The sequence below is a fragment of the Clarias gariepinus genome, chromosome 18 (assembly GCF_024256425.1).
Source record: "Clarias gariepinus isolate MV-2021 ecotype Netherlands chromosome 18, CGAR_prim_01v2, whole genome shotgun sequence".
NCBI classification, from domain to species: domain Eukaryota; kingdom Metazoa; phylum Chordata; class Actinopteri; order Siluriformes; family Clariidae; genus Clarias; species Clarias gariepinus.
This window is the reverse complement of record NC_071117.1, coordinates 28,231,737-28,482,500: the sequence shown is the minus strand read 5'-3', so window position 1 is coordinate 28,482,500 and position 250,764 is coordinate 28,231,737. Positions and strand designations below refer to the sequence as shown.

Here is a 250,764-nt window from a genome sequence, read left to right as displayed (position 1 = left end):
CATGTCTTTATGGACCTCGTTTTGTGCACAGTCATGTTGGGACCGTCTCCAAACTGTTCCCAACAAAGTTGTCTTGGATCGCTGAAGCCCGACTCCTGAAAAACACCCCCATACATTTGGCAGACTCTCTTATCCAGAGCGACTTACTGTACATGTTTATCTCATTATACATCTGAGCAGTTGCTGGTTAAAGGCCCTACTCAAGGGTCAACAGGGTCAACTTGGTGGTTGTGGGACTTAAACCTAGGACCTGTGAAGTTGGGGACCTCTGTGCACTATGTGTCTCAGCATCCTCTGACCCCGCCTTGTGATTTTATGTGGCCTATCACTTCATGGCTGAGACGTTCCCAATCACTTCCACTATTATAATACTACTAACGGTTAACTGTGGAAGGTTTATAAGTGAGGAAATTTCACGACTAGACGTATTGCACAGACGGCATCCTGTCACGGCACCAGACTGGAATTCACTGAGCTCGTAAGATCGACCCGTTCTTCCACAATTGTTGAATATAGACGCGGTCGTCATGCCTAGCGGCTCGCCTAGTGACCAGAGAAACACCTGAACTCAATGATTTGGATTGAGGAGTGAAAACTTTTTTTATTTAAACAAACTTCCCTTGGAGTCAGTGTGGTGATACACGAAAGATTTGTGATACGTAACTGAACCGTTTTTTTTTTCTCTTTGGCTTCTAAGTGTGAAGGTGTGCATGTTTCTTAAGGGACATCTACTGATATAACTTAGCTCAGCCCTCAATTCTGCATCTGACAACCGAACCCAGTCGAGCGATCCGAGAACAGCTCGTGAATGAAAGATGCTGGATTTCAGTCTAATCCCTGATTCTCATCCGGACATGTTGTTTTTGCTTTGTTTTTGAAAGATTACACAGTGAGCGGCTCAACTGGGAGGATCCTAACAGATCATTTGTTAGCTGCCAGTGAAGCCTGATAACGAGGTTAATTTAGCAAGAAAATGAATGGCCAAGGTGGCTATAAGTTAACCCCGTCCTGCAGAGGCCATGGCTCGCTCATATATACACTATATATATATCTTCATTAGACAGAGGTTGGAAAAGTACACAAAACTGTACCAGAGGAAAAGTAAGGATTCTCTAGAAAGAGCCTCTAAGTATCAAAATTACAGGGCTTGTATTAGTAGCCTTTATCATAGTAAAAAACATCTCTCTCTCTCTCTCTCTCTCTCTCTCTCCCGATTATATCCGGACTGTTTTTGTTGCGGTCTACAACCAGCTCGCTTCCGATTCCAAACACCCGCTATGTTATTAGGCGTGTCTCAATGGAGCCACCAGTCCCACAATTACACTTCACATCACCGTCATTAGGTAACGAAACGCCATGCAGAAATGTAGTCCAGTAAAAGTACCAACCCTAGGTTTACCACACTTTTCAGCGAAGTAAAAGTAAACAGTATCCTGTAATAAAACTCCTCAAGTTAAGTACACATACAGTATACAGTACGGTTCAAAATGCATGTACTTCTATTACATAACAAAAGTGCTGTTACAATGTTACAAAGCTCTGGGACTGGAGACTCCTTCCAGGAAAAACTTCCCCATATCCATGATAATGTTTGTTTTTTATTGGTTTTATTTATGTTTCAATCTTACAGCTGCTCTTAGTTTACAGTTTTATTTTGTACAGTCTGTAAACCCTACATGATTTCTATTTCAATTCTACAGTATTTTAATTTGGGATTTTTGTAAAATTTGTTAAATTCTCAATTTTACTTTTTAATTTTTTGTTTAATTGTCCTTTCTATCGCTCCTTCTATCTTGGATATACTAATACTAACGCGCCTCGTTTCTCGGGATACAGTTCCGTTTCCATAGTAACAGCTCATACACGAGGACTGGGATGACTAGCATTGATTAATTTCCGGAAAAGTAGCATTTGCATCTGGAGCTTAGCAAAAAACTAACAAATAATCTCTAAACATCCATTTCATGTTCCAGCGTTCAGTAGATCTAATAATCCTCATTCTGATCCTGATCCAGTCTATAACTCCGTCTCAGGGCTCTTTCAGCATTCTGGGAAAGTTTTAGCAGCTGTCTTCAAGTTAAAAAGAACACCCAGGTTCAGTTGGGACAATCCTGGTCCCCTTCTGTACTCCGAGTCCTGATGATGCTGGTAATGAGCCAGCTGATCCTGATGCACAACCACCACCTGGCTCCTGGACTGAAAATGAACTCAATATCACACGATCTGAAAATAAACAAATAAAAAGATCTCGGGAAAGTTTGCAGGAGCTTCTTATGAGTTCGCGAACCTGAGGCTCAGGAGGAAGAGAGCTCCGCTCCGATGAGATTGGGTGGATGTGCGGATGCGAGGCGATGTCGGCCATGTTGGTGGTTTTCCTCTCTGAGACGATTACAGAGCAAATTACTTCTCGGGTAATTTCGGTACCATCTGGACCTGCGATCTCTCAGGCAGATGCTGCTTCAAGTGTTTTTCGACCTCGGTTGCTTGTCGCCCAGCGTGCGCATTAAACACTTCCCTAATCGTGTGATCCTCAGCAGACTGATTAAAAAAGATGATTATAATGACAGAAATAAAGCAGGTAGCGTACACCGCACAACTTTTAGTTTCGTTCCGCAGACGGCTCCTTAATCATCTGCGTGATTTATATCGCAGCGTTACCAAGGTCTCAAATCTGTTGGGGTTGAAGGTGTTGATTAATTTTCTAGAACAGCAGCTCAGGTCAAAGTTCAGATCACAGGTTTATATTAAAGGTTCTGGTTCTGGTTTCTATAGCAGCGGCTCATTCACAAGGACGTGTACAGCAGACTGATAAAAAAATAAATAAATAGATTTTAAAAACATGCAATATCTGAAGTAACAAGCTGTTTGTTTAACATTTAAGGAAGGAGTCTCCAGTGTCAGAGGTAAAATGAGAATTTTATCTCGTATAAAAAAACTTTTTATTCTATGAACAAATAACAAATGAATCATGCCTAATGTGAAAGCTTCCTTTGACATGAGACTAGTCAGCCAAGGCGCCATCTGTATAGTGCACTTATACTCCAGACACGTAGAAATGATCCTAGAGGATGATTTTAGGACACGCACCACCCCATAAAACAGATGGTCTAATAATCAAGAAACGAGCTCAACAATGTAGACAATAAGTAGTCTACCAAACATTCATAGCTGTCACTGCTGTCTCTTTTTCCCAAACCTAATTCCCAATATTAAGTCTTCTTTTTAAATTTAAATATTGAAGATCCTGCGAAGGAAAAGTGCCGTAATTCTTACGCGACCTGCAGCGACATCCTTCTGGCACGATGTAAAGATGTAAAGAAATAACCAGAGCAGATGATGGAAATTAATGAGGGCCAAACATGCGCTTTGGTGAATCAGATCAAAGATATCGGAGAGGGGTGTGTTGAAGAGGAACATCATCTGTGGATGTGGAGCAAAGAAAAACAAAACACGAAAGAATAGACTGGAGTAGGAAACATGCTGCGATCCAGGGACGAGTTTTAATAAAAAGGCAAAAAGTTTTGCAGGAAAATTATTCAGCATGCTGAGAAATGTTTATCACTGTCCCAAAGTTTGCTTCCTTTGTGTTTTTTATCATTAATGAGAACTCATGAATCAAATATGGTAACAAAACAAAACAAAAGGATAACAAAACCTTATAGAAAATGTACAGTAAGTTGAGCAGGGAATATTTTTTCAAAAAATTTTGCCAAATTTTTTCAATAATTTAGTGGTGTCCAACAGCTACTAACCAAGTATGACACAGGCTAACATGAGGGACGACATAGGTTAAAACAAGGGGACAACACAGGCTAACACGTGTGACGACACAAGCTAACACGGGGGGACAACCAAGGCAACACGGGGGACAACACAGGCTAACAAGGGGGACGACACATGCAAACTTGGGGGACGACACATGCAAACACGGGGGATGAAACATGCTAACATGAGTGACAACAGGGACGACGGGGGACGACCCAGGCTAACACATGTGTGACAGTTGCTAACACGAGGGACGACACATGCTAACACTGCGGACGACACAGGCTAACACAGGGGACGACACAGGCTAACACAGGGGATGACACAGGCTAACACAGGGGATGACACAAGCTAACACGGGGGATGACACAGGCTAACATGGGGGCGACACAGGCTAACAAAGGGATGACACCGTCTAACACGGGGGTGACTCTAGCTAACGTGTTTAAACACAGGATAACACAGGGATGACACAGACTAACACAGGGGGTGACTCAAGCTAACATGTGTTACAACACAGGCTTACACAGGGGATGACACAGGCTAACACAGGGGATGACACAAGCTAACACGTGGGATGACACAGGCTAACACGGGGGATGACACAAGCTAACACGTGGGATGACACAGGCTAACACGGGGGATGACACAGGCTAACATGGGGGCGACACAGGCTAACAAAGGGATGACACAGGCTAACACAGGGGCAACACAGGCCAACAAAGGGATGACACCGGCTAACACTGGGGTGACTCAAGTTAACATATTAAAACACAGGCTAACACAGGGATGACACAGGCTAACATGCGGGTGACACAGGCTAACACAGGGACAACACATGCTAACACAGGTATGACACAGGCTAACACGGGGGATGACACAGGCTAACATGGGGGTGACTCAAGCTAACATGTGGTACGACACAGGTATGACACAGGCTAACACGGGGACAACACAGGCTAGCACAGGGATGACACAAGCTAAGAAATGCTTCCTCCGATGTTTATGAAGCCACCGAGCTCCTCTTTTTATTTTGGGAGGACAGGCCCTATAACACACTCGGGGAAAAGCACTATGCGCCCCTTCCGCATGCCTGAGCTCACAGACACGCATGATTGTCTGGTGACTGATGTAGCAGTGTGAGCGATGTCCGGTCCAAAGTCACTCGGGAGCTGGAAAATTTGTTTGATCAGTAAACAACCGAGATCCATTAAATTCTTATCTAAGCCCTTTATTTATTTATTTCATTCCTAAACTGCTGATTGTTCTCCCAGCAGCTCATGAATCAGAGGCCTGGCTACTCATTATCACTCAGCGGTGTCTTTATACGTCGGAAAAGCTTGAACTTTATTTTTTTATAATTCTTTATTATTTTTTTATTTGTCTGGCGACGGAGATCCATCCCCCGCTGAAAATCTGACCTTTTCATCCATCTGAAATTCAAATCTGGGCGAGCAGGCTCAAAAGTTCTGGTGTAAGTAGGAGAATAATGCATATAAACACTGAAATCCTCGTTCCACCGAAAGGCAAATGTTATCCAGACATCTGGCCAAATACGTTAACGGGGAGTCGAACATGTTTCACGCTGGATAATAACAGCAATAATAATCATCATGATAATCATAATAATGATAACGAGAAAGAGCCGAACGCAGTGATGAAGGGGGCCATGATACATGCATTACAGCCATCATCGCTTTATTCCACCAGGATAAATATTAAATGTGGTATGAGATATGAGATTTGCTGAGCTCTGACCTCACTTCCTGTTTGTTGATCTTTGAGTTTAAATATCAAGAACATGAGAAGGAAATTACAGCGTCACCTACAGGTTCATTTAGGCAAAACCTCTTAGAATCCTGGAGTCGTGGGGGGTTTAATGCTTTACTAGTGTTTCCGTATGATTACATCACAATTGTCCTAATCTATGACCTCACTTCCTGTTTGACGCTTTATGGAAGCACCATTGGGTGGGATGTGAGGTGGGTGGGATGTGAGCTTGTAGAAAAATCTTGTAGGGAAAGAAGCTTTAAAAAAAAGTGTGTGCACAATAAATAAATACATTAATTTAATTTAATTTAAATGAAGGAAAATCAGGCAGAAATTTACAAAAAATTTGAAAAAGTGTATTTTTATGCTGTTATGATTCCAGATTTGCTTCACTCATGTAGTGTTAAGCATTTTAATAATTTAGGGATAAAATATCAGAGTGTGAGTTCTGCTTTATAAAATCCACCACCGGAAGAACAGAAAAAACTTATGAAACCAAAAAACAAAGCAAAACCAATAATGAAACCGAACCTCCCATTACCTCCCATTACCTCCCATTAGCTCCTCAGCACTGGCCAATGACGTAAACCGCGCAGAGCGTCCATGTACAGTGTACAGTATATATACAGTACGGGGGGATTTTAGTGCTTCCTCATCATATAATCTCATTCTGACAACTTAACTGGTACAAACAGCGGGAAATTTTATTATACTCTGGAGTGGTTTAAGTTTTATTTCTCCTTCAGGATTCATTTAAATATTAGGCTTTTCAGCAGTTGGACCGATTAATGACTCAGAGGACGGAAAGACGGATCGTTTTCCTTCTTCCCTCAGAGAACAAAAACCCCCAGGATGTAGTACAGCGTGATAAGACTCGGCGTCTCAACGTTATGTAATGAGTGTTAATGCAATAATCACTTCCTTCTGGGAAATGCCTGAAAATCAAACCCAAAATGAGGCTCAATTAAAAGCTGGTGCACCGTGTGTGACTGGATCGGCTGAAAACCGAGCAAGCAAGGAAGAAAGAAGGGAAGGAAGGAGGGAAGAAGGAAGGAAGGAAGAAAGAAAGGAAGGAAGGAAGGAAGGAAGGAAGGAGAGAAGGAAGGAAGGAAGGAAAGGAAGAAGAGAAAGAAGGAAGGAAGGAAGGAGGGAAAGGAAGGAGGGAAAGAAAGGAAGGAAGGAAGAAAGGAAGGAAAGGAAGGAAGAAAAGAAAGGAAGGAAGGAAGGAAGAAAGAAGGGAAGGAAGGAAGGAAGAAAGAAAGAAAGAAAGAAAGAAGAAAAGGAAGGAAGGAAGAAAGAAGGGAAGGAAGGAAGAAAAGAAAGGAAGGAAGAAAGAAAGAAAGAAGGAAAGGAAGGAAGAAAGAAAGAAAGAAGGGAAGAAAGAAAGAAAGAAGGGAAGAAAGAAAGGAAGGAAGGAAGGAAGGAAGGAAGGAAGGAAGAAGGGAAGAAAGGAAGGAAGGAAATGAAGGAAGGAACAAAGAAAGAAAGGAACAAAGAAAGAAAGGAAGAAAGAAAGAAAGGAAGAAAGGAAGGAAGGAAAGGAAGGAAAGGAAGGAAGGAAGAAAGAAAGAAAGAAAGGAAGAAGGGAAGAAAGAAAGAAGGAAAGGAAGGAAAAAAGAAAGGAAGAAGGGAAGAAAAAAAGGAAGAAAGGAAGGAAGGAAGGAAGAAGGGAAGGAAGGAAGGAAGGAAAGCACCGCCTTCTACTGCAGGTACTGAAGTGAAATAGAGTGTTAAGGGAAAAAAAGTGTTTAAGGCTGGTGGATAAAGTGTGTGTTTCGAGTGACAGGAAGAGTGTTTAAGGTAATAAAGAGAGTTTTATGGTGAACAGCAAAGTCTTTAGGAAGTAATGAGAGTGTTTAAGACAGAAGAGAGACTGTTAAGAGTGTTTAAGATAACTAAAGATGTGTTTGAGTATTAGAAAGTAATTATTAGAGAGTGTTTAGGGTGGGAAAGAGTGTGTGGGGTAAATAAGAGAGTGTTTAAGGTGATCTTTAGATCTTTGATGATAGAGAGAGTGTTTGGGGTGAGAGAGAGAGAGTTTAATGTGATAAATAGAGTTTGGGGGTAAAATACTAAGTCTTTAGGTAATAACCAAAGTGTTGAAGGTAGAAGAGAGTCTTTGGGTAAAAGAGAGAGTGTGTAAAGTAATGAAGAGATGAAGAGAGTGTTACAGGTACAAATAAGAACTTTTGGGGTGAAAGAAAGTTTTAGAGAGAGAGAGAGAGAGAGAGAGAGTGTGTGTGTGTAATTATATGCAATTGTCATTTAATTACCATTCATTAAGAGTAATTTATGATTTACTACCAAACTAATGGTTCCAGCATCTGTTCATGTGCAGTTTTATTAATTAATTAATTTATTTATTATTTGAATGATCTAACAAAAACAACACACTTATTTTGTATTAGGTTTGAAAAACTATTTTTTATTACTATTTTCCATGTAGGTGAAATATGAAATATTTTAAAATTATGTTAAAATTAATAAAATATATATTTTTTTTACTGATTTAAAAAAAGACATTAAAATATAAATATATTATTGAAATAATTTATACAAATTTCAATAATATACCCAATATATAAATTCTTTTATTGTGCACTATGTATTAGTTTTCTAAATATCCATATTTTTTATTGTATATTTATGAAAAATTTTATATTTATGTAATACTATTAAATATAAAATATGATGCTTATATAATAATAATAATCCATATAATAATTATAATAGAAATTAATTTAAAGCAACACTTTGGTATCTCAGACGAGTTTGTAAGCAGCTCTGTGTTTTGTGATACATGCTGTAAAATATATTGTAAAAAATATTGTGAAAATTATGATATTGGTTTTATTCTATTGTTCCCACCGCCACATTTGTTTATTTGTTTTTTCATTTTGTCCAGTGAATGAATCTAAAATTATTTTCAAAATGCTAAAAATGGCAAAAAATGAACAAGTGATGTATTAAGCTGAAAAACTGTTTTAAACACCTGGTTGACATGAAAACTGAATATCACACACACACACACACACACACACACACACACACACACACACACACAGGTATACATCAGCACCCTTATTTATTTAGGGTAAAGTAAACACTCGCAGCACAGGAAACAGAAGAGTGTTTCTGTCGCTCTCACGCACACCTTCCTAAAGAAACGCCGTCTTCAGAGCAGCTGTTCAGTCTCACGCTGGATTATAAGCAACATGACAAGCTGCATTAAACACACACATGCACACACACACACATTGTTCTTAAGTACGAAACGTTAAACGACACGTCTCTGCCGAGTGTGGCTCATCGAGCAGAACGATATAAGCAACGCCTCAGGGGGACAAAACACAGAATCCTCCAATACTGTGTGTGCTGTTCACCTTCGAACTAATTAGCGAAACATTTCAGTGAAGTATTAAACACTTAGCAAGGAATTTGCCGGCTTCTAAATTACGTGTCAATCACATCAGCGTGCGAGCAGTCTTATTTCTCCAGGGGGAAAAAACTGCCTTCAAAGGAAAACCTGTTTTTCTCAAACAGCAACAAAAGCAAAAGCGCGCTTTTAGAAGTGACCCAAGAACTCAATTTACACCTCCAAGAGTCTGATGTAGACGTGAATGCTGCACTTACAGTGCGACAGTGTTCGCTCGTTCTCTAGGATCACATCACAGGTTCATGTTGATGCGCTCGTTCTATTATTTTAGCAATAAAAAACAAAATGTTAAAAGTTTGTTGTATGGATATTGAACAATTATAGAAGGAGTCTCCAGTTCCGGAGGTAACATTAGGTTTAACAGTAACATAAAAAAGACAAAAAAAAGATGATACTTCTGATGAGTGTATTTAATTTTCGCTCTTGTTACGTAAACGTAACAAATGTGTGCAAGATGATTTAGCTATGCGTTAGCGAGCCTACTCTAGGCAACCAATAGTTTTTTAATTTACAGCTAAAAACATTCTCTTCGTCATAAATGTAAATCACTTAAATATCACACAGCTTGTAACTCACACAAACTCTGGCCTCTCCTGAAAACATAAACTCAAAAGATTTTGCATGGAAACACATCATAATATCCATGCACATAAAAGATTTTTTTGTTCAGATGTTCCGTATTATGACGAATGACAGCTTGTAAAAAAGCAGCAGCTAGGGGGCGCTATACTCAACTACATGACATGGGGGAAGTGAGGCTGATTTTATCACCGTCAGCCGTCATGGAAGCGTAAAGAAAGAGTGAAGAAGAGTTTAATGTTCATGAATCTGTAGGCCGCACCGAGCTTAATTCATAACACCCGCAGTAATGTAACACCGCACCTCGAGAACGCACAGTCGATTTGTAAAGCACAGGTTCGGCGCTACATCTGTGTTTCACAGGTTAGTTCTTGATGGAGAGGGTACAGTAGGTCATGCTTGGGTTCACTTGGACCAGGAAAGTGTAAGAAAAACACTCCCTGCCAAACCCTGTTTTTACTGCTTAGACACAGCTACTGTGCAGCAAGACACGCCCCAAAGTGGGCGGGGCATACCCCCCCCCTCCATACACAGAGTATTTAATTTGAGGATTTTATATTTATAATAATAATAATTCTAAAAAGTGGTGAATTATCCAATTATCCCACACAATTACCTAATACAGAGACACAGAGAGTGAGACAGAGAGTGAGACAGAGAGACACAGAGAGTGAGACAGAGAGTGAGACAGAGAGAGAGAGAGAGAGAGAGATCCCACGGTAAAGGATATGGGCTGCATACGAGCGCGAGACACCAGCTCCGCGGTCGCGTTCCCTGCTGCAGACAGAAGAAGACCACCGGCGCGAGAGACGGGTACGGGAGGCGCGCGCCGTCCTCGCGTGCGCCACCGGGCTCTCGCGCGTCTGCGGCTGGCGCGTGCTCGGCTCTCGCGCACTGCTCCGTTTCCCCGTCGGTCATGATGCAGGAGCCGCGCGCCGCACCGGGACCCTGCCGCCGGTCACACACTCAGCACCGACTGTTCACGCGCACCTCGCATTATTTATTTATTTATCTATCTGACTTCTTCCCTTCTGCTTCTATTAATGTATAGACTGATGTTCTGTTTAACATAATAATAATAATAATATAAATATAATAATAATAATAAGTTTGGCTTTAATGGAAAATTGTATTTTTTTCCATGTTTAATATATATTTTTAATTAACTAATTGATTACTTATTTAATTTACAAAAGAGCCTACTGTATCTCTTCAGTTGTCCATTCTTTATATAAAAACTAATAATCAATCTTTGTTAAGGGTAAAATATAAAAACCCCAATTCATGTCAATTTATAACCTTGATATCTAATTCAATTATTATTATTATTATTATTATTACTGCATTTCCAGGAATTCTATCCAAACCTTAGCTCTCTCTCATTCTTTCTCTCTGTCTCTCTCTCTCTCTCTGTCTTTTATGCCAAAAAAAAATGTTCTGGCATTCTCTATGATGTAAATATCAGTAATTACAGCAGTTTAAAGAATTGATTTAATTGTTTCTTGATGTCCTGCTAAAGCAATTAGCCGCATTAGAGGTTTAATGACTTTGGTTGATGTTTAGCAGAAGTTCTGCTCTTACCTGGCGTTCACTGTGAGTCTCACCATCATCATCATCATCATCATCATGTTCTTCATCTTCATCCTCATCATGATGATCATCTCAGCAGCAGCTGCTACATCCACAAAGAATAAACACTTATATGTGTGGAAGAATAAAGCAGAAATATTCCCTCTGTCCGGAAACACCCCGAGGAATCCCTCAGAGCTGCAGGCTGCTTCCTCTCCTCTTCTCTTCTTTCCTTTCTGTATTCTTTATTTTTCCTTTTCTTGGGGAATAAAAGCTCACATCTTGTTCTCGGAGTGCGCGTGCAGGCGCGTGCAGATGGAGTGACGCTGTCACGAGCTCAGAGCGGACCGTTATCCCCAGCCCGGTCCCGGATCTTATAATAATAATAATAATAATAATAATAATATTCACTTCTTAACGTGAGCCGGAAGTGATGAGATCGACATCTGATCCGCGTTTTCTTTTTCTTAATATTCTTATTATTATTTATTTCTCTCTCTCTCTCTCTCTCTCTCTTTTTTTTCCTGCAGTAACGGATCAGCTCCAAATAAGGCGGGAAAAGACGCCGCGCGCGAGCCGGGAAGTTTCTGAGCGGGAGCTTCACCGAGCGCGCGACGGCATTCTGTAATGATGAACAGAGAGAGAAAGAGAGAGACACGCGCAGAGTTCGCTAGTGTGTGTGTATGTGTGCGCGCGCTTCCGCCCAGTTCTACTGTGAGGAAGAGAGACGCATAGGGAGAGAGAGAGAGAGAGAGAGAACCACATGCACAGAGAGAAAGAGAGAGACGTGCATAGAAAGACATACAGAGAAAGACAGAGACACACACGCATTGAAAAAGAGAGACACACATGCAAAAAGAGAGAGAGAGAGAGAGAGAGACACATGCACAGAAAGATAGATACACATATGCACAGTGAGGGACAGAAAGAGTGTGACACGCGCACCCATGCACAGGGAGAAAGAGAAAGAGAGCCATACATGCACAGAAAGAAAAAGACACACACATGCACAAAAAGAGAGACACATATGCACAGAGAGACACACCCGCATGCACAGAGAAAGAGAAAGTGTGAGAGAGATTTTTTAAAAAAGAGACACACATTCACATAGAGAAAGAGAGAGAGATATACACATGCACTGAGAGATACAAAAAGAGAGATACATGCAAAGAGAGAAAGACGAATATAGAAAAAAGAGAGACAGAAAAAGAGAGACACATGCAGAGAGAGAGATATGTATAAATAGACAGAGAGGTAAAGAAATAGACAGGAAGAGAGCAGGAGGCAGAACAAGAGTGGGACATAGGGACAGAGAAAGGGAGAGGGATAGAGAGAAAGACACACACTATGAGAACGACAGAAAAAGAGAGACGTTTTGTTCTTCTGTTTTTCTTAAGCGTCACTTCATTTCCGTTTAGCATTATGTCTTAGGTGTAAAACGTCACAGAAGTGTTTTTATACCGTTATTGCTTTTAAGTTCAGATTTCTTGTCATTGCAGAGAGAACAGGAATGAGAGAGAGAGGGAGAGAGAGAGAGAGAGAGAGAGAACAGAGGGAACAGTTTTTTGTGTTAGCATCATGAGGAGTTCCTGAGTTTAGTCTTCTCTTACTGACTCTGATGTCAGGTTCAATTAGCAAAACAAGCTAACTGATCTTCATACACACACACACACACATAGAGAGAGAGAGAGAGAGAGAGGTCACTATACAGTAATAATCTCAAACGAGATAAATTTGTCCTGAAGAAAAACGAGTTCAGAACAAAATTTCTAAACGAACGTTTGGATTTGTCGTGATTTGTGTCAGAACCTAATTTGCATAGAGACACCATCTCAGTTCAAATGTCGCTGGAGGTTGGAGCTGAAATCGCAGCCCGGTGTCACTCACTCAGTCTCTCACATAAAAAAAACGAACGCTCGCTTAGTTGCTCGCCAGCGTGAACGCCGATTTGTCTTTGTTCCCCGAGGTACCACAGGAGTCCGTAAGGTCCAATTAGGAAGCGCGGACGGGACGCGGCGTTCACTCGGCCATGTCCCTGATACATCCTAATGAGGAAGCGGCTGTTTTACATTTACTCCCAGAGTCTTCAAATGATAGAAAAGAAAAGGAGGAGAGAAAAAAAACAGAAATCCATGTGTTTCACATAGAGAGGAATTTAGCAACGTTATTCGTGAGACATGAACAAATTGTTTTGGAATTATAAAGACGATCAAGCTAGCTTCTAGCTAGCTTATCTCAGGGGCTTGAGGCGGGGTACACCCCGGACCGGGTGACACTCACACACACACACACACACACACACACACACACACACACACACACACACACACACACACACACACACAAGGCTGGTACCCTTTAGGTAGACACTAAGGCCTGGAAATATTTCATTTTGGTAATACATCTGAAAAAAAATATCGATGTTACTTTACAGAAATGACGCTTCTGATCATGAGCTCCAAAAATCTGATTTATGAACATTGCAAGTTTTGCTAAAATTTAATGGAAGAGCTGTAAAACCTGAGGGAAAGATACAAGTAAACATATAAACATTTTAGATAGTTTTATACTTTAATTATAGAATAATTTCTTTAAATTATCTCTGCATAAAAGCTATAACTGGATGAGGGAGGAGTAAAAAGAATACATAGAAAAAGTTTTAAAATTGAAGAAAAATAAATAAATAAATAAATAAATAAATAAAAATTAAGACAAAAATATTTGACTTTTTTTTTTTTTTTTACCTTTGTGAAATTGTGCAGAACCGAATCTGTGATTAGACGTGCGGGAGTGAATCCGAGTCAGAGTGAGAAAGATCATTGTTGGACATTTTCCTGAAACCACACCTGTGAGTTTTCATTGGTGCTCTTCATTGTTGTTTATTACTTTGCAAAACAGAACAAAAAAAAAAAATCCGTTAGCAAAATTATGTTAGATTGGTTATCCTTACCATCTTTTCCAACAAATCCCACCTTCTGCATTATGATTGATGAGATCTGAGCATGAGATGCGACACAGCGCTCCATAATTTATTATTATACAACAGTTAGTTAGGGCAGAGTAATGTGATTGGACAAGAGGCATTCCATGAGTAATGATTATATACACTGGGGTGTTTAATTGTATTTATCAGTCCACATACCAGGTGCTCTAATCACGTACAATACGCAGTCTCAGTCTTTGAGACGAGTTAGCATTAGCAGTTATGCAACAAAAAACAGTGTACTAAATTGTGATGATTGATGTTTGTTCTTTTTGTTTGGTGTTTTTTTTTTTTTTTTCAATTCTGTCGCTGATTATCGATTTTTTTTTTGCCAAAAAAATCTTTTATCCATGACTATCAAAAAGATCAGTGGAAAAAGTAACACATGCAATTTTGTATGAACAAAATATTCAGTATAATCCATAATCTCTGGTCAATATAAACGTGTGTGATTAATGTAGAAATTCGAACGCGTTCCCATATTTTTTTAATGCAAATGAATGATATGGCTAAGTTTGACCCTAATGGCTTCCCATAACTGCACCACTGTTACCTGTCTGGGTCCCATTCAAGACATTTTTGTTAAACATTTGTTAAATGTTAATGTTTAAGATTTTATAAAACTGTTCTTTATTCCAATATCGCACGTTTATAATACAAGTAAATCTAAGTATTTTAAAATTGTGACTAATTGTGATTAATCTCAGACTGTGATTAACTTGGTTAAATTTTATATTAATTAAATTATAAATTAATTAAGTATAAAAATTAGCGATTTATATACTGATAACTTTCGAACACTTTTAGCTCAGGAGCGTTGGAGCTGCTAGCGATATGAGCTAAAAACCTGGAGAGTTGGACAGAGTGCAGGAGCGACAGGATCTAAAGAGAGGTCAGATGTTTATTTCTGCTCCGTATGCCACCCTGCTGATCTCGAGGATTTGGCTCTCGTTTAACCTTTGCCTTTTCATTTATCCGAATCCGTTCTGCATCCGCGAGGCCGTGACCATAAATACAGCTCTGTGCTCGTCCGTATATTGCGCTGTGGTTCTGCCTGTCTCTCAGCACCCTTTAACGTCAACCCTTCCACGAATACACCCTCAGTACATGTGCTGATTAAACACGCACACTTAAACATGATTACGAGGAAGAAAAAAAGGAAACGGCGAATGGCCGCGAGAGCAAAATTGCTTTTGGAAACACTAGCATTAATGCTGTTATTATTTCCGTCTCGTGCTAAAGCTGCTCGTGATAAAGAGCCTCCCTTCGTGTAATTTTTCTGCTGCGAGCTCGTTTTGATGTTGTGGGTTGTAACGTGCCCGCTTATCTTCCAACCGTTATTTCCCGAAAGGGCTCAGAGTATTTAATTAGTGTTTATGTGCCTTCAATGAACTGTAACTCATCAAGCCTCCTCCCTCATCATCAAGCTATTGTGACCTAAAAATTAAAAAAACGAGCTATGCTACAAGCTATATTTACCAGCAGAAGTTCAGCTCAGCACCGTTAAGTTCTTTGTTCTGATTGGTCGGGGTGGTGGGGGGTTGTTTAATTTAGGTAGCTCAGACGCAGGATTAGCGTTAGCATTTCCGTAGTAACAGCTCATTCATAAAAATAATTTTCAAATATGTGATGCTTAACAAAGAAAAATGGAAGGACGAGTGGAGGATGGAGGACTGGGGAGGAGATGTGATTATATATACACTCACCAAAAGGATTATTAGGAACACAATACTAATACGGTGTTTGACCCCCTTTCACCTTCAGAACTGCCTTAATTCTACGTGGCATTGATTCAACAAGGTGCTGAAAGCATTCTTTAGAAATGTTGGCCCATATTGATAGGATAGCATCTCGCAGTTGATGGAGATTTGTGGGATGCACATCCAGGGCACGAAGCTCCCGTTCCACCACATCCCAAAGATGCTCTATTGGGTTGAGATCTGGTGACTGTGGGCTGTTTTAGTACAGTGAACTCATTGTCATGTTCAAAAAACCAATTTGAAATGATTCGAGCTTTGTGACATGGTGCATTATCCTGCTGGAAGTAGCCATCAGAGGATGGGTACATGGTGGTCATAAAGGGATGGACATGGTCAGAAACAATGCTCAGGTAGCCCGTGGCATTTAAACCATGCCCAATTGGCACTAAGGGGCCTAAAGTGTGCCAAGAAAACATCCCCCACACCATTACACCATCACCACCAGCCTGCACAGTGGTAACAAGGCATGATGGATCCATGTTCTCATTCTGTTTACGCCAAATCCTGACTCTACCATTTGAATGTCTCAACAGAAATCGAGACTCATCAGACCAGGCAACATTTTTCCAGTCTTTAACTGTCCAATTTTGGTGAACTCGTGCAAATTGTAGCCTCTTTTTCCTATTTGTAGTGGAGATGAGTGGTACCCGGTGGGGTCTTCTGCTGTTGTAGCCCATCCGCCTCAAGGTTGTGCGTGTTGTGGCTTCACAAATGCTTTGCTGCATAACTCGGTTGTAACGAGTGGTTATTTCAGTCAAAGTTGCTCTTCTATCAGCTTGAATCAGTCGGCCCATACTCAGACCGGCCCGTCTGGCACCAACAACCATGCCACGCTCAAAATAGCTTAAATCACCTTTCTTTCCCATTCTGACATTCAGTTTGGAGTTCAGGAGATTGTCTTGACCAGGACCACACCCCTAAATGCATTGAAGCGACTGCCATGTGATTGGTTGATTAGATAATTGCAATAATGAGAAATTGAACAGGTGTTCCTAATAATCATATATATATATTTACTAATTGTTTATTTTTAATGTTTTTTTTAGCTACATATCCCGCCCAAATTGTATAGTAAACTTCCATCAAGTAGGTGCATAAAGGCTCAACTGAACCTCATAGAACAAAGCAGAATTAATTTATTTAGCCCTCCGCCCCCCTCCCCCCCATAAAATCGCAGCATAAACGTTTAGGATTTAATAAGAAACAATTACTTGTTTGACCACCCAGGATTTTAATGCTGATCCAACACAAACAAAATAATGTAAAATTGTCCTAGTGTGAAATTGTTACATAGAAAAGACCTCACATTAAAGAAATTTTTATACCATCATAGTGCAAAGAGAGGACCTTCCATTGATATTAACTATCAAAACAGTTCAGTTACATATTAAATAAATGTTATTTTATTAATGCCAGACTTAATTCCAGTCCAGAGCGTAACCTTAGAGACTTGAAACTTTCTGTTTCTATTGAAAAAGGGAAAAAGAGCGAAAAATAAAAAGTGTCTCCTTAGGATCAAAGCTTTTGAGGTTTTTCTTACACGTTTTTTTTTGTTTTGTTTTTACAACTTTTTTATATTGGTTCTACCAGGACATATGAATAAAACACACACACGCGCACACACGCACACACACACATACACACACACGTACACACACACGTGTAATTTGTATGTGTGTGTGTGTTTTATTGTGTGTGTTTGTGTATGTGTGTGTATGTGTGTGTGTGTGTGTGTGTGTGTGTGTTCTTGTCCTTACAAGGACACGGAGGTCACTAAGGTTAAGGTTATGTTTAGATTTAACCTAGCTTTTACACTAGCTGCCCTAATTATCATATTAACAGAAGGTCCTCATAAGGACAGAGTGAAAGTCTATGTGTGTGTGTGAGTTTGTGTGTGTGTTTGTGTGTGAGAGAGAGATAGAGAGAGAGAGAGAGAAGATTTAAGCCTCGATATAAGCTGTATTATTACTTGTGCAACCTGGGGTAAGTTGCCATAACAACCTCTTATATGACAAAGTCATGAAGAAAGTGTGAATGTGTTTGTGTATGGTGTGTGTGTGTGTGTGTGTGTGTATATAGGTACACGTGTGTGTTTGCATTGAAGCAGAAGAAAATAATTGAATTTCGAGCGGACAAGGCTGTAAGAGTCCAGCGTAAGAAATTCACATCCAGGCTTTTTGTCGTTTTTCTGAGAAGCAGCTCGACGTTTTTTGTTCTGTGTGAAATATCAGAGCGCTCTTCCAGAAGAACATTACACACAGCACAATGAGAGAAATCTATTGGTGTATTAAAGCTTACCGAAGTGTGTGTTTGTGTACAAGGGGCTGAGAAACACTAGGACACTCCGGGGGCGTAATCGTTAATTATTCTTCTATCATTATTTCAGATATCGACTGTGTTTTGTAATAAATGATAGATCATTTTTGATAAACTGTTTTTATGAATTCATGAGTTAAAGTAAAAGTTAAAACACAGCTTTAGCTACATTCACATTATATATATATATATAGATATAGATATATATAGAGAGACAGTGGAACCTTGTATTATGAGCATAATTTGTTTACGAAGTGGCTCGTATTCCAAAACACTCGTAAACCAAATAAAATTTCCCCATAAGAAATAATGGAAACTCAGATTATTCATTCCACTGCCCCAAAAATAACTTCATAAAAATAATTAATAAAAAAATGTATGTAAAAATTAAACAAATTAACCTGCTCTCGTTAACCTGCATATCGTTAAAAAGAATCGCGACAGAGGAGTGTTTCTGTGTAGAGCAGAGAAAAAGAGTGTGTGTGTGTCTGTGTGTGTAGCACAGTGTCCAATGACGCGTGCGCACATAGACACATACCTGTAGAGCAGGCTGAGACTTGAGCAGAGAGAGAAAATGGATCTTTAACCTCTCTAATGATACTAGCTTTTGTTTTACACGCGTGCTGTACACACACACATACAGACACAAAATAAAATATGTTTTATGTGCACACACGTGGTCACAGTGTTATAGTAAACAGTACACGCGTGCATGGACGTTGATCATACCAGTAAGAGACGTGCACTAAGACCCAGCAGGGGGGACAATTACCCACAATTCCGCAGCACAAGAGAGAGAAAAACTGTTGGCTCAGTTGTGATCCAAGACTTATTTGTTTTCCAAGTCAAAATTTATAAAAAATCTTCGCTCGTCTTTCAGAACGCTTGCAAACCGCGTTACTCGCAAACCGAGGTTTCATTGTATATATTTTCAGTGCACAATTCTAGCTTTCTTTTGTCAAATTTAGCTTATCTTATGTGAAATTAATAAAAAAAGTAAATTTTTCAAGCTTTTGAAAACATAATGTGAGCTCTTGTTCGCAGTGTAGATTGTGCCCAGAGCAACAGTAGCACCGAGTCTGGTCTTTGCAATGCATACGGTAGAGGGATCAGCGTTGTGTTGTATCTATAACATTCAAAAACAAAACGTGTGCACTAACTTACTCACTCACTCATCTTCTATACCGCTTTATCCTGTGTTCATGGTCACGGGGACCTGGATCCTATCCCAGGAGGCTTAGGGCATGAGGCGGGGTACACCCAGGACAAGGTGCCAATCCATCGCAGAACACACACACACATTTACACTACAATTTTAGAATGCCAATTAGCGTAACCTAGATGTCATTGGACTGTTGGAGGAAACCGGAGTACCCAGAGGAAACCCACCGAGCACGGGGAGAACATGCAAACTCCATGCACACAGAGACGGGAATCGAACCCGGACCCTGGAGGTGCAAGGCGACAATGCTAACCACTACACCACCATGCCACCAATGTGTGTACTTTAAAACATAATACAGCCAGCACCCTGAGTCTGTCATCACTTCATTTTATTTTAGAAACCGTTCGACTCCTTTGGGCAAAAAAATCCCTCTGTTTTAAAGTCTTTTACAAATAATATAGATAAATTTATTAAACCAAAACAAACACTTTTTGATGAGCGATGAAACTTAAAGCAGAAATAGTGATATCGCTCCTTAAAAATACACTCTTTAAAAAAATATATGTTATGTAACAAATCAAGCGAAATATTTTTCTTTTATCCTTCAAAAAATACTGTACCAGGAAAGTAGACGTCCTTGAACAGGAAGTCTTTTTTATGGATAATGATTGACATTGACTGCTGATTGACTGCCTAAAGTCCTGCCTGAATGATGTAAGAGAGTAAAAAAAAAAACATATTAAATAAATTATCATTATTGTTGATTTTAAAGAATAATTATTAAATGTTTATTTAAAGTCGTGACTCAGTAGGTAAGTGAAACACGCACATTACATTTTGCTCTAGGTTTATAAAAAACACTTAAAAAAGAAAAAGTGAGGATCGCATACCTTATGCAATTAGCTGGGGCATAATACTTAAAAAAAAACACATTAACAGATTAGGTCGCAGGGCACCGTTGTTCAGAGATGATGACATCATCGCACAGGACTCGCTGTATGTGAGCACATGTACTGTATGTTAGCTACATGCAGCTAAAGGTGGCTAATTTCTTATCACGTTACTGAGATGTTGTGCTAATCCACATGAATACGTTTGTCTGGTGTTAACGCGCGCTCGCGTACTCATGTATATGTTCATTAGCGCAATCAAACGCACATCAATGTGTTTATTAGACACTTAATTCACTAAGCACTCCTTAAGGAGAGGAGAAAGAGGGGTTGCTTGGCAACCTTTGGCCTGGATTTGAGCCAACTGTCCGCATCTCTCTCTCTCTTTCTCATACACACACACACACACACACACATACACACACACACACACACACACACAAATACACACACAAATGTGCGCCATCATAAGAGTCTAAGAGCTTCCAAGGCAATTCAGGTCAGAGCAGTGTTTATAATGACACTGCCTCATTCAGAGAGTCGAAATGGGAAAAACGATAGAGAAAAGAGAGAGAGATTTAGGGAGGGAGAGGGAGAGCGCGTAGGGACGGAGGAGAAGAGGTCTGCAGAATGGAATTAGCTGAAGGAGGAGTTTCTGGCTGAGCCGTTTTAAAGAGCCGAGTCAGCAGACTTTCTCCTCTATTGTTCTAAAGGAGACATTACAAAGGAGAGGTACTGAAAAGGTATATAACCTCTCACACACACACACACACACACACACACACACACACGTCAGATAAATGTTGCCTTCATCAGTGCATTAGTGGTCTGTTTGATTCACCTTTTTCTAAGATCTGTACATTCAAAATTATTAAAAATAATCTTCTTTTATTACATTTTTTTTATTTACATCTTTTATTCTAAATAGTCCACAAGTTGCATCACAACATTTCCTGATGATCACTGAACAAATAAAACCAAGTTTCTCCCGTCAGTATTTTTACTTCGGTTCATTTGTACGATGCTGTGACACTGACTGATGAGTCCACTCCCGACAAAGTATAACCGTGTTACACGTCTTATAGACTGAAATAAAAGAGAATCAATACAGTGCCCTTAATGTCATCCCGGAACTGGCATGAATGGAAGTTAACCCTTTAACAGTCTGCTCAACTTTTTGGTAGAGCACATTTCGAGTCACTATGCAGGATCTTATCAACAGATCTGTTGACCCTAATCTGGGTGAGCAATCTCTACCACACAGATAATCCAACAGATGTAAAATAAATAAATAAATAAATAAATAAATCACTAGATGTTGCTGCCTTTAACTAGTATGCTTTTTTTAATTGCTTTTCAGCACAAGACAATAAATTAATAAAAAAATTAATAAATGTGTACCACAACACAAAATGTTGGCATTTATAAGACTTTTTTCTTTTATTTGTATAATATTTTCCCAAATATATTAATACTTTTACCGTGGAGTGACATCTCAACCATTCGGAAGAGGGCTATATTATGGTCTGTTATAAGAAAGAAAAACAAAGCATTGTTAGTCATTATTGTCGGATGTTAAAGGGATGAGCACATTCGTGTGGTTTTGTTAATTCTATGGATTAGAAATAAACACAATCTTGTTATTCATTTAAAAGTAAAATGTAAAAAAAAAAGGTGGCCTAAAATGTTTTATGCATAAATATGTTTTCTTTAATTAAATATTTAAATTTATTTACACAAAAATTATTTTTAAATGTTGCGACATTAAAATTGTATTTCTATTAATTATTATTCATAAAAAAATAAATAAAATGGCTTTAAAAAAGTGCTGTGCTGGATTAAACCCGAGCTCGCTAGCTAACCGAGTGTGCAAAACAAACCAAGCTATTTCCTGCTAATGTTGCTAATACTGTTAAAAATGTTACTTCTTATTGTACACGACTGTCCTGAGGATAGCACTTTAGCACCGAGACTGGAGACTCCTTACATGAGGCCGAATAAACGCCTCGTCACTGAAAACTCCATGGTATCAACACTTTGTTTTATCTGTACATGTGGATCGTCCGCCATCACCACGGTCCCTGTTTCCGTAGAAACGCTGACGTACTGAACCCAGCTGAACGCTGTGATTTGCCTTACAGCAGGAACTAATTCCAGAGCCGCTGGTATCAAAAATCTGATTTCACAAATCAGCATCACCCGAGTGGAAATGCCGCCGATCATCAGGATTAGTTTTAAAGACGTATTTAGATCTCGGCAGCCGTAAAACCTCACAGGTAGATGTCGGTTTGCGGCGGCGCTACTGTAGCGCGAGGCAGAATTCCAGGAGGCTGATGCATGCCTTTGTGTTTTTCTCTACTCGGCTCTCTAATGCACTTCTCACCAGGCTGCCAGAAACACATCGACCCACTGCAGACAGAATTTAAACAAGTTCTGAAGAAGAAAAAATAAATAATGAAATCACTCCTCTGCCTGTCGGTTATTATTATTATTATTATTATTATTATTATTATGTACTTACTTTAAACTAAAGACAGAAATATTTCTGTTTCATAACAAATTAAATATCATTATTCGAGTCAAACCGGGACTTGTGCTGAAGTTTCTGGTGAATGAAGGCGTAAAAACGATTGACATTTCCAGAAGACTTCAGTCACAGTACGGTGATGAGACTCTTAGCCGCAGTGGAACATCGGAATGGTTTTAATGACGAACTGGGCCGAGGTGGCTCGAAGCTCACTGCAGTCGTTCCCATAAACATTCAGCAAGTGGAACATCTGATCATTAAAAAAAGACGGATAACTTGTTGCGGAAGAGACGCATCTGTCTGTGGGAGCTGTACATCCGCGGAGTTATCACATCAACCGTACAGTCCTGACCTCGCTCCAAGACATTTCCATATGCTTGAGGCATTAAAGGAGTTCCTGGGAGGCCGGGGTAACAGACATAAAGCAAACAGTCCAATGAGGAAACTTTCCATCTTGATGGTGTCCAAGCTCTAGTGAGACACTGGGATAAGTGCATTAGTGTATCAGAGACAGGTCTGTGTTCTGTTATTCTGTACAATACAAGTACAAAGTCCTGCTTTGACTTGAACACCTGCGATACAAATAAATATTGCTATAAAAACATATGGATTGTAAAAATAAACTTCAAATTCATTGTATCGTTCTATTTATTTATGTATTTATATTATGAATGATAGTGAATTGATTGAGATTATATGTGACTGTGTATCATGATGATCTTTTACTACATTTCAAATATATAATAGTTGGTTTATGTAGGATAAAGTAAAAAATGAATGAATTAATAATAAAAAAAATTAATAATAACAACCCCGAGCACCCTCATAGGCTAACAAGTTTAAAAATGTCATTTAAATAAAATCTAATTAAACAAATCCCAGAAAATATAAATGAAAATATTATAATAAATATAAGGGGAAAAGTTTGGGATTTAAGAACGCTCTGCGTGGTGTGAATGAATATTTTTCTCCAAACACAGGAAATGCGCTGCATCAGCTAGCGAGGGATTACAGGATGGAGACGCAGCAGTTCTCCACCGAGGCCTGGCCGAGGAGCCGCAGCGCGCCATCACACTCGATTAGCTGATATTAGATCCAAATAAGGAGAATAAACGACCGAGACTTTATTTTAAACAATAACAGACGATCGCTTCAAATCTGACTGTAACACTGAACATTTACACTTAATGTACAAAGTTTTAATGAAATTATTTAAAAAACAAAAACAAAACATAATGCCTCTTTTAGTCACAGTCAAGGAAAAAATATCATTTCTAATAAAAATAAATAACAGATATAATATTAGAGTGCATTATGGGTGTTATAATGCATTATAATGTAACTGTTGTATTTTTCTGACACCAGAAAGTTTAGATTTTCTTGTCCGCTGGACCCCCCTGATCTCAGACTCGACTCCTACAGAGGAGAAGAAAACTGAGTCTTATGAAACACTCAAAACACAACTTTATTTCTCACAGAAGTCAAGAAGAGTTCAGTAAGAACACGAATAATAAACCCACAGACAGGAGGAGTGTGTTCAGTTCAGTGCTGCTGGTGGTGTAGCGCTGCCATCTAGTGCCTCTCCGGCTTCGGTACTGTGTGTGTGTGTGTGTGTGTGTGTGTGTGTGTGTGTGTGTGTGTGTGTGTCAGAAAGAAAAAAAATCATTCCACGTTTGGTGTCAAATTGCAGCTTTTGCCTCTTCTGGTACACACACACACACACACACACACACACACAGTACAAAAGTTTTACCAATGTTTTACCAAGTTAAAACATACTGTAAATAAGAAAGACACAGACAGACAAAAAGAAAATAATTAAGAGAAGAAAGAAAGTAAATGAAAAAAGATGAAAAGAAAGAAAAGAAAGTCAATAAAAAGACAAAAGTGTCAGACAGACAGACAAATTAGGATTGAGGATATAAAGAAAGGCAAAGAAACAAATACAGCAACGTATTATACAATAATGATTTAACTATTTGTCTACTGATGACGATGATGACGATGATTGTTGTTGTTTATCTCCTCAGTAACACCCTGTGTGTTTGTGTTTGTGTCTAACAGAGCATTAAATGTAACTATAAGGAGATGAAAGCTCAGCGCTGCTCGTCCAGGAGTCCCTGCGCGCGGCTCGTTACATCATCTCATATAGTTCACAGTACATCCCTCGTTAATAAATATGAGGGGGAGGAGCCAGAGGAGTCCCAACAGCCAGGTGACGAGCGGCACGTCGCTGATGTAGAAGGTGTGGTGAGGGGCGGGGCCATGCCGGGGGAGGCGGGAAGCGGTTGCTATGGAAACACTCAGGATGGGTCTGCAAGTGAGAAAAAGACTGCATGAGGCTGAAATGTAAATGAGATTTCACGTTAAATAGAAGCGAAATCAGAACGCTTTGAGTGTCGGTCTGGAAAAACCTGCCAGATGTTCAGGCAGCTGTGACACAAAGATGAAAAGCCTGAAGAATCATGTTTGTGATAAAATGGCATTTTTTTATGCTAATATCTCTCCTTATACGCACAGCATATTGTAAATACAGTAAGCGGCAAAATATACAGAACTGAGATGAGAAGATGAATCAGGTGGGTTAAATACAAAACATCTGTTTTACACTTTGTGATTTTAAACAATTTCTTTTTATCACCAAGTTTGCATCCTTGCGTTTGTGATTTAGCGACAAGGAAACAATCAGTTTTCAAGCCTCTACAAATTCAACAGCCAAATTTGATGTTTTTCCTTTTTCATGTCAAAATGTGAGATATATACACCCACTCACAAAAGTAAGTACACCCCTCTAATTTCAGCAAACATTTCAGGTTATCTTCTCAAAGGACAAAACTATAGATATAAAACTTGGATATATCTTAGAGTCGTCAATGTGCAGCTTGTATAACAGATTTACTGTCCTCAACGTACAAAGAACTCAACGTACAATCAGTATCGTGAACATAGCTGGCAACAAAATTAAGTACACCCTAAGTAAAAACAGCTGTACATCTTTAACCATGAGAAGTCACATGACCTATTAATCATGTTCATATGGCCAAGTATGTCTCCAGTCCTTAAGCAGAAGGTGGCGAAGCGCCATGTGTGTAACATCCAGCAGCTCCGTGATGTCATCATGTGGGAAAGGAAGAGGAACCCAGCAACAACATGTGCAGCTCTGGTGAGGTCCAGGCCCAGGAGGATTAAAGCTGTGATAGATAACAACAGTGCTCACACAGAATACTGACGCTTTGGACACAGTTTTGACCTGTCCACTCACTGCCAGTTATTTTGACAATAAAATCTGCATGTTGAGTTATTGTTAGAGGACAGCTCTGTTAACTACAAATCCCAAATCACTATGTAGGGTGTACAATCCCCCTTATTGCCCCACATGCAAAGTAGTGCCCTTGATCAGGGGTTAGAGAGGGATTTGGGATTCAGTCTTGCGTAAGACGTAGCTAAACGTTAGCCATGTTAGCTTTGTAGCTAAGTAGCTAAGCGTTAGCGTTAGAGATCCCATACCTGAGCAGAGCTGCGAAGTGGCAGAGTTTCCCGTCCTCGTGATTTATGTCCAGGCAGAAGACGTGGAGTAAAAGACCAAAGCAGGTTAAATAGATGCACACAGTCAGGCCGAACTTCCCCGAGAAGCAGAGTATGAAGAATCGCAGCGTCTTCAGGAAATTATAACCTAAGAACAAAACTTTAGCCTTCTATCTGCAAGTAGATGTTTATTAGTTAGTAAGGAACGTGGTATTTAATATGTAAGAATGTAGAAATGTGTTACCATGGTAGCCAGAAATTATATACAGCACAAGTAGAAACTCTTTTATATATACAGTACTGTGCAAAAGTTTTGACCCCATGTCTCTTCATAATAAATTAAATTCAGTTATAACTTTTACTTTCTAGTAATATTAGGTAACTACTGTATAGTGTAGATATGGAGTAAGTACTTGTAGCTAGGTTTTAATTTATTAGTGTGTTGGTTTAATTTGCTGGTATGTATAATGGGAACGTGGCAGATTATAAGTAAGTAGTTTGTTTTTAATGTAAATTAAATGGTTGGTAGAATTACTTGTTATATAGATGTTAAATTCTGGATTGTAAAATAAAACTACTGCCTGTGTTATTATTATTTTTTTTTTTTTAACCTTTTTTGATAAAAATCTTACATTTTTTTCCCAGTAGGAACCTTCGTGATGGAGCTGTCAGACGGCTTTCCCAGTAGTGACACACTGGACAGATATAAACAGATGTTTCACACAAAACGGTCCACATGTTTCCACCTGGAAACAAATCTATCTTAAGAAGAGACTTTCTACATGCATACTTTTTTTACATACAAATTTAACTCACGAATATTCTAATTCACATAACAGTTTACAGTCAGACCCAGAAGTCCTGCTCTGTTAGGAGGAACTATTCATTAATTACAGTATTTATTAACGCATTTTATTTACGATTGAATTGTATAATATTTAAACTTCTACAAGTATTATATTCACACACTAGCTGTATCTTCTAAAATGTGTTTGTGTTTTTTTTTTTTTTTTTTGCTTTAAGTGTTGTTGTTCTTATAGTTTTCACCAAACCGTCTCAAACAACATTTAAGAAATGATTTGAAGTAATAAAAATGGATTGTAAGTTCAATTATTTGCTATGGATTTTGATTCGGGACATCGTGTGTCTGTATTTAACTGTGAGGACCAAAAAGAAACAAATGTCCCCATAATGTTAGGATAATATCCCATGTCCTCACAAACACCTGGTCCTCAGAAAAAATACAATGTTTATTAAATAAACGAGTCCATATATTTCATTCAGGTTACTAAAGGTTAAAGTTAGGGTGAAGTGTGGCTTAGCATTTATCATCTACAGAAATCAGGACATCAACAGGGTCCTCATAAGGTCCTTTTTTCTGTGTGTGTGTGTGTGTGTGTGTGTGTGTGTGTGTGTGCGCGTGCGTGTGTGTGCGTGTGTGTAATAACAGGAGTAATAACAACATGAGAGCAAAATAATATAACAGGAAACACTTCCTGATAATTGTTCATCACAGTTATTAATGTTATTAAAACTCTCTTTTTATCCATAATTCATATTTGTTGCATTTGTCATAAAAAATATAAGGAAATAACTGATAACTATTTACTTATACTAACTAACTAACTAACTAACTAAAATAAATAAATAAATAAATAAATGGGTTTTAATTCACTATTTCATCATTTATAAAGAATGCTAGTGAAGAATATCTACCTGTTTGTCCTTCTGTTTATTTATTTTTCATATTTTATATTTATTCCAATGTTTATAAACCATGAAATACCCATATTTATTTATTTTTTTATTTAAATATTTACTCACTTAAGTTTATTTATTTATTTATTTATTTATTTATTTATTTATGCCATATAGTGTTTATAAATGATGTTAGTGGAAAATTCCAAGATTTAAGTATGTATGAATGTATTTATTTATAAGAGAGCTGCACTGTTTCGGCAAAAACAACAAAACTGACTATAAATGATTTGTAATTCTATTTTATATTATGCCATCTACCCATAAATCAACATCATTAATTTTTAAACGAATATATCTGATTCCTCTTTGTTTACTGTAAACAACATTAATGGACATTACTGATTACTTTTCATCTCTTTACGTCTCTCTCCCTCTGTGTGTGTGTGTGTGTGTGTGTGTGTGTGTGTGCCTGTGTGATCAGTTTGATGACCATGTTGTCCCGTCGCTGCAGTTGCACGGTGCAGGCTAACCCACAGATGGCGCTGGAGAGCTGACTCAGACTCACAGTGCTTAATCTGGTCTGAGTCCTGGGATGGACATCATTACTAGATGGACAGGGTAAAGGGACGAGCGGCTCTATCAGAGTAAAATCAGGGACGGAGTTTGTGATTAAAGAAAAAAGAGAGAGAGGTCACATGACCTGATGTCACTATGGAAGAAGATGGCGTGGTGGTTGATGTTCTGGCTGCTGAATCTCACAATTGGTGCAAATGTTTACATTCATGTTGTTTTATTGCTCAATACATATTTTTCCCCCCATTGTGTCGTGACGTCATTATTATTCAAAACTAGCAAAAAACATTAGAAATGAAGATCTTCTGTTAGCAGGGAGTGCACAAACTTTTGACGGGCGGCGTATATAAAGGTCAGCTCCAAATAAAGAACCGGTTTCATGACATCAAAAATCACATGACATGATGTTATAAGAAAATGTGTGTGTGTGTGTGTGTGTGTGTGTGTGTGTGCGTGTGTGTGCGTGTGTGTGTGCGTGTGTGTGTGTGTGTGTAGTTTGAGAGGTGCAGTCTGTGAACAAAGGGACGAGCAGCGGGACGTTATCGATGTTCTCCAGGTGAGACCGAACGTTCTCGATACCTTTGGGCAGCTTGTCCTGAAAATCCCAAAATAGGAACCAATAAAAGTGTGTGTGTGTGTGTGAGTGTGTGTGTGTGTGTGTGTGAGTGTGAGATACCCTGTTCAAATCTTTAATCAGACATGCGCTTTCATGCTCCATCGACCTTGACTCTGCCTCCTCTCTCACACACTCCCCGATCAGATGAGATTCCTCTGGAAAAGATTAAAGCCAAAAAAATCCCTCAGTGACGAAGAAAAAAAAAAAAAACACACAGTTGAAGTCAGATGATCTTTTCATGTCAAATGACCTTTTAACATTTTCCATAAATAAAAAATCAACATTAAAGCAACGCAAGAAGAAAAAATCCTAATAATAATAATAATAATAATTATTATAATTGATTTGTGTTCTGTGGTTGTTGTCAGAAGTTTACATGAAGGAACATGAAGGTCACTGCAGTACTGAGCTTTCAATTTGGTCTTCCTCTGGGCTTCTGGGGCAGAATGATTGTATAACAGGGCCAAAAAATATATGTACATTCACGTACATCATTAATTCAGTCGTGCTGAAGGTTCTGAAATATCTTTTGCAGAGCCTTCAGGTTCCCGTTAGTAATGATGATGGACTCCACCTGGTTGAGGAAAATCCAAGGAGCTCAGTGCAGTTCTGAGGAAGAGGATGGCAGATTTACACGAGTCAGGAACATCTCTTTAACAACTGCAGATTCCAAGATTGGTTCAAACTATTGTACACACTGCATGGACAAATTATTGTTAGGTGTAGGCATTACTACTGCTACTTTGTAGCAAAATATTCTGATGGTCAGGAACAACCCAGGAACCATCAACGTACAGGACTGCCATCAGCTGGAAGCTGATGGACCACCAGTATCACCCAGTCTCCGATCTGTCCTCTCTTACATCACCATGTACTAGTAGAAAGAAGCTCCTGCTCCAAAATCCACACCTTTAAGCTTGACTAAAGTTTACAGCCGTGCACATGGACAAAGACTTAAAAAGACTTAAACAACAAGAAGTAGCTGTTCTTAAGCATGGTGGTGGTAGCATCACGCTCTGGGGCTGTTCTGCTGTCAGTGGAAATGGTGCACAAAGTGGATGGAATCATAAAGAAAGAGGAAACCCTCAAAATATTTCCTGCAGAACCTCAACTCATCAGCTAGATGAATGAAACCTGGGCATGACTGAGTGTTCTAATAAGACGCCAAACACACAGTAAAGCTGGTTGAAGCCAGTTAACTTTAAGCTGTTGGAGCCTCCACCCTGCTATCGAGAGTGTCTGGAGATGCTTAGAAGTCAGGTTTGTACCAGAAACCCAACACTAAAGAATAAAAATTCTGACAAATACGGTGGTCAGAATATCCAACCAGAACCTATCAGAAGCTCCTTGATGGTGACCAAAAGCATGTGATGAGCAGGTGTAGGAACATCCGGCCAAATATCAGGTGCTGTGTCTAATCACACAAAATGAACCCAAGCATGTGCTCCAGTGTTACAGATTCATGTTGTGTGATCATTTTACTCTGGTGAAGGAGCAGTTCAGAGCAACCGAACATTGCTAGGACGTCCATGTTCGCGTTCATGTGTGTAGACTTCGTATGTGTGTGTATAGTACAGTATATATAATGGGTGTGTAAGCCCATAAGTGTGTAAGTGTGTTGTTGTGTGCCTCAGATTGTACCTTCGTCTATTTCTGCGAGATAAATATTATCTGGATCGAGAGAGAAACACTCTGTGACAGTTCCACCCTGTCTCTAATCCCATCTCTTCAGCAAATACCTGCAGAGAGAGATAAAGAGAGAGAGAGAGAGAGAGAGAGAGAAAAAGAGAGAGAGAGAGAGAGAGAAGGTGCAAAATGTAATAATGTGACAGAAAGCATACTCAACATACTGTACTGTATATCATTTTAAAATGCACATTGTTGTAATGGCAGATACAGTATTTTACATTAACACCATTTGGCAGCCGTCTTCATCCAAAGCAACTTACAGTACCTTCATCTCGTTATACATTTACATTTAGGCATTTGGCAGACGCTCTTATCCAGAGCGACTTACATTTTTATCTCATTATACATCTGAGCAGTTGAGGGTTAAGGGCCTTGCTCAAGGGCCCAACAGTGGCAACTTGGTGGTTGTGGGGTTTGAACCTGAGATCTTCCGAACCGTAGTCCAATGCCTTAACCACTGAGCTACCCCTGGCCCTATAGCTAAACAGGTAAGGGGTTAAGGACCACTAGCAGCTCGTTGGTGCTGGGGTTTAAACCTGATCCGTAGTCCAACATCTTAACCAACTGAGCTGCCCCTTGCCCTCATTAAAATTCCAGTAAAAGTAGTTAAAAAGCCTAACTTTAAGCCTACAGACATGGCTGCTGAGGACTACAACACCCAGTACGTTCGCTGGAGCTCTGATGAAGCACGCCTGATCCTCATCCTGATCCTCATAGGAGCTGCTCGCTGACCTGGGCCTTGTTGTACATGTGACAATCAGTGAGCCTTTCCTGTATTTTGTGATCGTGGTATTTTCTGATGTGTAATTGAGGGGGGGGGGGGGGGGTGTCGAGAGATAACCTTGCTTCGAACCTTCTCCTCATTGGAGAAATAAACAAAGTGGATACATGCGCTGTCCTGACCGGAGATGAGTCAGACCATGTCAGGTCTCACCTGGTACTGAGATAAAACTAGGCCAAGGAAGACTTGCTGCGTCAGGGGAAATAACAACATATCCTCTAGACACACACACACACACAAACACACAAATACATTATCATTTTTTAATCATTAATTGAAATACATGTATGTATTTGCATAATGAAAACCATGAGAGTCCATCTAGCTTTTGGAGATGTTAAATGAACACCAAGCACTGACTGCTCTCCACCACTAGAGGTCACTATCCCCTGAGTACTAGCCTGGATCTTTCCATTTCCTGATTCAAGTTTTACATTATGTACAGTAGGTTACAGAATTAAATCCATTTCATTACATTAGGGCTGTTTCCTGACCGGCGCCACCATTGGTATAGTTCTACACTCACTGCAAGTGAAACCATGGCTGATGCTTCAGGATTGACTTCAAAATGATTGCGATGTCAGGCATATCATTAGAACTGTTACTGGCGTGAGAAAGACATTATGTTTAACAAGTAAATTAATACTGTGTGTACATAGAGCTAGATAGTTTTTACTGTGCAAATTCTTCCAAAATGAATCCTGGACATTTATAAAAAGGCATTCTTGATGAGGAACTGTATGACATGGTGCGTAACTGCTCCTAACACATGATAGGTTTAAGTTCCACCTTCATGGTCTAGGATAGGCGGATGGCTTGAATTTCACAGACAGAGATATTAGTTTTCATTGAAAATCTGATTTAATGATCATACCACCATGTGTTGTAATTAGTGTATCAAAGAGATGAATGGATAAACGTATACCTGTGTCACCATTGCTCAGACCCGGTGGAAGCTCTCCACCACTACACCACTACAGTCCCGTCCATCTCAGCATTGTGAGCTTGAAGCAGTGGCTTGAACGACACAGCGAGACACTGACCTGCCATGCAGGAGCTGGTAAAAATCCACCACCATCTTTCTACACAACACAAGTTCCAGGCCCTTAACGATTGTTCAGATCTGTCTTGTTACATTTTTTCGTTCACAGATCTTGTGTTAACTGTATGTAGAGACACGTTTTGTACAGCACGTCATCCTGACCTGTCTGAGTCTGTCAGTGTCTGGAGATCTTCTCCATCCCAGAATTCAGAGCACGTGCTGAGGACAGCATCTGAAAAGACAGGAAAAAATGTCTGAAATTTAAGATAAGACCACATACCTGAAATAACTTACCAAGCGTGTGAGCATGTGGGGACCAAACGTCCCCACAATGATAGGAATACCTGCCGGTTCTCCCCAAAACGTCCCCACATGTACAGTATGGGAGTACTTGAGAGTTTTGACATCATGTGGACATGTGACCGGTCCCCACATTGTTTGTGTTAGATTACTGAGGGTACAGTTAAGGATTTAGGTTTTGCATAACATTTATTAGGTCATTCCAAGGTCATATAACAGGAAAATGTGTACAGTATGTGAGTGTGTGTGTGAGTGAGAGAGATCACCAGTGTGTGCATGGTGCACCAGCAGCACGATCAGATGTGAGAACAGGAGGCGTCGCACGGAAACAGGGGGAGGGGCAATCATCTCTGGCTCTACGGTGCAAGGGATTGTGGGTAGGGAGTAGGCAGCCATGCTCATCCTCTGTTGGAATGGTTCCCGATCCAAAGGAGAGAACCTTATACACACACACACACACACACACACACACACACACACAATGTGAAAGTAATTTGTTTGATGGGGCTTTGCTGCTTTTCAGGTTAATAGGGAATTAAAAGGAGCTTATGTTCAGAGAGCAGTTCAGAGCCTGAGGCCACAATGCACCATTTGACACAGTGAATATTTATCATTTAAAGACAAATTACTTAAAATGATTGTCATAAAACTGGTGTGTTTTGTCCCTCATAATAGTAGGGATATCTGGTAGCTTTTACCAAACGGCCCCACAAGTACAGGAGAACCTCTTAAATTTGTCATTTTGGGGACGTGTAGCCGGTCCCCACAGCGTTTGTTTCTGGTTAGCGAGGTCATACTTAGCGCTTTTGCTTTTGCATAACATTAATTTTTTTAATTAACATTTTGTTCGATTTATACACGTAACCTTGTACATATTGCACATTTTTCAGCTTATTTTTCTATATTAGTATAATGTAATATATGTGTATATTAGTGATGCGCGGGTCGTCTGGTAACCCGCGGACCCCGGGGGTAACCCGCGGGTCGGGTTGGGGCGGGTAAAGAAATTGTCACTTTATTTGTGGGGCGGGTTGGGGCGGGTCATTAAAAACAAAATGAAATAAAAAATCCATGTATGTTGCTTCCCTATTAATTTCCTATTGCCTATATTAAATATTTGGGAATATCTATTTTCATATTTTATTAAGTACTTTGTCACGAAAGTCACGAAAGCACCAAGCAGCTACCGCTGCCAGTCACAACAAAAACAAACAAATAAAAGTGAAGATGGAAGACGAGGTGCGGGAGAAATTGAGGTCAGGAATTTACATCATTAAAAGAAAAAAGGTCAGGCTGCTAAATCTAATGTTTTCGCATTCTTTTTTTGCACAGCGAACGTAAAAACGCTAAATAAACATTTCCGTGTGATAAATGAAAAAATATGTCAGTAGTTATTTAGCGTAGGCTGTAAACTGTAGGCCTGCCCTGTACAAATCTAAAATAAAAAATAGTTTAGCCTACATTACAAACGCTGCTTTGTAAATGTTTAAAATGTGTATCATTATCTTGTTATTAATATAACCTGATTTATTGTTCATATTCATAATCATATGTTGTTCCCAGTTTACAGGGCGATGTTTCCAAGCACTTTCAGGCTAAAAAAAAGGCTGTTTTTATTTGAATTACAATACCTAGTAGTATGTCTATTTAATAGTCGGGGCGGGGTGGGGCGGGTTGTAAAAATAGATACAATGGTGCTGGGAGGGCTGGGCACACACACACAAAAATATCAAAGAAAATCTAATTTTACTCACAATATTTAATTAAGAGTAAATTAAATTAAAATATAATCGAATTTAAATATTTAAATATATAATGAAAATATGCTTAATATGAAACTAAAACTTCGGCTGTTGAAGGAAAATAATAAACAATGTGTGGTGAAGTTTAAATTTAAATTATATTAGATTTATATAAATTAAATTAAATTCAATTTTATTTATATATCACTTACTTGCACATTTGCATGTGTACTTTATATTGCTTTTTTTTTCTTAATTTATGTTGTCAATTTGTTTTGTGTTAGCTTATAGTCAGCTAATTATGTGCCTTAGCTAGCTAAATTTGTTAATTGATGTTGTTAATTGATGTTGTACTGTATGTACAGGTCCTGGAGGAACGCTCTTTAGTTTCACTGTGTGCTCAACTGTATATGGTTGCAATGACAATAAAAGCTGACTTGACCTGACCTGACCTGACTAAACAGATCTACTGTTTCAACCCTTAAGCTCATGACTTTATTATAATATGTCCCTTTGGATCTTGATTATAGATTTAGCTTTATTTATTTTCCACACAATCGCAGCCAAAATACTACCTACTGTATCACACAGCTCCATCACTACACACACTTACAGTGACAGAGCCCAGACTGTGCAGGAGACTCGCTGTGTGAGTGCTGAGAAAAGCACGGAAAAAAACGTGTCGCACGTCCGCTTCCACGCTTCCTGTTTGTCAAAATCTACAGGAATGTTTTTTTCACTGAATACAAACAAATTTATACCAAAACATTGAGTTACACCTCCGGCACTGACGACTCCTTCCATAAACTTTAGATAAGCATTCATGGTGGTACAGAAAGTGCATAAATAGAGTAAAAGACTGTTACTGTTCTTACTTTACAGCAGCTGACCAATCAGAATCAGGATTTAGGATTTAAGATTTAAAATGATGTTTTTTACGAAATGTTTACATGCCTAACTTTTTAAAGACAATTTACCTTCAGGATATAATTAATTAATTGCATTCACCTACAGAAAGTGAGAGGTGCACTCAAAGAGTAGGCTTTATAATGCATAATAAAGCATAAGTCATAGAATATTGTTATAATGGACTGTGTGTGTGTGTGTGTGTGTGTGTGTGTGTGTGTGTGTGTTCGTTACTGGCAGCTGAAGTAGTGTAACATGCCATGGTCCTACTCCAGGAGCTCCCAGAATGTAGCGCAGTGTGTTAAGCACCAACAACACCACCTAGTTTACAGGGGAGAAACCCTTTAGTATGAGAATCACTTTGGTCAATCATGCATACTTAAATTTGGAGGTTTTAATATACAACGTTCTTGAGTGCACAGTGAATTGTCCTGGTCTAAAATTCTCCAGGGTTCTCGGCTTGACGCACATGCCACTAATCATAAATTGGTTACGCAATAGCTATCAAATGGTGCAACATACTAACAATTACAAAGTAATCGCCAACACAGTCTAGGAACTTACATCAATGTTTATGATTTGCCTATGAAGTATCTACAATCCAATGCTCTGATTTCTCACCTAAAAACTTTGACCCGGATCCCTGTGTTTTAAATTCCTGTGGCTACCAAAGTTATGAACACTTTGGCTGCGCCGTCCTGGAACGCAGGGTTGAGTCGATTCCAGCACATTACTAAGTAGTTTAGCAAACAGAGTCTAATACAAGGTCATTTTCTTAAACCTTCAAGACTGAGAAGCTTCCAGTATTTGTTGTTTCTCAGTAACATGACGAGCTGTTTTTTTAAAATTATTTTATCTTATTAATCTATAAGTGTTTAAGATTCTATAATACAGCTTTTTCTTTAACTTAATAAAACATTGTATTTGGTGATATGCTACTCTAGTATAAAAGGAGTAAATGACTTCAGGATGAACATCACAGAACACCAGCTAGGAAATGTACAGCTTTACAGGATATACAAGTTGTTGTTTTTCCTGCAACAATTTCTAATTAGCTCTGAAGGAGAAATTAAATTGCAGACTGACCAAAGCTAAAGGAGCGGGACCTCTCTCTAATAAGGTCTGCACTGTATAGTGTTCATTGTCTAACACAGAAAAAGGTCTGTGCTAGAAGAAGAAAAAGGAAAGTCTCTGTATAAACCACATTCAATGTCAGTAATGGAAAAACAGAGGCTGAGAGCATGGTATAATTTTATAGATTCTATCAATATTAAAATGACTGATAACATTAGGATGGATAAGAAAAACAAAATACAAAATCAATGAAGATGAGCAAGTTTGATATGTCATTGTTATTCTCTACCAAATGTTAAGACCATTGTTTTCATAGTGCTTATTAAGTGCAGGGCCGTGGGAGGTCTGGAACCTTTCACAGGGGACTTAAGGCACAAGGCAGTGTACATCCCGGAGGAAACGTACCAGACAGAGGCCAGGAATCCAGCCCTCGACCCTGGAGATGAGAGGCCACTGTGTTAACCACTATGCCACAACCCCAACTGAATTTGTTTTGGCAACAGCTTGCTATCAGCTTGTTGAGTTTGTTGAGAGAACTTGGTAGTTGTTCTTTGCTACCCTTTGGTTATGTTTTCTAGAGCACTTTGTTTTCTTGTGGAATTCATATAAACTGTGTGTATATATATATATATATATATATATATATATATATATATATATATAAAAATGGGGAGATTGGGGAAAAAATCCAGAAAGGAACAAGATTCAAAAGGGAACCCCTTTATCTCCCGGGGAATTCAATTGATACAGTTCTACAGTACAGACTTGACCTACATTTATTTTATTTTCCTAAATAAATTTTAATTCAGTACTTGGATGTGAGTGTAAAGGTAATTTTGGGGTGAAAAAAAAAGTTACCTGGTCAAAATAGACCAAAAATTAACATGATACAGACCAGATCAAACAAACACAGCAGACCAACAAACAATTTCATTGATGGCCTCTTTTAAGTGAATGGCTTAAGCATTTGAGGCATTTGTTCCCTGGATGTTAATGTATCCTATGTCCATTGTGATTGGATCTAACCTGCTTTGATCAAAAGTGTGGCATGTGATTAAGCAAGCTGCACAAAGGGTGATAAGTAAAGCTCCTGGCCAATGTAGACTAGACCAATGCATGGAACGTGCAAAAAACATCTTCGCCAGTCATCCTAAAAAGATGAAAACAGGTGTATTTAGAAAGTTAAGACTTAAAGTTAGAAATAAGAAACAATTATAAGGAGGGAGACTTTAACATTAGCTATAAATACAACAAAACAGACAAACAAATAAAATTTTTTTTATTAAAAAACAAATTTGACATGGTGTACCCCAGGCCTTTATGTTGGGTCCAATAATGTTTTGTGTAATTGTCTATAATACGTTGAAAAAACAAGCTTGCTTTCCAGTGACCATTTCGCTTGGGGCACTGATGTTCCTGTAGAACACTGGTAAATTCGGAATAAAGCTAAGACAGAGCTGTGTCAAATGATAATCCCAGAGTACTTTAAAATTCATTAATTCATTAATTACACCACGAATCAGAAGATTAAAGCTTCTTTGCATAATGCTAACTGTTGATCACTAGTCACCATGATTATGTTAGCATCATACTAGATCTTTGGCATTGGGGAATATTTTGCTGTTTGTTTTTCATCTCTTGTTTATGAAACTAAACAATTTTGAATTTTAGGAATATATGAATTATAAAATAATCAATTTACCATTTACTCTCATACTCTATCACGCTTATCCTTACAGAGTCACGAGAGGCTTAAAGCCTATCCCAGGGGTCTTAGGCACAAGCTGGGTGTCATGGCGCACGCCTGTGAAGGGCGTGCTCCCAAATCTATAATCGCTCCTCGCTCACTATGGGCCATCTATAGAAACACTAATTAGAATTTTTGGAATGTCTTTAGACTATAGGAGGAAACTAAAGTACCAGTAAGAAGCACAGGGAGAACATGCAAACTTCCCGCACACACTGACCTGAGGTAAGAATCAAACTCTCAACCCAAAGGTTGCAGGACCACAGTGGTAAAAGGCAAGGCCACCACATCACTGTGGCCTTGCAAAGCATATATACGTAAATCTCATTTGCATAAACACTTTATGGGGAGAAAATTTTGGCATCATTATAGAAACATGCCACAATAATTAGTGAGGTCCTTTTGTACATTCTCATAAATAGCTCAATGATTTATTTCAATTTTAAAATGTAAGGCTGGAAGATGGGGTGTTTCAACTATGAATAGAAGAATATAAAAAAGTATGCAAAGTACAGTTTAATATTTTTAATGAGTTTTTGTTCACACAGAACCGTCTGATGGCTTTTATGTATAAAAGCAGCAGCTGGATTGAAGTCATAATCAATATGTGAAGTGAATCCCTTTGATTGCGTCCTCGATCTGATTTCTCCCCTGATTGAGGCTTCATACGCTAGTGGGGACCAAATGTCCCTGTAAGCATAGAAATAACCACAGGCTGTTAGGGTGAGGTTTACATGTAGCATAAGACTAATTAGTTGTATTTATGCCAAACTATGTGTGTGTGTGTGTGTGTGTGTGTGTGTGTTGATTAAGCTCTTTGTAATGTGGTGACTATGAGCTAACACATAGCATTTAATAACTGCACCCCCCCCCCCCCACACACACACACACACACAATTTGTTTGTAGGTAGATCCTTTGGATTGTTTTATTAATTACTAATTTAACTAATAATTTAACACAGTAAGTAATAATTTGAACACACACACAAACACACAAACAAACAAGATTAAGGCTCTTTCATGGCAGACATCCCATTTCTCTCTCTCTCTCTCTCTCTCTTTGCTCCATGCTCTCTCTCCCACTTTTCAATTTTTCATCACTCGCTCAGGAGGACACTGCTCATCCATCCTCGCTGTCTCTGTCTCTTTAACCTCGTTTAGTTCAGTGTTTTATTATTTTAATTTCCATCCCCTCTACGTCCTCTCTCATTTCTCTCTCTCTCTCACACACACACACACACACACACACCATTCATTGTCCTCCTCTCTGTCTTTCACCATCTGATGGAGGCTGAAGCGCTGTACAGCTTCAAAGCAACAGAATGTGATGAGATCAGTTTTCACAAGGGTGACATCCTGAAGGTGAGTGTGTGTGTGTGTGTGTGTGCATTTCCTTATAATAATTTCTTATAATAGCAAGAATTCTGGATTCTGATTGGTCGGAAGATGTTTCTGATATATTTATTTAGATATTTTAGATAGATATTTAGATATTTAGTTAATGATTTCTCTATCAAATATTTATGGAAGGAGTCTCCAGTGTCAGCGCTTTGTTACAGTCAGAGGCAAAGCTGTAACATTTTTAAAGCATTTTCCAAATAAAAGATTTTATGTGATTTCTCAATACCACGACAAAATAGAAGAACTGATGATGATGATGGGAAGGACGTATATGGCTGCTATAAAGTACACGAGAACCGGAACTAGTGTAAGGAAATGTAACATTAACAAAGGTTTGTATAAATGCACAAATCCTGATAACGTAGGTGTATATCGTGTAAATTTTACGTGTGATATGAAGAGCTAATTAAACATACTTCTAAAATACTAGCATGAGAATATTTAATTAAGGATAAATCTTTTTATTTTTAGTTGAATCATATAAAGACATTTTGTTCGCAAGTCAATAAATGCATTCATTCATCATAAAGACTATTTTTGCTTAAAAAATCATTTCAAAAGTTATATATTTGATCATTGGCGTGAGATATGCTGGAATTTAAATTATCCCTGACTCATTTAAACTACGGGCCAAACTTACACTAAGGTTAAATATGTAGTTTGAACAATAAAACGTTTTGTATGAGCTTATTATTTTGCTGTAATATAGACAGTATATCAGTATATAAAAGCTAAAGGAGGCCATAATCACTTGATTAGTTTGTAGAAGATCTAACTTTCATTTGTTGCAAAAATTTAGTTTTGTACCTAGTTCTCATTTTAGAAGTAGAATTGTCCAGGAAATGACCTTGTACTAAATAAAAGCTTTTTCCAGGTGATGAACATGGATGAAGATCCAAACTGGTACACAGCCGAACTTTCAGGACGGAAAGGCTTCGTACCCAAAAATTATATTAATGTAAGGTCTCATCCGTAAGTATCAAGTATTCAAGATGAATATCAATGAATGTATGAGTGTTTTGTGTGTTTGTGTGGAATAGTGCAAAAAAAAAGCCTCACATTCATGCAATCATCCTTCCTTTTCATCATCTAATAATGGGTCAGATGTTTCGGGAATGGAACCAGCAGTGATTTAAGTGAAGCAGGATGTTATTGTTTATAACAAAAAACAAAAAAAAAAAACAAGTATCGATCACACCGAGGCAGCGTTACACATAGAGTTGAGCAAAGTTTTCCTAAAGAGAGATGAAAGATCAGGGTTGTCAGATTCCAGCATGATTTTTAGCATCTAAAAAAGTACACCAACGACAGAATTCATAGAAACTGGAAAAGAGAGCCTATTTTTTTTTTTTTTTTTTTTCTTAGGGTTTGGGTAAGTCACCACGGAGCACATGCATTTCTCATTTACAAACCCTATCCACTCCTTTTTAGAGATATCTTATCTACATTAAAGACTGCTCTTAGACTTTACACTTGTTTACAGAACAACCCGCTTAACAACCTGCTTTGTTTCCAGCAACCCGGTTATTAACTGCCCTGCCTGCTGCCCCCTTCAGAGCATGGGGCAACGTGATTCCCACCCCAGTGGACCTCTATTAGTGTTTGTTTTGTTGCAGTTCCCATTTTGTTAACTGTAATCACTCTATAGAGCCCCAAGCCCTAGTGGGATACCGCACCACGACTGCACTGGCGTTCTGATCGCTGGTCTTTTGTTTAATGTAGGTGGTTTGTAGGAAGAATTTCTCGCTTGGCAGCAGAAAGCCGACTGAGACCGCTGGAAAGTGGAGCGTTTCTCATCCGGGAAAGTGAGAGTACACCAGGGGAATTCTCTGTGTCAGTCAGGTACACACACACACATATATATACACAGTGTGGAGTGAATATATAAAAAATGCAGGTCAACTTACTGTATTAGAATATTTATATGTGCTTTGGAGAACAAGCTGTTTGTTGGTTATTAATTAATTCTTTATTGCGTTTTGAAAATTCTGGAAAAAGCACTTGCCGTACAGGTTCATGCGCAACTTTGGGACACTCATGGCACAGTCATTTCAGTTTCATCCTAATCATAGTACAGAAAAAGGTCACTAATGATGTTCTGATGCTGGATTTCTAACTCTCCTTATCCTACTTGACTGGAGTGCATCATTGATACTCACTTGCACATAATTTTATTTTTAACCATTTAGCTAATATTGGCATCCCTGTCACCTCATCCCTTAAAACTCTTATGCCATACCTGGTATGTTCAACAAAAAAAGTCTTAGTTTCTCCCTGTCAGCAGCGGTGTTCCCCAAGGTTCTGTTCTACCCCCCCTTCTGTTTCTAAATCGATCATTTCCCCATAGTCACATTTTCAGAAAATTCATTATAAATTTGCATTGCTATTTAGTTGATTCCAACACTTGCATGTCCACAAAGCCTGACTCTGACCTTTTATACTCTTCTGTCTCACCAGCTACCTGCATAAAATCTACTCTTCCTAATAGTCTAATAGTGTCCCTCTTTCTATTTAACTGGTACAGTAGTTCTGCAGTTTCTACATCTTCCCAGGTCAGAACTTGGAGCTTATATTTAATAGCACATTATCTTTTGAACCCCATATTAAGAACATCTCGAAATCATGTTCTTTCCATATTTTTTTTTGTAGCATTGCTCAGCCCTGACAATCTGTTATCCCACAAACCGCCGTCCTTCTCACCCAATCAGTCATAGATTACTGTAGTTTCAAGAGTTCTGCTGCCTGAGTCATAACCCATATTCCCTACAGGCGTCACGTCACCTCCGTACTTTCTCTTTCATGCCTCCACTGGCTCCTCATCAAAAACCGCATCGAGGTTAAAACACTCCTCCTCACTTTTTTGAGATCTCTCCTTCACCTTAACACTCAGAACCTACAGTATACACCCTCTCATACTTTTTGCTCTTCTCCATTTACAGTACATCCCCGCCCATTTGACCACATTCGAATCTCTTAAAGTATTAAAATGTGTTTAGAAGCGCTTATCTATCACACATGGTCTTAGGTTGTGGTCAAATCTTATTCCAATCTGGTAAAAAATCTTTTTATTTGGTAATATGCTGTGTCTATTGTTGTTTTTTATATGGTTATTTTAGCATTATCTACATTTTTTTAAATATTATTAAATTATTGTTGTTCATAAATTTATTTTTGTTGTTGTTTTGTTGTTGTGCTCATACACATAGATTAATATTACGCTTACGCTACTAATAATAACATGCTTAACATGACTGATATTTTAAAACAAAACTTTATTAAAATAAATTTGTATTTCCTTCAATTCAGCCTGTTCTCAATGTTTATTAATTAATTAATTAATTGTGAATTATTATCAAATAAGGTAAAACAAAAGTGTTTTATAATACAAAACTGTTATATTTATGATTATTATATTATTAGTAATAATACTTATACTATACAGTAAATGCAAAGACTTTAACATATACAGTATAAATCATCCTTCAAAAAAATAACAATAATGTACTAAATGTAACTAAATGGTATGTGACTACGTTTATAAAGAGAGCTTATACAGTACATCTTACTTCTCATCACACACACACACACACACACACACACACACACACACACACACGATGCATACACCTGCGACCTCGGGGTCCTTTGTTCTGAAGTGTTTCTCTGATTTCTAAATGATATTAAAGCTCCATATTTAGACTAGAGGACAATCGCAGATTCGCACTTGTCCTGAAACGAGTTGATTAATAACACCAGAGCCGTTAGCTTTATAAAAACATCATTACCTTCATTATCCCACTCTTTCTGTTTGTGTGAGTAACTCTCTGATCGTGTCATCTCCTGTTGGCAATCACACACACACACACACAAACACACACATGCAATTACAGCTCCATCAGTGTGTTAATGTTCATGTCTAGAAACATGATTAGAAACACGCATGTTATTTAACAGGGGAAAAACGATGCACTTTTGATGTGGTGATGTTTTCTCTAAAGAATTGTTTATTTATCAAAACTTAAGGAAGGAGTCTCCGGTATCAGCACTTTGTATCAGGTTTTCCACAACATCTTTTTTTTTTTTTTACTTTGAAACAGAGGCTGGTGAAAGGATTATACTGTTTTGTGAATTTTACACAAGATATAAATGTAATGTATCAATCAGCGACACGTTGTTTGCTAGCAAATAAAACACATCATAAAATTTATCTAATTCATCAGTAAATAATCAACATAGAAATGGCGAGAATAACCTCACACATCTCACAATCAAATCATTACTGATTATAAATATTAAATAAAATTTTTAGAAACATTTTAAAGAACCAATTACTGAAAATTATTTATATAGACAAATAAGGTGTGTGTGTGTGTGTGTGTGTGCAAGTTTTTAAGAGGAAGTCATGAAGCAGAAACTCTAAAACAGAGAAAAGTATTTTGAAGGTGCAGCTATTTTCTTTAGAAATGTTCACGTTTCTCCTCCGTCACTGCAATTAATTTCAACTGTGTCTTTTATATTAATGTCATTCAACTGTAATGTTGTTTTTTTTTGTTTGTTTAGTATTAAGCACAAAGCGTGTGTGTGTGTGTGTGTGTATGGGAACTGTTAGCGGGTCAACAAGGTGCACATTTAATTCCTAAACCTTGCAGTGTTTGGAGGCGGAGCAATGGATTTATCAGTATCAAGAAATAAAACAATATTCTAGTTTCTTAAAAAAAAAAACTAATTCATCAAAATTCTACTATATACGTACACTACCGATCAATCAGAATCCAGAACCTGTCAGCACTGACGCTGCTTCACTGAATGGGCCTCAGATTTAACCAGGTGGTTTTCGGTTACAGAATGAAGCCATTAGACATGGAGTCTGATATTAAACCGCACACACACACACACACACACACACACACACCTGTATAATCCACCCAGTTACCCTGGAGGGAAAAGAAATCTTTCTGGAGAAGGGTGTGTGTGTGTGTGTGTGTGAGTGTGAGTGTCTCAAATATCACAAGATTTTATCTACCACCTCGCAAGAAAACATGCACATGCACAGACATACACTTCATGCATGCACACACACACACACACACACACACACACACACACACACACACGCTTTGTGCTTAATACTAAACAAACCATAAAAAAAAACATTACAGTTGAAATACATTAATATAAAAGACACAGTTGAAATTAACGTATGTAAATAAATTACAAAGCAAAAACTTGTAAGATATAAATAATAATAATAATAATAAAAAAGTTTTAAATGAAATTACCAAACCTGACGTTTATGGTATATTTACATGGTGTAGATTGGAATAAGGGAATGAGATAAATATTTAAACTTACAGGGTTCTAGATGTGCATTTGTTGATGTGAAATATAAAGTAATAGTTGAAAGATAAAGTGTTCTGGTATGTTAACTTACAGTAGCACGATCTATTGTTACAGTAGACTGAAAATAACTTGAAATGACAAGATAGAAAGTCACGGTTCTTTAAAAACTACTCAGCAGTAATTTTCAAATATCACTCACAAATCCACAATCAGGTTACAGTATATGAACTTAGGATCTATATTTGCCTAATAGCTAACAGAAACCAGTGTCCTCACTCAACACACACTTTGTGTTTGTGTAGTTATGGGGACCACGTGCAGCACTTTAAGGTCCTGAAGGACAGACTGCGGCGCTACTTTATATGGGACGAAGTTTTCCTCTCACTCAACCAGCTGGTGGAGTTCTACCGCAACAACAGCATCGCCAAAGAAACGACTGTCTTCTTACGCGAGCCTGAGAGTCTGCTGGCTGTAAGAGCACACACACACACACACACACACACACACACACACATACACACACACACACACACACACACACACACACACACACACATACACACACACACATACACACACACATACACCTACAGTACCAATCCCCCAAACTCACACACACACAAACATCTCAGGTGTATTTGTGCACATATCTTATTGGCCCATTAGTTATTTCTATATGTAGTCATAATAAAATAAACACTTTAGACAAGCGACATATGTTACTTGATTCTGATTCGTTAGAGAATGTTCATTAATTTTCTTTAAAGGAATTAGTTATGTTAATGTACTTAATTTAAAGCAAAATTATAGTAACAGCTCATTCTAAAGGATTTGTACCACATTAACTAAGATGAATTGATTAATTGAAGTTAAGGTTGTTGTTTATGACACATTAATAGAAGAAGTTCCAAGTGTCAGTGCTGTGTAACTCTTAAGAATGTTCTACAGCAATAAAACAAAATGTAGCTATAAACTAAAATCTGTAATTGTATAAAACTTGCCTTTGTGTAAGAGAAAGAAAACACTTCTTTTATATATATATATATATATATATATATATATGATAAATACTTTTTTACTTCCTTTAGAGGCCACGTCATGCTCAGGCTCTCCACAACTTCACTCCTCCTCATGTATCCCAACTGCGTTTCCTGCGCGGTGACTTTATCGCCCTTCTGGACTGCTCAGATGCTCATTGCTGGAAGGGGAGGTGCCGGGGTCGTGTGGGCGTCTTCCCTCCCGAATATGTCCAGCCAGTGTATCAGTAAAGGTTGGAAAGTTCAGCTTTAACATCAAAAATTTACAAGTCCTTATAAATTATACAATGTACTGTACCTTATGTGAATTTTTAATATCTATGCTAAATCTTATTCACTTTTTAGTAAAATGTTACATTACAAAACTTGAATATATTTTTCACAATGTTAATGTTTCATCAAAATATATCAGTCTTTACAGTTCTGGTTAACAAATTGCAAAATTAGCATATTATAGAACCAGGCAAAAAACATTTTAACAAACAGGTTAAGATTACTGTACCTACTGTACACATGATATTCTAACCAAATTATAATGAATTATAAGCTGTTTTTTGGGAGAGGTAAGTAAACTAAGCCAAACTGTATGTTTTCCATTAAGTTTTGTTTTTTATAATGTGTTACAGTAGTGATATAAAGTATATACAGTAACATAACATAGTATGATTTCTTAAGATATTGTAAAAATTATTGTATGCATTATGGCCTATTAAGAATGTTTTAGCTCATTAAACACATATTTTGAAAAAGTCAACAGAATTTACTATTTAAGTATATTCAAACATCTGAAATTTTCTTAATGATTTTTTTTTACTTTTATTAATTCAAACAGTTTAAACTGTAAAATGGAAAGAAAAATATTGGGAACACACAGTTAACCGAAACATGTAAAATTCTAGAATTTTATAGTGCCAAATAATTCAAATAGTTCAACAAAATACATTTGACCAATTTTCCCAAACTTGAAATTGGGCTGAATCTTGAATGGAAAATATTCCAGATATTAAAGATGATGTTTTTCAGAACTGTGAAAAATTTGTTTATTTTCATTTTTTTTTTAAATAAGAGATGAAAATTTCTTGGTTTTCAGCGTTGCCCAAGAACTGTGAGATAACTTGTAACACATCATCATCAACAACAAAAATCTTCTGTATATCATATACTGTATACTGTTAAGTTGTTCAAACAGTTTGCTTTGATGATGAAAAATTAAATTTTCTCTCTCACTTAAAAATAAATTGTAAATTTTACAAATACAAATATATGAGGTTTTGTTAGTTTGTTTTTATTTTTTGTCACTATTTATTGTAAACACACTAGATACACTCTAGATGGTGGTATTGACGCATGTCCCTACTTCAAGACTAAATGCATGTCATTATAACATAAAAACAAATATTTTCTATGTTGAAAATCTTTAAATTTCTTAGAGTTTGGTAGTGGGGTTCTATTTAGTCAGTTAGCAGAACTGTAAACAAATGTTACCTTGTACATCAGAAACTAAGCATAAATGGGAAAAATATCTTTCCTTGCATAATTACTTTTTTTAAGAAATCCCTACATGAATGTCCTTAATGTTTTAAAACTTGTAAAACACAGAGTTTACTGTTCAGACTTTTAGACCCCAGGTTCAGTAAGGTGGAATTCCTGTTAGTTCTTTGTGTAATTCCCACTGAGGCGTGAAGCAATAAGTAAAAAGAAACAACAGTGTCAATCACAAGTGGCTCCACCCGTCATTAACTGACACATATTTGTGTGATGGCACTGGTTGGATGCCGCACACCCTGACACCAACACACCTGACGTAAATGTGCTGTCTAATGGTTTTTAATGGCTTTGTTTTTCTTGCCTTTATTCCATTCCATGGAATTCTTTTTTCCATGGAATTAAACAAAAAACACAACAATATAAAGAAACACAACAAAACACGCTCTTCAATAACGGCACATTAGGAACTGCACACTTTCTCAGAATTTATTCCAAAAAGAAGTTCCATTCATTAATTAAGACTTAGTTACAATTTTCTTGTAGTAAACTTCATTCTATTTCCATGTCTAACAGTGAAACTTAAGGCACTTTAATACTTTTTTTGGCAAGTGATTAATCTATGTGGATAATGTTTAAGTTCATTACGTAAAACATACAAGTAAGAGCTTTGCAGTTTGGAAATGCTCAGAGGATGATACGCCTTGTTTGGGCTTGCCTGCATGACTTCATCTGTTGCTGTAAATCACTCTTCTACCTACTGGAAAAAAACTGACTCATAACACATCATGGGTTTCAAAAGTGTACCATAATTATTATATTTTTTAAGCTCTGAAACATTTTTATGACATTTTGTGTGATTTACGTATTCAAGAAATAACACACAACAGTGTTATAGGAGAATAATCACCAATGGCATAACTGTTATTATCTGGAAAGTATTTATTATTTTTTCTTTGTATGTTTTTTTTTTTTCATCTTACAGATACAGTACAGTATTACAGACTTACTGTAACTAGGTTAGCTATGATTGTATATAGTGTGGATAGTTCAAGTTCTCACTTACACATAATAGCATTATGAACTGTTACTACCTCTAATTAGCTGCAACTAACTTTAATAGCTGTTATTATCCATTATCTAATACTTTCTGTTACTAGGTACTACTAGTGTGTAGTTTTCTATTATATGCTGCTACAAACATTTACTAGCTGTTACCTTCTATTATTCACTGTTACTAACTGTTATAAGCTGCTAGCAATTGTTACTTTTATATGTTACTATGTTACTTGTAGTTGTTACTTGAAGTTTCTGTTATTAATGAAGTTTTAATGTCTGTTGCTAGCTCTAACTATTTTTTCTTTAATGATACTACCATTTATTAGTTCTTACTATTACAGTATGTTTATATTAATTGCTGTTACTGTCTGCTACTAGCTGGTACTCTGTGTTACATACTGTACATTTACCATCTGTTACCATTTATCCCTAGCTGTTACTACAATATATATATTACTCACTCTTATGGTCCTTTTCTAGCTGTTGTTCAAATTTGCTAGCTGCTACTACAGTAGGTAACTATGTATATGTTGTTTGCTTTTGCTGTATGTTACTAGCTTATGAAACTATCTATAATGTTTATCTGCAACTAGTTGTTCAATTCAATTTAATTTAGCTTTAGTGTATAGATCTGTTCAGCTATTATTTGTTGCTAATTACATTCAGTAGCAGTTTCTATCTATTAATTGCATTTCTGTCTGTTACTAACTGTTACTAGCATGTACTTGCTGTTACTAGCTGCTAGCTTTTAATACTACTAGAATAGTATTACTAGCAGCTTTTTATATTTGTAGCCTGTTACTTCTTTTTGCTAGCGTTAACTGTATTATATTACTTCTGTTATTGCTAGTTTTTAGCTGTTACTTATATTTGCCAGCTGTTAGTAGCTTTTACTACCTTTTATTTCTATTACTTGCTGTTACCATCTGTTACTAGATGCTTTTATAATTTACCATATGTTACAAGCTACTAGCAATAAATAGCTGTTATTAGATGTAATTAACATTTACTAGCTGTTGCTATCCATTACTAGCGGTTTGCTAGTTCTTACTAGCTATTAATAACTACTCAATTCCTTCTATTACTTGCTGTTACTGTACCTTTACTTACTAGAGGCTTTGAGCATTTATGGCTATTACAAGCGGTTACTATAAATATATAGCTATTATTAGGTGCCACTATTATTCAATACACTGTATGTAACTGACCATTATTAGCTGCACTTGTCTTTTATTAGCTACAATTATTTACTAGCTGTTATTATGTCACTATGCAACTATATTACTGTCTCTTAATTGCAGTTACTGTATGTTACTACATTTCCTAAATGTCCCTACTTATGACTAGCTGCTGCTCTAGTATGCTAATGCTGTTATTTTCTGTTACTAGCTATTGCAGCTATAATCTAGCTGTTACTAAATGCTCGTAGCATTTCCAAAACATTACAAGCTGCAACTAGCATTTTTATAGGTGCTAATAAGATTTACTACTGTAGCTGTTACTACCTACGTATCCCATGCTGTTGCTGTGTGTTATTATTTGTTATGATCTGTTACTAGCAATCAGAATCAAGAACTCTGCATCGTGTTATAACCTGTAGTCGATTAAATCTATGAGAAGGTAACAGATAAATGGAAGTGATTTAAACACTGAGGTAAAAGGGCTTTGATGTGGTCAATAGTAAATCTGTATTTTCAGTTCTAACGATCATATAACGTATTTCATGGATTAGGCCATCTATAGTATTGTTTCCCCTCATCCTGAGATATCTAATCTCCCTATTCATTAATAATCATGCTGAAAGTCAGGTTGGATAAAGTTCAGTAGGGTTGTAAAGTTCAGCTTCACACCGACAAACGTTTTTTTTTTTTTTTTTCCCATGAGGCGTTCGCTAAAAGAATAAATCACAGATTATGTGATTTATGCACATTGCTAAAACACAGCATTAAACCTTAAGTAATAATAAATAAATACAGTTACGCAATGCAAAATGCTGATAAATTCTGGATTCTGATTGATACGTTAACGTTACTTTAGTAACAGCTAGTTAAAAAAGCTGGTTCTCTATGATGTCTACGACTAATAACACCTAGATTTAAAGGAATAAAATGTCGATGTTGTATTGATGAGACTTTCTATAAGGAGATGTTTACTTATCGTGCATGGAAGGAGTCTCCACTTTCAGCATTTTGAGACCGAATCTTTAGAACAGAGAGTTACGATACGCTCACATTTGTCTTATTATTAGCTTTATTATCACACTGTATTTGTTAATTGTATTTATAACATATTGCTGATGAGTTCTTGGATTTGTTTGGGTAAACTTGTAGTTTCTATGGCAACACCTCATTTTAAGGAACTTATACTGCAGCTGCTTCATATCAACTCATCAAAAATAAAATTTAATGAGACATTTATTTAACATTTATGGAAAAAGTCTACAGTGTTAGAGCTCTGTTATGAATTTCTGATTAAACTGTAAGTTGAAAAAATATATATAATAAAATGACTAAAAACAGAAACTAGTGAAAGTTGAATTTTGCGCTACTGTGTAAGTGAGAACTTTTTTTGCAGAGATTCCACACATTAAATTTTGCTATAAATGGATTTTAAAAAATCTTTAATGTTAGTAAGTTGCTGTAAAAGTTACTCCGTTTCCCACTCAATCCCTCTGTCCCATGGTTAATTATTTTCCCATAACCGCACACCACCTTGTGTTTTATTCCTTACATGTCTGAGCTGTATTAGATTTGGATATCTGATTTGTTTCAGTCAGGGGTTTTATATATCTATATCTATATAGCGGACTCGTACATGTAGGTCACCGTATACAATAGCGTTTGTATGTGGATGAACATGTCACGGTATGTTTCTTGCTCTAACCTGCCTGATCAGCTAATTACCAGCCAATTAACTGAATCCAGTTGAGCGACATGTCATATAAACCCACGGACTTAAAATCATACAAACCAGACCGTTGAACATCCAATCTTAGGATTAGAATATCTGTTTTGTCTTTGCATTTGAAACTTTGCTGATGTGTGCGTGTGTGTGTGTGTGTGTGTGTGTGTGTGTGAGACAGAGAGAGAGAGAGGGTGTTATGCATAGTAAGCATACAGGAATATATTAAGACACATGAGAATAACAGCGTTGATGCAGCAGAAGCGCGACCAAAACGGGTCTTCCCTGATGCTACGAATGGCAGGGGGCGGAGTCCCGGGAGCTCCACGACTTGGCCGAGGACTGCAAAAGCTGGCAGTGCGTACACACTTCCCTCTGCGCACAGACTCACAAGCTAAAAAACAATGAGAAGAGAGAAAAGGAAAGAAAATAAACCCTTGTGTTTCGAAATACCACGTGTAAGTATTGCTTTCTGTTTGAGGGGGAAAGTAGAGGAAAGGGCTTCGATAAAATGGGAGGCAGGGATTCAACAATCATCCCAATCAACCTCTTATTTTTATTTAGCAATTACAGAGTAAAAGGTTCTTTACACCGCGTTCCAAATTATTATGCAAATTGGATGTAAGTGTCATAAACATTAAATGTTTGGTTTTTAAATTAAACTTATGGATGGTGTTGTGTTTCGGGGCTCTTTGGATCACTGAAATGAATCTCAGACACGTGTGGTAATTACTGTAGTTTGGCAGATAAACCCAATCAAAGGAAAAGTACTGAAGAAGGTTGTTCCACATTATTAAGCAGGCCACAGGTTTCAAGCAATACGGGAAAGATAAAGGATCTCTGCTGCCGAAAAGCGTCAAATAGTGCAATGCCTTGGACGAGGTATAAAAACATTAGATATTTTAAGAAAACTTAAGCGTGATCATCATACTGTGAAGACATTTGTGGCTGATTCAGATCACAGACAGGTTCGTGCAGATAAAGGCAGAATGAAGAAGGTTTCTGCCAGAAAAATTCATCGGATTAAGAGAGCAGCTGCTGATATGCCATTACAAAGAGCAAACAGGTATTTGAAGCTGCTGGAGCCTCTGGAGTTCCGCGAACCTCAAGGTGTAGGATCCATCAGAGGCTTGCAGTTGTGCATAAACCTACTATTCAGCCAGCCGTAACCAATGCTCACAAGCAGAAACGATTGCAGTGGGCCCAGGCATACATGACGACTAGTCTTGTTTACTGATGAGTGTCGTGTCCCCCTGGATGGTCCAGATGGATGGAGTAGTGGATGGTTGGTGGATGGCCACCATGTCCCAACAAGGCTGCGACGTCAACAAGGAGGTGGTGGGGTCTTGTTTTGGGCCGGAATCATAGGGAGAGAGCTGGTAGGCACCTTTAGGGTCCCTGAAGGTGTTAAAATGACCGTGGCAATGTATATAGAGTTTTTGACTTTCTTCCATGGTACAAAAAGAAGAACCGTGCCTTTTGTAGCAAAACCTTCATGCATGACAATGCACCATCTCATGCTGCAAAGAATACCTCTGTGTCATTGGCTGCACAAAAGATGAGAAACTCATGATGTGGCCACCATCCTCCCCTGACCTCAAACCCATTGAGAACCTTTGGAACATCTTCAAGCAAAAGATCTATGAAGGTGGGAGGCAGTTCACATCAAAACAGCAGCTCTGGGAGGCTTTACTGACATCCTGCAAAAAAATTCAAGCAGGGGTCCTATGTTAAGATATATATCATGCCCTGTTAGGATGTTTTTGATTGAAGTAGCTTTTGATTTCAGTAAATATGACCTCATAATGCTGCAAATTCAACAAAAGCCTTCAGTTCTTTACAGCCTATAAAATGTTTTAACTCTGTTGTGCATAATAATTTGGAACAGTGTGTTTTTATTTATTTTATTTTTTTTATCAATTTTATCATTAGTAGGGTTTGTTCAATAAAATTTGAGTTATATCCTAATGGTTGATGACTAGAAGGATATCATTTGCGTAATAATTCGGAACACGGTGTAGTTTTATTCGCTCTTTTAGCAAAATTAACCAAAAAAAAAATAGAGTAACAAAAGCTCTGTTTGTTCTTTGAGATGCTTCTGATATATCAGTGTGTGTGTGTGTGTGTGTGTGTGTGTTTGTTACCCTCTGTTCTTCGAGTAAGTGTCGATACTTTCTGTAAAGGTATATCCCTGTCCGCGGTGCGTCCGAGGGTCCACCAGGTGAGGTTATAAATCTACATTGGCAAAATCACACATATAACAATATTAAACTCGATTTTGTTTAGCAAAAAAGTAGCTTCTCCAGAAGGGGGCGCTCTTAATAAAGTAACTTCATTGTTATGTCCAATGTTTATGTTTGGAGCCACATTTTTTTTCGTCATCTACTGTATAGCTGAAAAATAATCAAACCATTTCTTCTTTATTAATGGTTTCCATATTTACATAAAAATATCCTTATCGTTATAATTAGACCGAATGTTTGCATTTGATCAAGAAAAAGTCTTCTGTAATGTGCTCTAGAGAAGATCAGACTCCAGCTCCTTTAAATGACTCATGTAAGATTTGTGTTTTGTGTGTTGCTTCTTGTTTAACCCTGTTGTACTGTACGTAGAGGACTAACTGAGCGAGTCGAATGGCTTTACTCAACACATTCCCTCTAACACTGTACCTGTTCCTCGGAGGGTGGGGGTGTGAGAAGGCTGATGGCGACGGTGACGATGACGGTGATGGCGCAGAGGATGATGGCGAAGTGCAGGTAGTGTACGCGGCGCAGGACGGGTGGCGCGGGGTCAAAGACGCCGCAGCGAGGGGGCGGGAAGGCGAATTCCAGAACCATCCGTGTGAAACCGACAGCCAGACCGACCATCAAACCCCAGAACGCTCCCTGATGAACAGCAAACAGGGTTCATTAATACTGTTAAAAAATAAATACTTTATTAATCAAAGCTAAAAATAGACTTTAATTGAAATGTTTGTCTCTCCCAGTTGGGAAGCTGGGGTCAGAGATTTATATTACTCTCTCTCAGTATCTATAGCGCTCATCCTGTTCAGGGTGGCGGGAGGCCTGCAGGAAATCATGTGGTTAAACTCAAACACAGGAACAACATGCAAATTCCACACACACACACAGAACTGAGGTGAGAATCGAACCCTCGACCCAGGAATAGCGAAGCCACAGTGTGAACCACTCTGCCATCATGCCACCTCTATACTACACGCCCCCCATCCAGACCCCCCCCCCATCTCCTCTAACACGCTGTACAGTGATTTATGCTCACGGCTTAAGATTTTAGAAAAGTGCAAACACCTCAAACTGACTTTTCCTACAGGACGTAAAGCGGGCGTGTCAGTTCAGGTGTGTTCTATACAGCAGAGGATATTACCCGGGGTTACGTCTACTGCTCAGTTCATAAAATGTAAATAACCTTGAAATCTTTCCAGAAGCCAGACTCTGGAGATCTGGGAGAACTTCTCAACATGACTGATTCTGAATAAATTCTCTCCTCTCAGAGATCACAGAGTCTGTAGTAGCTAAATTATTCCCTTCTCTACAGTATGTGAGAAAAAAACGTAAATAATAAGAAGATGGAAATGAGATAATGTGTTGCTGTTTGTATAGAAGTCTGTAGTATATCGTATGTAAGTATTTATAATTCTAGCAAAATTAAATTAAAATGATAAAGTCAATATAAGATTCTGGTCTGGTGTAGCTTTTGCAAATCGACCTTAAAAACATTAAGCTTGTAATGTGATTAATTCTTGCTAATTCGTTCAGCTTGTTGGTTTATACTGATGGAAATAACCAGGGAGACGATTTTATTACGATACTTAGATGCAGATTTGGTCTGTAACGCGAATCTACAGGTATCACGATTTTGTAAATATCCTGATTCTATATTTATTTAGGAGAATAGAGAAACTGCAACATATTTCCACCTTAAATGCAACATATTTCCACTTTAAAAGCAACATATTTCCACCTTAAATGCAACACATTTCCACCTTAAATGCAACATTTCCACCTTAAATGCAACACATTTCCACCTTAAATGCAGCATATTTCCACCTTAAATGCAAAAATATTAACTAAAAAATAAATGTAATAAAAATGACAGACGATACACGAATTGCCACACAAAAGAACCGAGATACTTAACTGAATTTATTTTTTCTCATCTTTACTGATTAATTACTTAAAAAGGACAGAATTTTACACTTATTTATTAATGCTCAAATGATATATTTACTTGAATGAAAAAAGAAAAAAAAGGCCCCTTTTGGCATCGTCCTGCCCGAGGTATTCCGAGGATGATTCATTGTACAGAGTGTTTGTAAAGCTGGAACCGCAATCGGGTTGTGAAATTGTGAAAGTGACAGAGAAGTGAGATCTGCTGGTGTCTTCTGTAGCTCGAGGGCATCCTGCATTCCAGGCTGAAAGATCTGATTATTTTGGAGAGAGAAAACACCCCACCCTGGTGTAAGCCTGTTCTTCCCCTCATTACTGGAATGTTATAATGTTTTTCAGTTGAATAAACAGGTTTTTCCCCCGTGAGCATTCTGCAAGCGCTTGGAAAGCTTCGCTCATTTTTGCCACCGTGAGGGTTTCAGGTGAGAGAGGGGATTCTTTATCATCCCTGAGCCTGCTTTACTCCAGGGTATGATATCACGGCTGATTTCAGAAAAAAAAAAAGATGTAAATTAACACCAAATCAATCTCTAATTTACTAAAACATATTCAGCTGAATGAAATACAGAAGGTCTATGTTTTAAGATGGTGAAGTTCCATTTGAGGAGACATTTATTGAACTTTTAAGGAAGGAGTCTCCAGTGTTAGTGACGGTAGAGGTTACAAAAAAGTTTATGCTTTGCACTTTCTCAATAACATATTATTATTATTATTATTATTATTATTATTTATTTATTTATTTATTTATTTATTTCATATTAAAATCCTTAAACAGAAGCGGCAAAGATCCGTGCCGCAACACAGCACAGGTCAATGACGATTAAAAAAAATTAAAAAAATTTTTTTTTAGAGTATTAAAAAAAAAAATTTAAAGCTTAAATAGGAGTTTTGCTGGTGTGTGTTAACTGGGAGGCTTCAAACTTTGAACTATGTATTTGGGTTTTTTGATACGTCAGGTAGAACAAAAGTTAAAACAATCACAAATTACTATTATTTTTTGGTCAAAGACACACCCAAAACCAACCATACAAACACGTGATCACGTGGATCTGAGCTATTTCTTTGCTTGTAAACTGTTTTTTTTATTTTTTATGATTTGCTCCATCGTGTGCGTTTGTACAGTTGGTTAAAATAAACTAAAATTCAGTTCATCATCTTGCCTACTGTAGGTTGTGCTGATAAGAAGGACATGTCGTTATATACCGCAGAATTCTGAGCCCTGTTTATGTTTCTTAAAAAAACAGTAAAACAAAAACTGGTTAAAATGTTCTGAGGTTTAAAGGCTACATGCAAGAGAGAATTCAAGCTGCTACAACATAAATGAGGACAAATTTTATGGATCTTCTGGAACATCAGGTGTGACTGGACAGATGGAAATTAAAAACATCAGGACGTTCTGATTATAATAATTGTATTATTAAATTAGTTGATTCTTCGTCCATTATCACCCCTTGGAGACGTGCATTTAGTTTATTTTTATTTTCTTGTGCCTACGTGTGCCTCAGGCGTTTGTGCCGGACGTACAGTAAGTAGCGGTGGAATCTCCCCTCTGCATGCTTTACATAAATTCCCAACCACAAACTCGTGGTTCAAATTTAAATACCCGATCCGGACCCAAACACAACAAACTGAACTTTCAATTCTGAGACAGATAAAAGATTTGAGGTGAAATTAAACAAATTCGGGCATCACGGAACGCACGGAGAGCGCCTCTCTAAAGGTCAAATGTCATTCGATCGCACATCTTGTGTTAATTACGGTGATGAGGCTGACACACTGTGTGGTTTCTCATGGTGTCGCATTTCACCGAACCAAGCTTAAGATGACAAGGATGTTATTTGTTCCCACGTAAGGTAAGGAACTTGTGACCCGCTGTTTGCTGATGGTATTAGTGGGCGGGGCTGAGCAGTGACTCAGTGGTTGATGATCTCTTCCTCTTATTTACACACCAGACACGAACACACACTGAGCCTTGTAACATCTGCTTCCCCATTAGCTGGCTGCAAAAGTGCGCTCTGGCTCGAATCCCCGGAGCTTGTGGTTAGTCAGCTGAGAGAGGATGGGAAAAGTGTCACGGTTAAAACAAAGGGCCACAAAGATCAGACAGAGGTGGTCTTAGCCAATGCGAGATATTAGCCAATGCTGCATAGTCAGCGTTTAAAAATAGCGCTGTATGCAATCCTGTGATGACACACTTTCTATGTAAGTTTGCAATGTGGCTGCAGTTTTGGTCAAACAAACTGAAACTTCTCGTTAAACATGTATTAAAATAGTGAACATAGCTAATACAGGAAGCTGGCTTTGCTAATCGACCATGTCACGTAAATCAAACACCAGGTTTTTTTTTTTTTCAGATTTTGAAGTTGTATGTAACTGTTTCTTCTATTAATAGGAAAAAACACCAGACGCCACGCCCACAAACTCTATTAACTGGTGTGATGTAGTGGAGTTACTGTAACCACCCCAAACTGTTTTGTTACTCTTACACAACAGCAAGACGTACCGACGATTATAAATTTTTATGTTATTAATAAACGACTCGTTGTATTTCCTAGCCGTGTGTAGCTCCGGAAACTATTTAGTTTAGTTGTGTTTAGCGTAGTTGTGTTTTATTGACTATCGTTCCCTCGCCAGCTTTAAATTAATGAAACCAAATTCACTCAGTGTGTTAGTAAAAATTATTAAATATTTTTAAATGCATAAATTTTTAACATAAACTGGATAAAAAACCTCTAAAATCTAAGCAAAGCACGGATGTTATAAAGACGCGATAAATAAAATGTTCGTAAATCGTCTTTACTTACCTGATTCTCATCAGATATTCTTACAAATAATTTTAAGTTCTTGACCGGACGTGACTCTAGTAACATGGAGTAAGAACATACTGTAGTTGTATGTTTTGGTCCGTAACACAACACAACGTTGTTCTCGCTGAACCTTTAGACTTTTGACAGCGGATGATATTTACATTCCTCGTGTCATTTCTGGACAGGTTTTTTCTCCATTTATCTCTTTTCTTGCCTTTAAGCATTTTCAGATGGTTTGTGGTGACAATAAATCAGAACTCCTTCACTTGACGCAACACACACTCGAGTCCTGAACACAATAAAAATAGCTCAGTGTCTGAGTGTACTGTACAGTATACCTACCGCCTCGTTGGTTCTTTTCCAGAACACCGCCATGACAAAGATGGCAGTGACGGGAGGAGCCAGGTAGCTGGTCACCGACTGGATGTAGACGTAGAGCTGTCCGCTGTTGGCGCTCTGGAGAATCGGGATCCAAACCACGCTGATGACCACAAGGATCACCGTCACGATCCTGCCACGGTGCGATTAAACATGTTAATATAAATCACCTTCTGAACAATCGGAAACCGGAATCCTACAGTGCTTTTCGAAGCCCACAACCTTCCGACTAGCAGCAGCTCCTTCTCGCTCGCCCCTCTGCGATACTTCTTCCAGATGTCCATGGTGAACAGAGTGCTGCTGCTGTTGAAGATGGAGGTCAGCGAGGACATCAGGGCGGCCATCATCACCGCGATCATCAAACCGCGCAGACCTGAAACACACATGAGTTACCCCAGGGGCTGTGGTTGTAAAGGAGTTAAACCCGAAGAGGTGTGGTGTTATAGGAAACTAATCAGTGATGTGATGGAGCAGAGTTACTCGTACACCACAGGATACAATTTTTGATTTATTGCATGAATGGCACATGGTACAGATCACAATGCACTAATTTATAGGTATGTTAAATCTCGTGTTGCGAACATGAAACAAGTTCCAGGATGGAAAATATCAACATCATAAACATAAAAAAAAAACTGATCTAAATACCGCTGGGCATGAGCTCGATGACCAGTTTGGGAAAAGCGATGTTGGAACAGCCGACCTCCGCGCCACACACCTTCATACATTCCTCAGGATCCACACAGCCCACTGAATCTGGGAACACACACACACACACACACACACACACACACAAACAGGCCTCAGTTTTCAAACACATTTAATCGCAAAATTATTTGTGGTGTTGATGCAGATCCAGAAAAATATCCTGAGTTTTGTTTAAATGCCCATATAAGGAAGTAAAGCTTGACAAAAGTAATGGCACCTTATAAAGAAGAGGAGGGGTCAGTAAGTACGGATAAAACTGCGCTGTTGTGACAAAAGTAATGGCACCCAATAGACCGAGTAGGGCTTCGTATGCACCGATAAAATTAGAGTTGTTTATACTGTTGTGGCAAAAAGTAATGGCACCCTGTAAGTAATGGCACCTGTACTTTTGCCACAGCCGTGTAAACAGCTCAAATTTTATCAGCACGTCCTAACCCCTCCTCTTTCTATAGGGTGCCATTACTTTTGTTGCAGCGGTATAAACAATTACAATTTGCATACTAACAGTGCGTACGTATGCAAATTGTAATTGTTTATACCGCTGCAACAAAAGTAATGGCACCCTATAGAAAAAGGAGGGGTTAGGACGTACTGATAAAATTTGAGCTGTTTACACGGCTGTGGCAAAAGTATTGACACCCTAGAAAGAGGAGGGGTTAGGACATACTTATACTTATGTTAACATTGTCGTGACAAAAATAATGGCACCCTATAAAAAGAGGTTCAGTTAATACGTGCTGATAAAATTCAAGCTGTTTATATGCTTCTGTTTTAAATGCGTTCTTGATATTTCCTTATAGCCAGCCAGACTGTGGAAACGGAAATAATCCAATTTGGACGACTTTTCCAGATCAGTAATAAAAATATGCTGCTTAAACAGCAATTAACAAAAGCTTGTGTAGTGACAGATATAAAATCAAACAAAGGCCAGATGAGGAACTGGGAAATACAGTGTGCAGGCTCACCCTGTGAAGTGTCTCAGTTACCGTACACAATCATGTGGAAATGAAGAGGGTCTTTAGATTTTTGTTTATAAAAAATCTATTAGGAGATGCATTTTTAACATTCCATCAGATTCATCTTCGATTATTCTTAACTTAATATACTTGAATTTGTTTTATTTGCACTGTTTTGTAAATAACATCAACAAGACCTTGGTGTAACCCCTAGCTACAAAAGTGCCTCCTATTGGGCCCACCCAGGCCCAGCTGGGGCGGTGCTTGGCTCATTCATGTCTCTGTGAGGATTACCTTTTATGGACATTTGTGGGTGTGGTTATATGCAAATTGTGTGGCTTGAAAGATTATGTGTTTATCAACAAGGAAATAGTCCATTTTAATAAAGAATTTGGTTTTGATTTCATAATAAAAACATTTATGCACTCTTTCATTAATAGACTGATAAAGACTTTTATAATGAGTTAATAAAATAGTGTTTATTATGAGTAAGATAGTGAGCCTGCACATTTTCACATCATTATCAGCGAGAGTCACTGGTTCCATATTTATTAGACATAGTATCTGTTTCTTATTGACAGAAACTCTTCAGGTACAGTATAAATTAGCAGATGCACTTGACATTTAAATCCTTGCTTTATTCTGTTTATCATCAAGAATAAAGACTGAGAAACCCACTAGGCCAAATCCTAAATCCCGTCCGATGTCTCATCTGTGATCAGTGTGTAGTGAGAGAAGCCGTGGTGTCTGTGCCCTGTGTAGGGAACGTCTGCGGGCAGGAAGGAGTGGTTTGGGATTGAGCCTCGGGGCGAGGCCGTGACTCTGGAGCAAAGATCACTAACTTGCTTGGTCTTGTTGTACAAAAGTTACAAGAAACTAATGGTTTATTTAGCCTTAAGGTCATTTCTGGAATTTTTATTTTCTTAACACACAAAAGCACAAACTGACTCAAAGCAAAATATTAATAAATGCATTACTGATCTACATTTAATCTTTTAAAACGTCTTTACATACTTATTGGACTTCAGTTAGTGATTGGCTTTGAAAACAAGCTTTTTATGTTTTTTTTTAATTTGTTTGAAGAAAACATCACGCCGAAATAAAAAAGAAGTAAAGAAAGAAAGACAAATATTTTGTGCTATCTCTGTCTTTAAGAAAAAAAAGGAAGTAAGAAAGAAATCAATACAGAAAAATAGAAAGAAATGAAGAAAGAAATACAGATATGTTAGTGCTACGTATATATGTCTAGAAGAAAGAAAAAAATTAATCAATAAAAAACAAACAAAAACAGAAAGAAAAATAAAAGAAAGAATGTTACTGCTTTACCTCTCTCTAAGAAAAAAGTAAGGAATAAATAAATAAATCATTAAAGAAAGAAAGACAAACAAATATGTTAGTGCTATATATGTCTCTAAAAAGAAAGGATTGTAAAGTTCAGAGTTCTCTTCCTCGGTTTATTGCTTTCTCTATTATTTAGCTGTTATTTAGAGGAAGTGTGTAATTACACATATATTGCTTATCTGCTTGTTTGTTTGTTTGTTTTCAGATATCGCCACAGGAAAGTGTGTGTGTGTGTGTGTGTGTGTGTGACTGTCACTGTGTGTGTGTGTGTGTGTGTGTGTGAGAGAGAGAGAGACCGAGGGAGAGGAAGTGAAAGTTGCCCCGGTTTCCTTTTTCCTGACCAATAAGAGCGCTGCACCGCCCCGCGCGCGCCCGCGTGCCAACATTCAGCGCCGCGTCATCAAGTCCAGGAACAGCGCGAGACCGAGCCGGTGTGTGTGTGTGTGTGTGTGTGTCAGAGAGGGAGAGAGTGTAACGTGTGTAATAATCCAGTATCCGCCTTGTGTGTGTGTGTGTGTCAGTTGAGGAGTGAAGCGCAGGAGACACAGCGCGCGCGCGCCGAGGAGAAACCGGAGGACTTTCTGCTTTGTGAAACTTTCTGCTGTGTTCTGTGGGGTTGTGGACCCGTCCTGAGCGCGGAGGCGGTGTACCGAGGAACCGAGGCGGTGTTGGAGAGCCGGTCACGTGACTGAGTTGCGCGGGGAGCGCGCGGCGCCTTTGTCCTCCGCTTTTACCTGCCGGTGACTGAAAGCTGATCCGCCAGCTCGCGCATCATCATGGGTCACACCGGAACTGGCGCGCGCACCACGGCTGTCTGTCTGTTATAATAATAATAATAATAATAATAATAATAATAATGAAACTGGGTCTAGACGCGCGCGCACCCGTGTCCGAGTAACTTTAAAAAAAAATTTTTTTTAATTAATTTATACTTATTTTTTTATTACTAGTGTTACTCTATTTATCGGACATGGCTCTGTCCCAAATCCAGTGTCTAGACGACAACCACGTGAACTGGCGCGTGAGCGAGGCCAAACCGGAGTTCCTGTACAGCGAGGACCAGCGGCTCGCGCTCGAGTCGCTCATCTCCGGCGGCCGCGAGGCCTTCGACGCGTACGTGAAGGAGCGCGAGCTGCGGCCCTTCCTGTCCGAGCCCGAGATCGAGCGCCTGAGCCGCACGGTGGTGGACTACCGGCCCGGGAGCACCGAGCACACCGACCCGGTGCCGGCGGACGGCCAGGAGCGCGCGCTCTCGCTGCAGTACTGGCCCGACCGCTCCGACGTGTCCGTCCCGGAGTTGGACCTGGGCTGGCCCGACTGCAACTCGTACCGCGGCGTCACGCGGGTCAACGTGCACACGCAGCCGCCGGTGGACGGACAGACGCACATCAAAGAGGTGGTGAGGAAGACCATCGCGCAGGCGCAGAAGGTAGCTCATCCCTCACCACGCAACAAGTGTCATCCTTTTCTCTTTTAATAGACACATATATATATATATATAATCAGTGTACCATCTTCATATCAGGACTGTTATAACGCTTCCTGGTTGAAGACTTCTGTATAAATAACAGAGAGGTTTTGTCTGTATGTTGGACAGAACTCACTCTCTCAATGATATCTACACTGGAGGACCTGAAACCAGTCTCGCAAAAATGTGTCTGTATGTCCGAATAGCAAAACTGGTCTGGGCAGAATTTAATGAAACTTCGCCAGTCCTCAGGTTTTTGCCTGAAGTTCAACCTTAAATTTCAGCTGGGAAAATATGGACTCCAGAGTTTCATTAAATTCTGTCCAGTGGTCGATTTAAGACGCAGCCACAGATCTACGGATGGCTAGTACGCTGTCAAAACTTCACTCATAACTTCACTTCTAGCCAACACTTATGGCGCAGGTTTAACTTCAGGCAAATACCGAACGACCGGCAAAAGTCTCACCAAGTTCTCTCCAGACGGTTTTGCGTGATGCAGACATAAACACATACAGACAGCAATTCGTCTGAGACTAAAACATCTGAGGTTTCCGGTCCTCCAAAGTATGAAACGTAAAAAAGATATAATTGAAAGAGTGAGTTCTGACCAAATGTACAGAAAAAACCTTTCTTTAATTTATATAGAGAAAAACTGAAGCCCTTCAAAGAGCTCTTTTTAATTTAAATTTAACAATGTATCACAATATTAATCACTCTTTAAACACACACACACTTTGCATATCCATGTGTTTCTCAGTATTTCTGGGGGATTAGTTTCTCAGACGTTAAGTGATGTAGAGAAAAACACTCTCCTTTAAACCTTTACCACACACACACACACTCATCACACTAAACGCCTATAGAGACATATAGTTCTGATCTTGTTGTGGGGGGGGGGCACATTATTAGGTTTAGTAGGTTCACAGTGTGTACACAGTCAATACCAATCCCCTAGTGCTAGGAACTTGGGCTGATTTCACATTAGACGTAACTGATTGCTATTGTGTCCCCCCCTCCCCCCCACTGTTTGTGTACCATCATTATTGAGTTGTGTTATCCACATGAGACTCAAACAAAACACATTGATTTTTATGCGACTACAGAACAACTATTCAAATAGTAATCCCATTAAGATAAAGTACACACAGTTATATTAATTTATTGGAGCCACTGGAGACTTTTATTACAGAACGTTTCACCAACACGGCACAACACGTCAAGATACACAACTCCACACTACAGTGGCGTCTCTGGAGAATAGTGCTGGGGTGTGAGGTGGTGTTTTGGTCTCAGAGCGACATGTTGATGTGTTTTGGGGGGGAGCCAAACAGCAACAGAAGCAGGATTTCAGATCAAACAGTCTTATCATAAGAGTAACACTAATCAGCGGTGTCTGAGATAGAATCGCTTTCACCGAAAAGTGATGCAAATAACACGGAAAATTTACGACACGCTATAAAGTCTTTCTCAGTAACACCGCTGGGATCGTATTTACACCATGTTTTACAGCTTAATCAAATTTGCACTTGAACTTGATAGTAGGTGGAGAAAAAAAATAGAATCGGTTACCTATTGTGATTCTTTTGTGCCTTAATTCCATGTTTTTTTTTAAACAAACAAACAAAAAAATATTCATATACTGTTTGCATTTGAGAAGGTGGTAAAATGTTGCAGTACCTCTACGATCCTACAGGTGGTGCTCTAAACTGTTCACGCATTCCAAAGCAGGCAAAATAATCTCAAATTGAGTGATTTATAAAATTGATTATTTGCCAATACAAATTAGATTGTCCTCGCTATTTATAGCAGTTTTAATCATAAATTTCACCTTGACAGGTGAACAGACAAAGAGAAAATAAAGACGCTAGCTTAGACTCGAGTTGTGTCTTTAACGTGAGATTTCAGTCACATTCGTACAAGGAAGGCTTGACTTTCTGCCATGAAAAGAATTTGTGCTCCAGCACACCAGCCTGCTCCTGCCTGTAACTAGGGAACGCTATCCGTAGTGGCCTTCGAGGTATGTGCTGGTGGCGGAGTGCTTCGCCCTACATGGTAGGCGTGTGGTTTGGGCCTGAGCCTCGAGACGCTGGTGTGGTTGGTCTGGGATTTCCTTTTGAATATTTCTGCCTCCCAGGGGCACCGGAGGATAATAAAGAGGTTTGAATGCGGATGTGCTATTGAGCAAGACGTTGACTCAAATGTTCAGAGGAAGCTCGGCTGTTTGAAGACCCTCCCGGGAATATAAGCCGAGTCCGCGTGAGAACGTGGGATTGGTAGCACTGACCGGACCGCTCCCTGCCTGGCGTTCCTGCGGAAGTGCTGATTCGACGGAATCTGGGACGAAATCCCAGAAAGTAAACCCGACTTAGTCAGAATTAATCAGAGGGTTTTGTGTTCCGCGTTCTATTCAGCCGCTCGAGCTCGTCATCCCCGACACATCTGCACGCGGTCTGACTCGGTACGTGGCGGCATGTTGAAACACGCTGTCAGTGCTTCTTTATTAGCACATGCAAACACGCGGGCCTCAACACACACAGACACACACACACTGTGGCTTCTTAAAAAGAATTCAGATCCTCATTGTCAGTGTGCTGTTCATGCACAGAGAGCCCTTTCATTAAAAGAAGTGCGTGTGTGTGTGTGTGTGTGTGTGCTTGTTTTTTTCATCTTGGTCCCCACTAAGAAGGGAATGTCTCACAGTCCTGAGACTTAAAGGTTTTCTACAAACAATTCTTTAAATAAATAAAAGAGCTAAAATGTTTGTTTAAGGTCAAGTTTAGATTTATATGTAGCGTCACGATCATGTCACTGCAAGGTCCTGATAAAGATAACATGAAAATATTTGTGTGTGTGTTTGTGTGGGTGGGTGTGTGTGTGGCTGACTGAGTGAAAGCAGGTGTGTGTTACAAGCCATGCCATTATCTTTCAGCTCCTAAAGCCTTCCAAACACAGGAATGAAAGACCAGATGATTGCTTTAATGATAACTCTTATTGAAGACTCTGTTTAATAATGATTATTGTATTACGCTAATTTCCGAACAAACACGACTAAGTCTCATTAAATCTGTTCATAAATGTGACAAATTTTTTTTTAGGCAGCTACGTGCCTCAGAATTCAGGGAAGAAACACATAGGGGCGTTCTATACTAGGAAAACAATCAACTGCAATCTCACGACAGTAACAGTCGGCACTTTTACCAAAGCTAACAATCGCTTCTTTGTTAAAGAGCAGCAGAAAAACTCCTTTTAACACGCCAACCTGTGTGTTTTGTGGTTAATAATATGAGACCTCGCTCATCTTACACGCCGGTAATCAGATACACCGCTCGTTATTGCACCAGGTGTGACCCCGCCCCAAGCCCCGGGCTACAGCGAGGTCCCGCTCCCTGCTGCTGAGGACTCCGACCGTGCCCGTGTCACCCAGCCCTACGGGCAAAGTGTCTAGCGCTCGGATCGTCTGTTTAAACGTGGCATGTCCTTACACAGTCAGTTCGTTATACCGTCATTTGGTCGGACAAGTTTCGCTACCATGTGGAACTCGTGTTATCGATACCATGTGTAAAATTCATGTTATCGTATAAGCAATCATTAAGTATTTGCCTAAATTAGGTCCCCGGAAAATAGTACGTTACGTACGCTAAAGTTCCGCACGATGCCGCTAGAGGGTCAAAACTAAAATGGCGGACCCGATTGACACCAAAATGACAACGCAGTCCATTCAGCTCATGAAACTGCAAAACTTGGGATAAGAAATGCTGCATCATCCAGTGACATCATCCTCTTCCATCACGTGAAGAAACCGCTTTACGGTAGGTGTTACAAAGACGATGACGAGATGATTACTGAGGTGTGGAACCTTTCCTCAAGAGCCAAAGAGAAGGCTTGTTCACAGACGGTCTCCACCGGCTCGTCCATCGTCTGGAGAATTGTCTCGTCTTAGGTAGAGGACGTTCTTTTTAATTACATTATTTTTTCTTACCAATAATAACAATTTTATGACCGCGCCTCGTAGCTACTATCGCACCAGATTGAACTACGCAACGGGTCATCAATCGAAACCATGCGCCAGGAGATCAGTCCTCAAGAAGCCGTCTTCACATGAGTGATCCACACAATTATTTTAAACTCTTTATTTTATTAGATTTTAACCAACAGCACCTGGAAGCCCCGCCCCTTCCACTAAGTCTCACCAAGTTGTGTGTTATTCTTTTCTGTCGCAGTAAAAGTAGAAATTTACAATTAATATCAACTTGTATATTCGCCTTAGCTAGAGTATTGGATTATGTTCACTAGTATAATGTTCACCAGAGACTAGACGATACCATATTATCGCGATACCTCGGTGCAATCCAACATTTTCACTAAAATATATAATGCAAACTGTGCTTTTCTGCTCCACAGCAGGCGTGACCGCAGAGCTCACGTGGATTATACACTACATGTGGAATGTGACGCTGTGCTTTGTCATGTTTACTGCACATTACTGTGAAATCACCTAAAGTCACCGTCCAGCTGGTGTTTTTTATGACTGCTGCCGCCGACAAACAGCTCGCGAGTCCTCGGCTGGAAATATCATTACAGCCCTCTTTACTCTGCTCAAACCTGAAATGGTGGAAACGCTCCTTTTTCCTGTCTTTTTATAAGCCTGGGGTTATAAATCACATGTGTAAAGACGCAGCGTGACTGTTAGAGCCGTGTGATTCTATTCTTTTTTTGTTCAAATTTCGATTCAGTTAAAAAAAAAAAAGGAATAAAGGTAAACTTTAATAAAGAAACGTTAAATGCTCTAAAATTAATGAATTACTTGATGAAACAAGTAAACAAAGTAAACAAAAAAATGTAAACTGTTGACAAACCGCCTCCATCTTCCTTGCCTACAGTCTTGTTTATTCATTTTGTTTGTGTGTTTGTTTGTTTTCCAGCTCATCGCTTTGGTAATGGACAGCTTCACAGACGTGGACATTTTCAAGGACCTCCTAGACGCTGGTTTTAAAAGAAAAGTGGCGGTGTACATCGTCATCGAGCAAGCGTCCGTTCAGGACTTCCTGCACATGTGTGACAGAGCGGGCATGCACGGCGGACACCTAAAGGTGAGAGCTACACACCCGTCACACACCCATCACACACACACACACACACTTTCATGTCCACACCCTCACAGCTACACACCGGCCCGCTGGAACACGTAAAAAGGCACTGGCACTGTCTAAATGCGGCTGTGTGTGTGTGTGTGTGTGTGCGTGATGGATTTTTAGGTGTGTGCACAAACATTCAGGACATTCCAGTCATGCTTGTACCGTGAGAGCAACAGCAGTGAAATAAAGGTCTTTAAAATATTTAAAAGAACTTAAGAGCTTAAATGTCATTTATACCAATTACACTTTTCACTTCCAACACTCAGCTCATGATTTACAAGCGAGGCGGAAGCACAGACAAATATCATCTGGGCGTCTTAGTCACTGCAGCTTAATCCATCATTTCCATCTAAAGTTAAAGTGTTGTGCAAAAGTATTCACCCCTTGGACCGATGGTGGTGGGACTGTCTTCAGACTTCCTCTTGGCCTTTCAAGTGTTTTTTTTTTTCTCTCATCGCCTAGTGAGCACTCTAGACACCTGAGTTGCGCACAAAGTGCTAAATTATTCTATTGTTGCAACTTTAAGAAGGACTAATGACCAGTTACCCCAGTTTTCCTTGCTGCATGAACATGATGCCACCACCACCATGTGTCAGAGTAGTCTGAGGGAACTTAACCTAACAAGCAAACGCACTGTACGTTTTTTTTTTTTTTTTCAATACACAAAACATTTGGATTGTGCTGCCTCCATCCATCCTGCCCTCAATCCCAGTCCCAGATCAATTCCGGAACCGGTATCAAGCATGATGCTGCCACCACCATGCTTCACAGTAGTTTTGAATGCAGCGTAAAAAAAGGTGATTAAACCAGTTTTTTTGTTCCCATCTATTGTCTCTCCTGTGCAGTACCTGCGGGTCCGCTGCTGCGGAGGCTCCGAGTTCCACACGCGCTCCGCCAAAAAATTGCAAGGCTCACTGAGTCAGAAGTTCATGTTCGTGGACGGAGATCGCGCCGTGTCCGGATCGTACAGGTAACTGTGTTGACACGTTTATCAGAGCATCATTGTCTCTGTGTAAAAATAATAGATACCAAAGAACTCATGATGAAATGCTGAACAGAAGCGCAATGCCGTTATAATGTCTGGTAGGATTTACTTGGGCTGGGCCTCGTGGTAGATATCAGCTTACAGTAAATAATGTAGTGTCTGTTTACTTCTCGCTTGTCAGTTATGTATGTAGGAATCTATAGAAAAAAGCCCGCAAGCGATCAGCGAGCCACGCCCGATTGACTCCATTTGAACAGTAATATCCTACAGGTGCAGATTTACTGCATGCATTATACTTATAGCTGTTCTGTTAGAACTAGATTTATTCATATACATGCTGTAATTAAGGGATCAACTGTAATCCGGGTTAGTTCTGAAGCTTGAGATTTAACACTCCGGAGCAAATTGTCTTCTGTTTTCAGTCAACAGGGGGACATTTGGGCGAGTGAAGGAATAACCGACTCGTGGGCTACTGTTCCACCGCTAATTGTTTAGTTCCTTTTATTTTAAATCACAGAATTCTTTAAAAATATTTTTAAAAGAATGTTTTTTAACTGTTTATAGTCATGTATAATGCTGTGGAATGTCACTCCGGTTATAGCAGCTGCAAACAGACGTTCCCTCACCAGCCTCACAGCTTCTCACGCTACTGAGAAACAACTGAGGACAAACTCATATGCCTTGAGATTGTGTTGGTTTATTTTTTTCCTTTAAAAGGTAAAAATTTATCCCGAGCTGCTGTTCTAGAAAACGACATCAACACCTTCCGACTAATCCGAGTCACAGGGCTGTAAAAATACCAGCACCTTCGCTCTTATAAAACCTAATAACCGTGTCATGTTGCTTTTTTGTTTCTTCCAAAAGCACTAAAGTGAACTTCCTCGTATTTGCACCATGCAGATACTGTAGGATTAGTTTGCTCTCGACATGAGTTCAGGTGAGGTTGGGCAGAGTATTGTTAGCCGAGTATCAAGCGTTGCTCGGATCCGTCATGTCAGTAAAGTTTATGGACTGTACAATCCCACGCCTGTGAAGATTACGGTGCCTTTTATCTTCCCTAGATTGATCTCTTAATTAACCCAAGGCAATCCACTGAGAAGTGCCATATGTCAAAAGTCGTTTTTTTTCCCCTTGGAAATTAATGCACTTAGGGCTTTACTTGTGAGGACAAAATCTCCGCTAGTAGTGTTTATAATTATTGTAAACAGAAACAGAGTTTGTAACGCAGCAGATCTGCTTATCCTGGCTTACGGTGCGACTAATAAATGCAGCAATCAATCAGAAGTCAAGAAGCAGAAACACGTTTTTGGCTATGGATGATACATTTTTTTGTTATTGTTGTTGTGCTTGTCAGGACAATTGTTTTTCCTAGAAAAAAAATTAACGAATCTATTTAAGCTGAAATAAATAGCAAGAATTGCATAACTGGTCATATCTGTGAAACGACAGTGAAGAACAACATAAATGTCATTTCATATCCATTTTATGATGTAATAAGAGCTACATTTCTGGCCAAAGTTCTTTGTACAGTTTTTTTTTTAACTTGCCTTCAGATGTTTTTGTAACTCCCCTTTTCTGTTTGCCATCACCTTCAATTAAGACGTCTGACAAATGTCTTTCAGTTTCACATGGACGGCGTCTCGCTTAGACCGCAACCTCATCATGGTCCTTACTGGGCAGGCCGTGGAGACCTTTGACAAGCAGTTCCGTGAGCTTTACTTCACCTCCCGTAGCGTCAACCTCTCCAAAATCAGTCTGGCTGTCCTCCCTGAGCCCGAGCCACTCCCTGTCCCTGCGCCCGCCTCTCTCCCATCAGCAGCTGTTGCCCGGAAACTCATCAATCCCAAATACGCCTTGGTGGAGACAGCGAGCCGAGCCTCCTCAGATAAAGCCCCGAGTCCCAAGGATAGCACGCAGACTCCCATGCCTCAGCCGGTTAAACGCCATCGTGAGGCCATGGAGTTGCCACCCAAACACCCGGGGCTCATAGGGTTACCAAAGGCGGAGCTCATCCCCTACCTGCCCATATGGCCGGAACCGGACCCACCCAGTGACGTCATCGGCTTTATCAACATTCGGGACACAAGCAAGCCGCTGCAGCCGCACATGTCGACACGCTCACAACTCTTTGAAACATCACAGGCCATCCGTTTCAAGGACCCTTTCATCGCTCCACTAGAACACCCGCTGCCAGAAAAGGCATGTCTCCGTCTGAAAGCTTCCCTTCCCCCCAAAACAAACCTACCAGACATACGCGTAGAACCGGCGGATAAACCTGACGGAAAAGTTCCATCAGAGACCAAGGTGCCAACTGCACCCGTGGACACCGTAAACCTGGGCAACTCTGTTTCACCTCCTAAACCAGCACAGCCTCTTCAGGACAAAGCTCAGCCGCAGGAACGTCCTCCAGGGCCTCCTGTGCCGAAACCACGCACCCTAAAACTGGTCGTGAGTGCAGGTGATAGACCTGAAAACATGCAAGTCAGTCTGGTCAAGAGAACTGAAATGAAACCTCCTGAGACTTCCAGCTCGGAGGAGTACGCGGAAGCACCCGAGCAGCCTAATGCCATGTCCGCCACTCAGGACTCTGACAGGGACAGTAACAGGACTCCTGAACCGGCCCATTCACCTCAAGACGAGGGCTCGACGGCATCGGACGAGTACTACGAGTGTAACGACCCGGATCACAGCAGGCTCACTAACGGAGGACCGCTCGCCCCGGGACGGCACGGAGAGGACGGCTCTGTGAACATAATGGCACGATTCTCACAATCCATGCTGGACCTGAGGCCGGACAAACGCGCCGATCTGGACCCCACAGACAGGAACCTGCTGAATGTACAAAGCAGATACACAGGAAAGGTAGGAGAAAGTGTGTGTGTGTGTGTGTTTTTTTTACGTAAAAGCAGAAAGTGATTTTTATCACGAGGTTTGTTATCTTTTTAACCAACCTCTATAAACTTGGGTGTGTCCCAAATATACGTGCTTAGCAGAGGTGTGTTTATAGGCCATGTGCCTGTATGCTAGGAAATGTACCAGGGTGTGTCAGAGTGTGTTCCGGCAGGCCCAAACAGGCTGGGAGAACTTTAATCAGTACAAAACAGACACATTTTAAAAATCAGCTCAGAATTAAAAAATTAAACGATTAGGAAAAATTTATCTAACGTGAAGATGAAACCATGCGATGAATTATTGTATAGTCATGAAAATAGTTTAAATGCTTTCATGAAACATCTTTCATGCCTTTGAGTTACGACATCTGTGTCTAAGTTGGAGATATCATGCTGTATCACATCTTTCTAGGACACTCGATGTGTATCATGGCGTACTGTACTGTAGGCGTAGGGTCTGTAAAAAGAATCTTATAAAAACAATAAAGAATATTGTTTAATGTCTGTTATCAAAATATTCACGATTCAGCACATCAGCCGAGCTTCTTCAGATATTTAAACACTGAGAGAGGTCAGAGGAGTAAGGCCAGGCAGGTTTAAGGTAAGGGTAAAGCTTTTTTAACAACCGCGCTGAACGGAAACGCATGTCCAAATATCAGTGTGCCATTTGTCCAACATGTGTCCAATCACATGCTCTAAACAACACATTTCCCCCAAAATTACATACATTTATCCATACATCCAAAATTATATTATTTAAACCTCTTATAAAACAAAATCAGCCCTCTTTTAAAATTAAATACACTCATGTCAAGTCATGAGCCTCGTGCTATCTATGGGATATTCTAAGCTTCCTCCACCTCAGTGCCTGTAAGGTTTTAAGAGACAAGAGTGTGTCCAAATTGTTGAGTTTTAAGATGAATTAAATGAAGTAGAATTATTGCTTGTTGTGTCCAGCACACCTCGACACACTTACCGGTTAATACATTCGCATGTTTCAGTTAAACAAAAAGTGTAATGAGGGAGTTGTTTTATGAGGATAAGAACCCTTACAGAGAAAAGAAGACCCTCGACACCACGCTCAGGGCTCTCAGCAAACATCAGACGAGACCTGGGTTTGATACGAGTCCACAGGGGGACGTGATTAATCCAGTTTGGGCTTTAAAGAAAGGCATCAGGGTTTTTAAATCTGAAGGATCAGGTCCGAGAAGCCAGTGAAAGAGAGCTTTGACTCTGTTATTAAGACTATGAAATATTAAAAACAATGCCTATTTTTGTTGGACGCTTTCCATAACGGCTTCTCAGAGGACCGGTTCAGGCACGTCAGAGCAAAATAATTGGTTTTAAATCACTCTGATTTACAACAAGGCGTATATCAACAAAGAGATAAAATTTTATCAACTTCTTAGAATTAAGATTTTAATGATTTTTAATACTGCTTCATGGATGGACTGTTTTATTATGATTTAATTTTCTTTTTGAAAGGAAACTAAGGTTATGCCAGACCTTAAATCATCAAATAAAAAAAAAAAAAACAGTAGAAGGAAAAAAAAAAAAACTATATAGTGTATATAATGTATATTTTATATATAGTGTATATAGTGTGTGATACCTGGGTAGAGCGCTCTGCTGATCATGCCAGGAAGGATGATGAAGATCATGGGTAGCATTTTCAGGTAGCTGGCGAAGATCGATGCCCCTTTAGCATGGCTCAGGTTCTTTGCTGAAAGCGATCTCTGAACGATGACCTAAAGAGTTGAAATGTTCAGCTTATAGTTCAGCTAATAGTGTTAAAATGCTAATTAAAAGATTTTCGCTAAGCCTTTTTCTGCAAACAGCAAGCTAACTTGGCTGCTTGGCTAATGCTACCTGACTGATAAAAAAAAAAAAATTGAGAAAATTAGGGTATGGTGTGCCCACTATATCTTACGAGAAATTAATATTAGTGTTTAAAAAAAAACAGCAAAAAAATCAGTGGCTTTAATAACTTTTTTTTATTCAAGCTTTCAGTGAATGCATTCTGAGCTAGCCAAGTTAGATAATTAGCTAATAAATAAAAACTCCTGAACATGCGTATTAAACTTGACAACAACTGACAAGTTAATAGTTTCATTTAAAGCTGCATGTTAGTCAGTAAAAGCTCAATGTCTCTATACTGTACTGTATATGATGGTTTATATTGAGTTTTAGTAAATTCCCTTAAAAATAAAGGCAGGTCACTGAAGGTAAACAATGTGGAATGTGAACGACAGCAATTTGCTTAATCTTATACCAATAAAAAAGTGAGTGGGGTCCCAAGCCCGGATAAAATGGGAGAGTTGCGTCATGAAGGGCATCCGGCGTAAAACCTGTGCCAAGTTGTAGTGCGGACTGGGTATTCCGCTGTGACGACCCCTCGCAGCCGAAAGCAGCAGAAAGACCAACAACAACATCGTACATATCCACAGACACACTGCGTTTTTGTGCTATAATTGATTCTTCTTTCCACCTGCTTGGATTTTCTTGTTAGCAACATTAATACCTGAAATAACATTTTATTAGGCTGTATTTCTTAAGAAAGAACCGTGTTCTATAATTAAAACCTGTAATAATTGACTTCACTTCCTCCCCTCTCCCCTCGCAGGTGTATCAGCCGTTCGAAATCTCCTCCATGCGAGAAACTTACAGCAGAGCCAAAGTGGTGATCGCCAAACCAGGAGTGTACCACCGCCCTCCGAAAAGTAACACGCGTGTAATCGGAGGGCACCGATACTGGCAGGGCAAACTTGGCATGACCCAGACTGGGCACGATCCTGGCCGTCTCAGTCGCTCCCCCTGCAGGAAGATGCCGCCCGCAGGACTTAAAACCAGCCAGTCTCCAACTCAGCGTGTCTCTCATACACACTCGCCTTCACCCAGAAGAAACGAGACGCCGATGCCTTTAGGAATTAATATTTCGAAACTCTCCAGCCTCAGAAACCTTCGGGGTAGGGTACCACCAGTTACGGGTGACAAAAAGGTTGTGCACAGACACAAGGAATGTTAACCAGGAAAGACTTGGGACTTGGAACTTAACAAACCCAAATTTTTTACTTCAGACTTATGATTTTTATCCGAATGCAAATTAGTCGCGAAGCCCGGAGGTACTTTTGGACCGGTCATGTGGTGCAGGGTAGCGGATTTCCCCGGTATCTCCTCCAATCTATTTTTGCGGTATCTCTGGATCTTGCTGTGGAAATGGTGGATTAAAGGAAACTGGAGGAACTCCTAAATAGTAGCCTTTCTTATCATGTGGTGCAAGCATGAACGATTTGGCTAGTAGCTTTTTTTTTTTTTTTTTTACAAATGTTCTCAAAAATGTGTCCAAGAGACGTGTGGACTCAGTCTGGATGTGGATTTACAGCCTAGCTGTGGGACATTACAGAGACTAATTTAACACCGTACTGGACAATTTGTGTCTAACACACCGTGTTATTGGGACTTGCTGTGAACTGAAATTGGTGATGGATTTGGGCTTGTGGTGGGTGAACAAGCTAAGGCATACTGTATGTTACAAACCAGGTTTTGCTTGCAAATGAAACAAACAAAAAAAAAACAGTGTTGGAATCGTGCTCTGTCGTTTGCGCACAAACGATCTCCACGTAACCAGACTCGACCAGATTTACTCTTTCAGAGGGGATCATCATTTTACAATAAAAAATGTGTTAATGAAACAGGTGAAACGGTACATCTCAAAGCATAGAGACCTTTACCAGCCGAGGTAATGTATTTAAAGTCGCACAGTGATGTAGAAGAATAAAACAACGCCTTTTTTTGTACATATTCATTTCCTGGTCCTTCTTACTTCTGGTTTGCTCATCCTCACACACAATTTCAGCCATGTTGCTTAAGGTCATTAAAGCTGTTTTTTTTTCCTAAGACAGAGACGTGCTTATTTGTTTTGGTTTGCCTAAAGCGATTTGGAGCAAGGTCAACCATTTTCCCTTGTTTTTGTTTTTTCTTTAAGCAGACATCTGTCTCTTGGAACCTTTTTATTCGGAGAACTGTATTTTGTCATCAGATTCTTGTTGTACGGTTAATCGAGAAAAAGATCTCGGTTCGTACGCATGTACACGCGATCTCATTTCTGAATGGCGGCGATACACTCGCATGTATTTCACTTTAAAACACTCGCCGCATTGGCATGTTCGCTCGTTTAGCTGCCAACAATCCCAGACGCTTTATCAGTCACACACGTTGGTCACACTCACGGAGTGTAACAAAACAATAGTAACTCAGCGATCAGGACAGAGATTAGCGAATGATTCAGTCAGACAGCTCAATCGCTTCGCTCATCTCACTTCCTTAGTCACTGCGCTGTTACTCATGTGACGTGTGACAAGGAGGCTGATCTAAACAGACTAGTCCGTCTGTATTTGGGAGAGATGGAGCGGTGCGCCGTTATTTTCATGCGAAAGCATCAGAATGATTTTACTTTCACTTCTGCAATCAAACTTTCACTTGCTCAATTTCACAACACTGTGCTCTCTTTAAACTCCAGCCCATCAGAAGCTGGAAGAGGGATGATAATTAGCCATTTAGAAGCCGGATGGGGGTATATTCTGATGACCTGTTCTTGATTTGTCGTGTCCTCTCACTGCTAAGTGGTGTTTCCAAATTGCCCGTAGTGTATAAAGGTTGCCCAGAGATCCTACCACGGTTGTAAAAATAGGAATAAATACAGCGGTCACCACTGGCCTCCACGCTCTAGATGGATGGATGGAAACTAAAGCATGCAATAATGATGTGCTATAGTCAGCTGAGTGTCCAGGAAGCACAGTTTAACATTCCAGAACATGTTCCAGAATGTGCAAGTAATTCACTTTGTTGTTGGTCTTTCGGATGCTCCCGGCAAGGGGTCACCACAGCGGAGTATAAGATCTGCACACAAGTTTAACACAGGTGTTTTAGACTGGATGCTTTTTCTGACACGACCCTCCCATTTTATCCAGGCTTGGGACCGGCACTGCATCCAGGGTTTGGGGTTTGGGCATTGGCTGGGAATTGAACTTGGGCCTTCTGCATGGCAGGCGAAAAACCTACCACTGAGCCACTAATGCCCAAGTCGTTCTCTTTAAGGGTTATAAAGGGAATGCGACTTTTTTCCAAATTCTAGCCAGAACTTTAGTGCAGTCCTGTTTAGTTATTGTTGTTAAAAGGAATCGTAGCTACAGTATCATTAATCAGCAAACTATCAATCTTACTCAATAGTTCAGTTGTTTAGTGTTAAGCCAGGATTCTCGAGATCCTGGTGTGTTTTTTGATAGCTGAAGACAAACTTGCTCTACATATGCTTCAATTTGTGTGTGTATGTGACATTATTTCAGTAACGTCTCTCTGTAACAGTACCTGTGCAAGTTGCTAGCTAATATTAGTTAGCAAACTCGACACCTTAGTCGGTGGTGATGCTGTTACGTAAGCTGAGATCCCAGTGAGCAATTTGAGCTTAGTTCTGTAGTAAAAGGTCAGCCCGTCATCATTATCTCTGTATGTGTGCATGTTCGAGAGTGTGTACGTACCTGATCAGTACACCAGTACCAGGTACCCAGGATGGTTAATCCGAGCGTCATTCCAGGCCAGGGCAGGTCGCCGTGCACTGGATCTCGGAAGAGGTGCATGGCGTCAGCCCGTGGCAGGTGGCACGTCGTGTTCGGGATTATCTTCGATGGCACAGCCTGGAGGTACACACTTTCCAATTTTCCATAACCACCAATTCTGTTGAAAGCTAGCTCGAACAAAAGAACCGTACAAAAATAAATAAAGTTACACAGCAGTTTCATGGTTACTGGGATATCCTGGTATTTTAATTTCAACTGCTGGTGCATAAGTATTCACCCCTGCTCAAATTCTTTCTTTTCTTTTGTAGTGTTGCAATCTGGAACTGAAATTGGCCATACATCTAAACAAAATGATTTCTCAATAGAAAACTGTAAAAGTGGCCAATGTATATGTTCTCACTCCCGTTGTTGTGAACTTCCAAAATTAGTTCTTGTGCAACCGGTTTTCAATAAAAGTCACATAATTATACTTGGTTGAACTTTGTGAAAATACAGTACAACCTGATCTCGATATAAAGAACCCAGTGTTTCTTGGAGAACCTACCTAAACAAAGTCCTCGAAAAAGTATTGCAAACTTCACAAAGAATGTAAAACATACAGAACAGCAGAGTCATTACCATGAGAAGGCCGCCCACCAAGTAGAACAGCTAGAAAGAAGCCAAAGAAAATTCTGTTTGTAGGAACCCATACTGGAGACTCAGCAAACATGCAGAATGGTTCTTTAGTCATGAAAGACTACATTTTGGTCTTGACACAAAGTCATTTATTCAGTGGAAACTCAGCAGCTACTTTCAAAACATCATCCCCACTGTGAAGCATGGTGGTGGCAGCATTATGTTTGTGCGGAAACTTGAAAAACTTGAGCGGGGACTTGAAAACCCAGGGAACGCCTGGAAGAAAACATTTTCCAGTCTAAATAAAATTTGAGCAGGTAGTTGGGGTTTAACAACTCAAAGCATACTGATAAATATACAAATATAAGCCTGAAAGCCTGAGCCTTGGTTTTCTTTATCCAGTCCACCAGCTCTCGAGCAATTTTCCCAAGGTCAAAACTAAGCGACTTGCACCTTCAGGGTTCGGGGTTTGAAACTCAATTCCAATTTGTGTGCAAACAGTTTGCATGAAGCTGAATATTGTGGGTTTCCTCAGCATATTCTGGTTTCCTCCCACAGTTAAAAGACATGTTGATTATTCAGTACATTTCCATGCACAGGTAAGCGAATCTATGGTTATAGCTCGACCAGGCCATTGAACTGTTCTTGTTCCACTGTACAATCAACTCGGGAATTGATTTAATGTCTGATGTATACCTGATTTATACTGTATATGCCTCTTTCAGCTCGTTAGTGTTGTTACATTACACAGCAAACAAATGACAAATAAGTTAACCAGCGGCTAAAATCGTGTCAAATGGGGAACACATGGTCAAGTTTACAGTGCTGTTGACACCCATTACACCATTTAGGGTGGGTGTACTTAGCCATGTGCCCCAAACTTTGGGCATCAAATGGGCATCTGATGATCGGCTCATGAACATGGAAGAGGGTGGAGAGTGCGTTACGCTGACGGGTGGTTGGTTTTCTTTTTATTCTTTTTTTTTTTCGGTTGACTGTCTTCACGTGTCTCGGAGAAAGTGTGTGTTAGGAACAAATGCCAAATAAGGAGGGTGTTAGTTATTGCTAACAAGTGCGTTGTCCCGGGAGCGCTGGCTGGCTGGCTGGCTGGCTGGCTGGCTGGCGGGTGGGCGGGCGTTATCCAGACCCAAAAGTAATCCCAAATGATTCTATTACAGGTCATTTTTATTCGAGGTACTGCAACATGTTTGCGCTAAGCTCTAAAGCAGACAGAATGTCTCAAGTTGGATCTGTCACACCTGACTCAACTCCTCGAATAGCACTAAGCATCTTAATCACTAGCATTAGGCATGTTTTCTTGGATGTGTAATAAATCTCTGGAAGCAGACAGGAACAGGCAGAATTTAATTTTTTTTTTCTTAAAGTGTAAGATTAATTGTCCTTAAGCGTTATGAGACATATTTGTATTGCAAATAACAACAAAAAAGCTTTCATAAACTGCAGACCGCTTAAGTGCTCCAGATAATACAGTCTGGGAAGTGAGGAGTTGACTGCACAAGAAGAATGGGATTTGATGGACGGTTACTTGGCACGGGGTGAGAGGGGGTGTACGGCATGATAAGCCAGTGTCATCCGCTCTCCTCTCTAATTATTTTTTTTCCTCTGAAACAATCCCGCTTTTTTCATGTGGCCTGTCAGATCAGATGGCAAGCTCTGACGGGATGAATGAGTGTTTAAACACCTGATTGTATAAATGTTTGTACACACACACGATCAGTGTTCGTCAAAAAGTAATACAAGAAGAAGAGAATAAAACATGAAACCATTCATCAATGATAAAAAGGTCTGATTGCCAAAAATGATTAGTTTCCTGGAACAGCACATCTTGGAGCACTTTTACTTATTTCATACCACAAGGTGTTTGCCAAAAATGAACAATGATATATCATGAAAAAAAAATTATAAGCAGAGTTATAGTGAGTTTTTTTTTTTCCTCTGTAACAAGACATTTAATCTTTACGGAAGGATTCACGTGACAGAAGAGTTTATGCTTTATCTTTTTATGCGTCTTCCCAACCTCAAGAGAGAAAAAATCTCTTCTGGACATTCCACAAGATTAAATGTAATAAACAGATCATTTAAAACTTCATTTGTAATTATTGTCTAATCGCTGTGGTGTAAGAGGAGTAAAACACTTGAGAATGTGCTGTTGGGTAAAACGTCACCTGTAAAGGGTGTACAAACTTTTGCACCTCTCTTTAAAATATGTATACAAATTCTTCCTGACAACCGAGGCAATGCGTGTGTCCTACGCAATCGCAAACAACTGAAGCAGGGAAACGACTCCAGATATTAAAATGATTAAATTCCAGACAGGTGAGCGGGTGGTTTCAGAGAATCTCACGATCAAATGTAACGAGAGGGTGAAGACCATGAACGCACTGACTTACTAGGAAAACATGACATGAAGGCAGCACCGTGACGAGGGTGACATGATGGTGCAGGAAAGTTGAGACCTTGGACGATCTGCACTGTTTCACCCAGCACAAGAATGCACTTACGCAAAAACCAAAAGTTGACTGGCGTCCAAATGCCAGCAATAAATCACAAACTCACAAACCACACCACACATCGTTCAGCATTCAGAGCACATGTTAAATAATATATATATTTACAGTTTTAACAATGATACGTTTGTCTTTGTTAAAGACAAATACGAAACAATTTAATTTACGAAGGTGTTTATTGGATTCATTCAGACTTCTCTGGATATTAGAAGAGTTTTATATTAAATATACAACTGTATAGTGCAACTTGTTTGCAGAGCTACTGAAAGTAGCGAATGCGCCCTAAAAAAAGTCAGTAGAAGTCAATGGATGATGATGTCAGGTCAGCGATTAGTGAATGGTCATGGAAACCACGGCCATCTGTGATTGGCAGACAGAAGCAAGGCCAATCAATGATTGGTGATCAGGAACAACGGGCATCTGTGATTTGTCATTAAGAACTTGGGCGATTGGTGATTGATGGTCAAGAAAACAGGAATCAGTAATTAGTTTTCAATAACAATGGTGACTGGTGATTGGTCGTCAAAAATGATGGTGATCCATGATTGTCAAGAACAAGGGCAATCAGTCCGTTTTTTTTTTTAGGAATAATGGTGATTGGTGATTGACAAGAACAAAAGTGATCAGTGACTGATGTCAATATCAAGGGTGATTGGTGATCGGTGAAGTCCTTTACTACTCCTTTACAACAAGAACAAGCGTAGTCTATTGGAAACAGTGGTAGTTGGTGATGAGTCAATAGGGACAATGGTAATTGCTGACTGGTTATGGGATCTGTAATTGGGTTCAACTGGTGAGTGGTCATTAGGAACTCTGGTCTGGTGATTGTCCAGTCTACTGGTGACTAATGATTAGTCATTAAAAACAATAATGATCAGTAATTGGTCATTATGAAGTGTAGTAATCAGCTCTTAGGTGCCCTAGTGATCGGTGGTTGGTCATCAGGAGCAATAGTAATGTGTGGTTATCTGGGAAAATGGTGGTTCTACTGGTCACTCATTTTTTCTAGCGAAACGTCAGCAACAACACTTCATGAGTCCCAAATGTCTGGAACAATCAAATTATCAACCATCTCACAGAAAAAAAAAAAATCTTTGTAGTTTTCGGTAAATGCTGACAGGCAAAGACATGCTTGGAATTTAAACCACATAAAAGGAAGTGTTGCCACTAAACCCCAGGGGCACTGCAAGTCGCTAAGATCAGAGTCAGGATTTCCTGTGACCTTGACTGACTTATATCTTTTTTTTTTTCAGGAAAAAAGGAGGCAAAAAAAATTAGACGTTTACTGTGTTTGTTGCGCTGTTCGTCGTCGGGTAGAAAAGACGAGGCACATGTTTCCCGAAGCGTTTGGCTGAAGACAAATGAGAATAACAGTTTTGCTTAATGGTGCAAGTGAAAGCTTAATAGAGCTGGTCTTAAGTGCTTCCCTTTACCGGGCGTGGTGTGGAGAACAGAAAGCAAAACAAGTCTTCGTCTCTTTTCAAAACCCAACAAAGGAATAAAAAAAAGTTATCTAACTGCAACAAAGCATATCTAGCTGGTCGAGCGCAGGGATTGTTTTCCCTGTTGCTTTTTTAAGAACCTTTCTAGTAGACGCAATACCAAGCAACTTATCAAGACTGAGTGGAAAAACATTCTTAAACCACTTGGCTTCAGGAAACGATAAGACTGGGAATAGTTCCGAGCTGAACACTTTCGGCTTTTTTTAAACGCTTATGTTCTTAAAAATGTGTATTTAAGGGAAGTTATTTTTCACATATGGTGAGTTCACCCGCGGAGGAATGTTCAGCTCACACACACACACACACACACACACACACACACACAGATGTACTGCAGACACAGACATGTGATCACACCATCACATGATTTTTTTTCTTCTGCTTTTTAAAGCCTTGAGACTACTGAAGGTGTGACGAGAACAAAATAAAACAGTAAACAACGACAAGGTACCGGTACATCCTGAACCGATTTATTCCTGTTCTACAGTACAATTAAAGAATGACACGTCATGCATTCATCTGTTTATAGTTACATTAACATTATGGAATGTCAGTGAGATGAAAGTTTTAGATATAGTTTGTTATAGCGTCTATAAAAAGCCGTCCCTTCATCAACCTATTGAACTACTGTAAAAGTATAATAATATAATAATAATCCCATAATCCCACAGCACTATGCTGTAAATATATTAATAAGGGGTCAAGTTAAAGCGAGACGTTCGTGCAGAATAACAACACAACACACTTATCCAAGTGTTTTATTAGTGCTTGGACACCATCAAGGTAGAAAGTTTTCTCAGTACGGCAGCCTGTCTGATTCAGGTCTAACACATCAGCCTCCCAGGAACTCCTTAAATGATCCAAACAAGTTGGGACTTGGACTGCAGTGGGCTCCGAGCTACCTCTGCCGGAATCATCGTTCAGGGACGTACAGCCTTCTTTAAAATGTTTGCATCGTTCAGGGCCGTATTCACAAAGCTTTGTAGAATTCTCTCAGAGAGTTCCTATCTTAGCCAAAAAAGTCCTAGCTGGGAGTCCTAGACTAAAAGTGATTTAGAAAACGTTTTAGAGCCACTCTGAGTAAGGAAAGTACAAAAGCCTTTATCTTACTGAGGGGGTGTGGTCGACTCCGTTGCTAGCGATGATGCAACAATTCAAGGACTGTGATTGGTTGGAAAGAAAAAATAACCTCTGACCTCTGTAAGGGTCCTGCAATGCGCTCTTTGTGAAAATAGAATATATGATAATAGAACAGAGAGTGAAATAATAATGTTTGTATATAAGGAAATTGTATAATCCTGACTACAGATGCAACTTTATGCAAAGTTTCTGTTATAGGCTAAATATCTTAAAGTTGATTAAAACAGCCAAATTTTAAAAATGTGTCTACTGTTGAAGCAACCAATCTCACACAGTACTGAAGTTCTTACATTAACTTATCATACTTTTTTTTTTTTTTACTTGTGATGTTTTTCTTGTGTCCTAAACACTTCTTCCTCCAGTAGTGGGTGAAATCTTTCTTGGGCCATCTGACCGTGGCTTAGTATCAACATAACCTTTTACTTTTCGCCTCTTTGCCAGAGTTTGAACAGTACTGACTGACATTTTCAAGGTAGTATTAAAGGAAACGGCACTCTAAAACACTATGCTAATATGTTTAAATAAAAAATATATGCAATGTCTTAAAAATAGTTTCCATTGTATGCCATGAGAAGCTAGCAATCTCAAATAAACCTTACCGTCGTACACTCTTACAGTTATGGCTAACACAGTTATAAAAACATTTAAAAGAATAAAAAAACATCTTAAATAATAATCAGGTTAGAAAAAAACTTTTGCAGGATTGTTTAACATTATATTAAACAGAAGAATGCTGAAGAAACAAAGAATGTCCAACTAGTTAGCTAGCTAGCTCATGTGTACAAAGACAAAGCTAAATTATAGCCACATATATCATAGCAATATAGCAAAGATTCTCATTACGTCATCCTTTACCTTTAATCAGCTTTTTAAATGTTTATACAGAACTTTCACACAATAAAACATTAAATAATAAGATTTTAATAGCTAATTGTAGCTCAGTCAGCTAGCTAATAGCTTGGACGTAGCTCATTCAGCTAGCTAATGTCTGTGATATAGCTCAGTCAGATAGCTAATGGTTTAGACGTAGCTTAGTCAACTAGCTAATGTCTCACATGTAGCTCAGTCTGCTAGCTTATGGTTTAGACGTAGCTCAGTCAGATAGCTAATGATTTAGACATTGCTCAGTCAGCTAGCCAATGGTTTAAATGTAGCTCAATTAGCTGGCTAATGTCTCAGATGTAGCTCAGTCAGATAGCTAATGGTTTAGACATTGCTCAGTCAGCTAGCCAATGGTTTAAATGTAGCTCAATCAGCTGGCTAATGTCTCAGATGTAGCTCAGTCAGCTAGCTAATGGTCTAGACGTAGCTCAGTCACCTAGCTAATAGCTTAGTCGTAGCTCAGTTAGCTAGCCTTGTCCTAAAAGCTGCTCAGTCTGCTAGATAATGGTTTGGACGTAGCTCAGTCAGCTAGCTAATGGTTTAAATGTAGCTCAGTCAGCTGGCTAATGTCTCCGACGTAGCTCAGTCAGCTAGCTAATGGTTTAAATGTAGCTCAGTCAACTGGCTAATGTCTCAGACATAGCTCAGTTTGCTAGCTAGTGGTTTAGATGTAGCTTAGTCAGCTAGCTAATGTCTCAGATGTAGCTTAGTCAGCTAGCTAATGGTCTAGACATAGCTCAGTCACCTAGCTAACGGCTTAAATGTAGTTCAGTCAGCTGGCTATTGGCTTAGTCAGGGTTCAGTCAGCTAGCTAATAGCTTAGCTAGCTAATGGTTTAAATGTAGCTCAGTCAGCTGGCTAATGTCTCAGACGTAGCTCAGTCAGCTAGATAATGTCCTAAAAGCTGCTCAGTCTGCTAGATAATGGTTTAGATGTAGCTCAGTCAGCTAGCTAATAGCTTAAATGTAGCTCAGTCAGATAGCTAATGCTTTAGACATTGCTCAGTCAGATAGCTAATGGTTTAAATGTAGCTCAGTCAGCTGGCTAATGTTTCAGACATAGCTCAGTCTGCTAGCTAGGGGTTTCGACGTAGCTCAGTCAGCTAGCAAATGTCTCAGACGTAGCTCAGTCAGCTTGCTAATGGTTTAAATGTAGCTCAATCAGCTGGTTAATGTCTCAGACATAGCTCAGTCTGCTAGCTAGTGGTTTCAACGTAGCTCAGTCAGCTAGCAAATGTCTCAGACGTAGCTCAGTCAGCTAGCTAATGGCTTAGACGTAGCTTAGTCAGCTAGCTAATGGATTAAAAGTAGCTCAGTCAGCTTACTAACGGCTTAGTCGTAGCTCAGTCAGCTAGCTAATGTTTTAAAAGCTGCTCAGTCTGCTAGATAATGGTGTAGACCTAGCTTAGTCAGCTAGCTAATGGCTTAAACATAGATCACTCAGTTTGCTAATGGCTCAGTCGTAGCTTGCTAATATGACTGGTGGCTACCCCTGGTGTTAGTAATATAAAATAACTGACCTGTTATGGTGAGAACGACTGCGCCAATGATCATGATGAAGGTCTGGAGTGTATCGGTGTAGATCACAGCAGCCAAACCACCTTATAAAAGAAATTGGGAAGAAACTGTCAAATAGAAATGCACTGTGTATTTTTATTTTTCAGATTTTTATTTCGTATTACATACAGTGCACCAGGAAAGTATTCACAGTGCACGTTTTCCACATTTTATATGTCACAGCCTTATTCCAAAATGGATTAAATTAATTTTTTCCTCAGAATTCCAATCTGGCCTATATGGTAGAGCAGCTAGATGGAAGCCACTCCTTAGTAAAAGGCACATGGCAGCCTGTCTGGAGTTTGTTTAAAGGCACCTGAAGGACTCTCAGACCACGAGAAACAAAATTCTCAGGTCTGATGAGACTCTCTGGCCGCTCTACCATATACAGTAGGCCTGATTGGTGGATTGCTGCAGAGATGGTTGTCCTTTTGGAAGGTTCTCCTCTCTCCACCAAGCACCTCTGGAGCTCTGCCCGAGTGACCATCGGGTTCTTGGTCACCTCCCTGACTAAGGCTCTTCTCCCCTGATCCCTCAGTTTAGATGGCTGGCCAGCTCTAGGAAGAGTCCTGGTGGTTTCTAACTTCTTCCAATTACGGATGATGGAGGCCACTGTGCTCATTGGGACCTTCAAAGCAGCAGAACTTTTTCTGTAACCTTCTCCAGTTCTGTGCCTGGAGACAATCCTGTCTCGGAGGTCTACAGACAATTCCTTTGACTTCATGCTGGGTTTGTGCTCTGACATAAACTTTTGACTGTGAGACCTTATACAGACAGGTGTGTGTCTCTCCAAATCACGTCCAATCAACTGAATTTACCACAAGTGGACTCCAATTACGCTGCAGAAACATCTCAAGAATAATCAGGGGAAACAGGATGATCAGGGGGAACAGGATGCACCTGAGCTCAATTTTGAAAACGTTTTGAATACTTATGTACACCTGCTTTCTCAATTTTTTATTTTTTTTTAATAAATTTGCAAAAATCTCAAGTAATCCTTTTTCATGTTGTCATTATGGGGTGTTGTGTGTGAATAAATTTTAGAATAAGGCTGTAACATAACAAAATGTGGAAAAAGTGATGCACTGTAAAAGATCTGTGATTATAACTCCTTTCTGATGTGTGTATGTGTGTGTGTGTGTGTGCTGGTTGTAAAATTGTCAAATACGATTGGGAGTTTCCAGACGTTACATATATATGAATGTGAAATGGATTAAAGCTAAATCCGACAGCAGTTAAAAGAAAAAAACTGTCACAGCCTTTAACTTGCCCTGCATTCCAGTACTATTGTTAACACATAACCTTGTTGACTCTGTACTCGGAAGCACGTATTAACTGTGCATTAATCAGCCAGCCGCTCAGATCACAAGCGGAGGAGTGTGTATGAGGGGGAGAGAGAGCGGGAGAGAGTGTGTTATCCATTTCCCCCTGAGTCATACTACTGTCTATCAGCAGGTGATTTATCTAGCTAATAAGACAGATTACTAAATAATCTACTGCCGTTAGCCACCTAGTGGAGAACAGGAGAATATTCATACATGATACTTAAGTTTTAATGTTCATTCAGTTGGAGTAGTCATATTGTATGACGTGTGTATCAAAAGTACTGTACCTACAGCAAAACCTTGTGTTCATGTGTGAGAAGAAAGTACGAATAATAATATTTCAGTATAAATAAAAAGTGAAGTTTCACTTGTAGCCCTAAACTGAAATTATGTGTGTGTGTGCATTTGTATTCAGCCCCCCAGAGGCAATACTTTGTTACAGCCACCTTTTACCGCAATTACAGATGCAAGTCTTTTGGGGTATGACTTTACCAGCTTTACCCATTCTGCTTAAGATCAAGCTTCTTCTATGTAAGATTGCCCTGTATGTGGCTCCATCCATCTTCCCATCAATGCTGACCAGCTTCCCTGTCCCTGCTGAAAAAAAGCTTCCCCACAACATGATGCTGCCACCCCCATGTTTCATGCTTGGGATGGTTTGTTCAGGGTGACCAGAGCACAGATGTACATTTTTTTTTTTTTAAATGTATCATTTTCTTTTCACTTCCCTATTACTGTGTGTGCCATTTCGTGTTGGTCTATAACATAAAATCCCAATGAAATACATTTACGTTTGTTAGTGTAACGTGACAAAATGTGGAAAGGTTTTGCAAGGCACTGTGGCTCCATCTGTAAAAATAAACCCTAAATACTTTCTATCTTTGTTAGACACACTTGTTATTGTTTCTATAACTTTCTCATTGTTTTGGTGTCTAATTATTTTCTTATTTACTGCCACTCCTGATTCGTCATTTGCCTGGCATGCTAACATAACCTAGCACACGCTAATGCCACTAGCTGTGTCTTTCTTTTCAGACTGAATAGCCCAGTGCTAACAATATCTGTACGCTTTACAATCTGGTGGTAAAATGTAGTAGGTAAGAAAAACAACTGTAATAAGTGTAGTAAGGGGAGAACGCAATCAGGGAAATAATGTTAATGTTAATTACTTGTTTTAGAAGAATTTTGATAATACATAAATGTGAATAAAAAGAATTAAATGTCATCAAGTAAAAAGATGAGGGTAGTACAGTAGAGGTACGCATGTAGCTAATGAGCTAATTAACTTTTCCTAATTATTAATATATTATTATAATTAACTTCATTTACGTAAAAAATTTATAAGTAATTAAAAGTAAATACTTACTGTACATTATTACAGTAAATTAATTAAGTAATGGGCAAAATCTCAATTTATAAGTAATTATGTAAAATAATGAATCATTTACATTTACATTTACATTTAGGCATTTGGCAGACGCTCTTATCCAGAGTGACCTACAAAAAGTGCTTTAATGTTTACAACATTGGATACATACTTACACTGGGTTAACTAGGTTAATAACTAAGTGCCATTAGTCCAACACAACTGAGAAGAGTTTTTTTTTTTTTTTTTTTTTTTTGGGGGGGGGGGCGGGGGGGTTAGTCCAAGTACTGGAGAAACAGAATCAGTGCGTAGGTAAACAATTATTTAATTAAGTAAAAATAAGCAGATTAGAATTGAGGTAAAGTCTTTAGGTGTGTACATAGAGTAAGTAAAGTTGATTTTCAGATGGCAGATACAGGAAACATGCGCCCTTAACATGCAAATATGCAAACAAATCCAAAACAGTAGACAAGGGAAAAGGAAACAGGAAACAGGAAATGTCCAGGCAGTGAGGAAACAGCAGTAATTAGACAGCTCAAAGGCAAAACAGTGAGAACTAAAACAACAGCCATGAAATACTAGTGATAAGGCTGGGGACAGACTGGTGGGACTGGGGACAGACTGGTGGGACTGGGGACAGACTGGTGGGACTGGGGACGGACTGGTGGGACTGGGGACAGTCTGGTGAGACCGGGGACAGTCTGGTGGGACTGGGGACAGTCTGGTGGGACTGGGGACAGTCTGGTGGGACTGATGGGTATGTGTTAGTTACACGAGTGAAATTTTATAAGAGGGTATGTAAGAGGAAAGTGAATTACTTAAAAAAGTTTTATTTCTTTAAGTAAGTAAGTAAATAAATAATTAATCCAGTGAGTAACTTTATAGGCAAGTAAGAAATAAGAAAGTAACTGATACTATTAAGAATCTAAATAAGTAAGATTAACTTAAATAAGTAAGTAATTACAGTATGCAAGTCAGTAAGTAATGAAATACATGAAGCATAAATAAAAAGTAGGTAAATGAGTAAGTAAATTACGGTTTATTGGTTAGTAAGTAAATAATAAGTACGTAGATAAATAAGAAGGTAAATAAGTAAGTATATAGGGGAACTGTCTATAGGTAAATAAGTAAATAAGTACATAAGTAAATAAATAAGTTAGTAATACGTACATATATAAGTAATAAGTAAGTAATTAAGTAAGTATACATGTTGGTAAATAAGTAATCAAGTAAGTAACTGTTTATAAGTAAGTAAGTAATAAGTAAGTACATAAATAAGGAAGCAAGTAAATAATGAGTATATAAGTAGATAAATAAATAACTAAGTAACTGTTTATAGGTAAGTGAGGAAATTAGTACATATAAGTAATTCAGTAGGTAAATAAGACCTAAATAAGTAAGTAAATAATATTAATTTGGTAATTAAGTAAGTAATCAGTTTAATAACGATCTATAGATATGTAAGCAGATAGGTAGGTAAATAAATAAATAAATGAATAAATAAATAAAGCATTAAAAAAAAGTAAATAACTGTCTGTAGGTTCCGTAAGTGAGTAACTGAGTGAAACCACGTCAGAAGTAAATGAGGTAAGATATTAATTAAATAAATAATTAATATTTCCCAGATTAGTCATGTCCGATTCCCTTCTGTCTCATTAGCGCACTCCCTCATTAGCGACCGCTAGCAACCAGGGATCGCGCAGGCTAACACACGCCTCCTCTGACGCACATGATGAGCTTTACTTATGTTTAACTAAGAATTAAACGAACAAATATATCATGTGAGTAAGAAGTAAAGAAGTAAATTATAATAAACGCTGGGAGTAAAAGCAGACGTAAATAATACAAAAGTAAATAAATAAATACGGTGGAAGTAAATAACAGTAAGAACAACGCGCTTACAGAGAATCTACGTAAGAATTAAACAGCAAAATTTCTATATGTGAGATACAGTAAGAAAAAAAGTAATTAAATAAAAATTTAAAAAAGGAAGTTGTAACTTAGTGTGGGTAAAGTTTTGGCACCCCTCACCTGCGATAGTGTAGAATGCTGTGACCACAAGCATGAGGACGGTGGAGAGGTAAAGATTCCAACCCAAACACACCTGAATAAACAGAGCCCCAGAATACAGGTCTGTCTGCACACACACACACACACACACACACACACACACACACATACATATAGAATATGTACTTATGATACTCATTGTCTGTACAAGTGCAGTTTGGATGTCAGATATGTCAAGTGTGTGTGTGTGTGTGTGTGTGTGTGGACACTCACTGAGATTTTGGTAAACACGGATAACATCAGACTGAGAGCTGACAGGTACATGCGAATTCTCTCTCCGCCAAACCGGCGACCCAGATACTCAGGCATCGTAACAATCTGAGAGTGTGTGTGAGAGTGTGTGTGTGTGTATAAGAGAGAGAGATATTAAATAAATTCAATGTTTAAACTTAAGCATATCTACATCCATTTATATAACAAATAAAAACATTGGTGTGTGTGTGTGTGTGTGTGTGAGCTTTAGACATACCCCAGAGGACACATAGACTGGGACAAAGATCCAGGCCAGGGCCAGCAGTACATAGGTTGCCTAGAAAGAAGAGCCTGTGAGTGTTTAAGTAAACAAACAGATCTTTGTCGCCCCCTTGTGTCTATAATGATAATGACACTTTATTATTTTTTTTCCAGAGAAAATAATCAGCAATCAAGCAAAGTCACTGTTGCCATCCAGAAGTTGATTGTTTTCCAATAACAGAATGTCCAAAAGTGTTTAAATTCTCTTACACCACATTTTTAAATAAAATATTTAATTGATGATAAACAGACAGAGAGATCTGAGACTCACGTTCCATTCGAACCCTGCCACAGCAATGCCTCCTGCTGCCCCGGTGCCCGCCAAACCAATAAAAAGCCCTGATCCCTCACTACTGGCAAACAGAGATGCTCCAATCTGCACACATACACACACACACACACACACACACACACACACACACACACACACACACACACATATATATCTCTATCTATCACTCCTGATTCATCAAATAAAAATTTTCACTCACTCATCTTCTAAACCACTTTATCCTGTATACATGGTGACCTGGGGACCTGGAGACTATCCCAGGAGTCTTAGGGCACGAGACGGGGTACACCCTGGATAGGGTGCCAATTTATCACAGTGCACACACACATACACACCCTACGGGCAATTTGGGAACGCCAATTAGCCTAACCTACATGTCTTTGGACTGTGGGAGGAAACCGAAGTACCCGGAGGAAACCCACCACGCACAGGGAGAACATGCGAGACAGGAATCGAGCCTGGCCGGGAATCGAACCCAGACCCCGGCGGTGCAAGGTGACAGTGTTAACCACTACACCACTCCAACTAAAATTTCAAGCATGGAAATTATTTTATTTTTCAATCAGATTATTTATGTTTTTGGATGATTCAGAATTTATGTACTGAGTGCATCATATAAACAACACAATATGTTCAAAGCAGCCTTACAGGAATAATAATAAAAAATCTGATACATTTTAAATAAAATAAAAACATTATTTCTAATTAATATGGAATTTATTGTTTTTTCTGTTACAGCAGGAGAAACTAGATGTAGATTTTGCTTATTTGCTAATAAATAGATTTGATAATAAATATCGCTAACTTGCACTAGTGATATTTATTCATTTATTTATTTATTTAGTTGCTGTTTTGAAGGATTTCGAGAAATTAGCAACAAATTGTTTTTATTTTACCAAAGACAAGATTTAAGGTTGTTGCAAATATGTTTATAATAATAAACAATAAACACAATCGACCCTAAAGGTAATTAATTTTTTAACGTATATTATTGTTTTTTTGTTTTTTTTTAGGAAAATGTTTCAAAGTTTAAGAATGAAAGTTTTAGATTAAATTCCACAATTACACTTTAGGCTCCAGTACAGAAATTTTAGCTTTAGGAAGTTTTAATTTCGTACCTGATGAGTAAATAACAAAAAATTACCAATAATTACAAGGCTTATTCATTTTTTAAAAATGACATCTGATTTTCTCTTGTTTATTTAAATGAAGTTAGCTATAAGGTTATGTAACATGTTACTGTAGAGAGAATACAGTTTAAATATTAGTGAGAAAGAAGAAGCTTTATGGAGGTTTTGGAATAAAAAGATTTTGCTATGAATTTATTAATTGTTTATTTTTCTAGCTAGAACTTTATTTGTGTAGCTTTTAAAGTAAATTGTCATTTTTTTTTCCTATAAATAATTGGTGTTTAATTTTTTAACAGTAAAGTTACTTTACTTTATTAAACTTACAAGTTTTAGTGACACTAAAAGGCATCTTTTGGGAAAAGTTTGGATTTTTATTTGTTTTAAATGATGTTTTCTTTTTATGGATTTCTTTACTTACCGGCCACCAGGCCATGTCTCTGCCAGCCAGGAAATAGCCATTAAGTGTGTTTCTGCTTACTCTGCAAGATGACTAACACACACACGGACACACACACACACACACACACAGACAATTCACAAGTTTTTCAGTATTACTCATCAGCACTGAATTGAATCCAAATGAGTTGAATCAACAGTCTTACAGTCACACCTAATTTAGATTCCACTATCAGTTTGGAATTGGCAGTAGAGTGGACACACACACACACACACACACACACACACACACACAAACCAATCGGACTTTCTTACCCATATCCCGACAGCGACGTTGAGCAGAAAGTACGCTCCGATCACGATGATATCAGAAAAACTAAAGGATTGCGAGAGAGCGAAGAACTTGGTGGTGGTGTTTGACGCCATGACCCGTCCACACACTCGACGACACACACTTGAAATGGAGGGAGAGAGCAAAAAACGGACAGAGAGAGGGAGGGATACGGCTGAATTGATGATTAAACGCATCAGTCTAATGAGGCGACTGTGTGCTCACATAAGAGACCGAGAGAGAGAGAGAGAGAGAGAGAGGTGCTTTTGTTGGATTTGAGAATTTAGGTTTGGATTTGGACACACACACACGCACACACACACACACACACGCACACACCCACACACACTTCAGGTGTGTTCCCCCAACATCTAATGTGGCCGGCGGAGTCGAAGTAACACCTCCAGACACTGTTAACAAGGTGAATGATTGACTCGGGGTCGCGGGTGCTTACCCATTACACACACACAAACACACACACCATTAGCATTAATCTTACACGGGACACACACACCATCCATCCCATCTGAGCAACAGAACACTCGCAGTTACATTATGTACGATTTCACAATAAAAGGTGATTCTGAAATATATTTTATGATCCTCGCCCGGGTGCAGGTGACATCACACACACTCGACTTCCTGATTGGCTGAAGCTATGCTGTAGACATTGTATCATTACGCTTGATTAAATTGTAGATTTTGATTAAAAAGTAAAACCTTAATAACACCACCAGAGAAAATGCTGTCTGTAGGATCTCAGTCCTGACTCGAGCAAACCAGAGCTTTAAACGGTAAAACTCCAGACGTCTCCAGGATTCATTACAACTCTCTCTCTCTCTCTCTCTCTCTCTCTCTCTCTCTCTCTCAGAAGCTCATTTCAGGACATCTTAGATATATATTTAGTCACCTGTCTTCCATACAGCAGGTGTGTTTGCAGTCAACAGTGAGGAACACAAACTAATAAGGAGCTAATATTAACCAGGGTTAACCACGGTTGCCAGGTTCCTCGGGTTCCTCTGGTTCCTCAGGTTCTTCCTTCTAATGCTGACTTTTGGTATGTTCTCACAGAGTGATTAGTAATATCATATAATCATATAATGCTTAAAACTCCCTGTGTGTGTGTGTGTGTGTGTTATTTTAATTTTCTTCTATCTGCTTGTTTGAGGCTACCATCAGCCCTGTGTCATGCTAACAGTAAAGCATCCTGAGACCAGTCATGTCTGGTGTTGCCTCTAAGCCAAGGGGGCTCACAGTTTTGCACAGCCATGAATATAGAATGGTATAAAAACATCCTCTGACAGCAACTCCTCCCAGCCATCCAATAACAGGTTGGTGATGAACACTGCCTTTCCCAGCATGTTGGAGCTCCTCACTATAAGGAAAAGTCATAACTAAGTGGCTCGGGGAACAAAACATGGACATTTTGGGTCCTCGTCCAGGAAACGCCCAGACCTTAATCCCATTGAGAACTTGTGGTCAATCCTTAAGATGCAGGTGGACAAACACAAACTTACAAACTCCAGGCATTGATTATGTAAAAATGGGCTGCGCCATCAGTCTGGGTGTGGTCCAGAAGGTGATTGACAGCATGCAAAAAGAAGAAATCAACACTGCAAATACTGACTCTTTACATAAACTTAATGTAATTATTGTATCATTAAAAGTCTTCAACACTTATGAAATCCTGGTAATTCTACTTCAGTATACCAGAGTAACATCTGGCACAAAGATCCAAACTGAAGCAGCAGATTTTGTGAGCAGATCCAGTTCTGTACGGACCCTGAAGCTTTTCTGATGAATGAGAATAAATCATATACCAGTAATTATATATTATATAATAATAATATATCCCTAAGTCGCCTGGGATAGACTCCAGCCCCTCATGACTCAGGATAACACTGTATAGACATTGAGTAAGTGAGTGATGTCCCTGGGTTAATCCCTAATTGTGCCATTTTGAAATACTAACTATATATTTTGGGCATCGGGTGTGGTGGCTTAGGCAGCTAATACTCTAGATTGTTGATTTGGGGATCTGAGATCTGTGTTCAAGCCCCTCAGTCTGTGGGTTGTCTGTATGAACAGGATGGTACGCTGTGGCGACCCCTTGATGAGGGCAGCCAAAAGAAAGTTTTAATGGCATAATTAGGACAGTAGTGGCTCAAAATTAAGAGATGGGCTAAGGCTGTAGGTTACTGGGTTTCTGATCTGAAGGGCCGGGGTTTGAGCCCCAGCACTACTAAGCTGCCACTGTTGAATTTTTGAACGAGGCCCTTAACCCTGTCTGCTCCAGGTGTGCTGACCCTGTTCTCTGACCCAAGCTTCCTAATTGGTATAGGAGAAATTTTTAATTTTTCGTTTGGGTTAATAAAGTTCTCAAAAAAAAAAAAAAAGTAAACTATGAAAACTAAACCTTCAAAGATGAATAAAAATGTATTAATATCCTTTTTATGGGGAGTTTAAAAAGAGAAAGCATAATGTAAAGCAGGTGAGGGCGTATAAATTATCTAAACTGAGAGCCCAGTATGACAGAGCAACCAGAGTTTTTTCATATTTATTCACAGTCCAGCAAATGAACATTCACGAAATATTGATTAAAGATTGCTGTTTGTATTTCATACAAATACAAGGAAATATACACAGCCATTAGATCAGACTGTTCACATGGGTAATGTACATTTACATTAAGCATTTGGCAGATACTCTTATCCAGAGCGACTTACAAGAAGTGCTTTAGAGTTTACATCACTGGATACATACTTACACTGGGTTAACTAGGTTAATAACTAAGTGCCATTAGTCCAACACAACTCGGTCGAGTTAGTAATGTCGTTACTGAAAACTGACAATAAATATCATTCAAATTCTATGGAAAATTTTAATTGCTTATTTTTTATAGACTTACAATAACGGCATGTATAGAGATCTGAATCCCAACACAAAATATAATTCAGACCTCGGCTCGATGAAACATTTATTGACCAGACATTCTTCAATTTAACTTCAGGACCCCTGCACTACAGTGTATCTCACCTTTACCAGGGTGTGACTCTTCAGTTCACCAGCAGGGGTCGCGCTAATGTAAATACCTCCAGAGAGAGAGAGAGAGAGGGATGCAGGAGAGTGATGTAGGTTAAAGAGCTGAGCTCAAATTAGACACCTGCTCCACTTCTCCGTGACACCGTTACATCCCTAAAGTCGGGAGCTTTTACAATCTTTTTTTTTTTTTATTATTATTATATGTTTTATTTATAAAAGAAAAATACAATCAATAATAATAATAAGAATAAAAAAACAGAGGCAGGGGCGTGCGTGTCACGTGACTCCCGACTCATTAGCATCAATTTGCAGAAGAAACATGCGCGCGTCAGTGATTATTGCACCGATGGCGCGCGCGGGCACGAGTGCGCGCGCACGCGCCTATTAATATTAATATTAATCTCTCCCGGATCATGCGGTGGGGGTGGGGTGGGGGTGGGGGGGTCCGGTCACACCCCCCTGCTGCAGCACCATAAATTTAAGCAATCGCATACACACACACACACACACGCGCGCACACAAATACGCGCGCGCGCACACGCGCACACACACGCACGCGCACATGCACGCACGGATTACAACCTCTCCGGAGTGCGTCCGTCCGCGCGCGCATCACATCAGAGCACATCACATCACATCTGCACATCTGGCCGGATGTTTACGTAACGCCGCCGCCGCCCCGGACTGGGAGGGGGTCAGGAAGAGACGACGTTTTATTATTATTATTATTTATTATTTATTATTATTGTTTATTCTATTTCCTTCGCACTGATGTCCCTTTAACCTGGAGGCGACCGCGACGTCCGGCTCACACACACACACACACACACACACACGCCTACAGGATTTATACGCATGCGTTTTCAATTCCACATGTAGCACATCCTTTATGCATTTTTATTGTTTTCATTATCGTTAGAGGTGTGTGTGTGTGTGTGTGTGTGTGTGTGTTTTGCCCCTGTGATGGAGCGCGCGGCGGGAGGAGAGGCACTAACGGCGCCTTGGTGCTGACCGAGGATGCTCTGGATGTAGAGGACGCGCTCCGGTGTGTGTGTGTGTGTGTGTGTGTGTGTAAATAAAATATGGGGAAAGATCAGGAACTCTTGCAGGCGGTGAAGACTGAGGACCTGCTCACGGCGCAGCGGCTACTGCAGAGACCCAAACAGGGCAAATCCAGTGAGTGATACACACACACACACACACACACACACACGCCCATCGGTACAGGCCATGGTGCACGCATGTGCGTTTACAGCAGTGTTTAATTAAATAGTCACGTGCAGCCTGGCAGTCACAGAGCATCAAAAAAAAAAAAAAAAAAATTCAGTTGGAAATAGAATTTGCTCTATTGAAGTGTTGCTTGAGGTGTTGCGAAACCTGTCAATCAAAACATCAAAGAGTTAAATAAGTGTTGAATTGCCCTGAGCTGAAGAACATTCTTACCTGCTGTGTTGGATTTCTTACAGTATTGATTTTGGTGTTGAATTAACTTTTAATATAAGACAATTCAACACTGTAAATGTAATTCAACAATGTATACACTATGCATGTGTATAGTGTTGAATTAGCTTAACAATGTTGCGTTTGGATGTACAGTGTTTGAGTTCCAGTGTTGAAGCAGCATGAACAGTGTTGGATTTAGATGTGTATCATGGAATTAGCACCTTAGAGTGTTGGGATCGTGTTGAGTCAGATCTTACAGTGCTGATTAAAACTAGCCACTGTTTCATTTAGATGCACTGTACAGTGTTGAGCTACCTCATTACTGTGTTGTCTTTCCTACAAATGTCTTATGGTGTTTAATTTGCTCAATTGTACTTTAAATGTATGAGCTCTTCCAGTGTTAATATACTCCATAAATAGTGTTTAATTTAGACTTACCTAATTAAAATAGGCTGTAAAATTATTGTTGAATTAGCTCCTTATAGTGTTGTATTTTTTATGGTGTTGAACTAACGTTGTACAGTTTTGATTTGTAAAACATCACAGAGTTAACTAAGTGTTGCATTCTCACCTGCTCTGTTGGATTTTGCTCCTTAGTGTTGAATTTCTTACAGTATCGATTTACCCTTAACGGTGTTGAATTAACTTTTATATGGGCTGATTCAACACTGTATGAAATTCAACACTGTAAGAAATTCAACACTGCAAATGTAATTCAACAATGTCAGCGTATACAGTATTTGTATGTACCATGTTAAATTTGGATGTAAAGTGTTCGAGTTAGCTCCTACAGTGTCTTAATTAACAGTCAATGAAAGAATAGTTAATGAAGAAACTTTTTTAACAGTATTGGATTTAGATATGTATTGTTGAATTACCAGATGGCATGATGGTGTAGTGGTTAGCACTGTTGCCCTGCACCTCCAGCATCGGGGTTCAATTCCCGTCTCTGAGTTTGCATGTTCTCCCTGTGTTTTGTGGGTTTCCTCTGGGTACTCTGGTTTTCTTCCACAGTCCAAAGACATGCACATTAGGCTTAGTGGTATTCCCAAATTGCCCATAGTGTGGATGGTGGTGGTGCGATGGATTGGCACCCTGTACAGGGTATACCCCGCCTTGTGGCCATAGGCTTCAGGCCCCCTGCACCCCTAAATACAAGACAAAGTGGTATAAACGAGTGAGAGTGTTGAATTAGCACCTTAGAGTGTTGCACTTTTAGGGTGTTAAATACAGTGTACCGAATACAGTGTTGATTTGTAGCTTGTGGTGTTGTGATACCTGTCAATCAAAACATCAAAGAAATTAAGTCAGTGTTTAATTGCCACTGTAAGGAATTTAACAATGTATACATTGTACAGTGTCAAATTGGCGTGAAACATGCTGTGTTAAGATATACAGTGTTTGAGTTACCTCTTATGGTGTTGAGTTTACATGTGTACTATTGAATTAACACATTAGAGTGTTGGAATCATGTTGCAAATGCTTCTCGAATGAGCAATTGTACTTTAAAATGAGTTAAGCTCTTACAGTGTTTAATCACTATTTACAGTATTAGATTTAGATGTGTATTGTTGATATATATCTTAGAGTGTTGCACTTTTAGGGTTTGGATTACAGTGTACAGAATACAGTGTTGATTTGTAGCCAAAACATAAACGAGTCGAATTGCCTTGAGCAGAAGAAAAGTCTTGACTGCTTTGTTAGATTTAGCCTATTAGTGTTTTTACAGTATTGATTTACCCATAACAGAGGTAAATTAATTGTATATGAGCTAATTTAACTCTGTAAGGAATTCAACACTGTAAATGTAACTCAACAATGTACAGTGAAACCTTAGATCACGAGCATTATTTGTTCGAGAATTGGGCTCGTATTCCAGAACACTCGTAAACCAAATTTAAATTTTCCATAAGAAATAATGGAAACTCAAATTATTCATTTTACAGCCCCCCCCCCAAAAAAAAATACATAAAAATAATTAGTAAAAAATATAAATAAAAGTAAAAATAAAACGAATTAATCTGTACTTTACCTTAAAAGTAAAAATAAATCCCGACACATTAACAGGGTTTTATAAAAAAAAATTAGCAAGGAACATCGCTAGTCACACTCGCGTGAGCGCATACTAATGGAATGACTGCTGTAAAGTAAAAAAAAACAACAACCACAAAATAAACAAATGAACCGGTACTTTACCTTTAAAAAGAATCGCGACAGAGCAGAGTTTCTGTGTAAGGCAGAGAATGTGTGTTTGTATGTGTGTGGGAAGCCAAGAGGAATCTCTGCACTCTCTGCCTCTCTGCGTGACAGAGCGAAGTTTCTTTTTTCGAAGGTAAAGTGAAACACGACAGGCTGATACAGAGAGGGAGAGAGAAAATGGATCTTTAACCTCTAATGAGACTTGCTTTTGTTTTATACACGCACACACACACGCGCACTGTACAAATACGCTTACAAACACAAAATAAAATATGTTTCACACATACACACGTGGTCACAGTGTTATAGTAAACAGTACACGCGTGCACAGATGTTGATTATACCAGTAAGGGACAAGCACTGAGACCCAGCAGGGGAGACGATTACCCACAATTCCGCAGAGCAAGAAAGAGAAAAACAGTTGGGCAACAAAACAAGAAGCACATGCGTTATACATGATATTCTGTGCTCGTAAACCAAGACAATGCTCAGTTTTCAAGTCAAAATTTATTAAAAAATCTTTGCTCTTCTTGCGGAACACTCGTAATCTGAGGTTCCACTGTATAAGGTATTTACATGTACAGTGTTGAATTAAACAATGTTTCATTTGACTTAGATGTGTAGTGTTGAATTAGCACCTTAGAGTGTTGAAATTCTTCCCGAGTTGAGTCAGCTCTTACAGTGGTAATGGGTGTTAATTTAGAGGGTGTTGAAAACAGTGTAAAGAATACAGAATACAGTATTGTATTTGTAGCTTGAGGTGTTGCAACACCTGTCAATCAAAACATCAAAGAATTTAAGTAAGTGTTGAATTGCCATGAGCAGAAGAAAATACTTACCTACTGTGCTGGATTTAGCTTCTGATTGTTGAATTTTTTACCGTATTGATTTATTGTTATTAACTTTTATATCCACTGCAAGGAATTCAACACTGTAACTGTAATCCAACAATGTATACAATAATTTACAAGCACAATGTTGTTTTTGGATGTACAGAAGCACTAATAACAGTGCTGAATTCAGATGTGTATCATTAAATTAGCACCTTAGAGTATTGGAATTAAGGCCGCACGGTGGCTTAGTGGTTACCTTGCACCTCCAAGATCTGGGATCGAATCCCGGCCAGGTTTGATTCCCGTGTCTGTGTGCATGGAGTTTGCATGTTCTTGCCGTGCTTGGTGGATTTTCTCTCAAAGACATGCAGAGTAAGAGCTAATTGCTGTTCCCAAAATTGCCCGGAGTGTGTGTGTGTGTGTGTGTGTGTGCTTGTTTGTGTTCTGCGATGGATTGGCACCCTGTCTAGGCTGTACTCTGCCTCTAAATCTCCTGGAATAGGTTGCAGGCCTCCGGTGATCATATATACAGAGATAAGCGATATGAGTGTTGGGATTGTGTCGAGTTAGCTTTACAGTGTTTAATTTAGATGTTAATGTTTATATAGATGAAGTCTTTATGAATGTTTATATTTTTTTACAGTGTTGAATTAGCTGTAAAGGTAATTAAACAGTGTGTATCATATGCAAATGTACAGTATTATAAAGTGTTGAATAATTTTAAACGGTGTTGAATTTAGATGTGCAGTGTTGATTGGGCAGTAAATTAGTATTAATGGTGTTGAATTACCTTTAGCGGTGTTGGATTCAGAATCACAGTGTTTAATTTGCTTCTGTGAGTGTAAAGCCTGGACTAAGTTGTGTGTGGATTGACAGGAGCAGCCGAAAGTGTTGAAACTTACAAATTTACAGTGTTGAATTCAAATGTGCAGTGTTGAATTAGCTCTCACTTTGGTAAATTTCCTGCAGTGCTGAATTGCACTTTCAGTGTTTAATGAGCTCCTCTGAGTATTACATTCTTATAGTCCTGAATTTTATCCTACAGTACTGAATTAAATGTTCACAATGGTCAGTTGTCTGGGTTCACCTCCAGGGTCCAGGTTCTGCATTAGTTCTTTTCAGTCATACAGTACTGGCTCAGTTCTTTCAGTGTTTATTTCATTTTTTAATCACTTTAGTCACTTTTCCACTTATTTTTTCATTTTTATACCTGCACCCGGGAATGAACATCAAATTCAAACATCTTAACTCCTCTAAGGTTAAATGAACAGCTACAGTGATGAATTAACATTCACAGGTTGATCACTGCTGCTTTCAAATTTGATTTTAAACATTAGCTTTTAAAAAAGTTAAGGGTTTAACACTTGGATTTCTTTCTCGTCTTGCTTGTGTGATTGAGAAATAGAATGAATTCAACACCTTACGAATAAGTTTAATAGCAGTAGAAATGGTACAGTAGGGGGGTCTCACAGACTAAACACCATCAACGCAGTCACTTACACTCGATAAGAAGTGACCGTGTGGACGGTGTTTAGTCTGTGACACTCTAGTCGGTGATGATACTGTGTGTTGGTCCAGATGATAAGCTAGAGATGGATGGGGCAGCAGGAAGTGGATTATGGGTAAGAAGGCACCAGATGTCCATGTAATGAAGTGTTTGAACTGTATGAGGGAGGAAAGAGAGAGAGAGAGAGAGAGAGCGGTGGTGGTGGTGGGGGTTCTTCATTTGACGTCACTACAAAATTTTTATTTTCTTTATGTAGTTATATTTATTAATACACACTGTTCACACAGATTACATAAATGAGCCCAGAAGCAAGAACATGCACACACACACACACACACACACACACACACACACACACACACACACACACAAGTCTATAATTGAAATACAATTACCACCTCCAGTGCCGGGTAGCATCCCAGGTGGTAAAGGAAATTGCTTCCTGCCATGGAAGGAGGAGTCTCTGGAAATGGAAGCAGGACATTCTCTGTGTGACTGTATGTGCGTGTGTGTGTGTGTGTGAGTATGTGACAGTGACAGCCCTGCTTAAAAAGCTCATCGCTGACACATGACAAATCGGTGTCACCTTGAGCATCTTAAAAGATCAGACATGATTAGTAAACAAAAGAGGACGACTGGAATGAACTGAAAATCACTTAAGCAGCACAAGTCAGGGAAGGGATGTGTGTAATTTTCGGTAAGACTTTGTGTGACTATTGATTAACGCTCATGGAATGAGTCTCCAGGGTCAGTGCTCTGTAACATACCAAGCTGTTTTAATGCTGTTGCTGTTGAGAGCAAACCAGAGAGGCTGAGGAGAGAACTATTTATAACTGTTAAACGTAAGTAAAAACAGGAAGCTGTTTCTGAAGGTCCACAACATTAAATGAAACTATGGAAAAATGCAACGAGTCACTGGCAAACTGTCACGTCATGTCACGTTGTCATAAAGAAATTGAGACGTTATCATTAAGAAATTGCAGTGGTGTAAAAGGAATAAACATTTACTGCACACCGAAATTCTCATTATATTCGCATACTTACATTATATATTCGCATATCTCATTGTAACTAGGGTCAGAGCACAGCGTCAGCCATGGTACAGCGCCCCCTGGGGCAGATAGGGTTAACATTGGCAGCGTGGTGGAGCTGGGGCTTAAACCACCAACATCCCCATGAGTAACTCAGTGCCTTAGCCATCTAAGCCACCACAGGGACTTGAACCCTATCCGTGCATTCTGAGAACTAAAAGCGATGAGAACGCTAGCGATCATATCGACAAAGAAGGAATAGACCACTTAGTGATAAACTTCTATATGAAAATAACCTACGACAAGGTGCTGTGATGAAGTTATAAGTTATGAGTTAAGGTTAGCACGCTTCATTTTTCATTGCTTTGTTGTTACTGTTGTGGATCTCAAGTGAACAGTTTTTGCTCTCTGTTTACACATCAATTCAGAAATATTGATTCCCTTTCTTATATAATGTCTGTGATGCCTTTTAACCGACTTCGAATGGTATTTTGAATTAGTTTGTTCATTATCGGTTTCATGTTTGTGTCGCTCTTGCTTCCATGAGAGCTTAACATCCATCCCTGTGGACCTTCCCTAGTCTAACGTCTCATATTATTGAACTAATTTAAATGCCACTTTGGACGCTTGCACGCCTGAGGTCATTTCGGTTTTTTTACGGCTTTTAACTCTGATTTCACGCTTTCTTCAATTACTTCATTCAAGCCAAATGAGCGAAAGCAGGTTACATTTCCGGTTGTAATTGAATCACAACCATAATTAGTACAACTAATTATTACAACTGCTCATTCCTAATTAACGTTATTACTCCATTTTCTTTTCTGATCGTTACAGAGGATTCACTGTCGTCCATCTAGGAAACTGTTTATCTGCGTAGATAAGAGCAGAACCTATAGAATGGAATATAATTGAATAAATGATTGGAGAACTATCACATGAGTGTAGGAATTAATGCACCGTTGAATCTGGGTTCATTTTTAGCAATTGTTAAGACTTTCAATCAAAACTGGTAAATGGATGCTCGACTGGACCTGCTGGACTGGAAGCTCTGCCCCTTCCCTTGATCACTCATTAGTAATCTCTTGCCTATGCAGGGGTAGAATGTGTTGAGTGGGGTAAATCAGTTCTTGAAGTTGGTGTGTTTGAAGAAAGAAATATGGGCAAGAGTAAGAATTTGCATAATTGTAACAAGGACCACATTATGATGGCGAGATAACTGGTCAGAGCATTTCCATCCTGTGGGATGTTCCCGGTCATGTAGTGGTCAGGACCTATCAAAAGTGCTCCAATAAAGACAACCAGTCACAAGATCACAGGCTGTCAAAGTTCATTGATGCATGTGGAAAGCGCAGAGTGACTATAGCTCAAACTGCTAAAAATGTTTATGCTGGCTCTGTTAGAAAGGAGTCAGAAAACACAGCGCAGGGCAGTTTGTTGTGTATGGGACTGTGTAGCGGCAGATGGGTCAGGGTGCCCATGCCAAGGTTTCCACACCAAAAGCTTCTACAATGGGGACAGGAGCTTTAGAACTGGTCGCCAGAGCAATGAAAGAAGTTAGCCTGGTCTGATGAATGATGTTTTCTTTTACTTTATGTGGATGGCCCTGTGAGTGTGTGTCTGTCCTGGGGAATAGGTGGCACCAGAATGTACTATGGGAAAAAGGCAAGCTTGCCGAGGTAGTGTGATGCACTGGGCAACGTTCTGCTGGGAAACCTTGGGTTCTACCATTTATGTGGATGTTATTTTGAATGTACAACCTACCCAAACCTTGCTGCTGACCAAGGTACATGGAAATGTATGTTCCCTGATGGCAGTAGTCTCTTTCAGCAGGATAATGCTCCATGCGCTGTCACACTGCAAAAAAATGGTTTGAAAAACACAACAAAACCTTGGTGTTGACTCAGCCTCCAAATTCTTCAGATCCCGATCCAATTGAGCCTCTGTGGGATGTGCTGGTTCATGGAGGTAAAGGATCTACTACTGACGGCTTGATGCCAGATACCACACACGCCTTCAGAGGTCTTCTGGAGTCCAGGCCTCAACGGGTCACAGCGGGTTTGGTGGAACAAGGAAAACTAGGCAATTTTACCTACAGTAGATGGTTTTAACAGCATGATTGATCGGTGTATAGCGGTTGAGCTGGAATGAAGAATTCGAGTTGTGACAGCAGAAATGTCTGGTCTCTGTTTCTGTCTAGCTGGTTTGCTTGTAACTAAAGCTGAACATTTTAATCTTCTGCAACTTTGAATATTGTAGCATTTCCCTTGTGACATGCCTCTTTTATTCCATTTTGAGAGCTCTGAGGAGAAAAAGAACAGGTTTTTTTCCCAGGACAGGCTTTTACTGTTCTTAATGCGAATTCCGCCTCATCAGCATGTATCCGTTTGTCCGAGTGCATCCTCTCAGGGCCTGTGCACAGTGTGTATTTGTGTGTGTATGTGTGTGTGTGTTTGTGCTTAGTGTACAGAGTGAGCTGGACATTCCAGAGCAAGGCGAAAAAAATATATGTCAGAACACATCAACTCGACAAACCATGAAACATCAATGCACCCGAGAGAGATAGAGAAACACCACCTGGTTTACTGAGGGTATATTAGCCTGAAACAAAATAGATATTTTTAAAACTAATTAATAATAATAATAATAATAATAAAGAATTAAGGTTTTATATCAGCTACAACTAACAATTATTAATATGTTTATAAATACAAGCCTACAATTATTTTGTAGTTTTTATTTTATAAGAGAAGAAAATATAATTTTATGGTTAAAAAAAATTAATTCAAATATTCTTTACAGTCAATTTCAAATTATATAAACAAAGACTTGACTTCGGACATTCGGATTAAACAAAGCATGTCAGTGGTATGGAAGTATTTTAAAGTTTTAGATGAGGGCACCAAAGTCGCGATATGCAACATTTCCGCATTGCCCAAGCAGCAACGGTGTTGGAACAAGTGCAGACGCACAACAACTAGAGACTTATCTAACTGAACTACACATTGCCAGAAGTGACAATCCCCTTGACTACTGGCGCTTAAACAAAGACCATTTTCCATTGCTTGCACGGGTTGTACACAGGTATTTATCTACCCCAAGCACCAGCACAGACAGTGGGAGACTAAACAGTGCATTAATATTACAGTAATTGTATGTGTATATAAAGTAAGCGTGTTTTTAAGAGTAGTTTTTAACAGAAACCATTTTTGGTTTTCAGCCAAGTGCACCTAAATTTTTTCGGTTTTAATTTCGGCCCAGAATTTCCATTCCAGAGCATCAGTAATAGTTAGCTAGCTAAACATGCTAAACCTGTTTATTACAGTTAGCTAGCTAAACATGCTAAACCTGTTCATTACAGTTAGCTAGCTAAACATGCTAAACCTGTTCATTACAGTTAGCTAGCTAAACATGCTAAACCTGTTCATTACAGTTAGCTAGCTAAACATGCTAAACCTGTTCATTACAGTTAGCTAGCTAAAACATGCTAAACCTGTTCATTACAGTTAGCTAGCTAAACATGCTAAACCTGTTCATTACAGTTAGCTAGCTAAACATGCTAAACCTGTTCATTACAGTTAGCTAGCTAAACATGCTAAACCTGTTCATTACAGTTAGCTAGCTAAAACATGCTAAACCTGTTCATTACAGTTAGCTAGCTAAACATGCTAAACCTGTTCATTACAGTTAGCTAGCTAAACATGCTAAACCTGTTCATTACAGTTAGCTAGCTAAAACATGCTAAACCTGTTCATTACAGTTAGCTAGCTAAACATGCTAAACCTGTTCATTACAGTTAGCTAGCTAAACATGCTAAACCTGTTCATTACAGTTAGCTAGCTAAACATGCTAAACCTGTTCATTACAGTTAGCTAGCTAAACATGCTAAACCTGTTCATTACAGTTAGCTAGCTAAACATGCTAAACCTGTTCATTACAGTTAGCTAGCTAAAACATGCTAAACCTGTTCATTACAGTTAGCTAGCTAAAACATGCTAAACCTGTTCATTACAGTTAGCTAGCTAAAACATGCTAAACCTGTTCATTACAGTTAGCTAGCTAAAACATGCTAAACCTGTTCATTACAGTTAGCTAGCTAAACATGCTAAACCTGTTCATTACAGTTAGCTAGCTAAACATGCTAAACCTGTTCATTACAGTTAGCTAGCTAAAACATGCTAAACCTGTTCATTACAGTTAGCTAGCTAAAACATGCTAAACCTGTTCATTACAGTTAGCTAGCTAAACATGCTAAACCTGTTCATTACAGTTAGCTAGCTAAAACATGCTAAACCTGTTCATTACAGTTAGCTAGCTAAAACATGCTAAACCTGTTCATTACAGTTAGCTAGCTAAAACATGCTAAACCTGTTCATTACAGTTAGCTAGCTAAAACATGCTAAACCTGTTCATTACAGTTAGCTAGCTAAACATGCTAAACCTGTTCATTACAGTTAGCTAGCTAAACATGCTAAACCTGTTCATTACAGTTAGCTAGCTAAACATGCTAAACCTGTTCATTACAGTTAGCTAGCTAAACATGCTAAACCTGTTCATTACAGGTTTGGCCAGGAGTAGCTCAGTGGTTAAGGCATTGGACTACGGTTTAGAAGATCCCAGGTTCAAACCCCACAACCACCAAGCTGCCACTGTTGGGCCCTTGAGCAAGGCCCTTAACCCTCAACTGCTCAGATGTGTAATAAGATAAAAAAATGTAAGTCGCTCTGGATAAGAGCGTCTGCCAAAATGCCTAAATGTAAAATGTAAATGTAAATTACAGTTAGCTAGCTAAAACATGCTAAACCTGTTCATTACAGTTAGCTAGCTAAAACATGCTAAACCTGTTCATTACAGTTAGCTAGCTAAACATGCTAAACCTGTTCATTACAGTTAGCTAGCTAAACATGCTAAACCTGTTCATTACAGTTAGCTAGCTAAAACATGCTAAACCTGTTCATTACAGTTAGCTAGCTAAACATGCTAAACCTGTTCATTACAGTTAGCTAGCTAAACATGCTAAACCTGTTCATTACAGTTAGCTAGCTAAACATGCTAAACCTGTTCATTACAGTTAGCTAGCTAAAACATGCTAAACCTGTTCATTACAGTTAGCTAGCTAAACATGCTAAACCTGTTCATTACAGTTAGCTAGCTAAAACATGCTAAACCTGTTCATTACAGTTAGCTAGCTAAACATGCTAAACCTGTTCATTACAGTTAGCTAGCTAAACATGCTAAACCTATTCATTACAGTTAGCTAGCTAAAACATGCTAAACCTGTTCATTACAGTTAGCTAGCTAAAACATGCTAAGTATGTTAATTACAATTAGCTAAGTAAACATTCTAAAGTTGTTTGTTATAGTTAGCTAGCAAAACTTGCTAAATGTGTTTGTTACAGTTCACTAGCTAAACATGCTAAATGTGTTCCTTATAGACAGCTCCTTACTGAGGACGTGACCCATGATGTTTAGCGTTATCTAGCTAGTTTCATATCGTGGTTTTGTTAAAACAATATAAAAAAAGCTAAACAGTTTAATATTTAAACTGTTATATTTTCCTTGAGAATATTCCCTCTAGTTAAAGGTTAAATATCTCCCGCGTGTTGTCGCTGCATCGTTAATTAAGGCAGCCACGTGTGTTTACAACATTATTAACAGGTGTTAACCAGGTCTCGACTGGGGGGGCCCATACACGTGTGTGCTGAAGTGTGTGATATTGACGTGAGTGATGTAACTGTGTGAGAGATACGAGCCGAGGATCTGGCTCAGTGCATCGACATTGTCACACACGCGACATGAAATCGACACGTGCGTCACATATGAGGTCATACAAGTGGAAAAAGTGATTGTTGTGCTACATTCTCTCTCTCTCCTCTCTCTCTCCCTCTCCTCTCTCTCACACACACACACACACACACACACACACACACGACTCTCTCTTGCTTTTCCCCGAGGCTATTGCTATTCTAACTAGACCCTCATTAAATGGAAAGAGAGAGAGCCATAGATAAATAGAGACAGAGAGAGACAAAGAGCGTGTGTGTGTGTGTGTGTGCGCGCGCATGCGTGCGTGTAAATAAATACGTAATGACTGTAAAATTAAGATGTTAAAATTATTATAATTAAAATATAAGCTGTAAACAGAAGTAGGATAACAATTTAAAAAATCATTAAAAAGTAAAATGTTGAATTATGTCACATCCGTAATGGTTTGTTTATTTACTTGTTTGTTTGAAACCTGTCGCAGCTGAAACAAACAAAAATCTGAAAATCATGCAATTTTAATCTGCCCTCTAAAAGGATGACTTTCTGTATGGATTTTATTTTGTATATACATATATTTCATTTTCCTTACTCATCAAATGTTACATACTCATCTGTTTAATAACAAAAGAAAGAATGATAGCAAGCAATATAGAAATAAAACAGATAAATAAATGGAATTAAAATGACAAAAAAGTCAAGAAAGAAAAAAGAGATGTAGAAATAGATAGACAGAAAATAAACACAATAACAAATACGAAATAAAGAGAAATGAAAGAGATAAGACAATAAAAAAGGAAACAACAAAGCATAAAAATATAAAAAAGAAAAAAAAATGGTGAAAGGAAGAATAAAACAAATTAAATAAGACTAAAGGAAAATAAAAAGAACAAAACCTAAAACTTATCATCTGATATTTAAAAAATGTACAAGACTGTAAAAATTAAAAAGAAAAAAAGGAAATAAGTAAATAAGAAAATAAAAAAGAAATAAAAAGAAAGGAAGAATCTTATAAAAGTAAAAAAAAAAAAATATTAAATAAAAAAGCAAAAAATATAAAGAACAAAAAAGGAATGATGGAAATATATGAAAAATAGAAAAATAATTTATAAAAATAATCTATAAATAAATGTGTTAAAATATGGAAAATGATTGAAAGGTAGTAAAGATAGAAGCCAGAGACAGAAAACATTCATACAGAAATAACTAAAAATAAAATAAAAGAACTGTAGTGGAGCAGGAGAGGAGTGAGGAAGGTGTAGAGATGAAAAGAGAACAAGACGTCCACGTCCAGAGCGTGTCCACCTCACACACCTCAGGTTATTACACTTATAAAGGAAAGAGCTGACGAGAGAGAGATGTGTGTGTGTGTGTGTGTGTGTGTGTGTGTATGTGTGTGTGTGTGTGTAAAGGGGAGATTACAGCGCTTGTCCCAGATTGTTCCACAGAAGAGAGATTAAATGTCTCTTTAGATAAAAACAGAAGCAGGACACGCTGAGTGCTGAGTTCTGGATTCTGATTGGTCGGGAGGAACAGCAGCGCAGGTGTGTATTATCGCACCTTAGCGTTTCCATAGTAACGGACCATTCTCTGCGACTTAAGAGAGAGTTTATTTCCAATTTAAGGAAGGAGTCTCCAGTGTCAGCACTTTGTTACGGTCCCTGTCACTGTTGCTATGGAAACGGCAACACTGTTACAGGAAGTCGATTATCCTCGGTTCGGAATCTTGAACGGAGCTCATCATCTTCATCATCATCATTGTGATGAAGGTCAAGGTTTCCATGGAAACTACCTCCTGAGATTGTGTAGTGATAGAGATTTGAATAATTTATCACGTCCGACTGTTTTCCAAACACCTCACGCTGAGTGTGCATGTGTTCTCGTGTGTGTGTGTGTGTGTGTGTGTGTATAAACATTTCTTTCTATATCATACAATTGGCTCCGCCCCCTTTGTGTCACCATAGAGATGCAGTGCTCTGTGTTAAACGTTTATTGTTCATCAGGTGTTTAAAGCTACCGTGTGTGTGTGTGTGTGTGTGTGTGTGTGTGTGTGTGTGTGTGAAGCATAAATCATTTTGCAGCTCACTCTATGTATAGAAGTACAATTGATGCAAAATATCTTTTAATGAGAATATTTTGCTTGTTTTTTAGGCCGATTAAAAAAAACACCTTATAATTAGCTAACGAATGTTAATGAGTTTGAAATGAATTAATCTAAAATCACAGAGCGAGTGTGAGAAAGATTCACTCGTTTATACACACAGACATGTATAAATGTAATGAAAGCATTATAAGCATGCACACACACACACACACACACACATGTACACACACATGCCCTCCCTCTCGTTTCCAGTCTCACACTCCCTCTGAGAAAGCTGCCATCTGGACCACTGTCATTTTACACACACACACACACACACACACACACACACACACACACACACACACACCCTGCAAATCTGGCATGCTGTGCTCACATCTGGAGTCTAGAACGATTGGTAACGGAATCTGATTCTTAGATACAAAATACATTTCTGTTATGGATCATCAGGTTTTTTTTACTCCAGCAGAACCGTTACATGTGTATGTGTGTGTGTGTGTGTGTGTGTGTATGGCTAATAGCTAGCAGCGGTACATGTTCCACACATCTGTAATTACTAGTGAGCTCGACCTGCGGCTTTAGGATCCCCCACGGTGACGTTTCATCAACACTTTTCCAAGCTCCATCGTTTTTATTTCCAATACGCAGAACACAATGGAACAGCTAATGAGTAATAAAGAGGGAAATTCTGTTGAAGTTATAAGAGCTTTATCGCGTCCTGTTTAGTTTTTTCGTTCCCAGGACTAAAATTGTAGCGTGATAATAAATAGACACTTAGACAAAGAACATCTGTGTGTTTTTAAGATTCTGATTGCGTTTTTTTTTTAATTGATTTATGTGTATAAATGATGTTTATGTATAACATAGCCTTGCCACATTCTAGTTATTGTTAAAATAAAGTTTGTAGTAGCAATGTACAGTAATATCGCACTTCTAGTCAGATTGTTAATACGTCAGTTCCTCGTGTTCAGAGTCGCGTTACGTTCCACATTTAGATTAAGACAATTTTGTTTTAAATTTTTTTTACAAATGTTTCTGCTAGTAGTTAGTGTTCAAATAGCACTTGATCCAGCACAATTTTTTATGTTTTTATTCGTTAACTAATTGTTTATGGTAACTCTATGGATACTGTACTTGCAAAATCATAATTGTTTGTACTTTATGACCTTTTTATTTACATATTTAATTTGTTGGATTAAAAGAATAATAAAACATTTTTGCGTATATTTGGCACATACTTTTATAAAGAAAATGTGCATGAGAATAAGCCAACCGCGCTACGACTCTACGACAATAATAATATTGTAATATAATAGAAATCTTATTTTTTTTTAGTAACAAAGCCTTTCGTTTCTCTTTCTGTCATGTAGAGCTTCTGGGTTCTGCCAAACGGATCAACGTCAATTTCCAGGACACAGATGGGTAAGCATTGTTTTTGTTTTTATTTGTTGTTGTTGTTTATAAGTTGGGTGTTTACAAGTTTGTTTACACACAAACAGGTAAAAAAAACAATATAACATACTCATTTATTGCTTTGCGTTGGAACAAGTCTCTCGAGCAGCGCTTCAATGCTCCTGTCCATCTCTTCATCAAACCATTCACCAGAAAGTCCTTAGAACTTGCACAGAGGGGGCGGAGTCACCCAGGAAGAGAAACCACGCCCATCTGTCTCTAAATGAATGTTTTGTTACAGTATAAAAAAAAAAGAATGAGATCAAAATACGGCAGCTGTGATGCTATTCCTTTAATTTTATGACTTATTATTAATTATGATGCTACAATGTTGAATTTAATCACGACAGCCTTCAAAAGATTATTAATATTAACCCTCAAACTTTCTTAAAGTTTTTCAAAAGCGAAATTCCTCTGCATGTTTTTTTATTGTTATTTATTGTTACCATAAGCTGAACGTCTAAAATCTGCATGAAATCGCTTTTTATCTAAGAAAAAATAAAACATGCAAATAGAGATATTTGAATCCTCTTATACGAATGTTAAATGTTATTTCTACACGCTGACGGCAAGGGTTAAATAAATAGTCTTTGGCAGCATCGCACTTGAGTTTTTCTGTTGCAAAGACATTTAAATAAACCAAAGATAATAATTTGTGATCTGAACAGACCTGCGTGTCCAAGCTTGTAGCCGAACTCATCAGCAGCAGCCTGTATTAAATAAAAAGTGTGAGATAATGAAGTGGGCAACACATGTTCATGTTGAATGCTGATGTGAAAATTACATTTCCTCCTTGAGAATTGGACGTGCTCAGGAAATGCTTAGTGCACTCTCGCTTTCATTATAATACTAAATCTGAACAATTTTGTCAGGAATGAAGAGGTACGATGCAAGAGCAGACCTTCCTTCATTTACCCAAACCAGAAAAACAGAGCTGGAACTATGCCGCAAAATAACCTACAGCATTAGCAGGCACGTATAGATAAGCAAGAAACTAAACAGAGAACCAGCATTTCCAAATAAATCTCAGTGTAACAACTGACCACAATCAACCTAAAAAAAAGACAAAACCTGAAAAAACACAAGAGCTTAAAAAAAGTCAAAATGATCAATAGTCAGGAAACAGGATGTGAACAAAAGTGACAAATAGAATTCTAGAAAGCAGTCTTAAAGTCCCAAACTGAAATGGTTGACAGTACCTAGAGTGATACCTGGACATTACAAGATGAGCAGCCTGTCCACCATCCAGTGTGGAGGCTGTGATAATGTGGAGTTCAGCAGAGGCTTGGTGGCTGGAGCATGGTGTAAGAGCCAGACTGGAACTAGGCGTGGGAGCCAGATGAATATTGGTGGGGGGCTGTGAACTTGACACTGGGTTGGAACTTTATTTGTAGGTGGTGGGTTGCCACTTGATTTGATGCTTGGAATCGGTCTAAACACCTACTGGGACTTAATTAGGGCTAGGGCTTGGAACAGGAGAGGCCACCTTTGGCAAGAGTTTGAGTGGAGCTTGGGGTGGAAAGGCTCTAGTGTGGGTTTGACTGGGTCAGGGAGTCTTTAAAGCCACCTAGTGGGATGAGCATTTTTTTTATATTTACAGCATTTGGGAGATTCATTTATCCAAAGCAACTTATACTTCATCTCACTATACATCTGAGCAGTCGGGAGGTTCAAGCCTTGCTCAGGGCCCTAACAGTAGCAAATTTGGTGGTGCTGGGGTTTAAATCTGTGGCCTTCCAATCAGTAGTCCTATGCCTTAACCACTAATCTACCCCTGCCTGTAAGCATGTCATACTTAAACTCACTGAGAACATTTACTAAACCAGGGGTGAGGGAAAAGCCTTTATGACCTTTTTGAAACAAGGGGGCCATGGAACTGGAGCCATGGGGTAGAGCAAGCATGCCAGGAGGTAGAGCAAACCAGGAGGTAGAGCAAGCATGTCTTCAGTGTTAGAGACATTGCAGGGCTTGGTTGGAAACATGCAAAGTATTGTTCAGACAAAGCAGGGCATGACTTCTAAGAGGCATGAGAGGCCACCTCACTGATCACTGCAGAGTGCTGGACTTTGGAGATCGGCATGTTGTGCTAAGCAGGGAGCAAGGCTTAAAACAAAGCTCTAAAGACCCTGGAATTCTGTTGTGCCTGCTGACCCACCATCTGACACCATGGGAATAGACCTCTTTTAGTTTTTAGAAGAATGTCGGAACTGTTGAGTTTTAAGATAAATTAAAAGAAGAAGAATTTATATTAGTTGTGTCTGCCACACTTTCTGGCTAAGACAACCACACACATCCAAGATTTCTTGTTTATTATTAGCAAAGAGAGCATATGTAGTCCATTATATTTATTTTGTTCTAGGCCAGGTGCCCTGTGTCGCGTACATCGGGTACATCAAAAGAACCAGACATTAACATGTAAGTTATAGAGAGACCTGGAGACAGACAGCTGATAGGAAATGCGTTTTCACATAGCGGTTAAACAAAAGGGTTCCAGCAGACATGAGCTGTTTGGATGTGTACTCGTCTATAGGAAGTGTTACCACATTGAGGGGGTTGTTTTATGGGCATGGAGGCATGAGAATCTTCTCATCATATTATAAAATCTCACATCCTCTCACTCCTCAAAAGGTTCCTAGGGAGGCACATAGCTTTTAACTGGCAGCCCATCCTTTAAGAGTCTGACAAACTGATATTTTTCCCAGTCCTGCTGATTCACCAGGTCCTCCAGGTAAAACAGGCCCTGCAGTGGGACGATTTCTTAGGGGACGCAAGTGGCAGTAAACCTCGGCATTAACTTCCCAGTGGGGCACTCTTTCTCTCTGTTCAGCATTTGGGAGACGCCCTTATTCAGAGCAACTTACATTTTTCATCTAATCTTTTTACATCTGAGCAATCGGGGGTTAAGGGCTTTGCTCAAGGGCCCAACAGTGGCAACTTGGTGATGCCGAGGTTCGGACCTGGGACTTCCGGTCAGTAGTCCAATGCCTTAAACACCAAGCCTACCCCTGACTCCGCCCCTGCTCCTGCTGCATCTTTAAGGTGGTCTGGTGTTCCCAGGAGGGTAGAGGCAGGATGCAAATGGAAACGTTGTTTTGAATTGTGTAAATAATGTTTGTAGATTGGTTGAGTTGGTGTTTTTTCTTAGTAAAATGACAAGTTGGAAATATAGAGACGCTGATGAGGAAACAACTGTTTATAGCTACAGTAACAATCACTTTTCTTACATAATAAACGGCTTATTGGATAACGAATGGATGAACGATGCACTGTGTGTGTGTGTGTGTGTGTGTGTTTACAAAGGGAAGTGGGTCAGAGTCTGGTTCTGAGAGGGGACAAACAAACAAACAAACAAACAAACAAAGCTCCATGTGTGTGAATAAAAAATGCGAAACTTCATTGATTAAAGACTGGATGCATTTATGTGTGTGTGTGTGTGTGTGTGTGTGTGTGTGTGTGGGATGCAGGTTCTCAGCCCTTCATCATGCTGCTTTGAATGGTAACATGGAGCTAATAGCGCTGCTGCTGGAGTCACAAGCCGTCGTTGACATCAAAGATCACAAAGGTGGAATTAATATACACACACACACACACATACACACTCACGCACACACACACACACACATAGAAGCTGTCTATTTGTTGTTCACTCGCACTCCTGCTCTATATCGTCAGGGATGCGACCGCTGCACTACGCCGCCTGGCAGGGAAAATGCGAGCCAATGAAAATGCTCCTGAAGGCGGGATCATCAGTCAACAGCCAATCAGACGAGGGACAGATTCCACTGCACCTCTCATCACAACACGGCCATTATGATGGAGTGAGTGCTCAGGGACGTACCGTGCCTCAATCATTTAAGCGTGACAAATATGCAAAAAAAATTCATTCGGGAAAATTATTTCTTTTTTCACTGTACTGTATGCTATTATATCCTGTATATAACAGTGCTATTGAAAAAAATACATTTTTATGTACAAAATCAGAAAATTACGTTTTTTGCGTAACTCGAATGTGAACAGAAGAAAAATTTCTCTTGTAAATATGAATATAAACTTCATCTGAGAGTTATTTGCAGTAACAGGACGTGCTGTATGAGATGCTGTTTAATAAGCTGCTCAATAACGTGTGTGTTGTTGTGTGTGTGTGTGTGTGTGTGTGTGTGTGTGTGTGTGTTAAACAAACCCAGTATGCCCGTGTGCAGTATGCCAATGTTTTGTTGATATATTAGACACCTATTAGACTCATTTGTTGTTCATCATCTTAGGATTTATATACAGTATATGAGGGACGTTCAAGTCAAAACTGGACTAATAATAAAATTCCTGAAAAAGGTATAAAAGTGATTGACATTTACAGAAGAAGAAGTTACTGTCTAGGAACAGTACACACAATGATGCACCAACACCATGTGCACGTTACAGGACCTCGACCATGACCTCGCTTCATGTTTGAGTTGTTTAGGGAGTTCCTGGGAGGCCGGTGTTTCAGAAAGAAAGCGGTGAAAACGTTCTACCTTGATGGTCTCCAAGCTCTAGTGAAACTCTGGGATAAGTTCATTAGTGTAACGGGATTAGATTGAGAATTCATGTAGTTTTTACTCTTAGGACTGTTTTTTTATTCGGTACAAACAGTCCAGCTTTGACTTGAACACCTTGTATTTAATATATTTTTTCGTCCAAATTTGGTTCTTGCTTTAATATTTTTTTTCACGTTAAATTCGATAAAATCGAAAAGACAAAAGGAAAATAAAATTCCCACCTGTTTTGTGAAACATCTGCATAACCCGACTCTTAATACATGCACATATTGACTGCGAACATACAGTATATGTTTATAATGTCATGTAAGTGATTGTGTTTTTCTTGTAGAGTGAGATGCTCTTGCAGCACCAGTCCAACCCCTGCATCAGAGATCACGCTGGAAAAACCCCTCTGGACCTGGCCTGCGAATTTGGACGCGTCTCGGTCAGTTTCTCTTAATGAGCGCTGACTTTCAGGGTCATCCCAGCTGAGCTAAAAGATTTCTCTGTGTGTGCGTGTGTGTGTTATAGGTGGTTCAGCTCCTCCTAAGCAGCAATATGTGCGCCGCTATGTTGGAGCCAAAACCGTCAGATCCCAACGGCATCAGCCCTCTTCACCTGGCCGCCAAAAACGGACACATCGACATCATCAAGTGAGAGCCGATGTGATATCCCTGCAGCTGCGACAGCAGATGTACCTGGCTAGCGTCGTCACTGGCTAACGGACTTGATCGCGTTATCAGGAGATAATGACACCGCGAGGGGCGGTTTAAAATTGTGGTAGACAGATGTTAGGGGTTTAGTGAGGACAGAAGGTTAAAGGTCAGGTTTTTCCCGTCTTTATAAATGAAAGGGATTTGATGGGCGTTAGCATGTCGGGTTAAACAATGCGGTTTGTTGGAAAGGTTTCGTCTCAGTTGTATTTATTTAAACCCAACACTGTAGAATTGGGCAGAATGATGAACAGAGATTTCTTCAGGAGTCAAGTCAAGTCAAACCGGCTTTCATTGCCATCTCAACCATCTACCTTCTCGACTGTCCTCACTATTAAACATATTAAGTACTGTTAACTTTAATAATTACAATTAGTTCAAATTAATAGACCTTAATAAATATTATTTAGGTATTTATGAGATTGTAGAAATGACACTTTTCAATGAACAAATTTGATATTTCACGTATCTGTAAGTACTTAAGTAACAGTAACTGTCACCTTGAAGTTTCACCAACTTAAAATCTTTCAGACTAGTGATTTTGTGTCTGATGTCATCAGGGCAATAGGGCACTGGGAGCTCAGTGGTAGGTGTTTCGTTTGCCACGCGAAAGGCCCGGGTTCGATTCCCAACAAGTGGATGCAGTGCTGGTCCCAGGCCCAGTTAAAATGGGAGGGTTGTATCAGGAGGGGCATCTGGCGTAAAACCTGTGCCAAGCTTGTGTGCGGATCGGATTGTCTGCTGTGGTGACCCATTGCTGGGAGCAGCCAAAAGACCAACAACAATTTATTTGATTAGGAACAATTAAAAAAAAATTATAATTGCTATTATATAGTATGAGTTAGGCTACTCAATAATGCAAGTAAGATTAATATGAATGAGTACAACAAACTCAAAAACTCATAGTTACGTTTTACTTGTTTATTGGGAACATCATTACCTAAAAAATTTTACAGTGTGTGACAGGGTTTACAGTGTGGTTCAATTCCCTTACCAAAATCCTGGTGCAGCTTCTCAGGATGCTCTCGATGGTCCCTCTATAGAAGGTGGTCAGAATCGGTGGTGGAAGCTGGGCCTTCCTCAGCCTTCTCAGGAAGTAAAGACGCTGTTGGGCTTTCTTGTGCAGAGAGCTGGTGTTAAGAGACCAGGTGAGGTTCTCCTTCACCAAGGACACCAATGATTTTGGTGCTGTTGATGACCTCTACAGGGGAACCATTGATGTTCAGCAGAGAGTGGTCGCTCCATGTCCTCCTAAAGTCAACAACAATCTCTTTCGTCTTATCGATGTTCACAGACAGGTTGTTGTCTTTGCACCAGTCCTAACTTCCTCTCTGTACACTGACTTGTTGTTTTTGCTGATGAGACCCACCATAGTCGTGTCATCAGCGAACTTGATGATATGAATGGAGATGTGTGTCACCACACAGTTTTAAGCCAGCAGTGTCAGAGCACACAGCCCTGCTGGGTCCCAGTGCTAAGTCTGGTGGTGCTAGAGGTTTTGTCCCCGATCCGCAGGTCCGGTCTTCCGGTTAGAAAGTCCAGGATCCATTTACAGAGGGAGGTGTTCAGGCCCAACAGTCTTAGCTTCTCGTTCAGGTGTTATGGGATGATTGTATTGAATGCTGAGCTAAAGTCCATGAAAAGCATTCGATTGTACTGTAGGTGTCCTTGCTGTCTAGGTGTGTGAGAGCCCTTCATGATGATGATGAGGGGTGTGAATGCAACAGGAATAAGTGTAATAAGAAAACACTACAATGAGATAAGGCAAAAAATTGAAATGTAACATTTGTTGTTCTTGGATTGTTTGTATGGTTCAATTCGATTGGTTGACACTTAGAAGTTTGCATAACACAGTTTGATTGGTCGACACCAATTTTACCATTTTGGAGCTTTGGAGCTTTTTTTCCCTCATTGCTGTGGAATGCAACACCACCTTGTCTACTAGTTTGATATTGAGCTAGTAAAAAAAAATGATGTTTAATATTTCAAAAATTGAATGAGACAAAGTTGCATGCATAAAGGAATTATGTTTTTATTTTCTTTCCCCTAGTACACCTAGGCAGGCTTGTGTTTAACAGAGTTGTCAGATTGCTGTGATAAACTGTAAGAGGAATAAAACACATCAGTGCACTCTGATATCGGAAAAATAATCAACTTAGCTTTAACATTGTGGTTAATTTATCTTTATTGTAACAATACCATATGTTATTTATACCTTATAAGAGCTTCATTGATCTGTCTACTGGTTTAAAGTTCGGTTTAAACAATCTCGACTTTAAAACATCAAGCGTCAAGCTTAAAACATCAAGTTCTGCATTCGCATGTATAATGGACGTAGGTATTAAACACACCTCGTTGGTAGAAAATCCAAAAGTTTGTATCGAATGTATATTGAATTAAGGAAAGAGATCTTGAACAAGAGTCAGGGTAAAGCAGAGTCACTAGACTATATAAAGAGCCCGCAGTTACAAATGAAGGCGCTCTATAAATAGGATGTTGGCTAATTAGTGGTTCGTACAAGATAGCGCTCTAAATAAATCATAAGCACGCTCAGCTAAGCCCCTCTAAAAGGCCGGAGGAACGATAAACGAAGACCTAGAAACCCTGAATGAAAATGGAAGACAGTGAATTGTTTGGTGAGACTTCATGAGGTCATGGAGACATCAATCAGGCGACTGTAATACGCCTGTAACAGGTGCGGTACATGTGAATTTTACACAATGAAGCTCATCCATGTTTTGGGAACTTGTGTGTTTGTTGTGTTACGCCACATCAGGTTGTCATAGGGAAGGGAACCATAATGAACATTAGCGCTCTGCTTGAGTTGCCAGATAATAGCAAAACATCCCTTTGTACAAAACAGCAGAAGAAGCTTTAAAACTAGTCTGATGCAGCTTAATTTATGGATATTGTGTGGTTGTTGTGGCTCCTGAGGGGTCTGGAGCTTAAACATGTTTTTATACTCTGTATGCCCCTCCCCTTATATACGCATTACACTGTATACCACATGATGCTATCAGTCGTATTAGCGCCGGCTAGTGTGCTAGTCAGTATAATCTCATGGAAATGTATTTTAGATTTTTTTGACTTCCTCTTGAAATGTTCTTTAATTTTGTTCCAATAGCTGCAGGCACGAATGCACTCACACTCTCACGGTGTTTGCAGTAGATATGGGAATAAACCCTGTGCTGCGTATGTGTGTGTGTGTGTGTGTTTGTTCCAGATTGCTAATCCAGGCTGGCATAGACATAAACCGGCAGACGAAATCTGGCACGGCTCTGCACGAGGCTGCACTGTGCGGGAAAACCGATGCCGTTCGCCTTCTTCTAGATGTGAGTGTTTTTATTTTATGTCAAACATTTTGTACGTTTATTATGTGAATAATAAAAACACTTAAATATTAAATGAAGCTTGGATTTATTTTCCCTTCAAAACTTTTCCAAGCGGATCTGAAAGGTGTACTCAGTCAGGTGACTAAAATCGATTATCATAATTGTATAATTAATCATGTGACTAGGACTCGTTATAATATTTAAGTAACATGGCCAAGACAGAGCTGAAACATCCATCAAACATTTTTTATTCAGAGTCGAGTTCACACAGGACAGCTGTTTGAGTTCTTCGCACTTTGAGTATGTTTGCATTAATTAATATTTGGAAATATTTCTAGGTTTGGTGCAAAAGCTTAAAGTTTTCCAAAATTGAACTGATGCCAAAATCTTGAATAGTCAAATATCTACTAGTGCTGCAAAATTAATCATGTAAAAAAAAAAATCTAAATCACAGTATGCACATGTTAATCATAAAAGGATATACTTTATTAAAGGTAATAAATACATAATCTGCAATTCATTTAAAGTTTGTTAAATTTTTTTGGGTATCCTTTTATTTAAATTATTTGCGTTATTATTTGTTGTTAAACTAGATACATGATTGGATACAACATGATACATTTAAGAGTTAAATATCGCAGCGGTTGAAAAATGACTTGAGTGTAAAATGGCACATGAACAGCTGTTGGCACATACATTTGTTGTTTATTATTTGTTTTAATTATTTGTTTATTTTAAATATAAGAAAAAATAAAATAATAAAAGTATTTGTATTTTATTTCCAGAGTGGTATTAGTGCCAGTGTGAGGAACACGTACTGCCAGACGGCCCTGGACATCGTAAACCAGTTCACCACGACACAAGCCAGCCGAGAGATCAAACAGATGCTGAGAGGTACGGAGAGAACAAGAGAGAGAGAGAGAGACAGTGGGTTTCACTCCACCTCCACTATAGCGCTCATATACTGTAAGCAGTAACACAGCGCAGTATAGATTTTGTTGCAGGATGACATTATTAACGACATCGCCTCAAACGAAACGGACCCGCAAGGCTTTCACTCCTGAGGCTGCTGTCCAGTAATCCTGAAATAGACAGCTGAGTCTAAATGACATACGGTCGTCCAGTGTCCAGTCCAACTGCAGTTTTAGACGTTTAATTGTGTAGGTCGTTCCTTCATTAGTGTGTGTTGCAGTACAACATTTGACCACTAGGTCAAATAATAACTGTATGGCGCTAACTGGGACCGTGACCACGCTGCCCCATGATTGTGCGACATCTAAAAACGTAAACAAAAACTGCCAAGTCGAATTATGACATTTTTTTAATAATTGATGATTTAGAAAAGATTATTTGCATAATTTAAAATTCCATAATTAATGGAAAGAAATTAATGATAATTAATAAGTTGATAATAATGATTAATATGAGTATGTCTGTATGGTGCGAATCTTTATCACTGACCATATGAACCTGTTTATACACTGGTTTCTTCTAAATAGTTGAACTTATCTATCGTTGAATAATTATCTTGAATATTTTCAGATGTTTTGTTGGATGATTAAGAATTTAAATTTACATTTTTTTGAAAAACACTTCATAAGTATTTAAAGTTTTGTATATTTTATGAGTATACAGTGAATAAATAAAAATACAATAAATAAAAACTATTAACTAACATGTATCTATAAATACATACTGTATATTAGCTTCACATGCTTTTATAAGTAAATAATCAAGTTATATGTTCTGTAAGATCATGCCCTAAAGTGTTTCCATTTCCATATTCTCACTTACATTATTGCAGCTATGCGATAATAAATCTTGCACATGGCCGTCCATCATTTATGTGCGTGTGTGTGTGTGTGTGTGTGTGTACATGCAGATGCGTCGGCAGCCATGCAGGTGAGGGCGCTCAAAGACTACTGCAATAACTACGACCTGACGAGCCTCAACATCAAAGCTGGTGACATCATCACGGTAATTACCCAGAGTGCAACACTTGAAGGAGAGGCATTTTTAGGAGAAAAGAAAATAATCCCAACTAATTAACTGCAAATTGGTCTGAAAATTGCCTGCTGTTACACAAGAAGAGTTTCTAAATGTGGCTATTTTTTTTTTTACTTAACACGGTGTACAGCGCCATCTGCTGGGTCAACTCCATCATGTCCACACACTCAGTTTGATAAAACAAAACATCAAAGATAAAAATAATATGATGATATTTGCATAGAATAGCACTTTTGCACATTTATTCTGTATCCTTTTTTTTATATGCATATCATGACCTGACTGCTAATTCTGCGCACAACACTCGTGCACTCATCTATAATGCTTACAGCTCACTTGATCATTCACAAGTTTTTCCCATAAACACTCCTGGTGACTCCCGAAGCACATTTGTTTTATTCCCAGGTCCTGGAGCAGCACTCTGACGGCCGCTGGAAAGGCTGTATCCACGACAACCGGACAGGAAATGACCGTGTCGGCTACTTCCCCTCCAACATGGTGGAGGTCATCAAGAGGGCAGGTGCGCCACAGTGTAATCACATGACCCTTTGTGGTCATGTGACCTACACTGTTGTCGTAGATTGAACTAAGTCATCCATGTGCTACACACAACTTCTTAGTGCTTTGTGTGTGTGCGTGTACCTGAAAGGAAGAGATGTGTCCCACACTTGGATTAAGAAGACATTAAACAAAATAAAAATGATGATTAAAAAAACAAAAACATTAAAATAAACCCTCAGTGGCAAATCTGGGTGTGGGAAAATACAGTTGAACTTGTGTGTGTGTGTGTGTTTGTGTGTGTGTGTGTGTGTGTGTGTGTGCACTCACCACCTCTGAGCGTGCGACACTTCCACACTGTGACTTTAATCAGAATGGTCAGCCTGGACGGGAGGAGAAAGGGAGAGATGGAAAGATGATGAACATTATTAGACATTGATGAGAATCCATTTCTATCCAGTCGTGTTTTCATTTCCATCCTCCTTTTTCCTCTAACTCACGTTTTGGTATCATTCCATCTAAGAAACACATGTAAAAGGATACATTTACTTAGTTTGCATTTACGATTCCGTTTGCCGCTTGTCTGAATCAGAGTAAGATTCGTACTTTTGGTTTGTTTGCAGTTTGTTTTGGTGTCACAAAGCAAAAGAACCTGAAAAGCAAAAGGAAACCTTAACTGAGATTGGCAACATGTACTGAGTTAAGATCCAGCCGTTGGTGGCTCAGTGGTTTTCTTGCCTGCCATGTAGACGGCTCGGGTTGGACTTGCAGCAGGCATACCACGCCCAACCGCTGGGCTTGCAGGACAATTTTAGTGCCTGACCAATCGGAAAATCATCACAAAGAACATCCAGGGTAAAACCTGTGGCAAAAATATATATGTATCTGTGGTGACTGGGCAAAGGAGCAACAACAACATTCACTCGTTAAAATATGTTAACAAAAAGGTAAATAAACCTTTATAAAGTAGGCGTAGAGATAACAATTCACCCTAGGAGAACACAGTGTTAGTGCTGAAGAATCAGTTAACAAGTTTAATTAATACCTTGTTAAAAATCTGTCCCACAAATTTCACCTGATTCTGTTTTCTCTATATTTTATTTGTTGATGTAAACCTTTAGACCACTCTGCAGATTAACAGCATTACAGTTCTGCCTATAGGCTCAGTTTTTGCTTTGTGGGTCAGTTTAGTATCTCTAAAATATAATGCTGAAACACAAGGCACATAAGGCCTATTTGGGTCAACTCGTGTGGCTGAGATTCTGAGTCAAACCACTGGGAGTGACTGGTGCTAGAGTTAACCTGAAACGAGATTGAGACCATCTGGAAAATCTTGGAGTGGTGTGATTACAAGTAACAGCCTCCCCGATCTGAAACCAAGTGAGGAAAGGATATAAGACTTTTGTGTGTGTCATGAATTGTCAATATGTGAACATGTTAATACACCACTAAACCAGTGGCCATGAAGTCATACTTCTGGACACTTGTGTACGGAAGAGGCAGAGCCATCAGGCGATTACCACTTGGTGGTGAGGTGGATTTAACCTACAGGACATGAGCTTTCCAAGTTGCTGGAGAGATTTAGGCTAAAGTTCAGTAAATAAAAATGTTTCTCACTCCAATAAAATGACTTTTCCAGTCTACCAAGAAGTTGAGGACACCAATGATGAAGGAAGCCATTAAGTTGAAGAAAGACATTTTCCAAATAATGCTTACAGGATTTAAGAGCCAGATAGGCTGCTGCAATTGCGATGCAGAAGTAAAATCTTGGGCATGGAAGGTGTTTGGAGATTTGGATTTTGGAGACTCCATTTGATGCCTCAAGAAGTGGAGATGATTCCGTGTACAAGCTTTTTTAAGCAACAACACCTGCTTGGTGTTGAATAATGGAAATAGTATTTTAAAGAAGTCCTTAGCCCTCTGCTGTCCTCTAAAGTACCGCTGTCGCTAGTATTTTAGATTATATCTTTGTGATTAAGGATAATATGGTGATTGGAGGCAACCATCATTAGGTAGTAGCAAGGATGGATAGACTGAAGTTATTTGAGCAAAATAGGTATTGTCTTGTTAGCGTGGCTTTTGGATGGGCTTGGAGCTCCATGGTACTTTTCCAGAAACAAGTGGGATGAATGCTTCAGAAGGTAGTGGACACCTTGCCCCTTGTGGATGAGTTCAAGTGTCTTGGAATTTTTTCACATATCATAGAAATAAAAAGTATGAGATCGGGTCATAGAACCTTCTGGTGCCTCACTTCTGGCTGGAGTTCTCGTAGCATGGAGGCCTTTATGGTCTGCTTGTGTGGTGACAGAGGACGATTCCACTTGATGACCATGAAGCTGACTGGGCTTATGAGGGCAATTATTCTGTGATGACATGTGACTGCTGTCATTTAGTAGTGAAACTGTTTTTGTACCCAAGTCAGTAAAAGTCCATCAGTAAGAGTGGACTTTATGTTGACTTACGCACCTGTCCAGGTATTGCAGGGACTGATTTGTAGTGATACTACCTGGCACTGTTTCCTTGCCACCATTTCCCACAGTTTGCTCATCAACTTGCACCTCCAGGGTCCAGGGTTTGATCTCTACCTCAGGCCTGTGTGTGTTCTCCCCATGCTTGGTGGGTTTCCTCCTGGTACTTCGTTTCCTCCCACAGTTTAAAGACATGCGAAGTACGCTCATTGACATATTCTTCTTCTGTGCTCTGCAATCGACTAAGACCTTGTTCAGGGTGTATCCCACCTTGTGCCCCAAGTCCCCTAGGATAGGCTTCAGGCTTCATGTGACCCTGTACAGGATAAATGGTATAATGAATGAATTTAACTGAGTTTGGTGTGCCTTTCTTGATGTATCCATCTAGCTGCATTTAGTCATTAACTTCAGTCCAGATGGTGGAAATGAGGTTCCTCTTCGGGATCTCTGGGCTCCTCTCCATGACAGAATAAACAGTTTGACAATCCAGGAATGCCACAGAGCAAAGAAGCTTATCCTCAAAATTCAAAGAGTAAAAAGGGTGCTGCCTCCAGATCAGCTCCTGGTAGAGCTGTATCAGGCATGTCCCTAGAGATGTATCTTGACATAAACCCAGCACTCACTGGAGAGTTATTTCTTAAGATTGGCTTGGGAATGTCTGGGGATTCACAAAACCCAGGAGGAGATGACATTCATAGCTGGTTATAAAATTATCTGAACTCACTGCCTGCTACCAGTAGGACCATCGTCAAAACAGGTGAAAGGAAAAAGAAGAAATTTATTATATGCAATTTTAAAACCAAAAGTATTAATTTTGCTCTGTTTGGGCTTGGAAAATGAAAAAAAAATAAATAAAGGTATGAATAGAATTTAGATAGAAACCCATGCATTTCCCCACCACTCACTGTGCATACATGACTCTATGAGGCATGCAATGCTACATATTTTTAAAAATAATTGTCATAAGTGTGTCTTTTGCATTTGAATGACTGTCATCTTATTGTAACAGTACTCACACGTTTTGATTTCCTTCTTGCATGCTATTCAAAAAGTTCTTTTCATTTGATAAGTGAGGATCTTTAGTGCATAGAGTTAGCTGTTTTTTTTCTTGAACATGTTTTATTTTGTGTTTCCTTCCCCTGTCGTGTTGTGTTGTTCCGTGTTTTGGTGTTATTTGTGTTATTATTTCCGTCGTGCCCAGGACCTGCTACTCAGCAGTATCTTAAGATACACATCCGTCCGCCGGCAATTGGCTCAGTTGCCTTGGTGAACGGTGACTCCCACATTCTCTCTCTTCCCCTGACCTCCCTGCCCCCTCCTTCCTCCCTGATCTCTTCCCATCAGCCCCTGTTTACCTCATTCGGGTATAACACACCCACCTGCAGCACATTTGCGTTCGAACTGCCCTCCTCGCGCTCAGAGGGGCCGAAAAGAGAGAAAGGTACAAACACACACATGAGTGCACACACACACACACACACACACATATACAGTATGGGCTTATAATATTAAATTATGTGTTAAATTGATTAAAAGTCTTTGAATCCAAAGAGAAATAAATTTTGCATATACCGATCATCCATAACATTCAAACCACTGACGGGTGAGGTGAGCAACATTGATTAGTTCTAACAATTTCAATGTCATGTTGGGATATATTAAGCAGTATATGAACAGTCAGTTTGCATAGTTGATGTGTTTGAAAGAAAAAAATGAGCAAGCATAATAATCCAACTCAAACAAATCAAACAAAGGCCAAATTGGTCTGGCTAAACAGCTTTGGAAATCCAAAACATTTCCAAAATTCCAAAATTCCTTATGCAGTGGTTAGTACCTACTAACTTGAAGGACAACTGAAAATCAGTGACAAACTCATGGCCTCATAAGGAACACTGAACCGTGTGAGGAGCAAAGGCTAGTCCATCTGTCCTGATACCGAACAAGAACTGAATGGCTAAGCAACATGGATGGCTGGGTGTGAGTCACTTATCTGGAGAAGAAATGGCACCAGGATGCAATAATGGAAGAAGGCAAACTGGCAGAGGTAGTGTGATGCTCTGGGCGATGAGCAAAGTTGGAAAAGGTTGGAGTCCCTCCATTCATGTGGATGTTACACTGACACGTACCACCTACCTAACATTGTTGCTGACCGAGTTACACCCCTTCATGGAGAAGGTGTTCCATGTTGACAGCTCTTTTAGCAGGATAATGTTCCTGAACTTACTACACAAATTGCTTAGAAACAGTTTGATGAACTTGACAAAGTGTTTAAGGTGTTAAGTGGGCCTCCAAATTCTCCTGACCTCAATCTGATGTTCTGGACAAACAAGTGTGATCCACAGAGGCTCCTAGTCACAACTTGTAGGACTTTAAGGGTCTGCTATTGAAAGCTTGGATACCACACATTTACATTTACATTTAGGCATTTGGCAGACGCTCTTTTCCAGAGCGACTTACAAAAAGTGCTTTAATGTTTACATAATTGGATACATACTTACACTGGGTTAACTAGGGTAATAACTAAGTGCCATTAGTCCAACACAACTAAGAAGAGTTTTTATTTTTTTTTGGGGGGGGGAGTTAGTCCAAGTACTGGAGAAACAGATGAGTCTTGAGTTGTCGTTTAAAGATAGTCAAAGTCTCTGATGTACGGACATCTAGAGGAAGTTCATTCCACCACCTAGGTGCCGGAACAAAAAAGAGCCTGGATGAATGCCGCCCTCGATCCCTGAGAGATGGTGGGATGAGGCGAGCAGTGCTGGAGGATCGGAGGGAACGTGGTGCAGTGCGTGGTGTAATTAGCGCAGAGAGGTAAGTGGGTGCTGGGCCATTTTTAGCTTTGTAGGCAAGCATCAGTGTTTTGAATTTGATGCGGGCAGCTACAGGAAGCCAGCGCAGGGAGCGGAGGAGTGGGGTGGTGTGGGAGAACTTGGGGAGGTTAAAAACAAGACGTGCTGCTGCGTTCTGGATCAGTTGCAGAGGACGAATCGTGGACAGAGGCAGGCCTGCCAGGAGTGAGTTGCAGTAGTCCAGTCTTGAAATAACAAGGGACTGAACAAGCACCTGAGTAGCCTGTGAAGAAAGAAATGGGCGAATTCTTCTGATATTGTAAAGAAGAAATCGACAAGAGCGAGTAAGGTTAGCGATGTGTGGGGAAAATGACAAATGATTGTCCACGGTTACCCCAAGATTGCGGGCGGTGGCTGAAGGAGTGATTTGGTTGTTGTCCATGGATATCACAAGGTCTTGACCTGGAGATGAGTCACAAGGGATAAACAACAGTTCGGTTTTACTGAGATTGAGCTTCAGTTGATAAGCAGCCATCCAAAATGAGATGTCTGCCAGACATGCTGAGATCCGGGTGGAAACCTGAGTGTCAGAGGGAGGAAAGGAGAGAACAAGTTGGGTGTTGTCTGCATAACAGTGGTATGAGAATCCATGCGATGATATGACCGTACCAAGAGACCGGGTATAGAGGGAGAACAGAAGAGGACCAAGTACTGAGCCCTGCGGGACACCAGTAGAGAGTCTACGTGGGGCAGATGTAGATCCCCTCCATGTTACCTCATATGACCTATCTTTTAGGTAAGAAGCAAACCGTTGCCACGCTTTTGCACAAATTCCAAGGCTTGTAAGAATAGATAATATAATCTTGTGGTTCACCGTGTCAAATGCAGCTGACAGGTCCAGGAGGATGAGGACAGATGACAGTTTAGCAGATCTAGCAGCATGGAGCTTCTCAGTGACTGACAGAAGGGCAGTCTCTGTGGAATGTGCCACTTTGAATCCAAATTGGTGTGGGTCATTAAGGTTGTTCTGTGAGAGATAAAGAGACATTTGATTATAAACGGCTCTTTCAAGTATTTTGGAAATAAAAGAGAGCAGTGATACCGGGCGATAGTTGTTAACTTCTGATGGGTCCAGGCAGGGTTTCTTGAGGATGGGAATAACCCTCGCCTTCTTAAAAGCGGCAGGAACATGACCAGATGATATGGATTGGTTGATGATGGCTGTGGTGAAGGGAAGGAGGTCCCGTGAGATGGCCTGGAGCATTGTGGAAGGGATTGGGTCTAATGAAAAGGTGGTGGGGTTAGATGACGAGATGATCTGTTGAATCTCATCAGACGACAGGTTGGAAAATTCTGCTAAAGGAGGTAGGGAAAGGTCCTGAGGTTCTGCCGTAGGAGCTTGGTTGAGAGCGAAGGACTGGCGGATTGCTGCAATCTTCCCATCGTAGAATGTGGCAAAATCGTCAGCAGTCAGAGAGGAAGGGCCAGGAGGAGTCGGTGGGTTGAGTAGTGAGGAGAAGATGTTGTGGAGTTTGCCAGGATCATGTGCAGAGGCTTCCAACTTTTGTCTGAAGAAGGTAGTTTTGGCAGAAGTCACATCACATGAGAATTTGGAAAGAAGAGTCTGGTAAGAGTGAAGGTTTTTGCGGGTAAAAGAGACATTTTGGTGGTTAGGTTTACATAGAATGGGAAGGGTTATGGTGAAGGATCAGGTAATGATCAGATTTATGAAGAGGAATAGTAGTGATATCTGTGACCTTTCAAAGATGGCGCCGGTGAGGTCGGCTGCCGTCACGACTGCTCCGACCACCTTTTCTTTGTTTTTGTTCTTTAAGTTAGTTTACAGCGTTTTAAAACCGGCAAAATTACCACCATGGGGTACATTAGTTATGATAGAGACACTCTTGTTTCTATTGGTATACAATGTACTCACAATTCGACGTTTTTAACTCCGGATCCGAGCTGGCCGAGTGAGATCCTGAGGGACAACAAAGGACGCGACGCGAAGCGGCGGCCCCGAGGGAAACGAGCCGGCGTCAGGAACAGGCTGAGAGCCCGTGCACACCGCACACCTCTGCCTAGCATCCTGCTCGCCAACGTCCAGTCACTGGAAAACAAGCTCGATGACCTCAGGGCCAGGATAAAGTTCCAGAGAGACATTCGGGACTGCAATCTCCTCTGCTTCACCGAGACATGGCTGAACCCAGCGGTGCCGGACCACGCCATCCAGCCGGCCGAGTTCTTCTCGGTTCACCGCATGGACAGGACGCGGGACTCGGGGAAGTCAAGGGGAGGCGGCGTGTGTTTAATGGTGAACAGCAGCTGGTGCAACAGCGCGAGCGTTGTTCCTCTCACACGCTCCTGCACACCCAACCTGGAACTACTGTCCATCATGTGTCGTCCTTTTTACCTTCCTCGGGAGTTCACATCGGTCATAATCAGCGCCGTTTATATTCCACCACAAGCGGACACGGACACTGCCTTATGCGAGCTGCATGAGGCACTCACACAGCAACAAACACAACACCGGGACGCTGCGCTTATTGTGGCGGGGGACTTTAATAGTGCCAACCTCAAACGCGCAGCGCCAAACTTTTATCAGCATATCACCTGCCCCACCAGGGGCGAAAGGACACTGGACCACTGCTATACAACGGTCAAGGACGGCTACAAGGCACAATCTTGTCCACCGTTTGGTAAATCCGACCACGCCGCCATCTTCCTCATGCCAAAATACAAACAAAGGCTGAAACAGGAAGTTCCGGTTCAGAGGGAGGTCGCGCGCTGGACGGACCAATCGGTGGCCGCGTTACAGGACGCACTCGATGACGCAGACTGGGACATGTTCAGAAACAGCTCCGATGGTGACGTCAGCGTGTTTACGGAAGCGGTTGTGGGATTCATCGGGAAACTAGCGGACGATACCGTAGAAAAAAAGACTATTAAAACGTTTCCCAACCAGAAGCCGTGGGTGGATAAAACCATCCGCGATGCTCTGAGATCTCGCACCGCTGCCTACAACACGGGACTCGCGTCGGGGGACATGGAACCGTACAAGGCTGCGTCATACAGCGTCCGGAAGGCGGTGAAAGAGGCGAAGCAGCGCTACGGGAGGAAACTAGAGTCACAACTCCAACAGAGTGACTCTAGGAGCCTGTGGCAGGGATTGAGAACAATAACGGATTATAAAGCACCAACATCCGGTATGATAAACGCAGACGTGTCTCTGGCAGATGAGCTGAACACTTTCTATGCTCGCTTCGAGGCTGCAGCTAAGGACGCTAGCGATGCTAATGCTAGCGGCGCTAACGGCTGCAGACAGGAAGTCACTGCCAGCACCGGAAGCGCGTTCATCATCACCGAGCACGACGTGAGGAGAGCCTTCAAGAGAGTGAACACCAGGAAAGCAGCAGGACCAGACGGCATCTCAGGCCGTCTCCTCAGAGCCTGCGCAGACCAGCTAGCACCTGTGTTCACTGAGATATTCAACATCTCTTTATCTCAGTCGGTGATCCCCACATGCTTCAAAGAGTCCATCATTGTTCCTGTCCCAAAGAAACCTCATCCTGCTTCACTCAATGACTATCGCCCTGTAGCCCTCACTTCAGTAGTGATGAAGTGCTTTGAACGCCTGGTCAGAGACTTCATCATCTCTTCACTACCAGACACACTCGACCCACTACAGTTCGCTTATCGTCCAAACCGTTCCACGGACGATGCAATCTCTCATCTCCTCCATACATCTCTCACTCACCTGGACACTCGGAGGGGGAATTATGTGAAAATGCTCTTCATCGACTACAGTTCTGCATTTAATACCATAATTCCCTCCACACTTACCACCAAGCTGGAGCACCTGGGACTCAGCTCATCTATGTGTCAGTGGATCTCCAACTTCCTAACTGGCAGACCACAGGCAGTAAGGATGGGCGGACATGTCTCAGCCCCTCTCACTCTCAGCACTGGAGCCCCCCAGGGTTGTGTTCTGAGCCCCCTGCTGTACTCTCTGTACACCCACGACTGCGTGGCCACTACCAGCTCCACCACCATCATCAAGTTCGCTGACGACACTGTTGTGGTGGGCCTGATCACGAACAATGATGAGACGGCCTACCTGGAGGAGGTTGGAAATCTGGAGAACTGGTGCCAGAGGAACAATCTCCTCCTGAACGTCAGTAAGACAAAGGAGCTGATAGTGGACTTTAGTACAAAGCAGGTGAGGAACTACCAGACCCCCGTCATCAACAGGAGCCCAGTGGAGAGAGTGGACAGCTTCAGATACCTCGGTGTTCACATCACGCAGGACCTGGCATGGTCCTGTCACATCAACACCGTGGTAAAAAAGGCCCGGCAGCGTCTCTACCACCTCAGACGCTTGAGAGACTTTAGACTGCCCTCCAAGGTGCTCAGGAATTTCTACTCCTGCACCATCGAGAGCATCCTGACGGGAAATATCACGACCTGGTTCGGGAACAGCACCATGCAGGACAGACGAGCTCTACAGAGGGTGGTGCGATCAGCTGAGCGCATCATCCGCATCGAGCTCCCTGACCTGCACTCGATCTACAACAAGCGGTGCTTGACCAAGGCCAGGAAGATCGTGAAGGACCTCAGCCACCCCAATAACGGACTGTTTACTCTGTTGCGGTCTGGGAAGCGATTCCGCTCCTTGAAGGCCAACACAGAGAGACTGAGGAGGAGCTTCTTCCCGCAGGCGATAAGGTCTCTCAACCACAACCACACCACTATGCAGAACTACACAATATTTTCATAATTGGTCAAATCCATCAATCTTCTTACATCCATGAACACTATGGACAATTACACGCTCACCTTCCTTCATATATACACTACATGTCGTACGTTACATCCTGGACCATTGCACAAAGTCACTTTAATAACTTTGCACACCTACCTTCACAACTACACTACATTTTACAGTTTTACGTTTACATCCTGGACCAGTGCACAAAGTCACTTTATTAACCTCTGCACTAAGACACTTTGTTCCATGCATATTTGCACACACCGTAAAGTATATTTCAATTTGCACAGTATATTTCTATTTTGTACATCCTATTTCTATTTTTATTTTTAGTTCTATTTTTTCATAGCACATTTCTATTTTTATTTTTAGTTCTATTTTTCCTAGTTTAATTTAATTTTGTAATTTAATTTCTATCGTATTTCTTTTATTCATATTTATTTCTTAATTGTAAAATTTAACTCTCTTTTAGGGTCAATGGCAGTCGTATAATACATTTCACTACATTTCGTACTGTGTATGTTTGTGTATGTGACAAATAAAATTTGAATTTGAATTTGGTGAAGGGCGGCAGAAAACAAGGTCGAGAGAATTTCCTGCCTTGTGTGTAGGAGGGCAGCTGTTTAGAGTTAAAGAAAACGAGTTAAGAAGAGGGAGAAGGAAAGAGGATTGGAGTTTATCAGATGGAAGGTTGAAATCTCCTAGAACAGTGAGAGGAGTGTTAGCAGAAGGAAAAAGACTAAGAAGTATGTCCATTTCATCTAGAAAGTTTCCTAGAGAGCCAGGAGGACGGTAAATAACTAAGATGTGGAGGTTAATTGGAGAGGTTATCTTAACTGCATGAAATTCAAATGATGAAAAACTGAGATGAGACAGGGTGATAGGCGAGAAGGACCATCTCTTGGACAACAGGAGACCCGTACCACCACCTCTGCCAGTTTCTCGTGGAGTGTGAGAGAATGCATAGGCAGAGGATAGGGCAGCCGGTGTAGCTGAGTTCTGAGGAGATATCCAGGTCTCAGTTAGTGCCAGAAAGTCAAAAGAGTAATGAGTAGCTAGGGCAGAGATAAAGTCTGCTTTCTTTACAGCAGATTGGCAGTTCCAGAGCCCACCTACCACCAGTGCAGGACAATGAGACAGTACTGGAGGGTAGATGAGGTTTCTGGGAGATCTGCCTCTGCTGTGTGAGTAAAAGCATCTTGGTCTGTGAGAACTGACAGAGATAGTTTCAGAGGTTTGATGAAGTGCTGTTTAGGTGGCACAAGGGGAATTTTATATTTAATATTAGGCGGATGGTTTTAATGTTATGGCTGACTGTTGTGTATGAATGCTAAAGTACAGGTCGTATAGGGATTATTTGCCTACATGTGACCAAATGTGCTTACATTGTTTATCCCCTTCCAATTAAATTTGAGATAATTTGCAAAATAAGCAAAACATACTTTTTGTGTATTAGCCCTAAACAAAATTATTTCTAATCAGACATGTGTGATTTTTTTTATATTTGTTAACAATATGACTGCAACAGGCTTATCACTTCTTGTGGGCTGGAGCTTAAGATAGTATTTTAGAATATTTTGGAATTGTGATTGTCCAAGACATAGTTTCAGAGAGTGTAGTCTTTTATAAACAATGAAGTTATTTTAAAATTCCATTATGTAATTGCTAATTTTCCTAATTAACAGCAAAACTCGGTTTCGGACTGGGAGACGTTATAACTTTTGAGCCAGAAATAAATTGTAAATGTGTATTGCAAGTCATGCTTTTTTTTCTAAGTTTTTTTTTAATTTATTTTAATTAACCTAACTGCTTTCAGTCTTTCAAAGTGTCTAAAATCACATAGTGGAAAGATACAGCCTCAGTAAACAGAATTAAAATGAGAGAAGCTATATAGATCACCTCTGAGAGTTAATATCACTTGCTGGATTAAATGCCTTCTCTAACCTGATTTATAGTCACGTCTGTAAGGCCGAGTCGGCTGCCAAGAACCGTTCATATTTCATGAATCAGCAAACAGTAGCTTAAAGACGACCACAACAATCCTGACTGAGCCAAAACGAACAAAAATTTCAATATAAAGCAGCTCAGGTTTACCGGAAGACAGTTTTTTGTTTGCATGATCCCAATTCATTTGATTATAATACAGAAAAAAATGTAAATACAGAACATTATTTAAAAAAAAAAAGATAGGTTTATATATATATATATATGTTTAGTCATGTATTTTTTAATTATGTGGAAAAAATAAGCACATTATTTTATACTTTTTTTGTAAATTCCCTATAAGATCTGTATTCTGAACTTTGGTTCGTTAAATATGTTGTCCTGCTTTTTCTTTATATAAATGTTTTGCCAGTGGAATACTGGCATGTGTACAAATGTTTGTGTTTCAGGTTCCCGAGGTTCTGTGTCCAGTCCCCATGGCTCCCCGACGTTAAGTGGCCAGCAGAGCAGTTCCAGCGAGGAGATCTGGGTCTTGAGGAAACCTTTAGCAGGTATGGAGCTGTTTGACTGGAGTGGAAGCGGTGGGATTTTTGACTAGTTTAGATGTTTTAAAAAGTAGAATTTAACCTAAACACAAAGAGCACCCTAGTTATTTGTTGGTTTGTTTTACAGTATGTACATTTGTTGTTCTTCACTTGTACACTAGGTGGTGGCAGCACAGGGAGTCTGACCAGCGGGCGCTCATCAGTCAGTGGTTCAGTGGACAACGCAAACGTTCATCTTGCAAGCTCGCCCGTGCCTGTCCCAACTACACCAACACATTCCCCAGGAATCAACACGCATGGAGTAAATGTGCCTGGGCTACATGCACAGGCAGAGGGAGTTAAGGTTCGACAAACACACTAACTCTAAATGCTAAATGCTTAAAAATATTGTTTCTCCCATTACAAGGTTGTTTTTGTGTGTGTTTGTTTGTAGTTGCTGGCCACCGTGTTGTCTCAGTCGGCCAAAGCGAAAGAACATCTTCTGGAGCAGGAACCTAGTGCAGGTATCCTCTGGTCAAGTCAAGTCAAGTCGGCTTTCGTTTTATTTACAGTATATATTTTCAAGATCCAAAAAGTGTGTATTTAGAAATAATGTAATTAGTGACATCTCAGAAACAGCCACAGATTCTTTTCAGAAGTTACATAAGCTTAACTTGAGCTTATTTTTCTTGCAAACAAACTATGCAATGTCATTTAAGACGAATAATAACCACTAAACATAATACACTGCCCAGTCAAAAAAAGAAAGTCACACACTGTAATATTTTTTTGGAGTGCCTTTTGCTTTGATTACTACCATGGCATTGTTTCGATAAGCTTACCTTCATTGCTCAGAATGGAAATTTATTTCCATTCAGAGTTGCATTAATTTCTCTCAAAGATTGCTGCTTACGTTTTTATAATAGCAATTTGCATATACTCCAGAATGTTATGAAGAGTGTTCAGATAAATTGCCTAGTCCTTCTTTGCCATGAAAATTAACTTAATCCCCCCAAAAAACCTTTCTACTGCATTTCATTGCTGTCATTAAAGGACCTGCTGAGATCATTTCAGTAATCATCTTGTTAACTCAGGTGAGAATGTTGACGAGCCCAAGGCTGGAGATCATTATTTCAGGCTGATTGGGTTAGAATGGCAGACTTGACATGTTAAAAGGAAAGTGATGCTTGAAATCGTTGTTGTCCCATTGTTAACCATGGTGATCTGCAAAGAAACGTGTGCAGCCATCATTGCATTGCATAAAAATGCCTTCACAGGCAAGGATATTGTGGCTACTAAGATTGCACCTAAATCAACAATTTATAGGATCATCAAGAACTTCAAGGAAAGAGGTTCAATTCTTGTTAAGAAGGCTTCTGGGCAGCAAAGAAGCCACTTCTCTCCAAAAAAAAAACATGAGGGACAGATTGATCTTCTGCAGAAAGTATGTTGAATGGACTGCTGAGGACTGGGGCAAAGTCATATTCTCAGATGAAGCCTCTTTCCGATTTTTTGGGGCATCTGGGAAAAGGCTTGTTCCGAGAAGAAACGCTACCATCAGTCCTGTGTCATGCCAACAGTAAAGCATCCTGAGACCATTTATGTGTGGGGTTGCTTCTCATCCAAGGGATTGGGCTCACTCACAATTTTGCCCCAAAACACAGCCATGAATAAAGAATGGTACCAAAACACCCTCCAACAGCAACTTCTTCCAACAATCCGACAATTCCAACAGTTTGGTAAAGAACAATGCATTTTCCAGCCCAATGGAGCACCGTGCCATAAGGCAAAAGTGATAACTAAGCGGCTCGGGGACCAAAATGTTGAAATTTTGGGTCCATGGCCTGGAAACTCCCCAGATCCTAATCCTATTGAGAACTTGTGGTCAATTCTTAAGAGGCGGGCTTAGACTATTAATTACAACTATTTATGCAGCAAAATATATATTTAAAATATGCTTCAAATAGATTATTTCCATTTCTTAAAATTGCCCTATTTGTATAACAGTGAAGGGGAAAAAAAACCACTATTTTTAAGTCCCTTGGTTGGATGCAGTGCCGGTCCCAAGCCCGGATAAAATGGGAGGGTTGCGTCAGAAAGGGCATCCGACGTAAAACCTGTGCCAAGTTGTAGTGCGGACTGGATATTCCGCTGTGGCGACCCCTTGCCGGGAGCAGCCGAAAGACCAACAACAAATTTTTTATATGCAACATTTGGTAAAAATTCCTTGGGTTGTTGTAATAACATTTTGTTGTGTGCCGAAGCTTCCTCGCAACTTACCCAGAGTGCAACTGGTGGCCCACGTCCAGAAAAGAAAAAAACATTTGTTGATCCTTTACTACAGAGAAAAGACAGTGTCGCAACAGAAAGCAAGGCAAGTGTCTGTGGGTTTATTTTCAAAGCGTTGGTTTATATGGAAACAATAAAAAGATATAATAATAAATGTGGTAAATACAAGTTGTGTATCAAGAACATCTAAATTGTTGATGTTGCAGAGTTCAGAGGCTGTAGCTGAATGGCTTAATAGCGCTCAGCTGCAGTTTTACACCACAAACTTCCTGACAGCAGGATATGACCTTCAGACCATCAGCAGAATGACATCAGAGGTACTTATACACACTTGCATGCTATATATCAGGGCTATACAATAGCAAGCACATAGAAGTATCCTAGCGCCTTTTTAGCATCTACCTAAGATTTCATAGCAACCACACAGCAACACTGTATCAACCATATGGAATATCGCAGAAAAAAACTATCAAGTTCCTGATACTCATCTGGTATACTATGGCAACAACCTAGAAAACACATGGGATATCATAGTAACTCTGCAGCAAACCATTAAAATATCACAAAATGAGGTACCTGACAATCCCAAGGCTACAGCTTAGCAACCCCATAACAAACACTTAGCAACAGCCTCCAGCCACCTAGCAGCAAATTAGCAACAACCTATTATTCTTATAGCAACCACCTACAGTAGTAACACCCCAGCAACCACCTGGAACATTATAACAACCACATAGGACGAGTTTAGGGATGACTTAGCAACAACCAAACAAGGACCTGAAATATCACATCAACAATCTAGCAATTACTACCCACACAAAATAGATGTCATGGTCATCTTGCAATTCATTAAGAATGAGATACCACCTTAGAAACAGCTGGAACATCAGAGCAAACAGCCTTTTGGCAACCACCGAGCAACATCAAAGCAACTGCCTAATGTAGCATTAACTGTTACAAATGTTTGCACTGTTAATCTTTAAATGTTTATCTGTATGTAACTATCTGTCGTATTGTACATCCACAATAAATAATGATGGGGGAAGCCATAGGACTACAACACAACAGTTAAATGGCAACACTATAACTGGATCTTGTCATTTTTGAACTCCAGGATCTCACAGCAATCGGGGTGACAAAACCTGGACACAGAAAAAAGATGTTGTCCGAGATTGCCAAGCTGAGCATTCCTGACTGGATACCTAAAGAGAAAACTGTAAGCCAATTCGCAAAATGTACTTGAATTTAATACATTGCATTTTTTCCTATCATTCGGGAGACAGGTAATCCTTATGGCCTTCTTGTTCTTCTGTTCCTGTAGACTAGCCTAGCTGAGTGGTTGTCCCTGATTGGACTTAGTCAGTACTATCAGACTTTGGTCCAAAATGGATATGACAACATGGACTTTGTCAGTGACATTACCTTGGAGGACTTGCAGGAGATCGGCATCACCAAGCTGGGTACTCAAGAGTCAAGTTCTAAAATAATTTTAGCTTAAAGTTGTTCCTTTTTGTTTTTTTAATTAAACCTCTACCTGTAGTAAACTGTCAATCACTGTGTTAACTGTCTATATGGTAAAAAAAAAAAAAAAAATTTGTGATAAGACATTTATTTCTGGAAGGAGTCTCCTGTGCTCAGTGCCTTTCTGAATCAGGAAGTTCAGCCTAGTGAGTTTGACAGGGGAAACTTTTAGTTTCTTGGTAACATAACTTCAAGAAAGAGTGTTTTCTGCACCATAGTTAAGAGTGTAACTTTATCAACAAAGTATTTTCCATTCATCTCTTTGCATTGCAGGGCATCAGAAGAAGTTAATGTTAGCTGTTAACCGCCTGGGAGAACCTCCAAAAGAAGAAACATTCAGTAAGGAAAGGCAGACAGAAGAAAGCACAACCGTGAAAGACCAAGCCGTTCCAGAATCCACCCCTGCTCCAAGGATGCGCAAAGGAACAGAAGGACGTAGCTCTCCACGGCATACCACCCAGGGACGGGGAATACAGAGAGCAAATGCTCCACCTCCCCTAAAAAAGCTTGTGTCATCCAGCAGTCCATCCCACACACCACCACATACACCCACAAAAGTCAAAAGCTCCTCGTCTTGCTCGAATTCTCAAGTTCACCAAGTCCCATTGCTTTGTCTTCCCCAAGAAAACGCAGCTGATGAAGATGAAGATGGCACACCTCCTTTACCCAGACGGAAAGACCCGCCCTTCCCTGACATATCAATGAAGTACGCCACAGTGGGTGGATCCAACCGTACTACGTCATCCTTGGATGTTGGAGGAGTAAACCGTAGCCAGTCTTTTGCCACGACACGACCTCGAAGGAAGACACGACCCCCAACTCCGCCAAAGCGCTCTTGCTCCTCCATCTCCACAGGGAATTTGCAAAATGAGGGCGAGGTTAACCAAGGCGAACCTTGCGATTCGTTTCTAAGTGTTACATATAGAGAACGACGCCGAAGTGACTGTGGCCCTGCGTCCGAATCAGGGGTTTTAGGAGGAAGTGTTCGAGACATTGCTGCCATGTTAGAAATGTCCACTTTAGGAGGCAGAGCCAAAGATGCTAGCCGAAATTACTTGCAGGTAAGATTATCATTATAAAATTAACAACAACATATACATTAGATGTAACTGAATACAAATATATTGTTTAGAATTAACAGATAAACAGCTAAGAACAAGATGCAGTTTTTATCTATACTGGTACATTCTCGTGTTTTTGTTAACATATGGTTTATATTGATAATAAGAACATGGTAAAGTTAATAAAATGAATTGAAATTAGTATAATAATTTACTGGCAGCACGGTGGCTTAGTGTTTAGCACTTTGACATTGCTTTTCAGGGTCCAGGTTCAAATCCTGCCTTTGAATGTGTGCCTTTGAAGGGTGTGTGTGCAGGTTCTCCCCTTGCTTGGTGCTTGCTTTCCTCCGGGTACTAAGGTTTCCTTCCGCAGTCCAAAGACATGCAGATTAGGCTAATTGCCATTTAGTTAGCATAGTTTGTGAATTTGCGTGTAAATGTTGATTTATGGTCTAACCACTTATTAATGGGAATTATAATAAAATAGTCACCATTAGCCTCCTTGGTCCCTTATTGAACTACAGAGATTCCTTGATGGATGGGTCAATATCAATTCATTGTTGTACAAGGTGACACAGAATAACGGGAATTTTTTAAATGCGTATTGGTAGCCATTAGCAGGTGGTAGTGACATTTATCAAGTAAACACTCCGCCATTTTAGTAATCATGGATCAGTGAAATGGGCAATAAAATTTATTTCTTTTATCACTTCTAGTTTTATTGGATTGTAAAAAAGTTCCAGTTTTTTTGTGTCACCCTGTATTTCCATACTCAAGATTCTAAAATGCATATTTTGCATATTTGCCCCGTCCACCAGGCAAGCCCGGACATCCTCAGACGAAACCGGGATGCCCTGAGTTTAGATGATGAGATCCAGAGCCGCCGTCGCACCATCAGTGGCCCCATAGCTGACCACGAGAATTCCACTGACCAGCAAGAAAGCACACAACATGGTGAAATTAACAAATCTTCACAAATTCCTCATGAACCAGTAGAAAGACCCCCTGTGAGGCGAACTCCAGAGCCCCGCCCCCGCTCCATGCTCACTCAAGAAGAGTGGTCACGTGTTGATGCCACAGCGACCTTGAGGAGGTCCCGTACACCTAACAATTCAGGTGGTGAGAGGTTTCAGCTCACCGAGACCAGCACTGTGAGACGACGGCCAAAAGTAACAGCACCCACTCATAGGGATGATGGAGCTGGACCAGATCCTGTTATTCGTGTAAGACCTGTTTCAGAGGTAGAAAGTTTATATAGGGAAAGCGATATGAGTGATGATTTCAGACGAGCTCTAAAGCCTCCAGTTTCCCCCAAACCAGCTCTAGGGCTCAGGAAGGCTGAGCCCCCCACTCCAACCAGGAGAGTCCCACTTCCAGGACCAGAGAACACACACAGCACAGGTATTGCTAAATTCACATTGAAAAACAAACAAACAAACAAAAAAAAACCCTAAAACAGATACCCAGTTTGTTTATTTTTAGATTTTTAACATAATTTTCTCTATTTTTTTAGTGGATGGTAAAAAAGTTCCTCCACCTGTGTCTTCAAAGCCAAGCCCACCTCCTACACTTCCTAAACCAATCAAAATGAAGACCCTACCAGCTCACACACTTAGCCCACCCAGTGACCTAAACACACACCCACACTCTCCTACTGTTCTCACAGAGCAAGTTGAGCACCCTGTACTTAGTCCATCTACCCTGATTCCAAAACTAGCAGAATCTCAAACTTTGTCTCCACGACCTTTGACGTCTCCTGTTCAGAGCCCCCAAACGCCACAAACTCCTTCTACCCCCGGGTGCGGATCTGCCCCAGTCAAGCCCCCAAGATCTTTCATGGCAGGGTTGTCAGTGGACATTCCTAGTCCTTTTGAGGTAGAGCCACGAGAGGTGGAAAAACATGAGGCTGGTGAGCAGAAGAGACAGAGAAGGGAGTTAGCAGTCATCAGTGGGAAAGAGATGGGGACATCCAATGAAGTCACAAGGGTCACTGAGGAGTCAGGGCAGGTGCTGATGAGGCACAAGAAGGTGGGTGTGGCCAGACAGATGCCGATTGAGGGAGAGATCGAAGGCGTAACACAAGATGCTGGTGTAATTGGAGAAGAAATTCAAAAGGGGGCGCCAAATGCCAGCGGATCGGATGAAGTCAGAATTCATGGAGAAGAAATTAACCAGCTAAGGCTGGATGAGACCAGCGCCTCCTTAGCTGCAGCACTGGAGTTTGTAGAGGAAAGGATCATGACTAAAGACAAGTACTTTTTGTTCTTCATTAAATATTACAATTAATACATATAAGAATCTTGTTAAACTCAGAACTCTTACATTCTTGTTTTTCTCTTTTGTCTTTCAGTTCTGCGATTGAAAATAAAAGCACAGTGAACATTCTTGATGACATTGGAAGCATGTTTGATGACCTTGCTGACCAGTTGGATGCCATGCTGGATTAAAAACAAATAAGCACAAAAAAAATAGACATAAAAGCACAGCAGATTGTTCATGTGACGACAGATCTGTTTAAAGCCATGCTTTAATAATCACAGGAATTTAAGGGGGAATTATGCTAAACAATATGATTAAAACATTTACTGATGTTATGAAGAATAAAAGTTATGAAGCTTTTAGGTGGCAGAGATCCAGGGTTTAAACTATTAAATCCAGAAACAGTTACGTTTGGTGAAGCCTTTGGAGCCAGGAGGTATGGACTACTCTTATGCTGCTTCCAGAGATTAAGCACAATGAAATGCTTTTAAATGCTACTTAAACCTTGTTAAGGTCATGAAATGCTAGCAATGTATCAGAGTGTATGTGCGTGTATGTTTTATGTGTGTACTAAGTTTGGGCTTCCTTCACTTGCGATCAACATTTGCATATTATTTTTTTTTAAATAATAATAATTGGAATCACCTTTTTGTGCTTTACTGTGAAGCTGGCTACAAGGTGTGTCTCTAACACATATTTCAAAGGGGAACGCAAGATACATTTTAAAAAGTATGGTACATTAAAAGTTGACGAATATTGCTAGGTAAAAAGGTAGGAGAAGCCATTTAATGGGTTCCCCTTTGAATCCATATTCTAAAGCAAAAAAAAAAAAAAAAAAAAAAAGATGTTGTGATCCTTATGTTGTCACTGTAGTTGTTTGTGTGTGTGAATGTGTATAACTGTGAACTCTTTGCATCGACAAATCCAAGTTTTCAGCAGATAGGACAGTGTCATTTATAAATTATCATTTATAGATGCAGCGTGATGTAGTGTAAATGTGACATATAGATTACAGAGTAGGATTTGGAATGCACCAAGCTCCCCTACTGTCCCAATTAATGTGAACAAGCATTATGGGTCGTACTCAGAGTCCACAGTTAGAGGTTTAGAGAAAAACCTTTGTTTTAGGCAAACTGTGCATAACTCTCCAGTAACTTCTGAGTAGCACGTGATTCTGCAGTCTGAATGAACAGTTTCAATATTAAACCTGCATTGAACTCTGAATACAGCCCTCTCTTACTCTTTGTGTGTGTGTGTGTGTGCGTGCACACGGGTGGGTGTGTGGGTGTAAATGTATGTGTTTAAGATGCAAAATGAGATAAGTTTTTATGTCTTGCATATGCACTGGTTCAGAGAGCTTGCAGTCAAGGCAATAGCGGCCAAAAAACACAATTTAGTGTATGTTATATAATTACAGAGCAATATTTCTATCAACTCCATAATTTTAGTTTTTTGACAATCTGTTATCATGTTTTATTAATTCTTCTAAAGGTGGATGTTAGAGAGTTAAAACATATACACTGTAAAAACTAATTATATATCTATGTAATATCCGAGTTATTTTGTGTAAATGCTCAACTGGCTCATGTGTGTGACCCTGGTGAAATGATCTTTGGAGACCTCTTCCCTGTAAAGCATATTGAGAGTATGTTGAAGTATGATAAATAAACTTTATGAATTATGGACATAAAGCACATTTATTCATTTATTTATCCATATGGGCCCACGCTGAACCTGAAGCCTGTTTTAGGAATGCCTGATCTGACAGCAGCATGCACCCAGATTTGTTTCCTATTCCACTCATGAGCACAACTCATTTATACCTAGTGGCAAGTTAACTCAGCCAATCCTGAGAAATCATAGGAGAAAAAACTGGACAAACTCTACGCAGAAGTGTGGAGCTGGAGCTGTGGAAATATATACCCTAACTTACTCGGTACTCGTAAACCAAAACATGCTCGTTTTTCAAGCCAAGATTTATTAAAAATCATGTTACTCGCAATCCGAGGTTCCACTGTACAAAGTTCCTACATCTACCAGACTCAAAAGTAATTGGACAATTGGCTGTGAAGAAGTTAGTTTTTGAAAAAGTTGATAGAGTTGATCAAAGTGCTGAAATAGCTGTTTATAAGAACCTTAATATGCAGTCTAAAGAGGAGTCAATGCAAGTAAAGGAGACCAGAGTCCTCAGTAGAACCAGAAGACATAAGCCCATCACTGCTATTTTATGTACTGTATACTGCACTGGCTCCTATAGTTAAATAGATTTTTAAAAAACTACTATATAGCTATATATAGGACTATAAAGCACTAAATGGTCTTGCGCCACAGTACCTGAGTGATCTGCTAGTGTCTTAGAAATCACCATGCCTACTTTAAACAAAGGATGCAAGCTGCTTGTTAGTACCTTGTATTATAAAAAACTCCTGAAGGGGGAAAAGCTTTTTTTTGGAAGTCAGACACAGTCTCAGACAGCATCACACAAATGCTGCAGATTTGTCAGCAGCACGTCCATAATGTGAATCCCCCATTCAACCACATCCCAAACGTAATCTATTGGACTAAGATCTGGTGACTGTAGAAGCCATTTGAATACAGTGAACTCTGTCATGTTCAAGAAACCAGTATGAGATGATTTTAGCTTTGTGAGGTGGTGTGTTATCCTGCTGGAAGTGGTCATCAGAAGTCACTACAATGTGGTCATAAAAGTATGGAAATGGTCAGCAACCGAGGTACTAAGGGGCCCAAACTGTGCCAAGAAATTCTTCCCTAAAAAGTTCCACCACTAGCAGCATCCTGAAATGTTGACTGAACAAGAGGCAGGATGGATCCATGCTTTTGATACGGTATCCCATTCAGTCCTTTTAGAATACCTTTCTGCCATTGGTGTACAAGGAACAGTCTAGCAATGGCTCACATTTATCTTAATAGCAGGACTCAGGCTGTTCAGATATGTGGTAATTGGAATAAGACTTCAGCTACTACTTGGGGAGTGTCTCAGTGTTTTGTACTGGGACCACTCCTGTTTATTACTCATATTTAAAAAAAAAAAATGTTTTTTATTTTTATTTTTGTGAAGCTGCTTTGAGACAATGGCCATTGTTAAAAGCGCTATATAAATAAAATTGAATTTAATTAAATCAAATTTGTGCGACCCTTAAGCGATATTTTCTGATTTTATGGTCTCTATTTCCACTGCTATGCTGACGATACCCAGCTTTATGTGAGTGTTAAGCCCTCAGACCCTTTCTAAGAGTGACTATCTTAAAATAAATGCTAATAAGTCAGAGATCTAAATCACTGCTGTCTAAGATAGGTAAGTACCTGCTTAGCATTGATGACTGTGCCCTATTCCACCCAAATTAAGAGCCTTGGTGTAATTTAAGATAGCACCCTGTCTTTTAAAGTGCACATTAACATAATCTCTTGCTCAGCATTTTTTTTTTAATTTTTTTATTTAGATCATTTTGAGCAAGAATTGGCCATGGTTTACAAAAATTCATGCTGTTAGACAACGAATTTATGTACAATTTTTTGGGATACCCTTTATATCCTAGATTGTAAAACTCAAATACAATCTAGATTACATTACATGTAAAATGAAATGTTTCACACCTTATTGTTTAATTTTAAAAATGACAGTTTATAGCTCATGATAATCAACTGGGATCTGAACCCAGGCCTTCTGCATGGCGAGCAAAAAACCAACCACAGAGTGACTAATGCATTTATTTATTTATTTATTTATTATTTATAGTAGTGATTTTACTTCTACATATCAGTCATTGATTTACCTATTTTCCTTTTTTGTACCATATTCAATCTTGCAAATCTTACTACAAATACAATACCTACTACTTTCTACTATGGTATTTTTAACGGAGTATCAAGTATCACGCTTGCGCCCTTGTTTTGACATTATAGCATGGGTGTGTACGGTGGCCAGTCTAACTGGCTCACTGGTGTTTACTGATGATGTGACTGTTGATAGAAGCAGCAGTCTTGAAATAATTAATCTTGAAATAAATTAAATGAAAGTTTCTATCCCTAAATTCCACAAAACATTATTTAAACTGACCTGCCTAAAACTTGCCTTACTAAACTGTATTTTCGAACCTGTATAAAATGTATCTGCTCCAGTCATAGATTACGGGGTGACATTATTTTTAATGCTTTGTCATAAACAGGAATTTCAAGAGTATTTTGTTTATGTTTGTTTGTCACAGAAGACTGAGCATGAAATAGTGCCTGGTTGTTTTACAAGTATAACCTGTCACACAAAGCTAAAAAGTAAATAATGCAATAACAGGGTAATTTTTTTTATATAAATATACCCAAAAATAACATCAATAGGCAAAGAAGCAGCTGACATAAAACTATTTGGAACACCAAACTTTATGTATACTTAGGGGTAAAACCATTACTTGGTACAAACAACATTTTTCCTTCTTTCCCAAAGAATGTTAATAATCGACGGTATTGCAAGCCATACTGACAATACAGTGAAGCATACACAGCCCTGATACAAATATGTGATGTTAAAATAAGAACACTGAATCATACCTATGGTAGTTCACTGATGTGCACCTTGCTAAAGATCTTAATAGAACTGCATAAATAAATATAAAATGGCCCAAAAGATCCGTTAAAAATGTAATACATTAATTATTTACAACAATAAAAAGGTATTTTATGTTTCTAGCCAAAATCAAATAAACATTCTTTAAACTAAAGTGGATATATTATAAATAAAATGAAATGGGTTATTGATCATATATCATTTGATATTGACTGTGTAAATGCGTTTCTACATTTATTTTTACTATTTAATTAGTAGTCTACTAAAAAAAGTAGTAGGGCATTTTATGGTATGATTTATTAAAACTAATATTATCACAAAAATCATGATCCATCCTCAAATTCCTTAGCCTTATGAATACAGTGGAACCTCGGATTGAGAGTAGAGCGGTTTGCAAGTAGAGTGGTTTGCGAGTGTTCTGCAAGACGAGCAAAGATTTGACTTGAAATTTTGACTTGAAAAACGAACAAGTCTTAGTTTACTAATACCTAATAGCGCCCTTGTTTTGACGTTATAGCATGGGTGTGTATGTTGGCCAGTCTAACTGGCTCACTGGTGTTCCCTTACAAAAGTTACACCCGATGCTGCGTGAAAACACTATGAGAACATCTTTCAGTGTTGCCGGTTGTGAAGCATGTGTGTATCTAACACACCAAATCTTGGCATATATAACCTCGGTCAGGTGACGTCATCTGATGAAGCGCACCTGCAGGTTAAAAATAGGAGTGAATTCAATTCAATTCAATTCAATTTTATTTATATAGCGCTTTTAACAATGGTCATTGTCTCAAAGCAGCTTCACAAAGATGAAAGAAATTCACAAAAAAAAAAAAAAAAGAAAAGTGTCTCTAGATAATAACGAGATGAATGAATGAAATTTCTCTGATGAGCAAGCCAACGGTGACGGCGACAGTGGCAAGGAAAAACTCCCTGAGATGGCAATAGGAAGAAACCTTGAGAGGAACCAGACTCAACAGGGAACCCATCCTCATTTGGGTGATAACAGATAGAGATAATATAACACCATGTGTGTTATGCAGCTGAGAGTACAATATAAACAGAAATTATTTAAATTAACATGAAGTCCAGTTCAGCATAGGGATGAGTCAGTAGGTGCAGAGGGCAGATGGGATCTGGATCACTGGGAGCACAGGAGCAGGATGTGTAGCTCCAATCATAATAAGGCAGAATTCAGCTGGAGCTGGTCCTTCTCTGGATGCCTCAGGATCCTCACAGGGTTGGCCTTTATCTACTGAAGCTGGTACAATCTCCAGATGCCTCGGGATGGGTAGAAAAGTACAGAACAGATGGAGAGAATTAGCGTAGTTGCCATTCAGAAAAGATGTACTGAAGTATGAAGTTATAGGATGAGTTCCGCGTATGCCAGATTAAAGAGATGCGTCTTGAGTCTACTTTTAAACTGGGAAATTGTGTCTGAGCCCCGAACACTGTCTGGAAGGCTATTCCAAAGTTTTGGAGCTAAATATGAAAAAGCCCTACCCCCTTTTGTAGATTTTGAAATTCTGGGAACTACCAGAAGTCCAGAGTTTTGTGATCTTAAGGAGCGTGGCGGATTATAGCGTTTCAGAAGACTGGTTAGGTATGTGGGTGCTAAACCATTTAAAGCCTTGTATGTAAGTAATACTATTTTGTAATTAATTCTAAACTGAACAGGTAGCCAGTGCAGGGACGATAATATTGGGGTTATATGATCATATTTTCTGGATCTGGTGAGAACCCTGGCGGCTGCATTTTGGACTAACTGTAGCTTGTTTATTGAGGATGCAGGACAACCACCTAGTAATGCATTACAATAGTCCAGTCTGGAGGTCATGAATGCATGAACTAGCTTTTCTGCTCAGATACGGATAAGATGCTCCTAAGTTTGGTGATATTTCTAAGATGGAAAAAGGCTGTTTTTGTGATATTGGAAATATGATTTTCAAAAGACAAGTTACTGTCTAATATTACGCCCAGGTCTTTTACTGTTGAGCTAGTAGTAACAGTACATCCTTCTAAACGCAGGCTGAATTGTTAGAGCTGTTGTGTGCTGGTTTTTGGGCCGATGAGTAATATCTCTGTCTTGTCTGAGTTTAGTAAAAGGAAGTTATTGGTCATCCAATCTTTTATGTCCTGGACACACTCTGTTAATCTAGACAACTTGGGTATTTCGTCTGGTTTTGTTGAGATATATAATTGGGTATCATCAGCATAACAATGGAAACTAATCCCATGTCTTCTAATGATGTTACCCAGGGGAAGCATGTATATTGAGAACAGCAGAGGTCCTAAAACTGACCCTTGTGGGACCCCATATTTCACTGGCATTACACCAGACAGTTCTCCATTTAGGTCTACAAAATGGTATCGATCAGACAAGTATGATCTAAACCATTTTAATGCCTGTCCCTGAATACCTATGTGATTTTGTAAGCAATCTATGAGAATGTTATGATCTATAGTGTCGAATGCAGCACTAAGATCAAGCAAGACTAGAATTGAGGTGCAGCCTTGGTCCGAAGCTAAAAACAAGTCGTTTGCAATCTTAACTAGTGCAGTTTCTGTACTATGATGGGGCCTGAAACCTGACTGAAATTCTTCAAGGATGTTGTTTTCCTGCAAAAATGTGCATATTTGAGCTGATACTACTTTTTCTAATATTTTTGATATAAAGGGGAGGTTTGAAATCGGTCTATAATTTGTTATTTCATTTGCGTCCAAATTAGATTTTTTAAGGAGCGGCTTAATAACTGCCAACTTGAAAGGTTTAGGGACGTGACCTAGATATAATGAAGAATTAATAATGTTTAGAAGTGGCTCTCCAACCGTATGCATCACTTCTTTCAAAAATCTGGTTGGGATTGGGTCTAACAGGCACGTTGCTGAATTAGCTGAGGTGATAAGTTTATAAAGCTCTTCCTGTCCTACACCTGTAAAGCACTGAAAAACTAAATGTGAAACTTTAGGCTGAACTAGATCATGAGATGCTATTAGAGGTTGAACTTCCGTTATTTTCTTCCTTATGCTATCGATTTTTTCCTTAAAGAAGTCCATAAAATCTTCACTACTAAAATGTTGTGGAGTACTCTCTGCAGGCATCTTAGGTTTTGTTAGGCGGGCTACTGTACTAAATAAGAACTTGGGATTGTTTTGATTTCTTGCTATCAGTAGGCTAAGATGCTCGGTCCTAGCAGTTTTTAGAGCCTGTCTATAGCTGCACATACTGTCTTTAAACGCAATTCGAAAAACTTCTAATTTAGTTTTTCTCCATTTTCGCTCAAGGTTACGGGTTGCTCTCTTTAGGGCGCGAGTATGACTATTGTACCAGGGAGCAAGTGTTTTATCTCTAACTTTTTTTAATCTGATGGGAGCAAAAGTGTCTAATGTTCTGGTAAAAATAGTACCCATGCTGCTGGTCACTTCGTCTAGATCGTCTGCATTTAGGGGTCTAATAAGAATTTGGGACAGATCCGGCAGATTACTTGTGAATCTGTCTTTAGTAGTTGGATTCATATTTCTAACAAATCGATAACGTGGGGAGACACAGCTAATCTGTTCTACGGGTAGAGTATATATCAGGAGGTGATGATCTGTTATATCATTACTTAGAGGTAAAATCTCTATATTAGAGACATCTATACCATGGGATATAATTAAATCTAGAGTATGATTACAGCGGTGAGTTGATCCATTTATATTTTGTTTAACCCCAAAGGAATTTAGTAAGTCCATAAATGCGAGGGCTAAAGTGTCGTTAGCATCATCTACATGAATGTTAAAGTCACCTACTATCAACACTTTGTCAGAGTTAACAATTAGGTCCGATAGCAGATGTCCAAATTCTTTAAGAAAATCGACATATGGCCCTGGGGGTCTGTACACGGTGGCCATTGTAAAAAATAGCGCGGGTTTATTATGTATTTCATTAAGTGCAACATTAATGACGAGCTCTTCAAATGAGTTAAACCTGGGCCTTATTTTCTGAGTAACCGTGAGTACATCATTGTAGATAGTGGCGACACCACCACCGCGACCAGTTAGACGGGGCTCGTGCTTATAAAAATATCCTGACGGAGTAGACTCATTCAGACCAATGTATTCATTTGGTTTAAGCCAGGTTTCGGTGAGGCAGAGTGCGTCAAGGCAATAATCCGAGATCATTTCATTAACAATAAGTGCTTTAGGCGCAAGGGATCTAATGTTGAGAAGTCCAAACTTTAGCGGTAGATTTCGATTACTTATTTGGCCTATTTCTGGTTTAATGGTTACCAGATTGTTTCGGCTGGATTTAACAAATTTATTCTTTTTTCTCACTATTCGGGGAACAGACACAGTTTCTATAGTACAAGCTATGTGTGTGCATCTATTAGTATGGTGAGTTGTATTGTGGCTGATATCTAAAGAATCTAAGGTATGACTTACCGCCAGTCAGATGGTTCATAGTGTCCTGGAGATGTTGTCAGAGAGGACCGCTGCTCCAGCTCTGCTAGGGTGCAGGCCATCTGTGCGGTAGAGCCTAGGACGCTCCCAGAAAACATTCCAGTTATCAACAAAGGGTAATCTCTGTTGTTGACACCAAGATTGTAACCATTCGTTAAAGGCAAATAATCTACTGAACCTCTCGATTCCTCACTGAAATGTCGGAAGTGGTCCAGATACGACGATCTTTGTCGTGGGTGATGTGCTCCGGACCTTCTCAACCAGGCTCCTGAAGTCCTTCTTCAAGATCTCCGTCTGCCTCAGCCTGATGTCGTTCGTGCCAGCATGAAGAACCACAGCTCGAATGTTCTTCCTCAGGGCCGCAGGCACCTGTGCAGCAACATCAAGAACACGTGCACCAGGTAAACAGCGCGTGTACGCCTTACCTTTAGCTGTGGTAGCACGCACGTGAACCCAAAACATTCCTCAGATCTTTTTGTCTTCAGGACGTATTGTGATTTGTGTGTGTGTGCAAGCAAAACAAAGAAAAAAAGAGTCTTTGACTCACTGATAAGATGGCTGAGTTTTAATTCAATTCAATTTTGTTTATATAGCGCTTTTAACAATGGTCATTGTCTCAAAGCAGCTTAACAATTTCAATAAAAAAAAAAGAGAGAGTTTTAAACAAGTTGTCTGCCTTAATGAAAGAAATTCATTAAATAAAAAAATAAAATAATAAAATAATAAAAAATAAAATAATAATAATAAATTGTGTATGTGTGAGGAAAATGTGTCTAGATAATAATGAGATGAATAAATGAAATGTCTCTGATGAGCAGGCCAAGGGTGATAGCGACAGTGGCAAGGAAAAACTCTTTAGATGGCAATAGGAAGAAACCTTGAGAGGAACCAGACTCAACAGGGAACCCATCCTCATTTGGGTGATAACAGATAGAGATGATATAACACCATGTGTGTTATGCAGCTGAGAGTACAATATAACAGAAATTCTTTAAATTAACATGAAGTCCAGTTCAGCATAGGGAGTCAGTAGGTGCAGAGGGCAGATGGGGTCTGGATCACTGGGAGCACAGGAGCAGGATGTGTAGCTCCAACCATCATAAAGCAGAATCTAGCTGAAGCTGGTGCTACTGAAGCTGGTACAATTTCCAGATGCCTCGGGATGGGTAGAAAAGTATAGAACAGATGGAGAGAATTAGCGTAGTTGCCATTCAGGATAGATGTACTGAAGTATGAAGTTATGGGATGAGTTACGTGTATGCCAGATTAAAGAGATGCGTCTTGAGTCTACTTTTAAACTGGGAAACTGTGTCTGAGCCCCGAACACTGTCTGGAAGGCCATTCCAAAGCTTTGGAGCTAAATATGAAAAAGCCCTACCCCCTTTTGTAGATTTTGAAATTCTGGGAATTACAAGAAGTCCAGAGTTTTGTGATCTTAAGGAACGTGGTGGATTATAGCGTATCAGAAGACTGGTTAGGTATGTGGGTGCTAAACCATTTAAAGCCTTGTATGTAAGTAATACTATTTTGTAATTAATTCTAAACTGAACAGGTAGCCAGTGCAGGGATGATAATATTGGGGTTTTATAATCATATTTTTTTGTATCCAGTGAGAACCCTGGCGGCTGCATTTTGGACTAACTGAAGCTTGTTTATTAAGGATGCAGGACAACCACCTAGTAATGCATTACAATAGTCCAGTCTGGAGGTCATGAATGCATGAACTAGCTTTTCTGCATGAGATACGGATAAAATGCTTCTAAGTTTGGCGATATTTTTAAGGTGGAAAAAGGCTGTTTTTGTGATATTGGAAATATGATTTTCAAAGGACAAGTTACTGTCTAATATTACGCCCAGGTCTTTTACTGTTGAGCTAGTAGTAACAGTACATCCTTCTAAACGCAGGCTGAATTGTGAAAGCTGTTGTGTGCTGGTTTTTGGGCCGATGAGTAAAATCTCTGTCTTGTCTGAGTTTAGTAAAAGAAAGTTATTGGTCATCCAATCTTTTATGTCCTGAACACACTCGATTAATCTAGACAACTTAGGTATTTTGTCTGGTTTTGTTGAGATATATAATTGGGTATCATCAGCATAACAATGGAAACTAATCCCATGTCTTCTAATGATGTTACCCAAGGGAAGCATGTATATTGAGGACAACAGAGGTCCTAAAACCGACCCTTGTGGGAACCCATATTCCACTGGCATTACACCAGACAGTTCTCCATTTAGATCTACAAAATGGTATCGATCAGACAGGTATGATCTAAACCATTTTAATGCCTGTTCCTGAATACCTATGTGATTTTGTAAGCGATCTATGAGGTGCAGCCTTGGTCCGAAATTAAAAACAAGTCATTTGCAATTTTAACTAGTGCAGTTTCTGTACTATGATGGGGCCTGAAACCTGACTGGAATTCTTCAAGGATGTTGTTTTCCTGCAAGAATGTGCATATTTGAGCTGATACTACTTTTTCTAATATTTTTGATATAAAGGGGAGGTTTGAAATCGGTCTATAATTTGTTATTTCATTTGCGTCCAAATTAGATTTTTTAAGAATTAATAACTGCCAACTTGAAAGGTTTAGGGACGTGACCTAGATATAATGAGGAATTAATAATGTTTAAAAGTGGCTTTCCAACCGTAAGCATCACTTCTTTTAAAAATCTGGTTGGGATTGGGTCTAACAGGCACGTTGCTGAATTAGCTGAGGTGATAAGTTTATAAAACTTTACCTGTCCTACACCTGTAAAGCACTGAAAATCTAAATGTGAAACTTTAGGCTGAACTAGATTATGAGATGCTATTAGACGTTAAACCTCTGTTATTTTCTTCCTTATGCTATCGATTTTTTCATTAAAGAAGTCCATAAAGTCTTCACTACTAAACTGTGATGGGATACTCTCTGCAGGCATCTTAGGTTTTGTTAGGTGAGCCACTGTACTGAATAAGAACTTGGGATTGTTTTGGTTTCTTGCTATTAGTTGGCTAAGATGCTCAGTCCTAGGAGTTGTTAGAGCCTGTCTATAGCTGCACATACTGTCTTTAAACGCATTTCAAAAAACTTCTAATTTAGTGTTTCTCCATTTTCGCTCGAGGTTACGGGTTGCTCTCTTTAGGGCGCGAGTATTGTACCACGGTGCAAGTGTTTTATCTCTGACTTTTTTTGATCTGATGGGAGCAACAGTGTCTAATGTACTGGTAAAAATAGTGCCCATGCTGCTAGTCATTTCATCCAGATCGTCTGCATTTAGGGGTCTAATAAGAATTTGGGACAGATCCGGCAGATTACTTGTGAATCTGTCTTTAGTAGTCGGATTCATATTTCTAACAAATTGATAACGTGGGGAGACACAGCTAATCTGTTCTACGAGGAGAGTATATATCAGGAGGTGATGATCTGTTATATCATCACTTTGAGGTAAGATCTCTATATTAGAGACATCTATACCATGGGATATAATTAAATCTAGCGTATGATTAAAGCGGTGAGTTGCTCCATTTATATTTTGTTTAACCCCAAAGGAATTTAGTAAGTCCATAAATGCGAGTGCTAAAGCGTCGTTAGCATCATCTACATGAATGTTAAAGTCTCCTACTATTAACACTTTGTCAGAGTTAACCAGTAGGTTTGATGGCAGATGTCCAAATTCTTTAAGAAAATCGACATATGACCCCGGGGGTCTGTACACGGTGGCCAGAGTAAAATATAGCGCGGGTTTATTATGTATTTTATTGAGTGCAACGTAAATGATAAGCACTTCAAATGAGTTGAACTTGGGCCTTATTTTCTGAGTAACAGTGAGTACATCATTGTAGATAGTGGCGACATCACCACCACGACCAGTTAGACGGGGCTCGTGCTTATAAAAATATCCTTACGAAGTATACTCATTCAGACCAATATATTCATTTGGTTTAAGCCAGGTTTCGGTGAGGCAGAGTGCTTCAAGGCAATAATCTGAGATCATTTCATTAACAATAAGTGCTTTAGGCGCAAGGGATCTAATGTTGAGAAGTCCAAATTTTAGAATTAGATTTTGATTACTTATTTGGCCTTTTTCTGGTTTTATGGTTATCAGATTGTTTCGGGCAGATTTAACAATTTTTTTTTTCTCACTATTCGGGGAACAGACACAATTTCTATAGGACAAGCTATGTGTGTGCGTCTATCAGTATGGTGGGTTGTGATGTGGCTAATGTGATTGGAATCTACGGTATGACTTACCGCCAGTCAGATGGTTCGTAATGTCCTGGAGATGTTGTCTGACTGTTCCAGCTCTGCTAGGGTGCAGGCCACCTGTGTGGTAAAGCCTAGGACGCTCCCAGAAAACATTCCAGTTATTAACAAAGGGTAATCTCTGTTGTTGACCCCAAGATTGTAACCATTCATTAAAGGCAAATAATCTACTGAACCTCTCGATTCCTCGCTGAAATGTCGGAAGTGGTCCAGATACGACGATCTTTGTCGTGGGTGATGTGCTGCGGACCTTCTCAACGAGGCTCCTGAAGTCCTTCTTTAGAATCTCCGTCTGCCTCAGCCTGATGTCGTTCGTACCAGCATGAAGAACCACAGCTCGAATGTTCAAGCTGTGGTTCCTTATTCTGGTACGAACGACAGAATAAGGACTTTAGAACTGCTTTAACACTTTGTGGCATAGTTTTAATAATATTTTGGAAACATTCCATTGTGATTTTGGTTAATATTACCACAAAGAGCACATTTTTGCCTATTTTTAATTTTTTTCTCTAAACATACTACTGCAGAGAACATCATAGCTCCCACATGCAACAAAACCAATGCTAGTGATAGTAAGGGGCAGAGAAAAATGAGTGGTTTGTAAGTGTGACAAAAGGTTATTAATCTACATGAACCAGGAAAAAACATCAATTAATATTGCACACTATTCAATATTGTTTACTTGCTTTTTTCATTTCTTTTGGATCCTTTCTGGTATAATAATCATTTGTTATACTGCAGTTGCTTAGTATTTTTTTTTTTTACTTGTAAAAGTTGTTTTATGGTGTTTGCTATTGTAAAAAGGAATTTGTGTACATTTTCATAACAGTGACAGCAAATTACTTGTAGAAAAAGAGCTAGCATTCACCCCTTTTGCCACCATGGCCCAGATTCAATTCCCATGAAGAAAATTAGCTTACTTGCCTAAAAAAAAAAAACTACCCCCATCAGTTTGAGTATGTCAAGGATAAATCTAGGTAAAAAAAAAATATAAATAAATGTTATTTTGAAGTCTCATTTGCAATAATTTGGGGATTATTTCCATTTTAATTCCATTTCAATTGTATTTTGTATTTCTATTACTTTTACATAATGTACATTTCACAGGCAAAAGTTTTATATATATATTAAATTGATTACATTTATGTTTATATTTTATACTGACTTCACATTTTATGTTCCTGATTTCAATATTTTCTTTTCATTATCTATTTTTCTTTTTATTCTTATATTCTTATTTCATATTGTTTATAATAAATACTCTTTTTTATTTTATTATTATTATTATTATTTATTTATTTATTTTTTTACAATTTTTTGTTCGTGGGTTGTTGTAATTTATTTTTTTTAGAAAAAAGCCTGATCCCTGGCACAATGCACACACAAAGCCAAGTACAATATTTGAATTAGAGTCTTGGCCTCAAAAAGTAATTAATGTTTTTTTGACATGACATGACCGGATGTATGGGCTAACATTGTTGTGAAAAGGAACCTCTAAACTAATCAAAATCTATGAATAAATAAATATTTACATGTTTAAACCACTGATAAGAATATGTTTTACAGATATATTATGATAGGCCACTCTAGTTTCGATGCTTTATTGAGATATGCACATAATTAGTCAGTTATATGTACGGTGGGGGAAATAAGTATTTGATCTCCTACAGATTTTCTAAGTTTGCCCGCTTATAAAGAAATAAAGGGTCTAAAATTTTTATCATAGGTTTATGGTAAAGGATTGAGACACAATATCAACCAAAAATCTAGAAAAAGCACATGATACAAATGAATTAAGTTGCATTTCAATGTGGGAAATAATTATTTGATCCCCTACCAACCAACAATAATTGCCTCTCACAGACTGGTTATGTGCTCTTGTCGTACACATATTAATTTAAGAAGGTGCTCCTAACAACAATGTGGTGTGTGTATAAAAGCCACCTGTCCATCTTCCATTCAAACCTCAGCTCCATCAGCAAGACCAAAGAGCTGTCAAAGCAAGCCAGGAACAAGATTTTAGACCTGCACAAGGCTGGAATGGGCTACAAGACCATCAGCTAGAAGCTTGGTGAGAAGGAGACAACTGCTAGAGCGATTATTTACAAATGGAAGAAATACAAAGTAACCATTAATGGCCCTATATGCAAGATTTCACCTCATGTTGTAAGAATAATCATGAGAAAAATGAGGGACCAGCCCATGACTACATGGGAGGAGGTTGTAAATGATCTCAAGGCAGTTGGGAGCTCAGTCACCAAACTAACCATTGGTAACACAATACGCCTGCATGGATTAAAATCCTTCAGCGCAGCAAGGCTACCTCTCCTCAAGAAGACACATGTACATGCCTGTCTGAGGTTTGCCAATGAACAGAGAAAGATTGGGATAAACTGCTGTGGTCAAATAAGACCAAAGTTGAGCTCTTTGTCATCAACTCGACTTGCTGTTTTTGGAGGAAGAAAAATGCTGACTATGACACTAAGAACACCACAGACCCTACAGTCAAGCACGGAGGTGGAAACATTATGCTTTGGCGCTGTTTCTCTGCTAAAGGTACAGATTGACTTTGCTGCACTGAGGGGCCAATGGATGAGGCCATGTGAAGCTATCAATTTTGGATGAGAACCTCCTGAAGATGGGTTGTGGATGGGTCTACCAGCATGACAATGACCCCAAACATACTGCCAAGGCAACTAAGGAGTGGCTGAAGAATAAGCACATTAAGGTCATGGAGTGGTCTAGTCAGAATTCAGACATTAATAGAATAGAAAATTTACGGAGATAGCTGTAACTTCGAGTTGCCAAGCAACAGGCAAGAAACCTTAAACATTTAGAGAAAATCTGTAAAGAATAGTGGATCAAAAAGCATCCCAAGATGTGTGCAAATCTGGTAACCCACTACTGTACAAGAAACGTCTTTCCACTGTGCTTTCCAGCAAGGGTTTCTCTACCAGTCATGTTTTGCTTGGGGATCAAATACTTATATCCCTCATTGAAATGCAACTTAATTCATAAAATATGTATCATGTGCTTTTTCTGGATTTTTGGTTGATATTCTGTCTCAATCATTTACCTATGATAACAATTATAGACCCTTCATTACTTTGTAAGTGGGACAATACATATTTCCCCCACTGTAGGTCATATACGTATATGTATATGTGTATTATTTGTTAAAGATTTAAAATTGGTGGGAGTCTTCTGGGCATTCGATTTTATCTAGATAAAAAAAAAAAAACTGTTATAGAAACGTTGATAAAGTAATAGAATGGGTCAGAGGAAATTAAAACACACTTGCTGTATAGTCAAGACTCATCTTTGTGTTTAGGATGAGATTCACCAATGTATTTGGTTTGTTCTTTAAAGCATTGTTATACTGTAAACAGCACTGGTCAGAAAAGTTAGCACACCCAGTCTGCCTTGTAAAATAAAACATACGTCCTCTCCAAACCAGATATATTAGTCTCCATACAGATTAAATAAAAAAGTAGTGAATTTTTAGTTTTGTTTTAGAAATAGAAATCAAAATATTTATAATTGTTAGAGTTCAACAGTTAAGGACAATGCTGAATTTCAGTAGCACATTGTTCATAAAAAGCACACTGTAAGTTCTCTTTACTTGTCTTTCAACACTTACAAAAGATAAGAGAGAATTAAATACCAAAAAACAAGGTAACACCTTACAGTTCAGGGTGAGAAGGGAGACAAACCTTTAACAACGTTATAATTTGTGGATGGCATGGTGGTGTAGTGGGTATCAATATCTTGTCTCAGTACCAGTCCCCAGTGAGATTCTGGGCTCAGGTTAATATTGGTTCATCTGGGATTTGGTTTATAGGTTTATAGTCTTTGACCAATAAAAGGGATTACGAGTGTGTGAATGTGTGTACATACTGTATTGCTCTGTAATAATCTGACATTCCAAAGTGGCTTTTGGAATATACAGTAGAAACAATGAAACCTAGTTACAGTCAGGTCCATAAGCATGTGTTTTAACAGTTTTAAAATTTTTGCCTTTGTACACCACCACAATGTGTTTAAAATGAAGCCATAAAAACTGGAAATGTGAATAACATAAGTTTATAGCTGTGATTTAAAGCATTCAATAAAAAAATTGCATTAACAATTTAGGAATTAAAGCCATTCTACAAAGTCCCGCAATTTTTTACAGACTCAAAAGTAAATAGACAAATGAACATAGTTATACATATTGCAACTATTTTTATCACCTGGATGCAATTGCAGTCAGTGTCTGTGAATCCTGGAACCCATGCAGTGACTTCTCTAGAGCCCTAAGCAATCTGGTTAAAAGGCCCTCCTACCTGACATGTGAGCCATGAGAACCATTTTCAACTGGAAATCTGTCATAGCTTGAATGTATATTCTTTCACTTTCCATTTACATAAAGTCAGCTTTTTAAAAAAATCCAGTAGATGGAACCACCTTTTTGTAAGTGACATCAGAAAGAGAAAACAGATGGTATAAAAGTGGAAATACTGAAAGTTGCACTAACAGAGGACCTGACCATAAGCAGTGAGTATATATTATATACAGATTCATTAAATAGAATATTCTTAAATCAATGCTATTTAAATTTTGTGTTATCCGATGTTTACATAAAGGCATCAATATATATTTTTTTATTCTATACTATATTATTATCAGTTTTATATCATGTTTGAAAATTATAAAATCTCTCTTGATCTTAAATGTTTTAATAAATATAAATTATGAAACATTTATATTTAATGTTTAATTAATATTTAATGGCACCAGTATCTCTAAGTCCTAAGTTAGATTATTTTCTTTCTGCTTAAAAAAATGAAACATGCATTGTTTTTTGGAAGTTTGCTTCATCATTTTAGTTTTCATTATTTTCAGCAAGACTTTTCAACAGCAGTTGTTATTTGGATAAAATGGGAGGAAAGGTGTCCAGATCACAAGCCAAATCAAAAAATGTGCCTAAATCCACACCTCCAAAGGTAGAAAATGAAAAAGGTAGAAAACTTTCACATGGCCCACCAGGTAAGACAACAGAGTCAGAGCGAAATAATGTTTCATCGTTGATATACAGTAGCTTTTGTGTAATTGTGAATCAGTGTGTAGTGTCGTAGAACAATTAGAGCTAACACTGGGTGATCTCAGCCCCTTTTTTATTTGCATAATATCAGTTCAGTCTTACACTACTGACTGACAGTTTGATATTTGGCTACATTTTTAAAAATGTATTAATTCATGTTTTTTTATGACTCTGGCTTTTAGAATTTGATAAGGAATGGAGGAAAATGAATTGGGAGTAAGTTTATCAACATTTATGCAAATAAACATGTATAGCTCACACTATGAGCAGGGACATGTACAAACATTTTAAGGGTCCAGTGATCTCACCTTTAAAATGGGCGCTTTCAATTTTAGGTCTCATCTATGAGAGTGTACCAGAATAGCACGAAGTATGTTTATTTACATAATCACAAAATATGTAAATTGTTTTAGAATAGAAAGATTGATAAATAAAAATAAACAGTTAGTTAAACACATTATTACTAGTATGGTAAACCTGGTACTGTAACTATTGTGAACAAGTTTGGGCAGCAGAATCATTTTCAAATTCTGAGTGTAGCCCTGCCATCTACCAGTCTGATTGTAAAAGACATGCAACTGTATGGAAATCACTCTGTTTGAACACAGCACAATGCAATTTTAATTATTTAGGTGCCAAAAAAAGCAGGATCTGTGTGACCTATTCATATTTTATGGTTTTTAAATTAGATTTTGCAAATTCAAACCATAGAAAACCTAGTTCACTGTAGCATGTTAAAAAATGCATCTCATATCTCCATAAATTAATCCTATACAATCTATGGATTTTCTGAGGGACAACAGCAACATACTGTAAGGGAATGCCACACAAAGAAATACAGAACATAAAACGTTTATTAAACCAAAATGACAAAAGAATAATTAAACAACAAATCTATTTGTTGAGATAATTATATTTATAAGTGTCAGTAGTGCATGTTTTGACTGGATGATTGACAAAAATGATGTTGAAAAGTGCAATAAGCCAAAGAACAAATGAGGTATTGGTTAAAATGCCAGGCTGCAGGAAGACAGAGAGAGAGACACCACACAAAAGGGCTGACCTTTATGCTTTAGGAGGAACCGCTGACGGCTCTAATAACCACACCTCCAAACTCCACCCATCAGGTGCCTGCAGAGAAAAAACACAGTAGAATAAAACATACACTACAACGTGACAAGGCTGTCACACATAATTTCTCTTTCTTAACTCCAGTGTAACATATCAGACACAAAGAGAAATATGCAGTATAGGTGACTTTATGAACAAAACATCCACAACACAAATCAGACTGAAGCAAAAATTACAAGGCTTAGAACGTTCACAACTTACACTGTTATGATGACTCATTAGAATGTCACACTTTCTGTCAGGTAAGTTAATTATATATATATATATATATATATATATATATATATATATATATATATATATATATATTATATATATATTTTTTTTTACTAGTAAAAAGCATGAAATTGAACAGAAACTAAGGGACTTTAAGATCAGCAATCCAAACGCCCCATATGTCAGGATTCTGGTTGTTGGTGAAATTGGAGTAGGAAAGTCCAGTTTCATAAACTCAGTCAATAATGCTTTCCAAGGACGAATCACATGTGAGGCTCTGACTGCTACAGGATCTGGAAAGAGTTTCACAACAACTGTAAGTATTTAATAGTCATCAGTACATTATTTACTACTTATATTACCAGCGATCAACAATAGAAAAATAAACAGACACAGTAAATAACATTAGAACATATTTACTGTAAGAATATTTTACAGTTGATTTGTCTTACAGTACAAAACCCATTACATTGAACGAGAGGATGGATCCCTTTTCCCTTTTGTCTTCAATGATGTCATGGGACTTGAAAGTGAAGAGGGAGTTCAATCCCAGGACATTGCCACAGCTGTGCAGGGGTTTATTCAGGAAGGATACAAAGTGAGAATAAGATTATTATATCTGAATTAACTCAATTAATAATTAGTTCTGACACTTTATACAGATTATACAGTACAGTTGTTGAAGTTGCCAAAAAATAACATGCAAGGTCTAAGCCTGATTTTTTTTCTCCATATCCCACATTTGTTTAGTTTAATCCTGTGGCAGCACTATCCCCAAATGATCATGGGTACAGAAGCGACCCAGCACTTGAAGAACAAACCTTCTGCCTGGTCAACATTTTAGCAGCAGACAAAGTAGCACTGATGGACGAAAACGTCATTGAAAAGTTAAAATACATTCGTGAGGAGGCTAAAAAACTGGGTAAAGAGGGTTATTACACACCATAATCATATACCTAAAACACATCTTTTACAAGTAAATTAGTTTTTATTTATTTAAGCAAAGACAACATATGATAAACATATGATATACAGTGGCAAGAAAAAGTATGTGTACCTTTTGGAATTTCATAGTTTTCTGAATTAATTTGTCATAAAATGTCATCTGATCTTCATCTAAGTCAAGAGTATTGACAAATATAAAGTGCTTAAAATAATAACCTAAAAAAAGTAAATTAACACTTATTATTAACTGGTTAATCCCCCTTGGCAGCAATAATTTCAACCAGGTGCTTCCTGTAGCTGTGGATCAGAAGTGCACATTGTTCAGGAGGAATTCTAGCCCATTCTTCCTGGCAGAACTGCTTTATATATTTGGCTGGCAATTAGTTAATTATTTTTCACATAGTCCTAAAGTGTCTTTGTTTGTAAATTATTTGCCTAAATTAAGACCTAATTATTAAGTCTAAAAATCACTTTGTAACCCTTTCCAGCTTTATGTAAATCAACAATTCTTCAACATAGATCCTCTGAAAACTCTTGTTGGTGAGGCATGGCTCACATAAGCGTATTCATCTTGTGCGGAACAAACTCAAAATGTTTGAGTGTTTTGTATTAACCAAAGTAGCTCTAGTCCACACCTCCAAACTCATTTTCTTAACAAGACTTAGCTATGCTGGAGGCCATTAACTCAAAGGTTCACATACTTTTCCCACTATCACTATAATATTAGTTATACAACACCAAATCACATGCTATTAATTATAGTGATATAATATACACTCAACAAAAATATAATTGCAACACCTATGTTTCTGCTTCGATTTTTCATGAGATGGACTTAAAGATCTAAAATTTATTTTGGTAAGCAAGCCGAGGGTAACAGTGGCAAGGAAAAACTCTCTAAGATGGTAGTAGGAAGAAACCTTGAGAGGAACCAAACTCAACAAGGAACCCATCCTCATTTGGGTAAAACAGAGAGCAGGAATTAATCTGCATTCATACTTTGTGTTAGTTGGCAGGCAGTTCAGCATAAATGTTGATGTTACTTGATGTTAATATGGAGTTCAGTTAGTTATTGAAAACTCAGATAGACTTGTATGAAGTTCCAGTCCTGAACTATCGAGCTGTCATGTCCTCAGAGAAAAAACTGCCAACACCAGTCAAGGCCAGAACCGTCTTTTAGGTAGAGAGAACCATCCCCAGACACGAGGCGCATCCCAAAGAGACACACGGGGCATCCATGTGACGAGATCTCCAACCAGATGTGGGGCACCAGGATGGGTCAGACAGGTCCGGTGGGCAGAGGGAGTCTGGATCACTGGCAGCTCAGGAACGACATGTGTACAGTAGCTCGACAGAGAGAGGGAAAGAGAGAGGGGGAGAGAGGAAAGAGAAAGGGCTGGAGAGAGAGAGCATAAGAGGAGAGATAACAGTTAGGTATGGTCACAGTCACATAATGTATAATGTGAATGTATATTTACTGTAGAGTGCAAGCAGAGACTCCGGCAGGACTAACTACTGTATAACAGCATAACTAAAAGGGAGAGCCAGAAGGAAACACAAACATGAGGGGAAACTGAGATGTAAAGCAACCATCAACAAACCTAAGTGATGAATGAGAGTGGGGAAGACAGCATTTAAACATACCAGTTTAACATAATACTCTACAACCATGAGTCCCCCAGATCTGCTCCTTGACCTAAGGCAAATCTATTTATAAAAATGCCTAATTAAATAAATAGTTTTTTAGCCTGGACTTAAACACTGAGACTGTGTCTAAGTCCTGAACACTATTTGGAAGACTATTCCATGATTTCGGGGCTTTGTAAGAAAAAGCTCTGCCCCCAGCTGTAGTTTTCATAATACACGGAACTAATAAGCAGCCTGCATCCTTTGATCGAAGTAGGCGTGGCGGATCGTAAGACAGTTCACTCAGATACTGCAGTGCGAGACCATTTAATGCTTTATATGTCAAGAGTAGTATTTTAAAATCAATGCAAAATTTCAGAGGAAGCCAATGCAGTGAAGATAAGATAGGGGTGATGTGCTCATATCTTCTGGTTCTAGTGAAGACTCACTGCTGCATTCTGGACTAGCTAAGGCTTGTTTATACACCTAGCTGAACAACCAGACAGTAAGGCATTACAATAGTCCAACCTAGAGATGATAAAAGCATGAACTAGTTTTTCTGCATCGTTTAGCGACAATATATTTCTTATCTTGCCAATATTTCTGAGGTGAAAGAATGCTATCCTGGTAATATTATGTACATGAGCTTCAAATTAAAAGCTGGAATTTATAATCACACCGAGGTCTTTTACTGTTGCACTTGATGCAACAGAAAGAACAGAAAGGCCATCTAAAGTTACAGAGTGATCTAGAATCTTACTTCTAGCTCTATGCAGTCCTATGACTAGAACTTCTGTCTTATCTGGATTAAGCAGAAGGAAGTTAATTAGTATTCAATTTCTTATGTCCTGCACACATTTCTCAACTTTAGTAAGCTGGTTTATTTATCAAGTTTTGCTGAGACATATATTTGTGTGTCGTCAGCATAACAGTGAAAAGTAATACCATGCTTACGGATTATGTTGCCCAAAGGAAGCATGTAAAGGGAAAAAAGCAGTGGGCCTAAAACTGAACCCTGCGGAACGCCAAACTCCACTAGAGAACATGCAGAATAATCACCATTTAAGTCTACATACTGATAACGATGGGTCAGATAGGATCTGAGCCAGGAGAGGGCTGTACCCTTAATTCCTACTACATTTTCTAATCTGTGAAGAAGAAAACTACGATCAATGGTGTCAAAAGCTGCACTGAGGTCGAGTAATACAAGCATAGTTACACAGCCCTGATCAGAGGCCAATAGGAGGTCATTGACTACTTTAACGAGTGCTGTCTCTGTGCTTTGATGAGGCCTAAATCCTGACTGATACAGTTTATGTAAGCTATTTCTATGTAGATATGAGCATAGCTGCTCCGCTACTATCTTTTCCAGAATCCTAGAGATAAAGGGGAGGTTTGATATTGGCTTGTAACTGGACAGCTGACAGGGGTCGAGGTCAGGTTTCTTAATAATCGGTTTAAAAGATTATGGAACATACCCAATGCTGAGTGAGGAATTAATTATTCTCAACAGGGGTTCTGTTATTGCTGGTACTATCTGTTTAAGAAAATGTGTCGGTACAGGATCTAATATACAGGTTGATGAATTTGCAAAAGAGATGAGTGAAATTAGTTCATTCTCTTCAAGGGGAGTAAAGCATTCTTGGTTCTGATCTGACATGGCTAGTTTAACATCTGCATAAATTACGTTGTTCGATTTCAAAGCTTCAATTTTATGCCTAATATTTACAATTTTATCATTAAAAAAGTTATAAAAGTACATGACGTCCTCATTATTACACGATGTTGTTGTGGATATTTCTGCAGTGGTCTTATTTCTGGGTAATTTGGTTACGGTATTAAATAAAAATCTACAATTATTTTTGTTATTTTCCATAAGAGTGGAGAGATATGTTGATCTAGCTACACTAAGAGCCTTTCTATACAGTAGTTTAGGATGCTCTCCTTTCATGCTATTTGAAATACTAACAATTTAGTTTGATGTTCTACGTCATTTACGTTCTATCCTCTGAGCTGTCTATTTTAAAGAGCATGTGTAATCGTTATAAATGAGTGTGTGTGTATTGTGCTCTCCTCCTGGGATAGGCTCTAGGCCCCCGGTGACCCTGAATAAAAGATAAAGTTGTATAAGTCAATACGCTTGATTTAGATAAAGATCAGATCCCATTTTATAAGAAATGTCCACTTAGTGTATTTTTCTTGCCACAATATTACAATATTGACTAATTACAATTTTGTAAATTGTTATTAATATTATTCAGACATGCCACAATTAATCGTCATGACAAGACCAGATTTAGCATGTCCACTGGTAAATGAAGACTTAAGAAAGATCTACACAAGCAAGAAGATCAAGGAAAAGGTAAATATTTAGTTGATTACAGGGTGATACTAGATTAGAGAGTGATAGAGTGATAATGTTTATGACACATTTTAATCAAATGATTAATGTCTATTTTTTTGGCATTGCAAAATTATGTCATTGAAAAAAGTAATAAAGTTAAAAAGAGAAGAGTAAAACAAAGAGAGGAATGAAAGGTTCACACTCGCTTTGTTTGTTTGTTTATTAGTTTTTCATCAGTTGCTACATTTTTGTATTTTTCCAGATGCAAATGTGCAGTAATCTGCTGGGGATTCCCATGAATTTCATCTTCCCTGTGAAGAACTACCATGAGGAGATAGACACCGATGATGACATGGATCTTCTCATTCTTAAGGCCCTTGATCAGATTGTGTACATCGCCGATGACACGATGAAGAAAAAATGCCGTAAGGTTGGGAAAAAAAGGGAGTAAAAAAGTCAGAACATAGCAACTGTCACTAATATGCAACTTATTAAAGAATAAATAAAACAATTAAATGAAGAAGTGTACAAATTATAGCATTTACAATGTTAAGTATAAACAAGTAGCCAAAGATATAAAGTTGTTAGTGCACTTGAAATGTACCTATGTGGAAATTGTCTTGTGATCAAATGAGAGACTAAAAAGAATGTCTTTGGTGTCAGTTAATCAGACGTTAAGGCATTAGTCAGAATAAATTGTAATTGTAAAAATTATTTAAATAACAGATCTTATACAGTATGTCTAAATATTCATGGGTGGATACATTTTTCTTTCTTTAAACTTGATTTCCATGTATCTAAAGTTTCAGTAAATTAGAATCACATGTTCTTAAAGGTACTAAGACTTGTCCCACTTTGTATGTTTTGTTGTTATTTATCTATTAACCTAGCACTTTCAAAATGTTAGCCAAATGTTTTGCGTTTAACTCCTGCAATTGTGTTTTGCTTTTATGTTGTTTATCTCTGTCAGCATTATTTACACCAGTAAACATATTGTAGCGTTTTACCGCCGGAAAGAACTTGAAGATACAAGTGAGCTTACAGTAATTGCTGCCCAATGCAATGGCTGGGAGTACTTTATTTAACACACAGCACTGTATAGCATGAGCAGCACATTCACACAAGAACCACATCCAATTTAGCCTTAGCATAAACCAGAGCACATTTAACAGGTCACACACACACTCCACACACAAACATGGACGAAGCCACTAACCCAAACACCCTCCCCCAATAGGGTGAACACATTGCAAACCCCCTGCAATGCATGATGGTCGTCAGCCGCGGCCCCGCCCACGCCACAATATTTTCACATGTATCATACCTTCTTTTGTGAGACATTTAAAAAATGTAGTTCAAAATATAATCTCCTGTGACCTCTTTGCATTAAATATTTGAATTAATTACAGACTTTTTGCAGTATTTTAATTTAAATAGAAACTGTTTAGACTTTAAATATTTACAATCTTTCAAATCTGATACTATTTTGATCAACAAAACATAGATAACATAACAAAATGTTAAAACTGAGAAAATGCACAAAAACTCATTTTATATTTGATGCCTGCTACAGGTCTCAAAAAAGTTGGGATGAGGGTGTGGGTACCATGGATGTAGCATCTCCTCTTTTTTTTAAAACAGTTTAAAGACATATGGGCATTCAGGTTATGAGTTTTGGTGTGGAAAAGTTGTTCTCTATAAATGAAAGATCGGGACTGCAGGCCAATTCAGCACCGGGACGCTTCTACTACAAAGCCATGCTTTACTATGTGGTTTTGCATTGTCCTGCTGAATTATACAAGGTTATTCCTTAAAGAGACATTGTCTAAAACCTTTATATCTTTCAGCATTCATAGTGCCTTCCAAAACATGCAAGCTGCCCATACTGTATGCACTTATGCATCGCCATACCATCAGACATGCTGGATTTTAAACCGAACGGTGATAACACACTAGAAGGTGGGGCCTTCTGAGGCCCCTAAGACTATGGGCATCCAACAAAGGTCTTTCGGCCTTACCCCTTATGCACAGAGATTCCTCCAGTTTCTCTGAATCTTTTGATGATGTTATGCACTGTAGATGATAAGATTGGCAAAGCCTTTACAATTTGATGTCGAGGAAGGTTGTTTTTTAAAGAGACCTGTAGCATGCATCAAATTTTAAATGAGCTCAGTTTCTTTTGAAATTTTTCAGTTTAAAAATTACACAAAATATCGGCTCATGTGATTTGAAAGTCTTTTAGTTTTCATTTTATTTAAATTTATAAAACGTCCCAATTTTTCCAGAATTCGGGTTATATATACTAATAATTATATATATATATATATATATATATATATATATATATATATATATATATATATATATATTTGAATAAAAGCCATTAGGTTCCTTTTCTCCATCTTACTGCTTTAACAGCAAGAACACAATGTTACCTCTAAAACATTCTCAACTATTAATGGGATAATGTCATGTAATGTATATAAGCCAGAAGCCATTCACTGTCATGCCTCACTGAAAAGTTTACATCACTTATATGGCTGCAATAAAATTTATAAATGTAGCTACTACAGTACACACACATACACTACACACCCATTACACACAGACCCTACACATCCTACACACACACATGCACACACACACACACACACACACACACACACACACACACACACACTACACATCCTACTCAAAAAATGACCGGTCCAAGCAACTGCGCCATTATGATCGCCACCACACCCGGCTCACATTAAGTGACATATACATTCTATACACACACATTAAGTGACATATACATCCTATACACACACACATTAAGTGACATATACATCCTATACACACACACACACACATACTGTGCACACATGTCCTGGTGTCCCGCTTCTGGTTGGAGAGCTTGTTGCATGGATGCCCCGTGTGGTCAGTTTGGGATGCATGTTGTGACTGGATACGATTCCACTTTACCATGAAGACGGTCCTGTCTCCGACTGATACAGACAGCTGTTTACACTTATGGAACAGACCTCAGGCCAGATCTGCACAACTATAAGCACATTCTCAGCCTCACACTTTTTGCTAAACACTAAACACACTTCTCTACATTAGACACATAATAATAAGGTAGGAATGTAATCTAACATAATGTCACTTCTGTGCCATTTCAAGACACTGCTTTCCAAAATACCATCTCTATAAACCAATTAATTATTAATTAAACAACTACTGGCCTTTACATGTGCAGACACTTAGATGCTTAAATATAAACTTAAAGATCAGGTGTAAGTACTAGAAAAAGGCAGCAGGTGAGTTTACTGCAGTAAGAGAAAGAGTTAGAACACGGTATAATATTTTATTTTTCCATATGAGGTCAAAGTTGAGTTTTGTTAAATTTTTGTTATGAAGAAAGTTCTCAGTTGCCTGACCTCATTTAGCTAATTGTGCAGTCTGTTGTGAATACCTTAAACCATTTTACATGGTAAAACACAATATGCAGATCTTACTTAGACTTTTCAGCAAAACTCTAAACACATCCCCATTCTCAAAACACATTCTACACTCTAATGCACACGCCATTCATACTGGAAAACACAAGTAGCAATGCTCAAATACAATTAGAGAAAACATGTCATTGATTAAACACAACCACTCAAAATTGATGTCACCTGTTTTAAATGATGTGACACAACCAATATAAGCCAGTTCAGAGAGCAAACAGGTTGTTAAATGTAGAACGGAGAAAGTCTGAGCATGGATAGAGGACGAGTGCGTATGTGAGGTGGGCGACGATTAGGAGGAGGAGGACAACAAGAAAGAGGAAGAGGACGAGGAAGAGGAAGAAGAAGACAAAGTGGAAATATCTGATGAAATTCAAGCAACAGTCATAGACCATGTTCTTGTCCATGGACTGACAATGAGGGAAGCAGGACTAAGAGTGCAACCCAATTTGAGTCGATTTCCTGTGTCCAGCATAGTAAGGACATTCAGAGAAGAGAACAGGTACAGTATACTACTCTATTTCTGCAAATTTACTGTACACTCTATGCAACTGTTGCAATAGACATTTGTAAAGTTCATCACTGTATGTATACAGTAGTACTGCATGAATATTTGTTGTAACTGCACATCTACTTTTTGTAGAATTGTGAGGCTGCCACATGCGGGTGGAAGGACGGCTTTATTCACTCAAGAGCAAGTGGCCATTATAGTGGGCATGGTCCTTCAAGATAATGTAATACGACTCGGAGAAATCCAGGAACGAGTGATACAAGACAACAGACACTTCCGGGGAATCATCAGTGTGAGCATTTCCACAATTGACCATGTCCTCCATCGTAACAGGATGCGAATGAAACAAGTATACAAAGTACCTTTTGAGCGCAACTCACCAAGGGTGAGGCCAAGGGTTCAGTATGTGCAAGTGTACATTCAAAAACATTTACTATAATCCAGATTTTCTACAGTACTAACACATGTGAATGACATTACTCTTCAGTACATACAATGTATGTGAATCAGAGGTGCATACAGTAGGCTTAATTGTACTCTACAGTATAGCACTGTCTCTGTAAGTCTTACAAAATTCTAAATGCATTATATTGTATTTCTACACAGAAAATATTTGACTTGGAATCCTTGGACAGACCCCATGTCTTCATCTTTGTCGATGAAGCAGGCTTTAATCTAACAAAGAGGAGACGAGAGGCCGAAACATTATTGGACAGCGGGCCATTGTTTAAGTCCCTGGTCAACGAGGTGGCAATGTCACCATCTGTGCTCCTATTGGCAACCATTGTGTTCTACATCACCATGTTACACTCCAGCCATATAACCCCCAGCACCTTCTAAGATTTCTTGCCAATCTAAGAGATATTTTATTTGAGCTGCAGTTTCAAGACCATCAGGGTCAAGAGCTAAATGAGGGCTCCCTAGCGGTCATCACCGTGGACCGTCTCTACGTGAACGGCCAGCTCTACCGCGACTTCAGTACAACTCCCTGGCTTTACTAACACCATTCCAGATAAGAATCCGCTTTATTTCTTATATTTCTTCTTTTCGTTTTTCTTCCAGTAATCGAATTTGATATGTTACCACGATACCGTCAGTCTCTACAGCGTTTAAATGTGGTTATCTAAATGTTTTTCTTTATGTCAAGTATCTTATTCTTTTTTATTTTTATTTTTTTTTTTTTAGTATTTTTCATGCATTCCCTCCTGTTTTCTTCTTTCCCTCTTCTGCTGTCTTTCTCAATACTAACCTCTCTCACTGCACTGATCACCCGCCTTATTTACACACACACACACACACACACACACACACACACACACACACAGCACTTTATATCTTTACACATCGGCACGGCACGACCAAATATATATTCACTCAGCGTCATTACTACCACACCGTACTCTTAGCGCACACAGACATACAGGACATATTCACACACACACACATACACGCTCGCTCATATTTCATTCATCTGAGCTTCACACACAGCAGGCAATACTAGCTACACACACACATCCATGGGTGCACTAAGGCTTGTCACATGGAATGTGAATGGAGCTGGCTCCAGAGAGAAGAGATTAAAAATATTCTACCAGCTTAAAAGACTACAAGCAGACGTTGTTTTATTACAAGAGACTCATAGACCTGCCACAGCTATAGATGAACTTAAAACAGCTGAGTTCCCTAATGTGTTCGCAGCCTGCTATAACTCTAGGCAAAGGGGGGTAGCAATTTTATTACATAAAATGTTACATTTACAGTACTCAACACAGTTATAGGCCCAGAGGGTAGATATCTAATCATTAAATTATCTATATTTAATAAAAAGTTATGTATTGCCAGTATATATAGTCCAAATGTTGATGACCCCTCCTTTTTCCACACTTTTTTTACTGCACTTTCTGAACATCTAGACTGTGCACTGATTCTTGGTGGAGACCTCAACTTTGGACTAAATAAAGAAAGGGACAGGCTCAGCACAGCTGGAACTCAGCGTAATTGGGAATCCACTAATATAGTTAAACAGTACATGAGCGACTACGGACTTTGCGATGCATGGCGATCTCTTCACCCCAACTGTAGAGAATATACTTTTTTTTTTTTCAAAAGTTCATCACAGTCACTCTCGTCTGGATTATTTCTTACTCAGCAGCTCACTGCTGAGTGACATTTCAGACACAGAAATACACACCATAGCTCTCAGCGACCATGCTCCTGTATCTTTAACTTTAAAAAACAAGAAGGACACTCCACCAAGTAAAAACTGGAGATTTAATACATCATTGCTTAAAGATGAAGATTTTATTAATTATTTTAAGAAAGAATGGGCTTTATATCTAGACTATAATGACCAGCCTGGAACTTCAGCATCTGTTCTCTGGGAAGCAGGCAAAGCTGTGTTGAGAGGTAAAATAATCTCATTCTCATCACATAAAAAGAAAAGAGAAAATAAATATATTCAGGAATTAGAAGAAACAATCAAATCTCTAGAAGAAGCTTATGTATCCTCTCAGGAGAAGGAAATATTGAAGAAAATATGTAAAGCAAAACTAGAGTTAAATGAAATTATTGATAAAAATACTCAGTTCTTAGCACAAAGACTCCGCTGGCAAAACTTTGAATATGGTAACAAATCTGGTAAATTCCTAGCTAACCAGTTAAAAATAAATAAAGAAAAAACAACTATATATGCTGTTAAAAACTCAACTGGGGACACAGTATATGACCCTGAAAGAATAAACAACACTTTCAGGAACTTTTATGAATCTCTTTATTCACCACAGATGAACCCGTCTAAAGAAGAAGTTGACCAGTTTCTTGATCATATAACTCTTCCGAAATTATCGGACAACCAAGCGATGGCATTGGATTCACTGACATCAGCTGAACTCCAGGAAGCCTTGAACAGTATGCCCAATAAAAAGGCTCCAGGTCCAGACGGCTTCCCAGCAGAATTCTATAAAGAATTCTGGACAATTCTGGCACCAACATTCAACAGAATGTTGCAGGAAACTAAGGAAAATGGTAGACTCCCGCCAAATATGAATTCTGCTAACATTAGTCTCTTACTAAAACCAGGTAAAGACCCGGTACTGCCTAACAGCTACCGTCCAATATCACTTATTAATGTTGACATTAAAATAATCTGCAAAGCGCTCTCGAAAAGAATAGAGAAGGTAACCCCTCTCATAATCCATCCAGACCAAACTGGTTTCATAAAAGGAAGGCACTCCTCAACAAATACGCGCAGATTACTTAACCTAATAGACTATTCATGTAATAAAAACCTTCAAATTACAATATTGTCTCTAGATGCAGAAAAGGCTTTTGATAGGGTTAATTGGAATTTTTTATTTGCAACTTTACACAAATTTGGTTTTGGACACTCAAAAAAGATGGCGGCGTAAGCGACGTGCACGTCGGGTGTTAGTCTGCTAAATGTGATAATTAGACCTTCATGTTTTAATCTTTAAGTTTCCTAATCTCACAACAAATCAGATAAAACTGGACTTTGTTTGCTGTAAATAAGCTTTGTTTATCGTAAGGAAACTTTGTTTTCATTACGCAAACGGAGATCCATATGCTTGAGTTCGTCATGGAGCAGACGCCGATTTCCAAACAGTTAATCTGGGACGCAATACAGCAAATGAAAAAGGATATGCTTTCGCACTTTGACGTGAAAATAGAAAATATTCAATTGGGATTACAAACAATACAGGGCTCGTTAACCATACTTGGTGATCATGTGTCGGAACTTGAACAAAGAGTAAGCTCAAATGAGGATAATTTAATTGAACTTCAAAAGCAGGTTAAAACACTTGAGAAAGAAAACGCTTACCTGCGTGATAAAGTCGAGGATGCGGAGAATCGTAGTAGGGCATATAACCTGCGTGTTGTGCATGTTCCGGAAAAAGCAGAGGGTAAGGACATCCTCGGCTTCATGAAAGATCTTATCTATCTACTTCTTGGGGAAGAGAACTTCACGACTCCTCTAGTCATTGAGAGGGCCCATCGTTCTCCCACTATGCTACAAACGAACAAGCCAAATGCTGGACCAAGGCCGATCCTTGTGAAACTTCACAGTCTCCGGGACAAACAACGGATTTTACGTCTCTCACGCGAGAAGAGTGAACTAAAATATAAAGACAAACGCGTCTACATCTTTCCTGATTATAGCGCTGGAATTGTCCTTAAACGTCGGCAGTTTGATGGTATCAAGAAAAAGCTCCGCGAAATGAAGATGGAATACTCTCTTCTTTACCCTGCCACACTTGAAATCATTGCAGCGGGCAAAGCTGTTAAGTTTAAAAGCCCTGAAGAAGCAGAGTCCTTTCTTCAAGATCGTGAGACTCACTACAACGACTGATATTTGAGGTACGAGATGAATTGATTTGATTGTGATGTTACTCTGCCGCATGAATGGCTTGAATAATTATTGAAGTGAACTCAATTATCTGACTTGAGTAGCTCTGCTACCTGTCTTTTGTTGTCGATTAGTAGGTTATATAATCCTAAATATTTTTATTTTATTTTTTTTTTTTTCCCCTCTTGGATAAAGGTAGAAGGAAAGGAATGGGAAGAAAAGAAGGGGAAAAGAGGGTAATATCTAGGTTTCCACTTCATGTATTAAGAAAATTAGCAGACAGTATCTGCATTCTTTCATGTTTTGGCCTTGCCGTTTTTTTTGTTTCTGTGGGTGTGTGGGTGTGTGGGTGTGGGTGTTTGAGTGCTCTCTCTCTTTCCTTGCTCCCCCCCTCTACTTTCTCAGTCATGTCTTTGAATAGTTTACATGGGTAAAGGCTTATTTGTTATTCACCTGAATATAAGAAGCTTGCTACACAAAATTGATCTACTGAGGGCCTGGCTAGTTTATAATAAACCTAGTGTTATTACACTGTCTGAGACCTGGTTGAATGATAATATTTTAGATGAGGAAATTAAATTGGATGGTTATGTCTTGTATAGAGCTGATAGGGGTAGCCGTGGCGGAGGGGTAGTCACTTATGTTTCCTCGAAATTATTTTCTGAAATTATAATCCCAAAGGAAATCCCAGTATATTTTGAATGTCTTTTTGTTAGAGTTAGTTTTCACGCAAATAAACAGCTAATTATAGGTAATATATATAGACCTCCTAATTCCCCCACAGAGTCAATACATTGTATAGGAACCACAATTAAATCAGTGGGTAATTCAAACGAGATGATTATCCTTGGAGATTTTAATATTAACTGGTTAGATCGCTCATCTCTAAAGGGCAGACACTATTTTGAAAGCTTAAACCTGACTCAATTAATCAGTCAACCTACTCGAATTGACCACTGATCCAAATCTTTATTAGACTGGATTCTGGTCACTCACACTCATAGAATTATTGAGTCAGGAGTTTTATCCGACTGTTTTAGTGATCATTCCATGGTGTTCTGTGTGTGGAAAATTAAATTACCTTGCCTACCTCCCAAGGTAATCAGGGTATATATACAGGTATTTATATATACAGGTCTTTTATACAAGACTTGTTGGATATAAATTGGAACAGGCTCCATCTTATTCCATTTATTGATGATGCTTGGCATTTTTTCCACACTGAAGTCCTTAAAGTTATTGATAAACATGCCCCTTGGATTTCAGTAAAGGTGAAGGGCCATCATTTACCATGGGTGGATTCTGACTTAATATATTTATTTAAACAAAGAGACAAGGCGTGGGTGAAGTACAGACATTCAAAGGACTCAGTAGATGGGACTGTTTACAAACAACTCAGAAATATGTGTACAACTAAAACAAGAAATGCCAAATCAAACTATTATAAAAATTTGTTATCCAATAATATCAGTAATCCCAAGAAGTTTTGGAAAAATATAAACTCTTTACTTAATAACTCTACTAAAAGTAATGCTACCAAAATTAAAGTGAACAATGACATTATTAGTGATCCACTTGCAGTTGCCAATGCTTTTAATCAACATTTTTCCTCTATTTCTAGCTCACAATTCTCTAATTTTTCTTATTCTGGTGTGACAAATGAGCGACATAGCTCTTTTTCATTTGTTACAATAAACCCTACTGATGTTCAGCAGGCTATCTCTGAATTAAAGTCTGGTAATGTTGACCCTGATGGCCTTGAGATCAAGTTTATTAAGCTTGCCTCTCATGTACTGTCATTTCCTTTCATTGAAAAGGACACACATGTCATTATCCACCTGCGTGGTTCCATCATTGTGGAAGTCTGCTAAAGTCATACCAATATACAAGGGTGGCAATGTTCTTGATCCTAATAATTATAGACCAATTTCTATTATTAGTAGTGTAGCAAAAGTATTCGAAAAAATAATATTTAAACAATTATTTAAATATGTTAATGATTTTGCTATTTTGTCACCCAATCAGTCTGGTTTCAGGCCAAATTTTTCTACATCCACAGCTCTTTTAAAATTTACAAATGATGTTTCATCTGCCTTTGATAATAACATGTCTACTGGGGCAATATTTATAGATCTTTCTAAGGCCTTTGATATGGTCAACCATTATTTGCTTTTCGATAAATTACAAGCAATAGGTCTTTCTAAAGACTCTCTTCTTTGGTTCAACTCATATCTTCATTGTAGACATCAGCGTGTCTGTTTAAATGGTAGTATATCTCAGTCCGTGATAATGGAGAAAGGTGTCCCCCAAGGTTCTTCCCTGGGGCCTCTTCTTTTTTCCTTATTTATAAATGATCTTCCACAAATTTGTTCAGACTGTAGAATTCATTTGTATGCCGATGATACAGTGATATACTCATCTAATGTCTTGGTTTCTAAGACTCAATCTTTACTACAGTCTAATTTTAATACTATTCAACGTTGGTTCCAGTCTAATCATTTACTAATAAATAAGAAAAAATCATATAGCATGCTGTTTGCTACTAGATCAGCCTCATTGAACCAAAGTAATAACTTTTCACTTAAATTTTTAGACGATACTTTAATTGAACAAGTTGCTGAAGTTAAATATCTGGGCCTTTGGCTTGATTCACAGCTTTCTTTTAGGTGTCACATCAATTCTGTCGTTAAAAAGATTAATTGCAATCTACGAATACTGTATCGCTCTATTAATTGTTTTACTCAACTTACTAGGCTGAGAATTGTGTCACAGTTAATATTTCCTTTATTAGACTATGCAGATGTTGTCTACCAAAACACCTCAGAATCAAACCTTGAAACCTTTAACTGTTGCATTTAATAATATCTGTAGATTTGTCCTGAGATGTCCTTTTACTACTCACCACTGTGTACTGTATGACTCATTGAATTTATTATCACCAGAGGCCAGAAGACAGTATCATTGGTACCAGTTTCTTTTTAAATGTGTGTATTATGATTATCCTTCTTATCTAAAGGAATACTTAATTCCATATAGATCTAGATATAGATTGAGACATACTGAGTATCCCTCTTTTACTGTGCCAACCATTTCTAAAGAGACTGGCAGACGTACCTTTAAATTTAAAGCCCCCTTGGACTGGAATAGTTTGCCTGGGTCTCTAAGATCTATCACTTATTTGTATTCCTTTAAAATATCACTATTTACCTATTTGCAAGCAAAGTATTGTTGTAAATGTTTTTCTTCTGTGTGATTGGATTTATCTATTTTTATTATTACTTTATTATTACTTTTGAGTATATGACAGCATGGGGGTAGGTGTGTGTATGTATATTATGTGAATATGTGCAAATACATATGTGTATGGGCTACATGTTGTCATGCTTCCTACAGTAATATTTATAATCCTCTTTTTGTTTACATCTATTTGTTTTCAATAATGAGTAGGTAGGGCATGTGGGGAGGCTGAGGTGGGATGAGGGAGAGTTTGAGTGAGTGTGAATGTACATGTGTTGTATTGTTTCTGTTTTATGTCTTGAGGACCCCCTCGAAAACGAGATGTTCCATCTCAAGGGGTTATCCTCCTAATACTAATAAAAAAATGTCATGACACTCCTTCATAAACTGGTTAAAAATATTATATAATTTTCCAACAGCATGTGTCAGGACAAATGACCAAACATCCTCCAGCTTCCATCTTAAGAGGGGCACCAGGCAGGGATGCCCTCTCTCCCCTTCACTTTTTGCAATTTTTATTGAACCACTAGCAGCAGCAATTAGACAGACTATAGCGATTAAAGGCATTAAATGCAAGAATATAGAACATAAAGTTAGTCTTTACGCAGATGATGTGTTACTTTTTCTCCAGCATTCACAAACCACTCTCTCTGAGGTAATTACATTAATAAACTCTTTCTCAAGAATCTCAGATTATTCAATAAACTGGTTAAAATCTACTGTTCTTCCGATTAACTGCTCCTTTCAGTCCTCCTCCTCCACTCCACTACAATCTGGAAATATTAAGTATTTAGGTATTAATGTCTCACCTAGGCTGGCAGATTTAACAAAATTAAATCACATCCCACTTTGAAAAACGATAGAAGATGATCTAACCAGATGGAAGTCTCTACCCATATCACTCATGGGAAGGGTAGCTTCAATAAAAATGATGGTTTTGCCAGAAATTAATTACCTATTTGCAATGATCCCAAGCAAACCGTCAACTGACTGGTTTAGATCTCTAGACTCCTCCATCTCTAAATTCCTTTGGAAAGGTAAACCCCCGCGTATTAGCTTAAAAACACTACAAAAGACTAAGGACAAAGGAGGACTAGATTTGCCGAACTTTCACCACTATTTCTTAGCCAACAGGCTTCAACACATATCAGGGTGGTTAAAACACACCCTCTTAGATGAGCCTTGGCTAGATGTAGAACAGGCACTATGCAATAATATAGAGATTTCAGATCTACCATTCATTAGCTTAAACATCAAACGACATGTTTGCTTCAAAAGCATCAGTATCAGCTCCTCTCTGACAGCATGGTGGGAGTTTCTTAAAACGACTGAGTCTTCACTAATCCCATGCAAACGCACTCCCATATGGAACAACCCTGACATAGTACAAAACAATAATATGATAAACTTCAGGGACTGGGGTGGTAAAGGTATTAAATACTTGGAACATATATTCGAAGGGACAGATTTTATTCCTTTTGATATATTGGTCAATCAATATGGGATTAACAAGAACAGATTTTTAGAATATCAACAAGTTAAATCTATAGTAAAAAAGAAATGTAATTCCGATCGTATCAAATTACAAATACCACCAAGAGTGGCAGAATTCCTTAACCTCAGGACCCCCAAATTATTATCTAAAATATACAGGACACTATCCAAAATAGATGAATCAGTATGGATTCCTATTGCAAAATGGTAGGCAGATTTATCAGTCAGCTGGGACCACAATTTCTGGTCTCAGATATGTTTAAAACCTTTTGAACTGATTAGAAATCCCAGTTTACAATTAATACAATACAAAATTCTGCATAGAGTGCACTACACAGGTCATCGGATGTTCCGGATGGGTCTTACAGCTTCTAACAACTGCTCACACTGTCAAAACAACACACCTGACAATTACATACATGCTCTATGGTTCTGTCCACCTGTTCAGAAATTCTGGTATGAGATTTGTGAAGACTTATCAAAGTGTCTTAAATGTTCCATTCTAGCCTCTCCTTCAGTTTGCTTGTTGGGTGACCTAGAGGGTGTCACTACAGAGGTCAACACAATCCACATGGCTTTCACCGCCTTATGCATTGCTAAGAAGACTGTCCTCATGAACTGGAAAAATAGAAATAATCTTAATATCAACCAATATAGAGATCGTTTGTTAGACTATATTAGTCTTGACACGGCGTCTCCTGCCACATTAGATCAATCTCTCTGGGCTCCTTTGATCGGCTCCATTACCTAGTGTGGCTGGGGGCCGCAGTTCTGTCCAGTTTTGGTCCTGGTTGCTGATGCGGCGGGGGGCATGCTGGCCTGGGGCGTCTAGGCGTTCTTGGAGGGTGGGTTTCTTGGGGGGTCCGGCGCTGGGGCTGCGGTCCTGGCCTGGAGGGGGCGCGGGTGGCTCCTGGGCGGTGTTTTTTTTATTCATTCATTTATTTATTTATTTATTTATTTTTATTATTTCCCCCCCCCCTACCGTCCGCACGCGACACTGCTGGGGAGGCCCGTGTCGGCGGATGTAGGTTACCGCTCCGAAATAGGTCCGGGGGGGGTTTGGGGTCCTGGGGGCGCTCTACCTTTGGGCTGGGTTTCTGGCTGGGCCTGGGGGGCGTGGGTCCTGGCTGGTGTGCTGCCGGGATGTGGGTTGGTGCTTGCCCTGGTGCCCGGCCCTGGGCGGGGACCTTCGACGCATCGGTGGAGCTGGGGGGCCTCTTCAGCTGGTGGGTGTGTTTCTATCATCTGCAAGTGTCCTCTTTGCAGGGGGGTCCATTACAGGAGGAGGACGGGCCTAACTTGGGTGTCTATTGTTCTATGTAGTCTAGGAGTCGACTGAATGTGGGGGTGGGAGTATTTTTTTATTTATTATTTTTTTTTTTTTCCCTTCTTCTTCCCCTCTGTTGTGGGGCCTGGTGGGCTGCCCCGGGCTCTGAGGTGGCCGGTGGGGCCGCTGCCATGGGCCCTGGTTTGAATGGGCCTGGGCCCCCGGCCCTGGGCCCCCGGCCCTGGGCGGATTTTTGGGCAACGGGGGTGCCTATGGGGGTCAGTAGGGGAGCTGGTCCCAAAGGGGGGGTACTTGCCCCCTCTGATTATTTCCTCCCCATCCCCGATGCTTCCCTCTTCCCGCTCCATCACAACACCATACAGGTAGGGCTTTGGGGTGCAGGGGTGTTGCTGGGATGCAGGGGAGGTTTTCCTTCCCTGTCTCCTTGTGACCACCTGCATCTCAATTTTATATCACATCTTAGACACTCTCATTACTTACTGTCATGTTACACATACATATAGGGCCTTGGGTGTGGGCACACTGAATGGCGTCCAGAGGGCGGGCTGTTTAATCAGCCTTACCTCTGGTGCCAGTGCCCACTTCCTAATTTTAAGTGGCACATAGACATTTAGGGTTCTTGGAAGGGGCAGAGCTGACACGAGCTGCCGGAGGGTGGTTAGTGTCTTGCCCCTCCCTTGTTTTAAAGCACTTTAGAACAACACACACCAACACTACATTAGACCGGGAGGAGCGAAGCGGGGGTCTTCTTTTTTTTCCACACCCCCGTTCTCTATCCGCGGTCCAGGGCCGGGGGCTGAGAGGAGGAACTGGCCGTTCGGTCGGGGTCTGGGCTGGTGGTCCTTTCCGCTGCTGCGGGGACCAGGGGGGTCTTTCTGTCCCCACGGCGGAGGGAAGTGGGTATATGGGGAGTGTGAGTGTGTAAACTGTCTATTTTTGTGTGTCTACATGTGTGTGTGTGTGAATATTTGTTTGTGTGTATGAGGGTGGGAATGTATGTTTGTGTATGTGTGTGCCTGGCTGTCTACGTTTAGGTGTCAGGTCAGGTCCTAGACTCCACCTCTCTCAACATCCCAGGCCCCCCCTGCTCTGCCACCACACCCAGCTGTGGGGTGCCCCCAGCCGCTGGTGGGTTGTTGGTTTCTCGCTCCGGGGCGGGGCGCTCGGGTGAGCGCTGGCACACTCGCGGCGGTCGCTGGGCGGGATCTGGCTCTCCTGGCTTGGCTGGGCACCGACTGGTGGATGGAGGGGGCCCTGGGATCTCTGGACCCAGGGACCGGACTGCCTCGGAGTGGACGACCGCCGGCGGAGCCTGCGGTCCTGTCACCACGGCCCCCTGGGGCGTCTGCACTGGGGCTGCTAGATGACCCCCCTCTGGGCTCTCCGCTGCCCCTTTCGGGGTGGGGGGGCTGTCCCTGCGGTGGTTCTCCTGAGACTCCTGTGCTCTGGGGGGCCTCTGGATGTCTGGGACCCGTGTCTCCACCGTATCTGCTCCATGCCTCGCGGGACGGGACTGTGGTTCCCCACACACACTATTAAACATTTACATGGAGGAGCCCTATGAACACAAGCGCGCTTACACACACAGGTGTGCACACAAACGTTCACACTGGTGTACAAACAGGTGCTCACACACACACTGTCTTTGCTGTTGCTTCAAAACAAAATGTTTATTTCAAAATATTTTATTATGTGCGCGGCTCAACAGGTTTTGGGATTTGTGGTTTGCCGCGAGTCGTGCAGGTGTTGGTTGTGGCTGCGGTTTCTCTGCTGTTGTGTCTTCTGTTGTTTTTTCTCTTTTTCTTCGGCAGGTGCGGAAGCGAATTCTGACTGTATTCTCTCCCCCCCCTCTCCTTTTTTTTTTTCTTTTTTTTTCCCTTAAATGTTTGTTTGTTTATTTATTTTTATTATTTATTTATTATTATTATTATTTTTTTTTTTGGTTGATTTTTTTTTTTTTTACTCTCTCTTCTCTTTTTTTGGTTCCCCAGTCTTGTCTGTCATAATATGGGAAACAAACAAAATAAATAAATTAATTAATTAATAAAAAAAATAAATAAAAAAAATACATAAAAAATAAATAAATAAAAATGGCTGTGAATGATGATAGCACAGCTACACATACACTCTGCTATGTGTTATCTGTGATACTTACTATACTGAATAGTTTAACATCAATGAGCAGTTTATGAACTTGTACCTCCCTCCATACTCGCCTTTCCTGAATCCGATTGAGAAGACAACCCTACACCAGAGTAAATCTTCTGCAAGCCATGGATTTAGCTTGTGGTGATATAGGTGAGGAATCATGTCAGGGCTGGATACGGCACACAAGGGGCTTTCCCCCCGTTGCCTCAGAAGGGACAATATTGCTTGTGATGTTGACAAAGTGCTCTGGCCTGACTTAGCCCAAAGACGAGAATAAGCAAATTGATCACGTTTACTCCTTTGATTTTTGTCCCTTTTAATATTGTATACTGTAGTACAGTGCATTGTATGCTGTTTACTGTACAATGAACAAATTGTATGGCTCAAAACATTGAGATTAAAAATTTGCTTCTCCCTGAGAACTATGTTTTGAACAATGTGTTTTTTGTTGTATTGTTTACTGACTGCTTGATGGTGTATATTCAATTCAATTTTATTTGTAAAGCGCTTTTAGCAATTTTCATTGCTGCAAAGCAGGTTTACACAATCAAAAGAATTATTTAAGTTTGTATGAAATGTAAATTTGTAAGAATCAAAATGGTCAGTTTGTCCCTGGTGAGCAAGCCGAGGGCGACAGTGGCAAGAAAAAAATTCCCTGAGATGGTAATAGGAAGAAACCAGAGGAGGAACCAGACTCAAAGGAACCAGACTCAACAGGGAACCCATCCTCATTTGGGTGAAACAGAAAGCAGTAAATGATCTACATTTATACAGTGTGTAGGGTGGGAGGCAGTTCAGCTATAATAGCTGATGTTAATTGATGTTAATATGGAGTCCAGGTAGTTATTGAAGACCCAGGTAGACTTGTAGGAAGTTCCAGTGCTGAACTATCGAACTGTCAAGTCCCCAGAGAAACAGTTGCCAACATCAGTCAAGGCCAGAACCATTTTCTAGGTAGAGAGAATCATCCCCAGACACCAGACGCATCCCAGAGAGACACACGGGGCATCCATGTGACGAGATCTTCAGCCAGAAGCGGGGCACCAGGATGGGTCAGACAGGTCCGGAGGGCAGAGGGAGTCTGGATCACTGGCAGCTCGGGAACGACATGTGTAGCTCGACAGAGAGAGAGAAAGAGTGAAAGGGGGAGACAGGAGGATAGAGGAAAGAAAAAGATGGGGGGGGGAGAGAAGAAGAGGAGAGATGGCAGTCAGGTATGGTCACAGTCACACAATGTATAATGTGAATGTATATTAACTGTAGAGTGCGTGCAAGCAGAGACTCCGGCAGGACTAACTATGACAGCATAACTAAAAGGGAGAGCCAGAAGGAAACACAAACATGAGGGCTTCCTGAGATGTACAGCGAACAATCACCTCACCATCAGCAAACCTGAGTGATCAATGAGAGTGAGGAAGACAGCATCCAAACATACCAGTTCACCATAATATTCTACGTCCATGAGTCCCCCAGATCTGCTCCTTTACCTATGGCAAATCTATTTATAAAAATGCTTGGCTAAATAAATAGGTTTTTAGCCTGGACTTAAACACTGAGACTGTGTCTGAGTCCCGAACACTATTTGGAAGACTATTCCATAATTTGGGGGCTTTGTAAGAAAAAGCTCTGCCCCCAGCTGTATTTTTCATAATACGCGGTACTGACAAGCAGCCTGCATCCTTTGACTGAAGTAGGCGTGGCGGTTCGTAAGACACTAGCAGTTCGCTCAGATACTGCGGCGCGAGACCATTTAATGCTTTATATGTCAAGAGTAGTATTTTAAAATCAATGCGAAATTTCACAGGGAGCCAATGCAGTGACGATAAGATAGGGGTGATGTGCTCATATCTTCTGGTTCTAGTGAGGACTCTCGCTGCTGCATTCTGGACTAGCTGAAGCTTATTTATGCATCTAGCTAAACAACCAGACAGTAAGGCATTACAATAGTCCAACCTAGAGGTGATAAAAGCATAAACTAGTTTTTCTGCATCGTTTAGCGACGATAAATTTCTTATCCTGGCAATATTCCTGAGGTGAAAGAATGCTATCCTGATAACCTTATCTACATGAGCTTCAAATGAAAGGCTGGAATCAATAATCACACCAAGGTCTTTCACTGTTGCATTTGATGGAACAGAAAGGCCATCTTAAGTTACGGTGTGATCTAAAATTTTACTCCTAGCTGTATGCGGTCCTATGACTAGAACTTCTGTCTTATCCGGATTTAGCAGAAGGAAGTTAATTAGCATCCAATTTCTTATGTCCTGCACACATTGCTCAATTTTAGTAAGCTGTTTTTTCTCATCAGGTTTTGCTGAGACATATAACTGTGTATCGTCAGCATAACAGTGAAAACTAATACCATGCTTACGGATTATGTTGCCCAGAGGAAGCATGTAAAAGGGAAAAAAGCAGTGGACCTAAAACTGAACCCTGCGGAACGCCAAACTCCACTAGAGAACATGCAGAATAATCACCATTTAAGTCTACATACTGATAACGATGGGTCAGATAGGATCTGAGCCAGGAGAGGGCTGTACCCTTAATTCCTACTACATTTTCTAATCTGTGAAGAAGAATACTATGATCAATGGTGTCAAAAGCTGCACTGAGGTTGAGTAATACAAGCATAGTTACACAACCCTGATCAGAGGCCAATAGGAGGTCATTGACTACTTTAACGAGTGCTGTCTCTGTACTGTGATGAGGCCTAAATCCTGACTGATACAGTTCATGTAAGCCATTTCTATGTAGATATGAGCATAGCTGCTCCGCTACTATCTTTTCCAGGATCTTAGAGATAAAGGGGAGGTTTGATATTGGCGGTAATTGGACAGCTGACAGGGGTCTAGGTCAGGTTTCTTAATCATTGGTTTGATAACTGCTAATTTAAAAGATTTTGAAACATAACCAATGCTGAGTGAAGAATTAATTATTCTCAACAGGGGTTCTGTTATTGCTGGTACTATCTGTTTAAGAAAATGTGTCGGTACAGGATCTAATATACAGGTTGATGAATTCGCAGAAGAGATGAGTGAAATTACTTCATTCTCTTCAAGGGGAGTAAAGTATTCTAGGTTCTGATCTGCCATGGATAGATTAACATCTGCATCAATTAAATTGTTCGGTTTCAAAACCTCAATTTTATGCCTAATATTTACAATTTTATTATTAAAAAAGTTCATGAAGTCCTCACTATTGCATGATGTTGTTGTAGAGATTTCTGCAGTGGTCTTATTTCTGCCAAATTTGGCTAAATCTAGAATTATTTTTGTTATTTTCTATAAGAGTGGAGAGATATGTTGATCTAGCTACACTAAAAGCTTTTCTATAGTTCAGGATGCTCTCCTTCCATGCTATTTTAAATACAAACAATTTAGTTTGACGCCATTTACGTTCTACTTTCCAAGCGGTCTGTTTTAAAGTGCGCGTGTGATCCAGGAATCACGTTATACCAGGGAGCAAGTTTCTTATCTTTAATAATTTTTCTTTTAACTGGAGCTACATTATCTAAGGTATAGCGAAATGTTGACTTTAAATATTCGGTCGCCTGATCGAGTTCTGTGGGGTCAGACGGTGATCTAATCGAAGTTGGGAACTCTGGGAGACTACTGATAAAATTCTGTTTGGTAGTTGATGTGAATGTACGTTTCATATGGTAGCGCGCCGCTGTGCGTACATTATGACTGTGACACACTTAAATTGAGACAAGATAGTGTATTGAGATAACTTCAGATAGTGGAATTGTGAGTAAATTTTTTATACTTAATCCGAATAATATTATTAAATCTAAAGTGTGACCTGCTTTATGAGTGGGGCTACTACACACTGATTTACTCCTACCGAGTTTGAACACTTATGTTACTATAAAGAATTTCAAATGAATTAAATTTGTGTCTGTGTATTTGTAAAATAGTCAAATTATCATTGTGAATAACTGCGACGCCTCCTCCTCTACCAGTTAACCGAGGCTTGTGTATGTAGCTGTATCCAGGAGGACTAGCTTCATTTAGAGCTACATACTCGTCCTGCTTAATCCAGGTTTTTGTTAAACAAAGTATATCAAACTCCTGATCCGTGATAATTTCATTAACTATAACTGCTTTAGATGCGAGAGATCTAATATTTAACAGTCCTAGCTTCAGATCAGAGGTGCCGGCTGCGCATTCAGTATGATCTGAGTTTGTGGTCTTTATGTTAATTAAATTACTAAAACAGACTTTCTGAGTCTTTCTAAATTTGTTTTTAGCTCGGGGAACAGACACAGTCTCAATATGATGAACCCTGAGTGACGACTTCATGCAACTAGCAGACGGTTGGTTTAGCCTGTCTGTCTGCTCCCTGGCCTGGGCTCTGGATTGTCACCGATTAACTAGACCTCTTCTGAGACTATGAGCTATACTGCAAGAAATGAGAGCAGCACCTTCCCGAGTGGGATGGACACCGTCCCGCCCTAACAGGCCAGTTTTGCCCTCAAAGGTCTTCCAATTATCAATGAAGCCCACATTGTTTTCGGAGCACCACCTGGACATCCAGCGGTTCAGCGACCATAACCTGCTGTAAGCTATGTCGCCACGTCTCATTGGGATGGGACCAGAGCATACTACTCCATCGGACATCGCCTTCACTAATTTAAACACCTCTATAAAGTTATTCTTACTAACCTCTGACTGACGAAGGCGTATATCGTTAGCTCCAGCATGTACCACTATCTTGGAAAACCTGTGCTGTCTTAGAGCCCTAAGATTACCTGCTATGTCCGGTGCTCTGACTCCCGGGATACACCTAACCACTGCCGCTGGCGCCCCTAAAGGCCCTTACATGTCTCAGTATAGAGTCTCCTATAACTAAAGCTCTTTCAGGTTTCTCAGTGGGTGCATCAGTGAGGAGAGCAAACCTGTTGGACACGTGAAGCGCAGAAGAGGTGTGCTCCGGAGGGCTATCCTTAGCGTTAGCTTTCGCTGAACGAGTATGCCGCCGAGTCGTCACCCACTCGCCCCGCTGTGAGGGCTCTAATGCCGGAGTCGGGGGCTGGTTATCTCCGCCTGCGGCACCCAGACTTTCCGCTACGGGAATAACGCTGCTCTCACACTCTTAAACTAGTTGCTATTAATATTATTATTGTATAAATAAAAAAAACTACGTAATTTAAACACTCATACAAACGCGAAACTTTTGCGGCAACAATACAAAAACAGGAAGCTACGTCACCATCTACATTTCAGCCATTCACACACATGCATTGTGCTATGTTGTTGGTACACACTTTCACTTTTCATCTCCGCTTTGATCAAAATGCTCCCGATATGAGCCGACATGAGCAGCTTTGTTTCAGTCAGGATATTTATCTCTCATAAAGAGAGGCGACATATACTTGCTGATTAACACTAGAAGCGCCGCGCCAGTGTCACCTACTAAAAGCGCGGTTCAGCGGTCATTTGACCGCCTATTGTTTTGAATGGGAAGCTGCTGCTGACACACAATGATCGCTACATGGCGCTTTCACCCAAAGCAAATAGTTTAGCTCCAAGATCAACTTGCACTTGGACAATGTGCCATTAATTCCCGCGTTGATAATAAGCGGTATCTTTTTTTCATATTCAACTGATAAAACCTACTACAGAGTCTCTAAGGGGACAAAGGAAAAGGGGAAAAAACAAGTCAGAGGGAAAAAACAAGTCATGTTTGGAATTATAACCCAAAGTTTTTGACTTTTTTCTGCCGTTTTTTCTCCTCCTTTGTCCATCTAGGGGCTTCGTACTATAACAAAAAGGAAAGCTCTACTTAATTTTATATCATATGGAGAAAATGTTATTAGTTTGTTCATTCTATTTGAAGCTTCTGAACGTCTCGGAGCAGCGATTTAGTTCTGAACTCGCTTCCGTGAAATTATCGCTAAAACAAAATTAAATTTGAATAAATCAGATCTACTACAGCAGATAATAAACTATGCTATGGCATGACCGAAGCAAACACAACGAATATGTCTTGTTTCGTTCAGTGTTGCTAGGCAACGGACCACGCGCCTAATCGGTTCACTTGGCCGCGGTGTATTATAAACCTGCGAATTGTTTCACTGCTTATGTTCATGTAATAAAAGCGAGGGAAATGTGAAAGTGATGTGTGGCCACTGAATGAGAACAAAGATTTTGGTAACTACACTGAGTGTAACATCTGCATAGTGACACTAAACAGCTGAACACCCTTACTTTTCCGTTTACCTCTGAGAAAAAAAAAGCTGTATTTTGTTTGTTTATATGTTTATAAAAGTACACGAAGTAGGCGCGCGCGCACACACACACACACACACCTCCATCTGTGTGTGTGTGTGTGTGTAATCGAGGCTGGCTCTATTCAGGGGCAAGAGGGGCAGCGCCCCATCAAATAAATGTCTGCACATGTTAATATATTCCTAAAATTAATACATTACAAGTTGATAAACTGATCTGCGGTAGCAGAGAAATCCGCTGAAAAAGGGACACTACATAATAAGGTATTAGATGTCCCTCATGTCTCTGTCCCTCTGCTGTGCGTATTCATTCACAGGCTGCAGCGCGCGCGCGCTCACACACACAAACACACACACAAACACACACCTCCCCTGAAGCAGTTGCGGCGTTTTTCAGTTACAACAAGCACAGCGATGAGTATAAGAATAAAATAAGGTAAGAGTTTGGTCTGTGTAGTTAGTGCCCTTGTATAGAATAAATGAATGAATAACACATTCCAACCACCTCTCAAGAGAGTGCCATAGTTTTGCAAAAATACTTGCAAAACATCAGCATACATTGGAGGGAACTTCTGAGGTGGTCAGTGATTGATGGCACGGTCGTTCGGAGGGGGTTGTGATCACACCTACAGTTCTTTTGTTCTAAGCTGTTGGAAATATCTCTCCACTTGAAATGGAAGCACAAAATTGAGGGGCAACATGCAAGGGATTTCAGCATCTCGACGCACAGTAGAAGCTGTTTGTAAAGAAGACACTCTTTGTTTTTTTATTTTGTAATCTTTCTCGTGTTTACCTTGTACTGTACAATGTATATTCATTTTATTAATGAATTGCTGTGAATAAACTACATATGCAGTTGATTTACCAGAAAGGACTTTTCAGTTTTTGTGTGCTAAACTAAACTACAGGGTCAAGTAATAGCGATTTTATTTGATATATATAGGGAAAGATTAAGAAACACGCTGAAGCGGAATATATGTATATAGCATGTATCTTTATACATTTGGAATCTGCATCTACATTTTCTGTTGCATGTATAGAATTAGTTTCAGCTGAAACTCATGATCAATGGTGTTGGGGTACTTATGTAGTGATAATTAGTTTCAGCCAAATCATTAAAACTAACAATAGACTATGAGAGGTGGTTGGAAGGTGTTACTCTGAATATAAACAAACTAAATACAGCTTTTTTTTCTCAGAGGTAAATGGAAAAGTGAAGTTGTTCAGCTGTTTAGTGTCACTATGTCATAACCAGTGAAACAACGTGGACTCATCGCTGTGCTTGTTGTAACTGAAAAAAAACGCTGCAACTGTTCAAAGTCTTTCCTCTCCGTGACCGCTGAAATCCGACACGACACCACGTTAGGCTACGTCTGGACTCATTTGCATATCGACGGTCATTAGATGTTGACCGAGGGCTCAGGGGAGGTGTGTGTGTGTGTGTGTGTGTGCGCGCGCGCCTACTTCGTGTACTTTTATAAACATTCTACATATAAACAAACAACATACAGCTTTTTTTTCTCAGAGGTAAACGGGAAAGTGAAGGTGTTCAGCTGTTTAGTGTCACTATGCAGATGTTACACTCAGTGTAGTTACCGAAATCTTTGATTTAGTTCTCATTCAGTGGCCACACATCACTTTCACATTTCCCTCACTTTTATGCATAAGCAGTGAAACAATTCGCAGGTTTATAATACACCGCGGCCAAGTGAACCACGTTCCCGCCGATTAGGCGCGTGGTCCGTTGCCTAGCAACACTGAACGAAACGAGGCATAATCGTGGTGTTTGCTTCGGTTATGACATAGCATAGTTTATTATCTGCTGTGGTAGATCTGATTTATTTACATTCAATAATGAGGCATTATATCCTCAGGAGGGGCCATTACATATGTAATATGTAAAACAATATTGTTTTAGAGATAATTTCACGGAAGCTTCTAACAGACCAAACAAACTAATTAATTTTCTCAAAACCTTATATAATTTAGTAAAGCGAAATTCCCTAAATGTCCTTATAAAATATCGTTGATTATCAACGCCTGAACGAATGGCGAATTGTCGATATTTTACGGAAGCATATATATATATATATATATATATATATAAACTGCATATATGGAATGAAACCTGAGATAGTTACATATACGCACTGAATGACGCATAAAAAGTATGCGCGATTCCTTGCGCCATCTGCTGAGAGAAATGAGAATCGCAGGTTGGAAAAGACAGGAAACGTCATGCCGCCGCGCAGCTGTCAGCGATTTCACGTAAATAAGAGCAAAATAGCTTTATACTGGCTTTTACTGGTGCGATTTTAAAAATTTAAGCATACAGGGTGATTAAGCTCACAGAACTAGGAAAAGTCATGAAAGGAGGGTCCTGGAAATTGATCGAGTGTGAAGTATTTTTTTTTTTTACCCCCTTGCGGTCAAATGACCGCTGCTCGGCGCTTCTAGTGTTAAACACTGCATTTATTTTTTTAAGTGAAAGCGCGCGGTGTGTGAGCAGCTTCAATTATTAATAAGTAAATAATTAATAATTATTTAATGCTGGACATAAACAGCTAAAATCAAGATGAATGTTATTCTTTAGATTGTTATTATCATGTTCTTTTGCTGTTTGGGTTCAGCGTTAAATGATTATTTGAAACTGAAGCACCTTGTGTAGATTCATGACATGAATCATACAAAGATTATTACGTTGTGCTCGGACCACTGACTCCAAAATTGACATTTTTATGGTTAAAAATAAAAATGTTTTTACAAGCCCTTGAGCTGTTGTTTGTGCTGTTTTCTTTAATAATAACAATAACACAAGCATGCTTACACACACAGGTATGCACACAGGTGTACACACAAGCATTCACATTGGTGTAAAAACAGGGGTGCACAGACACACACTGTCTTGATCTGCTGTTGCTTCAAAACTTATTTTGTAATATTACTTATGTGTGCTGCTCAATAACATTTAACATTTAGTATTTACCATGATTCATACAGATGTTGGTTGTTGCTGCAGTTTCTCTGATGTTGTGTCCTCTTTTGTTTTCTCTTTTTGTCAGTGTCGTGGAAATTAATTAAAGACTCAGGCTTTGGTTTTCAGAAGATAACCTTTATTTATCATGCAATAACAGCTCTTCGTTTAAATACACTCTGATACAATAGAGTTTATTCAGTATACAGTGATGTCCCACAACAGCTGGGTTTCTTTAAATTCCCCCGTTCTATGTATACCTCACCTTCCTGGGCAAGCACATTCCAGGAGGCCTTATATGGTTAGCTTTTGCACGTACGATTCCCCATCCTATGTATAGCTTGGATTTCTAGGCAAGCATTTCTCAAATTGACTACAGAAAATGACTATTATGTTCCAATAGGTAACTGAAAGTAAGTGAAATCACATAAAACCAAATAGAAATTACTACCATATCAGCAGGTATGGAAGCAAATTATCTGTTTTTTTTTCTGTTTTTGTTTTTCTTTCTATCCCCGATTCTTTTTTTTCTCTCCCTCTCTCCACCTCTTTTCCCGTGGTCTTGTCTGTCATAGTATGGTTAAATAAAAGGCTATATAAAATTAAATTAATTAATTAAATTAATTTAAAAGGCTCTAAATGATGATAGCATAGCTACACATATGCATTGTCCTGTGTTATCTGTGTTACTGACAGGCCGGGAAAAAAAAAAATTATAAGAATAACAACACTGACAAAAGACAGATAGAAACATAGAGTCTGTCTAAACAAAATTAATTGCAGCCATTTGCAAAATGGCTGATTTATTTTGGCTGTTGCCGTTTGCCGCGACAGTCATAGACATTCCCCTTGAGTAACCACTGTATGCTCTGTGAAGACTTCATAACGCCTCTAATCTGAGGTGCTGTTAATTGGTCATTTTTCAGGCTGATAACTCTAAATGAACTTCTCGTCTGTGGCAGAGGTAGGTTTTGGTCTCGCCCTCTTTGGATGGTCTTCATGAGAGCCAGTTTCATTATGGTGCTTGACAGATTTTGCAAATGCACTTGACAATACTGTTTTTGCAAGAACTATTACAGAAAGGCTGACCTCTGTGTCTTAAAATAACAACCAACAGTTGTTTTTGTTGTTGTTGTTATGTTTATACTTTTAAAATCACCAGTATTGTCATAGAATGTAGAAAATAAAATCACTAAACAAAAACAAATAAATTTGCAAGTGACCCCAAACTTTTGAACGGTAGTGTATGCCTCATATTCTAAAAAACCCATTCACTCTTGCTGAAAAACCACACTTTGCCTACAGACATCACACACACGGCCTTAAAAACACACTACAACATAGTCTTACACATTGGTGCAATAAATTAAAAACAATATTTCCAAAACTGGCAAGTTATTGTTGCTTGTGGTTCTTCCCCTCAAAAACCTTTTTACATGATGAACACAAAAGACACAAAAAATGTATATACAGTGGCACATTTTTATTCATGTACTATATACTGTATACAGTACAACACACACCAAAAACCTTATTCCCCCTCAGCATCCTGTCTTTGGTCTGGGTCAGGCTAGAGAATCTCATCCTCTTGTATGCCTGACCCACCCATGGTATGCATCTACTGATATGTCTAGGCAGGCTTCTTCCATGGCCTGGAGGAGGTAAACACGGACATAGGGTTCTGTGTTATACACTTTCCATCGCCATGCCGAAAATAACTCCTCTATCAGTTTAGAAAGGGAGAGTTTGCAGGCAGAAAGAGGATAGAAAACCTTGAATTATTGGTAAATCAGTCATAAACCAAAGCAGTGTGATGGAAGCTGATGTTATCCCAAACAACAACGTAGGGAGGCTGCTCTGGCTGTACTGGTTCCCTGAAGTCTAGCTGGAACATAAAGTATGTTGTCTTAGACCATCAAGAAAAGCAAGGAGAAGCATAGTGCTATAAGGTCCTAGAATGGCATCGCGGTTGAGTACCCCTTGTTGGCTGATGGCTGCGCACATAGTGACATTCCCTCCACGCTGACCAGGGACATTTACAATAGCCCGATGGCCAATTATGTTCCTCCCCCTTTTCCTGCTTTAGGTCAGGTTAAAACGTGCCTCATCCAAAAAGATAATTTCATGGGGAACAGCGAGTCCTTTGATCTCAAAGATTCTCTGCAAAACACATAACAGTAGAATAAATCACTACCCTGAACCACAGTTCGAGAGTGCAAAAATGGCAGCATACAGATGTGGCCATTAAGACTGCATTTGTTTTCCCGCGAGATGGCGCAATTGAGCGCGGCGTGCCGTGACTTGCCGTGAGCAACATTCGGGAATTTAAATAAACGTGTTGTGCTTCCCTGAATATCCGCCAGATGGCGCATGAAAGGACTTTTTCTAAAAGCCGGACCAAGTACTGTACAACGAAGAATTGTGTATAATTAGTTAGCCTAAAACAATATTGTTTCCAATGCTGAAGCAAACATGAATTTTATTTTGTTTTACAACAGATCTTTCATGATAAATGTGTGTATATGTGCTTCATATTATTTTCATTATGATAAAATGAGATGCCCAAATTCGTGCTTTAAAATCCCTAATACATTTCTTATATAGTTTTTGTAATGTCTTAACAGGGACAAAACAGTGGCATTGTCTCGGTTTAAATGGCCTTAAAATTAATTTAATTTCCTGATAATAGGCTATCTGATAGTGTTAACTATGCAAATGTCCTGATTATGCCAACATGTCTTATTTAAAACATTAAAATGTGTCGCCACCATCAGAAGACATAAATGAACAATATATATATATTATCATATTAAGTAAATATTATTTTATGAACATGTAACCGTGCTACACTCTAAACGTGAACTAACACTGTGCTAGGTTCGAAAGGAGCTAAGTGATATACACTGTACCCATAAAAGGAATTATCAGACCAGGTAAGTAGTAACCAGTATCTTTTACCTACACTATGTCGCCAATAACAGTTGAAACACAATTGCATGACATGTATATGAAAAATAAAAAAATGGGCCCTTTTTAACAATTGAGTCTCTGGTTTTGTCCTTTTGAAGTCGTTAAAGTCTGTTTTGTGATCACTTCCTGTATTAATCAGTCCTGTCAATAGTTCAGTGTCAAAATTGTGTGTCACCAGGTTTGTGACAGTTTATCCTTTCTAAAAGAAGTGTGCACTTGGATAAAAGAGTGGGTACCAGCTCAGGCGACTGACACTTTCCTACCACCAAAGGAACGTTCGATGAGTTGGTCTGTGTCTCTTCACGATCAGACTGGGAGGCTCGCCATCGATAGAAAAGAATCTTCCAAGTAGTTTCACTCTGTCCATAAGACCTGACTGAGACAAATACAGATGGAAACGTCAACTCTCGGTTGCTCCTCCTTATTCCCTCTTCCGTGTTGGTTCTCTAGCTTGCTAATACACTCACTTTTATCACTCTGTTAATTTAAAATCTGTAATTTTCCACTCGTTTCCTGTCGCCATAAATCACGTTCGTCTTCTCTCTTTCTCTCACATACTCACGCGCATGGTTGAATCACGCAATTGGCCTCGTGACTTGCCAATCATGTTCAGCTAGGGGAGGAACTATCACTCCTGATTGGCTGATTTCTTCCTTAAGGACATTACGCCATTTTGGCTGTTCTATTACTACCTTTATTTCTTTTAAAGGGATATCAAGCTATTTTAACCCTGTATTGCCACTGGGTTACACACTCCCCTCCTTAACTGACATGAGTCTCTTCATGTTCTTTTTTCTTTATTGATTACTTTTAAACGTTTCAACTAAAGCTCGATTAAATCCCTCTAGAATGGTCTGGGCAAAAGAAATCAAGGGACTGCCAAGTTGAGGGTAAGTAAATTTCCTAGGTGCTCTTCTGGAACGTTCTGACCTACGAGGAGGCTCACTGGCTATCTCATTGATGTCATTGTCTGTTTCAACAGTAGAACTTGGGTCACTGGTTGTAACTATTTGGGGTGTGTTGATTTCATTTACTGTCTCTGTTTCAATATCTCCATCCATTTTTTCAGGTATTTCCTCAAGTTCAACTGCAAAAGGTAAGTTTTCCTCCGGCTCCAAATACATGAAACTTCTCCCCACAGAATTAGGACCGTTTACAGCAGAGGACACGTCAGGTAAGGTTCCAGGTAAAGTTTGTGGTTCCATGCCAGGTAGGGTTTCAGAGTGAACAGGTAAGTATTCAGCTCCAGCATGTGCGCTTCTCCTGCAAGCTGCTTCACCATTTTCCTTAAGCATATCTATGGCTTTAAACAGTGTTGTCTCCACCTCTGAGACTTTGATGGGGTAAAATTGAGGCTCAATATCATCATCATCCTCTGAACAGATAAGTTGTTCACTTTGTTGGGGAAGTATCTGCTTTGTTCTGAGCCTACGTGCTGGTTTTGCCGTGACTACTCCCTCCTCTTCTTCGGAAAGAAAACCACAAGGTAAAAGCAGATCACGATGTAATGTGCGTGTTGGCCCATCCTGACCTTCAGGACACACTACATAGACGGGTAAGTCTCCTGCTCTCTTTTGCACAATATAGACTTTTGACTCCCACCGGTCAGCCAGTTTGTGCTTTTGGCGAAGTCGAAGATTTCGCACAAGAACTCTGTCTCCTGCCTCAAGTGTGGATTCTCTTACTCGCACATCAAACCTGTGTTTGTTCTTAGCAGCCACTTTTTTCGCGTTTTTAGTTGCAAGCTGATAGCTTTCCCTCAACTGAGACTTGAGATTTTTCACATACTGAGAATGTGAAGTAGACGAACTGTCTTTGACTGGTAACCCAAATGCGATGTCTATGGGTAATCTGGGCTGCCGCCCAAACATCAATTCATAAGGTGAAAACCCTGTGGCATCGTTTCTCGTGCAATTGTATGCATGAGTGAGTGGTTTGACATGATCACGCCACTTTGTCTTCTCCTTTTCCTGCAAGGTTCCAAGCATGCTCAGCAACGTGCGATTAAATCGCTCTACTGGATTTCCTCTGGCACAGAGTTCTTTGATGGTTTGCGACTCGAAATCACGCCCTTGATCGCTATGGAGACGTTCTGGGAACCCATAATGACTAAGGAACTGCTCCCATAGACATTTTGCGACTGTGCTAGCCTTTTGATCTCTTGTTGGAATGGCTACTGCATACCATGTAAAGTGGTCGGTGATGACCAAGATACAGATCTGGCCTTTAAAAACGCACGTTTTCGGAAAAGGGATCCCACGACTTGCCGCGAGTGCGCGCGGCAAGCTGTGAAAATGCCCTTCAATACCTGTCGGGGGCAGTCGTGTTTCAGTCTAAAGTATTGTGTGTCTACTGAAGCCGAAAAATGTTATGTCTCTTAGGCGCCCATTGACGGCAAGCGACAGAGCTCATAAACGTGTCAAGCTCAAACTGATATGTATTTATTCTTCATTTTCATTCAGAATTATTATTATTAGTAGTAGTAGTTCTCCAAATTTATTATTATTATTATTATTGTAACGCACCCGCGCATGTGCAAAAGGACTACAAAGATGTATGACGTTAGCCTATATTTACGCGCTTTAAATGTAGATGGGTACTGGTGGCTCAGTGGTAGGTGATTCGCCCGCCATGCGGGAGACCCGGGTTCAATTCCCAGCCAGTGCTCAAAATTCCGGTGCTATTCGCTAAAATACCACGATATAGCCATTACATTATCAAGTTATGCTTCAGTACTAAATGCATGTTTGCAATTGAGAATTTTTTTTTCTTAAGCTATGAAACACATTAGCACTCACCTCACAGTTGCTGTAATTTAATGATTATCATAAGCAAAAAGTGTAAAACAAAGGATTCACATTTATTACATTTTCACCCAGAGCGGGATTCGAACCAGGGTCTGGACGATTTTATAGGATATACGGATATTATACAGATATTATTTAAGCAACACCACACCACGTGGAAAGCAACAAAAATGCTTCAATTTCATTTTCTGTCACTAAGTGTCAGCTATTCACGACTGGCCCCCGCAGAACGCAGAATCCCCGGGCTTTGACTGCGCTTTCTCCATTCGTTATTACAGGGGCGGACTGGGACCAAAAAGTGTCCCTGGACTTCCTGGCCCACAGCAGCCCACACCATAATACATTGGCTCATTAATGTAGAGATATATTTTTATACTAGTAACTGGTGTTAAAAATGTAACACAATACAGAAATCAATGGTATTTAAACATGTTATTTGAAGTATCACTGAACATATATTGGGTCAAAGAAACGAAAAAAAAGAACATCAAGACAAACAACATATAAATCTATAAAGACAATATTTTAAAAGGAATGGCAATAAAACTGAACAGGTAAGCTGAAATAAAATCAGTAGCAGCAGTAGCTCACGCTTGTAAACTAGTTACTTATTTTGATTATTAGGGTAGTCAATATTAACACGAAATAATGCTGAGAAACATTATTTCAATTAATATTGACCACCATCATAATAACTAGCACAAGTTAATGCTGCTACTAATTTTATTCTGTTTGATTGCCATTCTTTTTACTTGGCTCTGGTAGATCAGGGGAGACGTGTTGGTCATCATCAGCATGTATTATGATGTGGGATGTGGTGCGCTGCTGGATCCAGCCTTACTGTCCCTGACCTGTTATAGGCAGAATCTGTTTATTTGAAGCATTTCACAGCATTTACCTTTTCAAAGCTTTTTCTTATTTTCGCGTAACCTTTTCTTCTTCCTCCTTTTCATTCATGGAAATTATTATTAATTTGCTCAGAAAATTCGCTGCATCAAGAAAGGATCAATATCTAAAAAGTTTAAGATGCCCACATGTGTGGACAAAGAATACAAAAGTGTATAATCTTTAATAAAGTTAGCCTAATACAATATTGTTTCCAATGCTGAAGCAAACATGATTTAGTTTTAGTCTATTCATTGAATACAACGCGACAGCGCGCTCCGAGGTGAAGCGCACCCACAGTTACTGTAATCCCCCATCTCACCTTTACAACAGGTGTGAAGTCATCAAACCGGTTTCGCTGCTGGGGGAATTCACAGAATTGGGGGTTTTAAAACAAATTAACAAGACCGAGCAGACGTCAGACAGGGGGTTTGGTTGGTTAGAAGCGGCGCTGACGGGGGGGCCGCGGAGCAATTCAGTGTAGAACCGCCACTGCCTATTTTCCACCACATCACGTACTTCCCTGATCTCCATCTCCGCGCTTTGCTTTTATAATGTGGAGCAAGCCCGAGATCATATTAACGTAGAATTCATCATTCAAAGTTATTCATATCAGTGTATAGTAAGTGTGATTTGAAAAGTGCTATAACTCCACCTGCTACAGTTTCAGCCCAGTGGAACAATCTGACTACATGTGAAGTGCCATGAAAAAGTATTTGCCCCTTCCTATTTTTTTTCTTTGCATATTTGTCACACGTGTATAGGTGGAATTTCACATAAACACTTTAGGTAAGAACGTATAGGTTAATATGTATAGGTGAGAACAGCTGATTCACACTTGGGGAGAGTGAATAATTTGCATTTGAATGTTGTCTGGCATTGTAAGCACACGCAGTGACACTAAAAGAACAATAGGATTAATAGGAATAGGAGGCACTAAAGAGGAGGATTTTAATTTAGACTATAAAAAAATTAACCTGCGTCTATTTTTAGGCGTGCCAGCTGCCACTTTTTAGTCTTATAATGCCCACATGACATGCTGGTACAGAGCTGGACATAGCTCATCCATGCCAATGATCCCGGGTTTGCACCCTGCGCTATAAAATACGAGTACGACGGCCATCCGCGGACAGCAGCTCCTGCCTCCGTCCGCTTGCGCTTGCTCTTCTTTGAAGTCCCTGGGGCGCGTTCCAATTGCCCCGTTTGCATGCCGCACTTCCGCGTTGTGTGCGCGCGTCTCACTCACACCGCATAGTAAATTCCACTGTAAACCAACAAACCCCAAGTATTTTATAGCGCGGATTGGAAGCCCGTGATCTTTAGCAAGGAGAGCTCTTCTTCACTATTCGTGCCTAATTCTGCAGCCCTGCTTCTTCGCATATCTGAAGGAGAGGCCGCCTAACTAGTGAGCGAGGAGCGACCATTGATTTGGGCGCATGCCGTGACAGGCTGAAAAAAAACTATTGTCCTCAAAAATGTAACAGATGAGGACTCTGATTAATGTGCAAAAACTATATAATAAAACTATATAAGACTACATGCCTTTATAAGACTCAACTTTTATTTAAGCGCACTCACAATAACGAGAAAACGTGATTTTATAAATGTTTGAAAGCAAATAAGCTGCGCTGTTCTGTATTGTTTTTGGTGAACTTGAGCGCGTCAGAAAATGAACGCAAACGTTTTTATAAATGGTCAGAGTCAGTCCGCTTGCTGTTTTCCCGACGCGTTCATAATCATTAGTCTACTTCTGCCGGTGCGCTCTGGAAAACTTCATGCATGCGGCTGAGCGCTGATTAAAACTATGGAGTAAATTAAAGAGGAGAATCACGATGCCGAATCGAAGTCCTGAGCCCAAACCTCATTTAAATTAAATTAACAAATACTATAAGTAAAAAAAAAAAAACAATAGCCCACGTTTAGAAACCGTTTATAAATTCTTTCCGACATGAGTTGGCCCGGTGTTATGCGCAGAGCGCCGGGAGATTTCCTGAAGCTCCGTAATCACTGGGGCATTTTTTCTAAATAGATGCTATTGTTAATAACTGATGGAGGTTTGGGGCTGTATACACACACATTTTTGAGGGGTTTAAAACGAATTAATCCGAGCAGACCTACATGAAAGGTGAGAAGTGAATAACTGCGCGCGCTGTCGCGGTGTATATACTGTACAACACACGTTTATCAACCTACATAAAAACGCTGCCTTTTAAAAACGCTTTGTAAAAACGCTGCCTTTTGTAAAGTGAAAGTACTTTACAAGAGACAAACTGCTTTATTTCAGTCATGAATTCACATCACATTCCAGCTATTATTTCCAGCCGTGGTTAAATAATGTATGAAATAATTACTAAATGCTGGACACAAACAGCAAATATGATGATTATTATAAAATGCCAGAAGAAGCTCGTGGTCATAAAATAATATTTACTTAATAATATAATATATATAGTTCATTCATGTCTTCTGATGATGTCGACACATTTTTTACGTTTTAAATAAGATATGTTGGCATATTCACGAATCAGGACATTTGTATATTTAACACTATCAGATAGCCTACTATCAGGAAATTAAATTAATTTCAACACCATTTAAACCGAGACATCGCCATGTCTTTTACTGTTTTGTCCCTGTTAAAACATTACAAAAAATATATAAGAAACTTATTAAGAATTTTAAAGCACGAATTTGTGCATCTCATTTCATTATTATAAAAAAAAATATGAAGCACATATACACACATTTATCATGAAAGATCTGTTGTAAAGCAAAATAAAATTCATGTTTGCTTCAGCATTGGGAACAATATTGTTTTAGACTAAGTAATTATACACAATTCTTCGTTGTACAGTACTTGGTCCGGCGTTTAAATAAAGTCCTTCCATGCGCCATCTGGCGGATATTCAGTGAAGCACAACACATTTATTTAAATTCCCGAATGTTGCTTACGGCAAGTCGCGGCGCGCCGCGCGCTAAATTGAGGCATCCTGCGGGAAAACACGCGCAGTCTTAATGGCCACATCTGTATCTTTGGTGTTATGACTATCCGGTTCCAAAGACAAAAAGTCCATACAAACCAGTTCCATTGGCCTGCTGGTGTGGATATTGACCAGAGGTGCAGCTTTCTCTGGCTGACTTTTCCTCTTGACACATCTCTCACAGTTTTTGATCTTTGTCTCAATATCAGAGACCATTTTTGGCCAATAGAACCTTGACCTAACCAGCTCAAGAGTACGTTCAATACCCATATGTCCCATCTGGTTATGGAGACTGGTAAGTACTAATGACCTTAACACATGTGGCAGAACAAGTTGGAAAACTGGTCTATTGTCACACTGTCATCTCCTGTACAATAGGTCATCCTTCAATTCAAGACGACTCATCTCCCTGAGCATCAGCTGAAACTCTTGTGACTCAGTCTTGCGACTGGTAGGTACAGGTCCTTGGGACTGGATTAATTTTATGATGTTACTGATAACTGGGTCTTCTCTTTGTAGTGTTGCAAGCTCGTCTGTGCTGTACATTGGAACTGTAAGAAAACCTTGGAATCCCTCCTTCTCAAACTCAGTAGGAATGGCCACCGAGTGGATAGCTAAAGACTCCACTAAGCAAGGATTAGTGGAATCTCCGTCACCACAAGCAAAAATATGGTACTGACAAACCGCTCTGACTGTTTCTGTGCAGCAGAATTTACTTCTCTCCAGATTCAGATGATGAGAAGTGAACTCATGTATCCTCTGACTTTCGCCCTGAGACTGATTGTCATTTATTAATTCACCATAAGGCCTTCTTGACAACCCATCAGCATCCTGGTTTTGTTTGCCTGCTCGATATGTGATGTCAAATGTAAAAGTGGACAGTGAAGCTAACCAACGATAGCTAGTGGCATCTAGTTTAGCAGTGGTAAGTATATACCTCAACGGATTATTGTCAGTGACAACTCGGAAGTAGTTACCATACAAGTAGTCGTGGAATTTTTCAGTGATAGCCCACTTTAAGGCTAAAAATTCCAACTTATGCGCTGGATATCTTGTCTCACTGCGTGATAATCCTCTACTTGCGTAAGCAATGACACGGCTCTGTCCATCCTGTTCCTGATACAATGCCGCTCCAAGTCCAGTCGTACTGGCATCTGTGTGGAGGGTATACGGTAATTTAGGATCTCCAAATCCTAACACAGGGGACGATGTGAGCTTGTCTATAAGGCTTCACAATCTTGGCATAATCTTGTACAAATCTCCGATAGTAACCAGAGAAACCCAGGAAGGATTTTAATTCTTTCAGGGTCTGAGGTCTCAGCCAGGTCTTGAGTGCTTTAACCTTTTCTGGATCCGTCTCAACTCCGTTTCTTGATACGATGTGCCCTAAGTAACGTACAGATGTTTGGAAGAAACAGCACTTTTCTAATGATAGCTTAAGGCCACTATCTCTTAGTCGTTTTTCATGTTCTTCCAAGGACTTGGAGAAAACAATCAAGTCATCAAGAAAAACGAGCACTTCTCTCAGATGCATATCGCCCATGCACTTTTCCATCAACCGCTGGAACGTGGAGGGGGCATTCGTTATCCCTTGTGGCATGCGATTCCATTCCCAAAACCCTAGAGGGCAGACAAAGGCTGTTTTTTGTTTGTCACTTTCCTCCATCTCAATCTGATAGTATCCAGATTTTAGATCCATTACAGAAAACCATTGAGACCCACTGAGTGCAGAAAATGACTCCTCCAAATTGGGATAGTCTGAAGGTTTAGTTTCCTGTAGTCTACACAAAGTCTGATATCACCATTTTTCTTTTTGACGATTACAATAGGTGATGAAAAGGGGGACTCAGATTCCCTGATAACTCCGGCATCTAGAAGGGTTTTGAGATGGCGGCGCACTGCTTCAAAATCTTGTGGATGTATTGGGCGAGGTCGCTGTTTGAATGGAGTTTCATCCTTCAGACGAATGTGATGTTTGACTTTTGTTGTGTGACCAAAGTCAAGGTCATGATGAGCGAAAACATCAGAGTATTTATTTAACCTCTCGGTTATTCTTGTCTTCCACTCCTCAGAAAGTGGTGAATCACAAAATTCAAGCTTCAGTTTTTTCTCTTGTCTTGGAGAAGTGGCTGCATCTTGCTGATTTTCATAAGGAAATGATTCTTCATCTGGGTTAGTAGGCTTTTGATAAGGATGAGTATCCTGCAAAATGTCTTGAACTACTGCTAGCTCCGCAATGATACAGTTAGTGGGTAGTGTTATGTCATGTTCCGTTTCATTTCTCAGTATTACAGGTACCTTGTAGGGATGTTGAGTTGGCATGGTGATAAGACAACAGTCTGTGAAGATTCCACCAGGTAAGGATGACATCGATGGGGGCTCCAACAACACCCATGACTCATTGGCAACGGTCCTTGCACCAGCAACTCCTTGTAGTATGACCTTCTCACCAGCAGGGATTGTGGCAGGTATACTGCCACTGAGTTTTACCAGTCCAAGTCTACCACCGAAGCGTTGCTGGTGTCGTAGCTGCAGGGTTCTAAGTACTTGTGCATAACCACAAAATGTGGTAGATCTGAGAGGGTTGTCATCACAGTACTCCTCATAGAGAGGGTCCAGAGTGTTTGTCCCAATGAGTACTGGTATACTGCTGTTTGAGCGAGTGTCTGGTACTATCAAAGCTAGAGTCTCTACTTCCGGTTCTGAAGCGATAAACTTTTTAGGAAATTTCAGACTTATCTCAACATATCCAGCATAAGTAACAGATTCACCATTAGCTACTTTAACTTCTAATATGTCACTCACAGGTTTGATTATGTACTCTATCAGATGGTCATTGTAGAACGACTGGGATATAGTGGTAACCTGCGAACCTGTATCGAGTAAGCAGTTGCACCCGACTCCACCAACTTCAACATTAGCTGTGCTCTTTTCGTCCAACAAGGCTTTTTGGGACACCTCCGGCTTGTTTTACTTTCTGTTCTTTCAATATTGCTTTGGTCTTAAGCTTTTTCTGAGGACTTTTTCTGTTTTTCGGTTCCTGATCGTCCTTCCACAGGAACGGCTTCTAGTTTAAAGTAGAGGAATCGCTTGATGCAGTCTTCTCATCCCAAGCCTGTTGCTTTTCTTTTAGCTCTTTCCTTTTAGCGTCAACCAGTACAGGACTAGCAGGGTTACTGCAGCTGTTTATTATGTGACCATCTTCCCCACATTTAAAACAGTACCAGGGTCGTGGTCTCTTAGTGGTCACAAACTGAGCTGAGGACTGCTTCTGAGACACGGGCTGGCTCTCTTTTGGCTTAGCCCTCTGAGCATTAGGCACTTTATTTCTCACTGCTTTCTCTCCCTTGGAAACTGTGAAGGCAGCAATCTGAGCTTGGAGGTCAGCTATCTGTTTTTGAATCTGTTTCATAGTCGAAGGTATACTGTTATCTTGGATTTTCATGTCATAATCAGGGATTCCATCGACACACACAGCTTGTGCATTAGCCTGGGCTTTTGTTTTTGTGAATCCGAGGTGCTGCTTCATTCAACTCGCCTTGGTGGCTCGCTTATCCTCTTCAGTCCGCAACAACAACAAAAGCTCTGAGAAGGTGGGTGGTTTATTTTGTCTCTGTTCCAGCTGGAGAGTTGCGATCACTGTATTGTCCCAACACTCTCTACAGAACTGTTTGAGAAGCTGTCTGTCTGCATCACTGGCACTTACAGCCCTTCTTTTCACAACGGCACTCAGGGATGACTGCAGTCTATGGAGGTAGGTAGATGATTTCTTACCTGAATTCTGGTGAGTGTTAAGAAATTTTGCAAATAACTCATCACCATCCTCCACAGTTGCATATGCAGAGTCAAGCAAGCTCAGGTAATCTCGTGGAGTAGCATGACGATCTAAAGGCTTCACTACATTAGCAGCAGGGGGTAAAAGGCTATCAACAATTCTTCGTACCAACTGTGAATGAGATACAGTGGGATCAGTCAAGTAAAAGTCAACACTGGTTTGCCAGGTTTCATAATCCACTTCATAATTTGGGCAAGGGACTTTGCCTGAGAAAATCCTCAATTTGGCAGGCGAATGCAATTGAGATGAAATTTCTGCACTTTTTACAATGTGTTCGACCACTACTCGCTGAACTTCAGGTGTGCTGAGGTGATTGGGAAATAAGGTAAGGTTAGACATGGGATCCCTTATAACAGATGGAGTGAATGTAGCTGTTGGTTCAATGTAAGACTGTGTTTCACCAACAGTTTGACTCAATTCACCAGTGGAGTGAGGGTTAAGTGAAGTTTCAGTGGGGTTTTGATGTTGCCCCTGTTGAGCTGATGTGGGTCTAGGCTGAGCTTGAGTCGTAGGTAAGATGGGCTTTATCCTTTTACTCACTGGCGGAGTAGGGATCGGCTCATGTACTGTCTCTACTTCTTCCACTGGGACCTGTGCTCCAATAGTTTCTGTAATCCTTGTCAACTCCCCTCGCAGCATGTCCTCAAATGACACACCACTTAATCTGGCTATGTTTCTAAGTTCAGACAGAAAAGTGTGAGTAACTTCAGTGCCTAGTTTGCTGCTATGAACACTAGCTAGTGTTTTTACATGGTGTATGACATTTGTGTCCTCAGAACTGGGTCTATCTAGCGGCAGTATAGTTTCAAGTGACTGCAGTGTTGCACCTGATTTAAACTCAATGATGGCTTGTTTGTGGTATTCAGACTCAGGATTCTCAATCTTAAAGATTCTACTGATTGACCCCCATTGCTTTAGATAATCGAAAATCCACAGGGGTATAGGATAACCCACTTACTATGACTGAATTTGGTACTTTGATATTTTCATTCTCAACAATCTCCATTTTACAGGTGTAATACTCAACCCTGAAATTTTCTAACTTTTACCACACACACAAAAAAATGCAATTCAAAGTGTTATCTGCAGGTGGCGCTATAACTGGCTTTCCTGTATGGCAACAGTCTACTCACAAAGCTCCTGGCTGGCTCGCCAAGTTTTATGTAACCGTGCTACACTCTAAACGTGAACTAACACTGTGCTAGGTTCGAAAGGAGCCAAGTGATATACACTGTACCCATAAAAGGAATTATCAGACCAGGTAAGTAGTAACCAGTATCTTTTACTTACACTATGTCGCCAATAACAGTTGAAACACAACTGCATGACATGTATATGAAAAATCAAAAAATGGGCCCTTTTTAACAATTGAGTCTCTGGTGTTGTCCTTTTGAAGTCGTTAAAGTCTGTTTTGTGATCACTTCCTGTATTAATCAGTCCTGTCAATAGTTCAGTGTCAAAATTGTGTGTCACCAGGTTTGTGACAGTTTATCCTTTCTAAAAGAAGTGTGCACTTGGATGAAAGAATGGGTACCAGCTTAGGCGACTGACACTTTCCTACCACCAAAGGAACGTTCGATGAGTTGGTCTGTGTCTCTTCACGATCAGACTGGGAGGCTCGCCATCAATAGAAAAGGATCTTCCAAGTAGTTTCACTCTGTCCATAAGACCTGACCGAGACAAATACAGATGGAAACTTCAACTCTCGGTTGCTCCTCCTTATTCCCTCTTCCGTGTTGGTTCTCTAGCTTGCTAATACACTCACTTTTATCACTCTGTTAATTTAAAATCTGTAATTTTCCACTCGTTTCCTGTTGCCATAAATCACGTTCGTCTTCTCTCTTTCTCTCACATACTCGCGCATGGTTGAATCACGCAATTGGCCTCGTGACTTGCCAATCATGTTCAGCTAGGGGAGGAACTATCACTCCTGATTGGCTGATTTCTTCCTAAAGGACATTACGCCATTTTGGCTGTTCTATTACTACCTTTATTTCTTTTAAAGGGATATCAAGCTATTTTAACCCTGTATTGCCACTAAGTTACAAACACGAAGTTCTTCGGGATTTTTATAATAATCATCATATTTGCTGTTTGTGTCCAGCATTGAATAATTATTTCATCCATTATTTAACCACGGCTGAAAATAAGAGCTGAAATGTGATGTGATTGTGAATTCATGACTGAAATAAAGCTGTTCATCTTTTGTACTTTCACTTTACAAAAGGCAGCGTTTCTATCAAAAGGTTGATAAACACGTGTTGTACAGTATATACAACTCGACAGCGCGCTCAGTTACTCACTTCTCACCTTTCATGTAGGCCTGCTTGGACTTATTAATTTGTTTTAAACCCCTGAAAAATGCATGTGTATAATGCATGTGTGAAGATAGCATCTATTTAGAAAAAATGCCCCAGTGATTTTAGAGCTTTAGGAAATATTCCGGCGCTCTGCGCATAACCCCGGGCCAACTCATAAACGAATAAAATAATTTATAAACGTTTTCCAAACGTGGGCTATTGTTTTTTTACTTATAATATTTGTTATTTTAATTTAAATGAGGTTTAGGCTCAGGACTTCGATTCAGCATCGTGGTTCTCCTCTTTAATTTACATAGTTTTAATCAACGTTCAGCCGCATGCATGAAGTTTTCCAGAGCGCACCGGCAGAAGTAGACTAATGATTATGAACGCGTCGGGAAAACAGCAAGCAGACTGACTCTGACCATTTAAAAAAAACGTTTGCGTTCATTTTCTGACGCGCTCAAGTTCACCAAAAACAATACAGAATAGCGCACCTTATTTGCTTTCAAACATTTACAAAATCACAAAGTTTTTTCGTTATTGTGAGTGCGCTCAAATAAAAGTTGAGTCTTATAAAGGCTATATAGTCTTATATAGTTTTATTATATAGTTTTTGCACATTAATCTGAGTCCTCATCTGTTACAGTTTTGAGGACAATAGTTTTTTCAGCCTGTCACGGCGTGCGCCCAAATCAATATCGCTCCTCGCTTACTAGTTAGGCGGCCTCTCCTTCAGATATGCGAAGCAGCGGGACTGCGGAATTAGGCACGGCTAGTAATAGTTAAAATATTAACAAGGGGAATGTTTGATGTCATGTGGGCATTATAAGATTTGTACTGAAAACTTCTAACTTCTAAGTGGCAGCTGGCATGCCTAAAAATTAAGCAGGTTATTTTTTTTATAGTCTAAATAAAAATCCTCCTGTTTAGTGCCTCCTATTCCTATTAATCCTAGATTGTTGTTCTTTTAGTGTCACTTTGTGTGATTTACAATGCCAGACAACATTCAAATGCAAATGATCCCTCCCCCAGGTGTAAATCAGCTGTTCTCACCTATACATTTAGAGAAACTGTAATGCACCTCTCCACACTTTAAAAACCTCTTGAATCTGAGGCTCTTCTGAAGACTTTCAGTGATTAAGGCCTCTTTTTAAATTTGTGTAAATTTAATCTTCTGGATTCTAAATTCTAAAGTTGACATTGTTACATTTTTAATCCTTGGAATAGAAGAAATTGAGATTTTCCTTATAAAAGCATAAATTGCATTGTTTTTAATTAGTCTATACACAATAATATGCTTTGGTATTTTTTTTTTTTTTTTTAAACGGGTATGGGGGCTATCTTGGTTTATTAATCCTCGTGCCTGGTTTAGGTTTAGTATTCAGTACAGACCGTTTGTACATCTGTTATTTTACAACTATATCAGAACACTCAGAAAGACCTTTTATTTGGGGTTAAGTGACTGATGTGCCTAACATTTTCCTGTAAATGATATATTTTAGCAGTATTGTCTTGCATCTTTAAAAAAAAAAAATGCACAATACTGCTAAATGTCTCATTTTGCTGTCAAATTGTTTATAAGCCTCCTGGGTCTCTGTGAGACTGGTGCTACTGGACACTGAAAATATTGTCTTTATACGTAGTTTTATATGTTGTTTGTCCTATTGTTCTTTCTTTTGTTTCTTTGTTTTACAAATATGACCCAATATATGTTCAGTGATCCTTTTTTTTTACATTTTTGTATTGTGTTATATTTTTATACTAGTAAGTAGTTTTAAAAAATAATCTCCACTTTAATGAGCCACTGTAGTATGATGTGGGATGTGGTGGGCTGCTGGATCCAGCCTTGCTGTCCCTGACCAGTTACAGTTATAGGCAGAATCTGTTCATTTGAGGCATTTCACAGCATTTACCTCTAATGCTTTTTCTTATTTTCGCGCAACTTTCAGCTTCACCTTTTCTTCTTCTTCCTCCTTTTCATTCATGGAAATTATTATTAATTTGCTCAGAGAAATTCGCAGTATCGATAAAGAATCAATATCTCTTCCTCTGTAAATTAAACGTGAATGGGCTGGGCGATACATCCGCGGTAACATAAACACGCGCTCTTTGTCGGCGGCGCACTTACGCATCCATATGCGTAGAAAAGACATATTCTCATATTAGATATTATGGAGTGGCATGTGAGTGGGACTTTAAACAAGGACACTGCAATTCCTCCCTTTCAGGGGCATCGCACCCGTGGGGGATGTGAGTGTTTTAACACCCACACTTTTTCTACAGTTTTCCCGCAGTTTTGAACAAACCCCTTGGCCTTCGCTCCTCCGTTTCTCTGGCCGCTCTGTGTCTCCGCTCGCTTCAGCTCTCCTCTCCCCTCCCTCTCAAACATGACACCGGCTGATGATTGGCTGTTCTGCCTTAAGTCCCGCCTCTCTTGGTGTGTTAGATTTATCGGTCAGCTCGTGCAGAGGAGGCGGGAACTTATGGTTGTTATGATTATTTACATCTCCGTTTTCCAGCTACTTTAAATGTTTATGCTTTTGAGGTTTTTAAATAAGCTTGATATAGGCTATGTTTGGGAAGATGTTCTGTTTAGGTTTTGTTGACATGTCGAATGTTTTCTGTATTATATTTCGTTTTTTAGACGAATGGTAATTGCTATTTGGGATAGTGTTCAGTAGCTAACAGCTAAATTCGGTTATGTGTGTGGCATCAATGCATAAAGTAACTGTGATAAAGAAGGCGGGAAATTGATGAGGAGGGACAAATTGACAATGTTAAGCAATGTATTTATGGGTTTATTACCAGTGCAATTGATTTTGATATTTTAAGCATTGTTTGTTCATTAGCTGACCGGCCTGTTGTGTTTGATTGGATCTGTTGAAGAGAAAAAAGTGAGAAATTATGTCAGTTTGCATAGCTGTTGACTATGGAAGAATATTATTTTAATGTTTAAAAACAGTTAATTGCTAAATTATTTATACTCTTATTTATATTATTATACTTTTGTTTATATTATTATTTAGAAAAAGCTTTTTGTGAACACTTTTTTTTTTGTTTTATATCTTCATTGCTTATTTGCTTATCTGCAAGTAAGCAAAATGTAGCAGTCCCAGTCCTGTCAGCCCCATGTATCAGTCCCAGTCCTGTCGGACCCATGTAGCAGTCCCAGTCCTGTCAGACCCATGTAGCAGTCCCAGTCCTGTCAGACCCATGCCACTATCATGCTTCCCACTGTCCTTTTGTCACGCAGTATCATTAAAATGGAAAAAAAGAAAGAGGCAGGAGAAGATTGACACCCTTTTCGAGAGAAATCCTGTAAGTGAAGTTGAGAGATAAAAGTTGAAAAATGTTGACATTAAACAACGGTAGCCTATTACCGTTAGATGCTGTTTGCATTTATTTTATTGTATTACTTTTCAATATTCACTGACCCAAACTCGCCTCAACAGTGTTGCTGTGTGCCGTGTACATAAAGACAAGCTGGACAGGGGAAACAGAAAAAACCCAGCGGGCACAACACATGTAATCCACGTGGATTTCTGGTGGATATTTGGTGAAGTGGTGGATCCACCAATTTTCACCTGATATCCACGTTGATTCCACGTGGTTTTAGGCACGTGGAAAACCTGTTCTAAATTAATGTGGAATCCACATGGAGTTTTAGATCTACATTATTCTTCGCCCATTTTCACGTGGATATCACGTGGAAAATAATTTTGTACCACCTATTGATGGTTGCTGGATTTAATTTTAAATGCATATTTTGTATGCTTTTACATAAATGTGACAATCATTAATTAACATTAAACATACTCTAAAATAAAATGACGCATATGACGCGTCCAATGTGTTCTAAAGTTGAACACATGAGCCAAAATGTGTTCTAAAATGGCATTTTCAAAATGTGTTACTGATCGCCTAAATGCCACATCTGACTACAACGTACACTGGATTTGCAAACTAAAAAGTAGTTTAGAACATCGATGTGCTATCAGAGGCGACACATAGGCGTCGAAGTGATCAGCCTTTCCTGGATACCGTTTTTTTAAGTGGAAGCGCGAAACATTTATAGCTAATAAAAAGAAATTAGAAACTTCGAAATTTGTTTAAATTTGCGGTTTGCTAAAGTTACAAAGTACCCGTGGCAATTGTGTTTCAGAGAACATTTGTGTGTGATGTTACAGGGTGAGCACTGAGGTAAGCAGTAATATTCTAGTATGTTCTGTGGCAGTTAGTGTAGGTTCTTACCGACGCGGTTAGCTTGATTGTGAATCTATGTATGTAGCTAACGTAGGCTTCGAAGCATAACAGGCAATTGCAAACGTTAATTTGTCAAAAATCATAAAAGCAGGCTAGTATTTGATAACCAGGTATAATTTGTCATAAATGCAACACCATAATCATGTATAATATATTATATGCACTGAGGAGTTCTATAAGTGAACACTAACATTTACTTGCAGAATATATATGTTCCATTGAATTTCTAAGAATGGGAGAAGGAACTTTTCAGTGTAACTTATGTGGTTACTCTACCCATTTATTTATTTGAAGATAAATAGATAAGTTTGTTTTCTTTTAGATTCCTTACCAATTCACTTATGTTTCAACTAAACATGAAGGGATCACGAGGGGATAAAACATCATTTGACCGCGCTGTGCAAATTAATGACTGGTAAGTAATTGAACAGTGCCTTGTGGTCGTGTCTTTGTTTTATATTAACAATGATTGTATTGATAAAATGCAGTCCATGCATCTAAATTATACTAAACATTTTTGTCCTTTGACAGACAGTGTAGTAAAGGCGCATGATGTTACAGAAGCCTTTGCCCTCAGCTCCATTGCCAATCGGTTACGAAATGCACCTAAGAGGAAAGAAAGGCTGGATGCAGAGTAATTTATTAAGTGTTAAGTAAATGTTTTTGTAATTTTGTTTCTTTTGCTGTTTGAGACAGTTGTCTATCTTCTCTTAGATGTTTTGTTTGTTTAATTAGTCTTTTAGTATTCACATTTTTATGTTATTTCAGTATTATGCACTCCACACAGTTTTTATGTGCATTTTGTAATGTTTGTTTTAAAATGTGAATAAATTATTAGTTATTACAACTTTTATGTGATTTGTGTCTGCTTTACACAGGATGTTGTAGACATTTTGAACTTTGCAGAATTTACGTTGAACACAACACGTATTTTCCATGGGCTAACATCCATGTCTTTTCCAAGTGGTAAAAAACACGTGGATTCCATGTGTCAAATCCACGTGGAATTCGACTTGCCTTTTACGCCTAAATTATCTGTCTTTTCCACGTGGTTTCCACGAGTTTGTGCCCACTGGAAAGGTTGCTGAGCAGTTTGTCTGTTGTAAGAAGAGTAGAAAGAGCACTTTTGGTCCTTTTAAATGAGCGATATAGTTGGTCATATATTATTTGGTCAGTTGTTGTTGTTGTTGGTTGCATTTATATATGTACATAGTTGTTTATATTTTTATGCTGAATATACATTATGCTGTTTGTATAAAATGTCTGTATATTTGGAGTAACAAAATAATTTCTCCCTGAGATTATTAAAGCATTTCTGATTCTAAATCTTTAGCGAGTCTAGCAAGTGTGTTTTTAGTTTCACTCTAGTATCACTATCACTCATTTAAAATTGAAAGCTTTTTATATCGTGTATGTTAATACCATTTGTACCCTTCTGTCATTGTATTCATCAATTTTATTGTTAACAAACAAACCACATTCATCCCCCACACTTTTGATAAGCTTGCTATGCCCCTGCGCCCTTTGATCCCCGCGCTAAGGACAGCGCGAGAAAGAGCTGCGCGATATGTATAAATCAATGTGTGTGTGTGTATATATATATTATTAAATTGTATTTGATATAGGTGTACATTAACTCATGCTAGGGTACTTTTACTACGTAAACTTTTACTTACTATCAAATCCAACTATGAAGTCTGATTTAATTGTTCCTATTAAACATTTTATATCTACTTATGTTTATTTTTCTATTTATGTAAACATACATGTTTTACATGTTTTGCTGGCAAAATACATTTTAGGCAGAGACCTCTGGTCTTGTTAATTTGTTTTAAAACCATTTTCTGCGAATTCCCCCAGCAGCTAAACCGGTTTCAATTCAATTCAATTCAATTTTATTTGTGAATTTGTATGAATCAAAATGGTCAGTTTGTCCCTGGTGAGCAAGCCGAGGGCGACAGTGGCAAGGAAAAACTCCCTGAGATGGTAATAGGAAGAAACCTTGAGAGGAACCAGACTCAACAGGGAACCCATCCTCATTTGGGTGAAACAGAAAGCAGTAAATGATCTGCATTTATACAGTGTGTAGGGTGGGAGGCAGTTCAGCTATAATAGCTGATGTTAATTGATGTTAATATGGAGTCCAGGTAGTTATTGAAGACCCAGGTAGACTTGTAAGAAGTTCCAGTCATGAACTATCGAACTGTCAAGTCCCCAGAGAATAAGTTGCCAACACCAGTCAAGGCCAGAACCGTCTTCTAGGTAGAGAGAACCATCCTCAGACACCAGACGCATCCCAGAGAGACACACGTGGCATCCATGTGACGAGATCTTCAGCCAGAAGCGGGGCACCAGGATGGGTCAGACAGGTCCGGAGGGCAGAGGGAGTCTGGATCACTGGCAGCTCGGGAACGACATGTGTAGCTCGACAGAGAGAGAGAAAGAGTGAAAGGGGGAGACAGGAGGAGAGAAGAAAGAGGGGGAGGAAGAGAAGAAGAGGAGAGATGGCAGTTAGGTATGGTTTGATAACTTCACATCTATCGTAAAGGTGACGAGGCTTTACAGAGCGCGCTGTTGCATTGTATTTATCGAATAGACTAAAACAAGTCATGTTTGCTCCTTTGATCTGCTGGTTAAAGCGGGGCGTCTACTGTACAAGCCAATCCCTTCCCCCAAAAATTGTGTAAATGTCTGCAACAATCACTAACCATTAAAATGTTAAGAATTACTTGAAATAAATATTTTCATTATATATATATATATATATATACTAAACAAAAATATAAATGCAACACTTTTGTTTTTGCTCCCATTTTTTATGAGATGAACTCAAAGATCTGAAACATTTTCTACATACACAAAATAACCATATCTTTCAAATATTGTTTACAAATCTGTCAAAATCTGTGATAGTGAGCACTTTTCCTTTGCCGAGATAATCCATCCCACCTCACAGGTGTGCCACATCAAGATGCTGATTAGACAGCATCATTATTGCACAGGTGTGCCTTAGACTGGCCACCTGTAAAAGGCCACTTTGAAAGGTTCAGTTGAATCACACAGCACAATGCCACAGATGTCGCATGTTTTGAGGGAGTGTGCAATTGGCATGCTGACAGCAGGAATGTCCACCAGAGCTGTTGCTCGTGAATTGAATGTTCATTTCTCTACCATAAGCCGTCTCCAAAGGTGTTTCAGAGAATATGGCAGTACATCCAACCGGCCTCACAACCGCAGACCACGTGTAACCACACCAGCCCAGGACCTCCACATTCAGCATGTTCACCTCCATGATCGTCTGAGACCAGCCACTCGGACAGCTGCTGAAACAGTCCTATAACCATAGGATTTCTGCACAAACTGTCAGAAACAGTCTCAGGGAAGCTCATCTGCATGCTCGTTGTCCTCATTGAGGTCTCAACTTGACTCCAGTTTTTTATCATAACGGATTTTGACAAATTTGTAAACAATATTTGTGAGATATGGTTATTTTGTTTATGTAGAAAACGTTTCAGATCTTTGAGTTCATCTCATTAAAAATGGGAGCAAAAACAAAAGTGTTGCGTTTATATTTTTGTTCACTATATATATATAACTTATGCTAGGGTACTTTTACCATGCTGAAGTATCATTTAAAGCTATTTATTTATTTATCTTTAATTTGCTTACTTCCTTACTTACTAACTAGCGAATGCTTTGGTAAACGGCTCTTGACAATGGAATATTACAGGACGTGCGAGTTGACGACCATGCACCGATCACTAACCATTAAAATGTTGGATTTTAATTAAAAGCCACTCATATTCGTTTTTAATTAAATTCTTAAATCATCGTGTTCACCCATGGGTTTATTGCATAAACACCGGTACAAAAGGTCTAGGGACAAAACGGAGAAGTTTATTCTTTCTTTTTTTGCATTGAGTTTAATCATGCAGCACTTTTACTATCCATAGCAAAAGCAACCCAACTGTGTGATTAAAGTACCCGAAATAACACAGATTTTTGACCCAGCATAAACAACCCAACGATGTGTTTACAGAAACCCAGCATTTGTTTGGTGTATTACTACAGTACTAACAAATGGAGAAAGTGCAGTCAAAGCCCGGGGATTCTGCGTGCTGTCGCGTTGTATTCAGAGGGTAATTTTTTTTTTTTTTTTTTTTTTTCATTTCATGTCTGTAGTTTTATCCATAAATCTGCTCACATCTGCGCACGCGTTTATCAGCCTTTTGATCAAAATCACGCGCACAAGGCGATGTTTATTGTTTAGTGTATATTTAAAGTGCATAAACACAATAAAACAATAATATTGTGGCGTGGGCGGGCTTTCGACTGGCAACCATCATGCTTTGCGGGAGGGGTTGTTGTGTGTTTACCCTGATGGGGAAGGGTGTTTGGGTTGGTGGTTTTAGCCAGGTTGTGTGGGTGTGATCAGATGTGTGTTCTATTGATTCGTGTGTGACCTGTTGAATGTGCTGTTCATGTTATTGCGTGCTGTGCTAAATTAATTACTCCCATCCATTTGCATTGGGCAGCAAGGAAGCTCACTCGTCTCTCCAAGTTCCTTCTTAGCCGTGAAAAACGCTACATTTGGTGTCAGAAGTGGGATGGTAACGGTTTAGAGCGCACCCCGGAGGACATCCGGAGAATTCAAGTAGGCCGCCAAATAGCAGAACAGTTAAGGAGGAGGAAAACCCCTCCTTGACAGGGCCACCGCGAGCAAAGAGCGGCGACCGGGGCAGAGCAGCGCGTTTCAGATTCCGGCACTGGACCTCAGGGCGGGGTTCCTACGGTGACGCAGCGCAGGCACCGGGGCAAGCTACAGCTTCGTGCGCTGTTAGCCGGCAAGGCGACCTGCAGCTGCGCCTGCCTTCCTACAAGGGCGCCATAGAACCCCACGCGTTTCTCGCCCAAGTGAAGCTAGCCGCCGACTTCGCGGGCTGGACCCTGGCGAAAACAGCCGACCGGGTGGCCCTCTCGCTGGAGGGTGACACGCTCCGGGCGTTGGAAGACCTCGGGGCTGATGAGCAGAAGGACTGGGCGAAGGTGCGAGAGTTGCTCCACTGCCGGTTAACCGTAAGGAGGCCGCGTGCGAGGAGCTAGCGACCAGCGAGCGGTGCGCCTCCGAGCCACTGGGGGCGTTCACCATGGACCTAAGATGTCTCGCGCGCCGGAACTACCCAGAATTCGAGCACGACAAGCAGGAAGAGCTAGCTCGTTGTGCGTTTCTTCGGGGACTCTGGCTGTCGCGGCTTTGCGAGCACATCCGGTTAGCGGCACCGGCTTGCCTGTTTGAGGCGCTGCGTAAGGCAGAGCGTGCTGAGCCCATCATGGCAGAGCACCACGGCGAAAGAGCCGAGCGATCTCCTGTGGCTCGGGGCGGCTCAGTAGGTGAACCTAGTCGTGGCTAGGCTCGACCCAGCCTCTGAGATTTCGCGATGACGCTGAGGCCAGGGACCCCCGGACTATTGTGCAACGTTCTCAGGCCTGAGGACAGCGTACCCCAGCAGCCGTTAAACTAGCTCCAGGGGGCGCCGAGGGGAAGCCGCTTCTTACAGCCGTCTTTGTTTCCCCAACTGCTGGATTTAACTTCCGGTCGGGACGTGTAGGAAATCGCACGGGGGTCTATGTGAACTGTGGCCTGGACAACGTTTTGCTACGGGCGCTCGTAGACACCAGCTCTACAGTTTTGCTGCTGCACTGGGGATTATTGGAACAAGGCGAGCGCGTTTGTATGCTGCCGAACCCGGCCTTGAACATTCGCACCGTGTTGGGGAGATATCTGGAGATACGGGCCTGTCGCACAGTGCGAATACAAGTAGGTGCAATCATTCTTTCTCATCCATTCTTTGTGGCAGACATCGAGGATGATTGTATCTCGGCGTTGGACATTTTGGAAAGGTAGGGTGCGGTACTGAATATCGCTGACAGAACTCTGCGTGGTAACTTCGGGTTAGCCAGGTTGCTAGTGCCCAAAGCACAGCCGAACGTGTTAGTAGCACGCACCAGGGGGGCGGAACTTCCGGTGGACCGCCCATGTAAACATCCGGTAGCAGACCGAGCGAGAATAATGGCCGAGCTTATGCAGCGTAGCAGTGTGGGGTTAAGTCAGACACAGACCGACACCGAGAAGTCCCTTTTGCACGAGTTCGCGGACATTTTTGCGGTAGATGACTTGGTGCTTGGTGCAGCACACGATCGATACGGGTAATGCAGCTCCTGTTCGGCTACATCCGAGACACCTCCCATTAGCTAATCGAGCTATCGCCGAACAAAAGTTGCATGAGATGGCTGACTCGGGCGTCATAAAGCCAGCGTCCGGACTGTGGTCTTCACTGGTTGTGCTTGTGCGTAAAAAGGATGAATCGTGGCGATTTTGTGTTGACCTCCGGTGATTAAACGAGGTGACGCGCAAAGATTCTTATCCGTTACCACAAATAGATGATGCGCTGGAACACGTTGCGGGCTCGGCGTGGTTTAGCTCGTTAGATCTGCGTAGCGGGTACTGGCAAGTAGAGCTCGCCCCAGAAACACAACCTAAAACAGCATTCTCGATCGGGCAAGGGCTATGGCAATTTCGGCGCATGCCGTTCGGCCTATGTAACACTTCAGCTACGTTTGAACGGTTGATGGAGACATGGTGTTGGCAGACATTCCTCGCAACCTTTGTGTCGTCTACCTAGACGATTTACTGGTGCACGGCAAGGAGTTTAAGGTCGCGCTAGCTCACCTACGGAAGGTATTTCTGGCTATCTGCCGGGCGAATTTGCGGCTCAATCCCAAAAAGTGCCAGCTGTTGCGGCAAGAGACCGTTTTTCTGGGACACGTAATTAGTGCTCAAGGAATTGCCACCGATCCAGCCAAAATTGCTGCGGTACAGACTTGGCCTGAACCGATAAATGTGTCGCAGCTACGCACCTTTCTCGGGTTAGCCTCTTACTATCACTGGTTCGTGAAGGATTTTGCCACGATCGCCAGCCCGCTGCACAGGCTTACGAGAAAGAACCAGCCGTTTTTGCTGGGACAGGGTGCACGCGCGTTCTGGAATATCCTGACGCATCTAGTATATTCATCCTCGACACGGAAGCAAGCCATGTAGGGCTAGGGGCTGTCCTGTCTCAGGTTTCCGAGGGCAAAGAGCATGCTATCGCCTACTTCAGCCGCGCGTTGTCTGGACCGGAGAGGAATTACTGCATCACGCGGCGCAAGCTGCTGGCGGTCGTCGCGGCTCTTAAACATTTTAGGCCGTATTTATATGGGCAATCCTTCTTGCTGCGGACCGATCACGCTTCGCTAGTGTGGCTGCTTAGTTTTAAAGAGGCCGAGGGGCAGTTAGCGCGCTGGCTTGAGCGGTTGCAGGACTATGATTTTACCGTTCAGCACCGAGCAGGAAAACTGCATGCTAACGCCGATGCTTTATCTCGCCGGCCGTGCAGCAACGACGTTGTCGGTACTGCGAGCGGGTGGAAGAGCGCGTGGGTGGTTGCGACATCAAACACTCTCCGAACCCCGTGAATCAGAACATTCTCCTTGCGCAGTTCTCCAGAGCCCCCATTGGTAATCAGCCTTCCAAGCCGGCATGCAGCCGAGTTACTGCGTCATCTAAAACACCGCCTGTAGTCGTTTCGCCTGTGCAGGCTGGACTGTGAACAGCAAATTGCCGAGCAGAAGAAGGATCCAGGGCTGCAGCAGGTACGTGGTTGGGTTAAAGCGGGCCAGGGACCGGATTATACCGCGGTCACTCACCTGGGCCTAGAGGTAAAAGCTCTCCACTCGCAGTTTAACCGACTAGCGTTGTGGGTGGGTTTACTCTACCACCATTGGGAACGGCTGTGCGGCGCTGGCGAATATTTTCAGCTGTTGGTGCCGCAGAGTCTGCAGGCACGTGTGTTAGGGATGGTTCATGGGCATGCAGGTGCGGGACACTTTGGGGTAACAAAAACTCTGCGGCGGTTGCGTGCTCGCTTCTACTGGCTGGGCTGTCATACTGATAGCGAACTCTTTGTGCACAGATGCGACCTCTGCACGGCAAAGAAGGGCCCTACCCAGCGCTCGCGAGCACCCCTGCAAGACTTGGGGGCACCTATGGAGCGTATAGGCGTAGACATTCTCGGGCCGTTTCCCATTTCCGATCGCGGGAACCGGTATGTGCTGGTGGCCATGGACTATTTTACCAAGTGGCCAGAGGCTTTTGCTGTTTCTGACCAGAGCGCTTCCACCACGGCTCAAGTGCTGGTGGATGAGGTGTTCAGCTGATTCGGGGCCGCGGAGCTGTTCCACAGCGTAACGTAAAGGCGGAGGTGTTTGCGGCGGTGTGCGAGCGCCTCGGGGTAAAAAAGACCTGCACCATGCCCCTCCATCCGCAAAAGTGACGGCCTCGTGGAACGTTTCAATCAAACGCTCACCACCCAACTCGCCATGCTTACCAGTGACCGGCAGAAGGATTGGGACGAACATTTGCCTCTTGTGCTTTGGGCCTATCGCACAGCAGTGCAGAAGTCCTCACAGCTGATGCCAGCTGCGTTAATGTTCGATCGCGAGTTGCACACGCCCGTGGACCTTGTGTTCGGGCCACCTTTACAATTGGATTTACCCACGAAGCCCGGGTTGGATTATTTTTGTTCTCTGAAAGACAAACTGTTCCGTGTCCACAAGTTGGCGCATAGACACTTGGCGGACGCCGGTGTTAAGCAGCGCCGCGTGTATGATACTCACAGCCAGGGGCAAGACTTTGCTACTGGGGAGCAGGTTTGGGTGTATTTTCCCGGAAGGAAAAGGGGGCTCTCGCCTAAGCTTATGTCTCACTGGGTGAGCCCCTGCACGTTAATTGCCCAGCTCTCCAATATAGTCTACCGGGTGCGGTTGACGGGGCGGTCGCGAGTGGTCGTGCTCCACCGGGACCGTCTCGCTCCCTATCAGCCCAACGCCAGCGAAACATCGAACTCTGTGGAGGCCGGTCTGCCTCAGGAAGAGGGTTGCGCCCCTCCTTCCCCCGCAAAAAGACTCACAACGGCAGCGCCGACAACCATCACGCCTCCAAGACTGAGTTTGACATGGTGACCGGGGACGGTCACAGCTCGGGTGGGGGCAGTGTGGCGTGGGCGGGGTTTCGACTAGCAACCATCATGCTTTGGGGGAGGGGTTGTTGTGTGTTCACACTGTTGGGGAAGGGTGTTTGGGTTGGTGGTTTCAGCCAGGTTGTGTGTGTGTGGTCAGATGTGTGTTCTATTGATTCGTGTGTGACCTGTTGAATGTGCTGTTCATGTTATTGCGTGCTGTGCTGAATAAATTACTCCCAACTATTTGCATTGGGCAGCAAGGAAGCTCACTCGTCTCTCCAAGTTCCTTCTTAGCGGTAAAAAACGCTACAATATTTTAGGCTAACATATCATACATCCTTTTAGTCTTTTTGCACACACGCGCAGGTGCGTTACAATAATAATAAGAATAATAACAATAAATTCGGAGCACTACAACTACTAATAATAATTATACTGAATGGAGAAAGCACAGTCAAAGAAGTATCATTATTGAAGGAGAGAAGAAAATGAAGAATAAATACATCAGTTTGAGCTTGACACGTTTATGAGCTCTGTCGCTTGCTGTCAATGGGCACCTAAGAGAGAGAACACATTTTCGGCTTTAGTAAACACACAATACTTCAGACTGAAACACGACTGCCCCCTACAGGTAATGAAGGACATTTTCACAGCTTGTCGTGCGCAGCCACGGCCAGTCGTGGGATCCCTTTTCTGAAAACGTGGGTTTTTAAAAACCAGATCTGTAAGAACATGTAAGTATTAATCCTGTGCATACTGCCTGTACTGTATGTATCTGAGTGATGCTAACCAAGTGGTCTCAGAATGTATTTTGGCATTTTGCAAGAAAACATTTTTGTTTCCAAGTTGCAAAAATAAATGTTTTCACATTACTACATATCTTGCATTACCATCTTGTGACTTTACTTATAATTATAATGTCAGTTTTTTGGTACCGTAATTTATTTAAGTAAATTGTAGTATGTAGTAATGCAGGAAAAATTAGTTCCATTAAGCAGCATAATGCAAAAATATGATTGTACACTTACACTTGGATATTTTATAAATATTTATTAATTTTACATATATTTTTAGTAAATATAAATTTGTTTAAGATAGATATTTAGTAAATTTGAACAAAATTATTAGTAGATTGAAACAAATTTTAGGCCGGATAATGAGTTAGTGTAAGGCTGTTTCTTGTTTAAATTGCTTTATATTTACTTAATGCATTTGATTACATCAACTTATAATTTACCATATTATTACTAAATGCAACACAATTTAGTTATTGCTTTTATAGCAAATGATTGAATGTTTTGATTAAATTTAAACAATTTATTTAATGCATTTTACTCAAACATTTGGCACTTAAAATCTACTAATTAATTTAAGTGTCACTTTGTTGTACCAATGGTCACATTTTTAAGTGTATATGTGCGCGAGTCTCATAGGTATGTAGTTTATTTACAGTAATTCATAAAAATAATGAATATACATTGTACAGTACAAGGTAAACACGAGAAAGAAAAACAGTGTTTATAAGTGTCTTTATAAACAGCTTAGTATACTGTGCCCCTGCTGCCTTTGCCGTTTTCTGGTGCGCACATAGCTCCTTTACCAACTCCAGAATAAATGGTCCTCTTGCTTATGGTCACATTCATGCACTGTTTATATAGAATATGTGCATTAATTGCTGCCAGGTCTTTAGTGCTGTTGTAATAGGAAATTGTATTAGGCAGTTTCTTTTCGCCATTATCAGTTGAAACTGCCTGATGCATTGTGCTCAGAACGCATACATTTTTCTTTCGTTTTGCCTGGTAAATCATGAGCGTTATATTTCTTTCTTTCCCCAAAAAAGGCTACACAATACGCATTACAATGCTGTCTGATAACCGCTGAGCAGCCGCCCTACTGTCGTCTTTCCCTAGATAGGGAATTGCGTTCAACATGTATTTTGTTTCAACATCAGCGGCCACCCAGAACTTGATACCAAACTTGTCTGGTTTATTGGCCATGTACTGCGTGAAATGACAGCGCACTTTAGTAAGGAACCTACTGTATGTAGATAAATAAATAAATAAATAAATAAATAGCTTGAATGGAGAAACTAAATTCCTTAACGACCATTATTGTAACACATATGTGTATCAGAAATAAAAATACTTATGTTTTAATTTGATCCAATAAACACAAAAATATGACAAAATGGTCATCTCTAAGCTTTTATTTTTAACAGATGATTTGTTTTCTTTTTGTAGCATTAAATTTCAGTGTGTCCACGCTGTAAGGTGTAAATATGTAAATTTAACTAAGGTAAATGAAGCATGTCTTAAAACATAATGCAATAATGCAGATCAAACATAATACACCTGTCCATAAATAAAAAGGAATATTTAGACCTTTATGCAAACTATATTTCACTTAAATACACTGATTTAAACGAGGAAAGAATGGGAATGTGAACAAATGGAAGGAGGAAGGAAACGGTGACATCAGTTTTTGTTATTTTACAAAATCTGAATATATTTAGTAAATGTATGAATTATACTCAAAGTATCAAATCCAAATATGAAGCCTGATTTAATTGGTACCATCTAACATTTTATTTTCTATTTATTTTATGTTTTTACAAAATACATTTTAGGCAGAAACATCTGTTCGGTCTTGTTAATTTGTTTTAAATTCAGTGAATAGACTATATATTTGGTTGTTGCATTTCAGGGGGAGAATGTCTGCAGTTTTATCGATAAATCTGCTCAGATCTGCAAGTGCGTTTATCAGCCGTTTGATCAACGGCACTCACTTTCACTTTGCAAAAGGCAGTGTTTATTGTTTACTGTATATTTAAATGCATACACACACTCATCATGAAAGATCTTTTTTTTTACCTGAAATTTACCTGAAACTCTAATCATTATCGAGGACGACATCATATAAATAGGACCCTTAGTTATATATAGGCTTGTAATCTGTAAAAAATAAATAAGTAAATAAAATAAATACATCTTGCAAATTAATCGAATCGTTTTCGATAAGTTATAAACGTTTCAATATGTTATATTTTTATAATGGTATTAGTTTTTGTTTTAGTAAAATATTCTATATTTAATATCCATAGCGTAATATTTCCACAGCAGCAGCGGCCGAGGTGCTTATAATACCACAACAGAAAAGTAAAGTTGTTCAGCTGTTTAGTGTCACTATGCAGATGTTACACCCCGTGTACTTACCAAATCTTTGGTTTAGTTCTTATTGAGTGGCCACACATTACTTTCACATTTCCACATTCCTGAATAGTTGCGTGGTCCGTTGCCTAATAACATCGAACGAAATGAGGCATAATTGCGGTGTTTGCTTCGGTTATGACATAGCATAATTTGTTATCTGCTGTGGTAAATCTGATTCATTCAAACACAATAATAAAGCTTTATATCCTCAGGAGGGGTCATTACATTGTTTTAGCAAACTACATCGCTGCTCCTGCCCCATCTAAAGCACTGTCACATTAAAAAACATCAGATAAATTCAGAAGCTTCTAATAGAATGAACGAACTAAGTAATTTTCTTAAAACGTTATAAAATTAAGTAGAGATTTAGTGACTCCCCCTAGAGACTCTGTAGTAGGTTTTCTCAGTTGAATATGAAAAAAAAAAAAACGCTGATTATCAACACGGGAATGAATGGCGCATTGTCCAAGTGCAAGTTTGTCTTGAAGCTAAACTTTTTGCTTTGGGTGAAAGCGCCATCTAGCGATCATTGTGTGTCAGCAACAGCTTCCCATTCAAAACAATAGGTGGTCAAATGACCAGTGAACCGCGTTAAAAGTAGGTTACACTGGCACGGCGCTTCTTGTGTTAATTGTCTTGGGATCTTCTCGCATATCATAGAAATAAAGAGTATGAGATTGGGTCATAGATCCTTCTGGTGGCTTACTTCTGGTTAGAGTTCTCATAGCATGAAGGCCTTTATGATCTGCTTGTGTGGTGACAGGACAATTCACTTTGATGACCATAAAGCTGACTGGGCTTTTGAGGGCAATGATTCTGTAATGATGTGTGACTGCTGTTACTCAGTACTGTTTTTATACCCTAATCAGTAAAAGTCAAAGTCCTCAGTGAGAGTGAACTTTATCTTGACTTAAGCACCTGTCCTGGTATTGCAAGGACTGATTTGTAGTGACACCACCTGGTCCCGCAGTTTGCTTATCAACTTGCACCTGCATGGTCGAGGGTTTGATTCCTACCTCAGGTCTGTGTGTATGGAGTTTGCATGTTCTCCCCATGCATGGTGGGTTTCCTCCTGGTACTTCGTTTCCTCCCACAGTTCAGAGAAATGTGGAGTTGGCTAATTGACATATTCAAATTTCTTGTAGTGTAAAATTGTGCTTCTATGCTCTGCAATGGACTAAGACCCTGTTCGGAGTGTATTCTGCCTTGTGCCCCAAGTCCTCTAGGATAGGCTCCAGGCTTCATGTGACCCTTTACAAGATAAGTGGTATAATGAATTAATTTAATTGAATTTGGTGTGCCTGTCTTGATGTATTCATCTAGCTGCATTAGTATCCTCGCATTTAGTCATTAACTTTGAGTAGTGACTGAACGAATAAGTCTCCAGTCCAGATGGTGAAAATGAGGTTCCTCTTCAGGATCTTTGGGCTCCTCTCCATGACAGAATAAACAGTTTGACAATCCAGGAATGCCACTGAGCAAAGAAGCTTATCCTCAAAATTTAAAGAGTAAAAAAGGGTGCTGCCTCCAGATCAGCTCCTGGTAGAACTGTGTCAGGCATGTCCCTACTGTGTCAGGCATGTCCCCCTAAATGTGTGCTTTAGTTTTCTAAATCGGATTCTTCTCCACTGGTAAGGTAGGTTTTTAACTTTTGTACTGTTTTTGAAAACACAATTAGTTCATACTGTATACTGTACCTAGTTTTTGCTGTTTGGTAGTGTTGATTGCAGTGTGATTAAAGTAGGTCTAAAGCAATTTGTTCTCAGGTAATTAATCAAGAGTAGTTTCAGGCTTCCTTAAGGTGTGAATTGTGGGCAGGGCTTAGCTACATATATTGAAGGTGGATCTAGCTCAAACTTTAGTGTGCTTTAGTTTTCTAAATTGGATCTCTGTCAGTTCTCACAGACCAAGATGCTTTTACTCACACTGCAGAGGCAGATCTCCCAGAAACCTCTTTTACCCTCCAGTACTGTCTCATTGTCCTGCACTGGTGGTAGGTGGGCTCTGGAACTGCCAATCTGCTGTACAGAAAGCAGACTTTATCTCTGCCCTAGCTACTCATTACTCTTTTGACTTTCTGGCACTAACTGAGACCTGGATATCTCCTCAGAACTCAGCTACAGCGGCTGCCCTATCCTCTGCCTATGTATTCTCTCACACTCCACGAGAAACTGGCAGAGGTGGTGGTACGGGTCTCCTGTTGTCCAAGAGATGGTCCTTCTCGCCTATCACCCTGTCTCATCTCAGTTTTTCATCATTTGAATTTCACGCAGTTAAGGTAACCTCCACATCTTAGTTATTTACCGTCCTCCTGGCTCTCTAGGAAACTATCTAGATGAAATGGACATACTTCTTAGTCTTTTTCCTTCTGCTAACACTCCTCTCACTGTTCTAGGAGATTTCAACATTCCATCTGATAAACTCCAATCCTCTTTCCTTCTCCCTCTCCTTAACTCCTTCTCTTTAACTCTAAACAGCTGCCCTCCTACACACAAGGCAGGAAATTCTCTCGACCTTGTTTTCTGCCGTCCTTCCCCAGTCACAGATATCACTACTATTCCTCTTCATAAATCTGATCATTACCTGGTATCCTTCACCATAACCCTTCCCATTCTATGTAAACCTAACCACCAAAATGTCTCTTTTACCCGCAAAAACCTTCACTCTGTCTCGCCTTTCTCTGTGTCTTCATACACCCTATCATTCCTCCCAGACCCAGACTTTTTCTCTTTACCACTAGAGACTGCGACTGAAACTTTCCTCTCCTCTCTCTCCTCATCCATAGATCTCCTTTGCCCACTGTCATCTAAACCAAGGAAGACGTCTTGTCCTGCTCCTTGGCTATCTGATATACTGCGCAACAACAGGAGAGAATTAAGAACTGCGGAGAGAAGATGGAAGAAATCGCAACTTGATGCAGATCTCAGCTCTTACCAGACTCTTCTTTCCAAATTCTCATGTGATGGGACTTCTGCCAAAACTACCTTCTTCAGACAAAAGTTGGAAGCCTCTGCACATGATCCTGGCAAACTCCACAACATCTTTTCCTCACTGCTCAACCCACCGACTCCTCCTGCCCCTTCCTGCTGACGATTTTGCCACATTCTACGATGGGAAGACTGCAGCAATCCGCCAGTCCTTCGCTCTCAACCAAGCTCCTACGGCAGAACCTCAGGACCTTTCCTTCCCTCCTTTAGCAGAATTTTCCAACCTGTCATCTGATGAGATTCAACAGATCATCTCGTCATCTAACCCCACCACCTGTTCATTAGACCCAATCCCTTCCACAATGCTCCAGGCCATCTCACGGGACCTCCTTCCCTTCACCACAGCCATCATCAACCAATCCATATCATCTGGTCATGTTCCTGCCGCTTTTAAGAAGGCGAGGGTTATTCCCATCCTCAAGAAACCCTGCCTGGACCCATCAGAAGTTAACAACTATCGCCCGGTATCACTGCTCTCTTTTATTTCCAAAATTCTTGAAAGAGCCGTTTATAATCAAATGTCTCTTTATCTCTCGCAGAACAACCTTAATGACCCAAACCAATCTGGATCCAAAGTGGCACATTCCACAGAGACTGCCCTTCTGTCAGTCACTGAGAAGCTCCATGCTGCTAGATCTGCTAAACTGTCATCTGTCCTCATCCTCCTGGACCTGTCAGCTGCATTTGACACGGTGAACCACAAGATTCTATTATCTATTCTTACAAGCCTTGGAATTTGTGGAACAGCGTGGCAATGGTTTGCTTCTTACCCTAAAGATAGGTCATATGAGGTAACATGGAGGGGATCTACATCTGCCCCATGTAGACTCTCTACTGGTGTCCCGCAGGGCTCAGTACTTGGTCCTCTTCTGTTCTCCCTCTATACCCGGTCTCTTGGTAAGGTCATATCATCACATGGATTCTCATACCACTGTTATGCAGACGACACCCAACTTGTTCTCTCCTTTCCTCCCTCTGACACTCAGGTTTCCACCCGGATCTCAGCATGTCTGGCAGACATCTAATTTTGGATGGCTGCTCATCAGCTGAAGCTCAATCTCAGTAAAACCGAACTGTTGTTTATCCCTTGTGACTCATCTCCAGGTCAAGACCTTGTGATATCCATGGACAACAACCAAATCACTCCTTCAGCCACCGCCCGCAATCTTGGGGTAACCGTGGACAATCATTTGTCATTTTCCCCACACATCGCTAACCTTACTCGCTCTTGTCGATTTCTTCTTTACAATATCAGAAGAATTCGCCCATTTCTTTCTTCACAGGCTACTCAGGTGCTTGTTCAGTCCCTCGTTATTTCAAGACTGGACTACTGCAACTCACTCCTGGCAGGCCTGCCTCTGTCCACGATTCGTCCTCTGCAACTGATCCAGAATGCAGCAGCACGTCTCGTTTTTAACCTCCCCAAGTTCTCCCACACCACCCCACTCCTCCGCTTCCTGCACTGGCTTCCTGTAGCTGCCCGCATCAAATTCAAAACACTGATGCTTGCCTACAAAGCTAAAAATGGCCCAGCACCCACTTACCTCTCTGCGCTAATTACACCACGCACTGCACCACGTTCCCTCCGATCCTCCAGCACTGCTCGCCTCATCCCACCATCTCTCAGGGATCGAGGGCGGCATTCATCCAGGCTCTTTTCTGTTCTGGCACCTAGGTGGTGGAATGAACTTCCTCTAGACGACAACGACAAAAGATGAAAGAGATGAAATTTATAGCTTGTTATAAAATTATCTGAACTCACTGCCTGCTGCTAGTGGGACCATCATTAAAACAGGTGAAAGGAAAAAGAAGAAATTTATTATATGCAATTTGAAAATCAAAAGTATAAATTTTACTCTGTTTGGGCTTGGAAAATGAAAAAAATAAATAAGTATGAAAATAATTCAGATAGAAACCCATGCATTTCACCACCACTCACTGTGCATACATGACTCTATGAGGCATTTATAGATAATTTTCATAAGTGTGTCTTTTGCATTGGAATGACTGTCATTTGATTGTAACAGTTCTCACACTTTTGATTTCCTTCTTGCAAAAAGTTATTTTAATTTGATAAGTGAGGATCTTTAGTGCATAGAGTTAGCTGTTTTTTTTCTTAAACATGTTTTATTTTGAGTTTCCTTCCCCTGTCGTGTCGTGTTGTTCCGTATTTTGGTGTTATTATTTCCGTCGTGCCCAGGACCTGCTACTCAGCAGTATCTTAAAATACACATCCGTCCGCCAGCAATTGGCTTAGTTGCCATGGTGAACGGTGACTCCCACATTCTCTCTCTTCCCCTATTCTCCCTGCCCCCTCCTCCCTCCCTGATCCCTTCCCATCAGCCCCTGTTCACCTCATTCGGGTATAATACACCCACATGCAGCTCATTTGCATTTGAACTGACCTCCTCGCGCTTAGAGGGGCCGAAAAAAGAAAGAAAGGTACAAACACACACATGAGTGCCCACACACACATTTCCACTGACGGGTGAGGTGAGAAACATTGATTGGTTGATTAATCCAGCGACAATCTCATGGGCACATAAAGAACACTGAAGCGTGTGAGGAGCAAACATTAGTCCATCTGTCCTAATACCAAAGAAGAACTGAAGGGCTAAGCAACATGGCAGCTTGCTGTGTATGGGGTGTGGACAGGATGCCCATGCTGACCTGTTTCCATCACCAAAAGCTCCTACAATGGGCATACGAGCATCAGAACTGAACCATGGAATAATGGAAGTGGATGGCTGGGTGTGAGACACTTACCCGGAGAAGAGATGGCACCAGGATGCACTAATGGAAGAAGGCAAACTGGCAGAGGTAGTGTGATGCCCTGGGGTGACGGGCAAGGTTGGAAAACATTGAGTCCCTCCATTCATGTGGATGCTACTCTGACACATACCACCTAACTAACATTGTTGCTGACCGAGTTACATCCCTTCATGGAGAAGGTGTTCATTGATGACAGTGGCCTCTTTTAGCAGGATAATGTTCCTGATCATACACACAAATTGTTTAGAAACAGTTTGAAGAATTTGATAAAGTGTTTAAGGTGTTGAGTCGACCTCCAAATTTTCCAGACCTCAATCTGATGTGCTGGACAAACAAGTGTGACCCACAGAGGCTCAAATTCACAACTTGTAGGACTTTAAGGGTCTGCTATTGATAGCTTGGATACCACACACCTTTAGAGGTCTGATTGAGTGCTGTTTAAATGGCACAAGGGTGGATGGTTTTAATGTTATGGTTGACTGTTGTGTATATATGCTAAAGTACATGTCGTATAGGGATTGTTTGCTTACATGTGAACAAATTTCTTTTCCATGTTTTTGTGTATTGTTTATCCCATTGCACTTAAATTTGAGATCATTTACATAATATGCAAAACATAATTTTTGTGTATTAGTCCTAAACAAAATTATTTATCAGACATTTGTAATTTTTTTTTTAGATTTGTTAACCATATGACTGCAACAGGCTTATCATTCCTTGTGCGCTGCAGCTTAAGATAGTATTTTAGAATATTTTGGAATTCTGATTGTCTAAGACATAGTCTGAGAGTGTAGTCTTTTATAAATGTTGAAGGTATTTTAAAATTCCATTATGCAATAGCTAATTTTCCTAATTAACAGTGAAACTTGGTTTCTAACTTAAAGTATAGTAGAGGGGTGCTTGGCCAGCTTAGACTATTAATTACTATACATGCAGCAAAATATATACTGAAAAAATACTTCAAATAGATTTTTCCATTGCTTAACATTGCCCTACTTGTATAAGGGTAAAGGAAAAAAAAACACAGTTTCTCCCTTGGTTCTGAAACTTCATTTTCGCCACTTAGTAACTTGAATACAAGGAACTTTCCCCATATTTAAATTACTATTTTTTTTTTTTTTGTTGAAAAATCTCTCTCAGATAATCCACAAAGGCAACATTTGGTAAAAATTCCTTGGGTTGTTGTAATAAAATTTTGTTGTGTGCCGAAGCTTCCTCACAACTTACCCAGAGTGCAACTGGTGGTCCATGTTCAGAAAAGAAAAAAAAAAACATTTGTTGATCCTTTACTACAGAGAAAGGACAGTGTCGCAACAGAAAGCAAGGCAAGTGTCTGTGGGTTTACATTTAAAGCATTGGTTTATATGTAAACAATTAAAAGGTATTATGATAAATGTAATAAATACAGGTTGTGTATCAAGAACATCTAAATTGTTAATGTTGCAGAGCTCAGAGGCCGTAGATGAATGGCTTAACTCATCAGCAGGATATGACGAAACATGAATATGAGGGAACATTCAGTAAGGAAAGGCAGACAGAAGAAAGCACAACTGTGAAAGACCAAACCGTTCCAAAATCCACCCCTGCTCCAAGGATGCGCAAAGGAACAGAAGGATGTAGCTCTCCACGGCATACCACCAAGGGATAGGGAATACAGAGAGCAAATGCTCCACCTCACTTAAAAAAGCTTGTGTCATCCAGCAGTCCATCCCACACACCACCACATACACCCACAAAAGTCAAAAGCTTTCGTGTCGTGTCAGCTATCGGTGAAAATCCAGAGCCCAGGCCAGGGAGCAGACAGACAGGCTAAACCAACCGTCTGCTAGCTGCATAGAGTCGTCACTCAGGGTTCACTCTATTGAGACTGTGTCCGTTCCCCGAGCTAAAATCAAATTTAGAAAGACTCAGAAAGTCTGTTTTAGTAATTTAATGAACATAAAGACCACAAACTTGGATCAGACTGAATGCGCAGCCGGCACCTCTGATCTGAAGCTAGGACTGTTAAATATTAGATCTCTCGCATCTAAAGCAGTTATAGTTAATGAAATTATCACAGATCAGGAGTTTGATATACTCTGTTTAACAGAAACCTGGATTAAACAGGACGAGTATGTAGCTCTAAATGAAGCTAGTCCTCCTGGATACAGCTACATACACCAGCCTCGGTTAACTGGTAGAGGAGGAGGCGTCGCAGTTATTCACAATGATAATTTGACTATTGTACAAAAACACAGACACAAATTTAATTCATTTGAAATTCTTTATAGTAACATAAGTGTATTTAACTATATTAAGTCAGCTCAGTCGATCCCGCTAATTGTCATTTACAGACCTCCAGGGCCGTACTCGGAATTTCTTAGTGAATTTGCAGATTTCCTTTCAAATCTAGTCGTTTCTGTAGACAAAGTGTTAATTGCTGGAGATTTTAATATTCATTTTGAAAACCCAGAAGACCCTCTGAGAACTGCATTTATGTCTATACTGGACTCGGTAGGAGTAAATCAGTGTGTAGTAGGACCCACTCATAAAGCAGGTCACACTTTAGATTTAATAATATTATTTGGATTAAGTATAAGAAATTTATTCACAATACCACTATCTGAAGTTATCTCAGATCACTATCTTGTCTCAATTCAAGTGTGTCACAATAATAATGTACACACAGCGCCGCGCTACCGTATGAAACGTACATTCACATCAACTACCAAACAGAGTTTTATCAGTAATCTCCTAGAGTTCCCAACTTCGATTAGATCACCGTCTGACCCCACAGAACTCGATCAGGCGACTGAATATTTAGAGTCGACATTTCGCTATACCTTAGATAATGTAGCTCCAGTCAAAAGAAAAATTATTAGAGATAAGAAACTTGCTCCCTGGTATAACGATCACACGCGCACTTTAAAACAGACCGCTCGGAAATTAGAACGTAAATGGCGTCAAACTAAATTACTAGTATTTCAAATAGCATGGAAGGAGAGCATCCTGAACTATAGAAAAGCTCTTAGTGTAGCTAGATCAACATATCTCTCCACTCTTATAGAAAATAACAAAAATAATCCTAGATTCTTATTTAATGCTGTAGCCAAATTAACCAGAAATAAGACCACTGCAGAAATCTCCACAAAAACATCATGCAATAGTGAGGACTTCATGAACTTTTTTAATAATAAAATTGTAAATATTAGGCATAAAATTGAGGTTTTGAAACCGAACAATGTAATTGATGCAGATGTTAATCTAGCCATGTCAGATCAGAGCCTAGAATACTTTGCTCCCCTTGAAGAGAATGAACTAATTTCACTCATCTCTTCTTCAAATTCATCAACCTGTATATTAGATCCTGTACCGACACATTTTCTTAAACAGATAGTACCAGCAATAATAGAACCCCTGTTGAGAATAATTAATTCTTCACTCAGCATTGGATATGTCCCAAAATCTTTTAAATGAGCAGTTATCAAACCAATTATTAAGAAACCTGACCTCGACCCCTGTCAGCTGTCCAGTTACAGACCAATATCAAACCTCCCCTTTATCTCTAAGATTCTGGAAAAGATAGTAGCGGAGCAGCTATGCTCATATATACATAGAAATGGCATACATGAACTGTATCAGTCAGGATTTAGGCCTCATCACAGTACAGAGACAGCGCTCGTTAAAGTAGTAAATGACAATCTATTGGCCTCTGATCAGGGTTGTGTAACTATGCTTGTACTACTTGACCTCAGTGCAGCTTTTGACACCGTTGATCACGCTATTCTTCTTCACAGATTAAATGTAGTGGGAATTAGGGGAACAGCCCTCTCCTGGCTTAGATCCTATCTGACCCATCGTTATCAGTATGTAGACTTAAATGGTGATTATTCTGCATGTTCTCTAGTGGAGTTTGGTGTTCCGCAGGGTTCAGTTTTAGGTCCACTGCTTTTTTCCCTTTACATGCTTCCTCTGGGCAACATAATCCGTAAGCATGGTATTAGTTTTCATTGTTATGCTGACGATACACAGTTATATGTCTCAGCAAAACCTGATGAGAAAAAACAGCTTACTAAAATTGAGCAATGTGTGCAGGACATAAGAAATTGGATGCTAATTAACTTCCTTCTGCTAAATCCGGATAAGACAGAAGTTCTAGTCATAGGACCGCATACAGCTAGGAGTAAAATTTTAGATCACACCGTAACTTTAGATGGCCTTTCTGTTCCATCAAATGCAACAGTGAAAGACCTTGGTGTGATTATTGATTCCAGCCTTTCATTTGAAGCACATGTAGATAATATTACCAGGATAGCATTCTTTCACCTCAAAAATATTGCCAGAATAAGAAATTTATTGTCGCTAAACGACGCAGAAAAACTAGTTCATGCTTTTATCACCTCTAGGTTGGACTATTGTAATGCCTTACTGTCTGGTTGTTCAGCTAGATGCATAAATAAGCTTTAGCTAGTCCAGAATGCAGCAGCGAGAGTCCTCACCAGAACCAGAAGATATGAGCACATCACCCCTATCTTATCTTCACTCCATTGGCTCCCTGTAAAATTTCGCATTGATTTTAAAATACTACTCTTGACATATAAAGCATTAAATGGTCTCGCGCCGCAGTACCTGAGCGAACTGCTAGTGTCTTACGATCCGCCACGCCTACTTCGAACAAAGGATGCGGGCTGCTTGTCAGTACCGCGTATTATGAAAAATACAGCTGGGGGCAGAGCTTTTTCTTACAAAGCCCCCAAATTATGGAATAGTCTTCCAAATAGTGTTCGGGACTCAGACACAGTCTCAGGGTTTAAGTCCAGGCTAAAAACCTATTTATTTAGCCAAGCATTTTTATAAATAGATTTGCCATTGGTAAAGGAGCAGATCTGGGGGACTCATGGACGTAGAATATTATGGTGAACTGGTATGTTTGGATGCTGTCTTCCTCACTCTCATTGATCACTCAGGTTTGCTGACGGTGAGGTGATTGTTTGCTTTACATTTCAGGAAGCCCTCATGTTTGTGTTTCCTTCTGGCTCTCCCTTTTAGATATACTGTCATAGTTAGTCCTGCCGGAGTCTCTGCTTGCACTCTACAGTTAATATACATTCACATTATACATTGTGTGACTGTGACCATACCTAACTGCCATCTCTCCTCTTCTTCTCTTTCCCCCCTCTTTCTTTTTCCTCTCTCCTCCTGTCTCCCCCTTTCACTCTTTCTCTCTCTCTCTGTCGAGCTACACATGTCGTTCCTGAGCTGCCAGTGATCCAGACTCCCTCTGCCCTCCGGACCTGTCTGACCCATCCTGGTGCCCCGCTTCTGGCTGAAGATCTCGTCACATGGATGCCCCGTGTGTCTCTCTGGGATGTGTCTGGTGTCTGGGGATGATTCTCTCTACCTAGAAAATGGTTCTGGCCTTGACTGGTGTTGGCAACTGTTTCTCTGGGGACTTGACAGCTCGATAGTTCATGACTGGAACTTCTTACAAGTCTACCTGGGTCTTCAATAACTACCTGGACTCCATATTAACATCAATTAACATCAGCTATTATAGCTGAACTGCCTCCCACCCTACACACTGTATAAATGCAGATCATTTACTGATTTCTGTTTCACCCAAATGAGGATGGGTTCCCTGTTGAGTCTGGTTCCTCTCAAGGTTTCTTCCTATTACCATCTCAGGGAGTTTTTCCTTGCCACTGTCGCCCTCGGCTTGCTCACCAGGGACAAACTGACCATTTTGATTCATACAAATTCACATTTCATACAAACTTAAATAATTCTTTTGACTGTGTAAAGCTGCTTTGCGGCAATGAAAATTGCTAAAAGCGCTATACAAATAAATAAATTGAAATTGAAATTGAAAAGCTCCTCACCTTGCTCGAATTCTCAAGTTCACCAAGTCCCATTGCTTTGTCTTCCCCCCAAAAATGCAGCTGATGAAGATAAAGATGTCACACCTCCTTTACCCAGACGGAAAGACCTGCCCTTCCCTGACATATCAATGAAGTATGCCACAGTGGGTGGATCCAACCGTACTACGTCATCCTTGGATGTTGGAGGAGTAAACCGTAGCCAGTCTTTTGCCACGACACGACCTCGGAGGAAGACACGACCCCCAACTCCGCCAAAGCGCTCTTGCTCCTCCATCTCCACAGGGAACTTGCAAAATGAGGGCGAGGTTAACCAAGGCGAACCTTGCGATTCGTTTCTAAGTGTTACATATAGAGAACGACGCCGAAGTGACTGTGGCCCTGCGTCCGAATCAGGGGTTTTAGGAGGAAGTGTTCGAGACATTGCTGCCATGTTAGAAATGTCCACTTTAGGAAGCAGAGCCAAAGATGCTAGCCGAAATTACTTGCAGGTAAGATTATCTTAATAAAATTAACAACAACATATGCATTAGATGTAACTGAATACAAATATTTTTATATTTATTATTAAATAATATTATATATATATTTTATTTTTAAAGTTAATAAAATAAATTGAAATTAGTATAATAATTTATTGACAGCACAGTGGCATAGTGTTTAGCACTATGACATTGCATTCCAGGTTCCAGGTTCAAATTCTGCTTTTGAATGTGTGCCTTTGAAGGGTGTGTGTGCAGGTTCTCCCCTTGCTTGGTGTGTTTCCTCCGGGTACTATGGTTTCCTCCCACAGTCCAAAGACATGCAGTTTAGGCTATTTGACATTTCCAAATTGTGCGTAGTTTGTGAATTTGCGTGTAAATGTTGATTTGAGGTCTTACCACTTATAAATAATAATAATAATAATAATAATAATAATAAAATGGTCACTATTAGCCTCCTTGGTCCCTAATTGGACTACAGAGGTTCCTAGATGGATGGATGAATATCAATTCATTGTTGTATTTCCATACTCAAAATTCTAAAATGCATATTTTGCATATTTGCCCTGTCCACCAGGTAAGCCCGGACATCCTCAGACAAAACCGGGATGCCCTGAGTTTAGATGATGAGATGCAGAGCCACCGTCGCACCATCAGTGGCCCTATAGCTGACCACGAGAATTTCACCGACCAGCAAGAAAGCACACAACATGGTGAAATTAACAAATCTTCACAAATTCCTCATGAACCAGTAGAAAGACCCCCTGTGAGGTGAACTCCAGAGCTCCGCCCCCGCTCCATGCTTACTCAAGAAGAGTGGTCACGTGTTGATGCCACAGCAACCTTGAGGAGGTCCCGTACACCTAACAATTCAGGTGGTGAGAGGTTTCAGCTCACCGAGACCAGCACTGTGAGACGACGGCCAAAACTAACAGCACCCACTCATAGGGAAGATGGAGCTGGACCAGATCCTGTTATTCGTGTAAGACCTGTATCAGAGGTGGAAAGTGTATATAGGGAAAGCGATATGAGCAACGATTTCAGACAAGCTCTAAAGCCTCCAGTTTCCCCCAAACCAGCTCTAGGGCTCAGGAAGGCTGAGCCAACCACTCCAACCAGGAGAGTCCCACTCCCAGGTCCTGAGAACCAACACTGCACAGGTATTGCTAAATTCATATTGAAAAAAAACAAACAAAACAAACAAAAACCTGAAACAGATACATTTACATTTAGGCATTTGGCAGACACTCTTATCCAGAGCGACTTACAAAAAGTGCTTTAATGTTTACATAGTTGGATACATACTTACACTGGGTTAACACTTAACTAAGTGCCATTAGTCCAACACAACTAAGAAGAGGGGTTTTTTTTTTCCGGGGGGGGGGGTTTAGTCCAAGTACTGGAGAAACAGATGCGTCTTGAGTCGTCGTTTAAAGATAGTCAAAGTCTCTGATGTACGGACATCTAGAGGAAGTTCATTCCACCACCTAGGTGCCAGAACATAAAAGAGCCTGGATGAATGCCGCCCTCGATCCCACCTGAGAGATCTGAGAGATGGTGGGATGAGGCGAGCAGTGCTGGAGGATCGGAGGGAACGAGGTGCAGTGCATGGTGTAATTAGCGCTGAGAGGTAAGTGGGTGCTGGGCCATTTTTAGCTTTGTAGGCAAGCATCAGTGTTTTAAATTTGATGCGGGCAGCTACAGGAAGCCAGTGCAGGGAGCGGAGGAGTGGGGTGGTGTGGGAGAACTTGGGGAGGTTAAAAACAAGACGTGCTGCTGCATTTTGGATCAGTTGCAGAGGACGAATCGTGGTACCCAGATACCCAGTTTGTTCATTTTTAGATTTTTTACTTAATTTTCTCTATTTTTTTTAGTGGATGGTACAAAAGTTCCCCCACCTGTGTCTTCAAAGCCAAGCCCACCTCCTACACTTCCTAAACCAATCAAAATGAAGACCCTACCAGCTCACACACTTAGCCCACCCAGTGACCTAAACACACACCCACACTCTCCTACTGTTCTCACAGAGCAAGTTGAGCACCCTGTACTTAGTCCATCTACCCCGATTCCAAAACTAGCAGAATCTCAAACTTTGTCTCCACGACCTTTGACGTCTCCTGTTCAGAGCCCTCAAACGCCACAAACTCCTTCTACCCCCGGGTGCGGATCTGCCCCAGTCAAGCCCCCAAGATCTTTCATGGCAGGGTTGTCAGTGGACATTCCTAGTTCTTTTGAGGTAGAGCCACGAGAGGTGGAAAAACATGAGGATGGTGAGCAGAAGAGACAGAGAAGGGAGTTAGCAGTCATCAGTGTTAAGAGATGGGAACATCCAATAAAGTCACAAGGGTCACTGAGGAGTCAGGGCAGTTGCTGATGAGGCACAGGAAGGTGGGTGTGGCCAGACAGATGCCGATTGAGGGAGAGATCAAAGACGCAGCACAAGATGCTGGTGTAATTGAAGAAGAAATTCAAAAGGGGGCGCCAAATGCCAGAGGATCGGATGATGTCAGAATTCATGGAGAAGAAATAAACCAGCTAAGGCTGGATGAGACCAGCGCCTCCTTAGCTGCAGCACTGGAGTTTGTAGAGGAAAGGATCAAGAAAAAGACAAGTACTTTTTGTTCTTTATTAAATATTACAATTAATACATATTAGAATCTTGTTAAACTCAGAAATTCCACATTCTTGTTTCCCTCTTTTGTTTTTCAGTTCTGCAATTGAAAATAAAAGCACAGTGAACATTCTTGATGACATTGGAAGCATGTTTGATGACCTTGCTGACCAGTTGGATGCCATGTTGGATTAAAAATAAATAAGCACAAAAAATAATAGACATAAAAGCACAGCAGAGTGTTCATGTGACGACAGATCTGTTTAAAGCCATGCTTTAATGATCACGTGAATTCAAGGGGGAATTATAATAAACAATATGATTAAAACATTTACTGATGTTATGAAGAATAAAAGTTATGGAGCTTTTAGGTGGCAGAGATCCAGGGTTTAAACTATTAAATCCAGAAACAGCTACGTTTGGTGAAGCCTTTGGAGCCAGGAGGTATGGACTACTCTTATGCTGCTTCCAGAGATTAAGCACAATGAAAAGCTTTCAAATGCTACTAAAACCTTGTTAAGGTCAAGAAATGCTAGCAATGTGTCAGAGTGTATGTGTGTATGTTTTATGTGTGTACTAAGTTTGGGCTTCCTTCACTTGCGATCAACATTTGCATATATATTTTTTTAAATTATAATAATTGGAATAAACTTTTTGTGCTTTACTGTGAAGCTGGCTACAAGGTGTGTCTCTAACACATATTTCAAAGGGGAACGCAGGATACATTTTAAAAAGTACGGTACATTAAAAGTTGACGAATATTGCTAGGTAAAAAAAGTAGGAGAAGCCATTTAATGGGTTCCCCTTTGAATCCTTATTCTAAAGCAAAAAAAAAACAAAAACAAATGTTGTGATCCTTATGTTGTCACTGTAGTTGTTTGTGCGTGTGAATGTGTTTAACTGTGAACTTTTTGCATCAACAAATCCCAATTTTCAGCAGATAGGACAGTGTCATTTATAAATTATCATTTATAGATGCAGCGTGATGTAGTGTAAATGTGACATATAGATTACAAAGTAGGATTTGGAATGCAACAAGATCCTCTACTGTCCCAATTAATGTGAACAAGCATTATGGGTCGTACTCAGAGTCCACAATTAGAGGTTTAGAGAAAAACCTTTGTTTTAGGCAAACTGTACATAACTCTCCACTAACTTCTGAGTAGCACATGATTCTGCAGTCTAAATGAACAGTTTCAATATTAAACCTGCACTGAACTCTGAATACATCCCTCTCCCTGTGTGTGTGTGTGTGTGTGTGTGTGCGCATGTGCGCGCGTGCGGGTGGGTGTGTGGGTGTAAATGTATGTGTTTAAGATGCAAAATGAGATAAGTTTTTATGTCTTGCATAATGCACTGGTTTATTCGAAAGAGCTTGCAGTCAAGGCAATAGCGGCCAAAAAACACAATTTAGTGTATGTTATATAATTACAGAGCAATATTTCTATCAACTCCATAATTTTAGTTTTTTGACAATCTGTTATCATGTTTTATTAATTCTTCTAAAGGTGGATGTTAGAGGGTTAAAACATATACACTGTAAAAACAAATTATATATCTATGTAATATTCGAGTTATTTTGTGTAAATGCTCAACTGGCTCATGTGTGTGACCCTGGTGAAATGATCTTTGGAGACCTCTTACCTGTAAAGCATATTAAGAGTATGTTGAAGTATGATAAATAAACTTTATGAATTATGGACATAAAGCACATTTATTTATTTATTTACTGTATCCATATGGGGCCATGGTGGATCAAAATCCTGTTTTAGAAATGCCTGCTCTGACACCAGAATGCACCCAGATTTGTTTCCTATTTTACTCATGAGCACAACTCATTAATACCTAGTGACAAGTTAACTCAGCCAATCTTAAGAAATCATAGGGGACAAAACTGGAAGTGTGAAGCTGGAGCTGTGATAATGTACACCTTAACTTACTCGGTACTCGTAAACCAAAACATGCTCGTTTTTCAAGGCAAAATTTATTACAAATCTTTGCTCATTTTGCAGAACACTCGCTAATCATGTTACTTGCAATCCGAGGTTCCACTGTACAAAATTTCTTCATCTACCAGACTCAAAAGTAATTGGACAATTGGTTGTGAAGTAGTTAGTTTTAACAATAGAAGCGCCGAGCACTGGTCATTTGACCGCTATGGGGGAAAAAAAAAAAAACTTCACACTCAAATTCCAGGGCCCTCCTTTCATGACTTTTTCTAGATCTGTGAGCTTAATCACCCTGCATGCTTACATTTTCAAAATCGCACCAGTAAAAGCCAGTATAAAGCTCTTTTGCTCTTATTTATTTAGTGTGTATATGTAACTATTTCAGGTTTCATTCCATATATGCAGTTTATATATATATATATATATATATATATATATATATATGCTTCAGTGAAATATCGACAATTCGGCATTCATTCCCGCATTGATAATCGATATTTTATAAGGAGATTTAGAGATTTAGCTCTACTTAATTTTATAACGTTTTGAGAAAATTCATTAGTTCGTTCATTCTATTTGAAGCTTCTGAACTGTCTAATGTTTTTTTTTAGCGTGACAGTGCTTTAGACGGAGCAGATCTATGCTAAAACAATGTAATGACACCTCCTGAGGATATAAATCTTTATTATTGGAATAAATCAGATCTACCACAGCAGATAATAAACTATGCTATGTCATTACCAAAGCAAACACCACGATTGTGCCTCGTTTCGTTCGGTGTTGCTAGGCAACGGACCACGCGCCTATTCGGGAATGTGGAAATGTAGAAGTGATGTGTGGCCACTCAGTGAGAACTAAACCAAAGATTTCGGTACCTACACTGGGTGTGACATCTGCATAGTGACACAGCTTCACTTTTTCGTTTACCTTTGAAAAAAAACCTGCATTTTGTTTGTTTATATTTAGAATTTTTATAACAGTACAATAAGGTAACAGTTTGGTCTTTGCAGTTACTGCTTTTGTAGAGCATAAATAAATGAATAACACCTTCCAATTCCCTCTCAAGAGAGTACCATAGTCTATTGTTAGTTTTAATGATTTGGCTGAAACTAATTCTATACATGAAAATGTAGATGCAGATTCCAAATGTATAAATATGCATGCTATTACATAAAATATATAAAGATATAAAATCACTATTACTTGACCCTAAAGTTTAGTTTAGCACACAAAAAACAGAAAAGTCCTTTCTGGTAAGTCAACTGCATATGTGGTTTATTTGTTTATTTACAGTAATTTCTAAAAAATGAATATACAGTGTACAGTACAAGGTAAACACGAGAAAGACAAAATGAAAAAAAAATGTCTACTTTATATGAAGGTAAAACAGTAGCAAAACCCGAGAGCTTGCAAATTCGAATGTGAGAACTTGTAAAATGAATATTTGTATTTGTAAGTTGAAATTTGTACTCACAGCTCTGATGTGAAAAGCTGCATCTATCGATTTGCACACCTGTGTTTTGAATTCGAAGTTGCAGATTAACAGGCACAATTGTGTACTACACATTTATCTTTGCGCTTTACTTCAGTTTCGCTGTACAACCACAAGTCGGCGCTCACAACCTCTCAGATCTGGCAGTACAACCTCAAATCCCGGCGCTCTGACTTTTGCTACTCATTTTGCGATATTCCTGTAGCAAAACTCACTTGTGCACTTGTAAACGCGGGGGCGGGGCTGGGGTGGGAATGAAGTCATTTTATTGGTCGATGCCTCACCAATGAACATTTAATTGGTTGGAGCCAGCCAATGAAGTGGGACGTTTTGTGCGCGATGACGTCACAGACTACACAGAGCAGCTCGCGCAGTTTCGGTGGTGGTGGTCGTCTATGCCAACCATTTAAACGACATTGCTGAGCTTTTACTGGTATATAAAATCCAGTAATACTAATGATAGTTAATAAAAAAAAATTCCAAGCGTTTAAAAACAAAATAGCTGATACATATGCATACAAATGTTTGCATTGTGGCTGGCGTTGTTCATTAGTGAGGCATCGACCAATAAAATGACTTCATTCCCACCCCAGCCCCGCCCCCGCGTTTACAAGTGCACAAGTGAGTTTTGCTACAGGAATATCGCAAAATGAGTAGCAAAAGTCAGAGCGCCGGGATTTGAGGTTGTATTGCCAGATCTGAGAGGTTGTGAGTGCCGACTTGTGGTTGTACAGCGAAACTGAAGTAAAGCGCAAAGATAAATGTGTAGTACACAATTGTGCCTGTTAATCTGCAACTTCGAATTCAAAACACAGGTGTGCAAATCGATAGATGCAGCTTTTCACATCAGAGCTGTGAGTACAAATTTCAACTTACAAATACAAATATTCATTTTACAAGTTCTCACATTCGAATTTGCAAGCTCTCGGGTTTTGCTACTGTTTTACCTTCATAACTTTATAAACAGCTTAGTATACTGTGCATAGAACGAGCAAATTGCAAGCCTAGTTGTAATCACAACCTCCTCCTAACGACCGTGCCAGGTGGAGACGGAGTTTAGGTAAATTTCAAGTAAAAAAAGATCTTTCATAATGAGTGTGTGTATGCACTTTAAATATACAGTAAACAATAAACACTGCCTAAACACTGATCAAAAGGCCGATAAACGCGCACACAGATATGAGCAGATTCATCGATAAAACTGCAGACATACTCCCCCTGAAATGCAACAAACAAATATATAGTCTATTCGCTGAATACAACGCGACAGCGCTTCGAGGTGAACACCCCAGTTACTGTAATCCCTCTTCTCATCTTTCATTTACGATAGGTGTGAAGTTATCAAACCGTTTTGCTGATGGGGGAATTGGCTGTATTGGGGGTTTTAAAACAAAATAAGACCGAGCAGACGTCTCTGCCTAAAGTGTATTTCGCCAGCCAAACATAAAAAAATTGAAAATAAAACGTTATATGGTATCAATTAAATCAGGCTTCATAGTTGTATTTGATACTTTGACTATAAGTCATACATTTACTGAATATATTCAGATTTTGTAAAATAACGAAAACTGATGTCTCCGTTTCTTTCTTCCTTCCATTTGTCCGCATCACCTTTCTTTCCTCGTTTTAATCTGTGTATTTAAGTGAAATATAGTTTGCATAAAGGTCTATATATTCCTTTTTATTTATGGACAGGTGTATTATGTTTGATCTGCATTATTGCATTATGTTTCAAGACATGCTTCATTTACCTTAGTTAAATTTACACATTTACACCTTACAGCGTGTACACACCGAAATCTAATGCCACAAAAAGAAAACAAATTATATGATTAATAAAAAATAAAAGCTTCGAGATGACCATTTTTTCATATTTTTGTGTTCATTTGATTGAATTGGATTTTTATTTCTAATATGTACATATATGTTACAATAATGGTTGGAATTTTGTTTCTCCATTGAAGCTATTTATTTATTTATTTACATACAGTAAAGGCGTTTAAAAATGACCAAGATCAGTAAGCTTCATTCTCTAGACAACAGGACAATGAGGTCTGCTGGAAGTGCCAGTTGTTGACCGAAATTTCGCATGTGAACAGAGTGCTAAGCACAGGGGTGGGGGAGCGCACTGCCGTTTCACGCAGTACATGGCTAATAAGTTTGGTATCAAGTTCTGGTTGGCCGCTGATGTTGAAACAAAATACACGTTGAACGCAATTCCCTATCTAGGAAAAGACGACAGTAGAGCGGCTGGTCAGCGGTTATCAGACATCGTTGTAATGCGTATTTTGGAGCCTTTACCGGGGAAAGGAAGAAATATAACGCTCACGATTTACCAGGCAAAACGAAAGAAAAATTTATTGGTTCTGAGCACAATGCATCAGGCAGTTTCAACTGATAATGGTGAAAAGAAACTGCCTGAAACAATTTCCTACTACAACAGCACTAAAGTTGGCGTTGATGTTATGGATCAAATGGCGCGGCTGTATTCAGTAAAGAGAGTAAAGGGAGGCACCCGGCGCTGGCCTGTGGCTGTGTTTTACAACCTCCTAGACCTGGCGGCAATTAATGCACATATTCTATATAAACAGTGCATGAATGTTACCATAAGCAGAAGGTAAAGGAGCTATGTGGGCACCAGAAAACAGCAAAGGCAGCAGGGAGGGGACAGTATACTGAGCTGTTTATAAAGTAGACACTGTTTTTTTTCCCTTTTGTAATCTTTCTTGTGTTTACCTTGTACTGTACAATGTATATTAATTTTTTTATGAATTACTGTAAATAAACTACATACGCAGTTGATTTACCAGGAAGGACTTTACTGTTTTTTGTGAGCCAAACTAAACTTGAGGGTCAAGTAATAGCAATTTTATTTGAAAAGCATTATATATAATAGCATGCATATTTATACATTTGAAATCTGCATCTACATTTTCATGTTTAGAATTAGTTATATCTGAAATCTAATGATCAATGGTTTCGTTTAGTGCTAATTAGTTTCAGCCAAATCATTAAAACTAACAATAGACTATGGCACTCTCTTGAGGGGGGTTTGGAATCTGTTATTCATTTATTTATTCCCTAACAGGGGACTAACTGCACAGAGCAAACTGTAATCTTTTTCTACTGTTATAAAAATTCTAAATATAAACAAACAAAATGCAGCTTTTTTCTCAGTGGTAAACATAAAAGTGAAGTTGTTCAGCTGTTTAGTGTCACTATGCAGATGTTACACCCAGTGTAGGTACCGAAATCTTTGGTTTAGTTCTCATTGAGTGGCCACACTTCACTTCCACATTTCCACATTCCTGAATAGGCGCGTAGTCCGTTGCCTAGCAACACCGAACGAAACGAGGCATAATCGTGGTGTTTGCTTCGGTTATGACATAGCATAGTTTATTTGCTGTCGTAGATGTGATTTATTCAAACCCAATAATAAAGATTTATATCCTCAGGAGAAGTCATTACATTGTTTTAGCATAGATCTGCTTCATCTAAAGCACTGTCACGCTAAAAAAACAAAACAACCGACAGTTCAGAAGCTTTAAATAGAATGAACGAACTAATGAATTTTCTCAAAACGTTATAAAATTCTTTATCTTATAAGTAGAGACTTAAGCCCAATCCCAATTCTACCCCTTACCCCTACACTTAGCCCTACCCCTCCGTTTGGCGCGTTCACGTGAAGGGGTAGGGGTGTCTCATTTCTCGTTTGGTTGGAGGGGTAGGGGTAAGGGGAAGAGCCAGATAGCCCTCCAAACTGTCATGATTTCTCCGCTGGCATTTGTGTTGGTGTGGCATATTCGCAGGAGGCAAGGTGGTGGTTCAAAAAACTTGTCTTTATTTAAAATAAAGCACAAAACAAAACCAGCAAAAGCTCCTTTCTCTGAGCACTTGTAAACTTTACTAAATTACTTGAACCAACATAAACATATTCACAGCAACTATAATATACACAACAAAAGCTAGACGCCTGACCGATACTCAGTCAGGCTATTTATAATGAACTTAATTATCTTCCTCGGTTCAGGTGAATCCCTACGTCACCTGACCGAGGTGTAACCTGGGAACGGAAGTTTAACTCAAACAAAACTACAAACATAAACAACAAAAACCAGTCTTTGGGCGCTTCGGCGCCCTTTAGGGGTTAACCCTTACAATACCCCCCTCTTAAAAATGCTCCTCCGGAGCGACACCGGAGGTCCCGGACTCCCACCCCAGCGGCACCAGTCTGGACCCCCAACACTGAGGCGGTCGATATTGTTCTCTGGGCTGGGCTGCAGGACCCGCAGGACAGGATTCCCCAGGCCTAATGATGGCCGAACGGACCCTGGGTCGATGTCCCTGTCGCTGGGTGACTTGGCTGGCATTGGGACTTTATTGCCACGCAGCCCAGCTGGCACGACGTCCTCAAAGCTTGGCTGCTGAGGAGCTGACGCAACGTCCGCGGAGCTTGGCTGCTGAGGAGCTGAAGCGACGTTCACGGCGCTCGGTGGCTGAGCTGCTGACACGCCGTTCGTGGAACCGGCCGGTTCTGGAGCCGAAGCGACGCTCTCTGAGCTCTGCGGCTGCAGAGCGGAAGCGATGTCCGCAGAGCTTGGTGGCAGCTGAGCTGAAGCGACGTTAGCCGAGGTGGGCGGCTGAGGAACTGGCGCGATGTCCTCAAAGCCATGAGGCGGAGGAAGAAGCTTGATGTCCCCGAGGCCAAGCTGAGGAGCTGGCACGATGTGCTCAAAGCCAGGAGGCGGCGAAAGAAGCATGCCGTCCTCGAAGCCGGGCTGAGGAGTTGGCACAAAGTTCGTGCAGCTTGGAAGTGACCGATGTGAAGCGACGCTCGGCGGCTAAGGAGCTGAAGCGATGTCCGCTGCGCTCGGCGGCTGTGGAGCTAAAGCGACGTCCGCGGCGCTCGGCGGCTGAGGAGCTGAAGCGACGTCCGCTACTCTCGGCAGCTGAGGAGCTGGAGCGACGCCCGCTGAGCTGGGCGGCGGCGGAGCTGGAGCGACGTCCGTTGAGCTGGGCGGCGGCGGAGCTGAAGCGACGTCCGCGGCGCTCAGCGGCTGAGGAGCTGAAGCGACGTCCGCGGCGCTCGACGGCTGAGGAGCTGAAGCGCCGTCCGTGTCGTTAGGCGGCTGAGGACTCGAAGCGACGTCCGCGGAGATCGGCGGCTGAGGCGCTGCAGCGCCGTTTGCTGAGCTTAAAGGCAGTGGAGCTGGAGCGATGCTCTCGGAGCTTAACGACAGCAGAGCTAAAGCGATGTCCTCAAAGCGGGGGGGCGGAGGAAGGACAATGCTCTCCATGCTGCACGGCCGCTGCAGAGCGGAAGCGACGTTCTCGTAGCTTAGATGCAGCAGCGAAGAAAGAGGAAGCGCGATGTCCTCGCTCTTGAGCAGCGGTGCTGGCACGGTGTCCTCGAAGCCTGGCGGCGGCGGAAGAAGCGCGACGTCCTCGACGGCGAGGAGAGGCGGAGGAAAAGGAAGTGCGGTGTCCTCGCTCTCGAGCAGCGGCGGATGAAGAGCAAGCGCGCTGTCCTCGCCCGCGAGCAGAGGTGCTGGTACGGTGTCCTCGAAGCCTGGCGGCGGCGGAAGAAGCGCGACGTCCTTGACGTCGAGGAGAGGCGAAGGAGGACGAAGCGCGACGTTCTCGCTGTCTAGCAGAGGTGCCCGAAGCGCTGTTTCCTCCGTGTCTAGCGGAAGTGGGGGAAGAGGCTCAGAGCCTGCTGCTTGGCTTTCGTGAAGCTGGCCGAGCAGGTCTTGGAGCTGTTCCACCTGTTCCCTCAGGCTTTCAATGCGCTCCTCGTTCACCTCTGCACAGAACCTGTACAGATTCCTGGTTCTTTCCTCCCTCTTGTGTCGCTCCTCCTGGGGATCTTGGTTCCTCTCGCCACCGCCGTACCGGACATCCCCGGGCCGTACCTCTTTCGCGGTGCAGAGGAACTCGTTACCCCCAGCTGCATCACCCTTAAATGGCGTCCGCCGGATGGCGAGCCTGCAGCCTTCCCAGCTCTGCCCCGCCTCTATCTCTTGCTGCTCCTCGCTGTCTTCCAGCCAGTCCGCCGGTTCGGCGAGCCTACAGCCCTCCCAGCTCTGCAACAGTTCTCTCTCTCCTTGCTCCTCGCTGTCCTTAATCCATTCCGCCAGCTTGG

The 250,764-nt window shown here is 39.9% G+C and overlaps 5 protein-coding genes, 1 long non-coding RNA gene and 2 pseudogenes across 7 annotated transcripts; 6 read left to right on the top strand and 2 right to left on the bottom strand.

Moving 5' to 3' along the window:
* Window positions 1-10,162: 10,162 nt before the first annotated feature.
* Window positions 10,163-39,585, bottom strand: LOC128506378 (transmembrane protein 94-like; annotated as a pseudogene).
* Window positions 39,586-39,741: 156 nt separating this feature from the next.
* grapb (GRB2 related adaptor protein b) lies at window positions 39,742-47,462 on the top strand. 2 transcript variants are annotated; one of them, XM_053477332.1, is made up of 6 exons: window positions 39,742-39,819; window positions 40,733-40,830; window positions 41,581-41,700; window positions 45,501-45,669; window positions 46,287-46,468; window positions 47,326-47,462. In XM_053477332.1, the coding sequence occupies exons 1-5, from the start codon at window positions 39,742-39,744 to the stop codon at window positions 46,464-46,466; spliced, it is 645 nt and encodes a 214-aa protein (XP_053333307.1). In that variant the 3' UTR covers window positions 46,467-46,468; window positions 47,326-47,462. The 2 variants fall into 2 exon arrangements, with proteins under 2 accessions (XP_053333307.1, XP_053333308.1); XM_053477333.1 differs by lacking the exon at window positions 39,742-39,819 and having other exon boundaries at window positions 40,706-40,816.
* Window positions 47,463-51,865: 4,403 nt separating this feature from the next.
* Window positions 51,866-93,864, bottom strand: slc5a10 (solute carrier family 5 member 10). Its single transcript, XM_053476861.1, has 15 exons — window positions 93,743-93,864; window positions 93,450-93,521; window positions 91,881-91,985; window positions 91,566-91,625; window positions 91,310-91,414; window positions 91,058-91,163; window positions 86,299-86,379; window positions 78,074-78,279; window positions 74,149-74,284; window positions 59,701-59,808; window positions 59,275-59,425; window positions 59,017-59,185; window positions 54,350-54,565; window positions 53,825-53,915; window positions 51,866-52,074 (listed from the first exon to the last, which is right to left on the bottom strand). Exons 1-15 carry the CDS (start codon window positions 93,851-93,853, stop codon window positions 51,878-51,880), a joined length of 1,914 nt encoding a protein of 637 aa, XP_053332836.1. The 5' UTR covers window positions 93,854-93,864; the 3' UTR covers window positions 51,866-51,877.
* LOC128506430 (protein FAM83G) lies at window positions 62,472-76,333 on the top strand. The gene is made up of 5 exons (XM_053476860.1): window positions 62,472-63,486; window positions 68,448-68,615; window positions 69,506-69,630; window positions 71,268-72,507; window positions 75,160-76,333. Exons 1-5 carry the CDS (start codon window positions 63,028-63,030, stop codon window positions 75,559-75,561), a joined length of 2,394 nt encoding a protein of 797 aa, XP_053332835.1. The 5' UTR covers window positions 62,472-63,027; the 3' UTR covers window positions 75,562-76,333.
* Window positions 93,865-97,882: 4,018 nt separating the features above from the next.
* Window positions 97,883-145,490, top strand: si:dkeyp-9d4.3 (caskin-1). The gene is made up of 21 exons (XM_053477130.1): window positions 97,883-97,976; window positions 113,048-113,099; window positions 116,594-116,691; window positions 116,802-116,947; window positions 117,996-118,091; window positions 118,178-118,299; window positions 121,583-121,691; window positions 122,477-122,585; window positions 123,574-123,668; window positions 124,104-124,218; window positions 136,612-136,713; window positions 136,869-137,050; window positions 137,141-137,210; window positions 138,951-139,060; window positions 139,182-139,292; window positions 140,090-140,191; window positions 140,297-140,435; window positions 140,770-141,557; window positions 142,376-142,958; window positions 143,071-143,809; window positions 143,908-145,490. The coding sequence occupies exons 1-21, from the start codon at window positions 97,883-97,885 to the stop codon at window positions 144,002-144,004; spliced, it is 4,059 nt and encodes a 1,352-aa protein (XP_053333105.1). The 3' UTR covers window positions 144,005-145,490.
* Window positions 145,491-161,966: 16,476 nt separating this feature from the next.
* On the top strand, window positions 161,967-169,095 carry LOC128506598 (interferon-induced protein 44-like). Its single transcript, XM_053477127.1, has 7 exons — window positions 161,967-162,104; window positions 162,342-162,375; window positions 163,624-163,822; window positions 163,961-164,104; window positions 164,257-164,428; window positions 168,339-168,439; window positions 168,684-169,095. The coding sequence occupies exons 1-7, from the start codon at window positions 161,996-161,998 to the stop codon at window positions 168,870-168,872; spliced, it is 948 nt and encodes a 315-aa protein (XP_053333102.1). The 5' UTR covers window positions 161,967-161,995; the 3' UTR covers window positions 168,873-169,095.
* Window positions 169,096-214,103: 45,008 nt separating this feature from the next.
* Window positions 214,104-214,873, top strand: LOC128506603 (uncharacterized). Its single transcript, XR_008355739.1, has 3 exons — window positions 214,104-214,143; window positions 214,529-214,621; window positions 214,738-214,873. It is a non-coding gene; the product is annotated as an uncharacterized LOC128506603 (long non-coding RNA).
* Window positions 214,874-233,695: 18,822 nt separating this feature from the next.
* Window positions 233,696-241,376, top strand: LOC128506377 (caskin-1-like; annotated as a pseudogene).
* The last annotated feature ends 9,388 nt before the right edge of the window (window positions 241,377-250,764 follow it).

Coding starts and splice junctions, on each gene's coding strand:
- grapb (XM_053477332.1), top strand. CDS start 39,742: ATGGAGGCTGAAGCGCTGTACAGCTTCAAAGCAACAGAATGTGATGAG. Junction 39,820..40,732: donor ACAAGGGTGACATCCTGAAG/GTGAGTGTGTGT, acceptor AGCTTTTTCCAG/GTGATGAACATGGATGAAGA. Junction 40,831..41,580: donor ATTAATGTAAGGTCTCATCC/GTAAGTATCAAG, acceptor TGTTTAATGTAG/GTGGTTTGTAGGAAGAATTT.
- LOC128506430 (XM_053476860.1), top strand. CDS start 63,028: ATGGCTCTGTCCCAAATCCAGTGTCTAGACGACAACCACGTGAACTGG. Junction 63,487..68,447: donor CCATCGCGCAGGCGCAGAAG/GTAGCTCATCCC, acceptor TTTGTTTTCCAG/CTCATCGCTTTGGTAATGGA. Junction 69,631..71,267: donor GCCGTGTCCGGATCGTACAG/GTAACTGTGTTG, acceptor AATGTCTTTCAG/TTTCACATGGACGGCGTCTC.
- slc5a10 (XM_053476861.1), bottom strand. CDS start 93,853: ATGGCGTCAAACACCACCACCAAGTTCTTCGCTCTCTCGCAATCCTTT. Junction 91,626..91,880: donor TGGCAGGGTTCGAATGGAAC/GTGAGTCTCAGA, acceptor TCTTCTTTCTAG/GCAACCTATGTACTGCTGGC. Junction 52,075..53,824: donor ACTTACTCGAAGAACAGAGG/GTAACAAACACA, acceptor ATTGTTTTTTAG/CTTGTGAGTCTGTGCGCAGA.
- si:dkeyp-9d4.3 (XM_053477130.1), top strand. CDS start 97,883: ATGGGGAAAGATCAGGAACTCTTGCAGGCGGTGAAGACTGAGGACCTG. Junction 137,051..137,140: donor CACAGGCAGAGGGAGTTAAG/GTTCGACAAACA, acceptor GTTTGTTTGTAG/TTGCTGGCCACCGTGTTGTC. Junction 142,959..143,070: donor AGAGAACACACACAGCACAG/GTATTGCTAAAT, acceptor CTATTTTTTTAG/TGGATGGTAAAAAAGTTCCT.
- LOC128506598 (XM_053477127.1), top strand. CDS start 161,996: ATGGGAGGAAAGGTGTCCAGATCACAAGCCAAATCAAAAAATGTGCCT. Junction 162,376..163,623: donor TGGAGGAAAATGAATTGGGA/GTAAGTTTATCA, acceptor TTTTTTTACTAG/TAAAAAGCATGAAATTGAAC. Junction 164,429..168,338: donor TGAGGAGGCTAAAAAACTGG/GTAAAGAGGGTT, acceptor AATATTATTCAG/ACATGCCACAATTAATCGTC.